At 37.1% G+C, this 288,358-nt stretch overlaps 8 protein-coding genes and 1 long non-coding RNA gene across 14 annotated transcripts; 5 read left to right on the forward strand and 4 right to left on the reverse strand.

Annotated features, from left to right (window-relative positions):
- The first annotated feature begins 535 nt into the window (after positions 1-535).
- LOC6034605 (elongation of very long chain fatty acids protein 6) lies at positions 536-77,187 on the forward strand. Its single transcript, XM_038261936.1, is given in 5 exon segments — positions 536-698; positions 6,357-6,742; positions 37,609-37,733; positions 42,134-42,140; positions 71,633-77,187. Coding segments are annotated over 4 exon segments (939 nt in total). The 5' UTR covers positions 536-698; positions 6,357-6,569; the 3' UTR covers positions 72,267-77,187.
- Positions 77,188-81,709: 4,522 nt separating this feature from the next.
- Positions 81,710-82,936, reverse strand: LOC6034608 (charged multivesicular body protein 1b-2). Of its 2 annotated transcripts, XM_038265879.1 has the most exons (4): positions 82,849-82,936; positions 82,739-82,780; positions 82,161-82,626; positions 81,710-82,100 (listed from the first exon to the last, which is right to left on the reverse strand). In XM_038265879.1, exons 2-4 carry the CDS (start codon positions 82,758-82,760, stop codon positions 81,977-81,979), a joined length of 612 nt encoding a protein of 203 aa, XP_038121807.1. In that variant the 5' UTR covers positions 82,761-82,780; positions 82,849-82,936; the 3' UTR covers positions 81,710-81,976. The 2 variants fall into 2 exon arrangements, with proteins under 2 accessions (XP_038121807.1, XP_001844900.2); XM_001844848.2 differs by having other exon boundaries at positions 82,739-82,936.
- A 2,398-nt stretch (positions 82,937-85,334) lies between these two features.
- LOC119768582 lies at positions 85,335-85,578 on the forward strand. The gene is made up of 2 exons (XR_005278081.1): positions 85,335-85,415; positions 85,450-85,578. It is a non-coding gene; the product is annotated as an uncharacterized LOC119768582 (long non-coding RNA).
- Positions 85,579-91,575: 5,997 nt separating this feature from the next.
- On the forward strand, positions 91,576-97,830 carry LOC6034609 (nucleolar protein dao-5). Of its 3 annotated transcripts, XM_038261480.1 has the most exons (4): positions 91,594-91,931; positions 92,301-93,665; positions 96,244-96,429; positions 97,412-97,830. In XM_038261480.1, the coding sequence occupies exons 1-4, from the start codon at positions 91,830-91,832 to the stop codon at positions 97,565-97,567; spliced, it is 1,809 nt and encodes a 602-aa protein (XP_038117408.1). In that variant the 5' UTR covers positions 91,594-91,829; the 3' UTR covers positions 97,568-97,830. The 3 variants fall into 3 exon arrangements, with proteins under 3 accessions (XP_038117407.1, XP_038117408.1, XP_038117406.1); XM_038261479.1 differs by lacking the exons at positions 96,244-96,429; positions 97,412-97,830 and adding an exon at positions 96,667-97,359 and having other exon boundaries at positions 91,576-91,931; XM_038261478.1 differs by lacking the exons at positions 96,244-96,429; positions 97,412-97,830 and adding an exon at positions 94,276-95,395 and having other exon boundaries at positions 91,605-91,931.
- An 8,179-nt stretch (positions 97,831-106,009) lies between these two features.
- Positions 106,010-155,771, forward strand: LOC6034611. Its single transcript, XM_038265944.1, has 4 exons — positions 106,010-106,766; positions 141,673-142,039; positions 148,726-148,897; positions 154,954-155,771. The coding sequence occupies exons 1-4, from the start codon at positions 106,734-106,736 to the stop codon at positions 155,141-155,143; spliced, it is 762 nt and encodes a 253-aa protein (XP_038121872.1). The 5' UTR covers positions 106,010-106,733; the 3' UTR covers positions 155,144-155,771.
- An 8,848-nt stretch (positions 155,772-164,619) lies between these two features.
- LOC6034613 (40S ribosomal protein S4) lies at positions 164,620-170,192 on the reverse strand. The gene is made up of 3 exons (XM_038263783.1): positions 170,102-170,192; positions 169,320-169,578; positions 164,620-165,288 (listed from the first exon to the last, which is right to left on the reverse strand). Exons 1-3 carry the CDS (start codon positions 170,102-170,104, stop codon positions 164,762-164,764), a joined length of 789 nt encoding a protein of 262 aa, XP_038119711.1. The 5' UTR covers positions 170,105-170,192; the 3' UTR covers positions 164,620-164,761.
- Positions 170,193-175,604: 5,412 nt separating this feature from the next.
- On the forward strand, positions 175,605-207,319 carry LOC6034614 (serine/arginine repetitive matrix protein 1). 2 transcript variants are annotated; one of them, XM_038260280.1, is made up of 7 exons: positions 175,605-175,973; positions 184,114-184,185; positions 184,249-185,159; positions 185,241-185,308; positions 185,697-185,904; positions 195,674-196,189; positions 204,880-207,319. In XM_038260280.1, exons 1-7 carry the CDS (start codon positions 175,962-175,964, stop codon positions 206,564-206,566), a joined length of 3,474 nt encoding a protein of 1,157 aa, XP_038116208.1. In that variant the 5' UTR covers positions 175,605-175,961; the 3' UTR covers positions 206,567-207,319. The 2 variants fall into 2 exon arrangements, with proteins under 2 accessions (XP_038116208.1, XP_038116207.1); XM_038260279.1 differs by having other exon boundaries at positions 175,606-175,973; positions 185,229-185,308.
- Positions 207,320-209,492: 2,173 nt separating this feature from the next.
- Positions 209,493-223,868, reverse strand: LOC6034616 (paternally-expressed gene 3 protein). 2 transcript variants are annotated; one of them, XR_005278411.1, is made up of 8 exons: positions 223,345-223,868; positions 216,907-217,531; positions 212,161-212,352; positions 211,901-212,098; positions 211,014-211,796; positions 210,318-210,946; positions 209,880-210,251; positions 209,493-209,605 (listed from the first exon to the last, which is right to left on the reverse strand). XR_005278411.1 is itself a non-coding variant. In XM_038262399.1 (7 exons), the coding sequence occupies exons 1-7, from the start codon at positions 223,348-223,350 to the stop codon at positions 210,000-210,002; spliced, it is 2,685 nt and encodes an 894-aa protein (XP_038118327.1). In that variant the 5' UTR covers positions 223,351-223,868; the 3' UTR covers positions 209,493-209,999. The 2 variants fall into 2 exon arrangements, 1 of the variants encoding a protein (XP_038118327.1); XM_038262399.1 differs by having other exon boundaries at positions 209,493-210,251.
- Positions 223,869-248,725: 24,857 nt separating this feature from the next.
- On the reverse strand, positions 248,726-249,815 carry LOC119769535. Its single transcript, XM_038262400.1, has 4 exons — positions 249,647-249,815; positions 249,396-249,535; positions 248,923-249,062; positions 248,726-248,866 (listed from the first exon to the last, which is right to left on the reverse strand). Exons 2-4 carry the CDS (start codon positions 249,476-249,478, stop codon positions 248,781-248,783), a joined length of 309 nt encoding a protein of 102 aa, XP_038118328.1. The 5' UTR covers positions 249,479-249,535; positions 249,647-249,815; the 3' UTR covers positions 248,726-248,780.
- Between the last annotated feature and the right edge of the window lie 38,543 nt (positions 249,816-288,358).

The following is a 288,358-nucleotide window of genomic DNA, read 5'->3' on the forward strand; positions in this document are numbered from 1 at the left end:
CAAACCTAAAGGACACCTTCTACGACCTTAATCATTGCTCTTAGATTGTATGACACGACCTTTTAAAAGGCCATTTGACGGGCATGTTTAATTTAGAAAATATTAAAATCTTGATTCAGATCAAAAAATGTTTTTCCTAATGTTGGTTGTAAAGGCATTCAACATAATATCGGGATTAATTTAGCTTTTAAATTTACTATTTCTGGACCCTGAATTCAGAAATCTGAACCATCATTGACAGTCATAGAGTTATTTACGTGCGCATGTATTGCGTGTACGTACACGAAAAAAAGTGAGGTTAAATTTTGTCCGGCCAGCAAAATCAAATGGTGCGCTAGTGTGCGTACGCGAAACGTCATAAAGCTCTATTGTTCCAAGAGTGTGTGACACAACCTCAAAAAATCTGTACACTAAAAACATGGTTTGGCACATGCTCAAATGTCTGTAAAGCACATATTAATCTGAGCATCTGGCATCTCCGAGAGAGAGTGGAGAAAAAAGAGAGAGGAAAGCACGCGTCTGCTGTCGTTCTGTCATTTTCGCGGATCGCCGTCCCTGTCACTTTGCGAAAGTTTGAAGTTTGGTGTGTGTGCAAAAGTGTGCGGCCGCGTTTCGTTGGCGAAAAAATTGTATCTGCAAAATCTTCCGGCTTCCGGCGTTTCCTGTGCACTTCCGCCTCGCAAACGGATCCGTGTTCGGTTCGTACAGTCCGGGGTTCTCGTGATGTGGCAATCGTGGGGGAATAGAAATCGCGTTCATTGATAAATCCGGCCAACCACTTTCCCTTGGGGAGAAAATTGATTGAGTCAAGTCGGTACCGCGCCGCACCCGGTGTGAGTGTGCTCGTGGTACCGTGTTTGTGTGAGTCACGTACACGATGACGGCATGAAGAAGGTGTGGTTGTGTGATTGTGGGGGTGTGTGTATCAATCAGCAGATGATATCATTCGCACGGTGGGCGTGATGCTTTGAATTTGTTTTTATAAATTTTTAATCTAAGGATGATCAAGAAGCTTTCTATCTTTTCTCTGTATTCATCCTAAGAATAAAGTTTCTTGATCAAAAAAGCTGCAGTGTTAATACTACAAGGATAGCTATCGTGACGAAGAACTTACTAGATACTTGAATAGCACGTCCCGACTTGGGAAAGGGTGTTCCATCTCAAACGTTTCATTTCGCTTAATTTTGGATTGCTACATGCTATTTTCGCAAGATTTTTTGGCTTTTTGAAAGAACTATTGAAACAATCAGATCAGTTTTGGTCTTGTTAACTTTGCATAACATTTTTACAGGACCTAATACAAAAAAGTGGGACTCTAACTGATTTCTATTCAGAGTTATGACAATTTCCGTAAAAAAGTCGAAGCAAAAAATATTTGCGTGTAGTGGATCCTTAAATCAAATATATCTTTGTTGAACATTCTTATAATAATTACATTTCTTCTACATTTTAAGTGGTATAGCTAAATGCTCTCCATCTTTGTTGTACTTTTCGTTTTACTATTATCTGATCACATTTGCTTTATTTACTTCACATCGTTTTACATTTTTGCATTGAATAGAATACATTTGGGTAAAAGGGAAACATCATTGTCAATTCTTACGACAGTGAAAAATAGTAATTTTATGGGCCAAAAAACAAATTTTGAATCATTGGCACAAAGTTTGGAAATAACGGTTCTAAGCTCTATCCGGTATTTACTTATCATGTGACCGATAAGCCCGGTGTGATATCGACTTTTTTGCCATACACTAAAATTCCGTCATCACATGCAAACACACCCGTTACTGGTTGGGCTTAAAAAAGGGTTACCGCCAGCCAGTTGAGCTTTAACCATCAGGACATAAAACTCGACCAAGGGATAAAATAATGTGAATACTCACGAACGCGCTTTATGAATATGCATCTCGCTCGATTCCGGGCGCCAACATTGGAAAAGCTTACTGGCTAGATTGTTCCCTGGAGAAGGAGAGCGCGCGAGCACTGGAAGATATTTCGAGCGCGCTCCGAGAGCGGGTGTGAGCATAAGCAACACGATGAAAAAACCTGTATTTTACGTCAGACATCGCGCGATTAGGGTTGATGATATCAAACCGTTTGCAAGTTGTGGTGAGTGTGGTAGGGTGGTGTCATTACTAAGATAGAATTTCTGATTGTTCTTTTTTTCAACTTTTTTCGTGATTCGATTATTCGATTAGATTTTCTGTAACGTTTTTTTAAAATTTTTAAGGAAAAAACTGACTAAAACAAATTAGTAGTCGACTTTTCTTAGAATTTTTTTTAATTTGGATGAAATTTCGTCCTTGTATTCCCTATGTCAAAAGAAGTCATAATTATTTTCCCATACACGGCTCCATACAATTTTGTATCGATGAATCTGATCGATCTGGTGTTTTCGGCAAACTTGTAAGAATTTTCGGAAACAAATAGGTACAGTCCAGACTCGATTGTCCGAAGTTTTAATTATCCGAAGTTCGATCATCCGAAGGTTTTTTTGGGGCTTCGGATAATCGAATCATGAACAATTTTGTTTCTTCTTTATGTGTGTTCTTTCTTTTAACATCAAATTTGCACATTAATTATAAAATGCTTTTTTTAAATATTTCAACGCTGTAATTTTGTCGCCATATTGGATTTAAAAATTCCAAATTACTGCAGAGTTGGATTTAAAAATTCTAAATTACTGCAGAGTAGTTTAGGAGTCATTCTAAAGCTTAACAGTAATAAATTAGGCAACGGAACACGTTAATAAAAATGTCCGATTTTTGCCTTCCTCGCTTTACTGAAGAAGGGCTATAAAATCACTCGAAAAATGAACTTCTTAATACCCACATTCACGTAAAGTCCAAACCTCGGTCCAGACTCGATTATCCGAAGTTTCGATTATCCTAAGTTCGATTTGTTTGTATGGAACTTCGGATAATCGAATCACGAACATTTATTTTTATTTTTCTTCCATCTTTAAACATCAAATTCGAGTTCTTCGATCCCATTTTAGTCAAATTTGAATGATTGATTGCTTGGAAATTTAAAAAAAAAAATGCATTTTTTCAATATTTCGCCATCTTCATTTTAGCCTTGGATTTAAACATTCTAAATCAGTCATACTAAAGCTCAACAATCAAAAATAAGACAACGAACAAATTTTTTTTTCGTGATTCGATTATCCGAAGTGCAGGCCAAGGGTGAAATGATACCTTTTCGGTTGACACCCGGTGAGGAACATCCTGGAAGGAGCGGAACTACGCCCGTAGTGCTGTTAGCTGACCTAGACCTTGGTCAAAACAGCTGCTCTGGTTCCTTGCAAGTTACCCATTTTCGTACCTCCACGTTGGCTTGGTTTCGTCATCATGATGACAACACGTGACCTTGCTGGTGGCCTGTGGAAACGAACTCGTAAACCTTTGACCAGCGAGGGTCAGAGTAGAGACGGCCAAAAGAAAGGGATGCGCAATGTGGGAAGGGAAGATTGTAGACGGTATTGTTTTGATTCACAGCATGTTGAGTTAACTGTTGTGGATGTACCTGATACATCGCAATAGGGGTTTCTCTTCTTTCCACTTTCAGCTACTATCTATCTTCTATTTCTTTATTATGTATAACTGATTTTATAATTCTGCTTCTGTTTACTATCCACCATTTTATTTTGATTGCATGATCTTTCGTTTCTCTTATTTTCTTATACTAATGCATCTTTTTGTTTTGTTTTGTTTTTGTTTGTTTCCATTTTCATGTCGTGTCTGGGCCTGCGGTTGGAGAACGATTGCACCACGACAACCACTTTGGAGTGATATTATCACACTGGAGACAACAGCAACAACATTAGAAACCCTGATGTCGCTCAGGTTCACGAAAGTAACTGTATCGATATTTTATAGTGTTTATATTTTACTAACATCCCTTTCTTTGCAGAGCATGGACTACATCATAAAGCGGCAATGTGGGAAAGGGAAGTAATTTGTGATTGTAGAAGGTATTGTTTTGATCCACAGCATGTTGAACGAACTGTTGTGGATGTACCTAGAACATCGCAACTCGGAGTATCTCTTCTTCTTATCTCCAACTACTTTAGTCCTGTTTCACTTATCTGTCAAGTCTCCTCTACTTTATTTGCCAGTTTTAACTGCTATGTGTTTTCCCTAACATCCCCAATCGGCTCCTGAAGTTGTCATTAATGCTATCTAAGCTTATATGATATTATTTATCCTTTATCAGATAGCTTTTTCATAAATTATTGCCTATATTTTTAATCTACTTCATACAGCTTTTACTCTTCTTTCCTTCAACATACACTTATTCTTTCAGTATCGAACTTTATGTAGTTTGCTTTCCTTTATTTTCTATTGTTTTAATCTACGCCCTTTTCTTCAAACAAGTAAGGTTTGAGTCCTTACTCAATATATTGAATGATCAAAGTCACACAACATTACTGTACTTTTGGTAAACTTTTGAATAACATGCTTAGGTTCAAAACATTGTAACAAAACACCGCGACAGAAGAAATAGCAACAGATAAACACGACTCAACACTAGGAAAGATTTCAGAAGTAAACAATACACAGTAAAATAACAATTAGTTTTTGAATTCAAACTAAAATATAACAGTTTTTGCTTTAATGAAAGTTGATAGGCACACTATAAATGGTTAGGCGCTTATACTTACATCAAACCCTACGTAATGTACCACCCCCGGCCGAGTTAAAATGCGTAACCGGAAAAGAAGGTGTGCATGCCTGGCACGAACACTCAAAGCGTGTTCTAGCGTGCTGCTCGTACTGACTCAGAGCAAGGGTGAGATGTAGGTGTAAGGGCAGTGCGTGTTCGTCGGGAACCTGGTGCATAAGATCGGTCAAGGCCCGTTCTTACACTGAAAATTGCGAATTGCGAATTGCGAATCAACCAATCAGGGATATAAATTTTTATGACCTAGATGTCTCTGCAATCAGGGCACTCAGATTTGACAAGTATTTCGAGGCACTCACCAGCCGTTGACAGATCTCTTTGAGGATTTCTACTTCACACTAAGGAGATCCGGGAGGCGGAGTCTTGTCACAAAAAGAACGATACACGCCTGTAGATCCGTTAACGAAACCGCAAGGTTTAAGAGGGCCACATTATACGGTTTTACGTCGATTCCGTTCCGGTGCCAAATCTAGTTCTGGAGATATACATTTTTGAAAAATATTGTTTGTTTGAAAAAACTTCTTATAATTATATTATTATTATTCAAACAATTCTGATTTATAAATCAAAAGAACTCCACATCCACCCCACCGATCCTGGACCACCACACACCAACACGGTCCGCTGCCCATGTCTGCGTGACCGGCACGTCGTCTCCTGGATATATCATTGAGTAATCTCCTCCCGCATGAGAGAATCGCTCTCTTCTCCCAAAAGTCTCGTTCTCTCCACGCAGAGAGCGAACCGTGTGAGGTCCGTCGGTCGCGCGTGCACAGCCGAAAATCCCCGCACGGACGCGCGTGCTTTCGGCCTAGGTGCTTAAAATTGTGACTCCACTCGCGGCTCGGCTTCCAGTCAGTTATCGACCGTGCACAGTGCAACCCCCTGTCACACGTAGATTCGTCGGCGTCAGAGCCGCGCTTCAGGAGGAAAACCCAGCGGCCAGCCACTCTTCGGTTAGTGATTTGCGGGTTTTTCGGATTTTTTTGTGGGGAGTTTCCGGGGTTCCGGGGTTGTCCTTGACCAGGGTGTAGATGTTCTCTCGCTCTTCTTGTAGATGGTGGTAGATGAGTTGGGGCAAGGGAAAGTGGTTGCAATCTCCGGTCTACGTGAGTTCAGTGATTCATGCAAGGTCATACGGGTTGGTCTACGGAACTGGCTATCTTGTGATAAATTCCGAAAGAACGATTGGCTCCAAGTCTGACTTGGGAAGAAAAGTGTGATCGCGTGTGATATAAGTTTAATCGAAGAAGACAACGCGGCCGTCTGGCAGTGAGACAAAGTGGAACCCCCCAAAAGCCCCAGTCTATTTCTCTCTCTTTTTCTCCCGTCCCAAACACATGCACATATACACTCTCTTTCGCTCCAAACCCCCCAAAAGAAACCAGACTGAATGAATTGATTTGAACGAGAAATCGATTTATTAAATTTATGTGATCCGTTGGGCTTTCGTTCGTAACCGCACGCTGGCTGGTCACGCGTTTTGACGTTTGGGGACCGACATTTGAACCGCGATACCGGTTTACGGGTCGCGCCGAGAAAGTGAGAGAGAGATAGAGACCGTGGCAGTGGGTCGCGTCAGTGCTTGAAGTGATAACCGACCGCGACTTCAACTCGGATTGGATAATCTCTTTAGCTTTTTTTGATTATTTTTCTTCTTTCCTCCACCGAAGCAAAGGGGCACCACCAGCACTAGCAGGCAGTGATTAAATCAATAAGCGTGGCCAAACACCATTAAGCGCGCGCCCCCCTCTCGCCAGTGATATAATAGATCCAAGTTAAGCAACAGCAGTTAGCAAGTGTAACCAAAAAAAAGGAAGAAAAGAAATAGTCTAACAAAATAGTGTAAGAGCAGCATCCAGCAGCAGCAGCAAGCAGCCACCAAAATGAACATCGAGATCACGCCAAACTACTCGTACATTTTCGACTTTGAAAATGAGTTCATCCACCAGGACACACGCGTCTGGATGGTCAAAAACTGGACCTACGTGTTCTACTACTGTGGCATCTACATGGCGGTGATCTTCGGCGGGCAGCATTTTATGCAAAACAGACCGAGGTAAGTGGAACGAAACGAAACGAACGAATACTTTGAGCCACACCTGGCTGGCTAGGGGGTTGCATAAGAAGTTTTGGGGACCTGATATGAGAGTGACAGGTATTCGAGGTTCGGTCCCAGACCTTGAATGTGTCAGGTGGTTCGTTTGGGAAGGTTCTCTATAGGGCTTGTGTCCGGTTTCCCTTTGATTGTTGCATAAATTTTGACCGGTTTTCGCTCAGGAAATAACCATTATTTGACATCCCTTTTGAAAATTTTGATTTTTGTCTAACAGAATTAATTTTGGAATTAGTTAACCCTATAGAGTCAACTTTTTTTTTCTTAATTTGAAATTTCCTTCTTGATTCGACTCGACTTTATTTTTATTTGTTGTGCAGTTTTTACCTTCCTTTTTTTCTATACTTCGCCAATTGGTTTTAACTCTTTCCCCCACGTGGTTACTCCAGAGCACCAAAACTTTTTTATTCAAATTTCTCGGAACTGGAACAACTTTCATGGTGCTTTAAGTTTCAGGTGTTCATGTAGAATGTATACTTTCATTTCCCCAAATTTTATTAAATTTGGTGAAGCACAAACAAAGTTGCAGGGCGAAATGTAAACAAAAATGGGCAATTTAAAAAAAATAAGACCTGTTTTTGAAAGTTCATAAAAATTACCAAAATAATTTCTTGACTTTTTTTTCAAAAGGTCCTATTGTGTTTCATATGTTTATGGGACCTTTTTTAAAAAAAACTCTTGACTCTTTTTTCATAAACAAAAAATCCTTTGAATCTTTAACAAGAGCCGCTGTGAATTAAATTATAAGTTGGAGCCGTTTTGTCAGATTTTTGACATTTTCATTTGGTGCACCTGGGTATACAAGCAATAAAAAATTTAGGATTTTCTTCCTATGCACTTAGATTTTTTTACCGAATTCGGTAAAGTTTACCAAATTTTCAACTGCTGAACAGTTTGGTAAACTGAAAATTACCGAGTTCGGTAAAAACTTACCGAAATCTTAGTATGCAAATTACAGGAAACCTTTATTAAATCTGAACAAAACAATGTATGAACGTTTAGACTATTTACACACTTAGATTTTTTTTTACCAAATTCGGTAAAGTTTAGATCGGTAAACCATTTGTCATAATGAACAAAATTTGATTGTGTCACGTTCCCCAGAAAACCATTCCCCCGAAAACCATTCCCCAGAAAACCGTTCCCCAGAAAAGTTTCTTTCTCGAAAAATGTTAGGAATTGATGCAAAGTAATTTCAAAGATTAGATTTTTTGGAATTTCTTAGAAAATATTAAAAAAATGGACAAAGTATTTTTATCTATGCCAAGAAATTTTCCTTTCTTTTTTTGACAACAATTCTTGAGAAAATAACAGAAAATGTAAATTCGGCCTATGACTCGTTTTATTATTCTAAGAAATTCTTGTTAAATTTGATTTATAAATGCCGAATAATTGCAGTTTCTTTTTATTTTTTTTGTTTTTCCGGGAATGCTTTTTTTGTTTGGCCAAGAAGAAAAATGCTTGTTAAAATTAAAATTGGATTATGGGTGTCATTTGGTATAATTCCATTTGACATATTGGGCCTTTTGCATGATGAATTTTCAACAAAAAATATTATTAGAATCGCTAAAAAAGAAGACTTTCTAAATTTGTTTTAAGGTGACAAAAATTTAATTTTCCTTTTTTGGAGAGGAAAACTCTCTTGACTTACAATAACTGCCTACTTACAATTACTGATCAATTTTTCCTTCATTTAAGAAGGTCTCCTGACAAAAGTTGAATTTCACCTTCTTTAAATAAAGGAAAACTGTCTTGACTTGTGATAACTGCTAATAGAAGTTGAATTTTCGCTTTAAAGTTTTTTTCTTGTTTTCTTTCTTGTTTCCATAAGGAAAAACTCTCTTGACTAGTGATAACAAATTTAAAAAGTTGTGTAAGTGGTCAAGAATTTTGTCCCTTCCTTTAAGAAGGGAAATTAAACTCGTGTCAGCAGTTATCACAAGGCTATACATTTTCCCTTCCTTAAAAAAGGGAAAACTCTCCTCCTCCATTTTAAAAGGAAAATTCAACTTGTGTCAGTCAGTAGAGTTTTTCCTTCTTTGAAGAAGGGAAAACTTTCTAGCCTTGTAATAACTGCTGACACAAGTTAACGTGGTGATTATTGCACTCGGGCGTAATATTTCAATCTATATTTCTCGCATCACGATCGAGATTTCTCGATCTTAATATTACGATCGTAATTTGTCAATGGTAAGTCAAAAAAACCAAAGCTTCGAAAATGTCATAAATTAAAAACATTTTTCAAATTCTCAAAAAATTTCAAAATTTAAAAAAAAATCTTAAAAATTTGAAATTTGAAAGTCAAAATTAAAGAGAAATGAAATTATTAAAATTTTGAAATAAAAAAAAATATAAAATTCATATTTTTTTTTGTATTTTGAAAATTTTGAAAATTAGAATTTTTTTAGAAAATTTAATATTTTGGAATTTCTGGGTACATTCTGGGGAATGGTTTTCTGGGGAATAGTGCATTATGGGGAATGGTTTTCTGGGGAACGGTTCATTCTGGGGAATGGATTTCTGGGGAATGGATTTCTGGGGAATGGTATTCTGGGGAACGTGACACAATCCAAAATATTACTGAATTTCGGTTGTACGATGAACAACAATGAACTTCATTACCGAATTTCGGTAATTTTTTACCGAATTCGGTAATTTTCAGTTTGCCGAACTTTTCAGCAGTTGAAAATTCGGTGAACTCTACCGAATTCGGTAAAAAAAATCTAAGTGTGTAAGGACAAGGTAATTGTAAAACATTGATATTGAACCGACGGTGACAAAAATCAAAGGAAGTCTGAAAATGCCAAAAAAAAAATCATAATTTCTTTGTTAAACTTAAGTAACACTGTCTTCAAAGAGAAGAAAAACAGTTTTAACCATATTTCAAAAAAAAATCTACAAGGGAATTCAGTTGATTGATAATACACACTTATATTTTTTACAGAATTCGGTAAAGCTTACCGATTTTTCAACTGCTGAATAGTTCGGTAAACTGAAAATTACCTAATTCGATGAAAACTTACCGAAATTCGGTAATAATGTTCATTATTGTTCATCGTACAACCGAAATTCGGTAAAATTTTGTTCATTTTGACGGATGGTTTACCGATCTAAACTTTACCGATAGATTTTTCAACTACCGAATTCGATAAAAAAAAAAGTAGAATTGACAAAAATCACTAGAAACAAACAATCGTACCAAATATATATATATTTTTTAAATTGATATCAATATTAAATTTAGTTTTGTGTTTCTACACTGAAATTTTGTTTCCGAATTCAGGAGTTAAAAACCATAATTAAAAATCTAGCATAATCAGTTCTAAAATTGTCTATCATAAATAAATTCGATCAAATTAAACCGAATTGAGTATTTCACCTCAACGACATGTAAATAACTTGGGGACACCAAAATGTAGTATAACTTGGCTTGTTATTAATAAGATAGAAAAATAATATAAATTAAGTTAGTTCTACAATTCTTAACATTTTTTTAAACTACGGCTAGTAAAGTACTTGAATGTTTCAAATACATTACCTCAAACCTCCTCAAACAAATTGTACATAATTTCCCGATTTCCTCTAACAAATTGTAGGCTTTCAATTATGACTTTGACCTTATCTATATGTCGGACGAATTTTAAGACCAACCGGATACCAAATCATGATATTAATACCACTATGAGGTGTGCTTCAGACCTACCTTTACCCCTGCTGGGGTCAGTAAACCTGGACACACGGTTTAAACAAAACTTTAAAACAATTACTCCCCACATTGGCAAACTTATCAATAAATGATTCAAGTAAATATCTTCGTTTCGATTCAAAACTTCTTTTGAAACTAGAATTGATTAAAAACTAGATTTTTCAGAAGGGTCGTTGAGGGTTAATGAGCTATTTCGTGCCCAGGCGTTTTAAATAATCTTACACCTGAAGTTTAAAATTAATTTCTGTTCCATTCAATAAATTACGATAATCTTAATCTGTAATTTATTCAACGAATTAGTCAAAAATGTTCAGGACAACATGTTTAGCGACATAGGCTTTCTAGCTGAATAAAACCAAATCAAGCTTTAAATCAAAGTTGGCAAATTTCATGATATTTTTATTCTCAAAACAGTTTTACACAATTATGTCAATGATTAAATCCGTAGTAACAGTTCAATAGGGCGAATCTGCGTTTGTAAACAAGCAGTCTATCCCTTTTGCTCAAGTGACAGTTCACGTAAAGTAAGAGGGGGATAGACTGCTTGTTTACAAACGTAGATTCGTCCTATTGAACTGTTACCACGGAAATATCGAAAAAAAAATCAATCAATTAATGAACAAAGGTTTCCTAAAATAAAACAATAGTTTTCAAATAGAAGTGGGGAGAGTCAATCGAGTTATATTGTAGAAATAAACAGCTTCCAGAACAAAACAATTTGAAGTTTACGTGATATTCTTGGGAAAAAATTTCGTCTCTATTTAGGAATTGAATTCGAAGTTTTTTTTTCAATAAAATATGTGTCCAAATAGATATCACTTAGATATTTTTACAGATTTTTTTATAAAGGACAATTTATAAAAACAATAGACGGATCTGAACAGCCTTCTCCATACCTCTCAATTTGCATTCCATGTTGTGCAAAAGCTGATATTTTAGAAGTTCATCAACTACTTATTAACTGCGTCAAGAGTTTGGCCGGTTCCGCGTTTTCCCTCATAAAACTCCAATGTTTAGACAGACACCATGTGTGTCTGTGCCGTCGTTAAACGCCATGACTGTTGGAAAAAAAACTCGTACGTAAAAATTAGCAGAGTTTGTCTTGTAATGACATATAACTGTGCGCAAACATCATCGCGCGCGCGCTCAACCTGTGAGAATTAATTCCAGACGACGGTCGTTAGAGCGATTCGTCGGGTCGGTTTGTCAACCAAAAGGGAAGAATCGCTCGGATCAGCACGGAATAAAACCGCTTTTAATTACCGCCTCTATTGAGCGTTTTAGATCGCTTCTCTTTTTTTTCATTCACAAAACGTGTCGACGATCTTCGCTGGCTCGGAACAATAGTTGAGGCGATCGTTAAAATGAAAGAGTCATCATGAGGCATGAGTTGGGCTGAGTGGCCGGTTTGTCTTGACTTCTTGAGATTTTTTGGCTTTGCACTCGAAAGATTTCGTTGCCGGAACGTGTCGGGTTGGGCTGTGCTGCACAAACAGGATCGCCTCAAGTGTAAACAACCTGTTTCAAAGTCAAAGTTGTCCCCACACTGGTTTGGGCGGTACCTCACTTTTGAGTTGTGGTCGAATGTCTAATCCCTTCCGTCAGGTTTGGTTGACACGGTTGTCGTGACCTAAAGAGAGGTCAAGCTAAACTTGTTCATGTTGAACGCATATTAGAAAAAAAAACTAGCAATATTTGTTCAATTTATCGGGAAACTTGGATCGTCACTCTCCAAACAGACAACAGTGTCACTTTACATGAAGCTCAATGTAGATTGATCCATTTGCATCAACAAACATTGGCCATGTTTTGTGTTGTTTGTTGTTGCACCACCAGGGTAGAAGAACATTTCGAAATCACATTTGTGTGATGATACTGAAACACGGAAAGTGTCCTCCCTTGCACGAGGGTAAAAACGAGGCCGGCACGTAATGCACTCCCACGCTTAAGAGCCGACCTCGGCGGAGCTGACCGTTGCACTTCCCGCTTCTCTATAGTCTAGTCAGGGCGGTACGTATAGTGAAAGGAAGTGACCAATTATGGACCCTCTGAACTGAGTGCACTACTTCTGCTGCTGTTGCATCAAACTAGATCGGAGAGCAGTGTAAACTGGTTATTGTTTTGTGCTCTATTTAAAAAAATCAAAATTGTCTGAACAGGTCAAATAAGATAAGTTAAAAAGACATAACCAAATATACCCAGACTCTTTGGCGCCTCAAAAGTCCACCGCAAAGTCACGAAGACTATGCAAATCGAGTTACGGCTCATGGTTGCGGGGTTTTTTTTTCGTTCCTCTGAGTAATCAAAAGTCTAGATCGCGTGACGGAGGTCATTCTTTTTCATGATTGCAAACTACCCTTAAAAACTATTAAAATATGGCACTTATTCATCAGTGAAATGGAACTCTGCAGATAAAGCTCTAGCCCTTTTACAGTTTAATAGCTTGAGGAAAACTTTCGTTAAAAGAAGAGGCAACCTTAAGATAAAATCATCAACGATGCCTGTCGAGCAACGATGCTATGAAAAGGACAAAGTCATCTTCTTTCTATACAAAATTAACTTTTGAGATTTGAAAAACTTAATGGTTCATAACGCTAAATTGTCTCATCTTGCGTAATAACGCATGAAATGTTACATACTGGATCCGCATTGTAGCTATGCTGATTAAATATTATTTTTAAACCATTTCCACACATCGCTAACTCTCAACACGTAATGTCCAAAATCACTCTTGTACAGTTACCGCGTAATGGATCCACCGCGGTATGTGTCAACCAACGCGCCCGCTCGCATAATCACGGTTTCACGGTCTGGGGCGCCCCGAGGTCACGCAATTAGAGAGATGAAAATAATTCGCCTTACACCGGCAGCATCATCGATCCAACCATTTCGTTAATTAAAACAGATCAACCCGGCTTGGCAGCATTTGCGCTGCTGATTGTGTGCCGAGGTCAACCGTCTTGGTCCATGGCTGCTGTGGCGGCGGCGGGGTCAGAGTGAGAGCGACGATTTACGAAATTTGAACACCGCATTATCGAATTAAAGTTCGCGATGTTTCTGGCGGCTGTTGTTGTTGTTGCGGAGGTGGGACACTAGATTGGACGCGCGCCACTCTCGTTGAATCGATTCAGCGGGAACAATTAGCGTAATTAGACGGTTCTATTTCGTGCAAGGATCGTCTCAAACATGGCGGTGTAAGACGTGATATTCCGGGGTGTGACCCTTCCTAGAAATTGTTCGCAAATATATCGATAGTTAGCTGAGAGGCAATCGAACTTGATAACACTGTCGAGACGTCATTCGACCGGACGTTTCTCGTTATTCTGTGCAAATATGTGTCATACTGCTGGAGATGGCCGGTGAGAACTGTAAAGTTCTATCTTCGTAAGCGTGGAGGAGATGCTGAGACGACGCTGAGTATGCAAAAACACTTCAATCGGTGCCATACCGAATGTGTGAATCTTTGGACAAACAATGGTCACATTTGAGCTTTACGAGTACTTGCATGTGAGATTTGCCCTTGACACTGTCGCTAGGAAATCTTTATGGATATTGTCTTTAAGTTTCCTATTCAATCTCTTAAGTGTTGCTTTACGGTTTCTGGGATAATCTTGAGCAAGAACTTGAACTACTTGTTAAAATAATTTCTTGCTATATACTTGGAACTTACAATTTAGAATCAACCAGATCAACGTAACCTTTCTCGATGCACTTTTTTGCTGGAGTACATCCAAGAAGCTTCATTTTTGTACACTGTTTTCAAATCTTAAAGTTCTAGATCATCCAAACGACTAACTGATCCGGGTGTCAACCAACCGAACAGTAAACTTATTTGAAGTTATAACTAACCGTAGTACAACTTCAAAAGTTACAAACCAAAGGCAGCATGTTGCGCATTTTTTTCGAGTTTTCAATTTCGTATTTCATTTCAACAGAAGGCATTTTGCATCATTAGGTACGAGATTCGAACTCACGACCTCTGGATTGGAAATCCAGCACGCCGCTAGTCGAAACCCATCCCCTACCGGTCAGTATTCCCACTGAGTAGAATAACTCTTTGAAGGGATCTGACTTTGCCGAGCCAGACAGGAATCGAACCCATCACCTTCCGCTTACAAGGCGAAACCCATATCTTCACGGATATATCGGAAACAATTGATTCGATTTTCAATGTTGAAATTTTTTAACTTTTATGAACTTTAATTTTCTGTAACTTTTGTTTTCGAAATCTCAGAATCAAGAGTAATTTTTTTGAAACGGCTTAACACACTTATTTTTGGCAATTTCAAATAAAAGGCTGATTAAAAAAAAAAAAAAGTTCTCCAAAGTACATCAAAATTTTCACAAGAGTCTGGCCTACACGCCTCGTGTGTCCGAATAAATCGCAAAAATGGCTTATGTGCCTTAAAAGTGTCCTAAATGCATTTAAATAGTCATCAAAAATAAAATAAATTAAAGTGCTCGTAAATCTATGACCGTAACCCTTCGGACGAATGATTCACCCGGCATTTTGTAGTGGAATAGTCATACTTGAAGCCTATTGTATGGGTTTTTGCCCAAATTTGCCCGAGGCTTTGTATACCGAGCTCGAAAACTAGCTAAATTATCACGAAATCTTGCTATAACTCATCACATGTAGCTCCTATCAATTTGGCGTCTTCGACAAAGTTGTTTGTTTTGATATTACTGACAACTCTTCTGAATATTGTAATCGTCTAAAATCAAAGTTCAACATAGTTTTAGTCAAAAAACTGTTTTTTGGCAGGGATTTATGAAAAAGGTTCCAAAACGGTATTCAACGCAAAGATAGAGCTTTGGCGTCTTCGACAAAGTTTGTGGAAATGTTCAGCCCTACAACTTTGCCGAAGACACCAAAGCTCTAGCTCTTAACTGTCAAAAGTTAGAAATTCCATAGCCTGCTGTGATGTGTATTTTGAAAAACAAATTTCACCAAAAGTAGGCCATGACAACGCTGAACAAAGTTGTAGAACATGTCGAAGCACGAAAATGCTTACTTTTTGCTCTAATCAATTAAGTTCGTCAAAACAGCCTTTTGAACCACTGTGCGTCCCTATGGGAAACCTACTTGACCGAAATGTCAAGCTCTTATATGCGTTTATCCTTACTGCTTGTCATCGGCCCGATGGAAAAATGCGAAACATTTCACTTGAAATATTTCATAGGCGTTCGAAGCACCGGGAAGGCAAGGCAGAAATGTATGGTTTCGATTTCCTTAAATTCTAGCAAATTTTTATATAAACTATCGATTGTTTTGATGTTAACAGCTTATTTGAGACCTAAAGAATGCCATTCACTAACATTTCAGTCCAATTTTGTGCGATTCATAAGTAAAATCGAGTGTCCGGGATTCGAAGCACAACAAGTCATTTTAATTTTAAAATTCTGATGAAAAATTGTTAGAAAAGACATATTTTGCATGTATTTTCTTGAAACTGACTGTTTATACTACATCCTGATGATATTTCTACATTTCCAACTTATTGCATGATTTTTTGCCAGCTATAACAAAAATTATATGCTACTAAGTGTCCGGATTTCGAATCATGACGTTAGGCCTTCCTCATGACTTTGATGATCCGGCTTGATCCGAATATTATGGATATCTCAAATAAAACTTAAATAAATTAAAAGTTTGAAAAATTATAGAACATAGATGTTGTCGTGTGTTCAGTGTTCATCGAAAGGGAGTGTTACGACTTGTTAAAAGGCAAACAGCATTCCATACGAAAATCGCCAATGTTGTGATTTTGTGACGTCTCATATTACTTGGCATGCCGTTCCAATACTCCAATGACCATCAAAACCCAAAGTGAGTTCCATCACAGCCAAACAAACTTGCTTGATGTGTAGAAATCGAAATTAAAACATACGCAAACGAAATGGAAAAGCAACCGGAGCCAAGCCGTGCATCAAATATTTTCGCAAATAACACACGCCACATGTTGGCAAACTTCTTCTTCGTCTTCTTTTTCTTCCACCTCGACTTTTAAACGTGTATTCGTGAGTGTGTTATTGTGAATTGCTTCTCGCTTGTTTGAGTGTGATTCACTCTGCTGAATCGTATCGATTGTTAGGCCCGCCAGACAATGTCAAAATTAACACCCGTTCAAGGAGTCCTATTGGCAATCCGTTTCTTCGCTCCGAGCTCCTCCGAAACGATTCGCGATGTCTACATAAGCTTATTTCGCTAGCTTCGTTTCTGCGAGTCTCTCGTACTCTGCGCTGGAACTGTGTGCAATAATGGTTCGAGCTTTTACCGAGTTGGGACCTCCCAGCCAACTTCGCGTCTTGCTACCAATTACACCTAGTACCGACCACACTCTCTGCGCCACCTTTGAACGGTTGTTGGTCGTGTGGTGGCTCAACGACGACGGCCCGATGGTCACAGGGTAGGGTAGAGTATGGTGTTGGTTTTGGGAAAAAGTAGGTCAATCGCCTTAACATAGCCCAGTTTGACCGACTGAATTGCGTTCGCATAAATTCGCAAAATACACACGAACCGAACGGTTTGCGGAGAGTGTGAGCGAGAAAGTCAATGGAGATTAAGTAATCAGCTGAGCGAACCTGGTTGACCTGACTAGAGGTTGGTTGAATGGTAGAGTTCTTCACTATGGATCCATTGGTAAGAGGGACATTCCTGATGGGGATACCGTAAGATTCTTTGACCCAATTTGATGTCCTAAACTTATAAAGATTCTGAATACTCTGCTTTGTAGTCCGACGAAGTTGTTCATGATCTTCAAGATACTACACAAAAAAACATTCCAGAAGTCTTAGACATCAAACTTCGTCACTCAAACAAACATTCCAGCAATAGTGTCCCACTACTTCGAACGACTAACTGTGACCTATTTCACGCTCACAGCCCGTTTGCTATCATCGCCCGAGGGGGAGGACACTCGTAATCGCGGCGTTCTCCTCCGCGCTAGATGGCGGTCAATCGGGAAGACCTCCGGGGCAGCCAACGGCCATCCGCACAGCTATTAAGTAATTCGGCTCGTTTTGCCGGTACAACAGAGCATTTCGCGAGCCGAGCCAAGTTTCGCCCCCTCGAGACAGTGAGCGTTTCAGTCAATTGTCGTCGTCGGCGTGCTGTTAGTTGTGAAGATTATCTAATAGAACTAACACAAACCGGTTTGCTCACATGGTGCTGGTCGAGACGTAACTTTTGGCGCGAACCTTTCTGCAAGTGATCCGAGAAGGAGTCCAACGAACGCAGTTTCATTCATAAAGCCACAAATACCTGTTTGCATTAGAATGCATGTTGATTCACAGCTTTATGCAAACTCAAACGATACTCAACGTACACATAGCTTGCGTGACCCAATCTCATTGATATTCTGGACGCCTGCAAAACTATTTTCTTGGCGAAAGAAATTGTGGAAAGCATTGATTGGGGACTTCCGTTGAATCTACACAGCCGAACGGGGGAAGCCAAATTATCTAACGAGATTGACAGTACCTCTATCGTCGAAGTTTAGAAGAAGATGTTCGGATATCGGAAGAGACTCTATTATGTGCTTTAATTTTTTTCTCATTAAAAAAATAACCTACCATCTTCTCAACAGGGATTTGGCTCAATTTTATATTCTTTGTCAAATTTATTACACAGAAAAAAAATTGATGGTAATATTCATCAGGAAATGGTGACAGATTTTGTGTCGAAAAAAATGGTTAATTTTACCCCAGAAAATTATGAATATTCATCAGTTTTTGATGGATATTCATCAGGTTCACATTTTTACACATTTTTTATGTAATATTACTCAAAAAAAGAGGTAATATTCAACCTACCAAATTTTCAATATTCCAAAATTTAACTTTTTTTCTGTGTAGAAGATATAAACAAAAGTTCCATTTTTGGAAACAGAAAGTCGGACCAATACATTCGTTTACTGATTTTCTTTCAGTAAAAATGTTCAATTTTACATCTTTGTATGTGTAATTTTACCTAAGCCCTGTTTTTCTTAACGGTGTCTCTCAACTATTTATAACCCAATATAGATTTATACTTAAAAATGTGTTTCATCTTCCTGAATAACAATATGTTCGTTTTAAATTATTCTATCGGTGAAAATTGCGTTAAAAAAAAGTGTTTTCTCATATACCATGGAAAGAAGCGCATGGTAGTTCAAGTATATTTTAATAATTTGTAAATAAGCCTTATTATGTATCGTATTTATTTTTTTGCATTTATTTTACCTTGGATTAGTATAAACTTTCAACAAATGTATGCCATAATCATTTATTTTTATTTTTGTAAAGTCTCCATTAGTCCGTTGGAAATAGAGGGTGATGAGTGGGAATTCCCGGGAAGTTAACCATTTTTGGACCTCTCGATTCCCGGGAAATTTGGTCGAGACTCCCGAGAATTTTTCTACTAGTAAATATCGAAGCAAAATTATATAAGCTAATCAAAAAACATTTGAAAAATTCGAAATTGTTAAGAACACTGGATGTTCAATTTTGGATGGTCAAATTCATATAAACCAATGCTTCTCTTATATTCTTTTTCAAAAAGTGTAAATTTTACCTTGTCTAAAATTCCAATAATTAAAATTGAGAGAATAAAAAAAATGTGGATCCCAAAATTAACCTCAATGTTATGTTTTTTTAAATATTATTTTATTTATTATTTCTAAGAGGAAAAACCTTTTCAAGATAAGTTCAATTTTCAAACCCTCTCTCGAGCATAGCAATCTTTATAATCTTGTTTTTTATATTCTAAGCTAGTTAATTTCGCTGTATATGATCTTGTATTTGCAGATTCAGGAAAAAAAATCAAATGGTAGAAAAAGTTCCTCAAAATAATGAGGCTACTTAACACCATCGAAAAAACGGCTAATATCCACTTTTGACAAAAACGAGATATTAGCACCAAGTGGTAGAGGATGTTCCAACGCATCTTCTGGATCTTGAATTTTACTGAAATAGTGCTTAGACTTGGCTGCCGATGCGAAAAACCATACGGCTAATATGTCACTCTTATGGGAAAATTGCCTTGACGGAGATTTTGTCACAAACACTAAAACGCGTTTTTCTCGGAATACTTGATTTGGCATAATAGCCGAATTTTCAATTATGGACAGTTAAGCTAACGTTTCATTGAATAATTATTTATTTATTGTAACTGAATTAATTGAAAAGAAACAAATTTATTACTTTTCTTTCAAATTTAAGACACTTTTGGCATATTTAAAAAAAAATTCCGGGTCCCGGTAATTGCAAAATTCAACTCTCGATTCCCGGGAAATTGAAAATCTCGACAATCGTTATCCTCTAGTTGGATTTTTTTTTTGAATTTTATGTCCCTCTGGCCAAAGTCGAGGGAGGGCAAAAAAATAAAAAAGTATGAAAATTGAAATCACAAGCACATTTGAATAAAAAAAGTGTTTTAAAATGCATTTTACACCTGCCCTGTTGTTTTGCAATCATAAATTTTCAAAATATCTAAGAATTGACGGAAATTTTTTTTTTTGTCGAAAAAAAACTATTTGCAGTACTGTACAAAGGAATTTTACAAAAATTGAAAATATTTTTCAACGAACTTAAACATGTAAAAATGATAAAAAGCACAGGGGAATGCGTTTCAAAATGTTTAGTTGCTCGGCTAAAATGAAAATTAAATATATTGAAATTGAAATTACAGACCATGATTTGACCATTTGAATTTTTTTTTTAGCAAGTTGGTGCAAAATTGACTTTGTAAATCGTTAATTACTTATTTGATCTAATACCCTCCACTTACATAATTCACTGAACAGAAAAACGCTTGTAATATTACATCTGGTAATGATGACAGGTTTTTTGTTAGATATGTGTTATTTTACATCAGGAGCTGGTGAAATTTTAATAAGTTCCTAATGAATTTCACTTTTTTATAGATTATTTTGGTAGAATTACTCAAACAAAAGCCTGGGTATCGATATTCAGCGCAAAATTTTGTAGATTCTTCCATCGCTTTTCACCGGTATCAATTCACACCCTCAATCGATACATCCGGTTCAAACCCCATTCGACACACTTTAAACCCTCTAATCGACGACCTTTTGTCTTCCCCCGAAAATTAAATCAGTTCATGTCGCCCTTTAAGCCCGCACTCGCGCCAGCATGCTTCCCAATTAAACGCAGGCACGAACGTAACGTGATTAGCAATTTGATTAGCTCCATTCTGCCAGGGTTCTGTCAGCCGGGAGTGGCGAGCGAAACTTGCACGTTTGCTGACGCATACACTCCCGGGAAGAACCCGCAACTCCCAAAGCCGCCGACGAGCTTGGCACCGTCTCGCCGGGTTTCGATACCGGCGGTGTCATGGAGCGCGAAAAAAAGGGATTTGTTGAACTAGCACGGAGGAAAATTCGGTCGCTTTTTTATCGAAAAATCATGAACAAGTAGTAACAAAAAGAAAAGTCATATTGTCCAGAACCGAAATTTTAACTTTCGTTAAGACTTTTTTTCAAAAACGCCGGCAAGATTTCTTTCCGTGCCCGCTCGGTGCAACTCCCTTGAAAGTGAACCGGCTTCGACCTATACCAAGACTTGCAAAAAGAACCGACACCAAAATCGAACAGACGAAACGAGAGCCTTGGGCGGCACACCGGTTCGTTGACAGCGCAAGAAGCAGGAAGTAGTCGCCTGATGGCAGCAAAAGGGACATTCCCTTCGCTCCGTGGATGTGTTTTCAAGAGAAGCCGGGTTGCGCGCGCATTTTTCTCTTTAACTCTTCGCTGCTGCACTTGTCTTGTATGCGTACGGCGTGTTTCTCAATGTCAATTTTATGAACGGGATCGCGTGAATATCCCGGAGAACCCCAGAGAGTGAGTAATCGAGAGAATGAAAGTATTTTCAGGAAGCACATGGTCGCTCTTTCTGCGAAATTTAAAGCAAGTTCTCCGGAAAAAGTCGCGTGACTTTGTCTCTCTCTCCTGGCAACCATTCTTCTCAAAACGGAATGAGATGTGATCTCGTGCTGTTCACCCTTCACCTTCCATGAGCGATTTTTCCTCCAAATTGTCAATCTTTCGTAACCTAATTCAATCCGTTTCCAACTGATGTCGTGCTATCTCGCGTGACCGCCCAAATTCACGCCCCTCTAATCCCGTAACCCTAACGGCCGTCGTCAGAGCGATAGTTTTCAAGGCCATCATCATCTCGCATCTCGCGCTGAGCACACAAACACACATGTGCCACCGTGATATAGCGCGCTGGGCTGGATTGTTGGTTGTTGGGGGACAGCAGAAAATAGCAACGTGAGTGGAGATCATCAGCTTTCTCCTCCTCCCCTTTCATGTATACCACCACATCATAGCTGCCGGTTGATTGGGGGAGGCTTTTGGGAGGAGGTAGTGGGATGAGGCACATTTTATCATCATTCAAGATAAAAACTCGTGGACGTCAGGTGTTCTTAGCCGGTGTCCGGTTGGGGGACAATAGATCTGAATGTGCGATTAAATAGATGTGAGACCAACACAAGGATGAGTTTATCAGTCGTCTATTTTTATACAAGATATTTAGGAAATTTAATAAAATGTCTATATTTTTTTAATTATTCATTGTAAAAATGTTAGACACCCACAGCAGAGCATATCCGAGATCTAGAAGCGATCCGGAGACTTTTGACTTATCTAATCTGTACCTAAACAATATCGGCCTTCACAATAGTTTGGTCATTGGTCATTTCCCAATATACGAGCACAAGTGTGTGTTGGTGTGCGTTTAAACGTTTGAGCGAATTATTCTCTCGCAAAGAATACCTTTCTCTCTGCTGTCTTTTATGGGTGTAAAACGTTGATAAACTATTGGACTAAAAGTTACCATAAGGGGAATACAATAACTAAATAGACTTTTGTAAAAATATAGTGTTTAAAAAAATAATGTCTGCTAAAAGTCTTACAATATTTACAGTTATTGTTTTCAAACTTATTCTTTAACATCTTGATTGAAAATAATTTGGTAAAAAAAATCATAAAGTCCAAAAACTTTCGAATCTACTTTTGTTAACTTTGTCTTAGCTTTGTATCTTGTCGTGGGCTTTCCCTACCATCAAAGAAGCCATGTTTCATTATTGGTTCGTCCATACAATTTACTCAGCATATCGATGCCTCTGTGCTCTCTTATGCTAACTAGATAGGAAAACCAACAAGCTAAGAACAAGAGAGCACAGAGGCATCGATATTCGAAAATCTGTATCTTGAGAACAGATTTTCTAGTTGGTGTCTTTGACAATGTTGCAGATTTTGGTTAGCAGTGATCAGGCAAAGTAGTTGCGCTGTATGAACAATGATTTTTACTTCTTGAGTATAGAACAATCGATTTGCCTAGCATATTTATTTCTTTCATTTGTTTATTTTTTATTTTTTTATGTGTTTAGTACAAGTCAACTTTTTGAGGTTTGTTTCAGGAAGGACAACAAAGTTGTTGCTAATTTTTGATGTCTTGATTTTTATCGATTTTTTTACCATTAGTTTTTTACCTTAAATTGAATTTGCATATGTGAATTACCTTCTTTACAGAAACTTTAACAAAGTGCTCCGTTGTCATAATAATTTTCCCTAATTCTGGAAAAAAGTATAAGTTCAATAAAGTTGTTACACAAATTATTTAAAAGAAAAATAAATAAATTTCCATTTCCATTCCTAATTTTCAAAATTTATAAGCAAAAAGTATCACAAAGCTCTATAGGGAGCGTTCTTTTATTACATATTTCAACAAAATTATTTTTGGATTTAAAAATTCTAAAAGTGTGTTAAGTTAGTCAGATGGTGAGTCCCAGATGTACAGAGATCCGAGTTGATATCTGGATGGAACACTTTATTTGAGTTTGAAAATTATGCTATTTTTTCTCTAAAATGCCAATATCTCCCATTAGATTTAACCATTTGGGATGCTTTTCCCCATTTTTAATTTTCAGATGCATTTTGAACTTTGTTAAGAGCAATTCCATATTGTACCAAATGAAAGTCAGTTTGCATGCCGACCCTCTCCGATTTCAATGAAACCTTGTAGACATGTCTCCTAGGCATATATAACCATTTTTTTGTATCGGAGCCAGCAACACTCGATAGCATTTTAGAAGAAGTGCGATGTTTTCAATATTTTTGTATTTCGGCATTTATCGTATCAAAGTGGTCAAAGACAACATGGAGGATTTGACGGGCTTTCAGCAAAAAGTCTGACATTCCAGAAAAATCAGTCAATGTATAATCAAAAAAACCTATTTTCAACATTTAATTTTAAACTGGGATTGAACAGATAATGAGGCACTGACCTGCTCAGAGCTGCTTTGAATCATTATTCTTTTAAGCTTTTCAGCCTACATGTTTTTCAAGTGAATTGCGCATCGTGAATTAAAAAACGGTATTTCTTTCAGTGTGTTCTCAGGCCGTCAAATCTCTTTGTCTCACGATGGCAACGGTATCAGTGTTACTAATCCTCTGCCTGGGGTCTTGTCTCGTGAAATCGGAAGAATCGAAAAAAGTACCTAAAAAATTCCTGTTTTTGGCTGGAATTGCTCTTAAGTTATAGCATTTTTAAGACTTTTGACGTTTTTTAATCTTCAAACTATGTGTCCCGATTTGCCCCACTTCCCGTTGACCTAAAGTGCTCATATTTTGACCAGATGCTAGTTTTCTATGTACAAACAACCCCTGAAAATTTCAGGCAGATTGCTGAGGTCCAAACGACGTCCCATACAAAGGGGTATGCCCTGTTCGTGGACTCGCTCTAACACGAGCCCAAATAAGCTAAATATGATTATCAATGCAGAAAAATGCATTTTAGATTGTTTTGAGTTGATTAGACTTCTATTTCCATTGAAATTTTCCATTTTTATGAAAAAATATTGTTTCTGTCCCCTGATTTTTGGAACCAATTTTGAAGGGCGGGGCGACATAAACTTTGAAAAATATTTGCAATGGCCTTACTATCATATTGAAAATTTCTAGATTTTCCTTTGTCAAGTTTTTTTTTAATTGACTGAGTTCAAAATTATATTACTAAAATACCTGGGTCAAAATTCTTCCCATAGCTGAAGGGTTTCCCAAAATTCTTAATGTATAAAATAAAATCACTTGGGAATATCATCGCATTCTAAAAAAAATACGGAATCGACGTAACACCTTATAATGTGGCCCTCTTAAACCTTGCGGTTTCATCAACGGATCCACAGGCGTGTTATCGTTCGTTTTGCGACAAGACTCCGCCTCCTCGTAATCATAATAATCATAATGAAAGCTGAATTGATTTTTTTACACTTATTGCTTTCTAATGATAACATATTTTTGTATTAGATTTGGGATACCTCAAATTTTAAAATTTAACCAAATTTCCCAAAGGTCTCAAATTCGCACACCTCTGCATTCCATTCCGGCTCGACTTTGATGTCGTGTGACTTAGTCGTCGTGCCACACACAAATATGCAGCAGTATCAAATTCTCGTGTGTCGGCCAGCCATAGCGTTCTGTTCAGTCCAACTCAACCCAAGTGGGGAGCCCCCTTATCAGGAAAAGTCGAGTGTCGCCGTTTTGTCCGTCGCTAAAGCACGCTCTATGGAATGAGCATCGATTTTTCCGCGCCGGTCGTCCAACTCCCCATCATCCTCCTCTTCCCAAAGCGTCGTCGTCGATGGGCCCAAAAGCTCATGCACAAATAAACGGAAATGACGGAGACAACTCTCGGCCGAACGACAAGTCGTGATTGAGGGGAATGAGGGGGGAAAAGCATGAATAAATGACGAAAAGAAATTCCACTCTCGGAATAGTTTGTCCACGTGGGTGGATGGGCTCGAAAAGCGCTATGCGAGGCGAGGAAACGGTGTGTGGATGTTGTTCAATTTTCAAGGTCGATTCCGTTTCACACTTTCTTTTCCCTCCCCGGAGTGGTCCACTTGGCCATGGGCTTTGAGCTTTGGATTTGATTATGTAGGTATGGTAGAGCCATGTTGGGCCCCATCGTCAGATGAAGAGACAACGACATCGAGATTGGGACCGGAATGTGGTGACGATGGGAATGTGTGTATATGTGAATGCCTAATCTTCATTATGAATTATGCAATATTATGCCTCGGCTGAGCTATTTTGCGTAGGCTTGTGCCGTGTATGACATCAGAAATTCCAGCGGGCGGCGAGTTTTGACATATGTTTGTTTGAAGAATGTACCAATCTATTATGATACATTTGTGTTGTTTGTACGTCATGACTTTTGCCTAATTAGTCGTTAGCTTTAAAAATTGATTATTTGTTAAAAAAAAAAGTCTAAAATATATAAATAACATGATATGCATGCATTAAAATTTACAAATTGTGTAACAGTAGATCACCGTCAACCGCCAGCAGCTTTTGATAAGTTTTAAAATTTAGTTAGTCATAATTACGAAAGAGCGTTTGGTACGGTTCACGCTAGAGGTGGGCAAAAAAAGAGCGAGGCAGGCAGAACTCAAAGGTCAGGTTCTGGCATGAGAAATAAACAATGTAGTATTAAATTTGAAAATGCAATTTCAAATATTTCAATGCTATTTAAACATGAAAAAACTTTTCATTTTACAACTGATTGTACATTAAAGTTTTTACGGAAAACAAATTTGAGCATTTCAAATTGCATAATTTGTAAAATATTACCAAAAATCTTCTGAATAGTTAAGAAATTTAGGAAAAAAATAATCTTTTTGTCCGATTAAACTTTAACGTTGATAGACTTTATCGATTAAATCAGAATGTAGATAAGAGTTCACAGAATGTTTTCTCCAAATAAAATATCAGCATTAGTTCAATTCTTGCAGAAATAAACGCAATTTTAAAATTAATAGCAATTTTTCCAATCCTAGATTTAAGTTTAGATGCCATTCAATTACTCTAATGTTTAGGTTCGAGTAGAAAACTTGACATAGGGACCGCCAATACCTTTGGTTTTCGAGGACATTTCCTCGTTTTCAGTTTTAGTTTTTTTTATCAAATAATTTGTAAAAGTCTAATGTGAAATAACTTATACATATAAAATTTCAACGGTTTTGTTCGAACGCGTATCAGTTCAATACGGAGCGTCGGATCGAGGTGCTTTTTGTTGAGTTGGGTTCGTAAAAGTCCAAGCAAGGTTCTTACGGCAAAAAGTGACAACTTTGGCCACTCTGGAACCGATTCCGGAAAATCTGCAGATTGTATGGGAAAAGCTGCGTAAAATCAAATTTTGATCACAGGAGGCTGAATTAGCAAACAAGCAAGAAACGTCAGGAAACTAAAAAAGGGCAGGACGAAGTTTGCCGGGAAGAGCTTGTAACTTATAAAATCACACGATTCTTTAAAAAAACCTTTTCATCCAAATTTTGAAAAAGAGCGAAAGAGCCGTTCAAAAGAGCGGCTCTTTTTAATGAGCGAACGAAAATGAGCGGCTCCTAAAAAAGAGCGGTTTTGCCCACCTCTAGTTCACGCATCCTTCCTCCCCTGTAGATTCTGTGAAATGAGATCTGTTCTCAGAATCCTCTCTGCAGTAACTCATCGCAGTAGGGCTGGTCGCTTTAATTTTTGGTAATACATTTTCGGGTGTTCTCGGATGTACTGCAATTATTAATAATGACAAGAAAAGTGCTTGAGGTTTAATCTAATCACAAGACTTCCCAGCATGCTTTTATCGGACTGGCTGCGTTTGTGTTAGATTAGATTAGTTATTCACAATTACGAATATTTTGCAAACGGGATTGTTTTCATAATCACAAAGCGTCATTTTTTTTCATCGAAAATTAATTTGAATCGGAAAATAAATTAATAGACTGCATCGTCAAAAACTTAGTTTCGTCACTTGAAAAAACTAAAAACTAAAAAAACATATTTTTTAGAACAAAAGTTGCTCAAAATAACACTCGAAAAAATATTTGGGCAGTAGAGGGTTAAGATGAACGACTTCAAGTTTTTAACGAAAACATCATTGCACGACGGTCCAGACCACAAAACTAATTGGAAAATTGATTTTTCGAAAACTGACCGTTCTGAAGCATTATTGGTATCTTCAGAAGAGTTGTTGCAAATGGGAAGGGCCAATATTTGGCTTGATTGAAAATAAGGGTGGTTCGCAATGAGAGTTTATTTAAAAATCATTTTTTTATTTCTGTCTTCAAAAAAGTAGTTGAGCTTGCCGATCCGAAGTAAAATAAAAAAAAAACTTTTTTGACATAACAATTCAAAGTTAAGTTTTAGAAAAAAAAGATGAGATGTTCGAGGCACTTTCAGAGCTCTAAAATACAAACATTTTTGTTTAAAAAAAAGTCAATTTGGACGTGGACTTTGGACAAATGTTCTAGCCACTTTATGGTAAAAAAGGTGCAATTTTAAATTAATAATTTTACTTAGAAACCAGAAATTTGGATATTTTGACACTTTGGCTCAATTTTGAAGGCAGATTCAGATTCAGCGGGCAAAATGACAAGGAATAACATTTAGTGGAACAATTTTTGTTTTTTTTTTTTTCAGGATGGTCCCATTCAATTTAACCTCGAAAATTAGACATTTTTAAATTAATATTTCAATAGTTTAAGGGGTTACATACATGTATATCGGCAAAAAAGTCAGAGGTTAGTATGAGCACACACATCAATTTTTTTTAATTCTTTTTTCATGGCATTAAAATATACATTTTCACCTACTTTCAAAACAAATTTGAAGATATTTGGTTGCATCGTTGCCGAGATATAGCAATTTCAAGTTAGCAGTTTCAAAAAACGGGTGCCACGATATCTCATCATTGTCTTGACCAAATCGGCTCAAAATTTTGGTGAAGACTCGTTAAACCGATTCAGTGTGCATGACGAAGCCCGATTTTCAAAAAGTTTATCTTAAAAAAGAGAAAAATATGTTTGTGTTTTTCATATAAAAACCGTTAGTTTTGGAGTCTGCATCACGGGATACATCTTGAGAGTCTTCATCCAAATTTCAAAGGTTCGTATCTAATCAACGTGGCGCCAACAACTTTGAGAATCAAAATTTCTTATATCGTTAAACTCAATGAAATATCTTAATGAAACTTTCAGGAGTGATTAATAATCATCTTTTTAGTGGATTTATCAAATATTCTGTAAAATAAAATTTTGTGATTTTCTACATGTATGTAACCCCTTAAAGGAAACTTCATCTGAGGTTTTCACTTAACTTTAAATTAACCCTTAATTGCTACTTTAAAAATATGATTTTTGAAGGTTTGCTCAGTCTAAATTTAGGCGTAGATTGCGACTTTAAACTCGTGGAAATTAGGAAAGTCAGCAGGAAAAAGTACAGGGAAACTTGCAAAATAAAGTGAAATCAGGAAAGTCGAAAAAATTCAGTCAGGAAAAGTCGGGAATTCTGAGCATTCTTGTTTGAAAATTATTTTTTAACTCTTGAATAATTTTGTGATATTTTGTACAATTTTCAAATTGAATTCACTCATTTCTTACTTTAAATTTAAGGTTCTTTTCACTATTTCAATTTATTTGAGCATGGAAAAGCTGACATTCAAAATCTTATTGAATATTGAAGTCTTTGACATAGATTTTCATAACATTTTTTAAGGAATCAAATGATCGCTATTAAAAACAAGAGGTAAAGGTAATGAAAAACTAATATAAAAATAGAGCCTATGGCCAGCTTAGAATAATGATTCTATTCTATTTTGTCACATAATTAAACATTTGAAAACAGATTCCAACTTGAGTTTGGCAATGGTTTTGTTTGGTAGGTAAATATTTTTAACTGTTTAACTAAATTAAGTAATTTAAAATATGTTTTTTCCCAAATGTTGCCCTTGAACTTTTTGTTTTGTAAGTATGGGTAAATTACCTACCATCGATAAAGCTTGATTTTCAATTTTCGGAAAACATAAATATTGAATAAAATCCAAAATTGAAAAACTTTTTTACGTTTTGAAAACATAAAGAAAATATTCAAAATGCAAAAAACACAATCCAGGAAATTTTGAGTTATTGCAAAATTGTTAAAAAAAATTGTCTAGTGTCTCTTAAAACATTTTGCTTAAAATAAGTGGGAAAGCATAAAATCATATCAAACTAAATTTTCATTGAAAAAAAAAACAATCAGTTAAATACTGCATACCATACCGATAAATTAACATTGACTAAAAAAATCAATATCAAAATTTACAAAATTAAAAAGGGAACTTGGCAAAAACATTTTCTTTTATGAATTCCTTGACATTTTTCTTATTCCTTTTCCAGAATAATAACAATAATAATAAGCAATTATGTTTTAATCATTCTTTGATTTAAAATGATGATGAAGTTAAACAAAAACATCAAAAACTATACGTTTGCCAATTTAAAAAATACCATGGCAGTTATAAGTATTGTTGAACCTTTGATTATTTTTTAAAGACTAATTGTTTGAGTTTCTACTGAATTACATTTAAGTTTGTTGTTTAGTTTCTGTATATACAAAAATACCTACATTTGGGTTTTTTTAAATTCATTGAGATTTTTTTTTCGGTGGTTAATATTGACTTTTCTTATAGAAAAGTTTTTTGTTTGGAATCATTCTTTAAATAAGAAATGCCTATTTTTTTAGCATTCTGGAAAAGTCTGGAAAAAAGTCGGGAAAAAGTCGGGAATTTGAAAATGGAATTTGAGTGGTCACCCTGGGAATACCATATTTGCCTTCCTCACCTTACTGAGGAAAGGCTATTAGACCTCCTAGACCCACCTTCATGTATACCTATCGACTCAGAATCGAATTCTGAGCAAATGTCTGTGTGTGTGTGTGTGTGTGTAGGGATGTGGGTCTGTGCACCAAAAAATATGCACTCGATTATCTCAGCACTGGCTTATTCGATTTGGACCGTTTTGGTCTCATTCGATTCGTCTTGGGGTCCCATAAGTCCCTATTGAAAATTATGAAGTTTAGTAAAGTACTTCAAAAGTTATGCTAAAAACGATTTTGACTAAAGTCCGGAAGATTGTAAAAGGGTGGTTTTGTAAGAAACCCCAGCATGTTATACATTTTTAGAAAGGTATTTAAAAGACCTTTCCAACGCGACCAATACATTGAAGATCTGACAACCCTATCAAAAGTTATTAGCAATTAAGTGTTATTTATGCACTTTTGGAAGCCGGATCTCAGATATCACGATGAAAACGTTGTCCGGATCTATCATGCAACCCGTCGTTGAACAGGTAATCAAAAGACCTTTCCAACGCGTCCAAAACATTGAAGATCTGACAACCCTATCAAAAGTTATAAGCACTTAAGAGTTATTTATACACTTTTTGGAGGCTAGTTCTCAGATATTTAGATGAAAACGTATTCCAATATATCATGCGACCTATCTTTGGATAGGTAATTTAAAGACCTTCCCACGAGCGTGTCTATTTTGGATAGCATTACCCTTTGAATGAGAGAAGGCACCAACCACCTAAGGGTGGATTAAGTAACGTTTTTTATATTGAAAGAAACACAAAACAAGTAAACAGTACTTTTTGGTAGAAAAAAATCCCCAAATGCAAAGAATGCTTAAAAAAATGTATGCAAAATTTTAACATTATCTAGATATTTATCACTAAAATTTAATTCAAATTTTAAATCCATCGAAAATTTAAAAAGATGTTCCCGGACTTGAGTTTTCATGTTCAGATTCTATGAAGTATACAATTAAGAAGCGAAACGGTGGAAAAACAACTAAATGCTTTTTTCGTAAACTGCAAAAAAGTAAGCAAACAACAACCGTCCTAAATAAATTGTTGTAAATCTAAATAATTTCCATTGAACAGCGATGAGACTCACAGGTCATAAGTCTGTCATTACAAGCAACGACACCGTTAATTGTCGATTACCGGAGAGCATCGATTTTGCTTCTTTTGAACCAATTAGTAATCGTTCTGAACCGACAAGTTGACAATTTAATTTAACACACACAGCTCGTTGACATCTCACCGGGGGTTCGTTACGGTCAGTACTCGAGTTCGGCTCACAGAGCGATCAAACCTTTGAACCTTTTCGATTATTTATTCATTGCCCGGCATTAGATTGCCGAGAAAGAACGAAAAAAAAAACGGGAGTGAAGTGAGAAAACTCCGGTCAACCTTTTTGTGTTTCCTCCCATTAATGTTTTATGCATACGTAATCACACGTGGACACCCTCTCTCAGGTGGGTGAACACCAGAGCCCAGCAAACACGCGTTTATCGAACCAGAAGGTGAGCTATGGTCGCCTGGAGAAGGATTCGGGTTAATTGCCTCAATTTGCGAAGCGCGATTAACCACTTGTGACCTGTTGTTGATGTTTACGTAGCACTTTTCTTCTTTTTTTTTTTTTGGTGGACGGCGTTCGAAATTGATTGCCATGCTAATTGAAGTGGAATGCAAAATCAATGCGGAAGCTTAATGCAAATACCTTTTGGAGGTGATTTTGAATGTCACAGGAGTTGAACGACACCGATAATAAGGAATAAAACAATACGATGCTTGAAGTCTATTTTTTTCAATGCAGCATGCTAAACTAGGGTGAAGTAACCTAAACGTGATAAGTTTTACATATTTAACACTTTGTAACGGTTTTATATGTAAAGCAAACCTTTGATAGTTCTTTGGTAAAAAATCAAGTTTCGATGCATTTCGTGCACTCAAATTATTAATAAATATGAGGGCGGTGCATCTGATAACACTAAGCCAATCACAACTAAACTAAAACAAATCGCAGCAGCGATTCCAGCAAGTGAGTCCTACTAAACAACCAAAATAACCCGCACGCAAAGGTTACAGTCTGATGTGTGTGTTATTACGGAAAGTGCGTTTAATGGCGAGAAGCTTTTCATTGTTGCTGCTGCTCCACAACTTATTCAAGCGCGTGTTGATCAATCTGAACCGTGTAGTGCTAGTCCATTTCGGTCAGCATTGAGGTGTCATGAAATTGCTTTTAGCGCACTCTCATCGTCGGGGTCATGTGTTTGGGCAACCGATTTGTCATGAAATATATTGCTGTAATTATTTTGAAATGATTTCAATTCTGATGGGCTGAACGTTCCTCAGCATGTCATTTGTTATTTCTTGGTGTCTCTGGCAGAGTAATATTTTAAAAAATACACACAAATTAAAAAAAATCCCTTTTTTTGTTTGCTTGAATTGAAGCATAGATTATATTAATTTATTTTTATTGCTGTCATGTTTCGTGGACGAATTTGTTTTGCCATGGTCAAGGATGCGAAAATCAGGTGCTCATTGTTGTGGTATTCCACTTATGTTTATTTTTATGTTATTCGAAGTATTTGAAGCATCGATAAGATTTTCGTTATCGTTGGAACGATATTTTTTTTTTTTAGATGCGACATATTTTTTTTTTTGGCAGTGCGTGGCCGAATGGTTACGCTGTCCGCTTTGTAAGCGGATGATTCTGGGTTCGATTCCCATCTGCTGCAACCTTCCATCGGATGACGAAGTAAAATGTCGGTCCCGGCCTTGGTTGTTAGGCCGTTAAGTCATTCCAGGTGTTGGAGTCGTCTCCATGCCATAAGTACAAACAACACACCAAACCAAGCCTACTCCGGTGGAATCGCTGGCAGCGGTTGGACTCGCAATCCAAAGGTCGTCAGTTCAAACACTGGGGTGGAAGGTTCCTTGGAGTAAAAAGAGGTTTGGGTGCTCTCCCCATTCAAGCCTTCGGACTCCTAGGTTCGAGCAGAAACTTGCAATAGAGACCACAAAAGACCCGGGGGTCGTTAATGTGGATGGTTTGATTTTGGTTTTGATTTTTTTTGATATTTTTTTAAAACAGTAAAATTTCCATATTTTGCTATATGTGTTCAACGAAACCAAATTTTGGAAATCTTCACTAATCCAGGCAAATTATTAAATTTCAATTTAAGGGGTTACATATATGTAAATCAGCAAAAATGTCAGAGGTTGGTTTTAGCACACACTTAAACTTTTTTTTAATCTGTTTTCAGGGCAATAAAATATACATTTTCATCTATTATCAAAACAAATTTGAAGACATTTGGATGTATCATTGCCGAGATATATATTTGAAGTTAGAAGTTTCAAAAAACGGGTGCCACGATATCTCAACACTGCCTGGACCAAATAGGCTCAAAATTTTGGTGAAGACTCGTTAAACCGGTCCTGTGTGCATGACGAAGGCCGATTTTCAAAAAAAAAAATAAAAAAGATAAAAATATTTTTGTGTTTGTCATATAAAAAATCGTCGGTTTTTTGATATTTGTGTTTTTTTTTTAAACGCAAAATTTCAAAATCGGGCTTCGTCATGCACACGGGATATGTCTTGGGAGTCTTCACCCCGAATTTCAGCCAATTTGGTCCATCCAATCTCGAGATATCGTGGCACCCGTAAATCAACTCGGTGTTTCGAGAAAAACGCTCAGAAAGTTTGACAGTCCTCATTGCGCACGGCAAAATTTTGAGCTTAAAATCGTCTCTATCTCGGTTTAATCATGGAATATCTTCATGAAACTTTCAGGAGTGATTAAAAATCATCTTTTGGTGGATTCAATAATTTTTCTGAAATATGAAATTTTGTGATTTTCTACATGTACCCCTTCAAAAATACGCTGTTTTGTGATAATTTATGTTTTTCGTATAAAATACTACAATTTTCCAAATCACCGTATATGGCAATATGGCTGATATGGCAAAATTAGATGCACGCTGGAGTTAGATGCTGTTTTCCTCAATGGATTTTTTTTTGTGAAAGTACACTTAAAATTTTGTATCGATTTTCACTGAACTAGTCTTTTAGTGTAAAATACTCTTATTTTCCCAAAAAAAAATTGTTTTTTAAATGCTCAAATTTTCGGCGCGAAACTTTGTAAAAATTTCATTGAACCAGTGTTTTTGTGTCCCTCCGCACGGCTGGGACCTTGCCCCCATGGAAAGCATGGGACGGTCGGAGGGCTTGTAATGCACTTTACCAATACGGAAAGAGCAGGGGAGCATTTGTTCCCCATACTAGCGCCAGTCAAAGATGTTACACATTGATCTTTGCCGAGTGGTGTCTGGAAATATTAATAGTTCTTTATTAGTTATTTGAAGAATATTTACAGTGCCACAGTTTTGAAGAATAAATCCAGACGGAACCGAATGATCGAATGCTTCCTGTCGTCGGAAAATTCGGAGCAACTGGAGCGTACCTAGCGGCCGGGTTGTGTAGCGTAATGGAACTCCGATTTCGATATGATGGTACCCACGGTGGAGCTGGTCAAAGGACAAGCAGGACAAACTCGTTACTGGCCAATTGCGACTTATGCTGGCGAAGGTGATCGAGGACATCTGACGGCGGTTGCGGAGTCGTCCTCTTTAAAGCTAAGTGCTGCATAAATCGTATTACAGGCCTGCCTTTTCTGATCATGTTGAATACGATTAACTGCAACTCTAACCACTTTATTTTTCAGCAAAATTGACAAGACTTTTGACGAACGTGACAGGACAGGGGACTGTAAAACATTTTATACAAGTTCCGACTTTTTTATGTGGGAAAATTTTGCCCGATGTGTGTTTCTTTGCATTTGTTAAATAATTACCTTTGCTGATTGAGTTTAAACCTCAACATATGAATTCATTTTAATAATTTTGCCTTTGTTGGAACAGTTAAGGGTCACGTAGTAAAAGTCCGTTGGTGCGTGGATAGTGTACCCCGTTCGCTCGAGTTCTTTGGGGCCAGTTCTGTAGGTTTTAAAAGTCTCGACAGTTAAAACCTACAGCACTGATTTTGGGAAGCTTGTGCGAATGGGGTTTTTAATGAACATTGGGGGCGGCGATTGAGCACGAAGTTTCGATTTAGCTTATTTACATCATTACACGATTACATACTCTCACAAACACAATCTCATTTTAACCTACCCAATCATGTCCTCAATCCCCGCTCCCATGGAGTGCAGGCGATCCGCATGTTTGACACATTACCGTTCCTTTACTTGGACTGAGTCCATCGAAAAAAAAAAAAAAAAAAAACCAGTGTTTTTGTGTCAGAGTAAATATTTCAAAAAAAATATCGTAGGCAAAATTTTTCTATGTAAAAAAATGTAATTTTCACTAAATACCGTATTTTTGCAGATAGTCAGATGATCATAATTTGCAATATGGGTATCAAACAACACAAATTATTAAATTTGGGTATTTAAAAAGAAATACACTTTTTGTGATAATGTTTAGTCTAAAATTCTCTGGTTTTCACAAAATACAGTTTTTTTAATATCTCGATGCCTCCCGAGCTACGATGCTATGGGGAGGACTTTCACAATAGACCTGTCAGCGAGCCTACCGAGCTATGATGCTATGAGAAGGTTATTTCAATATCTAATAGATGGAAATTTTGCTCCACTATAAACTCGACAATCCTAAAAAGTGAGTGTGTGTTTCGTTCAACGATTTATATACAGTGGACTCTCTCGTTGTCGATATTGAAGGGACCGTCGAGAACGGGAGTTATCAAATTATAGAACGAAAAATCCAAGCAAGCTTCTTGAAGGGACTGAAAATTTTATTGACAGCAGGAGCAATATTGATATCGAGAAGATCGACAGCCAGAGAGTCGACTGTAATGGCTTTTTAACCGTGCAAGTTTTACACATTATTTGAAAAATGAATACACAAATAACACAACGCCGTGCCTTCCGATCAACGATGTTATAGAAAGGGCTTTTAAATATACACAACTATTAATTTAGATTAAAAAAGCTTCACTCTTTCCACAGAACTTTGCTTAAACAACAAAATAAATTAAATGAAAAAATAAACGCTAAATAAATAAGAACAATTGGCTTCTTTCAAATAAAAAATATGCAAAATTTATAAGCCAAAAAGCGAAGAAAGCCACTTACATCAATTTTTAGAGTGTGTCAAGACAGCACGACAAGATTGAAACTTGTTTCATATGAAAAGTGACAAAAATGCACTGAGTTTTTTCGGTTTTTACTGAATATATATCTCAGGATTGAAAGAAAATGTTGGGAATCTGTGAAGATCAAAAGGTGAGGCATTGAGAGCTGCACAAAATGGCGTTCTTTACTCAATATTGCCCAAGATGCACGTGCGACAGATTAGCACGACAGCTACGATCTCAGTGATTGATATTATTGGCACACCCATTTCTAAGGCGGTTTGACTTCAAAAGCGATTCGGGTAATTTTCCAGGTTTGCCTCTGTAAAAAAATAATTTTTCACTCAAAGCGATATTTTGTGTGAAAGGAAAACAGTCAATTTCGTTCAATGAGTTCAACAAAATTTTGAAGATACATTAAAGAGCCGAGTAATCAATCAATCGCGATAGGGTAGGATCGTTTTGAAAGTATGGAATTTAAAAGCGATCTGATATCGAAGTACAAGTTTATTACAGTGAATACATTAATTGAATTCCATAATTTTACTTAATAATCTCTCATTTTTTTTGCTGTCATAATAAACAACGAAGGGAAATCGGATAGGCTTCCGGAGTTGGTAGCCTTAATGTATTGACTTAGGTTGCTAAAGGGTCGAGAACTCAATTTACGCACCAAATTCTGTAACATAATGATAATAATCCTATTTTGCTACATCACTCAATCATAACTTCTAACCTGGCACCTGTCCACCGTGTTACGCGATTGAAGTTCGTTGACCTCTCACCCAGATACAACAACCACCAAGACGGTTCGCCAGCACGCGCGCTCGGTGCCGATTGGCGTCCAACCACCTTTTGCTCTGGCTCTATTTCCACATGCTAAAACACCGTTGCATGCTGCTAGTTTTAAGAATCCACACGTCGTCGTCGTTGTGTCGTCATCGTGACAACAAGTTGTCGCGTGTGTCTGTGTGCTTGCGGCACATAACTCGTTATGTGCAACCCCCCTTTTTCGCCGCGGCGGTAGACTTGCAGACTCCTTTGCGGTGTGTGGCGCCGTTCTAACTACCCTTAGGGCACCCTTAATAACTGACTACTGTTCTCTAGGCGTAGTCATTAGGCACTACATGGGTGGAGGGTAGCAGTTGTGAGCAAATTGACGGGCTTGCTCGCTGTGTCCTTCATGTCCTTTTTTTAATGACCACGTGACACCATTTCCCGTTATCGATCTCGTGATGTACAATGTTGTTCTAATGTTACCAATTTTCCTTCTTTTTTTTTTGCAGATTCGAGCTACGGGGACTACTAGCGATATCACTTCTAGCAATGTTCAGCATAATGGGTGCCTTCCGGACAGCGCCAGAACTAGTGCACGTACTAAGGCATTACGGCCTCTTCCATTCCGTGTGAGGTAAGTACCGATCGCAATCTCCTCACATTTGAACGTCTTATCAGCAAGTTCAACTGGATCTACGGTTTTCCGACTTATCTGTTTTGGCTGATTAGCCCCATCAAATTGGGTAGTTCCCTAAATCTATCGGCGCTGAGTTGTAAAAAAATGTAAACGAATTCATACTTAAGCCGACGCCTTATCATATTACGTCTCACGGGGCTTATCTTGAAATTAAAAGCACACCTGCAAGGCCGGAACGGAAATGCGGACGTTGTGAGTGGACTTGGCGTGTGAATCACGCAGTGACCACATTCACAGGTGAAAAAGTGAATTATCGAAGGTGACAAATTGAAGTGGTGGCACCTAAAGTATATATTTAGGTCACTTCAATTGTGATTCATTTCTGCTTGAAGGCGCCAAATGATAACACACTCAGGTGGTACTCAACCCTTTCATTTCATTCTTTGCTCAGTGAATTTCCTCGTTTTTAGAGACACTTCCATGACATTAACTAACTACACCCACAGGAAGAAAATATATCAAAATCTGTCACAACCGATTCGCTACAAAAAATGTTACCTTTTATAACAGATTAGCCCGTATATAAATATGGCCCTTGTGTAAACATGTTAGCGATCTGCACCTACTCATTTTTTCAAGCGCACCATGGCGCGGTGGTAGCGTGTCGGATCAACGACCAAGAAGTTGATGGTTCAATCCTCGTTCTGCAAGGTTTTTTTTAAATAACAAGTCAACAGCCGTCGGTAATATAGATAATTGTCGGTGACGGGCAAAAATGCTATACCCCTATATCGCAAAAAAAAGCAGACAGAATTATCATTTTGGCTTTTATAAAAATGATTAAAGATTTTTTTTTACAAAATAATTCATAAAATGAGAGTTAATGAATACATTTTTATCAAACCAGATTGTCATTATCAAAGTCCTCGAAATTTATAGAAAACGTTATTTATATTAAACAAAAACATATTTTTACACGATTCTTAGATAGTTTGTATTTTTTAAACAATAATAACTGAAATCATGTTTAAAGCATTGTTTGTTAAAAATTAAATTATTATGTTAGGTATTTTAAATGTTTAGCACTTCCTTTTAATTTCCCAGTCATAATCGAGGTACAAAAACTTTATGCTTGGCAATATTAACACTCAAACGCTCGGGTAGTCATTTGACCCCTATTTTTTTTTCTTAAAATCTCATAACTTTTGGAAGAATTGACCAATTTGGACCAATCCGGTTGCAAAAGGTCCAGATTTGTCTATATTTGAACTGTCAGATGGGGAACAAATATGGTCCACTTTTACCGGAGACATTCCGGATTCCGTTGGGGTACCTCGACCCTCCTATTTCGGGTCAATATAAACAATAACTTTTTCACAGAACAATGTCGGAAATGATGCAAAACTTCAAGGCATCATCCTGCAAAAATAATTAACATGGTTAAGTCCTACGGGGCACCGGAGCCGGTTCCAGTTGGGGACCAATCTACATCAGCTCAGCTAACCGATTCCGGTTGGAACCTGTTCCGGTGCCCGAAGGTCTCGACCATGTCATATATCTATCCAGGATGATGTATTAGGATGATGCGTTGCAGTTTTGCATCATTTCCGACATTGTTCTGTGAAAAAGTTATTGTTATATTGACCCGAACCCCAAATAGGAGGGTCAAGGTACCCCAACGGAATCCGGAATATCTCCGGTAAAAGTGGACCATATTTGTTCCCCATCTGACAGTTCAAAATATAGACAAATCTAGATCTTTTGCAACCGGAAGCATCCAAATTGGTCAATTCTACCAAAAGTTATGAGATTTTTAAGAAAAAAGATAGAGGTCAAATGACTACTGCAAAGAACTATTACACTACCGCAAACAAACAAACAAACTCGCACTGTTTCGTGTTTGACAGTTTGCCAAACTCGCTAACTTGTTTGCGGCAAACTCGCAAAAACAAAACTAAAAATCTTTGCAAACTCAAGAAATCCAGGCAAACTGTCCAAAAATTTGAAATTTGTTTAATTTGTTTTCTAAACTCCTTGAGTCTTAAAATTTTCATGTATTTTTAAATAACTTACTTGATGTGGCTCTTAATTGGCAATGATTGTTCAAGTTTTCTCTTTAACAGTTGGTTTTTGATAATTAAATTTTTGAAATTTCAATTTCTAAAATTTGTCTTGAATTTAATTTTTTAAATTTCATCTGGTATTAACATTTTTATTTGAAGGTTATTTTGAAATCAGTAACATGTTTTGTTTCAAAAACGTCGATATTTCATTGAAATAGTGGTAATGTTTAAATAGTTTGAAAATGCCAAAATTTAGAAAAGTTTTTCTTTGTCCCCAACATCATCGATGATCGGAAGGCACGCCGTCGAAGAATTTCTGGATCTTTTTTATTGTTGATGATGTTGAAAATCGAGAATTCGAAAATGGAATTTGAGTGGCATTCTTTTTAGCACATTACACAAAAAATTTAAAATATTAAAAATTTCTTTTTGCACCATTTTATTTATTGAAAAAAAACAAACTGATAAATGAATCGATAGCGGCAAGCTTGGATTTGCTACGCTAATTTCAAATGGTCGACGGTGCGCTTGTATTATTTCATTTACATAAACGTGTCGTCACCGTGGTTTCACTCTGGCAATTATCAAAAATTAACGAACGAAATCCACTTGACTTTTGTTAGTGTCGATTTTTTAGCTAAAATCATTATTTTGCACAACAAACAACAAATGCACAGATTTTTTTTATTGCCAAATTTATTCAGAAGGTGTAGGATAAAATTACACAAATGATAGTAAATGTTATATTTGTAGCTTGTCTTGAAGCTTAGATTTACGTTTGTTGTGTACAAATATAAGTTTGCAACTAATTATTAAAAAAACTCAAGGAAGAAGACCTCAAGGATACCCAGTTCTACAGATTGTCCATCAAGTGTATCATTCAACAAAAAAACGTTACTTAATCCACCTTAAGGTGGTTGGTGCCTTCCTCGCATTCATGTTGTATTTTAGGTTGTATTTACAAATTAATTTAAGAGTTTTTATTTTTATTTTTTTCATTTATTTTTTATAATTATTGGTTTTACTTGAACAGCAATTTTCAATTCTTTTTTTCACCAACTCTCCAAAATAAAGGAGAAAAGTCCCATGAGTTATATATTTCAGAAAAAAGTTCGTGTAAATCTTTGTCGAGACAAAATGATGCAGCAACATAATTAATACAGATTTTTTCCAGAAGAGACGCAGACACTGCTTAAGCAATGTGGTAACCGGGCGATACGCATGCAAGGGGGTGTGGCTGCCAATCCCCCGCATGGTCAAACCAAAATTCCTACGCATGCTGCGCGACTCTCGCGCGTAAGCAAAAAGATCCGGCCTTTGAGGTTATGCAAAAATCATCCTTTTTTGTAGCTACAAAAAAACTTTTTCTTGGCATAACTTTAAAAGTACTTCATTAAACAGAATAAAATTTAATAGGGTCTTAGGGGACCCCAAAACGAACAGAATAAGGCGGATCCGGCCAAAATCGGTTCAGCCAGTTCTGAGATAATCGTGTGGAAAAAAATCATGTCTACACACATCCCCACAGACATTTGTTCAGAATTTGATTCTGAGTCGATAGGTATACGTGAAGGTATATCTAGGAGTTGTATTTAAGAAGTTCATTTTTCGAGTGATTTTATAGCCTTGCCTCAGTGAGGTGAGGAAGGCAAAACAACTATTATTTTGCTGCCTGCGAAAAAAAAAACAAGTTTGACATCAACAAAGCCATTATAACCGCGTGTTGCCAGCTCCGGGAAAGTGACAACAAAAAATCACAATTCTCCTCAAAGGTCATGCGTTGATTTTGCACTGTCCCTCCCCCCGCTGGCCTCAATATCGGCAGCCCCTGAAGGACGAACATCTTGCAAAGGTGCGATAATTTTCAACGCTCTTTACTCATCTGTTGTACTGTACACTCATAACAGATTGCCCCGAGTTGGGCAAATCAACAAAACTTTCGATTTTACTTCACTGCGAGTAAACTTTCCTTCTCCAGTGTCTCTCCTTGCGGTTATGATGAGAAATTCCAATCCAGCATGTCGTTGCATGGTGTGTACTGTATTGACGCAATCGTCCCCCTCAACTTAAGTCACATAAATTAACTGTAATTTTAAAATAACTCTTCGATGGATAGTATTTTTTTGAATAACAAATAACATTTAGCCTTTAAAAGGTTTAAATATTGTTATGTGATTAAAACCAAGTTATAATTATCATTCAGGAGTTTTTTTTTTGTTATTAAGGACCACAACACCGAGAGATCATTCCACTTACGCCGTATATGCTACACTCCGCTGCTAATTCCCACCCCAATTCATCCCCCTGTCAAGGATTGTGGTGGCCCAGACCCAGTCCCCAAGTGCCCAAAAACAAGTTTGGGTAATTCTCTACCAACTCACACGAAATCGGGAAAAGTTGCCCCGACCCCTCTTCGATTTGCGTGAAACTTTGTCCTAAGGGGTAACTTTTGTCCCTGATCACGAATCCGAGGTCCGTTTTTTGATATCTCGTGACGGAGGGGCGGTACGACCCCTTCAATTTTTGAACATGCGAAAAAAGAGGTGTTTTCAATAATTTGCAGCCTGAAACGGTGATGAGATAGAAATTTGGTGTCAAAGGGACTTTTATGTAAAATTAGACGCCCGATTTGATGGCGTACTCAGAATTAAGAAAAAACGTATTTTTCATCGAAAAAAACACTAAAAAAGTTTTAAAAATTCTCCCATTTTCCGTTACTCGACTGTAAAAAATTTTGGAACATGTCATTTTATGGGAAATTTAATGTACTTTTCGAATCTACATTGTCCCAGAAGGTCATTTTTCATTTAGAACAAAATTTTTCATTTTTAAATTTCGTGTTTTTCTAACTTTGCAGGGTTATTTTTTAGAGTGTAACAATGTTCTACAAAGTTGTAGAGCAGACAATTACAAAAATTTTGATATATAGACATAAGGGGTTTGCTTATAAACATCACGAGTTATCGCGATTTTACGAAAAAAAGTTTTTAAAAAGTTACTTTTTGCGTTTCTCTTTGTTTCGTCGTCCGTGTCTGTCGCGGGTGACCATGAACGGCCATGATCGATGACGACCAACTTTTTCAAAACTTTTTTTCGTAAAATCGCGATAACTCGTGATGTTTATAAGCAAACCCTTATGTCTATATATCAAAATTTTGTAATTGTCTGCTCTACAACTTTGTACAACATTGTTACACTCTAAAAAATAACCCTGCAATTAAAAATGAAACGTTAAATGAAAAATGAAATGACCCTTCTGGGACAATGTAGATTCGAAAAATGATTAAATTTCATAAAACATGTTCTTTATTTACAGTCAGTAACGGAAAATGGAGAATTTAAAACTTAGTGTTTTTCGATGATACGTTTTTCGGAATGAAGTACGCCATCGGGCGAATCCCGCTGACTCTGAAATGAGGAATCGTACCCTCAAAATCACGGATCAGCCCTCCGGATTCGTGATCGAGACAAAGATACCTTAGGACAAAGTTTCACGCAAATCGATGTCGAACTGCTGTGTGAGTTGGCGGAGAATTACCCGTTTAAAGAAAATATTACATAAGTTCGGCGGTTCGGTCTCAGAGAGAAGTAACCGAGAAAGAGAGAGAGAGAGGGAGAGACCACCACCACGGGGTTTATTTTGTTTTGTTTTGTTTGCTGTTTCATCAAAAACTTAAATAATCGATCCGGCTAAACCGGATGGCCTTTTTCTGGGTTACGTCGCAAAAATGGTGTGTGCGCGAGTAAGTGGGTTTGAGTTGAGAGTTTTGGGACGTACCCTAAACATTCAGTATTGACACGATAAGTGTGGGAACATGGTGGCACTTAGATATTTTGGGGGTAAAAACGGGAACGGATAGCACAGTCTAACGGAAAAATTTAAATGTCGTGCCTCTTTGACTAAAGTACAGTAAAACACAAATCGACATTTGTGAAGTTGTTGTCAGTAAATGCTTCAGTTTCTTCATGGTATGATAGATTTAGGCTCCCTGAACATGTTCCAACCGACAAAATTTAATTTTGGTGCATTCCCTGACAATAAATAAAATTTTAAAGTTCGGGTACAATGCAAAAATAATGCCGAAATTTAACTTTTTGCAATTCCGTCGTGAAACTACTTACTTTTCCTGTCATTCTTGAACGACGAAAAAGCCTACTTTTCTGTACCAAAAATAACAGAATCGAATAGCAACACTTTTCAAAATAAATGCTGAAAAGTTCTACTTTTCAGCACTGAAATGGGTGCTGAAAAGTTGAACTTTTCAGCACTTGTTTCGAAAAGTAACACTTTTCAACATTTTTTTGATTTAAACGATTTATTGACAAAATACATGAAAATTCGACTTAAAATTTCACTCAATGGGTGTTTTTCGAAATTGCAAAAAATGTTGTATGGAACTCGTTGCAAAACTTGATTTTTTAAGCACTCTTCGTATTTATCCAACTCGGTGAACCTCGTTGGATAAATGTACGACTCGTGCTGAAAAAATCCTCTTTTTGCAACTTGTTGCATAAACTACTATTTTTTTACATGTAAGAATTTAAATTTCTTAAAAATAGATTCTTTTAAAGGCTCAGCAACCAGTCTATCAAAAGTTCAAAAAAGTAAATTGGCACATTTTTCGTTTATAAATGACATTCTTTTAATTCCAAAAATTACATTCCGATAAAACTTGTTTCTAGATTAAAAATTTTGATAACGTGTACTAGGGGTAGGCCACAAAATGTCCATGAACATCTTTTTTCGAATCAGTTTTTTTCATAGGAGTTTATGAAATTTGCGATAATTGTCATTTAAAAATTCGGGCTGACATTCTGCGTTTCTTAAAACACTTCAGATTTAAATTTGTCTGTGTTTCAAGGGGTTACATACATGTAAAAAATCTCTAAAATTCATATTTCCGATTACACAGCGTAACAAAAAATTTGTTTTTGTGATTAGCAGGACGATTCAAAAAACTCCCCGAGGGATCGGCTTCCTGAACACAATGCAACCTGGCCCATGTCTTAATTGTTACCCTAGCTCGAGATATTCAATGCAGAAGTTTTGCATATGAATCACCCCCCGTCGAAAAAATATTTTTTATTTTGTTTTCACTGTAACTTAAGTTCTATTAGGTCTTTTTAGATGCTTCTGGTGTCATTAGACGGTAAATTGTTAGAAAAACCCAAAATATGGTCCCATTGGTCGGTTCCCGTAACCGGTTCCGGTGGAAATCCGGATTATTGGCCAAAATTGTGCGAAATCTTCAAAATTTTGAAATTTGTTGCTCTTTATGCGAAAAAACATACTATTGCTTCAAACAATCAATACAAACTCAAAAATGGTTTGTCCAAGCATATCCGAAGGTGTTTTATCGAAAATGTGGCCATTGAGAACCGGTTCTGGGCAATCCGGATCCGGAAACTAGAAAACATTTAAGCAGTTTTTTTTTCAAAATTCCTATGTGCCAGACAATTTAGAAAAACAAATGTGGTGTTGAAGAATTTTTTGCTACTCTATACATTCAGAATCCCAAAATATGGCCAAGGGGCCAATTGGAACCTGTTCTGACTGTCCCGGATCCGGGAAACAGTGGTCACATGACATTTTTATTGAATTTATTAAAAAGTTGTTTTAGTTACCAGAATTTCAAAATTCCTTGAAAAAAAATCTGAATTTATTTATAGCCAGAATCAGAAATGTGGCCATCGGGAATCTGTTCTAAATGTTCCGGATCATGAAACCAGTGGACACTTGACAATTTTATTTAAAATTAAAAAAAAAATAAGTTTAATTTTTTTTTAAATTAATCTAAATTTTATCAAAATTAGATTCAGACATGTAGCCAAATGGCCAACCGGACCCTGTTTATATATTCCGGATCAGGGAACCAGTGGACAAAATTCAAGATTCCTGGAAAACAAATCAGATCAGAAATTTGGCCGAGTGGCCAACCGGAACCTGTTTTAAATGTTGTTTAAATATTGTCAAATATTTAGTTAAGAAATTTTCAGGATTCCTTAAAATGAATCTGAATTTATTTAAAATCAGATTTATTAATGTGGCAAATGGGAACTTGTTCTAAATTATCCGGATAAGGAAACCAGATGACACTTGACATTTTAATAAAATTTATTTAAAAAAATTACTGGATTTATAAGATTCCTGTTCTATTTTAAATTTATTTAAAATTTCTTTGACATTATAATTAAATTTGTTTTAAAACATAGTTACTGGATTTATAAGATTCCTGTAAAAAATAAGAATTTATTTAATATCAGATTCCGAAATGTTGCCAAATGGCTGATGGGAACCTGTTCTTAATAATCCGGATCAGGAAACCAGTGGACACTTGACATTTTAATTAAATTTATTTAAAAAAAAAACATAGTCACCGGATTTATTAAATTTCTGGCAAAATTCTGAATTAATTAAAAATTGTTTTGACAATTTAATTTCATTTATTTTAAAAACATAGTAACTGGATTTATCAGATTCTTCGAAAAATCAGGTAACCTGTGGACAAAATTCAAGATTCCTGGAAAACAAATCAGATCAGAAATTTGGCCGAGTGGCCTACCGGAACCTGTTTTAAATAAAATAATGTCAAATATTTTAATTAAGAAATTTTCAGGATTCCTTAAAATGAATCTGAATTTATTTAAAATCAGATTTATAAATGTGGCTAATGGGAACCTGTTCTAAATAATCCGGATTAGGAAACCAGTTGACACTTGACATTTTAATTAAGTTTATTCAAAAAAAGAGATATCGAATTTATAAGATTCCTGTTTAAAAAATCAGAGTTTATTTAAATTTATTTTTACATTTTCATTTAATTTATTTTAAAGACATAGTTACTGGATTTATAAGATTCCTGTAAAAATCTAAATTTATTTGAAATCATTTTGAAATTTTAATTAAATTAATTATAAAAATAATTACACGACTTAAAAAAGATTCCTGTAAAAAATAAGAATTTATTTAATACCACATTACGAAATATTGCCAAATGGCTCATGGGAACCTGTTCTTAATAATCCGGATCAGGAAACCAGTGGACACTTGACATTTTAATTAAATTTATTTAAAAAAAAAAACATAGTCACCGGATTTATAAAATTCCTGGCAAAATTCTGAATTAATTAAAAATTATTTTGACAGTTTAATTTCATTTATTTTAAAAACATAGTAACTGGATTTATCAGATTCTTCGAAAAATCAGAATTTATTTAAAATCATTTTAAAATTTTAATTAAATTTATTTTTAAAAATAGTTACTGGATTTAACAGATTCCTGGAAAAAAATCAGAATTTATTTAAAATCAGAATCTGACGTGTGGCCAAATGGCCAAATGAACCTGTTCTAAATAATCCGGATCAGGAAACCACTGGACACTTGACATTTTAATTAAATTTATTTAAAAGTTACCGGAATAATAAGATTCCTGTTAAAAAAAAGAGTTTAAAATTATTTTGAAATTTTAATTAAATTTATTTTAAAAAATAGTAGCTGGACTTTACAGATTCCTGGAAAAAATCTGAATTTATTTAAAATCAGAAATGTGGCCAAATGGCCAATTGGAACCTGTTCTAAATAATCCGGATCATAAAACCAGTTGACACTTGACATTTTAAATAAATTTATTTTAAAAAAATTACTGGATTTATAAGATTCCTGTTAAAAATTAAGAATTTATTTAAAATTATTTAGACATTTTAGTTAAATTTATTTAAAAACATAGTTACTTGATTTATAAGAGTCCCTGAATATTCTGACTTTACTTAAAATTATTTTGACAAATTAATCAAATTTATTTAAAAAACATAGTTATTGGATTTATAAGATTCTTCGAAAAATCTGAATTTATTTAAAATCAGAATCAGAATTTAATTAAATTTATTCAAAATCAGAATCAGAAATGGGTCAAATGGCCAATTGGAACCTGTTCTAAATAATCTGGATCATGAAACCAGTTGACACTTGACATTTTTATGAAATTTATTTAAAAAAAAAATACTGGATTTATAAGATTCCTGTTAAAAATACAGAATTTTTTTAAAATTATTTTGACATTTTTGTTAAATTTATCTAAAAACATAGTAACTGGATTTATAAGAGTCCCTGAAAAATTCTGACTTGACTTAAAATTATTTTGACAAATTAATCAAATTGATTTAAAAAAAAATGGTTACTGGATTGATAAGATTTCTTTTTTTATTTTAAATTATTTTGAAATTTTAATTAAATTTATTTTTTAAAAATAGTTACTGGACTTAACAGATTCCTAGAAAAAATCCGAATTTATTTAAAATCAATATCTGATGTGTGGCCAGTTGGCCAATTGGAACCTGTTCTGAATAATCCGGATCATGAAACCAGTTGACACTTGACCTTTTTCTAAAATTTATTTTAAAAAAATACTGGATTTATAAGATTCCTGTTAAAAAATCAGAATTTATTTTAAATTATTATGACATTTTAGTTAAATTTATTTAAAAACATAGTTACTTGATTTATAAGAGTCCCTGAAAAATTCTGACTTTACTTAAAATTATTTTGACAAATTAATCAAATTTATTTAAAAAAAAACATAGCTACTGGATTTATAAGATTCTTCGAAAAATCAGAATTTATTGAAAATCATCTTGAAATTTTAATTAAATTTATTTCTAAAAATAGTTACTGGACTTAACAGAATCCTGGAAAAAATCAGAATTTATTTAAAAACAGAATCTGATGTGTGGTCAAGGGGCCAATGGGAACCTGTTCTAAGTGTCTTGGATCCGGGAAACAGTGGTCACATGACATTTTTTTTGAATGTATTATAAAGTTGTTTTAGTTACCAGAATTTCAAAATTCCTTGAAAAAAATCTGAATTTATTTATAGCCAGAATCAGAAATGTGGCCATCGGGAATCTATTCTAAATGTTCCGGATCATGAAACCAGTGGACACTTGACAATTTTATTTAGAAATAAAAAAAAATAAGTTTAATTTTTTTTAAATTAATCTAAATTTCATCAAAATAAGATTCAGACATGTAGCCAAATGGCCAACCGGACCCTGTTTATATATTCCGGATCAGGGAACCAGTGGACAAAATTCAAGATTCCTGGAAAACAAATCAGATCAGAAATTTGGCCGTGTGGCCTACCGGAACCTGTTTTAAATGTTGTTAAAATATTGTCAAATATTTTAATTAAGAAATTTTCAGGATTCCTTAAAATGAATCTGAATTTGTTTAAAATCAGATTTATAAATGTGGCCAATGGGAACCTGTTCTAAATAATCCGGATTAGGAAACCAGTTGACACTTGACATTTTAATTAAGTTTATTTAAAAAAATAAATATCGAATTTATAAGATTCCTGTAAAAATCTAAATTTATTTGAAATCATTTTGAAATTTTAATTAAATTTATTTTAAAAATAATTACACGACTTAAAAAAATTCTGCAGAAAATCTTGATTTATTTAAAATAAGAATCAGAAAGTATCTGATTTTAAATAAATTCAGATTCATTTGATTGAGTTTTGAAATTATCCTAATTAATATATTCGACAACATTTTAACAACATTTAAAATACGTTCCGGTTGGCCACTTGGCCACATTTCTGATTCTAATCTAATCTAATCTAATCTAATCAGACCCTAGCGCAGCCAATCTTTCGAAGGGATCCTGGAGAGTGCCTTAGGTTAGATGACGCCTAGCACTCTTCTTGTCATTTATTAACATTTGTAGTGCGCCATTGCATTAGAATGCATTGAAACATCACAAGCGTTAAAGCGGCCAGGCCTACTGCGTAAAGCCGTATCGCAGAGATGATTCGTAATTGGGTTGAGTTTGAGCACAGAGTGTTCGAACAACAACACAATTCTGAATCGACAGGGGAGGAAGAAGCGTGAGGACACACCACCATACGCTCCGAGATTTTTGGTTGTTTTCGTTGGGAGCACCATGCTAATAAGGTTTGGTACTCCGGGACCCTCTGGGATGGGACATTGTATTTCCACGAATGCCCTGGACACTATTTGCCGTGGTTATAGCGCCACAACTCGCTCTCTGAAACAGTAAATTCCCAATTCCAGTCGCTCTGGCCATGTAGTTAGCATTTTTGCTTACCAATCCAAAGGACGGAGGATCGAACCCCGCCTCGAGCGACTTTGATTTTTCGTTCATAATCATCATTTCAAATTTATGTGTTCTTAACTTTCTCGTTAGGAGCAGATGGGGATCGAACCCAGAACCATTCGCTTACAAAGCGAACACCGTAACCAGTCAGCCACGGCCGCTCCCACTTGGCCACATTTCTGATTCTGATTTAAAGTAAATTCTGATTTTTTGCAGAAATTTATTAAGTCAAATATTTTTTTTTTGAATAAATTTAATTATAATGTCAAAATAATTTTAAATAAATTCTGATTTTTTAACAGGAATCTCATAAATCCAGTAACTTTTTTTTTTAATAAATTTAATTTAAATGACAAGTGTCATCTAGTTTCCTGATCCGGATAATTTAGACAAAGTTACCATTGGCCATTTGGCCACACTTAAGATTCTGATTTTGAATAAATTGCGTTTTTTTCAGGAATCTGTTGAGTCCAGTAACTATTTTTAAAAATAAATGTAATTAAAATTTCAAAATGATTTTAAATAAATTCAGATTTTTCGAAGAATCTTATAAATCCAGTAACTATGTTTTTTTTTAAATAAATTTGATTAATTTGTCAAAATAATTTTAGGTAAAGTCAGAATTTTTCAGGGACTCTTATAAATCAAGTAACTATGTTTTTAAATAAATTTAACTAAAATGTCAAAACAATTTTAAATAAATTCTGTTTTTTAGCAGGAATCTTATAAATCCAGTATTTTTTTTAATAAATTTAATTAAAATGTCATGTTTCAACTGGTTTCATGATCCGGATTATTTAGAACAGGTTCCAATTGGCCATCTGGCCACACATCAGATTCTGATTTTAAATAAATTCAGTTTTTTCAAGGAATCTGTTAAGTCCAGTAACTATTTATTTAAATAAATTTTATCAAAATTTCAAAAATATTTTAAATAAATTCAGATTTTTCGAAGAATCTTATAAATACAGTAACTAAGTTATTTTTAAATAAATTTGATTAATTTGTCAAAATAATTTTAAGTCAAGTCAGAATTTTTCAGGGACTCTAATCATGCAATTAAGTATGTTTTTAAATAAATTTAACTAAAATGTCAAAATAATTTTAAATAAATTCTTATTTTTCAACAGGAATGTTATAAATCCAGTATTTTTTAATAAATTTAATTAAAATGTCATGTGTCAACTGGTTTCATGATCCGGATTATTTAGAACAGGTTCCAATTGGCCATTTGGTCACATTTCTTATTCTGATTTTAAATAAATTCAGTTTTTCTCCAGGAATCTGTTAAGTCCAGTTACTATTTATTTAAATAATTTCAATTAAAATTTCAAAATAATTTAAAATAAAATCTGTTTTATTTTAACAGGAATCTTATTATTCCAGTAAATTTTTTAATCAAATCTAATCTAATCTAACCCTAGCGCAGCCAGTCTTTCGAGGGCATCCTGGAAAATGCCTTAGGTTGATTAACGCGTAGCATCCTCTTGTCATTATTAACAGTTGCAGTTCCCCAATGCAATAAATTGCTTTGAAACATCACAAACGTTAAAACGGCCAGGCTAACTGCGTAAAGTTTACCACAAAAATGATTCGTTGAATTGGATTGAGTTTGAACACGAATGTTCAAACAGCAATACAGTTCTGAATCTACAGGGGAGGAAGAAACGTGGGGATCCCCCGCTCACGTTCCTGTTTGTTTAGGCAATTTATCGTTGGGAGCCACCATGCTAAGAAGTTTTGGTGCTCCGGGACCCTCGGGGAAATAAATAAATAAAATTAAAATGTCAAGTGTCCACTAGTTTCCTGATCCGGATTATTTAGAACAGGTTCCCATTAGCCATTTGACCCATTTCTGATTCTGATTTTAAATAAATTCAGATTTTTCGAAGAATCTTATAAATCCAGTACCTATGTTTTTTAAATGAATTTGATTAATTTGTCAAAATAATGTTAAGTAAAGTCAGAATTTTTCAGAGACTCTTATAAATCAAGTAACTATGTTTTTGAATAAATTTAACTAAAATGTCAAAATAATTTTAAATAAATTCTGTTTTTTTTAACAGGAATCTTATAAATCCAGTATTTTTTGTAAATAAATTTAATTAAAGTGTCAAGTGTCAACTGGTTTCATGATCCGGATTATTTAGAACAGGTTCCAATTGGCCATCTGGCCATACATCAGATTCTGATTTTAAATAAATTCTGATTTTTTCTAGGAATCTGTTAAGTCCAGTAACTATTTTTAGAAATAAATTTAATTAAAATTTCAAAATGATTTTAAATAAATTCAGATTTTTCGAAGAATCTTATAAATCCAGTAACTATGTTTTTTTTTTAAATAAATTTGATTAATTTGTCAAAATAATTTTAAGTAAAGTCAGAATTTTTCAGGGACTCTTATAAATCCAGTTACTATGTTTTTAAATAAATTTAACAAAAATGACAAAATAATTTTAAATAAATTCTGTATTTTTAACAGGAATCTTATAATTCCAATAACTTTTTTAAATAAATTTAATTAAAATGTCAAGTGTCCAGTGGTTTCCTGATCCGGATTATTTAGAACAGGTTCATTTGGCCATTTGGCCACACTTCAGATTCTGATTTTAAATAAATTCTTTTTTTTTCCAGGAATGTTTTTAGTCCAGTAACTATTTTTAAAAATAAATTTAATTAAAATTTTAAAATGATTTTAAATAAATTCTGATTTTTCGAAGAATCTGATAAATCCAGTTACTATGTTTTTAAAATAAATGAAATTAAACTGTCAAAATAATTTTTAATTAATTCAGAATTTTGCCAGGAATTTTATAAATCCGGTGACTATGTTTTTTTTTTAAATAAATTTAATTAAAATGTCAAGTGTCCACTGGTTTCCTGATCCGGATTATTAAGAACAGGTTCCCATGAGCCATTTGGCAATATTTCGTAATCTGGTATTAAATAAATTCTTATTTTTTACAGGAATCTTTTTTAAGTCGTGTAATTATTTTTATAATTAATTTAATTAAAATTTCAAAATGATTTCAAATAAATTTAGATTTTTACAGGAATCTTATAAATCCAGTAACTATGTCTTTAAAATAAATTAAATGAAAATGTAAAAATAAATTTAAATAAACTCTGATTTTTTTAAACAGGAATCTTATAAATTCGATATCTCTTTTTTTGAATAAACTTAATTAAAATGTCAAGTGTCAACTGGTTTCCTAATCCGGATTATTTAGAACAGGTTCCCATTAGCCACATTTATAAATCTGATTTTAAATAAATTCAGATTCATTTTAAGGAATCCTGAAAATTTCTTAATTAAAATATTTGACATTATTTTATTTAAAACAGGTTCCGGTAGGCCACTCGGCCAAATTTCTGATCTGATTTGTTTTCCAGGAATCTTGAATTTTGTCCACAGGTTCCCTGATTTTTCGAAGAATCTGATAAATCCAGTTACTATGTTTTTAAAATAAATGAAATTAAATTGTCAAAACAATTTTTAATTAATTCAGAATTTTGCCAGAAATTTAATAAATCCGGTGACTATGTTTTTTTTTTAAATAAATTTAATTAAAATGTCTCGTGGCGCAGGGGTAGTGGCTTCGGCTGCCGATCCCGATGATGCTATGAGACGCGGGTTCGATTCCCGCCTTATCCACTGAGCTTCTATCGGATGGTGAAGTAAAACGTCGGTCCCGGTTTCTCCTGTCTCGTCAGAGGCGCTGGAGCAGAAATCCCACGTTAGAGGAAGGCCATGCCCCGGGGGGCGTAGTGCCAATAGTTTCGTTTTTCGTCAAGTGTCCACTGGTTTCCTGATCCGGATTATTAAGAACAGGTTCCCATCAGCCATTTGGCAACATTTCGGAATCTGATATTAAATAAATTCTTATTTTTTACAGGAATCTTATAAATCCAGTAACTATGTTTTAAAAAAAATTTAATTATAATGTCAAAGAAATTTTAAATAAATTTAAAATAGAACAGGAATCTTATAAATCCAGTAATTTTTTTAAATAAATTTTATTAAAATGTCAAGTGTCATCTGGTTTCCTTATCCGGATAATTTAGAACAAGTTCCCATTTGCCACATTAATAAATCTGATTTTAAATAAATTCAGATTCATTTTAAGGAATCCTGAAAATTTCTTAACTAAATATTTGACAATATTTAAACAACATTTAAAACAGGTTCGGTTGGCCACTCGGCCAAATTTCTGATCTGATTTGTTTTCCAGGAATCTTGAATTTTGTCCACTGGTTCCCTGATCCGGAATATATAAACAGGGTCCGGTTGGCCATTTGGCTACATGTCTGAATCTAATTTTGATAAAATTTAGATTAATTTAAAAAAAATTAAACTTATTTTTTTTTTAATTTTAAATAAAATTGTCAAGTGTCCACTGGTTTCATGATCCGGAACATTTAGAACAGATTCCCGATGGCCACATTTCTGATTCTGGCTATAAATAAATTCAGATTTTTTTTCAAGGAATTTTGAAATTCTGGTAACTAAAACAACTTTTTAATAAATTCAATAAAAATGTCATGTGACCACTGTTTCCCGGATCCGGGACAGTCAGAACAGGTTCCAATTGGCCCCTTGGCCATATTTTGGGATTCTGAATGTATAGAGTAGCAAAAAATTCTTCAACACCACATTTGTTTTTCTAAATTGTCTGGCACATAGGAATTTTGAAAAAAAAAACTGCTTAAATGTTTTCTAGTTTCCGGATCCGGATTGCCCAGAACCGGTTCTCAATGGCCACATTTTCGATAAAACACCTTCGGATATGCTTGGACAAACCATTTTTTGAGTTTGTATTGATTGTTTGAAGCAATAGTATGTTTTTTCGCATAAAGAGCAACAAATTTCAAAATTTTGAAGATTTCGCACAATTTTGGCCAATAATCCGGATTTCCACCGGAACCGGTTACGGGAACCGACCAATGGGACCATATTTTGGGTTTTTCTAACAATTTACCGTCTAATGACACCAGAAGCATCTAAAAAGACCTAATAGAACTTAAGTTACAGTGAAAACAAAATAAAAATATATTTTTCGACGGGGGTGATTCATATGCAAAACTTCTGCATTGAATATCTCGAGCTAGGGTAACAATTAAGACATGGGCCAGGTTGCATTGTGTTCAGGAAGCCGATCCCTCGGGGAGTTTTTTGAATCGTCCTGCTAATCACAAAAAAAAATTTTTTGTTACGCTGTGTTATTTATTAAATCCTTTCAAGATTTGATTTCCAATCACTCCTGAAAGTTTCATAAAGATATTTCATGATTTAAGTTGGGAAAGGGAACCGTCAAACTTTGTGAGCGTTTTTCTCAAAACACCGAGTTGATTTGCGGGTGCCACGATATCTCGAGATGGGATGGACCAAATTGGCTGAAATTTGGAGTGAGGACTCTCAAGACATATCCCGTGTGCATGACAAAGTCCGATTTTGAAATTTATAATTTTTTTAAAATAAACTTTTTGGGTTCGGACCCGTTTAGTGAGTCTTCACCAAAATTTTGAGCCGAATTGGTCAACGCAGTGTTGAGATATCGTTTTTTGAAACTGCTAACATAAAATAGCTATATCTCGGCAATGGTATATCCAAATGTCTTCATATTTATTTTATTGATAGATGAAAATGTATATTTTAATGCCCTGAAAACAAATTTGGGTAATTCTCTACCAACTCACACGAAATCGGGAAAAGTTGCCCCGACCCCTCTTCGATTTGCGTGAAACTTTGTCCTAAGGGGTAACTTTTGTCCCTGATCACGAATCCGAGGTCCGTTTTTTGATATCTCGTGACGGAGGGGTGGTACGACCCCTTCCATTTTTGAACATGCGAAAAAAGAGGTGTTTTTCAATAATTTGCAGCCTGAAACGGTGATGAGATAGAAATTTGGTGTCAAAGGGACTTTTATGTAAAATTAGACGCCCGATTTGATGGCGTACTCAGAATTCCGAAAAAACGTAATTTTCATCGAAAAAAACACTAAAAAAGTTTTAAAAATTCTCCCATTTTCCGTTACTTGACTGTAAAAAATTTTGGAACATGTCATTTTATGGGAAATTTAATGTATTTTTCGAATCTACATTGTCCCAGAAGGGTCATTTTTTCATTTAGAACAAAATTTTTCATTTTAAAATTTCGTGTTTTTTCTAACTTTGCAGGGTTATTTTTTAGAGTGTAACAATGTTCTACAAAGTTGTAGAGCAGACAATTACAAAAATTTTGATATATAGACATAAGGGGTTTGCTTATAAACATCACAAGTTATCGCGATTTTACGAAAAAAAGTTTTGAAAAAGTTACTTTTGCGTTTCTCTTTGTTTCGTCGTCCGTGTCTGTCGCGGGTGACCATGAACGGCCATGATCGATGACGACCAACTTTTTCAAAACTTTTTTCGTAAAATCGCGATAACTCGTGATGTTTATAAGCAAACCCCTTATGTCTATATATCAAAATTTTGTTTGTCTGCTCTACAACTTTGTAGAACATTGATACACTCTAAAAATAACCCTGCAAAGTTAGAAAACACGAAATTTTAAAATGAAAAATTTTGTTCTAAATGAAAAATGACCCTTCTGGGACAATGTAGATTCGAAAATACATTAAATTTCCCATAAAATGACATGTTCCAAAATTTTACAGTCGAGTAACGGAAAAAGAATTTAAAACTTTTTAGTGTTTTTCGATGAAATCTACGTTTTTCGGAATTCTGAGTACGCCATCAAAAATCCCTTTGACACAAATTTCTATCTCATCACCGTTTCAGGCTGCAAATTATTGAAAACACCTCTCGCATGTTCAAAATGGAAGGGTCGTACCGCCTTTCCGTCACGAGATATCAAAAAACGGACCTCGGATTCGTGATCAGGGACAAAAGTTACCCCTTAGGACAAAGTTTCACGCAAATCGAAGAGGGGTCGGGGCAACTGCTGTGTGAGTTGGCGGAGAATTACCCATTTAAAAAAATATTTAGTGTGTGCTAATACCAGTGTTACGTTCCTCACGCGCTCACGCGCTCGTGAGCGCTCACTTTTCGCTCATTCGTGAGGAGGAGCGCTGCGCGAGCTAGCTCACGTTTGCCCGCGCTCACGTTTGCTCCGATTTTTGCAGCTCACGTTTGCTCCACGCTCGCGCTCGCGCTCATTTTGCGCTCACGGAGCGCTCATTTTGGACGCATCGCTAATCATTTAACGTTTTTGAGAAAGTTTTTTTTTCAATTCTAGCTTAAGGTGCAGCAGGGCTGTGGAAATATCACTTTGTGAACAGTAGCTTATTTTCATCAACCATGTTTTTGAATAATAGGTTGGATTCGCAAGAATCATTTTGGAGAAATACAGTTGAATGTATCAATATTTTCGAATTAATAAGTCTTATTGTATTAAGGTAAGCAGAGCGGTGCGGGGGAAGGGTATAGACGCCTAAATAAAAGGGCCTGTAAAGTTATTCCGTTTATTAAATCTTTCAGTGATTCAGTTACTAGAAACGGCTGATCATTTCTATAAAGTTAGTCTTTATGTGCTTTATTTGGACAAACATTTTAGAAAATAAGGTACAATTGTTGAAGCAGTTCTATTTTTAAAATTAATCCTCAAAATTGCTAAGGGTTGAAATAACCCTTTTTGACTCAAATCATATAAATTGTCAATATTTTTCACCACGAAAAGGGTGGCTCTTCTTCCCCCAAATGGATTTTATTCAACACTTCCGCAACCAAGCCTCTGAAAATATTCAATTACAAGTTATATATGATTTTTTGATTGTGGATGATTGTAACTGTTTCAAAGGTTATTTTAAAAACTTAAAATATTAAGAAATTGTCAATATATTTTTTTATACATAACAAGCAATACCATGTAATTGGTCTAATAAGGATTTGATTTGTAAACAAACAGTGCATCTCTTCACGTCAATGAATGTTTACATTATGAATTTAGGTTTTTGTTCCTTGTTCGAAAAATGTCTGGATTTTAAATAGAACGTAAATTTCGGTTCGCTGACCAAATCCATTTCATTGCTTACTTTTGTCTGTTTGACCACTTTCTTGTTTGTTTTTGCTGCCTGTGCTAGGATAGTTCTAGAAACTTCGTTCCAAACAGGCAGATGTTTCAACAGGAAAAAACTACTACCTACTTTGGCTCACCAGCTCACGTGAGCGCAAAACGCTCCGGTGAGCGTGAGCGAGCACGAGCTACCTGATAAAAACTCACGCACCAGCTGGAGCGAGCGCGCCTTCCGTGAGCGCTCGCTCATTCGCAACCCTGGCTCATACCAACCCTTGACATTTTTGTCAATTTACATGTAACCCCTTAATGGATGATCTCCAAGTATGGAATGTAAGGAGTTGTATTTGATGTGTATTGATTGATCGATCCTCGGTCCGAACCTGGTCGTAAAGTCATGATTCGAATTCCCGGACGCTTCGAAACCCGGACACTTCAACTTGTTTTATCAATTATTTGGATATAAGTTCGCATTATAAATGTCAAAACTGTGTTATTTGATAAATTCTAACATCAACTTTCATTTAAAGTTTGTTTGAACGCTGTAGTTAATGCCAAAACAATTAAATAAAATAAAATTATAAGTTTACCAAAAAAGCGAAACATTTCAACTGAAATATTTCATAGGCGTACGAAGCACCGGGAAGGCAAAGCAGAAATTTATGTTTTTGATTTCCTTAAATTCTAGCAAATTTTTATATAAACTATCGATTGTTTTGATGTCAACAGCTTATTTGAGCCATTCCCTAACATTTCAGTCACTAACATTTCAGTCCAAATTTGTGCGATTCATAAGCAAAATCGAGTGTCCGGAATTGAGCATGAGCATGAGCATGAGCATGAGCATGAGAGATCACCCATGGTTGCCCCTCCGTTGCTGAACAGAACCGTAATATCCTTTCAGCACTACTGATTATAGGCTTCGACGATCAAGTGGTGTTTCCCTTATCAACAGCATGTATGAATGCGCTGAAAAGATAAAACACCATGATTGCTAAAGCTAGATCAGTTGCGAATAGGTAACAGTCATTGGCCACCAACGGCGCCCGCCATGTCAGTTTGTAGACCTCGATTTTAAGGGACGGGAATGTTAGTTAGCGCAGGTTGCTACTAGGGCAGCTGATTTACTCTGTGCTTACACCCCACGAGCGCCAGGAACCTGAAAATTGGTTAGTAGGATAGGGTGTTTGGTCAGGATTCATCATAGAAGATGATGATGCGACCCAAAATCATAGTGTTTGTTGAACGGTATTTTGTATTATTCTCAAGGCAAGCAATCGGAGGCTGCGGATGAGACATTTCCCGTTTTTCTGTTGTTAAATTTTAAATGAAATGGTCTAGTCTTAGACAGCCGGCTGTGGAAAGATAGAACCAAAATCATTTGTAATTAAAACTGAAGGGTTAAACAGTGTAATTTTTAACTTGAGATGATTTCACGAGTTTTGAATGATTGATGTTTAGTGAGGTACTGATTAACTTTGCGAACGACGAGTTACGATGTATCGAGATGAAATGGTATGATAGGGTTTTGTTGTTGTTGCACATCGACAACGGACGCGAAAAATTTACCGACCCGACGAAAAGGCATCGCAAATCGAACTGACTGTCATCGGGACAGTCAAAGCCAGCCGCACCTTCACACGCACACACGCACACACGCACGCGAAGAAAAACGAAAAACACACTGCGACGGACGCGAAAAATTTTGCGACCCAACGAAAAGGCATCGCAAATCGAACTGGCTAACTGTCATCGGGACAGTCAAAGCCAGCCGCACCTTCACACGCACACACGCACGCGAAAAAAAACGAAAAACACACTGCGACGGACGCGAAAAATTTTGCGACCCAACGAAAAGGCATCGCAAATCGAACTGGCTAACTGTCATCGGGACAGTCAAAGCCAGCCGCACCTTCACACGCACACACGCACGCGAAAAAAAACGAAAAACACACTGCGACGGACGCGAAAAATTTTGCGACCCAACGAAAAGGCATCGCAAATCGAGCTGGCTAACTGTCATCGGGACAGTCAAAGCCAGTCGCACCTCACACGCACACACGCACACGAAAAAAAAAACGAAAAACACACTGCGACGGACGCGAAAAATTTTGCGACCCAACGAAAAGGCATCGCAAATCGAGCTCGCAAAATCGAGTGTCCGGAATTCGAAGCAAAAGTGTCCGGATTTCGAATCAGCTTTTAACAGTGTCCGGGATTCGAAGCACAACAAGTCATTTTAATTTTCAAATTCTGATGAAAAATTGTTAGAAATGACATATTTTGCATGCATTCTCTTAAAACTGACTGTTTATACTAAATCCTGATGATATTTCTACATTTCCAACTTATTACATGAATTTTTGCCAGCTATAACAAAAATAATATGGTACTAAGTGTCCGGATTTCGAATCATGACGTTAGCACCTAAGAGGACCTAATAAAAATAAGTTTAGAATTAAAAAACCTTAATTGAAATAAATGCCAACTTTAGATCAACAGTGCTTCACTGACGAATTGCTATCATTTTTTTAAATTATAGTTTTTTTTAATACAGATTTTTGGAATCATAAACAACACATTTAAAAAAAAATTCAGAACCTCTTTTGATTTCAGATTTTAATTTACTATCACAAAATACTTTTGTTCTTTTTGAAAAAGTGCACAATTTACAAGTCGTAAATATTTTCAAATCACTTTTTTAAATAATAAAAATGTGCTTTATTTTTCATCTCTTAAAAAAATCAAAACAGTACAAGAACATAAAACATTATCTTTTTTCTTTTTTGAACATTTTTGATTCATTCTTACGTTAAAATAAGGAGCAGCTGTGGCTGAATGATTACGGTGTTCGCTTTGTAAGCGAATAGTTCTGGGTTCGATTCCCATCTGCTCCCATCGAGAAAGTTAAGGACATAGAAATAGGAACGTGGCGTTACATCGTGCTGCCATCTGGTTTTTTTAAGTGCAAGAGTGGAAAAGTGCTGAGTCCTCGTTTCATACTAATAAAAAATACAATTGAAAATCGAATTAATTGTTTTGAACTGGTTTTGTTTGCTAAAAATCGGTTTGCTGTTTTTCTTTCTCTCAAATATTGCTCAGGATATTTTTCAAATATCCCCTCGTGGCACCCCAAAGGTACGTACATGTACCCCAGGTTGAGAACCGCTGTTCTGCACGGAAAAAAGGGTGCGAGAAATCATGAATTTCGATTCATGAACTCGTGAATTATTTTGTTCATGATTTCATGATACCTTTCATGATTTCATGAATTTTATTCACGAAATCGTGCATAAAAATTCATGTATTCATGAATTATATTCATGGCTTAATTTTAGTTCATGAAATCATGATTATAACTATTCATGATTTCATGACTGATTTTCATGAATTCATGAAAAATTATTCATGATCCAACGATTTTTTTTTAATTCATTTTTTAACTACTATAGTAATAATACTCGTATGCGAGGAGTTCAATCCCCAATTTGAAACAATAAAACCGGCGATTCTTCTGCATTCGATTCGTCTCAGTCACACGGAACACTTTTTTTAACTTGCAATCGAAATGTCACTCACATCATAATTTGTTCAAGATTGATGGTTCGAACTCGGAAGACTATTGACCATTGGCATTGAAGATGTCGGAACTCTTCAATGAAATAGCCTAGAAGCATTTCATAAATAATGAACAGGTACAAGAACAAGTTTCTTTCACTTTGTACACCATTCTCGCATGAAGACATGCCATCATGTAATAAATACTCCCTGTCAGTCTGGATTATGCGACAGATTCGCCGGGGTTCCGTTGATAAGCGAGCTCGACGTCATCCCACCAAGCCGGATCGCGCGATAAGACGTTTGGCCTCCAGGTCTAGCACGTGCTACCATTCCCACCACCACAACCTGCTGAAAAGGTCAGGAAGTTATCAACCGCTCAGCGAGTGAAATTACCTAATAATCCTGCTTGAACCGAACCTTGTTGTGGTATCTGGGCAGTGACACGGAAAGCCGCCACCTGACCCTGACTGATACGAGGAAGTAGGACGGGGTTTGAGTAGCAAAAATTGGTAATAATTTGATGATTCTGTCTCTCGCATCATGCATCTTCGTTGACCGTGAGGTGGTGTGCAAAAACAAGGTTTATATTTGCTTTCGCTGATAAAGTCGTCCGGAATGATAAGACAGGCGGCTGACTTGGAATGACATCAGCTGAGAGATGTTACGGCTTATCATTTGGAACTGCACCTGCTGGTTGGGAATCAGTGACCTTGGACAAGTTATAAATTTGTGGCATTTGTATAACAATCTGTTAGAAATCTTGAATCAGCTGTTGTTTGAATCCATGGCGCTACGTCAGATCAACTCGGTTCTACGCTTCTATTTCGTTGAGGTGCTACTGCTACTGTGTTGGAACACCTTGCTGCACATGGTTGCGCGTCCGATGGCTTAATCGTCTAATAAATCCATCACCGGACGAGCGCCAGCAGCAGTAGTCTGGCCAGAACTTGCAACCGAAAACCGGTTTTTGCTAGAAAAGTGCAAATCATCAGCCCGATGTGGATCGAGTGGGGCAAATTGGAGCGCGTTGTGTGCAACATCTATTAGTTGATCAAGCGATTTGGTTCGGTTTCAAAACAGTTTAATTGCAGAACGTGTCTAGAACGTACAGGTTTTACCCCAGTTGACCCAAGAAGTGACCACGTGTATGTATTTGCGCGCTTGCGTCACACACGGTTTAGTTTAGATGTTTCCAGAGCCCGGTGCGGCGCGAGACGAAAGGCGGTAGTAGCTGGACTGTTGGAGATGAAAATTTCCGTTCAGCGAATTGTGTAATGCGAGATTCTGTCATGTACTAGATAGAAGTGATGCAATTGAATTTAAGATAAATGACTCATTTCACAGTGCTGAGGTCTTTTGGAAGATTCATCGACGGTGACCTTTTCGTTCAAAGGACATCGAAATCGATTAACCATTATTCATTACACAAAAAAGTTTGTAAAGTGTGGCAACGTTCCGTTTACGGAAAAAGGAAGTTCAGAACCCTTCCCAAGAGTTAGTAATTACAGGACACGCACCAGTACAACGCGGGTTAAAGAGCCCTTAAACAAGTCGTTACTAGTGTGTACATATTAAGCAGGGCTAGCGGAACAATACCGTCTGGTCGCCGGCTGGTGTAAGGTGATCAAGTCGTCTATTACTATGATAATGAGATGGTAATTCTATAGCTGTGCGCGCCGCTATAGGAAGCTTCTGTGTTTTGTCTTTGACGGGTTAAACTGTAACAGGACAAATCGACGCCGCTTGTTGGTACACGATTAAGTTACTAATTGACAGTGTTTTGTTACGCACTGGATCTAGGGTTACGGGAGGGGGCTGCGTAGAAAAGAGAAATACGTGACATAAATCACCGACCCCTGCTGAGTGTGTTGGCGAACCGCTATCGGGAAATTGCACTCTAATCAAATTAGTAGATGCTGCAGGTGTCGACAATTAGATAACAAGTGTCAAATAATGTCGTTTCCGGCAGTACAGAATTTTATTAGCGTCTCACTGGCTCGGTATAGAAACACGTGTATTGGGTTACGAATGGGCCAATCAGGATTGCGAAGAATTTCCCACTTAGCTGTACTAATACATGGACTGTTTTCCAGAGGCGCCGAAATCGATGATTGAACAACAATTTTATGTTAGTTAATAAATCCTAAGTAGATATTCTAAACGGAAAGGGCACAGAAAGCTAAAAAAGATCTAAAAAATATGTTGATGACCAATAAATTTGAATTTTTAGGTTAAAAATCAAAAGATCCCATAGAAGTTTCGTGTATTTTTTGACAATGTAGTTTTTCAATAGTCCCGTCAAAATTTTTTGACCCCTTTTAAATACGACAATATTTAAATTTCGAAAAACAAAAATATTTAAATGCACAGAAAAAAATTATGGTAATATTCATCAGGAAATGGTGACAGATTTTGTGTCCAAAAAAATGTGTAATATTACATCAGGAATTTGTGAATATTCATCAGTTTTTGATGAATATTCATGAGGTTCACATTTTTACACATTTTTTATGTAATATTACTCAAAAAAAAGAGGTAATACTCAACCTACAAAATTTTCAACCTTCCAAAATTCAACTTCTTTTTTCTGTGTAACTTACACCCAATGCTTGAAAAGGGAGCTGTCACTGAATGGGACTGCTCAATATTTGAAAGAACTTCCTGTCAGCGATAATTTTCGAAAACTAAAGGTGGGCAAAAAAGAACGAGCCGGTTCACTAAAAAGAGCGAACGAACCATGGTTTACAACAAAAAAAAGAGCCGCGGTTCTTTTTGAAACTTTGGTCTTTTGAAAGAATCGTTCCAAGATTGATATACTTATAAATTTGTATCTTTTTATAAGTTTTAACATATAATTAATTGAATTTCCAACAATTTGTTTTATAAAATTTGTATTTGAGGACTGAAAATGCAATTTAATATATTTCAATGCTTATTAAATGAATGCCAATTTTTTCAAGTACTTTAGGATAAAAAAAAACTACACGATAAAGAGGGCCTATTCCCGAGCTGAAGAGCTGAATCGACATATTTCGTTGGGGGTTATTCCAACTTTCTCATCAATATACATTGAAAGACTCTAAATTGCATTTTGAAAATATATGAGCACCACTTAACGGTACACATCAACCAAAGCTTTTGCACCAAGATTTTTGTTACAGACATTTAAGTATCTTCAAAACTACGGAAACTATCAATATGGTTTTTATTCATCCCCTAGAGTACTGTCTTCAAAGTTATTTACAAAAAAGTTAAACTTTTTTTACAATCAGGTTGTTGCAGGATTGGGTGCCAATTTTGGACACTACAACTTCCTTGGTTGCTGTGCACCCTTAAAGGTTTTCAAACATATATTTCAAAATTGTAATCTTCTTTGAAATTACTCCAAAAGTTAAGCTGAATGAATTTCAAAAAAAAATAAAACACTTTTCATTGCAAAACTGATCGTAAATATATGAATTTCAAAATTTCAAAGTGCCGAACAAAGAAAATTATACCAAAAAAAAACTACTAAATAGCTCATGAGATCTTGGGAAAAAGTCTCTTGCCCGTATAAACTTTGATATTTCTTAACTTGATCGATATAATCAGAATGCAGAAAGGAATTTGCCGAATATTTTCTCAAAATTAAATTTTAGCATTTGTTTAATTATAGTAGAAATCAACGCAATTTCGTAAAATTAATAGCAACTTTCTCCTAAGTCCTAAATTTCAGTTTGAGAGCCCTAACCATTCAAGCATTCAAACGTTAAGGTTCAAGTATAAATCTTGACATAGAGACCGTCAAGATAATTTATAAAATGAAAAAGAAAACACATGCAAAATCACACCATGCTTTAAAATTGCATTTCAATCAAAATTTTTAAAAAGAGCCGCTCGTTTTAATGAGCGAGTTAAAATGAGCGGCTTTAAAAAAGAGCGGTTTTGCCCACCTCTACCGGGCGAAAACTAAATTTCTAGAGTAAATTTTCAACCTGTGAGTCATGGGTTTCCTATGCAGATTGGACCTTTTAAAAATTTGATCTAGATTAGATCGCTCACACACAGCGCCTATCACGATCGTTATGGCGACGGTCGGTGAACTCAAACGCACTCTCTTTCTCTCGTTTATCGTCACTCTCCTCTTTTTGTTTGCTGCGTGGTGGCAGAAGTTATTTGAACGCGATCATGGAAGAGATAATCGGAATCTCGTTAGAATGTCAAACGAGAATGTTCTCTGAGCGAATGTATTTCTAGAGGTAGGCCGAAGACGGTATGGGGGACTTTGCGTTGCACTCATTCGTTTGTGTGTGAAACGAACGAAAGCAGCATGTCAATATCAGGTTGTCGTGGTGAAGACGAGTGTTATGTTACCTATCACAAAAAGTCTAAATTTCTTAAGCACTGCTTACGCCCCCCCCCCCCCCCTTCCTTTAAAGTTGCCCTGAAAAATCAGGGAGCAAAAAACATATTTCTGCAAAAAAAAAACTTAAAAATTTTAGTGCTATCAGCTGACATCAATTTTAAATGTATTCCCCTGCGTTTAGAATCATTTTTAGCTTGTTTAAGTTGATTTAAAATCTTTTGAATTTTTGAAAATTTTCGATGTTCGCTATCGCGAAAAGTTTTTTTTTTCGCTAAATTTTTTGTTGTCGTCAAATCTTACACAATCTAAACAACTGAACTCTCAATTTTCAAAAATCTCCAAAATAATCTCAACTTCCCAAGGGAAAATAATTAATTCCATCCAGGAAAAAACGCAACAACTATCAATCCCATTTCTAACGCCAAACCCCCACCTGCTGGCAATCCGACAGCCCTCCGGCGCCCTCCATCAATCGTTCCGTCCATTCATGCCATGGAAGTGAACAGATTTATGACCCCTACAGACCACCCTCGGAGTGTACTGTTTTTCACTTTTCTCCACCACCCTCAACCGGACCGGACGCTTCTTCTAATGGCAAGATTTGCATTTCTAATCACGCACACACGGTTGGTTCTATTTCGGTACTGAATCTAAAGGTTAGGAACTTTCCAAGTGCCGCTGGCTGACTGTTGCTTTCTTCGTACGTTAGGGTGGGAAAAGGGTCATCCATAAATCACGCGTTCAATTTTAGAAGGTAAATTTTATTTATACTACCAGCTTTGTACAGCTAAGCGCAACGTAGTTTATGAATGACCCCTAAACAATGTACAGGTGTTGTTGTGTACCCTTCAAAGTGTTGTAGCCTGGTAAACTGTTTTACGACTCCACGGGAGCTCGAAGCAATAAAGGTTAAGAGCCACGGGTTGTCACCCAGCTCAGGGGGGTAATTAATTAATTCGACTAATGTCCTGCCGCCACCGGACATTGACGGAGCACGGCGCGGCGAAGATGGGGTTTACTGTGTACTTTGACATAAAGAGGTTTATGGGCAGAATTACAATAGATTTTTTTTAAATGCTATTTTTCAATCTACAAATTTAAAATTTTCTTTGAAGTTAAAAAGCAATAAAACATTTATTTGATAAACTGGTTTCAGTTTGTCATTAAATTTAACGAGTCGAATCCCCAGAAGAAGAAAAAAACTTCTTAGAAACCGCTATCTAATGTATCCGGCTGGCGATAACGGTTTGCGAATTATTGAACAAACAGAACTCAACTCTTGCGCTGTCATCGACCAATATTGAGTCATCACACCAGCTGCTTAAATCGATAAGTAATTTTAAAGTTAAGTTATACCTTGTTTAATGTGAAAACATTAAAAACATTTAAAAAGAAAAAAAAATCAATTACTGATCATAATAAATAGTTAAATTTGGAAATATATGAAGCATGGACAGATCATAAACGAATATCTCAAAAAAACAATAAATTTTAAAAGCTGCTAAAAAGACGTACGTTAAGAAGACAAAACTGGACAACTCGGGGGATAAACAAACTTCAAGAGAACGCCAAAAGTCAAGATTCACGTGTACGTCATTCATTGTTTGGTGTGATTATCTGAGGCCCCCCGAACCATTCCGCGCAAATGTGACGTAAATGTACGCTCTAATCGACCTTCTTGGGAAGAGCAAAAACGACAAGTCCCCTTATTTTTTTCCACGGAATATTATTCAAACACCTCCTCGGACGCCATAAGGAAGCGCTCTCGGATGGACGCAATCGACTGTGGTCAGAACGGATCGAACACACAAACAAAAAACTTTGGATAATTTGAGTACGTACTTTAAGAAAAGAAGGGAACAAAAAAAACGTTGCTGCTGTTTACCGTCGGGATTTACGCGCAGTCATTAATCTTCTCCACGTGCGCAGAACCTCGTGACGGTACACAGCACACTGAATTGAGGATATTTGATGTGCACTTTTTTTCGGTGAATGGTTCGATTTGAAAGACGTTTGATTAGGTTTAACGATGCGGTTCCGTACTTGGCGGCAAAACGGGGAGCTTCCCCTCCCGGGGTATAGAACCAAGGTCAACTACACTTAGCTCAGGCGTGAAATTTGGGGGGGCTTCGTGCGGAATTGTTTTGGAGCTTTTACCATGACAGGTATTTTTGCAGGCTGATGAGGATTTCTATTTTTAGTTTGAAGTAGTTTGTGCGAATCACATCCTATGTGAGTAAGTTTAGCTTGTAATCTACCTACGTAAACACCTTGGTTTTTGCAAATCGACTTTCTTTGTATTTTTTTTTTATTTCTGGAGTTTTTTTTAAAAGGTCCAATATACCAAATTTTCTGTTTTTTTCTTTTTGGGTGTTTTTTAATACCCCTGAATTAAGGCGGTTTCAAAACCACCCAAAAAGCAAAAACTGGAAATTTGGTTTATTGGACCTTTTCAAAAAAAAACTCCAGATTTGGTAATTAGTTTTATTTATGCAGGGCTTCATACAATTTTGCAAGCGGTTCATACAAAATGGGCATGTAAATATCCGAAAATTTATATCTTGACAAAAGAATTTCGGAACGATTTAATGTCTTCTATTTTTAATCGAGACCAAACATGCCAAAACTTATTGTTTACGCAGGAAAATGCATTTGAAATTGTTTTCAGTTAATTTGACTATACTGCCCCTGATCGCATAAATGTCCCATATGCATTTTCATCGTTTTTGAGTTATTGATGCAGTTTGGTTCAAAATCGTGTGCTCTTTCAAAAGAGCCTATAATATCCAGTACTTTGTTCTGGAAATCAGGAGAAAATCCAGTTTTTTCGCGAAAACTTAACACGTAGCCTTATGTATGGGACAAACTTCAAATGCGTTTTTCTCAGCTTGCTGTTTTTGCATATGGGACATTTATGCGAACATGGGCAGTATATTTCTTTTAAATTCTTGTTTTAAAAATATTTTTTCCCTGGATTTTTCGTCTTTATACGCTTCGACATTGGCCCAATTACATGGTTTTGCTAGAATTGCTTAAATACTATCGAAGAGCTGAGAAAATTTTCTACATAATTCATTTTTTGACTTTGATACCCCAACTGCTGGTTGCTGAGAAATTAGTTTTTTTCTAAAGGTCATCTAATTAGTCATCATTTTTCAACTCGCGATATCTCGCAAACTGTTGTGAAATTGTGTGATCTTTTCTATAACAACAACTTCGAATTTAAAATAAAACCCTACATTTGAACATGTTCAAAATGCGTGTTTTAATCCTTTCAAAATGTCACCCTTGATTCACAATTTCGAAATTATTTTTATATTGTGGATTTAGCTGGTAGCTGGATTTTCTGGCATCTTCTCACGCTCATTGGAAACGGTCGTGGGTTCCCAATTGGTGTAAAAAAGTTCAATTCTAGAAAAATTATTTATTAAAATTTTGATTTTTAGTCGCTTCTTTGACATCAGGAATAATTCTTTGAACATGCTCGCATTTTTTTTTATTCAGTCGGAAAAATATTATTTTTCTTGAAAAAAGTTTCATTTTTAAACCACATGACCACGCCTAATTCTGGCTCGATGCCGCCATCATGCGACCGCGTGCTCCGTTTGTTTGTCAACAAAGCTGCAGCTGGATGATGAGACGAAGTGAGGGGGGAGAGGTTTTGACATTTTCATGCCCGCATCTGGCCCGCCGCCTATTTCGTCGGTCGTTGAGCCGACGGTCGTTTCCAACGACCGAGTCCAGTTAGGAACTGATCTTACAATAGAAGAGAGAAGAAAATATCACAACAAAAAATATTAACTTTGAAAATCAAACCAATAGTTAACAAGATATCGCAAAATGCAAAATTTTGGGAATCAACTATCAATATTATAAATTTATTTAAAAATCGGGATTGTGTTTTTTCTGGGTTCCTATTTTTTCTAAAAAGTCTTAATTATAAACTACAACTTTGCCGAAGACACCAAATCGATCAGCATCAGATACATTAGATGCTCCAAATCAGATGAAAATTTTAAATATTTATGAGTTATAGGAAGCAGGATTGGCCGAATGGTTACGCTGTCCGCATTGTAAGCGGGTGATTTTATGGGTTTGATTCCCATCTGCTCCAACCTTCCATCAGATGGAGAAGAAAAACGTCGGCCCGGCCTTAATTTTTTTAGTTATTAAAAAACATTACATAATGTGAATAATTAACGATGATGTTTTGATGCATGCCTTCTAGCACCTTCTAGTAAGACGAAAAATTTTCAGCTGTCCATTAAGGTTCCAATAAAAAAAATCGACCTCTTGGATACACCCTGATTTGATCCCTTATGCAAAAATAAGTAACTGTGAAAATTTTGAGCAAAATCGGTTAAAGTTTAAGGGTCGCTTTTTATCGTTAAAGCTGGTAAAAAAATCTTTTCATACAAAAACGTCTTCTTTAAATCGCTAATAACTAGTTAGGGTTAACTCGGATCGTTTTGCCGTCTTGGACAAAGTTGCCATTTTACTCAAGAATCTTTTAATGATCCGACACATTAGACGCTACCATTTGGCGTATCTTTGATTTTTTTTTTTGCTTTTCGCCATACATTTTTGTTTTCTCATACAAACTTCAACGATAAAAAACGACCCTTATACCTTAACCGATTTGGCTCAAAATTTGCCAAGTTACTTATTTTTTTATCTAAAGAATCGAACAAGAGGGTGTCTCTTCAGATTTTCAAAAATTTGAAGAATTTCTTGTCACCATACTAGTAAATTTCGTATCTTGGGCAAAGTTGTAGGTATAGGTTAGGTCAATTCGGGGAAAATAGGTAAACGCTATAACAACTTTATCCATTTTTACGTTTACTTTATCCATTTTTTTGAAGCAAAATGCATGGTTGCCGAGAATTTTAATTTTGAAGACAAAAATTAGTGGTAATCTAGAGTAACCATGGGCGTTAGATGGTTAACATAAAAAATCAATTTGGACAAAAATATTATTTTTTAAATATAATATTTGGAAAAAAAATCCGGTCGAAAAAATAATCATTTTTGGATGCAAAATCGGAAATGAAATTTAAAAGTACTTCACAGAAATTTTTGAAAACAAAAATTTGATTTGCATTTTTTTTTATTTGTCCAACATTTTCTTTTCTAAATTTCCTATAAATTTGTTTAAGAAACTTTGAAAATTGGACCTCTAGTTGCCTGAACAGCAAAGTTTTCTTATCAACTGTTGATCGGACTATCAATGTAAACATATGAAATATATGTGAAATTTTGTGACTTTCCGATAAAAATATTATCAAAATGTCTAACTGAAGACAAATAAACTTGTGCTCTTTCTGATAAAAATATCATTAAAAAAAATCAGATAAGATGTAAAATTGTAGTTAATGCCCGATTTTCGGGTGATTCATAGCTTTTGGGGAAGGCAAACTGTTTCCCATTACTCACCGCCCAAAAACAATGATTTTGGGGTTTCTGCAACTCAACTGTTCATAGCTGTGTAAAACTACCGTGTAAAATTCCCCCGTACAAGATAAGAACACCCAGCAGCAGCAGCAGCTAACTAGCTAGCCGACCGGTCCACAAATTGCGAAAAAAAAACCTCCCTTTCACGTCGAACGATTTGCACAACCGCACACTTCTTAGAAGAGAGCAAAGAGTTGCAAAATCTCTTTTCATCTCTGCAAAGCGTAGCCGCACGGCGCAGTTGGCAAATTGTTGCGCCGCCAAGACCTTGGAACTGCCAAATTGGCCCATGTTTTGCGTAATTTTTGGTCTAATTTGGATTTTTCTCTCTCTCGTTGCAGTTTCATCGAACACGACCGAGTCAGTGGCTTCTGGACGTGGCTGTTTGTGCTGTCGAAGCTGCCCGAGCTGGGCGACACCGTGTTCATCGTGCTGCGGAAGCAGCCGCTCATCTTCCTGCACTGGTACCACCACATCACGGTGCTGATGTACAGCTGGTTCAGCTACACCGAGTACACCGCGTCGGCCCGTTGGTTCATCGTGATGAACTACTGCGTCCACTCGGTGATGTACTCGTACTATGCGCTGCGCGCCCTCAACTTTAAGCCCCCGCGTTCGATCGCGATGCTGATCACGACGCTGCAGCTGACGCAGATGGTGGTGGGCTGCGCGATCAACATCTGGGCCCACGGATTCCTGCAGACCGCCGGCAAGGGTAGCTGTAACATCTCCGAGATGAACATCAAGCTGTCGATCGCGATGTACTTTAGCTACTTTGTCCTGTTTGCGCGCTTCTTCTACAAGACCTACCTCTCGACGAACGCCCGCAAGGGCAAGCGCATGGTCAAGACGACCGTCGGCGGCGGCAGCAACGTGGACCAGGTTCAGTACACCGCCAGCAGTAAACCGACGGTCATCAGTGCCAGCCTCTCGGCGACGACAGCAGCACAAAACGACAAAATCAAAGCACAGTAAAAAGGCTTTCTCTGCTTCACACAAACACACACACACACACACACACACACACACTCATACTGACTCATTCACACGCAAGCAAAGCTAAACCTAAAAAAAAGGGGAGACACTTTCAGAGAAAGACAAAAAGTGTCCGCGAGTTCTGTGAGAATTCTTAACACGACGAACAAAAAAAAACAGTGCACGCACAGAACGTGGCGGCATATCATCGCGGGGTTTGGGACACAAACCCCCTTTCCCAAGTCATCTTTCCACGTTTTCATTTGTTTTTTTTTTCGATTATTATCATTATTATTATTATTTTCTTGTTCAAAGGGTAGTGAGTACAGACTAAATAGGTGTTAGTTCTATTCAAAATGAGTAAATTCTTAGCGCAGCTGCGCAGCAGCATGAGGACCTTTGAAGCTACCCGCAAAAAAACTATCGTTAACTTGTTCTAACCATTTCCACCACCCTATACATTTACGCTCGAATGTGTTCATTTGTTGGTTTTAAAGGAAGTAAAAAAAAGCTCAAACGTTGAATTAAATCGTACCTCGATGCTTAAATTTTCTAGTTTCCTTGCTGCTGTACCGGGTTTTCCGCGCGGAAAACTAGCTCTCTCTAACCCTCCCACCACCTTCTTAAAGTGTGCGACCACGGTGAGTAGCAGCTTGGATCGGTTTTGAACGAACATCACGTTTCCGCTTTCGTCTCTGTGGGCAGATCTATTTGAAAAAGCGAAAAGATTTGAATGATAGACAGGAAAGTTTGTGCGTAATCTCGAGCGCGAGAATGTTCACAAGCTAAATATTGGAAATGAAGCGCGTAGCGAAATTTGGTAGAGCTTTCTTTCAAATAGATGGAGCTCATGAGGGGGAAAGCGCAGGGTGGCCACTCAAAATCGGAAAAATTAGAACAAAACGCACCTTTATCAACCTTCAGATAAATATTTTCTTGCTAAGATTTTAATCAAGTTTCAAGAATTATTTTCAATGTTTTCAGAAAGCCAAATTAAAAAAAAAAGTTAAGTTTTGAGATTATTTTCTACAAAATTCAAGAAAATTTTATAACAATGGTGAAAATGCTAGATAGAGTAATCAAATCTGAAAAAAACTAAAAATCTGAAAATGGTTTTCATTAAAATTCTCAGCATTGATACTTGAAAACTCAGTGGTGATATTTCATGGTAGGGTTGCCGATTTTCAATTAATATTCTTTCGAATTAACTTTCTATCCTTAGAAAGGGTACCCAGATCTTCATTGTTCCCAAAATAAATGATGTTTCAAACTCAAGTATAATAAAATGGAATTATTTTTGCAAAACTCATCCTAATTTAAAACTTTCGGACTTAGGCCAAACCTGTTTTTTTTTTTTGTAAGTTTTGTTTTCAGCGTTGTGAAACTACTAACTTTTCCTGTCATTCTTGAAAGGGGAAAAGGCCTCATTTTCATCTTCTTTTAACTAAAAAAAGTACCTTCAGCATCCAAATGTGAAAATTTTCAGCACTTGTATAATAGTTATACTTTTCGACACCAAACTAAAGGAGGTATTAGACTACGGCAAACAAACAAACTCGCACTTTTTGACAGTTTGCCTGCATTTGTTTGCAGAAACGTCAACCAGCATACATTGCTTTGTTTGCGAGTTTGCCGCAAACAAGTATGCGAGTTAGGCGAACTGTCAATCACGTAAAAGTGCGAGTTTTTTTTGTTTGTCATAGTCTAATACCTCCTTAACGCAGGTCAACAAACTTTTCACTGAAAAATGCCATTCAAAACTGTTTTTCGAACATGCAAGAAATATTGTATGCAATTTGTTGAAAAACTCGATTTTCTCAGTAATGATCGTATTTTTGTATGATTCGTGCTATATCTTCTTGCCACTTTTCGCATAAAATGCTACTTGATGACATTTGGTCAACAATTTAAAAAAAAAAAAAAAAACAAGACGAAAAACGCCAATTTATTACTTTTGTTTAGAGACAAAATTTCCAAATTGGGTCCATTCGGTCCAGAATTATTTTGTGGTTTGAACGAACATCGTATTTTTAGAAAGAAAAAAACTTTTCACAAAACAAGTTATCAAACTGAAGTTCATGTTTGCATATTAAAACAAATTTGCAAGGAATGTTTTCCCATACATATGACTACTAGAGAGCCTATATAAAGAGGCGAAATGTTACTTTCGGGATTCCAATCAAGCTGTTGAATCAAGGTTCTAATCGAGAAAAAAGACCTTGTAAAAATAAGATCGTAAACAATTTGAAATATTTTTGATCAAAAAACGAGATTTTAAGCATCATACATTAGGTTTTTTGAAAATAAAAGTTTCACAAAATATGTGACGTTAAAAATATTGTTTATTGCTAAAAAATATTAAAAATTTATCCAACTTTGATATTCCAAAGCCTCATCGCTCGATTGGAACCCTGATTTGACAGCTCGATTTGAAAGCCCAAGGGTAACATTTCGCCTCTCCATGTAGGCTTTTTTATTGAATATGTGTTATCAGTGTTGTAAATGAGTGATAGAAGAAAACTATCACTTGATGATCTCTGCACCAAAATGTCAGAGAGTATAGCGACCGTCACTATAGCTTGCAAGTTCTCTTCTCATATTTCGTGATTGCCAGCAAGAGCATTCCCTTTCTATCACTCCTTCTCTTTTGCTCGATCACGCTCACTCGCCGAAGATTATTTTGTTTTCTCACCTTAATGGCTACGCTGAGTGAGAAAAAGAGTCGCACGGGATTGTGTAAACACGAGACAGAGACCACTTTTTTGCTTAGAATTTCGCGACAGAAAGAATGGCAATGAAAATTTGGAGATGAGATTTCGGGCATGATATTTGTAGTCGCTGAGTACTGAAAGTTTGATATTTGAAATTGCAACACTTCGTGTTAACTTTTCTTAAAAAATAAAAACAGAATTTCCTCAGTTTTGTGCAATGCATGGGATATTTACAACTCGATCAAATGTAATATGTTGGCAATCAAGTGAGACTTCTTTTAGAATATTTTGTTGTTTTTTAAGACCATCTGGGCCCACAAGCTGAGAGAGAATATCGCAAGAGAACGAGCCTCTCTTCACTCGTTTGCGAAGTATCGACGAAATTGAAGATCCACGAGAGATTTCGTGTACAAGTCATCTCCTTCTTTTCGAGAATTCGAGGATGATTTTATCATGGTATTTTCAGTGTAAATAATAGAATTTGAAAAAACCTTATTTTTGTATTCGAAAAATCTAAGATATAAACTGAAATTCAAAATTTAGATTTGATTAACCACCCTGGCAATGTGATTTCCTGTACTTTCTAATCTAGACAATAAATTTCCCCCTCCTCGTAATAAGCATTTAACGATATTTTCGCGTGCAAGCGGGTAGTTCTAGCAAAAAGCTTCAAACGATTAGCTAGCCCCAAAGTTTGAGCGAAGGGTCCTCACTGCTGAGCCGCGTAGAACCGCGTGCGTACTGTTTGGGCCTAGCCCCCCTGTTTTCCCCGTTTCCCACATTAATTTATATATATCTTCTAAAAATCTTGTTTTTGCGCTCTTGCAAAACACTGCTCAAAAGTTTCAATCCACCCGCCCATGAACTATCTCTCCCTCTCTCTCTCTCTTGTTACTGGTATTCGTACGAAATAGTCTTGAGTTAGGGCGTAAGTTGTTTTTTGGAAGATCCTTGTGTAAATAATCTTTTCTAGTGAACAAAACAACCATTTAAAAAAAGGATATCGCGTTAAGCAGCTATAAACTCTATTACGACCTTAGGGCTGAGATACCATTGCGAGAAATGCTGATGAAATAACAAAAAAAATAAACAATACAAAGCAAAGCTAAACAGAAACCAATCCCACAATTGAGAAATTCTAAAAATAATAAAATGAAAGTAAAACAAACCGTTGATGCAATAGAAATTACACAAATTTTGCGGTTCATCCCGTCCTAGGAAGAAAACAAGAAAAATAAATCCACTCAAGGAAAAAATGATTCGCTTTTTGTTGCCGTAGCAGAAACAAATGTGTGCTCCCTTCTAAAAAAAAAAAGAATAAAACTTTTCAACCCCGAACTAGCGAAAAACAAATTTAACAAAATGCCACAGAAAAATAACCGCAAAACGTGGCGGTGCGATGTGTGGTGAGAAAGGAATTCCTCATTGTGTAAATATTCTACCGAACAAAAATGAGCTTTCGCCGTTTGCGTTTCACGCGTTACAAGAAAACCGCACATTGTGTCCACGTTTGCAGTGCAACATTTTTAGAACATTCCTTGGTGCGGGTGTGCGCGCGGCATTTAAGGACGAAGCAGCAAAAAACAATAGATCAAAAATACAGCAAATCACACAAAACAAGTTGAAAGAAGTTTTTGAAAAATACATGACATTGATTTCTTTTCGTTTCTTTTTCTTGTGTGAAACTAGCAAAAATAATCTTTCTATTGGTTGCTAATCACACACGCACACACACATACACAAATGTGTTTTGTTAAAAATTGATTGAGTGAAAGTGTTTGAATTTTGTTTTCGTTTGAAATTCTTTGGTTGTTTACTTGTATCGAAAATACAAACACACACATAAGCTTTAAACACACACAAACAACAACTACACACCAATATTTATTATAGCTGAAAAATTTCATCAAAAACCCAAGAGAGAAAGTAAAGAGAAAAAACACAACAACTTCGCTACATTCGTAAAAGTATCACAAAGAGGTGGATAAAAAGGCAAACAATAATTAACTCAAAATGAAAAAAAAAAAAACAAAACAAAATGTAACGGCAAAAAAGTGTTAACAAAAAATATGGTTCATTACTAGCAGTGTGGCGTAAAGAAGGAGAAAAATCTACCTATAGTTCATAAACTGTAACAGTGACTACAAGCAAGCAAAGCAAAAACAAACATTTAAAGAAAGGGGAAAAAAATTCAACTAGTGAAAAAAAAATAGTATAACAAAACAACAAACAAAAATGGTTCTGTATTGTTTCTTCTATTACTTATTGTGTATGGAAAACTGCGAATGATGAAGCAACATAAAATTTACCGAACCTATTCATTTTGTATCAAAATAAATTATTAAGATTGACAAAATAAACAAAAAAAGAACTCAAGTCGTTTGTTGTCGCAATATCACAATTCAACAGAGAGAAGAAAAAAATATCTACTAACTAAAGTGAGCAATCTTGCGTCAGCAAGTTAAGAGTACGGGATAAAATTTACTTGCATCTTTAAAAATGTGTGTTTACTCTTTGCACAAAGTGCGAATCAATAATAAGGCGATATTTTTTTTACTCACGTGTGTGCCGTCATTGTAAGGAATTAGTCACTTATTTATCCAGTAGTTTTGATGAGCGGTAGAGCTAAGTAAATTTAAAAGCTACTAAAACACGTTTGATTGAGGTAAAAACAAAATATGACAATGTTGCATTTTATTTTGTTTTATCGGACAAATTCGCACCGGTTTATATCTATCTCAACACAATTTTTTTCAGCTGACCATACAACAAAGCCATCAAAGTATTGATAAAGTGATTACGATCTACTATCGACAAATCGTGATCCAACATTGACAAATTACGAACTAGAATAAAGAAATTCCGAATGATATTTTACTATTGAAAAATTACAATCGTATTTATATACAGCAATTCCATTCAAACGATCAATAGGGCGTAATATGGAATGTTTGCTCCTTTTCAAATGTTAGTCTTGATTGAAAAAAAAATAGAAAATATTGTTTTCGGAAAGATCAGAAAATGTCACGAATGTTTCATATTTTAACATTGAAAATTGGACCATTACACTCAAACCCCGATGGTTTGACACCAACTGTTGTCAAACGAACGGGGTCACTTTTTAGTTTGACACCCCTTTTACACGGAGTTCACACACACTACCAAACGTTTGTTTTGATAGTGTGCGTGAGCACCGTGTAAAAAGTGACAGTTCGTCACTTTTTAGTTTGACTTTGACCAACCAACGGGGTACAAACTAAAAAAGTGTCAAACGAAAAAGTGACCAACCACCGGGGGTTGAGTGTACACTCAACCCCCGGTGGTTGGTCACTTTTTCGTTTGACACTTTTTAGTTTGTACCCCGTTGGTTGGTCAAAGTCAAACTAAAAAGTGACGAACTGTCACTTTTTACACGGTGCTCACGCACACTATCAAAACAAACGTTTGGTAGTGTGTGTGAACTCCGTGTAAAAGGGGTGTCAAACTAAAAAGTGACCCCGTTCGTTTGACAACAGTTGGTGTCAAACCATCGGGGGTTGAGTGTATTTGCTGAGATATCAACATAAGAAAATGGTTGGCTGTTCAGGTTAGACTAAGAAAACATCGATTTTCCTGTTTTTAATCCTTTGCATGGCAATATCTCAGCAACGAAGGGTCGTATCAACAACAACAACTTTCTCAGCTTTTCAAAAAAATATATTTCAAGAGTGGGCAAACATGGGCACTAATTTAAAAAAATGAAAAACTGCGACTATTTTCAAAAAAGTTATCTGAAAATGGTTATAACTTGAAAACGTTACCCTTTATCAAAATTTCACTCGAGTACTTTTTGATTGCAAATTCGATTTTACATCGAAAAATGAAGTTGAAATTTTTTTGTGACCAATGCTTCGATTTTTTTTTAATCAGTATTGATTCAAAAATTCAACTCTGTCAAAGATGTTATGCCCGTTCTGGAATTTTCTGAAAAGTTGGCATTTGATGTCCCCTAAACATATCAGAAAAAATAGTGTTTTTTTGCAAATAAAGTTTAATGACAAAAAGTGAAATAAAAAATCATTAAAAAAATTACCATGTATCATTTTTTTCAGTGTAGTCCTTATCCATACCTACAACTTTGCCGAAGACACCAAATCAATAAAAAAAACCTTCAAAAGATACAGATTTTTGAATTTTCATAAATCATTTTTGTATGGACAGCTGCCAAATTTGTATGGAAAATTATATAGACAAACTAATGATGCAAAATGGCTTCTTTGGGCATACCGAAGGCACCAAAAAAGTTTCAGCGGGATTAAAAAATATAAAAAAAATTGAATGTACGAAATCTCAGAGAATTGCTCAAATTTCGCATAAAATTAGATGTGAAGAATGAATTTTATGTATATATGTATGTATGTATTTGAACCCCGTCTTGGCAGGACTTGGCCATGACCACAGTATATTTCAACTGAGACGGTTCGGTTAGTAACCACCATATATCTCAAGAACCTTTGAAGTGAATACCTTTCTCTGGCTAACGATTTCTTCTGAAATTGTACAGACATAGATCGGTAATGCAGATGACCCGGGCCAGGCAATCCACGACTCCCTCGTCCAGTTCATGAGTATAGGGACGTGGCGTTACATCGTGCTGCCATCTGGTTTTTTGAAGTGCAAGAGTGGAAAAGTGCTGAGTCATCGTCTAAAAATAGACGGAGTCCTATCTCGCCCAGCAAAATAAAGTCGATAAAGTAGTCGGTTTCGATGAGAAAAAGTGGAATGTGGTCTAAAAATAGCGACGCCATCCCCCTATATGAGATGGCCCTGGGCTGTTTTTGAGACGGTGTAAGTAGTTATATAATGGTTTGATATGTTATAGAGTTATCTACGTGCGCATGTATTGCGTGTACGTACACGAAAAAGATTGAGGTTAAATTTTGTACCCGCCAGCAAAACAAATGGGGTGCTAGTGTGCGTGATCTCGGGCTTAGATAACTCTATATACCTTATGACATTATTTCTCCACTACGGATCAATTCAGTTCTAGAGCATTAACTCCATGATGGCCGACTGGTTAGCGTCCCAGACCATCAATCCGAAGGTGTGAGTTCGAATCCCACCTGATTCATATTCAAAGTTTCAAAATTCAAGGGAACCGACCGGGATTTTTGATCCCTGAACCTTCTGCTTTTGAGGCAGAAGCCGCAACCATTAAGCCACGAAGCCGGTAAAATAAGATGTGAAGAATGAAATGTTATTAAACCGGCTTGCACAAAAAATACAACTTTATAATACTGAAAACTTGATAAATTAGTATTGATTACACAAACCTTAAAAAATTGTCAAAATGACTGCGCAGGCTCAACTCAAGGGAAAGTATATATGAACTTTGGGGTCTCCAGAAACATCGTGTTGTTGGTAAATTCTGCAACTTCAAGCTGTTAAATTCGGTATCTCAAAAGATTTTAGTTTGCCCACAGACAAGGACAGCTTTAAAATTGTGACAGAAGAAAGATACTGTGACAAGGAGTTCGCCATTTTTCTCAAACGGTTCGGATTGAATTCCGTTTCAAAATTCCGGTTGAGTTGACTGGGTAACAGTCCGCCTCTGCATATAAAATGTCAAAATCACGAAGTGGTACCAAAAAAGTGTGCCATGGCATGACAGCCACACTTTTTTTTTATGTTGGTATCACTGCGCCATTTTGACATTTCAGGCGTGCACCATTCGTAACGCCATCTTCGCTTAAAAATCTGGATAGGCTATCGAGGGGCAACTATTGAAAAATTGAAAAGTGACAAACTTATAAATTTGAATATTTCTTATTTAGGTTCAGCAATTTAAAAATATTGATCTTTAAATAAAACATGACAAGTTTTTTGAACGAAAAAATCAAGAATTTATAGATTTTGAAATTCAATCCTCATCAACTCAATCAAAAAGCATCTAAAATTCATTTTTTTTTTCGTTTTGACTTTGGTCATTATTTTTTACAACGTTTTCTTTTTTTGATGTTTCCCTTATTAAATATAAATTTTTCTTTAATTTTTGAGTGTTTTTGTACTTGTATGAAGATACATATTTTTACGCCAAAGCTTTAACCTTTTTAGGACTGAAATTAAAAAAAAACAGATTTTTACAAATTAAATTAAATATTCAAAGATTTTGTAATTCTGCATTCGAATTAGTGAATCCAAATTCGCAAATTCAACCGACTGAGAGCTGAATTTTTACGTTCAAGTGCTTTTCAATTCGATGTAGGTTTTGATTTTAAAATCGTATTAAAAATAATGATCTATCATTTAATTTTTATTTTTAGAAGACATGGTCTTAATTTTCTGTTATGAATTATGTTTTTTTTTTTGGGAGTAGTCAACTTTGGCCATAATTTTGATGTTCTAAATTTTATGTCAGAATTGGTCAGAAAATTCTCGTATGATTGACAGGTTAAGGATTCTGTCTCATTTCAGATGATTTTGCAAAAGTTTTAGACAAATTTAACTTTTTTTTTCTATCGAGAAATTAAAAGTGAGAGTGTGTGCGTGCAACATGGAGTTAAACTTTTCAAAGTGCCATGGTAATATTCACAGCAACTTCACAGAAAGTTTAACTCCATGTTGCACACACTCTCACTTTTAATTTCTCGATATAATGTTAGCCTTTATTGGGACATAGCGCATTTGATAAGTTTACTGGTAAGAGCGTGGAATTTGGATATTGTTTTCGGATAACATTTACCAGGCACCAACTTTTTTGTTTATGTTCTATATTTGCGGTGAAGTGTATGAACAACAGAGTATAAACATAAAGAGTCTTATAAATATATTCATCCTGAAAGCATTTTTTTCGAGTCACAAAACCAAATTACTAAAATCCATTCGCATCACTTTTCCTATCCAAAAAAGAAACGCTTCTGTTTTACTAATGTGACTCAGCCGCCGGTTTTGAAAAGTTATAGAATGAGCGTGCAAATTATTGTTTCCTTCCGATGGATCGCCTCCTGCTGCTGATGGAACCTACTCCGCCTGGCGCAATCTCGCCAGACGAGCGGTCAGTTCGTCCTGTTCGGTCGATGCCTGCGTCGACGCTCCGATCGCAGACGATGCGGGTCCGCTTGGGAGTTCCATGTTCAACTCCAGACTGAAAAGACATCACAGTTAGAAAACAGGTCTGAAGTGTTTGAAACAATTTGAAACTTACCCAGCCTCATCGGCCACCCGCTGCATCAGCGATTCGACGTCGTTCTGCGGAACAGCCGTCGTCGTCGTCTGCGACATCGTGTTCTCCATGTACGAGCTCTGGACGTCCAAGTCCTCGAACTGCGACTCGAATTTGTCCATCAGGCCGGAGATTTTCTCCAGATTCATTCCCTTCATAGCGGCGTCCATGGCCTTCACGACGCCCGCCATCGAGTTGGTGACCTGGCGAGTGGTCAGCGCAGTTTGAACCCGACTCGCAACGGCATCCACCCGGGCGCTCATCCGAAGATAGTTTAGCGATTGGTTCTTTTGCCGGATGGCATTCTCTGCGTGGATACGGGCCACTTCCGTGTTGCCCTTCTGGATTGCCTTCTTTGTCTTGAGGATTTCGGCCTTTTCCTCTTTCTCGGACTTTTTTGCCTGCCGTTCCAGATCCTTAACCGCAAATTTTAAATTAAACATATGCTCTGTATATTGGAGAATCTAGTTAAGGAAAATCTTGAATCGTAATTAGGAGAAAACAAATAAAATAAGTTTATCAAGGACAAATCAATTTGTAATGTATTTTGAAAAGGATGCTTTCCATCGCCGAGACAGACATGTCGTTCCCCGTTTTGCTAGCTTTTATGGGCACAGAAAAATTTAGAAAATAAATGAGCCGAAATTACGGGTGATTTTTGCCACTGTACCGAAATAATTTGGAAATAATTCGATTTTGCAAGATGAGTCACTGTTTTGCCAGAAGTTTTGTGTACTTTTGAATGTTTTTGCGCTTGAATGACGTTTCTCGTGAGAAAAGAGATGTGAGCCGACATGGGCGGGATTTAATTTGACCCATCAGTGCATCTCCACACTCAAAATCAGAAGTACCCTTCAAAAAGGGTTTTATCTACCCTTTATCTGTCATCCCATAGAAAAAAAACCCTTTTTGAGGGTTACTTCCACCCTTTTTTCAAGTTCACCCGTCGTCACCCTTTTGAAAAGGGTTACTACCGGTGAACTTGAAAAAAAGGGTGGAAGTAACCCTCAAAAAGGGTTTTTTTTCTTTGGGATGACAGATAAAGGGTAGATAAAACCCTTTTTGAAGGGTACTTCTGATTTTGAGTGCAGCGCGGGTAGCAAACATCGAAGCAAATCAAATTTGCACCCGACGTCAACCCCACCGCGGTACTTGTCGCGGTACACTGAAAATACGCCACACTTTTTTTTCAAGTGCCCAAACACTTGAAAGATTTAATAAAGCCACATCTTAGATCTAATTTGTTGGTGTTTGAATTTCAATCCAATCCATTATCAAATTCAAGTGTTTAAACGATTGACTTTTTGGTATTTTTTGACACCTTATTTTCATTCGGGCACGCAGAAAAATAAGGCATATTTGAATCAACAAAACATTTTGTTGTTTTGAAAATCAAAATTTTTGTTGAATCAACACTAAACGTCAAAGCAACTTTTTCAAAACAACAAAAGATTTTTGTGGAATTGACAAAATCAAGGTTTGTTTCAACGCAAAATCGGCGTTGATTATATTCAACAAAAATTTTGTTGAATCAAACCTCGTACAGGCTGATTCTACAAAATATTTTTCTGCGTGGGTGGCTCAAACTTTTCAAGTGTTTTGCTCATGAATTTGCCCCACTGTGCTGAACTATTCAAAGTGATGAGGAAAACACTTGAAATTGATCTTGTTTTGATTTGAAATGCAGCTTCGTGACAGCTTCGTCAGACTTTGCTTCGTTTCTTCATTTGTGCTTTGGCGGTCCGGTGTGTTCGTTTTTCGCAGGCCCGAATGACCGCGTGAGTTCGCTGCCGCCATGTTCCTGTCCAGTAAATTGCCTGCCTGGTTTGTGACCGCGAAGCCAAGCATCACCACAAGGCTGCGTCCTCGGCTCAGGATCCGTATGGTCAGCGGAAGGGCTCGGTCTCCCGGACCCGGAAGGAGGCCAACTTTGGCGATTCGGAGATTCATCCACTGGGAAAAAGATTTTTTGTTGGGTTTTGTTTTGATTTTTGTTGTGTGAATTGCAGGAAGGATGCGATTGAGCTGCAGATGCCGTACCAGGAAGCGTTTGATGAAATGAAAACCTCCGCCGGGCGCTGGAGAATCGGTGTCGGTGAGGACAAGAAGCGGTGAAGCAGGATTCGATACATTCCACCCAGGGCCAAGCAATGCGTCATTCGGATGGTCAAGGCACAGTTTGATTCGTTGGAACCAACCGCGGTTCCGAATCAACAAGAAGGTTCCCAGGGGCCTCCATCTCCGCAGAAAGCGGTGGTGGCGAACAACCCGAACCTGACCAGGAGGACGATCCTGAAAGCAGGGACAACCGGAAGAAGAGACAATTTAACAACAAAAAGAATGTTCCATTTTTGACAAGCAAATAAAAGCTGTCAAAATAATTCATGACGCAACTTCACTGTGTACACTGAGCAAAACTTACACAGCTTAACGAAGTGTTCTACACATGATCTGACCCTGCTGTACAGAGCACTCAGAAATCAATCGCAAAACACTTGAATTTTGGGCACCTAAAGATGCTGTCAATTCAATAGCACAACACTTGAATTTGATGTGTTGTGTCACATGGAAAACCACGTTATATCTATTGGTTTTAAATGATTTTTCCTTCCATAATCAATGCATGTTTGTATGTAATAGAAATGGATTTCGGTTTATTTAAATAAGAGAAGAAGTTGCGTCATGAATTATTATGACAGCTTTTATTTGCTTGTCAAAAATGGAACATTCTTTTTGTTGTTAAATTGTCTCTTCTTCCGGTTGTCCCTGCTTTCAGGATCGTCCTCCTGGTCAGGTTCGGGTTGTTCGCCACCACCGCTTTCTGCGGAGATGGAGGCCCCCGGGGAACCTTCTTGTTGATTCGGAACCGCGGTTGGTTCCAACGAATCAAACTGTGCCTTGACCATCCGAATGACGCATTGCTTGGCCCCTGGGTGGAATGTATCGAATCCTGCTTCTCACCGCTTCTTGTCCTCACCGACACCGATTCTCCAGCGCCCGGCGGGTGTTTTCCTTAATTTCATCAAACGCTTCCTGGTACGGCATCTGCAGCTCAATCGCATCCTTCCTGCAATTCACACAACAAAAATCCAAAAATCAAAACAAAACCCAACAAAAAAATCTTTTTCCCCAGTGGATGAATCTCCGGAATCGCCAAAGTTGGCCTCCTTCCGGGTCCGGGAGACCGAGCCCTTCCGCTGACCATACGGATCCTGAGCCCGAGGACGCAGCCTTGTGGTGATGCTTGGCTTCGCGGTCACAAACCAGGCAGGCAATTTACTGGACAGGAACATGGCGGCAGCGAACTCACGCGGTCATTCGGGCCTGCGAAAAACGAACACACCGGACCGCCAAAGCACAAATGAAGAAACGAAGCAAAGTCTGACGAAGCTGTCACGAAGCTGCATTTCAAATCAAAACAAGATCAATTTCAAGTGTTTTCCTCATCACTTTGAATAGTTCAGCACAGTGGGGCAAATTCATGAGCAAAACACTTGAAATTTTTGAGCCACCCGAATGAAAATAAGGTGTCAAAAAATACCAAAAAGTCAATCGTTTAAACACTTGAATTTGATAATGGATTGGATTGAAATTCAAACACAAACAAATTAGATCTAAGATGTGGCTTTATTGAATCTTTCAAGTGTTTGGGCACTTGAAAAAAAAGTGTGGCGGGTTTACAATGCATTTTTAAATCAATTTTGAAAAAATAACTTCACGGCTTTTCTTGACTGAAATGGCCCTACTTGACAGATCGTTCCAAGGGAACCATCGAGAAATTAAAAAGAGAGATGTGAGCCGGTAACATGGAGTTAAACTTTCCCAGCTGTCATGGAAATCTTCACATCGGCTTGTCAGAAAATTTAACGCCATGTTGCACTTTTAATTTCTCGATAGTTGATTCATCGAAAAAATGTTGTCTTGTCTATCGAGAAATTAAAAGTGCAACATGGAGTTAAACTTTCTGTCAAGCTTCTGTGAAGTTTAGCATGACAGTCGCGAAAGTTCAACTCCATGTTACCGGTTCACATCTCGCTTTTTAATTTCTCGATTTATTTGTTTTGCATAAAAATGAAAAAAAAGTGATCGGAAGTGGTTTTTATTCGTGTTTTTTATTGTTGTACATAAAAATTTACATAGGGTTTTAGGACCCTTTTTCGGAATATAAGAATTGGGTCCTAAAATGAAGCTTAGATTGCTGATATTATTGTTTACAGCGATAAAGCTTATTTTTCTGAGTACAATGACCCTTTGTACGACTACAAAGAGTTTAAAATGGATTTTTAAATCAATTTTGAAAAATTAACCTCGCGGTCCTTCTTGACAGAAAAGCTCCTACTTGACAGCTCGTTCCAAGGGGACCATAGTTGATCCATCGAAAAAATGTTGTCTTGTCAATTTTTTTTTTTGCATTAAAATGAAAAAAAGTGATAAGAAATGGTTTTTAATCGTGTTTTTACCGTTGTACATAAAAATTTACATAGGGCTTTAGTACCCAATTATGGAATCCAGGTGTTCAAACTTTTGGTTTTTGGATTTTTTTTGTAAATATTTTGGATTTTTTTTAATTTTACCCAAAATTAGGTAGCCTCACTCGAATGTGAATTCTCACCTTCCTACCCCTTCATTTTCGTTTACCTAAAGCCAAGGTTACTGTAAGACAGGTTGGGCTGTTTTTGTAAGGCTGTATTGGTGCCAACACGGAGAAAAAAAAGAAAATGTCAATTTTCGCATGAAATTTAAGTTTTCTTCATTTTTTATCTCCGTGCACATTTGGCGACAAACACTGTGACGTCACAAAGTTTGTTTTTCATTGAAGTTCAGTGGCAGATGGGCGATTTTAAGTTGGTTTGGACTAGTTTTGAGGAATCTATGGCGTGATTATGGCCATTTGCGGAGTGATTATTAATTTGACGAACCGGAGACGGTTGCGGTGCTGTTTCCTCTCTCCACTTCCGGCAAAATTCAATCCTTCAGCAAACAAGTAGGTAAAACAGACTAAGATTAGATTCGAAAAATAATTAATACAATATTATTTTCATTATTCAGCTGTGTCAATCCAGCGACCTCGCCGAGTAGGTCGAGCGCCTAACAGCGGAGGTCAAACCGACGTGCGTTCCAGCCATAATTCCGGACGAGATCAAGCTGCAGTTTCCCTTATTGGCCAAGTACAAATCGAGTCATCAAGTACGTCCCGCAGAGTCTGAGCATCACGATGAAGAAGGTCAAGAAGGGGGAATAGCTGGCAGAACCGAGGATCAAGTGCAAGAAGACCCCACTCTACAACCTGAAGTTTTTCATTCTTCGCAAGACGGAAACGCCCTAAAGGGCGAGATCCTCAAACTGGGCGGTAAAGTGGGCACCAGAATCACCAACTTGTTCGCGGCCGAGGGGCATGACATCGGCCTTAATATATTAATTTTTCGCATTTAATACATTAAGGAATTAAATTCCTCACATTATTTCATATTTGACAGCACCACACCTGCTTTGAAAACATTGATTTGCCTCGTGTCATTTTCGCTCGCGAAACTGTCAAGTGTTTGTGTGTTGATTTAGTTTTGGGAAATAAATGCATCGTTGAGTTTTTACGGAAAATTTGAATTTGAATTCGAGGTCGCTGCCACAATTCTTTGGCTTCTACACGCATCTTCAAGTGGATCGGCGCTAGGTTGCAGCTGGACCTGAGCGTGTGGATGATGCCGAGCACGCCGGACCGCAGCATCCGGTGATGCACAGTAGCACCATCAGAGGATAGGCGGAGAGCCAAGAAAGGAGAGGATTTTTGTACGAACAGAAGGCGCAGCAATCGATGCATCCGCCACCGGAGGTTCCCCAGCAGTTACCGCCATTTTATCATCTAGGTAAAGGACTACCTTGTTCGCTACCTGTAATTTCCGGCATTATGAACCAGCCGCCGTTGTCGACCCAGTGATTTTTTCTCCACCGTTGAACATGGTTCCCTCGTTGCACCTGCTCCAGGCGAACGTTCAGTCTCCAATTCCAATGAATGTGCTGTCGCCGAACCTCCCAGGTTCTGACCAGCGGCTGGTTCAGGAGGTTCAGCAAAATCATCCGCCAGCATCAGGGTCAGAATCGCAGCAGCAGCACAAAAGCCGCAAAATTGCCAAAAGAATCAGCAACAGATGCAGCACCATCGTGGCAAGGTGAATCACTCCGGGGAGTACGACGCGTACGCGAATCTGATGAGCGAACGGGACAAGCAGTGGCTGCGAGGATTTAGCTGACGCAGCTGGACACGGTCACACCTTCTTCATACAACAATTGATTTATTTTTTTTCATTTGTAATAAATAAATACAAGTTACTTAAGACTCAAGCATATATTTCAAAGAAAATTTGTATATATTGTTTTCACAATTTCACAGCATACTATCGATCTTGTCTAGCACGGGGAAGCGAATGTTGTCCAGGTTGCAACCACGGTTCAACTCACGCATCATGTCGGAGTCAGCACAAGTCTCAGTGGGTACTACTTGCGGCTATTGAAGGAACGATTCCGGGTCGGTGGAGTGACGCCATGCTTGTACAATTTATTTAGTATCGGAATCAGGAACGCCACAGTCTTTCCGGAACTGGCCGGGGCAGGCCATCACATCGTATCCGCTCATGACAATCGGAATGGCGTTCTTCTGGACCAACGCCGACACGTCGCAGTTCACCAGCTTAAAATTATTTTCGTTTTCCTCGGTCATGTGGGGTGGAACGTTTCCGACCATGGCCTACTCGCATCGGCCTCTGCATTCACCGTCACCTCCACCCTCGTTGGCCGGGGGATCCTGCCAGATGTCGTTCTGCGGCTGACGGTTATCATGAAAATCTCTTGAACCGCCCGATGGCCATCGAAAAAGTGATCATCACCAGACTCGCCGACGGGAAGGCTTCCACCACCATTTACCGGAAACTCCTGGGGTGGCAATTGACCCTAAAACGAATAAATATCAGTTTTGTACAAACAAAAAAGGAGGCAAACCTGCCGGATTGTCCCACGTCAGAAGTAGTCAGAAGTTAGTGACGCAATTTTCTGCCGCAACCAAAAACTCACCTGGGAAGACAGCTCCCGCTGCAGGAGTTGCTGCCCATCCGGGTGTCCACCGCCGCCATCGCTGTCGCTATTGCCGTAGTCTCCACCTCGGTTATTTTTGCAATCAATGAACCGGCTACCGCCGCCGCCTTCAACTACTATAGTAAACTTCGCAATCCCACTACGGTCAGAGTTGTGCCTCCGCCGTCGGAATGTCCACCGGAGTGATCTCTGTCACGATCGTAGCCACCACGCCTGGTTGTCTGGACCACCTTTCGACTTTTCGGCGACAACAAGTTTACATCAAACACAACAAACAACAATCGTGCGCAATTTCGAACTGTCAAATCAATGTGGTGTAAAAAGAGGTGGCGATGTTTTGATCGTAAACAATCGTTAATTTCTCGTTAAATAATTAATTTCAGCAGTTAATTAATTAATTTATTTAATTTTTTACTACTGTCCCGCCCCTCGTTCGCGGCCATTATCTCGACCCCGGCAGAGGTTGAACGGATGTGCAGTCGCATGCAGGAGGCTAAAGACATGCAGATTCAGGTCGTGCCGGAAGATTACTTCGAGAATGCCAAGGCAGGCGGCGAAATATCGTACATCACGAGTAAGTCCATCTGCGATTGGGTCTCCAATCCGCACAGCCGAATCCCGTAGGATGAAGAAAAGTTCAAATCGAAGAAGATTATCTACACCAAATCTGCCCCGTCGAAGGTGACGCTGAAGCTGAAGGGTGGTCTCGCGGTCGATCCCGAATCCGGGATGGATGAAGTCGCTCACGTCTACAAGCGGGAATGGTTGATTTTCAATTTTAAGCTCAACAAGGTGATACTCAAACGGAGAATTCGACGGTAACATTTCAAAAGGCATCATGTACATTTTGACACTTTCTGGGTTATTGCATATTCTGAAAGTACTCCTAATAAGCTACCTCTCCACCAAAAATGAGCAAAAGTTACTTCAGTAAAGTCTGTTTAATAACGATTTTAAATAAAGTAACATAAACAAAATCTCTGCCATCAGCAGTCCCTGTTTATATAGCCCTGTCAACCTGTCAAACAAAAGGCTACATGAACCTCGTGACGAAAAAAAAGCATCATGAACAAAGCGCCATGTACATTCGGCGAAGAAAAACGAATCATAACAAAGCGCCCCCCTCAATGACAGCAGGGTGATATCGACGTTGGTGATTTCAAAAGGAGTTATGTTTGTTTTACTCAAATAAAATTACGGAAATGATGTTTTATTGAATTTGGATGATCAAGTATCAATAAAAGCAACGTTTTTCATCGTTTGTTATTATTACAACATCTTATTTTGCTTTTATATTAAAATGGGAATTGAAAATGGATGCTCAACATTCAAATGCGTTTTTCTCAAAACGCATAGTTTGTACATGATGCTTTTTGAAATGTGGGCGTCGAATTGCTATTTCAAGATGCAACTGCTGAAGGCGGACATAGGCAACTTGGGGCTGTACCGGAACCACCATCCAGTTGACGGTATCAACAAATCAAAATAATTTATTTCCGACTTATTCCTCGTTTTAAACAAGTCTAGTTTTCTATGTTGGATGTCTCTCAATTTGATAAAAAAAATAAATAAATTATTCGCTCTACAGCATTGCCTTGACATTCTCGATTGCGAGATTCTTACTCGAAACTAGGTGTCCGAAGGCTAAGCTATCGACCTAACCTCAAGGTTAAATCGGTCCAACATATACTTTCCTGTCCGACGGAAGGCGTGATCAGACAAATCTTGTCACAAAATTTGCCACCGGGACCTTCTGAGATCGAACCCAGGCCGACAAGGTGAGAGGCAACCACGCTTGCCCCTACACCACGGGTCCCAGGTAATTTAACAAACTACATTCCAAATCCCTGCGATCAAAGTTGTACTATCATTGCAGTCCAAATTTAATCAATTTATATATTTTATGTAATCAAGAAACTCTCATTTAATGCTTTCTACTACTGTATATACATGCTTTTTATTGTTTTAATCCATTTAATCTCGAAAATCACCGTTTAATTTAAAATTGGACAAATTTTCATTCAATCCCGTATACTAGCCATAAGAAACGAGAGCGTTGTGACGTCACCACTTGAAGCATCGCAAATGTTGACACTTTTTTGCTTACTAATACTTAACCAACACGCTTTCAGCCCAACCTTTCTTACAGTAACCTTGACCTAAAGCGGGCGGGCTTCAACTACCAACCTGACGCCACCGAAAAAACATACAACGCCAACTGTCAACCGCCGCGCACATGTTTTCTCTTCTTCAGCACCACAGCCAGCAGTGTTTTCGCACCACATCGCATCGACACACTCCCTCGCCAGCGCTCCATCACACCGCACACGTGTGACGATTCGTGGTCGCTCGGTAATCAGAAGAGAAAAGTGCTTAAGTCAGGTAAAACGTGGTCTGCGCGCGCGGAATAACGGATTTAGTGGGTTTGTAAATAAACCCCCCGGGTCCGCGGAATCGATTACTACCGCACCACAGTGGTAGTAGTAGCAGGCGCTGCTGGGAGTAGTAGTTGTGTGTGCGTTTTAGTGACAGCAGCAGTCTGTTCGGTCTTTTCGCGTGACAAAAATGGCTGCGGCAAGTGAGACCGTCCTGCAGGCGCTGGTTTTCGACTACCTTTCCCGGAAGGACAAAACGTTCGCCGAGGTCTACCAGAAGAAATTCAAATCGGTGAGTGGGATTCTTTCGGGGGAGGGTGGAGTTTGGGCGGAATTTTGGGTATTTTTGGGGGAAATTTGAGTTTTTGTGTTGGGTGGAAAAAATACACGTGTTTTTTTACGACGCATTTTTTCACACTTGGAAGTTGATTTTCTAGCTCAAGTATTGATTTTAACTAAGTTATTCGATAATAACTACTGAAATAAGCAAAAACAGCAGGTAAAAACGGGGTGTTTTTTCAGAAAACTTTTTTCTGAAAATGGCGACACGACCGCGTGTTTATTGACAGCCACGCGAAAGACCTTGAAAAATGTGCGTCGAAACAAAAACACAGCAGGCGTGTTTACACGGAAGTAACTCGTTTTCTCTCTCTCTCCACAGCCGGTCATCGCCAAGGGTTCTCCCCGGTTGGAGGAAGTGGTGAAGCAGTACCAGGGTTCGGCCCCAAAGAAGATTGCCGTGTTGAAATCTTCCGCCGAATCCGGCTCGGAGGATTCGTCCGACGAGGATGAACCGCCGGCAAAGATGGCCAAGGTGGTGGCCAACGGCAAGCCAGTGACCAACGGAAAGCCAGCGACCAACGGAAAGGCCCCGGCGGTTAACGGAAACGGTGCCAAGAAGGGCGCTGCTGCCTCCAGCAGTTCGGACGACAGCTCCGAAGAGGAGGAAGCCCCCAAGAAGGCGGCCCCAGTGAAGGCCACTCCGGTCAAGACCCCGGCTAAGGCTGCTCCGGCCAAGAAGGCTGCCTCGAGCAGCGACGATTCGGATTCCTCGGAAGAAGAGGAAGCCCCCAAGACTCCGGCTAAGGCACCAGCCAAGACCCCCGCAAAGGCCACGCCTGCGGCAAAACCCGCACCGGCCAAGAAGCAGGAATCGTCCAGCGATGACAGCTCGTCCGAAGAGGAGGCCCCGAAAACTCCGGCCAAACCGGCCGTCGCTAAAGTCGCAGCCAAGGCCACTCCCGTAGCCAAGAAGGCTGAGTCGAGTAGCGATAGCGATTCCTCGGAAGACGAAGCTCCGGCCAAGGCTCCCGCAAAGACCCCGGTAAAGCAAACTCCGGCGAAGGCGACCCCAGCCAAGCCGGCCGCAGCGAAGAAGGCCGAATCCAGCGACAGCGAGTCCGACTCGGACGATTCCGAAGACGAGGCCCCGGCTGCCAAGAAGCCCGCTGCCCCAGCCAAGGCCACCCCGGCCAAGACCCCCGCAAAGGCTGTGCCGGCCAAGAAGGCCGAGTCCAGCAGCGACAGCGATTCCTCGGAAGAAGAGGAAGCCGCCCCCGCGAAGGCACCGGTCAAGACCCCGGCCAAGGCCACGCCCAAGGCTGCCCCCAAGAAGGCCGCCTCGTCCTCCGAGGACAGCTCCGACGACGAAGAGGAGTCCAAGCAGGCCGCCGTGAAGAAGCCCGCGCCGCCGGCCAAGAAGGCGGCCGAGTCCAGTGACGATTCCAGCTCCGACGAGGACGAAGCTCCGGCCGTCAAACCGCTGGTGAAGAAGCCAGCTGCTGCCGCGGCCAAGAAGAAGGACGAATCCAGCGGGGACTCGAGCTCGGAAGAGGAGGACGAAGCTCCGGCGAAGAAGCCGGCTGCGGCCAAGCCCGGACAGAAGCGCAAGGCCGAGGAGGAAAAGGAAGAAGAGGACGACGATGAGGAGGAGGAAGAGGAGGAGTCCAAGCCGCCGGCCAAGAAGGCCGCCTACAGCAACTTCGTCAAGGCGGGCGAAGGCAACAACAACAAGAACAACAGCAAGGTAGGTGGAATTTTGGCTAAATTTGGGTTTTGGATGCCTTCAACAATTAGTTGTGGAACTCTCTTTTGAAAAATCATGATTTAAACTGTCGACTTAACGTCGATGTGCCACCCGAGCTACGATGCCACGAAGTGGCCTTAGTTTTAAAATTTCTTAAGATTCAAAGTGTTTACTCGACACCTTTCAAACCAAACCGGAGTCGTTCAGGAGTGCTTTGCGGACCCCAACTCATTCTCCTAGCACTTAACAACTCTCCCAGAGTAAGCCGCGAGGGTCACCGTGCTTTCGACATGCCCTCTAGCTCCTCGCGGAGCTAAATGGGCGTGTTGATTACGGAGATCTTTGTACAATACTTCAAGTTTAAGTGATGAAAGTGACAAAGCTGATGCGCATTTCCTAACTCTCTCTAACCTTTGCGTTTTGCATCTCAAGCGTGCATCGAATTGGGAAAGAAATAGAGAAATACGCAAGCACTTTGCTAGATTTTTTTTCGTAGAGAGTCACACCTGTGTGGGGGGATTGTCGATTTGTCTTAGCGTTAAGAATTCGCGTTGAGAGTTGCGCTTGTGCTAACCTATTTCTCCGTTTCTTTCCCGACTTTCGCGCACAGATGCAAAACGGCAAGGGTGGCGAGCGCAAATCGTTCGGAGGATTCAACAACAAGGACGCCGGCCCCGCCTGGGAGTGCGAAAAGTGCAACACGTTCAACGACGCCAACATGCGCAGCTGCAAGGAGTGCAAGGCGTGGAACAACAACGCGGACGACTCGAACGACTGGGAGTGCTCGTGCGGCTTTAAGAACTTCCCGAACCGGCGCCAGTGCTTCAAGTGCAAATCGCCGAATCCGGCCGGAGGCGGCGGTGGCGGTGGAAACTTTGCCGGCGGTCGCAAGAGCTTCGGAGGCGGGGCCAACAACGGCAACGATGACCAGTGGGAGTGCGCATGTGGGTTCAAGAACTTCCCCAGCAGAAATCAGTGCTTCAAGTGCAAGGCTGCGAATCCCAGCGGAGGAGGCGGTGGTGGTGGCGGTGCCCGCAAGAGCTTCGGAGACCAGAACGGCGGAGGCCGTCAGTTCCCCCCGGATTGGGACTGCCCCAGCTGTGGAGTGTCCAACTTTGCCAAGCGTGGCACCTGCTTCAAGTGCTCGGCGGCCAACCCGGACGGAACCATGGGCGATAACTGGGAGTGCGCCGACTGCAAGTTCTCCAACTTCCCGAATAGACGGTCCTGCTTCAAGTGCCAGAAGCCAAACCCTAACGGAGGAGGTGGTGGCGGCGGCGGTGGTGGATTCCAGCGTGGAGGAGGCGGTGGCAAGTTTGGTGGCGGAAGTGGAGGCAAATTTGGCGGTGGAAGCGGTGGCAAGTTTGGACAGAAGGGAGGATTCGGAGGAGGACGCGGCGGCGGTGACGGCGGTGAATCCAAGGCGAATAAGAAAATCACCTTCGATGAGTAGGGTGCGGACGCGTGGTTTCGTGTAGGGTTTACTTTCGTTTAAGTAATAAAGAACGCATTTAGCTCGTTGCACCTCGACGTCGTCGTTTAACTTGGTCATTTTCTCTGTGGCGCTGGAGCAGCATTGGAAGAGGAGAAGCTCACCGTTAGTCGATACGTTTTAATCCATTTATTCACAGTGATGATGTGGTCGATTCACTCTAAATGTACAAGTTACATTGTATAAGATTGTGTTTACAATAAAGCAAATATATATCGTACACTTAACAACACAAAAATAGCGAATGTGTTTCTCTGTTGAAGAACAGTCCATTTCGCTGAAAGATATGATAAAATTCTATCAAATATGCATCCAGATTATAAAAATTTACTGAACAAATTCTATCAGTTTCTCCAAAACTTCTTTTTAAGTTGCAGAACATTTGGGGTGCTTTTCCATGGCCATATTTAGAAAATTCGAAATTTACCCGTTAAAAAGCTCTTCCCGAACACAGACGTGAAATTAAAGTTGGTACCTGTAACTTTTTGTTTTGGAATTTCCTAAGATCCGGGCTGCGATAGTCACCAGACATAATACGAATAGTTCAAATCGCGAAAAGATTGTTCATCGTAGGTTTTCCTGCTTTTGTAACTTTGCTCGATGTTACGTTGGCCATCTTGAACGCAGAGCCGTCTTCAACTCTCCACTCTGGATTTTTTTTGGTGAATTACGATGCAAAGTATCATATACCACGTCGACGACCCCTTACGCCGATCGTTGCGATTGGCGGAACGTCGCGGCGCCGAATGTAACAAGTTGCATGCTGAGGATTGTTTCCGATGAGATTCTGCCGGTTTATGCCTGTTGAGATGAGGTTAAAAATATGTTAATATATAAAATCTACGAAAATTTGTTGTATCTTACCTTTGATAGCGTCTCGAAAAAAGTTGTGTCGATGAAGCAAATATGTACTCTAGGTACTTGAAGTTCACGTCGGTGTTTGGGAAACGCTCTTTTTTTCTTCGCATTTTTCTCGACAACTTTTAGCCAACAGTAGGTCTTAACTGTATTAGATATAATAGTTTGGTAGTTTCAAAACATGTAAGATCGAAAAATTCTCAAAAAACCTTCCCCTCGCGTTTTCAGTTCTCCACTCCGCCCAATAAGAATCAGCCTAGGTTCGGCAACCAGCAACAGCAAAGTGGTGGCGGAAGCGCCAACAAAAAGTTCCTCAACAGCGACGAGAAGCGCGGCGTCGAACGGTTCCGCCGCATCAAGGAGGAGAACGTCACCATCGATGACCGCCTGCGGGACAATTCGTACGACGCGAAGGTAAGTGTGCTACTTGGTTTCGGTCGCTGGGTTGTTGATCCTCTGTGTGTGGTGGGGCGGGTGGTGAGGTAAGGGAAGTTCGAGAGGACATTTTTGGCGCGAAGGGGGGAGGACTTGATCAAGTAGCACACTTGCCCGCAGGAGGTTTGGGGTGGCATCGCTTCCGCTTCGATCGAGTTGAGTCCCTTCGCGACTAAAAATGTTCTCTCTCTTTCTTTCTCTGTTGGCACATTTCAGAAGCAGTTTATTAGCTTTGCGAGGGACGTAGACTATCAGGAGGATGAGGGTAAGGTTGATCTTGTGGCCGGTGCCTGGCGGTGCTTGGTGTGTAAAGCGACCAATCCGGACAAAAGGAATTGCTCCGAATGTGGGACGTTTAAGGTGCTTGCCACTTCTAAATCCAAGCTGAAGAATAGCTGGGCCTGTTCGGAGTGTGACACCGTGAACTTTTGGGATGCGGGCACTTGCGTTGAGTGTTCAGCGGAAAATCCCAACAAAGATGCCGCCAATACGATACTGCACCCAGGTCGTCGCCCCGGAGATTGGAGCTGTTCGGACTGCCAGGTGTACAATTACTCCAAGCGCGAGAATTGTTTCAAATGTGGCAAAGAGAACCCCAAAGAGGACGGCTGTTGGACTTGCGAGGGCTGCAACTACCAAAACTACGGACATTATGTTCGTTGTAAAAGGTGTACAAAACGAAGAACCAACTGGAGTTGCACCGGATGTGGACACACCAACGGAGCCCGTAAAGCGATATGTGCCAACTGTACCAAACAGGCACCGTTTGCGGCTAAAAATGAACGTCCGGCGCGGGCAGGCGATTGGGAATGTCCAAAATGTTCGCGAAACAACTTTGGCAAAAACCTCAAATGTTTCAAGTGCTGTCAACCTAAGCCACTTGAAAGCTAAACCTACGCACAGAGGATCAACCAGCATGTAACAAACATCTAACAAATCCTAACCATAACTCTTATCGCAGATCAACGCACGGGGCTCGTTTGGCGAGAAGGCGAACGAAATCCTGAAGCACACCCGCGGCAAGTCGTTCCGTCACGAGAAGACCAAGAAGAAGCGCAGCGGTTATCGCGGCGGTTTGATCGACATGTCGGTGAACTCGATAAAGTTTGACGATTGACGCGACATCTAGCGTTAAGGGCGTGCCAGTGCGGGAGGTGACCTTTCTCTGTAATCTGTAGGGAGATAGTTTAAGATGTTCTTTTTTTCCACCGTAGCAAGATAACAAGAAAACGATTTATTTAGTGTGAATGAGATCAGTTGAGTCAGTATCGTAAATCATCACCGATTTTGTGAACCGTTCGTGATTTTTTTTCTCGCGTATGAGGAATATCTAATGATAAACAATGCTTTTAAAAATACACAAATAATTTGTATCAAATACTTCTTCTGTTTTACTTTCTTTCTTATCACAGCCTTTTTATAAACCCCTCTAACGCCCGTATTTTTCCCGTGTTCAGGAGGTCATTTTGAGCAACTTTTGTTCTACGGAAAACTTTACTTCTCTTGTGTTATTTTTTCTTGTTTCATTTATAATATTCTATTTGGCACTTTCTTTCTTATGTTATGTTTGTTTCTGAATGTATTAAGCATTTTTACCACCTTCTATTTAGCCTTCTGTAATTTCTTTTTTCCTTTTATTTTTTTTATCATATTTTTCCAATCATTTTAGAAATTTTTCTTGATTTTTTTTTCATTTTCTGCTAATAACACGTAGAGGTATAGTCTTCGACATAACAAAAACTATTGCATACTTATTTCCACTAAAATAAAGGAAGGCTTAAGAAGACCGAGATTGCGCAGAAATCGAGCAGCTATTCCGAGCTAACGAAACGCGCAAATTCTACAAGAAGGTCAACCGGTCCCGCAAGACGGTGAAGAGGGAGATCAGGAAGCTGAAGAACAACAGAGCTGCCGGCAAGGATCGGTTACTCGGTGAGCTCTCCAAATATGGAGGAGAGAAACTGGCGAGGGCGCTTCACTGTGTGAACTCCAAGATCTGGGAAGTTGCCGGAGGAGTGGATGGATGGTGTCGTGTGCACCATCTACAAAAGGGCGATAAGCTATACTGCGGCAACTACCGCAGCATCACGCTTATCAACAAAATCCTCTCCCAGATCCTCTGCCGTCAGCAAGTAGGTTCGTGGGGCACAACCAAGCGGGCCTCACTGGAGCACGCGCTACCACGGACCAAATATCACATCGGCGAAAGACGTGTAGGACCTGGCATGAATACGACGAAAACAAAGCACATGGGAGAAAGGGTTTCAAAGGTCGTCGGCCCCCAAGTCGTTCGGCCCCCAAGTCCAGGTCTCGACGATGCGGCAGGAGGACGAACGTGCCCTTGGAGTTTTCGAACGGAAGGTGCTACGAACGATCTACGGTGGAGTGCAGGTGTCTGATGGAGTGATTGGCGAAGACGCATGAACCATGAGCTGCACGCGTTTATTGAAGTACCGACCATCGCCACCCAGACGAGGATATTAGGGTAGAGTAGTCATCAATGAGACACGGGGAACAATGGTAAAATGGCTCTCACAAGACGTAGTAACCAATCAGGCTCATATCTTGGGGAAAGGTGTGTCTACTGGATACACGTCTGTCATAATAGTGGCTTTGGGTATGGACGCTCCCTTGCAAAGTTATTCATGCATGTTTGATTCTGGGGTGTAAAAGTAAATTATGACTAAAAATTACATTTTCGCTCATAGGCTGCCATTAACACAAAAACTAATGTTTCTCCAAATTTCTTTCGTCATTTCACAGGGCATGAGTTAGGCTACATGCTACACTGTCCTTTTACAGTCATCTCTCATATTCGGAACAGTTTACAAAATCATAGCAAATCGATAATTGAACTAAATGATTCGCTTTTACCTTTATTTGAAAGCTTTTCTTGCTATCTTTCGAATGCTGTATCGAACAACTGCAAATTTTGACTTTTATATCAAATTTTTGAAGAAAAACTTTGACCCTTGAAATCCACAAATTCGGAACACTTTTTTCTTACGGATGTAAACAAACTTTGGTTCTCTCCATGAGTACATATTTTTTACAAAATAATGACTTCTGGCACTGAAACCAGCGAAACTCAAGCATAGTTATGTTTTATGAATGGTCTGATAACTTTTTTTTTGCGAAAATATCAGTTAAATGCAGATGTTTCATAATTGTGGGAGGCACAATAACAACCCACAAATCCGGAACAGGCAATTTGGAGGTAGTGTTTTGCTGCTCTGTATAAAAAAGTCTTGAAAGCAGTTTTTTGTTCAAAAAGTACTACTTTTACTGGTGAAATAGCAAGAGAATGTCCAAATAAAGGTCCTAAAAATAGTAGGGTCGCCAGAAAAGATGCATTTGGCATGCTATTGACAAATTATCTCAAAAGTGTTCCGAATTTGTGGGTGTTCCGAGTATGTGGGATGACTGTATTAGGTTTGACCAACATTTAGAATATACCCAGAATCCAGGGCTGTCTCATTGTTCCCCACTCTTTTCGGCCCATGGGTAACAATGAGATACTTTGATTTTTCTTCATAAAACTTTTCAAAATCTATGGAAATCTTTTTAAACATGAATTAGAAGTGATTTTTGGCATATTTATTGAGTTTGATCTTCATTTTACCAAAAATATAAATTTATTTGGTAAAATGTATGGATTTTAAGAAATTTAAATACTTTTTAGTATAACTTTTGTTAATTGAAGTTTCATGTTGACAAAATTGCTTGGAAATGTTCAAAATAAGTCACCTGCAATGGAACAATATAAAAACATGATGTTTTACAAGAAAAGTATTGATTTTTGTAGAGTGTCTCATTGTTCTCCAGCTGTCTCATTGTTCCAGCCAAGTGCGTCTACAATGAGACGTCAGATCGATCTCATATTTTGGTCAATGTTAGAACACATTAATAGAAAGAAAATGCTACAAAAAAATACAAAAATCGTTGAAAGTTAAAAACCAAAAGTGTCTCATTGATGACTACCTTACCCTACCTCTTTTTATTTGTAATTTTACCAAAAAATGAGTAAACATGTAAACCTGATGAAAATTCACCAGTTTTTTTATCATTTTTTTTGACACAAAATCACAAAACACAAAACAAAATTTTTGATTGTTAAAAATTTATAAATAGCTTAAATTTAAGTGAGCATGCAACTCTCCATTGTTGATACATCTGAAAATGTTGATTTAATAGAGGAAAAAGGGCAAAAGTGATGAGAATTAGTCGAACGGCTTAGAGTGATTAAACTGGGTATAGTTCCCCTCTTTGTATCGCTGAGTGGAACGATTGACCAAGCCAAGACGCTTACTCTTGTCAGTGCCTAAGGTAAATAATTGTTCCAAAATGGATTAAGATGCAACACACAGCTGAAAGGAACTCTAAAACTCTGTTATGAACTGTAAAAGATCTTATTGTATCTTGATTATTCGCCAATAAAACCAAATTGAAATTGATTGACCAAGACGCTGGCAGCTTGCGAGTCGCAATCGGCAAAGATTTTTTCGCTGAAGAGTGAGTGATTTCTGAGCTTTGAACCGAAAATCAGGACCCTTGGTTGAATGTGTTTTTTTTTGTGTGCCGCTTCAAGTTATAGTACCTAAATCAAAAGTAAAGTTTGTTTTGAATGTTACTCGTTTACACCCCTCCAACCCTTAAAATATTTGTTTATTTTTAAATAGCAGAGAAGTGCCCAGAATAATACGGTTTTGCGAGTGTTTTTTTTCTGTTCAAAGTTCGTTCTACAACAAACTCGCATGACATTCATTGGGATAGACGTATTAGACAGCAATTTGTAGCTGATAAACCGAAAAAATAAGCTCAATTGAATAAAACTGAAATGAGACCAACGAATGCCACTTACCGTGTAAGTACTTTAACATTAGTTTTAAGACTTTCACAATTCCCAACAGGACCCACCCGATGACATCGTCCCGCTTCCAGTTCAACCGGCCACTTCGCGCTCGATCCAGACTCCTCCCGAACCGGTTGCCGTGACGCTGCCCCAACCGGTGTCCCCGCTGAAACCACTCAAGTCGGACTCGTTTTGGGTGTGTCTCGAGTGCAAAGCGTACAACGCGCGCAGCCGGCGGGTGTGTCTTGCTTGCGGCAACCGGAAGTCACTGGTCAGCCGGCCGATCCGGTACAAACGGAGCTGGCTGTGCCGGCTCTGTGCGCGACTCAGTTTGGCCAGCGAGGTTGAGTGCAAGCACTGCGGAGCGCCGGCAAATGCTAAGTCATTCGTGGGTGGTGCCGGCGAAGAAAGCATGTTCTGTTGAAAGTTGGAAAATTATACCGAATAAGGATACAATGTTTTTTAGATTAAGATAAATCTTATTCCCTTTTGGAATATTTTTTTTTGATATTTTTACACTTCGATGATATGAACTGAAATAAACTGCGTGTACATGTTGAACTGTTCAAATTTAAATTTTGTTGTCTTTTAATAGAGTAGAGTAGTCATTTTGCTCCGCAAACTGAATATTGTTCCTTAAGGACTCTGGGTCAAATATGAGCAAAATTGGTTAATGTTTACTTATTGAAACTTAAAGGCGAAGTTTATATGAGAAAAAGCAAGCGAAAAAAAACATGTTCTGAAAAATCGATCACATCGAGCTATCCTAATAAATATAGATAAAGCTTGAGCTATCGGAAAACTTAAATATCAAACAAAATACATACGTTTTTCGTTTTTAATGATTTCAAGTTACTTAATTCACCCTTAGGTGGTTCCAAAACGGACAAAATCCGCTTAGTCAGGGCCGTGATAATCTAGTGACATATTTTTTAATCAACATCCCACCACACACAGACATTTCTAGAGTTTTTTTTTAATAGGTCCTATAAACATATGAAACACAATAGCTTATAGGACCTTGTAAAAATAAAAATAAAACTCTGGATATGTACAGTATGTAAAAAACGTATTTATTTTGTGTTGAAACATGCAAACAATTTAAAGTTTAACAGAAACCTAGTACTAAGTTTTGTTAAGAAACTCTTGTCCTATAAAAAGTTCTATAACAAATACTATTACAAAATTCAAAAAAGGTGCGCCGTCATAAGCGCCGTTTAAAAAGTGACAGTTCGTCACTTTTTAGTTTGTCAAAGTGTGAAACGAAAAAGTGACCAACCACCGGGGGTTGAGTGTGATGGGAATCGAACCCAGAACCGTAACCAGTCAGCCACGGCCGCTCCCCAATAGGGGGGGATTAAATTTGGATTGAATACAAAGTTTACCAACTATTACTTAGTATAAAAGTTTATATAACTCCGTAAATTCTATATAAAACTTATCTAAACTTAATTTTGCAAAATTTTGGAAAGGGCATGAAATTTTCGATGTTTTTAATTGGTCGTTGTAAGTTTCTTAAAGTTTAATTTCTTCAACACAAAATTTTTAAAAAAGATGGTACAAATTTTATTTAAAGTTTTTGACACCCCCTCTTCAAAGTTGGCCCGAAAAATAAAAGAGCAAAATTTTTTTTTCAAATAATTCAAAATTTTAATGGAAATTGAAATAATGGCATCATTAGTGCGCTGACCACGGGGACGCACTGTCTTGTTTTTGCATGCTCATTTCTATTTCTTTTGTGTCGCTGTTTGTGTGCTTGGGTGAGTGGTTTTGTGCTAATGAATATTGTTGCGCTTGAGTCGAAGTCGTGATTATTCAGGTTAATTTTTTTGTGTGTGCGTTTGTGTCGCTGTTCGTATGGGGTGAGGGATTGTGGTAGTTTTACTGTCTGCATGTAAATTTATCAACTCACTATATGATTCATATAATTGTTTATATTATTCCTTATCCTTTTCCTTTCCTGTAACATACCATCTCCTCATACCATATATGATCATTTTTTTTTAAATTAACGAAACTTTCTAGAACAGCATGGGAACCATCTGGAGCATTTATATTTTAAATTACTGCAATTTTTTTTACAGCTTCCTGGAATCATCTTGATTTTATTTATTATATTTATTTTATGTACTATATTTGTTTCATTTATTATTTTTAACAAAACTACATGCTTATTATATAATACACTAAAGACTCACATTTACACGTACAAACTTCCAAATCATTTAATACATTACGCATTCAACCATTTTCATCGGCCCGATGAAATTCCCTAACCCCATTCCAAACCTCCCAAAAATATTCCGTTCACTTTTAAAAGTCGCATGGGTTCCCTGCACTTTTGCCACTAGTGAACAACAAAAACATCCCCTCCCAAATCCCCACGGGACTGTATGGGCGTAGCCTTGGAGCACAGTGTGGAAATTTACGTTCTTAGATATTTTTGGATGTACCGGGCAGCAATCAAATTGTCTAAGAATATTGAATTGACCATTGTGGCACCCCCTACAGCGTGGTGCAGACCCGTTATGCTATGCTATGCTATAATTCAAAATTTTAATGGAAATTTTAGTGCAATTAGCTGAAATTGATTTAAATTGCATTCCCCTGCGTTTAAAACATTTTAAGCATGTTTAGGTTGATTTAAACATCTTATGAATTTTTGAAAATTTTAGATGTTTAGTATCGCAAAAAGTTTTTTTTTGCTATTTTTTTGTTTTCGTCAAATCTGATATTTTTGCCTTCCTCACTGAGGTAAGGCTATAATCCTGCTCTAAAAATGCACTTTTTATTAAAAGCTCAAAGACCCACCTTCATGTATACATATCGGCTCAGAATCGAAAACTGAACAAATGTCTGTGTGTGTATGTGTGTGTGTATGTATGTATGTGACCAAAATTCTCACTGAGTTTTCTCAGCAGTGGCTGAACCGATTTTGACCAAACCAGTTGCATTCGACTTGGTCTAGGGTCCCATACATCGCTATTGAATTGTTTGAAGTTTCGATAAGTAGTTCAAAAGTTATGTATAAAAATGTGATTTCACATATATCCGGATCTCATTTATATGCATGTAAACGATGTCCGGATCCATCATCCAACCCATCGTTGGATAGGTATTCAAGAGACCTTTCCAACGAGTCCAAATCATTGAAGATCTGGCAACCCTGTCTCGAGTTATGACCACTTAAGTGATATTTATGTACTTTTTTGAAGCCGGATCTCACTTAAATGCATGTAAACGATGTCCGGATCCATCATCCGACCCATTGTTGGTTAGGTAATCGAAAACCCTTTCTAACGAGTCCACAAAATTGATGATCTGGCAACCCTGTCTCGTGTTATGACCACTTAAGTTATATCTGTGCACTTATTTTTCTGGATCTAAAAAAAATAGCTGAAATATGTGTCCAAACCACTCATATTACCCATTGTGCGTAAAAAGTGAGGAAGGCATCAACCACATAGGTGGATTAAGTTAGTTTTTAAACTAATGATTGCAAAACAACTGAACTGATGTAAAATGCATTTTAAAACACTTTATGCGTTCAAATGTTGAAACTATTGCTTGTTATTTAAATTTTTATATATTTTTATTTTTTTGTATGAAATGTTTCATGTATGAGAGAGTTTTTTTCTAACATAATTATCTATCATTTGAGGACTGAGCACATTGATTTCCTCGACTTCTTGTTTTTTTGGGACACGCTAATGAGTCATTCCATCTGAGGCGGAACAGCGTTTGAAAAATACGTTGTCCGATCCTGCTCAAATTTGGCAGGGCTGTTGATACTATCAAAACATGCAAGAATCCCGAATTTCATCCAAATCGGACGACCACCCTGCAGCTCAAGGTTTTCAACGATAATGTTTTGATAACTCTCTAAAGATTTGAAAAATCCCTAATCAGTTCGACTACTGTAGTAACAACAACGTACTATTTTTTACCCTTTTTTAATTTCGAAAAAATAGTTACTGAAATCACCTTGGTGTACCATGCGTCTCCTTCAAATTCTAACATAAGCTCAATGGAGACGCATGAATTATATACAGAGAAACCTCTTTTTACGCGGTGAAATTACGCTTTTTGTTTCGTCGATTGCTTTTAAAATACGCAATATTTTTGCAAGGTTCAAAAAGCATTTTGTAGAGCTGAACAAAAGCTACAAATTGCTTTTAATAGATTACAAAAGTATTGCGTAGTTTAAGAGCAATCGACGAAACAAAAAGCGTAACGCCACCGCGTAAAAAGAGGTTTTACTGTATTCCTAGCAGATAAAAAAGAATTTCAACCATAATTATTGATAAACTTCGTGAGCCAATTTCAAGAATAATTTTGCTTTAATTTCAATTATTGCTCAGCCCACTGTTTGATCATCGCGACTATCATCATCATCAACGTCATCATTAACCACCACGGAGAATCGCAGGTACCTTTTCTGCCTCTAAATCCTCCTTCTCCGACCACAATCCATCCACTCCACCAGCTTAGCTGGAACTTATGAAGAAGTACAACCAAAATGGCTCTCCCTCTCTTTCGAGACGATCGTATCTCGCAAATGGACCACGTTCACAGAGTGCGATCTATCTCACTCTGCATCACCACACCACAAAAATCACAAATTCTTTCTCCCTGCTCCTGCCGCTGCTTTATTCCGCATCTTCGATTGCGGTTCCGCCGGACGAACGAGCACGCCCGGGACGGTGTTAATTTGAGCAGCGGCCGTCTTCCATTCAGTTGTTACCTGGCGGTGGTACTGGAAGGACGTGTCCGAATCCAAAGCTCTTCAAGGCTTGTTTTTTTTCTTCTGTGGTGGAAGAGCAGAGGTGTTTGATCACCTGTTTGGTTGCTGGAGTTGCTTCAGCAGATTCTCCTCTTTGTGTGCGAGAGCTGACCTAGGTCCTGCAGGTGCAAAGTTTTTTTTTGGCTTAAGATCAGGTTGAACTTGATGAAATTGCTGTAGCCGATTTACGACCCCCCCGGAGGGCACTTATCGCGCAAAATCGCGTTCCGAAGAGCGAATCGCAGCTCAGTTCGCAGCACTGAAGTGATGATCTAAAAAAAGAATTTCAGTGTTAGTGAGTCGTTTTTTTTATTGTAAAACAATTTCAACAAAAGAATACTACCGAAAAACCGAACCGCGAACGAAGATCAGATCCGATCCGATCCGGCTTAGTCTTGCCGGGGAGAGAGAGAAACTTGTCCGGAGAAATTGCTGGTGCTAATTAAAGTGCTAAAATTGCCGATTTCGAGTTTTGACCATTTCGACCGGGGTTCGTCGTTTTCTCCACACAAGTCTCTCCCGTTCAGGAGGAAGGCGTAGCAAGCAAGCAAAAAAAAAAAGGAAAAGGTTCCCAGTGCAACGCAGCTGTGTGTGTGTTTGTGTGCGTGTGTACGTGTGACTACAATCAGAATCGCGAGACCAAGCAAGATGGAATACCGGTGGATCTACTCGGCGGTCCAGGTATGTTGGCACATTTTTTTGCTGCTGCTGTCTAGTTTTAGCACTGTGTGTTATTATTGCTGGAGGTTTTTTTTTCTCCTTCTTTGTGGCAATCAGTCAAGACAGCTACCGGCTATGACTGATTTGGGGAAGAAGAGCGTGTTGTTTGATGGAAAACCAGGCCCTGATGATTTGATTTTGAGTCGAGTGGAATTGCGAACGCTTCCTAGTGAAATAACTGAGACAAGCCTGTTTGCCGGGAGACTTCCCTGTTCGTCGAGCGACGAACCCGGGGCAAGTCTGATGACCTGTTTTAGCTGAGTTGTATGCAAATTCTTGGATGTTTGTTTTCTCGGTTATCGTATCGTAAAATTTCTGAATACTATAAAAACCATTGTTAGGGTGGGGCACAAAGTTTAGGCCGTCGAAAAGACTTGATAAAAAGCATTAAAAGAATCATATAATATGATATTGTCGCTTGTATGTTATCTTGTGACACGTCTGATATAAAAAGATAGGACGTGTTACAAGATAACACTCAAGTGACAATATGTTATTTCAAAAAGTAGGTGCTATGCTGTAGCTAGATAGAAGAGCTCTTGTAGAACTTCTGCATTTTAACTACTTGGGATATATTAATGCTTTGTTTCATTAAAAAATTACAACTACAGCGTCATTTCATTTTTTTTTTAAATTTGCTTGCTAGGTATCAACGTAAATATTTAAATTATTCATTATTGTGTGAAGTTTTGAATTGATCAACAATCTAGAAGAAAAATGGAGTTAGTCTCTTTTCATAAGAATTTTTTGACGAGTGGAAAAAGTTACCATAAGATAAATACATTAATATTTAAATTACAAGCAAGAATTTAAACATGGTAATGGGAAAAGTTTTTTGGAAAATGCATTATACAATACTACAGTTGGTTTGCAATAATCAGTTTAAAAAAATCTAAGTTTTGACAAAAAAAAACTTTGAAAAACGTTTGCTGTTGCCTAAACTTCTTTTAAATTAAATCAATATATTTTTTCTGTCTAAAATATTGTTCTAATAAGGCCATTGCAGATTTTATTTCAAGTTTTTGTCACCCCTTCCAATTGCATTTCAAATCAAGTAAAGATTTATTTTTATCATTTTACAAATTTAAAATTTTCAGACAACAGACCGGTATAAACCGTAAAAATAAAAGAAAAACATATTTTCCTAAATTCATTGATGTTTTGCAATTTTTTGATAGCAGCATAATTGTTATGATATTTGAAGCATTTTTTGTGATATGTTCAGAAAATAAATTTGAAATTTAGTTTTTTTTAAATAATTGTTATTTGGTGACAAAATATTGGCAAACATTTCTTTTGGAATTCAATCACAATAAGTATATTTTTGCAATTCCATCGTGAAACTACTTACTTTTCTTGTCATTCTTGAACGACGAAATAGCCTACTTTTCTGTACCAAAAATAACAGAATCGAATAGCAACACTTTTCAAAATAAATGCTGAAAAGTTCTCCTTTTCAGCACTGAAATGGGTGCTGAAAAGTTGAAATTTTCAGCACTTGTTTCGAAAAGTAACACTTTTCAACATTTTTTTGATTTAAACGATTTATTGACAAAATACATGAACATTTGACTTGAAATTTCAAAAAATGTTGTATGGAACTCGTTGCAAAACTTGATTTTTTCAGCACTCTTCGTATTTATCCAACTCGGTGAACCTCGTTGGATAAATGTACGACTCGTGCTGAAAAAATCCTCTTTTTGCAACTTGTAGCATAAACTACTATTTTCTGCTTTTAAAATAACTGAAATGTTAGGTTTTAAAATATGTTTGAAAAAAGTTGTTCAGGAAACTCCTCCTAGAATACCTATCAAAACAGTTTGAGCATTTTGATTTCAATCTATGTATAGAAATAAAACATTGTTATGTTTCGAGTTAAAATTATTTAAAAAAAAAACTAAAAAACTAAATTAAAAAATAAATAGAATTCTAGAGTCTTTCATATGTTTATATGACCTTTAAAAAAACTCTGGAATTGTTTTCAAGATACCGATTTTTGAATATTTTTAATAGCATTTCTATATGGACAGCTGCCAACATTTTACAACCCCCATTTTACCAGCTGTCCATACAGATATGCTATAAAAAATATTCCAAAATCGTATCTTCCATTTCTCGACTTTTTTTTTATTAGGTTCTATAAACATATGAAAGACAATAGGTTATTGGACCTTTTTAAAAAAAACCGGATTTATTGATTGTGTTTAAATTTTGAAATAAAATGAGTTTTTTTTTATTAAAATGATTTCAGCTGATTAAAAGACAACATTCAAAGAAAAAGAAATTGCTTATTCTTAGAAGAATACTGACTGACTGAATACTGACTCATCTTGACTTTACACGAGCTTTTTTGTCAAAGATGCTGGCAAATACATTAAAAACTATATGCATAAATGTTATAAACTTTTTTTTTCTCTATGCAGTTTTAAGATTTTTAAGTTTATTTATTTTAAATGCAAATGATTTTCAAAACGACCTGATAGCATTTTCCTGCTTTCCAGTCACAATGTACGTAATTACATTTTGAAAGCTATCCTGAGAAATGAAAATATTAACAAAATGCGTATCAAAAACTACTTTGGTGCTCAGGTCAGATTTAACTGTTTGATGTTAAAACTTTCCGACAAAATCCAAATTTGGAGATATGTAGGGATCTTATCGCATTTCTATTATCGGCTTATCAGCACTTTGACCTTGCATTACAACATACATGAAGTGTTTTTGATTACTTCAAAGTAATCAGCGATGGAAGAATCACCATCAAAAGAAAATCTTTTGACGCTCATCAATAGTAAAAAAATCTTGTAATCTCAAAAAATCATCATCTTGATTATTTGTCGAAACTTTTATTTCACTACTACCCTTGCAGGTGTAACGTCACACGTCTGAAAATGCAAGGAAACAAGGAACAACAAGGAAATTCACAAACAATCTTCAACTGATTGATTTTCTTCGAGAAGTTCGGGAGCGATATTTTTTATCGTGTTTCGCCTCCTCTCGCGTTCGCGGGTGAAGAATGTTTTCTTTTGCGATTATTCCATCTCTGATGCAAGCAACTCTTCTTTGTTGATAGCGGAGAACTGCAAAATTGGTCGGAAAGCTTAGTGTGCCGAAAATAGGTTTATTTCAGCTATATGATTGATTTGATTTTTTTTTCTACAATTGGAAACTCGCAGGATCGCAGATGCAAGCATAAGTTTTAAACACATGCAAATCAATCTGATCTTCTACAATGACAATGCTGCGGTGCTGCGATTCTGTACTAAAAACGCAGGTCGCAAGCTCTAAATTTTGAAAAATTGAAATCACAGCAAACAACGCAGCCCTTTGTAGATACTCGCAGGAAAGTCTGCGTATTTAGAACGATTTTTTTCTATTCCTGTCATCGCGGCGCAGCGCAGGATCGCAGCAGTTTCCCGATGTAGATCAGGCTTAAATTTTCAGTTTAAAATTCTTAGGAAAATTGAACAATGGTTTGGAAGATTGCAAAGGAAATAAAAAGTTGCAATGATTCATTTGGTTAGGTTGCGTAATCGGTCATTCGCGGGGATTATCCTCAGTCAAATTCAATTTATTTGTTGTTCAATTCAATTTAAAGTTTGTGGGTCTGGTTACAATGCCAGGAGATGATTGGATAAAAAGACAGTAACTATTTCGGGAAGGGGTGAATCAAGAACGTTTATTTTTTCAGGTTTTGTGCAGGTTTATTTGAATTGATCAAGTTTTATTCCAATCCAATAACCAATGACTATCGTCTTAATGACCGAAAAGATTGTTACACATCTGAGTACGCAATAACCTTTATTGGTAAACGTAATGTTTGGCCAGTGTGATGCTTCCATCCGATACACACTAACCGAAAACGCCATAACTGGTGCGAAACCACTCATCTTCATAACCAACCTGCCGCACTCTCAGCCTGGGTTTTGAAAATTCAATGAGGCAAAAAGAAAAGAAACGAAAAAAGGAAGTTGAATTGGCACACGCTTTTAAAAGAAATGTTTAATCGATTCTGCGTTACTTACTACTGCACACTACCAGCGAGTCAAGTCGACTGACCGACGGTCGTTAGCTTTTTTTTTATTCATTTCAACTGTTGTTGATGCTTTCAAACAATTCAATGCAAAGCGATGAAAGCCACTCACTGCCCATCGGACCACTTTAGCTTCAGCTGTAGACAATCTTTCCCTCTATATCTGCTCTCCTCCGCTGAGTGTTGTTTATATTGTGTGCGTGTTGTGTGGGGTTCGAAATGGGTTAAGGTACATCTTGATGGTTGAATGATATCTAGGGAAACAGTGTTATTGGGCCATTTAAGTGCTTGAAAGCCCTAAGCACGCATGACGCCAAGAGGAAAGCACGTGCCGCGTCATTTTGGGAGGGAAGGTGGTGCTTTCATGACAAATCAGCCAAACAAAACAATACACTGACAAAAGCACACCGCAACCACACAGATAGAGTCAAGCCTTTCTCGAATGGCCACCGAATTCATCCGTGAATCACAACCCAACCAACGGAAAGGTGAAGTCGAGAAAGGCAACAGCGACACAACGGACTCTTTATTGCATTTGGCCAACGATAATACGGAACAAAACAAAAATCGCTTTCACTATGGGGCGCACCAACGAACCCGCCAACCAATCGAATCGTTGCCACCGACCGCTGGTGGAAGTGATTAATCTGCATTAATAACGAATCGGAAAATTGGTTGTACAAAATGTTGGCTAAAATTATGGCAAGTTTGAACTCGCTTCACTTTATGGCTATATTGCACTGCTCAAGTGCAAAACAAAACTGTCTTTCACCTCGGTTTGCGTGATTGAACCGGGTTCGTCGCCTGCACTGAACATTTTTTGTTGAAGTCTTTTTAATATATTTTTATCTCTTTTGATATGGACAAAAAATAGAAAAGACGAGGCCATGCTTTACAATTGCACTAAAAATGTTTTTTTTTAACAAATTTTTAAGCTTTTTGTCAGACTCAAGTCGAGAATGACCGAGCCACGTAGCCTAGTGGTAACGCTTCCGCCTAGTAAGCGGTAGATCGGGGTTCAAATCCCGGCTCGGACCAACACAACTGGTGATCTTTTCTCTTCTGGATTTGATTGCTTAGTAAAGGGAAGGTAGTGTATCGTCACAAACTGGACCTTATCACGACACCTTAGGGAGGCGACCTATGGAATGTTAACATTAACCTTAACATGTTAACATTAAGTTGAGAATGAAATTGCCACTGAATCCGCTTTGTAAATGCCGGCCCCGATACTCTTCAAGGGTGTTCCCCTCAGGAACTGGGAAAGATTTACTTTTACTACAAGCCGAGAATGTCTTAGACAGGGTGGCCACTTAAGTTGAAAAAAAAGTCGCTAAAATCCGCAAAAAATCGGGAAAAAGTCGTCAATTTGGAATTTTTTGAAGGGAATCCCAAGCATACTCGTTTGAAAAATATGTTCTTACTCTTGAATAATGTTATAATCATTTGTACAGTTATTAGGTCAATTACAATTGATTCGTTTTAAGGACTTAACTCAATATGTAAGGTTTTTCTTACTATTTCAATGTTTTTGAGAATGAAAATGTTATTTAAAACATTCAAATCCTAATAAATATTCGATGATTTTGATGGCATCGATTTCACAGATTATAATAATATTTTAAATAAATCAAAAGAATTTGTAAAATTATTATTAAAGTTAAACAAAACACCAACTGGAAAAGAGCTCAATTTCAATGATAATCATCAGCGTAAAATTATTACTCTGTTTGATTTTGTCACATTGCTTAAATATTTGAAAAACGATTTGAACTTGAGTTTGGCAAAAGTTTTTTTGTAGTAAATGTTTTAAAATGTATTAAAGTCATTGCTTTTTTTTGAATTGAAAGAATTCCTGACTTTCTAAAATTTGAAAAACTTAACTATCAAGTTAAATTCTAAAGTTTTTCGTGTTAAATGGACAAAATTCAAACAATAAAAAACTGACAACTTGATAGATCAAAACTGATTTTTTTAAAATTAAATATCAAATCCACAAAATTAAAAGGAACCTAGTTAAAAAAAAAGTTTTACTCTTATTCCTAGATATTTCGATTATTGTTATTAATAAAAAAAATATAAAAGCAAGAATAAAATTAAAATAAAGTCAACTTTTTGCTATTACCTTTCTTTCCCAGTTTAAACCAAGCAATATGTAGGGGAACTATACCCTTTTCAGCCTATTTCTATTATCGGCCTATCAGCACTTTGATCATGAATAGGCTTAGTGATTTTTCACGCTCAAATATTGCAAATTTCACGGGGACCTCAATTTCAAAGCACAAAATTTTACGAAAAATGTTAAAATAACTCTGAAAATCCTATGTTTAAATCACAGAAACTACTTTTTATGCTTTAATATATATTATTCTTCAATAACTAAAACAATCTTAACTAATTTGATCTTGACACAAAATTTTTTTTTCCTATTTTATTTTTTTAATGTAGAACATGCTTATTCTCATTTACTTAACTGCTTTTTTAATATTCCACTAAGTTAAACAGTTTTCGCTAATTTGCTTCTGTTAATCATTTTATATTTTATTAAATTTCATATCAGCGCAAGATTTAACAATCTTGTCCAGTCAAAATAAGTAAAATAAATTGAATTTTCCGCGACATTTAACCCATCAAACATATTTTGTAAGGTTTTCATCTCACTTTTCAAAAACTAAATTTTAAATCAATAGGCAAAATTAATATAATTTTAAGCAAAATCGAAATTTTTATTCTAAATGAAAAAAGAAAACAAAAAAAGTAGTATTTTTTAACTTTCACGGGAATCATCCACCCAAATAAACAAATATAGTTTAACTTAAACAGGACTAAAAAAATTGCAATGTTTTTAAAAGGTGATTTCAAAGATAAAAAAATACTTTTCATTTTATTTTGAATAAAACATCGCTTCATTCTTTTAATTTCTTTTGAAACCAACCTTTCAAATAAAATAGCAGTAAAATTTTTATTACAGCAAATGAAAATATTACTAAATTAAGTTAGTTTCTAAAACAACTCAAAAATCTAAACAATTATTGAAATGGTTAATATCAAGCTTTCTTTTGAAAACTAATAAAATTAATTTCAATAGTCTTTATGGATAAAATATTTATTAAATTGTTATTTAAAAAAAAATAATTGAGAATAGAATAAATTGAATTGATAAATTTCATGAATTTACGCAGTCTACGAAACCTTCAAAAAACACTAACCCTATATGGGTCATTCCAGGTCAACTGAGTACACTTTTGGACTCGACCTTCACCGACTTGGACCAAACTTGGAGGGAACGTTCATCTATCGATAGTTAACAGAAATCCCAAGTTTGGTGCTGATTGGACCATCCCTCTATTTTTGGCACCGCCCTCTTTTTTGGCGATTTTCTTAAAAACTTTTTTTTCTTTTAATCATAACATTGCAAGTATTTGAGCAAAAGACTTTCTACTGGTTGCATTTTATAGAAAATTGTCCAAGGAATTCGATAAAAATAAAATTTTAACCCTTAAATGCCCACTAATATTATATTTCAACGTTTTAAGTATAAAAAATCAGTTTTGACCAATTGCCTATATTTTTATTTTTTTTATTTTATCACCATCGTGTTCCCCGGACAATTTTACATAATAATCAATGTAGACTTCAAACTAAAATGAACTATAGGCGAGATACAGCGATTTTACTGAAAAAAGTTTGATTTTGCACTGCACTCTGTCCTATGAATTCAAATCCGAAATAAGCTTCTCACAAATAAAAACCGAATTATGCGAGAATCATTCTTTTTTGTTGAAAAGTACACACACAAAAATATTTCCGAATGTTACATCATTTATGATGTAACACTTTTTGCACGTCATTAAACATTTAAATTTAAATGCAATTTGATGTAAATTTGTAACAAATTATACGTAAAAACATGATTTTACGTGTGATTCAACCGTTTACGTCGAATCTCAAGTTTACATCAACTGGGTTTACATGTGATTCATTTTTCCGTGTCGAGTAAATTCACATATTTTTTTCTGTGTACACCATTAACTTCCGAGTGCTGCGCAAAATCAAACTTTTTTCAGTAAAATCGCTGTATCTCGTCAATAGTTCATTTTAGTTTGAAGTCTACATTGATTATTATGTGAAATTGTCCGGGGAACACGATGGTGATAAAATAAAACAAATAAAAATATAAGCAATTGGTCAAAACTGAATTTTTATACTTAAAACGTTAAAATATAATATTAGTGGGCATTTAAGGGTTAAAATTTTATTTTTATCGAATTCCTTGGACAATTTTCTATAAAATGCAACCTGTAGAAAGTCTTTTGCTCAAATAGTTGCAAAGTTATGATTAAAAGAAAAAAAAGTTTTTTAGAAAATCGCCAAAAAAGAGGGCGGTGCCAAAAATAGAGGGATGGTCCAATCAGAACCAAACTTGGGATTTCTGTTAACTATCGATAGATAAACGTTCCCTCCAAGTTTGGTCCAAATCGGTGAAGGTCGAATCCAAAAGTGTACTCAGTTGACCTGGAATGACCCATATAAGTAATTAAACCAGTGTATTCACTCGCTTAATTCTACAATAGTTCATAAGATTATTTTCATTCCTATTTGAGTTTGATAAATTATTTTGAGAAAAATCGTTACATTTTCACACAAACATTAAATTTCACGGGATTTCGCGGAAAAAGCCAAATTTCGAGAATTTCACGCTGTCCGCGAAATCGTGAAATTTCACTAAACCTAATCATAAGCTTTGATTACAGAAAATCTTTGAATTTCATGGGATTTCACGGAAATTGTGATATTTCACGATTTTCACGCTATCTGCGAAATCGTGAAAATTCACTAACCATGATCATGAATTACAGCATTTAGTGATTTTGACTGTTCCTAAGTAATAAATAGCTTAAATAAAAGTGAGCAAGCAACTCTCCATTGTTGATACATCTGAAAATGTAGATTTAATAGCGGAAAACGGCAAAAGTAATGAGAATAGGTCGAACGACCTAGAGTGATTAAAATGGGTATATTTCCCCTATTATATGATTGGATTTTTTTTTTTAAATTGAGTCTTGAAATGTTATGTTGTTTAAGCTTTTGATTATCTGAATTGAAGTTACAGTACTTGTTCGGTAACTGGGCTGAGAACGTAGCCCATTCACCGAATGCTGCTCGTTAACTGGGCTGAACAAAAAATAACGAGGGGACCACCGATGCGAAATATTTTCCAGATGAAATATAAAAATAAAAGTTACTCAAATTTATTTACAATGCTTACTTTTAATATTTCTTCAATTGTGACTTTAAACTAAATAAAAGTTTGAAAGAAGTTTTTTTTTTATTTATTGTACATGATTTTTGCATCCATTAACCCATCGGTCATTTCGGTTTGTTTAGGTTTTTTGACGTTTGTCTGCTTTTTAACTGGGCTATGGCCCAGTTATCGAGCGCCCAGTTAAACATCGCCCAGTTACCGAACAACTACTGTATTAGCAATTGTTGTCAAACTACTGTTTTTACCAAAAGTGTCAATTGTTTAATCTTATAATATTTTTTTAAATTTTGAAATTTTGTTCGATAAATAATATTGACAGTTTTTAATTTTCAGCCATTCTTTGCATAAGCAACAAGTCGAAGAAAATGAGCAAAATATCAATGAATTTATGAAAGTTTCATATCTTTTTCGGATCTGTGGTCCAAAAACTCAAAATTTGGTCCTGTCTAAATATTTATGAAAAAGGTGATTCCATAGCATATTTAACTGAGTGTAAATTTTTTTATTAACAGGGAATTCACTAAAATTAGTTCTGTCGATTGAAGCGTGTTCAGGGAGCCCAAATCTACCATACCTTGACGAAATTGATGCGTTTACTGACATCAACTTCACAAAGGTATGGTTCGTCAAAAACCCTCAGACGTCACCCACCTTCTTAAAATGCTACGTTATTTGTGGACGGTAACTTTTCACGAGCACAAAGTTAAATGCAAAGTGCCCAAAGTAATCAAGAATTGATCGCCAAAATTGTCTCCCCACTTTCGACGTGCTCTCACTAAACATGCGTTTCAAAGAGAAACCTGAGGTAGCTATAGTAGAAAGTGAATGGCCTGGCTTGGCCACTTCTGAATAAGGACACAAACCGACCTGTGTCACATTCTTCCCTTTTCTCGCCAGTCTCACTCAAGGGGTACAATGCATAAGTGGAAAAGCCTTTCATTCTTCGCAAAGCCATTCACGTGGCACAATTTGAGGTGTGGAATTGCCTTAAGCTGGCACTAAATGGCGCTGTGAGTCCCCCCCCCAAAGAACTTGCACCGAATTTAATTATCAAACCGTTACTGGTAAACAACTCGAACGCAGATTGGTAATCGTCACCAGATTTTTCTCTCCGTTCGTGCAGACTTCAGCTTGAGTCGCGGTCTCTCTCCGATTCGATGTACTCTCGTGTACCCTGAACTTGGCCATGGTGAAGGGCTACACGGTGCGGCAAACCTGTCTGACCAGGTCTCTCAATACACGGCCCCGACCATGACGTTGCGAGTACGCCGCGCAATAAGCATGGTCGCGGTGTCATGTTCAGAGGGTAAATCTCGACGACAAACGGTGGTTTTGTGCCACCACCAGAATGCATGCCCGCGTACCAAGCCAAGATTCATCAATGCTTAATGTATTCATGCTGGAACTGACGACCGCGATGGGCCATTCAAATGTTGATTTATCGCATGCGGTGAGCAGGTATGATGGAATTTTGTGTCACTTATTGATTGTTGGTGGTAGGTTTTCATGTGTTGAATGCAAAGTTCAATATTGTTCTGCGAATGTTGGTTATTTTGCCGACATTCAATTCCTCTTGTTCTTTATTGTCTGTAAACTTCCAGCTAACTTCATAGATAAAACCGTCATTATTTTCCATTGAGGAGAAAAAACAAGAATTCACACGCCAATAGAGTACACTTTCTTCCATTTGTTTGCTCTGCTACCGTAGATTAATCTAATTAGTAGCTACAAATGTCTTTTTTGAATTGCTCAGCACAATGAACATGAGTTATATTGTGTTTGCCCCATTTCACATAGCTCTCTAAATGCCTCGTAAAGAGGGATAAAATCATTGAAATCGAGCTATTGCACATCAATCGTTCACAAAAAAATATGCAAAACATAAATCAACATTTCGACGTTTTCCGAGAAAAACTTGTTTTAATGTTTGACCTTGAATAAAAAAAACGAAAAGCACGAAATGAAAACAAACACAAACACATTTTGTTTATTTGGCCATTATGTGCATTGTTCCGAAGTTTGGTTGAATTTGGTTGCAGAAGTCCCGAGTTATAATTACAAATATTTTCGGTAGTCGGGCTTGTACATGTGTCAAACTCGTTCTGACCTGAATTCCCTTTGACCAGTTGACGCACTTACATCAATATTCAGGGTGTGTCAGGATAGCTCGACAAGATTGAAACTTCTTTCATATGAAGAGTGACAAAAACGCACGGAGTTTTTTTTCGGTTTTTATTGAATATCTCAGGATTGAAGTCGAATTTAGGGGATCTGTGAAGGTCAATAGGTGAGATATTGTGAGCTGCAGCAAGTGGCGTTCTTAACTCAATTTGGCCCAAAATACACGTGCGACAAGATAGCACAACAGTTTTTTTAATCCAAATTTTCGAATTTTTTACAAAAATTGTGAAAAATCTCCATTTGTTTTAACTGCGATATCTCTGGAACCACAAATCGTACAAAATTGATCCAGCATCATTTTGAAGAAAATTGACTTTCTAATTTTGGTAAATGTTTGCACAATATATTGAATTTGAAGGTTAGAGTACCATAAACCAGGGTGACATAGGTCCATGCACTTCGTTGAAACCAGTTTTGCCTTCCTCACCCCACTGAGGCAAGGCTATAAAATCACTCGAAAAATGAACTTCTTAAATACGACTCCTAGATATACCTTCACGTATACCTATCGAATCAAATTCTGAACAAATGTCTGTGGGGATGTGTGTAGGCATGATTTTTTTTCCACACGATTATCTCAGAACTGGCTGAACCGATTTTGGCCGGATCCGCCTTATTCTTTTCGTTTTGGGGTCCCCTAAGACCATATTAAATTTTATTCTGTTTAATGAAGTACTTTTAAGGTTATGCCAAGAAAAAGTTTTTTTGTAGCTACAAAAAAGGGTGATTTTTGCATAACCTCAAAGGCCGGGTCTTTTTGCTTACGCGCGAGAGTCGCGCAGCATGCGTAGGGATTTTGGTCTGACCACGCGGGGGATTGGCAGCCACACCCCCTTGCATGCGTATCGCCCGGTTGCCACATTGTTTAAGCAGTGTCTGCGTTTCTTCTGGAAAAAATCTGTATTAATTATGTTGCTGCATCATTTTGTCTCGACAAAGATTTACACGAACTTTTTACTGAAATATATAACTCATGAGACTTTTCTCCTTTATTTTGGAGAGTTGGTAAAAAAAAGAATTGAAAATTCCTGTCAAGTAAAATCAATAATTATAAAAATAAATAAATAAATAAATAAAACTCTTACATTAATTTGTAAATACAACCTAAAATACAACATGAATGCGAGGAAGGCACCAACCACCTTAAGGTGGATTAAGTAACGTTTTATCAATAAAATTATCAAATCATAGTGCATTTTAAACTGAAATCTAAGCACGAATCAAAAGTTTTCAGACTTTATATCAAATCTGTTCTACTGAAAATGCTTATAAATTTGGAGATTTTTTTGAATTATGTTTCAAAATACATAAAATTCATTATTTATAATTTTATTTGTCCATAGAATCCGGAAATGCATTCCGTTATCCGATTCAAATTCATGTTCATGGAGAAAATAATAACAACTTGAGAATATTAAAATAATACTATGACAAAAACTTTTAAATAAAATTTGTATTAGCCATTAATCAGGAAAAAATAAGTGTATTAAATCAGGGGTGACCAAAGTATGGCCCGCGGGCCAAACGTGGCCCGCGAGGTGATATTTTGTGGCCCGCGGACACATTTTGAATGATCATGTGAAATGGCCCGTTGACCACTTGTAAAGTGATTTTATACTTTTTCAAAATTAAGGTTTACTCTAAACTTTTATATGCTAATCTTTTTTTATTTTTTGTTAATAAAAAAACTTATGATTTATCAATATTTTGTTTCCAACTTTAGGATACAAATAATTTGTTCAAAATATTTTATAATTAAAACAATTGCACACGTTTCAATGTGAGCGAAACTAGTAAATTTCGTCAAAATTTTCATCAAACATTTTAAGAAATATAAAAAAACGTTCAAGTTTGACTTAGGTAGAATTTTGTAATAGTTGCAAATGTAAGTTTTCTTTTATTAACTGACCCTCAAACATACTTCCTTCGGGATTCGAACTCATTACAGTTAGATAACGAATCTGATTGACTACCAACTGATTCAGGCAGACAAAATGTGGAAATCGGAGGATCAAGTTTGTTGCAAATATTTTACAAAGCTTTCGTCGATCAACCCACCTCTCCACCATTATAAAAAATTGACTCAAAAACCAGGAGCAAAAATATATTTTCAAAAAACTTCAAAACTTAAAAAAAATGAAATTTAAGTGCAATTAGCTGAAATTTATTAAATATGCATTCCTTTGCATTTAGAATCATTTGAGCATGTTTGGGTTTATAAAAAAAAATGAATTTTAGTGAATTTTCGATGAAATAAATAATTGTTTTTCGCAAAAATGTTTTTTTTGTCGAATCTTTTTTTTTAAATAATGATTGCAGTTTAACTATACGGAAGCTTAAAACATTTTCTAACATTTTTTTGATTGAAATGTAGAAATTCTGGCTCTCAACGATTTTTTATTAGCCACACTTAATTTATAGATAAAATTACGCCTTTAGATGAATTGTTCAACATGTAATGTCACCATTTTCGAAATATAAGAACAAAACTTTGCTTTTTTTTTTTGAAAACACAAGTACATTCAGCTAATTTTTTTTTTCAAATACCTGAAACAATAAAATCAACGATACCGATAGAAAACCGTTATTTTGTGGTTTCTATTATTTTGAATTGATTTTTTTTAAATAACGAATTAAATCTTTTAAATCAAAGTAATGTAATTTTATTTTTTCAATAACAAATTTTTTGTAAATTTGGCCCGCAAGCTCATTTGAGCTTCAAATTTGGCCCGGCTTCCAAAAACTTTGAGCACCCCTGTATTAAATAGTCTGTTAAAAAAATGTTGCGTTAATTTTTTGCTTCTTATCAGTTAGTATTTTCTTCTCTTAAATATTTTGTCTGGGATATTTTCCAATAATTCGCCATTACGAGGTTTGTCTTCCGGTACCCCCTGACACCGCTCGTGGTACAACCAGGGGTGTACCCATGTACCCCAGGTTGAGAACCCATAACCCATACATGTCTAGTTTCAAAGTTGCTTAAAATCGAAAATGCATAATATTGATCGAAAGGGTAAGGGAAATTTAGCCTCTAGTCCAAATTTCAACCTATTTGGTTTCGATAATGATTTGAATTAGTTAATTTTGACATACGGAATGCATGGACCTCGGCATGGACAAAGTTTCATCCAAATAAAAAAAAACAAAGAAAAATCGTTTTTCGAAAACGTAGAGGAAAACTTATAAGAAACTGTATGTTACAGAAGATGCATAGAAAATCGAAGAAAGACAGTAAGCAAGAGAGCAACTCTCATTTCTCTCGATTCTTACTGTGTTCGAAACATTACTCTCGTTTGCTCTAGGGCGCGATTCACTTGAGTAAACGAGAACAGTGCAAAAAAAAAATTAAGAAAATTGAGAGAATGAGAGTTGCTCACTTGATCGTTGTTGAGCATTAGAAGGATTTCACCTCATTATTTAAAAAGCTCGATTTTCATCCAAATAGATAAATAAAATAGAGCTGATCAACCAATTTCAAAATATGCTGTTTGGCAAAGTTGACTGTAAACCTAAAACTGCATGAATAAAAAAAAGAAAAGAAGTATTTATTGATTTTTTTTTACTTTAATGTGTATAAAAGTAGTATAAAAGAGTTAAAACGATACCTTTTCTTCTCAAACACAGTAGCATATGTTCAAATAACTCAATTTTCACCTTTTCACTTGCCATTCAAAAAGTGGTACCACTGCACATCATCTACGTTTAGCTCTCATTTCTCCTAGCGACCCGCCCCATGGCGCAGGCCAGGTGGTTTGCTCTAATGAACTTTTAATAAAGCCCATTATGCGCCTCTTTCACCTCGCACTGGAAGAAAGTTCGTGCCCGGCCGGCTGGCTGGCTGGCGGGCACGCTCTAATCAAATCAAAGTTTTCCCAAAAGAAGTGAGTGATAGCAAAAAAAAAAAAAAATGCGCGAAATTGTTGGCCTTTCCTGCAAGAAGCGAAAATTACACGGTATTTGGTCCGACCACCGCACACTGATTGATTTATGGACCAATTCATAAAAGCGCATCTAATTTATGATTAGCGCCAGGAAACAATGGCCGCGGTCGGCACCTGGACTCTGGGGCCAGACCGGCGGAAGACTTCTCCTCCTCTGAGCGTCCAGCCAACCTGCTGGTGAGTTGCGTTCGTGAAGTTGAACGGTGCGGGTCGCGGTAATCTCGCAAGATTTTCGTTGCCGTTTCCGTCTTTGTTGTCCCCCCGATTGCGTTTGTTTTTCTATTCGGGCGGTTTCGCGTTTTCGCTTTTTCGAATATTATTTGGTTTTATCTTTCCGCAGCCGGCTGTCTAAGATTGAATCATTTATTCTAAATCAAAACCAAATAACCGAGAATAGTCTCATCCGCATCATCCGACTGTTTGCCTTGAGAATTCATAATCCATCAAACTATTGCGCCTTGCATGAATTTCTAGAGTTTTGTGTCAATCGTGATGGCCTATGAGTTTTTCATCACAGTGGTCATGGCTGGCTACAACTGTCAACTTTGCGCACTTTGCACCTTGCTAGAGTGCTGCGCAATTATTTTCATCACAGTGGCATTTCTTCAACTTTGCTAGTTGCTTCTGAAACTCGACGTTTTTGCTTATCAACAATAAATAAAGTCCTCAGCCACGGAATCACAAGAAAGGAGCTTCAAGGAACAATATAAAAACAATCAGAAAATCGCAAAATAACAACTGGACCGGTTCAGGATTGATCCGAGCGTCTGAGGGAACCGAGTTCAAGTTTACCATGGATAGCATTTCGAAGACGACTTCTGCTTGCCTCGGTGACGATTTTTTGGCTGGCTGTTAGCGCCCAAGCGTTCCCATTTCAGAGAAAGGTTAAGTACGGAAGCTTCGGCATGCCAGTGACAAGCGATGACCGCTTTCGTTTTCTTCTAGCTTGCAAGAGTAATCCGAATGGATTGACGACTAAGAAGTGTGCTGAATTTGAAACAACGCAAGGATGATCAGAGCGGAGAGTGCTAGTGCTGCCAGGAATATAGTGCGACCGTTGTCTAGAAGAATTTTACGGAAACTCACTGCTCAGATCACAGATAGGCTGCCAACCGAGTCACTACCCGAATGCGATCGATACCGGTCATTCGTATGCGATCGAGTGTCATTTAGGTCAAGATCTTTGTGAGCGACCAGGCTTACGCCGGAGCCATGTGCGACGAGTTCCCTTATCTTTGCCGTCTTCTGCAAGACCTGATTCAAACTTTCTCAAGAAACCAAGTACAACCGTCTAGGGCTCCTAGGAAAATCTGTTCAAATCCCATTCGTTTGGCTTATATTTTTTGTAATCGTCATAAATAAAAATTAATGATAAACTAGCAAAAAACCTTGGAGATGGTCATTGGGTTTCGGTCATTTCATTACCCAGAACGTTTTACAAAATCGAATGAGGACCCTCGGCGCGTTGGTTAGCACCTTTTTTCCTTTGGGCTGTAAGGCTGCGGTTGGTCCATCTTGCCAGGCTTTGGCTGCCGATCTCTCATGATGTCTAAGGGACCTGGGTTCGATTCCCGCCCATCTTCTCTGGGTGGTCTGTATTTGTCGCGTTTGAACTAAACGTTTTGTTAATAAATTTGGTCTATAAAGACGGTGTGATTCGCTTCGCTAGGAGACGGCGATTTTAGCGGATTGCAGACTGGATTTGGACGGAGTGATTGTCTACTAAATTGTTAACAATTCTGACTGCTTCCGGTTGTGGACGCAATTATGATGCTTTTAACGAAAATCTTTTTCTTCTCAATCCATTGCATGTCCTGAAAACTTAGATTGAGGCATCAATGCTACCCGGGAATCACAGAACATATTCCATTTTGGCTCTGTTTCGGAGCAGTTTCTTGGTAGGATTTGATCCTGGAACATATTTTCAAACATTAATCAAATATGAAAGAAATTAGAACTAACACTGACCTGGTATGGATACAAATTCGAAATAATTCGAGGGAAACGGTTTCGACTTTGAAAAAATAACATCAACAAACAAAATCAAGTTTTCTATGGCAACGACTGGAAGTGTGAAGAAAAATCACTGTGATTAAAAGATACTGTGATAAAAATATTTGCGCAAGACTCTAGTAAAGTGCAAAATGCGCAATATTAAACAAAATTTATTGATAATTGGGTCGCATCATCATCCTCTATGATGAATCCTGGCCATTACCTTTACCCACTAACAAAATCCCAAGTAGAAGTAGTTTTCCGGCACACGTGGGGGTGTGGATATCGTATAGAACCCACCCTTTGTAGCAACCTGTGCTAACTAACATTCCCGTCCCAATCCCCCGAGATCTACAAACTGACATGGCGGGCGCCGTTGGTGGCCAACGACTGTTACCTATTTGCTCCAGATCTTGTTTTGATGATCTTGATGTTTTATCTTTTCAGCGCATTCATACATGCTGTTGATAAGGGAAACACCATTAGATCGTTGAAGCGTATGACCGCTTGTATTGATAGGATATTACGGTCCTGTTCAGCAACGGAGAAGGACAACCATGGGTGGTCTCTCATGCTCTGCTCATGCTCATGCTCATGCTCATGCTCTAAGCGTCCAGCCAACCTGCTGGCTTATTCACGCGTCCGACAATGTGTAATAATGGCACAGTGGGTTAGTAGCGTTTTTTTTGCCCAACCAGCTGTTGGTAGTGTTGGGCGTCGAGGGGTTGGTCTAGAAGAGGATTCCTGCCGTGATCGGTGCCTTAACCGGCCGGATTGTCCAAACCTATCGAGCGTGAAAAGGCGTCGTCCGGACCGAACCTTGATAATAGGGTAATGAATCCTATTTTGTTTGTACATATTTTCTACTCTTGACTCACGACGATATAATACATAGTTTGATTTTACAAAGAAGGTAAAGAACTCCGGAAGTAATTTTACAAGTGAGCACAACATACGAGACACAAATTAATTAGTTGGATCAACATTAGCAGCAACTCCCCTTGCTATAAGTTACACCGTCATGTTGTTCAGTTATAGACAACCAACAGATGCGTTTAGGTATCGCGGATGTGCGATGCTGCTGCCCTTCTTAAACGGCAAGAGAGATGGGCTTAACGGTATTCGAAGCATTTCCTCGTGTCGGATCTATGTTAATAGCTTAAGAAGCACATGTTGAACAAATGTAGTCTGTTATACACACACACAACACTCCCAGAAGAGTCGATTCGTTCTTCGGATAATTGATACAGAAGAGCTACATGCCAGCTGAATCAGCATGAGCCCGCCAACAAGAGAAAGAAAGAAACACAAACACAGAACGAGTGAGGGCTTAACCAGCGATAATAACATCATTAGCCGCGGCTCGAATTGCGCAAACACCTTTAAGAACCTTTCTTTGAGCTAATGGCTAAGCTATTTTGCATGGAGATCAACTTCACGCAGTGAAGCGAGTAAAGATGGAAACACACCTTCTCTGCTAGTGCTAGCTTAATGGGAAGGCTGTGGGTTTGACATAGACTACTACAGTAACACCCCGGTGGTTTGACACTGATTGTTATCAAACTTCAAGCTTTAAGAAAAATGTAGCTACAAAAGCCGACTCGGTCCTAACCAGGTCCCTTAAAAGGACATTAGAAATAATTTTATGAAAAAAAGGTGGACACACTACACGCACGATCAAAATCCCTCAGTTTTCGTCAAAACCAAACCTACTCAGAAATGTGTAAAGGGGGCATCTGACAGATTTGAGTGAATTTCACTCAGATCTGGGTTAATTACACTAAATTTTCGATGAATTTTGAGTGAAGATGCCCCCTTTACACATTTCTGAGTAGGTTCGGTTTTGACGAAAACTGAGTGATTCTGAACGGGCGTTTACCAAATTTTTGTTTTGATAGTTTGTTTTAGTCTGACTTTTTCATGGTCAAAGGAAAATAAAGGAATACAAACTGAAAAAATACGTATTACAAGATGGTATGGGAACAGCATGTAACTCCATCGAGCACCTATTTTATATTTTCACTATTTATACATTATACTTGAACAAAAAAATTATTTCAGAAATCTGGCTAATTACAGCTTACAAAAGGCCTTTTCAACTGAAATCGAATAGTAAATAGCTCAGTCGGCGGTGTGCAGGCAAGTTTTCGTAATAGTTTTGTGAAAAAGTTGCTTTATAGCGAAATTCGAAAAAAAAATGGAATTAGATCCGAATTCTTCATCGAGATACATGTTAGAGATAGAGCGTCCAATTTCTCGGGGATGCAACATTCCCGGGAAACGGGAAATTTTCATCCAATTTCCTGGGAAATCTCAGGAATTCCCGGGAAATTTTAAATTTATCAAAAATTATTAATTTAAGAAAATATACAAATTCTAAAAAAAACAAGCTAACCCCGACAAACTTCGTCTTGTCATTTTTTTTCACTTCTTGACGTTTTTAGCCTCCTGTGATCAAAATTTGATTTTACGTAACTTTTCCCATACAATCTGCAGATTTTCCGGAATTGGTTCCAGAGTGGCCAAAGTTGTAACTTTTTGGCGTAAGAACCTTCCTTGGACTTATACGAACCCAACGCAGCAAAGAGCGCTCCGATCCGACTTTCCGTTATCAACTGATGCGCGTTCGAACAAAACCGTCGAAATTTTTTATATATATAGATAGAAGAGAAGATATATAAGATATATGCTATCTTTGAAATCGCACCAAGTAAAAAATAATATCATTCGTATTTTTTGTTGTGAAGTATTATTTTCTAGATCAAGGTATTTGGAAATTAAGTAAGATCCATGTCCCAAAGCCAAAAAAATGCTTTTAAATTTGAAATAAAAAAAATGTGCAAATTTAACTTTTCCCAGAACAATTTCAAATTATGAATAAAAAGATAATCATTGAATTTTTCAATTGAAACACTTTTTCATGAAATCACAACTCAAGGTTTTCAAATATTTATTTGTAGCGAGTTTTTAAATATGATTGCATTTTCTGGGCACTTTTCATATGATACGAAGTTGTTTTTAAATGTTTTTTTATGCTTTCATTTATGGTACAGTTTTTGCAACATGGAATTCAGGCTAATAAAAGAAGCTCAAAAGAATTTTCATAGTGTGATTTTTCAAAAAGTGGTTTAAATTAAACAATTCTTGTTTTTCATAATTAATTCCCTTACGCCCCTGGTAGCTCCAGTGCTTCAAATTGTAATTTTTCGAATACTAATAAACTAAAAATATCAATTCACTTTTCATCCAATTTGGTCACGATAAACAAAAACGTTTAAATATATCTTAATTTTGATCTTGGCCAGATCTATTGAGGTTTTGCAGCGCGACTGCGTTTCAAATGTAGGTGGCGCCAAAATGAGGTTACTTGCCTAAAGTCGTATGCCTTTCTGTCGATTAAAGAACAAAATCGCTTATTTCTCATGATTCCCTGCATCAATCTTCATGAAACTGGTTGCAAAAGACGAGAAAAATTATTTGCTTTAAAATAATGAACATCAACTTTTGGGGGCGCAAAAATTTGTGACCTTTTTCTTTAAAAAACATGTTTTGGAACACGAAAAAATGAGTTTCCCCGTATATATCAATGAAATAAACAGTTATATAGTTGATAACAGATGTGTTAACGTATATTCAACAATTTGTATTGATTTTTGACCGACTTTCTTGCCAAATAGTCCAAATTACTATCTTTTTCTAAATCTACAGTTTTCTCATAGAAAAATCAAACAAATATTGGAAAGTTATACACCAAATTGTTGGAAATAATTTTTCTCATCCGAATCCGGCATAAGTTTTATAAAAATGTTGATTAGGAAGGAAAAAACACATTTTTTCTAAAAATCATAGGTTTACGCTATTTGTTCATAGGTGGCGACACGCGTCTTTTAGCTTTGCTGCAAATTCTCTATTCCCAGTTGTTTATGCTTCAGAAATAAATATTATCTGAATCAAACCAACATGCAATTTACAGACAAGCTGACTAGTTCAATATGAACAGTTGATTGAAATGAATAAAATCAAATAAGTTTCTCTCATTAATTTTTCTTGCATATTTTCAAAATATGGGTTCTTCAATTTCGGGAATCCCCGAGAAATTTACTAATTTCCCGGGAAACGGGATATTTTTCTCAGGGAAATCCCGGGAAATTCCCCCCCTTTATACAACCTTAATCGGTTTGAAATGGATTTTTAAATCAATTTGGAAAAAATAATTTAGTTACATGATAAGAAGCACAATAAAAACTTGATTTTAAAATAAATAAATACTCATAAAAAAAAATCCTTCTTTGAAACACGGTATGGCGGAAGAAGTAGAAAATTGTGTTTTACCTTCCTGGTTAAGAATATGTACGATTAAAAATATTTTATCAGTGAAAATTGCGTTTATCAGATTTTTTTTCCCATTTGAAGTACCATGGGAGGAGGCGCATGGTGGCTAAAGTAAATTTTAGTAATTTGTAAATAAGCCTGACTATATGTCGTATTTCAAAATGCTTTTGTTGCCTTTACCTTTAATTACCATAAACCTTAAAAGAGGATTTTTATTCAAAATGTTGATTTTTTGTTTAGTATGTACCAGGCGTCTCCATTAGAATCTTAAAAAAAATCTTAAAAACGCAATTTTCACCGATAGAATATTTCGAATCTTAATATTCTTTATCAGGAAGGTTAAACACAACTTTTTACGTATAAATCTCCAATGGGTCATCTCGATTTATAGAATTTTGCTTCCACCATACCGTGAGGCAACTACAATTTCGCCAAAAAATAATGTAATATCTTCCCAACCCCTCAAAAAACAACATCCACTCTCCAAAGCAATTTGATGTCGATACGCGATCACGCCAAGAATCGGCTCCACAGAAAGAGTTGCCCGCAAAACGCCGATCTCCGGAGCTATGGGAGTCATCGGACGATCCAGGAAGTTCTTCTCTAGAAAAAAAACCGCAGTGAAATTACTCCAACTCCGCGATTGGTGGGAGTTCGTCGCCCACAAAGAAAACAATCATCAAGAACCACAACCCATCGGAAATCTGGGAAAAGATTTCAGGTGGAAGCAAGCGAAAAACATTAAAGACCGACGAGGTTATTGGCTTTGCGAGTTGCGGGGAGGAAGGTTTTACGCGGTAACTGGACATTAGAGCGGAAATACGGGCTGCGGGGAGGTATGAGCAAAAATGATTAGGTACTTGAGCTTTGATGGCTGGAGGAAGAAATCACGGTGCGAACTAAAAAGCCATTAGCGAGCAGAGTGGAGGCACGTGATTGCGCTGTCGTGTAGCTACTGCGGTGGTCTTTTTTGATGTCCCATCCATAGATTGAAGGTGGGTTGTCAGCAACTGGTAATGGCGGCATCAACAGCAATGTTAGCTTGGTTGACCATGAACAACGATTAATTACGGTGACCTTGACATTGGCAAGCATTTGTTTTATTTACAGCGATTCCACGTCAAACCAGAGGGATGTATAACCGAAATTTACAATTTTATTTATTGGCAGGAAATTCACTAAAATTCAATTCTGTTGATTGGAGTGTGTTCAGGGAGCCTAACTCTATCATACTTTGAACGAACTGAAGCATTTACTGAAATAAACTTCAAAAATGTTATAATTAGGGCTAGTGATTTTTCACTTGAAAAATTGCTCCTTGTGTTTATAAATTTGATTTTTGAATTGAAACAAACCACAAGTAAAGCATTTTGGCAGCAGTTAAGATAAATATAAAAACATTGCATGGTTAATTTAGATCTCATTTTTTGAAGTATTGATCATAAAATATCTTTATCGAAATGCTGATTTTCACAGCGAATTGCTGAAAAACAAAACAGCTTGGGGTATTTTATGTTTAAATCTGTGTTAAATTTAGTAAAGTAACGATGAATAAGTTGCATCTCACCAAAACAACCCACCATTTTCTAATGACGATATCTCAGCAGCTAATGGTCTGATTTTCAATGTAAATATATAAAACATTCGTGAAATTTTCCGATATTTTCGTAAAAAATATTTTGAATTTTTGAAAACAAGACTTGCATTTTAAATGGGCGTAATATTCAATGTTTGGGCCTTTTAAAATGTTTGTCTTGATTTAAAAAAATCAAAATATTTTTTTCGAAGAGATCGGAAAATTTCACGAATGTTTCATGTATTAACATTCAAAATCGGACCATTAGTTGCTGAGATATCGTCATTAGAAAATGGTGGGTAGTTTTGGTGAGATTTAGAAAATTTCAATTTTCGTGTTTCTGTTCCTTAAAGCGGCTCTATTTCAGCAACCCGAGGTCCAATCTTCAATGTGAGTTATTTATTTATTTATTTATTCAATTAAGTAATATCGTATAGAACCCACCCTTTGTAGCAACCTGTGCTAACTAACATTCCCGTCCCAATCCCCCGAGATCTACAAACTGACATGGCGGGCGAGAAATGGTCACTCATGGTCACTATTTTTAAAAATTGAAAAACTGCAAGTATTTCGCTAAAATCAAACTTTCGGTGGCTATATCTTGAAAACGGAGCACTTTATCAAAAAATCTGTGAAGTACTTTTCGATTGCAAATTCAATTTTGCATTGAAAAATAATGTAAAACTGGTTTTTGCATGAAACTTCGATTTTTTCAAAAAATCACTATTTTTTCAAAAATTCATAACTCGGCGGCAGATTTTTCACCATGTTTCTCTATGGCACAAAAGTTGCGGATTTTTGTCCCCTAAAACATATCAAAAAATCTCGAAAATCAAAAAATACATATTTTGGGAAATTGAAGTTTTGTGAAAAAAAAGTTGATTAAAAAATCTGCAAAAAAAAATTCCGTGTACCTATTTTTTTCTCAATTATCTTCAACAATACCTAAAACTTTGCCGAAGACACCAAATTGATCAGAACATTCACTCAAAAGTTACAGCTGTTTGAATATTTATATACCATTTTTGTATGTACAGCAGCCAAAATTGTATGGAGACTTGTACGGGGTAACCATTGATGCAAAATAGCTTATTTGATCATAGAGAAGGCCCCCACAAAGTTTGAGCCAAATCAAAAAATACAAAAAATAAAAATGGTCGAAATCGGCCGATTTCGTAGAGAGTTGCTCTGTTTTGTAATTGGCATGCCGCGAAAATTCAATTTTTGAGTCGTGAAAAATCACTAGCCCTAGTCATAATGTTATAACATTCAGGACCGATATAACATTTTACACAATAATTAGCAGTTATTGAACGTTTTAAGCTTTCATTACATTCGTGTAATTGCGTAATAAATATTATCAAGTTAAATTAATCCGTTACAGCGAAGCAAATCAAAAATTCTCCAATGAAAATAAATCGTCTAATTTCGCTCATCAATCACAATAAATTCGACTGATTATTGCTAACAACCACTCAATCCCCCAACAATGTTGTCCCTCATAATCATCTTTGTTGGAAAGTAAAAGTGTGACGAACGCCCATCAATTATTGCGGCGATTCCCCACCCTTTCCCGAGGGCCTCCCCGTACGAACGCCCGGAAGCACACCTGCTCCGATTAGCAAACCAACTAACCACGTGGAACCCAACCGCGCGCGCAGCATCCACTAAACGAGAGCCGCATCGAATCAGATCCAGTTTAGGCGTAAAATCGATTTGGATTGATTAATTTTCTCCACGCACGGAGCATTCCGATCATCGCAAAACATCGCCGCGCAGAACTTGTGTAACAAGTATCGCGCTGTGATAGCAGTTCGACCCATTTCACCGACGACGACGAAACTCGATCAACGGAGTGTTGTCCTACGACGACGTCGACGGTGCGTCTGTCTGAGTGTGCGAGAGAGTTTATGATACGCTTCAGCTTTCGAAAACAAAAATCTCTCAACTTGGTTTTTATATATAGGTCACTGGAATAAGAAGGTTTCCCCCGTCCCCCAATCCTTCCTCAATAATGAGATGCAAAACGACCACGCTGAGGGGGGAGAAAAGAAGAAGAAGAAATAAAAGAACACAAACCAGACTGATTTGTATACTAAACAAAGCAGAACGGAAAGGCTTTTAGAAGAGAGAAAGAAGTTTAAATGGTGGGTTTTATTGCTTAACTGAATGAATAACCACATGTGTGTGTGTGGAAGAAGTTAAAAGATCGGGCTGAGAAAAGAGAGCTGAGAATGTGGTCGGATAACTGTGGTTTCCGTTTTACGTTGTGGCAGATTGGGTTTTTCGCGTGGGAGGTCGCGAGCGAGAACACGCGCTCGTTTGTACTTCCGGCAATGAGAAGAACTTAGTAAGAGATAGAATAGATAACCTAAAAATGTCTTGAAATATCAATTTGTTTACCTCAGAATTTTTAACTAGAGATTCTCGACGTAGATCGTACAAGGATTTAATTTGTTTTGTTTTACTTGGTTGAATCTTTCTTATGTGCTATCCTATGACCAAAGAAGACACTAAGCATCATACAAGTTGGCATACAATTTTGGCAGCTAACTAGTTCACATTTTTTCGCGATTTTTAAGTTTTGATTTCTTGATTTGGATGGAATTTGGTCCATGCATTCATCCATGTCAAAAAAGTCATTTTCAGTCAGTAACTTGCAAAATCTAGCTCAAATTATATGATTTTTTTTAATCGAAGATATCAAAAACCTGGACAAAAAAACTTCACATTTTCTTGATAAAATGAACCGTTTTAAAGTTATAGCTACTTTCAAATAAATAAAATAAATAGAAATTTTCGATTTCCCTAATTTTTTTTACATTTTAAAAATACTTCTTGAAAAAAAGCACCCTTGAAAAAAAAAGTTTAGAAGAGCTGAGAAAATGTTGTGCCATTTTCTCACTGGAACTTTGAAAATCGGACTATTAGTTTATGAGATACAGCCTCACAAAGTGCTACCTAGTTAGCCTGTAATTTTTAACTGATCTTGGAAACTATTCGTTTGATTTCCATGGCTAATAACAAAAATTGCGAAATATTTAAATCGGCCTCAATAACATGTGAAATGAACAACAGTCGTATTTTTTCAAATATTTTAGGATATGTTTTATAAACCTTAAAGAAACTTTTGAGCAACAGAGCAGGCGAACTTTTTTTCCACGAAGACAAATACTTTAGAAAAATTCTAGATTTTCCTAAAAATAAACTAAAACTTGTGAATTTTTTTATTGGGTTTTATCTGTGCTGAAAAGACAGAATGCGTAACGTGATTTTCGAATGCTCCCCACTACTCCTCACTAATACAACTGCACTACAGCTGTAAACATAAACAAAGTAGAAGGCTATGTTCAAGCTCAAGCGTGACATTTTTGTTGCTGCTGAAGTGACTTGTTTTGAAACATTTTGGATCTGTTGATGTTAGACTTTTCGCAGACAAAATTAAGTATTTCGCGCGTGTTTTGTTCATAGACTAAACGAGGGGCAGCCAAAAGAGGCCTTTTTTGTTTTCCACGTGACGAAAAATTGCGCCAGAAGTGGGTGGAATTTAGTGAATCGTAAGAGCATCCAAATTGCACTGTTAAATCTTTCAAAAGTTCGACGCCATCAACTTTTTTTTATTCCTGGCAAAATAAATTATTGATCGATTACAATACTTGCTATTTCTTGGGAGCATTTTGCGAACAGTAAATTGGTTCCGCTTTGACAGTTCTAAATTGAGGCCGCTTTGCGGACGACTATTCAGCACCCAGGGTTTTATAAACATTGAGTTAACTCGCTAACTCCGATGGACATTCCCATAAGGTTGTGAGGAGGATACAATCAATGTTTACATTTGTTTATAGGACCTTATAAAAAAATGTCCAGAAAGGTACACTGAAAAAAAAAACATGTTCAAGGAAAATTGAGTTTGCAATCGGAAAGTACTTAAAATATTTTCGATAAAATGCACCGTTTTCAAGTAATCGTCATTTGCGAGTTGGCCCAATAAATTGAAGTCGTGTAAAATGAAAATTCATCGAATTTCCGCGAATGTCCTGGACACTATTTGTCGTGGTTATAGCGCCACAACTCGCTCCCTGTGGGTGGAAAAATACGAATGAATTTCACTAGAATTAACTAAAACAAATCTAAAGTGCACTTTTATGCATTGACAATCATATTTAGCATGCTTGGGCTCGTTTAAAAATATTTTGAATTTTTATTAAACTCCGATGTACACCTAAAAAAAAACTTTTTCTAATTTTTTTCGTGACAAAATAAGGCCGTTGCTAATATTTTTCAAAGTTTATGTCCCCCCCCCCCCCTTCAAAGTCGGCCTGAATAATCAGGTGGCAAAAACATTTTTTTTGAAAAACTTCAAAGTTTTAAAGAAAATTAAAGTTTAATCAACTGAAAACCAGTTAAAATGCATTTTCCTGCGTTTATAATCATATTTAGCATATTCGAACTCCTTTGAAAACATTTGAAATTTTCCTGAAATACCAATGTACAGTCACACAAAAAGTTTTTTTTCCTCGAAAAAAAAATTACCGTCAATACACCGATATATTGAAAACTAATGATTGGAAACCAACTGGACGAGTGTAAAATGCCTTTTAAAACTCTTTTTTCATCCAAATGTTGAAACCTAGGCTTGTAATTTCATTTTATTTTTATTTTTTTGCCCCTCCCCCTCTACTTTGGTCAGAGCCGAGGAACATAAACTTCAAAAAATATTTGCAACGGCCTAACTGAATAAGTGTTGAGATCATGGCTTATAATTCAATTTTTATATATTTTTTTTATATTTACTAATTATTATTTTTTAAAACGTTTTCAGAATGCAAATTTGCAAAGCGAAATGAGCCTAAACACGGATGCAAACTTCAAGTACTTTGAATGCATACCGTAATCTGGGGCGAATCGGGACTACAGTCCGAATAGGGACAGCACGTTTTAGAGCATTTAAAAGTTTCATATTTGGGAATGAATGAGCACATTTTGTTGCTCTGAATCTGGTCTGCCCGACACCACTCAAAAATATCAAAATATTAGGCTGCAACATTGCTAAAACAGCTGTCCCAATTCACCCCATGTGTTCTAGTTCAACCCAGATGACGGTATAACTTTGAAGGAAACCTAGCACTTACCCAACATTAAGATGCCTCTGCGCTATCCAGTGAGCAAGATAGCGCAGAGGTATCTATGAATTTCTTTATTCAATACCAATTCCCTGCTTCTCTGTGGCTCAAAAGTTGCCAAAAATTAAAAAAAAACTGGCTAAGGATTTTTTTTATTTTGGGAAATTTGACCGAATAGCGTTAACGTTAAAAAGCCAATGCATATTTTTTGGTTGAATTATAACGTCAACGTGAAACCCAACTGAAACTGTAGTTCATATTTCTGTTAATAATTCTACATTTTTATTAAACGTATCGTTATCTGGGGTGAATCGGGACTACAGTCTAAATAAGGTCAGCACGTTTTAGAGCACTTAAAATCTTGAAATTTGAAAATCGATGCACTATTTCTGTTGCTCTGTGCCTGTTCTATCCGAAAAAATATCAAAAACATCAAAAAATTAACAGGTAACAAGGCTAAAACAGCTGTCCCGATTCGCCCCACTACGGTTGACGGTAGTTTATAACACATATAATATCGAGGTTGTAAAATTACGTTTACATTCAGTTGAACAATATTTCTAATTAAATCTAACCCTAGCGCAGCCATCCTGGCCATTGTGGAGAAAATTATGATACTTTCGCCAGAACACTTTGTAACACCGGAAATCTTTCAATAGTTGTTGTTGTTGTTAATTCATATATTTCTGACAGCTTTAACCTTTTTGGTCATATTTTCAATAGTGGACCACACAACAAAAAACCGATGGTAAAATCGCATGCAAAAGCTAATGTGGAGGGGAGTGGTTAGAAATTTACAAAAAATGGTTAATAGATGGCCCCTATAGAAAACTATTCAGAAGACCTCAGTAAATCGTGATGAATATCCTTATCATTTGCTTTTATGACTAATCAACACCGCCGCTACCAATCGATAACAAGAACTTTCTTCCAGATTTGCTCATGGCATTGCATACGTTTGAATAAATTGCTGCAGATTGCGAAAAATACTTTACGGAATGTTTTCTCTGCAAAAAATAAGTAAACAAGAAAAGACACTGCAAAGGCAAATATGCGCCAGGGCAATGAAATTACAATGAGTTTCTTTTTTTGCTGAACCTTCTCCTCTCGGTGGTGCCCTTTTCTCCATGATTAAGCAGCATCACGAAGACGTCTCTCATGCAAAGCATTCACGGCAGCATCACCTCCCGTAATGGTACTTTACTGTTTCCTGTGGCATGGCGTCAGTCCGAAGAAGAGAGACTCTATTCATGAACCACGATGCTGCACGCCACCACGAAGAAGCGGGTCATCAAATTCTTTGTTGTGCCAAAGCCGAATCGCAAACACGTTTTTGTAGAAAATGAAAAGCATGATTCGGTTTTTGCTACTACTTTTGCGAAGGGGCGGGGTAGGAGATGAAAAGGGTTGGATTTGCTTTTCGTGCCTAAATAGTGAATCTTAGAGAACTTGGGGTCAAAATCGCGAATAAAAGTTTCCTTTTCTTCAATGTTTGAAATTGAATAAAAGTTTATGCAACGAGAGGCGAAATTCAGATTTTCTCAACACGAGTCGAAATTTATTCAACGATGCTTTGCCGAGTTGAATAAACACTACGGGTGCTGAAAAACTCGAATTTTGCAACAATTTCCTTCAAATGGGATTTTTCAGTGAAACCAGTTTTTTTCAGGCTAACTTTTCGATACTGTTTTTAAGAAGTGCTGAAAAATTGCACTTGTCTTATGGATGATGAAAAATAGGCAGATTCGTCACTGTAAAAGGTTGTTTCCAAAACAAAATTGCAACAAAATAAATCTTTTTGAATGAAACAAACCCCAATTATCCCTACACTATTAAACTTCTAAAAACAACACCATCGCCTTTCTTTCGCCAAATCGTCTTGTCGTCGTTAAGGTGAGGGTGAGAGTTGGGCTAGCCAGCTTAAGCCGCGTACAACTCTTTCCGTTTTGGTTTCCCCACGTTGTCTCTTTCACCCGCTGCTGCTGCTGGTGATGATGGCTCGACATTATGGCGCTTTTCATTTTCATTTTCAACATGACGGGCAAAGAAAAGTGCAAGTAGCAAACAGGCGCCTTATGGGAACGGCGTGGCGTGGCCGTCGATAGTGAAAACCGGCTACGAAATTCCGCAAACGACACAAGATTACCGCTCTGTGTGTTGCTGTCTGGTCTGTGTGAATGAGGGTATTGCAGCGGAGATGGTTGGATAGTTGTTGTTTTTGTTTATTATCGAGAAAGGCAATCAATGCACGGATAGTGCAAGGGGTTAAGCTGCATGTTAAGGATTGGGAAATTACTATTTTTAATGGAAATGACCCATGAGTCTTGGGACGACCAATAGAAATGTAATTTTTTCCCTGTTACTGATGGGAACACCCTCGAGGGGTATCGGGGCCAACATTTACAAAACGGAATTAGTGACAGTTTATTATTTGACTAATGTTCAATGTGAACGTTTCGTAGGTTGTCTTCCTAAGGTGTTTAGATAAGCCAACCAATCCAGAAGAGAAATCATCACCAGTTCTATTGGGCCGACCAGGAGATTTAACTACCGATCTACAAATTTTCAACAACAATTTGCTAATATTCTTACAATATAAAACGGTTGAACTTCTTAAAGTGTTCTAAAATTTCATTTTCATTTAATTTATTTCGTTGTTTGAGCATCACTTGTGTGAAGTTACTATTCAATGGACTTAAAACAGATTTTAATACAACTTTGCCTAAAATGAAGGTTTTGTGGTAGATGTCTTATCAAAATTAGCTCGGACGGCAGCACCGGATATCATATTTCCCAAAATTAACATGGATTGAAAAAAATAAAAAAAGACAAGGCTTCTAAAAAGTATAATAATATCATCTTAATTGATTTTTTATTTATTATTTATGTTATTTCAAGTTTTTTGTCTTTTCCGATCTGTGGTACCAACCCGAGCAGGTGAAAAAAAACAACAAAATTTTAAGTTGTGTTATTGTTAGGTTGTCAGGACTTGTTATTAAAACACCCACATTAGCTGTTATAATAACACAAAATAATAACAAAGATTTGTTCGAAAAATACCTCATTCAATTACCATAAATATTACAAGCAAATCCTGTAATAGAAAAAAAAAAGTATTGGTGAGATATGTTTTTGCAATGGTAAATAACTGATTTTGATATTGTTTTCTAATTGTCAGCTTATTATGAATTATAATATTAATTTGCTTGGTTCCAATTAAATATTACATAATTCCAAATGCTGAATAAAATCAGTAAACATTGTAAAAAATATAAATTTTAGCAGAGACCAGGCAAAATATCCACGTGAGCAAATAACCAAAGTGGTGAACTTGAAAATCTTTCAAAAGTACCCAAAGTTCCTGCAATATAAAAAAAATAAATTTGTTATGCACACTCAGAAAAATTTCGTACGTATTTTTTATTGCTTGGGGGGGGGAGGGGGGTAGTTTAAAAAAACTTTCAAACGTTTTTGTTCAAAGACTACATGTCCAAAATAATATCCTTGACAAAATTGTTAAAAAAAATCTCATAGTTCTGGGAATGTTTAGCAAAATAAAAAATATTAGCAAATTGGGTTATGAAAATTACTCATCGTTGAAGTAAAATTCAACAATAAAAAATTAAAAGAAATTTAGTTATAATTCCGTCCATTTTTATTTTTTGTAATTTTCAATTTGGCTCAAACCTTATAGGAGCGTCATAGGCCAATTTAATGAGCAATTTTTGTCAATGCAATTTTAATACTGATTAAGACTACTCATTAAAAATGCCGATTTTTAATTTAACTTTTTTTCTAAAAAAAAAACCCGTTTCCCAAAATCCGTATTTTGAACATTTTGAAATATGTCGATATGTTTTAGGGACAAAACCAAGATTTAAAACACGGACAAAATCAAATAAATAAAAAATAATTTTTCCTTCTTTTGGCAAATCTATTGTAAGAATATCCAATTACATCAAAATGACTATTCAGATTTTTAACGATACGATACGATATGTCAAAATCACGCAGTGGTACCAACATTACAAAAAAAGTGTGCCATGGCATGAAAGCCAAACTTTTTTTGTAATTTTAATACCACTGTGGGATTTTGAAATTTCGGACGTGCATCATTAGTAACGCCATCTTCGTTTAAAAATCTGGATAGTACAAATTATAATTGAAAGGAACTCCAAAATTATTTTAGAATATAAGAATTACGAAATTATAAATTGATTATTTTCTAATAAAAACTTATTGAACTGGAAAAGATATAGCCACCAAACAAATATATGTCTGTAACTAAAAATAAATCCAATTTTTCGATTTTAAAAATAGAATCCATGAGTGTTCACTTCGAAAAAAAAATCGAAAGGTTCAGGAACTTTTCTACCCTGCCAGCCCCGCAATTTCTAATGCCAATACAGCTCAGACTCGATTATCCGGAGGCCTCGGAAAAAAATCACTTCGGATAATCGAATCACGAAATTTTTTTTTCGCTGTCTAATTTTTGATTGTCGAGCTTAGGTATGACCCCAAAACTACGCTAAAATGATTTAAAATTTTTAAATCCAAGATGGCTGCCAAAATGGCGGTGATGTAATATTGAAAAAATGCATTTTATGTTAAATTTATGTTAAAAACAAGAAAATGAAAATAATCGATTTTTTTTATACGTGATTCGATTATCCAAAGTTCCATACAAACCTTCGGATAATCGAACTTCGGATAATCGAGTCTGGACTGTACCATAGGTCATCACATAATGGTGCAATTTTCAATGTTCAAAAATAGAATATTTCTGAAATTATCTTAACATTTCAAAATATTAATTTGAAAATTTAAAATTCAAGTCTGACAATTATAAAGGCCGTAATATTTATTATTATATTGATTTTGATTGGAAAATTATGGATTTATTGAAATTTTAAATTTTTTAACATAAAAAATTCGATTCTTTAGGCAAAAATAAGTAAATGTTAAAATTTTGTGCGAAATCGGTTAAGGGTTAAGGCCAAGGGTAGCTTTTTATCGTTGAAGCTGGTAAAAAAATCTTTTCATATGAAAACGACTGCTTCAAAACGTTAATAACTCGTCAGGGTTAACTTGGATTAATTTGACATAAGAATCTCACACTTGACAATGATCCGACATATTTAACTCCACCTTTTGGCGGAATTTTGGAAAAAAGGATTGGGAAATTTAATGTATGTTTCGAATCTGCAATAACACAAAAGGGACATTTTTTTCATTTTAAAATGTCGTGTTTTTTGGAACTTTGCAGGGTCATTTTTTAGAATATAATAATGTGCTAAAAAGTTTTAGAACAGAAAATTACACAAAATATAGACATAAGTGGTTTGCTTGTAACCATCAGGAATTATCTCGATTTTAATCATTCGTTTATCCGAAGATTCTATCCGAGTTTTGGCGAGTGATTTTGACAGCAATAGAAGCAACACATTGATTCATCTTCCATCAAGAATCCATAAGGTGGATTTCAATCTTACCATAACTTCTCCAAAAGTATGCTCTCCGAGAGAACCGTTCCTCCAAAATGGGTTAACGAGATAAACCAAAAATTTGAATATTGATTCCCCATTAACAGCAGCCGCCGCCGCATCACTTCACCGACCGAACAGAGGAACCATCAATGGGTAGTGTGTGCCAGTAGTGTTCAGGTGCCGTCGATTGGTCAATGAAACGGATCAATTAACAGATCCGACCGGTCCGGTGTTGGCCTACATTTTGGACCACATTTCTCCACGGTTGTCGCCCGCGACTCGTTGGAAAATGTCCAACCAAAATGAGAAAACGGGGAAACAAGAGCGTGACGGTGTGAATTATTTCGCTCCACCACCAAATCGACTCGGACTGTGAATTCCCAAGCCAATTAGCTATCACTTCCAAGCCGATTGTTGAATCTCGTCATCGTGGAAAACACATACACAGATCGTAGAATCGCGAGCAAACCGCCACCAACCTTCGAAAGACAATGGCTGATGCCACGTGTAAAGTCAAGGTGAAGAAAACGACACTTACGGAGATGGCAACGCTCCAGAAGTGCATCAACTCCGTGGCGTAGACGGGCGAAAGAGCAATTGCTGATAATTTCAGGTTGCAGACAAATTGCAGCCCTCTTGGTGCATTTCCACAGGGCAACATAGAGCACACACGTCGTCATCGTCACACCCTGCAGACGACGACACTGATTGTGTGACTCTGATGCTTGATGAAGTGTTGTTTTACGGCACTTTTTAAAAATTGTTTGCTATGCGATCAAGCTTAATTTTACTATTTTTTGTTAAATTTATGTTCTTACCCTTGAATAATTTTATAATCTGGATATCTGGCAACACTCTAATTATTTGAGCACTTAAGTAAAAGCAGTAAATCAGTTCAATCTAACACCATCCCTTTTCTTCTCCGCTCCCACAGATGTTCGCACTCCTCCTCACCTTCACACAGATCGCCCGAGCGGCACAATCCCTGTGGCCAAACCTGCCCTCGTCGGTGGAACAGCACCAGACGCTGCTGGAAAAGTGCTCCTCGAGTGGGAACCTCAAGTACATCTCCGGAAATGCCCTCACCGACAGTCCCAACTGCCTCGGACCGAACAACGCGCCCTACCCGAGTGCGGCCGTGTCGCGAACCTTCTCCAGCTGGAACCCGAGCGGATCGTCCCGGCGGGGTCGCATGAGCGCTCCTCCCACGCTGGACCCCAAACTGATGCAGCGAACTCTGCTGCAGGCGTACGGCGATGTCAACGAGAACGAAATGGTCGAGGATGTGCGAACCCGATACAGTAAGTGCTACAATTCAACACCACAGGTTATGCGAGTTCGACGCACCGGGCTTTGGGGTTTGAGCTTTAAATTTCACCTCAGCGAAAATTGAATGGGCTCAAGTCCAGTTATCTCATGGAAGTGAAACCCCAGATCCATTTAAATACCCTCAAAAGTGCGGATACTTTCTCGCCGGCAAACCCAATAGAGCACTCTTGAAAATGAAGTTACGTGAGTCTAGTCTAGTGTTTGAACATAAACAATGGATCTTCGCTGCACATTGTTTGCCACTTGCACTTGACGTCATCACCTTAAAGCACTCAAACAGTCATGATGACGCACGATTTTTTGGGGTATAAATGCAATGCAGGGAAAAATCCAGCGCGTTTTCCACGCATATGCCCTCTTCAGCCCAACTTTAAAAAAAATCCTGTCAAGCAAGTCATTTTGAGCAACTTTACTTTTATTGTTTTAAGATTTTCTTCATTTATTTTTGACTTTTATATAGGAGAGAGGGAAACTTGATCCCCTTTCTGTATCACTCATAGCTCTCGCAATTTGTGACAAAGCTATGAACTTTTTCATGTATTGAATGCTTAAACGTTCAACCATATTTGGCTGATAAGGCTATTTGATAGAAAAAAAATCATTGAGTCATACCAAACGTTTGAACATAAAAATTTGAGCCTTCGTTTTCAACATCAACTTGATCCCCCTTCAACATTCCGAACAACATGTTTTTTATTCATCCAGGCTATTTAAATTTCTGTTATACCACTACAATACCACTATAGCACTTTCACAACAAAAAACAAGTGAAACTTATTTAAAACATAAAATATTCATGTTTAGACTGAAAATAAAGCATGTTTACAAAAACTGATATTTTTTGTTCAAAAAACATCTGAAAACCTGCAGTAAGTCTTTTCAACGATGCTATAGGAATCCATGTACGAAAAACTAAACCAATCAACTAAACTTAAGGCTGTTTAAGTAACACTTTTTGCAATTCCGTCGTGAAACTACTTACTTTTCCTGTCATTCTTGAACGACGAAATAGCCTACTTTTCTGTACCAAAATACTAATTTTTCTTTCCTTTATGACAATGTTTCTGAAGTATGAAACAGAAATTATAAAAGCCTCGACACTTTCTTTCAGATTGACACTATGACTGCTCAAAAGAGTACTCAAAATCGGGCTCAAGCCCAAATTTAGCCAAATTAGTTGAAAACTGGCTTACCGGGAGCAGAAATAAATTTGAATGGGAATTACCCCTAAAACGTTGAATGTTTAGACAAATCACTTTGTACAGCACAGCCGTTTAAATTTGACGAATTTAACAACCCATGGGGTCCAACGAGATTACTTAACCCTCTACAACCTAACCCCGCCTCTAGACGGGCCGAAATCTGAAAAATCGCCTGTTTTGAATCAATTTTTGATCTTTAAAAAGCATTGGAAAGAAGAACTCTTCAAATTTAAGGAAAATGTTAGGGTTGGAAGTTTTACTTGTTTTATGTGATTTTGCCAATGCTTTTAAAATTTATGTTTTTTTAAAACTTTGACTGTGTTTTTTACTAAAATTTTCCATATTTTAAGTAAAAAGAAGTATGCACTAATTCTTATAGCGTCCCAGACTATGCCTCTACAACTTTAACGATAATGGTGCCATTCTTTAGCATAAAATGTGAAAAACAAGCAAAAAAATTAAAAAGTGGCTGTAAACCATGACATAATTAGATAGGCAAAATGTTATGAATAGGTCAAATACTACCAAAAACAAACTTAAACTAAACAAGACATATGCCAATTACAATACTAAAACAAGAAAAATATAAAACAAGAGAAATAAAGTTTTCCGTAGAACAAAATTTGCTTAAACTGACCTGAACACGGGAAAAATACAAAATTTCAAAATAAAAATTTGGGCTATAGAGGGTTAAGGAAAATTTCCTTACAAAAGTGCTAGACGATCCGAAGCCTCTGGACTTGCCTTGAAGCCGATTCCCAAAATTCGAATGATGCCAGCAAAATGTATAGAGAAAAATCAAAGCACACTAACAAGGCTGCCTGGTTTATTTATTGATAACATTTCAAATTTCTTTCAATTTGGTCGAATCAAATAACGGTTGTATAAAATGCCTAAAGTTGTCATGAATAAATTAGTTTTTCAAAATCAAAGTTTAAAAATAAATTAACTCTATGTGGACATTGTTGAAAATACTTTTTTGCAATTCCGTCTTGAAACTTCCTACTTTTCCTGTCATTTTCGAATGACGAAACAGCCTACTTTTCTCTACTAAAAATAACAGAATCGAATAGAAACACATTTCAAAACAAATGCTGAAAAGTTCTACTTTTCAGTACTGTTATGGGTGTTGAAAAGTTGTACTTTTCAGCACATAAGTAATAATTTTCAACATTGTTTTGATTTAAACGGTGGATTGACTTAATACATGGACATTTGACTTACATTTACATTCAAAAGGTGTTTTTCGGAATTGCAAAAAATGCTGTATGGAACTCGTTGCAAAACTTGATTTTTTCAGCACTTGTCGTATTTATCCAACTCGGTGAACCTCGTTGGATAAATGTACGGCTCGTGCTGAAAAAATCTTCTTTTTGCAACTTGTTGCATAAACTACTATTAACGACCATAATGATCATAGGAATCATTGGAAAGGTGATAAAATGTTAACTTCGTCCTAATTCAGAGCTGACTCAAAACTCCTAAGTTGGCAAATTTTTAGCAAAATAGTAGCAGATTTTAATCTGCGAACAAATTAATCGCCCAAAAGCAACTCAACTCACGGTCCAAATGCACACACGATTCAGGCAGCAGCTAGAAAAAAAAGAGAAACCTTTGCAGATCTCCTAAAGTGATAGTGCAAACATTTGGCGCCGCTGGTGGAACGTTGATGACGACGATCTTCACACGATCCCGTTATGATAATTTTTCTCAGCTCCAATTTGTGCGATTTTTTTTTCACTGACTTCGCACTTTAACTATATTTATTAAAGTGCTTTGTAATCGAGCCCCCTCTCTTTCAACACTAGAGTTTAAGCCTAAGTGGCTATCGAAAAAAAAGTGTGTGAGTGCGTTTAATGCGCTGAAAATAATTATCAATTATACAGCATTTTGCGCGGTGGTCCCGTTTTCCCGAGAGTCCACACCTCTTGATCTGGTTCCGAAGCTATTGCTACCGGATTACCGAGCTGTCTTCTTTTGATGGCCGCCAAAGTGGCTATCAAGACGTCGGCAGCATTCAGGCCAATCAAAAAGTGTGGCATCGAGCGATGTCTTCTCAAACGCTTTTCGTTTCGGGTGGGTAACGTTCATTTTACATTCAAGTTTAGTTTTCATTATCTTTTAGATAATATACCCTCTTATTTATTATCTAAATCTCTATTTCGTAGTTTTCATATTCTCTCATACACTTTTTAATGTATTGGTTCACCGAAGTCTCCATACAGGAGCTGTTCATTAGAGAGTGATAAAAATGACTATTTTGCGGGAGTTCAGGGGCACGTTACGTAATATTGAATGTTTGGCCCTTTTGAAATGTTTGTCTTGATTTAAAACAATTGTTTTCGAAAAGTTCGGAAAATTTCACGAATGTTTCATATTTTAACAATATTAATCGGACCACTAGTTGCTGTGATATCGACATAAAAAATGGTGAGTTGTTTGGGTCACATCAATTTTCCTGTTTTTGAACCTTTGCATGGAAATATCTCAGTTATAAATGTTTGAATCACTTCTGTTTTTTTCAAAAAATCGATAAATTCTCTATATTTTGCTTAAGACCTCAATTAAGCAAAATATAGAGAATTCTTCGATTTTTTGAAAATAATCAGTATTGATTCAAAAAAGTATAACTCAGTCAAAGATTTTTTGCACATTCTGGAAATTTCTGAAAAGTTGGCATTTAATGTAACCTGAAACTTATTGGTAATTCTCCGCCAACTCACACAGCATTTTGCGTGTCCTTAGGGGTAACATTTGTCCGTTTTTTGATTTCTCGTGACGGAAGGGCGGTACGACCCCTTAAATTTTTGAACATGCGAAAAAAACGATGTTTTTCAATAATTTGCAGCCTAAAAAGGTGAAGGAGGAAGATGGAAATTTGGTGTCAAAGGGACTTTTATGTGAAATTGGACGCCCGATTTGATGGCCTACTCAAAATTCCGAAAAAACGTATTTTTCTTCGAAAAAACACAAAAAAAATATTTAAAACTCTGCCATTTTTCGTTACTCAACTGTAACATTTTTGGAATATGTCATTTTAAGGGAAATTTAATGTACTTTTTGAATCTACATAACCCAGAAGAGTCATTTTTCATTCAGAACAAAATTTTTCATTTTAAAATTTCGTATTTTTTCCAAGGGAATGATAGAACGAGAGGAATCACAAATCCGCATAAATAATTTCAAGATTGTTCAGGTGTAAACCGAAAACGTTTCAAAACGCGATCAAAAATTAAGGTGGACGAATAAGGCTGCTTATTTAACCCTCTACTGCCCAAATTTTTTTTTCGAAAATTTTTATTTTTACCGTGTTCAGGAGGTCATTTTGAGCAACTTTTGTTCTACAAAAAACTTCACTTCTCTTGTTTTATGTTTTTCTTGTTTTATGTTTAGTATTTTAATTTTTATTTATCTTGTTTAGTTTATGTTTGTTTTTGGTAGTATTTGGCCTATTATAACACCTCCTATAATTGAATTTTGCCTACCTAATTTTTTCATGTTTTTACAGTCACTTTTTCAATTTTTTACTTGTTTTTCACTTTTTCTGCTATAGAATAACACCATTATCATTTATATTGTAAACAAATGCGTAGTCTGGGACACTACAAAAATTACTGCATACTTATTTTTACTTAAAATATAGAAAATGTTAGTAAAAAACACAGCCAAAGTTGACCCCTAAAAAAATGACATTTTTAAAAACATTGGCAAAGTCACATAAAACAAGTAAAACTTCCAACCCTGAAATTTTCTAAAATTTCAAGAGTTCTTCTTTCCAATGCATTTTAAAGATCAAAAATTGGTTGAAAAATGGATTTTTGGCGATTTTTCAGATCGAAGCCCGTCTAAAGGCGGGGTTAGGTTGTAGGGGTTGTAGAGGTTAGGCACTATTTAATAATTTTCAAATGTATTATCGCGGGCGTCAATAATTATACTCAAAATCAGAAGTACCCCGCAAAAACGGTTCTATCTACCCTTTATCTGTCATCCCATAGAAAAAAACCCTTTTTGAGGGTTACTTCCACCCTTTTTTTAAGTTTACCCATCGTCACCCTTTTGCAAAGGGTTACTACCGGTAAACTTGAAAAAAGGATGGAAGTAACCCTCAAAAAGGGTTTTTTTTCTTAGGAATGACAGATAAAGGGTAGAAGGGTACTTTGAAGGGTACTTCCGATTTTAAGTGTAGAGTTCGCGCGCGCTGATATGACCGCAGGAGAATGGCCGCATGACAGCCGCAGAACAAATTTTTGGCTGTTGTCAAAGGTTGCCTTGGGTTTTCAGCTGACATTTTGGAAAATATTCAAAACAAACCAGGTTGACAGGCAAATCAAAGTAGAATTTCAGTTCAACTTGCTGATTTTTACACCACGGTAGTTTGGTGGCTATAATCTCCTGTCACTCATAGCGAAAGAGAAACGTGATTTTATCTCGCAATAAGCAATACATTTAATTTTGCAGCCAAAAACCAGTTGAATTGAAAGAAAATAAAACTCTTTTTCAAATTTTCTTTTCTTGATTTGTGTGCACCTACGTCAAAGACTAAGATTGTTTGCTTTTACTCTTTGGTCTGACAGTCTTGGTCTGACAGATTTGGTCTGACAGCTTTATCATAAATTTTGGTCTGGTCTAGGCGAGGGATAGGACACAGCACCCTCCTGGTTTTTTTTCTAACTTTGCCGGGTTATTCTTATAGTGTAAGATTGTTGTACAAAGTTGTAGAACAGACAATTACAAAAATGTTGATACCTACAACTTTGCCCAAGACACCGAATCGATCAAAAAAATCCTTCAAAAGATACAGATTTTTGAATTTTTATATATCATTTTTGTATGCATAGGTGCCAAATTTGTATGGAAAATTATATGGACAAACTAATGATGCAAAATGGCTTCTTTGTGCATACCGAAAGCACCAAAAAAGAAGAAAGTAAAAGTACTTCGGCAAAGTTTTTGGTATTTATTGAGTGAGAGCTTTTAAAAAATTAAAAAAAAACTTAAAAAAATGTTTTTTTATGTTTTGCAATTTTGTTATAGCATAATTGTAAAATTCACAAAATTGAAAAAAAAAATGCAATCAAAATTACTTTGAGCATTTATCATTAATTATGTATTCTTAAATTATATTTCGATAGTAGAGTTTGTTGAACTTTGTGTTCCATTTAAACGGGGGAACAATAATACTTAAACGTTACAGATTTCTCTGAACTCCTAATGGGCCCGACAATAGATCGAAGATATAAGTAAAATGGCAAAGACCAATGATTTTTATTGAAATGGAAGCAGTTTATTATACCATACTGCCAAATCGGCCTCCCTCGAAGTTTGTCCCTATAATTTGTACGCAAACATTGCGAAAACGTGACTTGACTTTACAAAAATGACGCAGCTGCGCACGCGTAGAAATCGAAACCAATTCTGATGGCCACTATTTCCTCTTCTTCTTCTCTCCCTCGAAGGTCGCTCGGTGGACAGCCAGCAGCAGTGCCGCGATACGCCCTCGCGGCTGTGCAAAACCCGCTACAACACGACGGCCCCGATGTACGGCGTCAGTCTCACTTCCGGCCAGCCCGTCACGATCGTGCAGAAATTCCCGGACCTCCTGCAGCAGGTCGTCTTCGAAGTGTGCGAGTAAGTATCGTCTGTGTGTGTGTGTTGGTGTGAATTTTCCAAATTTGTACGAAAATTTCGTTTTCTTTCGTCAGTTTCACGATTTGGCGGTGGCGGCGGCAACGATTAATTTGGTGATGCGCCAATTTCTCTTCTGGGTTCGCTTGCCATAATGTTGTTGTTTTTTTTCTTGTTTTCACTTTCATTTGGCTGCCTGCCATTTGGTGGGAAAGTGGCTTCTCTGTGCATAATGGCAGCACTGCTGACACACAGAGGCACTTGAAAATGTTTAGTTTTGGGAAAATAGAGAGTTGGTTGCACTTTTCATTATTTAATTCATGGAGATAATACTGCTAAATTTAAAAATTGGTAGAAAGGATTTATTTTTACAAGTCGGTTTATTACACTGGCGAAGAATCTTTAAAAAAATATCGTTAAAAAAATGTCCAATGTGATTTAACCGAGTCGGCTTGTTTCAAGATTTATTTATTTATTTAGATCATTTTTTTCCAAAAAAGTATTTTTGGAAAGTGCTTTAAGAATTAGTTATGATCAATTTATATCGATTCGAACTCATTTTTAATGACAAAATTATGTCAGTTCGAGAATTATATTTCTAAAAAAATTCAAAATTTATTTAGAGCTACTTCTTGAGGTACTGGGAACTCTACCGATCAAGCTCGCTATGATTCCATATCATTCATTACCTTCGTAATAAATCAAAAAAAATCATCTTGTAGAATAAATCTTCAACCTATCAATGAGCAAAAAAAAAAACGAAACGAAACTATTGGCACTACGCCCTCCGGGGCATGGCCTTCCTCTAACGTGGGATTTCTGCTCCAGCGCCTCTGACGAGACAGGAGAAACCGGGACCGACGTTTTACTTCACCATCCGATAGAAGCTCAGTGGATAAGGCGGGAATCGAACCCGCGTCTCATAGCATCATCGGGATCGGCAGCCGAAGCCGCTACCCCTGCGCCACGAGACCCACATTCAAAAAACTTCCAAGAGATCAATGAGCAATTCACCCCGAATTCCGAAATTGGATTTTACATATTTGTTTTTTTATTTGGCTCAAACTTTTCAAGGGTCCTTCCTAAGACTAAAGAAGTCATATTGTGTAATTGGTTCACCCATACAATTTTGGCAGCTGCCCATACAAAAATTAGTCGCGAGTCGCGACACATGGGCTGATATGGGACAGCTATTTTAGGCTTGTTATTGATCATTTTTTTATTGGTTTCGGAAAAAACAGACACAGATCAACAAAACTAGATTATTGATTTTTCAAATTTGACGCGCATAGGTTCTCTAAAAACTGCTGTTTTTGTTCAGACTTTGGGGACTCGCCCCAGTTGACGGATAGGGGAGAGTGGGGAGACTTGACCCCCGGGGACACTTGATCCCAAGCCTGTATCTCGTCAGCATGTGGGTAAAACAACTAGCTTTGTTCAAGAAAGTTGTGCGAAATTTACTAAAACTCATTCTAGAAAACAAAGAAAAAAATGAAAAAATGTTTAGATTGAGTTACACACATTTTTCTATAACGAGCTGCAAAAAACTTCCAAGAGATCTTTTTTTCTTTGTTTTGATATGTATAGAAAACACTCAAAAATTATTCAATACATGAATTGTTTGATAAACTTATTAACTCCAAAACCCTTACGCATTTGATGTTAAATTAATCGTCATACTATTTTTACAATGAAATGTTTAAAAAAGTGCGTTTAGGGAGACTTGATCCCTGCATTTTTACAGTCACTGGAATCAGCCTCAAGATTAATTAATTGGGCTGGGTTTTCATACATAGTTTCCTTTAGTATAGTTGTACATAACTTACTGCAGTTTGAACCTTTTTTCAAAAGTGTTGTAAACAAAAATTTCCAGCTTTTGTAAACATGCTTAATTTTGGTCTAAAAAATAATATTTTATGTTTTTAAATATTTTATATACTAAACATGTTATATTTTGAACACAAACGTACAGGTTTAATGTGAAATTGCTGTAACTTATAGAAAATTTAAAGTTTGGATGAATAAGAAACATTTTGCTTAAGATTTCTTCAAAATGTTGAAAGGGGGATCAAGTTACCCCTAAAATTTTTAAAATACCGGTTTAAAATATTTTTTTAAAACGCTTGGCATGATTCGAAGAGTTCATCTGATGAAATACCCTTGTTAGCCAAACATAGATTAATGTTTAAGCTTTCAATTTATGCAAAAAAGTTTATAGTTTTGTGAGAAATTGACAGAGTTATGTGCGATACAAAAAAGGGGATCAAGTCTCCCCACTCTCCCCTACATGTTATTTTTTTGGTGATTTTTTTTATCTTTTTTACAGAAAAATCATTTCGCCAAAATCCATATTTTTTTAATTTGTGCCTTCGATTAGATTTTGACAAAGTATGCCTTTTTATTTATTTTATTTATTGATATCCATATATCTAAAAATATATTTTTTTTTCAAAGTGTTCAGAAAATTTCCACTAATTTGGAATCGGACTTCTGTGAGCTGATTTACAGCGGATAAAAGAAAAAGAAAAACTGAAGTTTTCTGAGGCTCACATTTTATAATGCTATTATTTCAGCAACTATAATGGTACAATTTCTAATGCTCAAAAATTAAACATTTGTCAAATTATTGATCTCTTAGGTATCAATACTAATATTTCAAAAGGGCCAAATATTAAAAGTTACGCTCTTCTTAAATGTTAGAAAATCAGGAGATAATAATTTGCAGAAAACTTCGAAATTGCAATAGAATTTTAAACCAGATTTGATTTCTAGTCAAAAGGAGATAGGACAATAATTGATATTTCAAATCGTTTTCAAATTAACAATGAAAGATGCATTGTGCATAATCGAAAATAAATTGCAATAATATCTAGTCTGCAACCCGCTAAGATCACCATCTCCAGGCGAATGCGAATCGAAAATAGATTGCAATCTCGATTGCAATAATAAGTTTCAAAAAAAAGTTATACAATCACAAAACAATGCTATTCAAAAAATGCAGAAAATTGTTTTCAATTGTTAACACACAGAACATGATTGGAAATGGAAAACATACAAACTTTTTAGACAGCAACCAATGAAGTTGTTGTCTTCTTAATCCAAAATTGTCAAACTTACGGACTCAATCCTACAACAATTTGATTGTTAAAATAGTCCAGCTTGGCTGTACATTATTTTGTAGACCGAACTTTACTGCCGCTCTAATCGAGTCAGTCCCATATGTAAAAACAGCAAGCCGAGAAAAACCCAAGTCAAACTTAATCCACCTATGTGGTTGGAGCCTTCCTCACTCATTACCAACAATGGCTGATATCATGGGGTTGTACACAAATTTCATCTAATTTTTAGATCCGGAATAAAAAAAGTACATAATATCACTTAAGGGTCGGATGGTGGATCCGGACATAGTTTACATACATTTAAGTGAGATCTGGATATATGTAAAAACAAATTTTTATATATAACTTTTGAACTACTTATCGAAACTTCAATCTGTATAAAACTCGATCTATGGGACCCTAAACCAAGTCGAATGCAACAGGTTCGGGTCAAATTGGTTCAGCCAGTGCCGAGAAACATGAGCTAGTTTGTTGGTCACATACATACATACACATACATACATACACATACACACAGACATTTGTTCAGTTTTCGATTCTGAGTCGATATGTATACATGAAGGTGGGTCTACGACGTTTTTATACAAAGTTCATTTTTAGAGCAGGATTATAGCCTTACCTCAGTGAGGAATGCAAAAACGCTTAAAATCTATGGATTCATTTACATACATCATATACATACAGATTTCTAGCTTTCTTTGAACTTACCCCAAAATCAAAGCTGGTAGAACTAAGACAAATTTGAGCATCAAACAATGCTGAACTTATAGTTTATTTATTAACTATAACAACTCCCAACCCCTCAAAAAAGTTGGAACGGCAATTTCAACTCGATGGTTCTCGAGTATAACTCAACCAATCGGGATGATTCTTTTTTCCAGTGATTTGTAAGGATGTCTAGATGATCCTAGAACTTTGCAGAACTCGATTTGACCAAATCAGTATTTTTTGCGATCGAAAACATCGTTCCAACTTTTTTTCTCGCATGTAAAAAAAAAACACCCAAAATTCCGCGGGGACAAACGATTTTAAAAAAAGTTCCAGAGAACCGTTTTCAGAACAAGTTTCCTAAAAGAAGTAGGTTTCGTTCAATATAAGCAGTGATAATTTCGTAATAAGACGTGACTTTCGCCAAAATTCCCTTTACCATGATGAGCTCCGCCTACTTGGATCTGTGATTTTTTGCTAGATATACTGCCGTTCTACAAATAATTGTCCCATTTCATTTTTGCCCGATTCTGACTTTTTAGCAGTTTTGAGTTTTGTTTGACGTTTACTTTTGGGTAATTCTCCGCGATTTAGTGTGTGTTTTTTTTGTAACTGCAAACTTGCAAATTTTTTAGAGTGTAACAATATTCTGCAAAGTTGTAAAGTAGACAATTTACCGCGGTTAACCAAAATCAAATTAACAATGCAACTAAAAGGTTTGCTTGTAACTATCACGAGTTATTTTTTTTTTTGTTTGTTTTGATCCGATGGAAGGCTGGAGCAGATGGAAATCGAACCCATGATCATTCGCTTACAAAGCAAACCAAAATATTTTTTTTGTTTAATTTTTTTTTTTTTTTGATTACCCGTTTATCCGAAGATTAGATAGTCCAAAATGAAATTTTTTTGAGGACTTCGGATAATCAAGTCTGGACTGTACGCAACAGTTAAAAAACGTTTTTTTTTTCAATCACATTCACCACAAAACAAAGTTTGAATTGCACTTGCTTGTTGGATCACTCTCCGTTCCAAGCTCCGTTCCGTTTATGCAAACGGCAATCGGAATCGATATTATTTACTGCCATTTTTTACTGCCCGGAAAATCCGATGACGGTGGGTGCGAAAATGCAATGATTTTTCTCTCCCCGCTCTAGCGCACTATCAAATTATCACCGGCGAGAAAATTGCGCCAGCGGCGTTCGTAACAGAATTAACTCAATTGAAAAATGCAGATAATATCACGCCCCGGAGCCGAAAATGACCGTGTGATCAATTTTCGGATGAGCGGAAGGAAGGAAGCACACACGTGGCGTAAGTCGCGCGCGCCAATTTTACAGCAATTGCGCACGGATTTAAATGCGATCATGTTCATGTAATGTTGTATGCGATAGAAGCGAGTTAGATTAGTTTATCGACGGCATTCCGCATGGCGCGTAATAGAGGGGGCAATTTGGAGGATTATGTAAATGTTTGCAAATTGTTACGATAATATTGATGTGACTGTCAGAGTTTATGGTTGAATTGTTGGGCAGATCATGTGGACATATTTTGAAAACAAAATTGAGTATTTTATGATGAATTGATAGATATTTAAAAAATGCATTCTTCCAGCCGCAAAAGAGCAACATTGTAAGCTTGCACTCCCCCAAGACGAGATAAAAACTTCATTAAGCTGCAGTGCTCTAAGCGCCGAACAACCGAGCCAAATAGTTTTCACGAGATGAGCTAACATTTTTCACGCCGCGGCTTCACTTCAATCGACACTTGGGGGCGGTGCTCAGTGCGCGAGCAATAATCACATAATAAAATTAGAATTTGTTTACCACGCCAACGGCGCGGAATCTCTCAAAGCACTCCAACTCCGGAACCGGTTAACAAATCAATTATGAAAAACCAAACCCAAACAAACAAACAATAACCGGCTGTTTGCGAGGGTTCCTCGCCCTGGCTCGGCGGCGTTGAAGTCTTTTAATTCGCGCGGTTCGTTTCTTGTTTGAATTTTCATCTCTTTTGCCAACATGTGTTTTTTTTTCTTTCCTTTTCTGAGGTGCGGAAAAGGTTGGGTTTCAACCTCCTTGAACCGCCGCGGCACTTGTAATTAATTACTTTATATTGAAGTCTGGCTTTCTCACACTTGATTTTGCAGCCCCCCGGCAGCGCTCTACATATTATTTGTTTGTTCAACTCTGCTCATTTGCTCTTTCTGCTTCTGCTTCTTTTTCTCAATTGCAGGTCGAACGAGTGCGATGTGGTCCGGGGTGAATGCACCCAAACGTACGTCCCGTACCTGTTCCTGGTGATTCCGCTGGGACCGGTGACGCTGACCGGCCAGGATTACGTCCTCGTCGAGAGCGGTTGCGTGTGCAAGCCCAAGTACGCCACGGAGAAGCCGCGTGAGTCGGGCGGAAACTTTATCCCCTGAACGACGACGACGACGAATTGACGAGACCCAAATGCAACCAACCTCCACCAAGTTCCGGTAGAACGAGACATACAGAAATGCTAGAGAGTGCGCGAGCGAGAAAGAATGAGCTGAAGAGTGATCCTATATCTTTAGTAGGAATATGTTAAACAAACAATTTCGAGAAGAAAAAAATAAGAGGAAGAAAAGTCGCAGATTAGATTAGATCGTGTTGCTCCTCGATCTTGAGCCGATAGTTCAAATATGAAAATGTTGGCAAACGATAAGACTAGCTTTAAGATTATTTAACGCACGCAAACACAAACACAATCTCTGTGTGATTAAGAAAAACAGAGAAGTAAACTAAAAATAACATAGATTGCACCTTTTTGTACATACAATTTTCACGCTTTTCCTCGTCTCTCCACACTAATTACAAAGCTCTATGTAAGAAAATAAATGAATATATTTGCATTTGAACTATCGACCGACGACGGCGCAGGTGTTGTTAGATATATGGGTGGCTTCCACAATCATAATTTAAAAATATAACAACGAAAAGCTAAACTTGGACGGATTTTAAATGCTTTATGTGCGTAAAATTCCGAATGAAGTTAATAATGATTTATACAATTTTGTATATGCGAACAACGATTACTTAATAAACTATTTATTTTTAACAAAAAATACTTTTATTCGTTTTTTTCTTCTTAATATAACATATAGGGTATATGTTCCAAAATTGGGAGTAGTGCCTTAATTGGACCTATCAAACTTAATTTAAGGAAAATCAATATTCATTGAAAAATTTCAGGAGTCTGTCGTTTGTAACAATTAATCATTTTTTTTTTCAACAGTTAAATCCAAATTACTTTAAGCATGGCAAATTCTAAGCCACACAAATAGTCAATTCTACCAAAAGTTATAAGATATTCAAGAAAAAATAGGGGTAAAATGACTACCCCTGCGTTTGAGTGTAAAGATAAACAAAAGTCTTGTTTTAGATTTTTTTTGTTTTTTTTTTTCAATTTTTGTGGGGCCCTTCCCAATGACCAAAGAAGTAATTTTATGTTATTGGTTCACCTATATACTGCCCATGTTCGCATAAATGTCCCATATGCAAAAACAGCATGCTGAGGAAAACGCATTTGAAGTTTGTCCCATACATAAGGGTACGTGTTAAGTTTTCTCCAAAAAACTGGATTTCCTCCTGATTTCTAGAACAAAGTACTGGATGTTGTAGGCTATTTTGAAAGAGCACACGATTTCGAACCATACAGCATAAATAACTCAAAACCGATGAAAATGCATATGGGACATTTATGCGATCAGGGGCAGTATGAGTCTCCATACAATTTTGGCAGCTGTTCATACAAAAATTGTACATAAATATTCGAAAATCTGTAACCATTCAAGCTTTTTTTTATTGATTTGGTGTCTTCGGCAAAATTGTAGGTATTGTTGAGGACTATTCAGCAAAAAAATAGGTACACGGATTTTTTTTGTGATTCTTAATTACCTTTTATTTCACAAAAATTTCAATTCAAATTTAATTGAATTTTTTAATTGGTTTTAGTGGACAAAAACTCGCATCTTTAAAGCCAATTTTCGCCGACCTATGATTTTTTTTAAATAGTGATTTTTTGTAAAAAAAGTAAATTCTGTACTTAAATTTTTTGACTTAATTTGTTTTTGTAAAAATCAAATTTGCAATCGAAAAGAAAACTTTACAAATTTTTGATTAAGTGCACCGTTTTCAAAATATAGCCATTCAAAGTTAAAAAATTTCCTTCAATTTCGTCTAAGAAACATTTAATATTGGACCACTGGTTGCTGAGATACAGCGGATAAAAAAAGAAACTGGAAAATTATTTTTCTTAGGTTTCACTGTCTCAGTTTAAGTTGTTTTAATTTTCTGAATTTTTTGAAAAAAAAAAAAATATTTTCAGGTATGAACAATCATGGACACAATTTAAAAAAAAAAAACAAAAAACCGGAATTTTTCGGACAAAATTTACGTTTGAATGGCTATACTGCCGTTCTACGCATAATTGTCCCATGTTCGAAAAAGTGCAACTGAGAAAAACGCGATTGAAATTTTTCGATGGGTTTATGTGTTTCTACGAATAATTGTCCCGTGGATTCCTATTCGCCCTATGTGTCCCTAATCGCCCCAGTAAGCAGTGTATCACTCTTTTTTGTGATCCTCTTGCTAAACAACAGGTAAACACGACATAATGCTTCATAAAACTATTGATTCCGTATGAGACAATTATGCGTAGAAGTACAACGATGGGACAAACAGACTTGATGTTGTTTTCAGTGAGTTTCCGAACAAAATACCAGATTTTATGTGTTTTTCTTAAAGTATACGACAAACTAAACATAAAAATGTAAAAAAGTAAAAATCGACAAAAAAATGATATGGGACTATTATGCGTAGAAAGGCAGTATAGTGCACTTAATCCAAAAAAAATGTAAAGTACTTTTCGATTGAGAATTCGATTATACATAAAAAATGAGGTCAACAAATTTGAAGTACAAAATTTCAATTTTTAACAAAAATCAATATTTAAACAAAAATCATAAATCGTCGGCAAAATTTTGGTCCATTCTTCTGATGGCTTAAAAGACGTTTTGTCTCCTAAAACATTTAAAAAAAAATCAAAAATAAAAAAATACAGTTTTTGCGAAATTGATTTTTTGTGAAAAAAAAAGTTAGACCGTTGCAAACATTTTTCAAAGTTGATGTCGCAAACATTCAAATTTTCAATGGAAATTTATGTGCAATCAACTGAAGTTAATTTAAAAAGCATTCCCCTTCGTTTAGACACAGACAACAGACATAGCAGCTAGAACCAAATAATTTGAAAATCGAGTGTAAAAACACGGCGGGTGATAAACTAACGCCATCTCGAAGTCTATTGCCACTTACAAGAATAAGTCTGAATGTCTGCAGTGCACCACAGCTTTTGCAGAAGCCGCATTCTGATTCTCATCAACTTTATTTCAATGATGCTATTTTTTTTTAAATAAATTAAATTGTTTGCTCTGAAAATAACTATCAATAATTAGGGGAGAGTGGGGAGACTTGATCCCCTTTTTTTGTATCGCACATAACTCTTTCAATTTCTCACAAAACTATGATCTTTTTGCATGAATTGAAAGCTTAAACATTCAACTATGTTTGGCTGATAAGGGTAATTCATCAGATAAACTCTTCGAATAATGCCAAGCGTTTTAGAAAAAAAATTAATCCGGCATTTTCAATATGTTGGGGGTAATTTGATCCCCCTTTCAACATTTTGAAGAAATCTTAAGCAAAATGTTTCTTATTCATCCAAACTTTTAATTTTCTATAAGATACAGCAATTTCACATTAAACCTGTACGTTTGTGTTCAAAATATAACAAGTTTAGCATGTAAAATATTTAAAAACTTAAAATTTTCTTTTCTAGACCAAAATTGAGCATGTTTACAAAAGCTGGTAATTTTTGTTTACAAAACTTTTGAAAAAAGGTTCAAACTGCAGTTAGTTATGTACAACTATACTAAAGGAAACTATGTACGAAAACCCAGCCAAATTATTTAATCTTGGGGCTGATTCCAGTGACTGTAAAAATGTAGGGATCAAGTCTCCCTAAACGCACTTTTTTAAACAATTGATTGTAAAAATAGTATGACGATAAATTTAACGTCAAATGCGTAAGGGTTTTGAAGTTGATATGTTTATCAAACAAATCATGTATAATGCGGTGTTTTCTATACTTATCAAAACAAAGAAAAAAGATCTCTTGGAAGTTTTTTGCAGCACTTCTTCGAAAAATGTGTGTAACTCAATCCAAACATTTTTTAATTTTTTTCTTTGTTTTCTACAATGAGTTTCAGTCAATTTCGCACAACTTTCTAGAACAAAGCTAATTGTTTTACCCACATGCTGACGAGATACAGGCTTGGGATCAAGTCTCCCCGGGGATCAAGTCTCCCCACTCTCCCCTACCTTTGACATTTCAAAACTATTTTTGACCGACACCTAGACTTTCTCAATGAAAAGTGGCATGGGACATAAACCACGTCTGGCCCCGCCTTAACATAGAGCAAAAACCAGACGGGTCTTCAATCTTTCTTTAAACTTCCAATCCCATAAGGCTAAACAGGGATCAGCACGTATTTAGTAGTAGTGTGTTTTAATATTTTAAAGTGTCTTCAAGGCAACTGGTTTTCACTTTCCGTAACATGAAGCGTTTCACCGACATTTACTGTTTGAAAGCTCTGTTTTGTCCGCTCTACTCTGGAATACAGCTCTGTCGTGTGGAGCCCCTATTATCAGAACGGCATGAAGAGGATCGAAGACGGGCAACGCAGGTTCATCCGGTTCGCGTTACGTCGCCTGTTCTGGAACGATTCTTCCGTCTACCCAGCTATGAAAGTCGGTGCCTCACCTCAACACTCTCAAAGTTCGTAGGAACCTCGCTCGAGCCCTCGTAGTTACTGATTGTTTAGCCTCTGGACTGAATTGCCCTGCTCTTTTTCACCGCATAAACCTTCACGCGCCAAGCCGACCCTTACGCGATTCTACCTTGATTCGACTCCACCCTACTATTTACTGGATGCACGGCGCTTTATCCGGTATTCTACGAATCTTTAATCGTGTATCGTTCCATATTGATTTTAAGTTTGTCCCTTGACGCCCTCAAGGATAGGATTCTCTCTCATTTTAGAGGCTAATTAGGGAGTTAATTTTATGTGTACACAGCTAAAAAAGTAGTAATCCAGCTGCGTGTAAAAGGCCTGGGTGTAAAATAAATATTGCATTATTTTATGCAATTCTGTGTAATATTACACCCTGAAATATGTAGCCCATCAGTATGGGAAACCTACTTGACCGAAATGTCAAGCTCATATATGCGTTTATCCTTCCAGCCTTTCATCGGTCTGATGGCCGAGTGGGCTAAGGCGCCAGTCCTTACTGATGGTGCTCGGTTTGAATCCCATCGGCTACAACTTTTTTTTGTGTTTGCAAAAATTGTACATGCAGTGTGTAATATTAAGTGTTTATTTTGACGAAGGTGATGTGCATGCTTTTGCATGCGATTTTACCATCGAATTTTTTGCTGTGTAGCGATTGGGCTCAAAGGTGCCTGTTGATTCGCACAATAAACAATCGGACCATTTTGGATCCGAATCTCAGATGATCTGAATTTCAGACGTTATTCGAAGTCAAAGGTGTACTGTTACACAGCACTTTATGACGCTCAGGAAGTCCCGGTCACATCGACCACCTCGTAAACCCCAACGCCTCGTAGGCGGATTCAGAACGCGATGCGGACATCGCCTGAGCAGATCCGAAGCGCTTTTTCATTTTCGATCGGACCCCTCAACGGAGAACGTTATTTAAACAAAGGTTCGTCCTTCGATCGTTGTATTAGCATATTTTAATTCTTTGAGATTACAGGACTAAATACTGACTTTTTAAATGAAGACCCAGAAAAATGAAGGAACTGAAGGAACCGTAAAAAAATGATAAAGTATCTTGCAGTTACAAATGAATTCGCCGAGCATGGAGTTCTGAAAAGAGCGTTGATGATCGTGAAGACTACGTCTGGGTCCGCCGGCTGAGCTGCTTCACACATTTAAATGAATAAAGAGCAGCCGACGATGTTGAATGATAGCTAGGCTAATCAAATAATCATAGCATTTACGCCGTGTAATTACCATTAATTTATTACGGGTTTGGTTTCATGCATTCTAGGACAGGTACTTAAATTTTACATCCGTGTTAGGGAAGTGCTTTTTCGATGGCCTATTTCATCCATTCTGGGTGCTTGAACTTCCCGTTACTGTTAGGAATGTGCTCATTTTGCTTACAAATTTTCTGCATTTAGGGGAACATCATCTAACTCCATCGTGCTTCTAATGTTGCCATACCCGCACTTTGACGTTCAATTACAGCTCATAAAAGGCGTTTTCAACTGAAATCGAGTGATAAATAGCTCAATAGGAAGTGAGCAAACAAGTTTCTATCAACAGTTTTACAAAATAGGTTGTTAAAATAGTGAAAACCAGCAAATTGGATGGAGTTAAGAGCGAGAATTTTTATTGGACAGCTTTCGTTCTCGTATTAAGTAGCTCAAGAGCAGTGGGAGCAGTTACTTTGTCCAGGTTTCGGAGGAGGTCATCGTGATTCGCAATTCGCAATTTTCAGTGTAAGAACGGGCCTTGACCGATCTTATGCACTAGGTTCCCGACGAACACGCACTGCCCTTACACCTACATCTCACCCTTGCTCTGAGTCAGTACGAGCAACACGCTAGAACACGCTTTGAGTGTTCGTGCCAGGCATGCACAGCTTCTTTTCCGGTTACGCATTTTAACTCGGCCGGGGGTGGTACATTACGTAGGGTTTGATGTAAGTATAAGCGCCTAACCATTTATAGTGTGCCTAACAATTTTCATTAAAGCAAAAACTGTTTCATTTTTAGTTTGAATTCAAAAACTAGTTTTTATTTTACTGTGTATTGTTTTCTCCTGAAATCTTTCCTAGTGTTGAGTCGTGTTTATATGTTGCTATTTCTTTTGTCGCGGTGCTTTGTTACAATTTATGGTCCTAAGCATGTTATAAAAGTTTACCAAAAGTGCAATAGTAATATTTGTGTTAATCCTTTCCATAAATTGAGTAAGGGCTCAAACCTCACTTGTTTGAAGAAAAGGATGAAGATTGAAAACAATAGACAGTAAAAGAGAATATATTTTATAAAAATCAAGAATCAATAGTAAGAGAATGATGATTGCATTTTAATGAATAAAAATGAGAAGCTGGATGTAGTAGATGACAAATTAGACAATAGTTAATAAATAGAGATAAAAAAAACAAGCTTAGATTATAGTAATGATAATTTATAGGACAAATAAAGAATTATTCAAATAAATAAATTCGCAATAAAATCAAAAAAGATTAGGCAAATGATAAATAGACTTGATATTACTAGTACATTAAGGAAAAGTATATTTTTAAGGAAAAAACAAAGATTGTTACAGCAGTATCAATTCTTTAAAAAAGAGTGGAAAAGCTTTGAGAGATAAGAGAATCAAAAGTTAGTAAAATCAATATCAAATGATGGTTATTAAATAGAAGAATCCACAGCAGTTGACTCAACATACAGCGAATCAAAACAATACCGTCTACAATCACAAATTCCCTTTCCCACATTGTCGCGCCCCTTTCTTTCAACCGTCTCGACTCTGACCCGCGGTGGTCAAAGGTTTACGATCCGTTTCTACAGGCCACCAGCTAGGTCATCATGAAAATCAAGCCAACGTGGAGGTAAGAAAATAGGACACTTGCAAGGAACCAGAGCTATACTGTTCTGATCAAGATAATTCGGATGATCTAACAGAACTACGGATATAGTTTGTTGCGCTCCTTCCATGATGTCCCTTATTTGGACCCCTGGACGTCAACCGAAGAGCACGCAACAAGATCAGTGCCATTGGTGCCATTGCATGCTCTTAGGTATCAATCCTTGGCCTGCAAGAAAATGTTGTAAGCAACTCGTTGCAAAACTTGATTTTTTAGCACTCTTCATATTTATCAAACTCGGTAAACCTCATTACGACTCGTGCTGAAAAAATCTTCTTTTTGCAACTTGTTGCCTAAACTACAATGCTACATGCTACAATGCTACGTAGAATCAACTAGAGTCCGTTCACTTCTCAAAATGTTTGAAACCTCCTCTTCCTCTGAAATGCAACGTTATTTGTGGATGGTGGCATACCATTAGGATGATGTCGTTTTCTGTCTCGGCTATTAGCAAAAACCTTGCCACATCGCTCACAATCTCTACGTTGGTCAGCTCGTTTTCTACAGATATGAAAAGCTCTACCTGGGAGAACTTTATTGCAGCTTGAGCAGCGTGGCATTATTGCACAATTGTTGTATTTCTTCTTGTGCAACTTCATCACACTCAAATGTATACTTCGGTACGGGCAGTCAGGCCATTGGTATTCTCCATCGAACTTCTCGAACTCCTGGTAGTCTTCCTGGATTCCGCCAGCTTCTGGATTAGTTTCCATCACTACTGAGCATTTCGGAAAGATTATTGCAATAACCTTCTTAGTATCCCCGGTACAAACACATTAATATCCGGATGCAAAGAAGTCGTTGACGCAATTTTTGTACTCCGACTTCTCATACAAATCAAGCCTTGGAAACGAAGATAGTCCCTGCTCGCACATCTTTCCAGTTAATGTCGCGGGTGTGGTTGCTGAGGTTTATCAGAGTAGTAGCATTCCAAACACGGTCCAGCAGTTTGTTTGTAGGTAGAAGTGTAGTAAATTGTACCGCAGCTCTTTTGGTCGGATCGTTTATCTCGAGTGAATGGACCCACATTTTGACACAAACGTGCGGAATCATCAACTGGTCGCAGGTAAACACTCGTTTGTACCTGGTGCAGAAGTCTCTGTGCATACACTTTTTTTCGGGAAAAAACTTCCGAATGGATTCGGGAACGAATTACTGCATGCGGACAGTATCTGCAATATGTCATTTTTGTATAGCTTTGGAACATTCTTACATCAGTGCGCTGCTGCTCCACCACGGCTACTCGGTCCATTGGACAAATGGCTTCAATAAAATCTGGGAATTTTAGCACATTTGCCCAATTTTTCACCCCACTGCACAGAAACAAACAAATTTCTCCTTTGAACGGTCCTTCCGGGCAACGATCCTTTTTTACGGCCCTGGTGATTTTCAGAAGCGTTCTGCGTTCGAGTCTAAAAATGAAAATGTTCAATGATGACAATTACTCTAAAATACGAGCGCAACCTGTCAAAGCCTGTTGCAAGCCTCGACAGTTGGAAAGTTCCGAGGGCTACAGGCACACAATGTCCCGGAACATCCCAGGGGGAACTCGGGCCGCCTTCGGGTGAGGGGTAATTTTGACGTTTGATCGCCTATTAACGTGAGGACTTCCATCATCGCCATGATTTTTCGTTCAAAGTAATAAATTTTGTGTCGCTATCAATATTTTGACAAAATTCCTTCAACAAGTTGTTCAGAATAGTACCATACATGTGTTGATACTTTTTGGAAACGATTATCCCATTCCTTGTAAAGTTATGGAAATCGTCATTAATCAATGATTGCCAACTAGGACGTCAATGATTGTACCACAAACTTTAACAAATTTTGAAACACATTTGACTTGGATCAAAAATTCCTTCAGTGGCTTCAAGAAGGCAACAAACGGCACATGCTGATTCATTTTGGTCCAGAACTTCGTTAAATTGAATTCAATACAGAGCATTTTAGAGTGATGATCAATTTTCTTCGAAAATGATCAACGGCTTCACCTTAAAGGGTGCAATATTATAAAATATTATATACTTACTCATTTTCATTAACTATAACACCAACATTGCCGTCAACGTTTTCGAACAATGTCGTGGTAACGCGCAATACAAGGAGGTCATCGTAATCGAGAGATACCAAGCAAGTGTGCGATTTTCAGACTTTCGCTTTTTAGTTTTTATATTTCCAGCATTTGAATCATGGTGGCGGCTTTCAACTGTGCCCACTATGCACTAAAAATACATCAACCAGTATGCAGCAGTGGCTTCTTACACTTATCGCGGAATTCTTTAGTGGGCAGCCTTGCTGGCCAGTCGCTTGTCGCGCTCCTCGGCGATGGACAGCTTGACACCCTTGCCCTTCGGCAGCGAGATGAACGCCTTGGTGCCCTTGCCGATGATGAACACGTTGGTCAGCCGGGTGGCGAAAACGTGTCCGGTCGAGTCCTTGATGTGTACGATCTCGAACGATCCCGGGTGCTTCTCACGCTGGATCACGGTACCGCAACGACCCAAATTTCTTCCGCCGGTGATCATGCACAGATTGCCGGGCTCGAACTTGAGCACGTCCATCACCTTGCCGGTCGCGATGTCGTACTGGATCGAATCGTTCTGGTGGATGATCGGATCCGGGTAGCGGATGGTGCGCCCGTCGTGGGTCAGGATGAACGGCACCTTCTTCGGGCCGATCTGGACGCGCTTCACCTTCAGTAGCTTGTACTTGGCCTCCTCCGGGGTGATGCGGTGGACGGTGAAACGGCCCTTGACGTCGTAGATCAGGCGGAAGTTCTCGCTGGTCTTGTCGATGGTGATGACGTCTGCAACAATTGAAGGGGAAGTGTTGTTAGATGAAGTGTTTTCATGGACAAATGCTTATTTGGACAACTTTTTAAATCCAGATTGTCTGTTTGAGTTTGCTTAGCTATGATATTAAGCAATAAACTAGCGACTAAATTAATTTCTGTAAATTAAATTTCAAGCTAGAATGTTTTTATTATTTAATATTAGAGAAAAAGAAAAATATGCCTATTCTAATCACATTTCTATTACCGGGCTACCATCACTTTGGTGTTAAATTACAGATTTTAATCAAAAATTTTGAATGCCTCGTTTAGTATTGATAAAACATAATATATCTTAAATCAAACTTAGCAAACAACTTCTCTTTAATGATTTCTTGAAAAATATTAACCCTCCAAAGCAATTTCGAGTTTTTTTAATCACGTAAAATCAAAACAATAAACAGGGTGACCATACAAATCCCATTTTCAAATTCCCGACTTTTTCCCGACTTGTCCAAAATCTCAAATAATAGGCATTTCATATCAAAAGTATGATTTCAAATAAAAAACTTTTTATAAATGTAAAATATAGAAGTCAATAGCAACCAAAAAAAAACTCCAAATGAATTTAAAAAAAAATAAAATTATTGACAATTTTCGTAAAAACAGAAATTTGAGCATGAGCATGAGAGACCACCCATGGTTGTCCTTCTCCGTTGCTGAACAGAACCGTAATATCCTTTCAGAACTACTGATCATAGGCTTCGACTATCAAGTGGTATTTCCCTTATCAGCAGCATGTATGAATGCGCTGAAAAGATAAAATGCCAAAACAAGATCAGTTGCGAATAGGTAACAGTCATTGGCCACCAACGGCGCCCGCCATGTCAGTTTGTAGATCTCGATTTTAAGGGACGGGAATGGTAGTTAGCGCAGGTTGCTACTAGGGCAGCTGATTTACTCGTGCTTACACCCTACGAGCGCCAGGAACCTGAAAACTTGTTAGTAGGATAGGGTGTTTGGTCAGGATTCAGCATAGAAGATGATGATGCGACCCAAAATCATAGTGTTTGTTGAAAGGTGTTATATATTATTCTCAAGGCAAACAATCGGATGCTGCGGATGAGACATTTCCCGTTAATCGGTTGTTAAATTTTAAATGAAATGGTCTAGTCTTAGACAGCCGGCTGTGCTGTGGAAAGATAAAACCAAATAATATTTATTTATAAAATGAGGTGTTAAACGCAATGCTGCAATGATAGCGTAGTCTGATTTTTAATTATATAATCATTTAATTCATAAATTTGTTACGGAATAGACGATACGAACTCAACCAGAGCTACGATGCTATGGAGAGGGCTTAACACACAAACAACCGTCGTCGTGCCCTTTGAGCTACGGAGCTATGGGAAGGTATTTTCAACACAAAAAAGACTCGCGCACCACACGACGTTCTTGATGAATCAAAATAATTTTGTTACGCGGTAAACCTAACTAACTCAATCGTCAACTTGCCATCCAATCAGCGATGATGAAGAAAGGGCTTTAAGCACACAATAACTCACCGATTAATATGAATAATTTTCGTAAAAACAGAAATTTCACAACAAAATCCAAAAAAAAAACCTTTTAAAAATGGAAGCACTCATTATTTTGATTCAGATTAGAAACACAAACAATTCTAGAGTTTTTTTTTTTTTTTTTTTTTTGAAAAAGTCCAATAAACCCAATTTCCAGTTTTTGCTTTTTGGGTGTTTTTGAAACCGCCTTGAATCAGGGGTATTGAAAAACGACCAAAAAGCAAATACTGAAAATTTGTTTATTGGACCATTTAAAAAAAACTCCAGAATTAGTCTTTGCAAAATAACCAAAAGTTTAAAAATATTTATAATTTCAATGTTTATTTTTAAATTGGAAATGACAAATAGCTAAAGATAACTAAATTTAAAATTTTATTCTTTATTTTAAAACATGATTGCTACTATTATTCTTTCAAAGAATTCAGAAAATATCAAGGATTACATAAACAATGTTTTTACAAAGTTTCCTTTTATTTTTAATTATTTAATTTTGTTAATATTGATTTTTTGAATTGATGTTTATTGATCTAGTTGTCAGTATTTAAATGCCTTATTTTTTTTTTCAATGAAAAAAAAAACAGTTTGGTAAGATTCTTTGTTTTACCACTTATTTTATGTGAAATTATCGAAAGAATAAATTCTTCAGACATATTTGGAATAACTTATACCAACATTTGTTGGTTATTTTTTTGCAAATTCAATATTTTTTCATGTTTTCAAAACGTAAAAAAGTATTTTTTTTTTTTCATTCGGAACGAACAACAAATAGATTTTTTTACTATTTAAGTTTTCCGATAACTGAAAATCAAGCTTAATTTACCCATACTCACAAAAAAGTTCAAGGGAAACATTTGGAAAAAAAAATGTGAAATGATTTAATGAATTTAGTTTAACAATTGAAAATATTTTCCACAAAAAACAAGTTGGAATCTTTTTTTAAATATACAATCCAATGTGATAAAATGAAACAGAATCATACGTTTAAAATCAGGCTCAGTTTTTATATTAGTTTTTCATTAACTTTGTTATTGTTTTAAGTTGGAGTGAAGACAAGAGGAAATGTTTGATAAACAATTACAAATTAATTAAGGGGTTACATACATGTAAAAATCACAAAATTTCATATAACCAAAAATTTATTACATCCACTTGAAAAATGAATTTCAATAACTCCTAAAAGTTTCATGAAGATATTTAATGATTTAACTCAGTTAGAGACGATTTAAGCTCAGAATTTCGCCATGCGCAAAGCAAACTGTCTAACTTTCTGAGCGTTTTTCTCTAAACACCGAATTGATTTACGGGTGCCACGATATCTCGAGATGGGATAAACCAAATTGGCTGAAATTTTTGGTGAAGACTCCCAAGACATTTCCCGTGTGCATGACGAAGCCCGATTTCGAAATTTTGAATTTTCAAAAAATAAAAAAATTAGAAACTAGCGATTTTTTATATGAAAAACACAAAAATATTTGTATCTTTTTTTTTTTTTAAATAAACTTTCTGGAAATCGGCATTCGTCATGCACACGGGACCAGTTTAACGAGTCTTCACCAAAATTTTGAGCCGATTTGGTCGATGCAATGTTGAGATATCGTGGCACCCGTTTGTTGAAACTGCTTATTTCAAATAGCTATATCTCGGTAATGATACAATCAAATGTCTTCAAATTTGTTTTGTTAATAGATGAAAATGTATATTTTAATGCCCTGAAAACGTATTTTGAAAATCGTTTAAGTGTGTGCTCAAACCAACCTCTGACATTTTTGCCGATTTACATGTATGTAACCCCTTAATGAAAAAAGACTTTTGACATATTTTAAAAATCTGCGTCAAATACATCTACAGTTAAGTAGGATTTTTAACGTTTTAAAAACATTGTCATTCTCAAATAGATTGAAATAGTGAAAGGAACCCTAAATTTAAAGTAAGATGCTTATTCTCGATTAAATTAAATTTTCAAAAAGTCCTACCTGCATATGAAACCCATGACTCAGGTTGTTTTGAAAATTTACTCTAGAATTGAGTGAATTTAATTTGAAAATTGTAGAAAATATTACAAAATTATACAAGAATTAGATATTTTTTTTTTTCAAACAGGTATGCTTGGGATTTCCGACAAAAAATCACAAATTCCCGACTTTTTCCCAATTTTGGCGAATTCCCGACTTTCCAGATTTCCCGACTTGAGTGGCCACCCTGAATAAAGTTGTTTGTTAGCTCTCATTTTTTGGAGCAACATTTCAAAAGGGCGCTAAGAAAAGTGATTCTAACAGGCATATTTTGATGATAATAAACGTTTGTACACCATCAAAAATGTTATTGGTAAACCACACACAAGAGTTCAAGGCTTCCAATGACCGTCGACGGTGTTTGCTCTGGGCCAGCTTTTTTGACAAGAAAACTCGTACGATTTCGATGTGATCCTGCTTCGATAAGGCCCGTTTTACCCCGCACACACCCACTCAGAAGGACCAACCCACTCACCCATGAATCCGGCCGGGTAGTTGATGTCGGTGCGGACCTTGCCGTCAATCTTGATGTGACGCTGCATCACAATACGGGTGACCTCGTTGTTGGTCAGGGCGTACTTTAGCCGGTTGCGCAGGAAGATCACCAGCGGCAGCGACTCCCGCAGCTTGTGTGGGCCGGTGGACGGCCGCGGGGCAAAGGTACCCCCGGTCTTGTCCAACATCCATCCCCGCGGGGCGTTCAGGCGCTTCAAATGTTTCTTCGGACCGCGAGCCTACAATAAAGCCGGATAATAATTAGTTAATGAGCATATAGTCTAGGAACTTGAGTTGATTCAAGAAAGATAAATTGCTTAAATCCGGTTCCATCGATGGCGGTGACAGCTGAGCTTCGATCGGCTAACCTCCTTTCGCCGATGTCAACAATCCGATTTCGGTGCCGGATTTTCCTCAAAATGGATTCTTCTTGCAACGAAATATCACTTCAAATTTCCTTCACCATGCACCGATTCCAGTTCTTCGCGGCACTTCAAAGCTCTAATCATGGCTTGTCGTAGAGGCATTTCCTCCTTCACAGCCCTCAATTTACTCTTCCACCAAATATCAACAACCGCTTACATGTGCCAACTTAAATCCACCAAATTCACACCAAATTCGCAGAAATCTTCGTAAAACTTACCACCACCCCGACGCCACTACTTTTCGCCAAAGATTCACGCCCATTACAGCACAATCACTGCTGTATTTCCACCAAAATTTAGCAATTTAACTTTCCGAATCGAGCGACACGTTACTTACCATCTTGATAGTTTGAGGCGAAAAGAAAACTACAATCGACAAGCGGCCGGAAGTTGTCAACGGCAGTTCAGTGGATCCGGCGCGGTGACAGCTGCGGCGGCGCGTGCGAAAAGGGCGGGATTGGACGCGACGCGGCGTCGAGGCGGGATGAATGGGTGACGTTCGGGTTGAGTTTTGAAATGCACGTTTGCGGGTCGTGCATGAACCACGCGGTTTTCATACCCAAGTATAACCATCCAGCACTAACAAAAGTCACAAATCAGCAGTAAATTGGCACCTCTATTGCTGATTAGCCATTCAACAGCATTGGTTAATGCGAATCAGCACTTATTTAACAGCACAGTCAAAAGCTGTTATAGTGCTGATTTAAAGCCACGACTGGCAACACCTTCCAGATTTTTTTTTATAAAACTGGCAACACGATTCTGGTTATGAGTGAAGAGTGAGAGAGAGGGAAAAAGCAAAACAAACTGTTCGCTCACTCAGGCCCCTTCAAGTGGGCAGATATTTTTGAAATTTCGCTCAAATCCGAGCTCAAATCTTTCCTTATTTTGCAATCTTTTCATGTAAGTATGTGAAACTTGATGTGAAATAACCGAGGGGAACGACACAGCGAAATATCCTAGATTTTGGATAAAATTTCAGCTTTTTTTTTAAATCCGATTAAATCTGACTCAGCGTGTGAAATCCTACAAATCCGACCAAATCCGAAATCAGCTAAGCAAATCTCATTTCAGCTAAGCAAATCCGACTTCAGCGAGCCAAAATCTCGACGAATTCGATCGGCAACCTGTCAAACGTTATGTCAAATATGACACTTACGAAAATTTGTTTTGATTTTTTTTGGGAGCATGGCAAAAACATTTAAGCTTGTTCCGAAAAGTTGTCGGTGGCCACTGGCCACCGTGACTCAGATAATCCGAGCTTCTATAGGTTGCAACTGAGACGTTAAGGTGCCACCAGTTGATCAATTACATCCGACAGCAGCTGCTGCAAGCCGTGAACCGGACGGGGTTCGGTGGCCAGGACTCTCGGAAAGGTTTGACCGGTAACACTGCTTTATGGTGCACGGTCAGACTCAGAACTCAAAAGTCTCAATTTCTCTAGGAGAGAGGTGTACCAAATCTCCTTGGCGTCAGCGATATCTGAGCACCAAGCCGGTTTCCGTCCAGAAGGATTTCATTTTGGCTGCAGAACCGGCATTTATACCATAGAAGAAATCACTTGCCGGTGACAACGGCAGCGCCAACCAATGTGCTGTTACATGATGGGGGTTTTGCGTAAATGATCGCCAAACGTAATCAAAATAAAAGACACCGATGTCACTAAATCATTAATTAAACAAAAAGCCGATACATTTAAATTAAAGTACCGTAACCTGGGGTGAATCGGGACTACAGTCTGAATAGGGACATCAGTTTTTAGAGCACTTAAAGCTTTTAAATTTGGAAATGGATGTACACATTTTGTTGGCCTGAGTCTGTTCTAACCGACACCAACCAGAAAAATCAAAATATTGTGCTCCAACATGGTTAAAACTGCTGTCCCAATTCGCCCCAACACTTGGCCGGAACGGTTACGCTTAACGGCCATAAAGGGGTCTCAATTTGGTCACCACATCGACAGCAGTATATCCTCCAGGCCTTAATAGTAAATGGCCTTCCGATAAACCTCCTGGAAAGGTTCCTTTTGCTCCGAAATCGGCTCTAAATTTGAGAAATTGGGCAGCACCGTAACCGGAAAAAATTTCTAACCTGATTGTCACGCTCATCTGTCAATCTATACGTATTCAAATATTCCGTAACCTGACTGAAAAATCGTTCTAGAGGAAAATTGAGTAACTTTAAGTAACATTGAGTAATTGAGGGAAATTGAGTCACTCAGTTACTCTCTGTCCTACCCCTTGAGAAAAACTTGTGATTTTGTGTTGACACGAACTAATAACCAGCTATGAAAACACATCAAACATTACTTCTCATTTAGCCGTGAGGACATGGGCTCTGGAATCACCATATCAGCGACGTCAACTACAATAATCACACAGATCTTCTAAAAATAATCGTCTTCGTTCATTCAGCAGGCAGTCGGTAACGCAGTATAGTAAACAAACCAAAAATAGAATAGAGAGAGCGTGGGGTGAGCAACATTTTTGCTTCTCTGTTTATTTTTTATTTTGACATTTTCCGCAGGGTTGGATATCAAAAGTAGAGAACAGCACTAAACCCGTGAAATAACCTCAGATTTTCCAAACGAGCGAGTCTTAGAACGAGTCCTATTGTTGCAAGCAGTGACATAACCTGGGAATTACTACTTACGTTAACAACTGATGAAAACTTATACCATATTTCCAGCAGATTGGATTCATCAAACAAATCATTTTTGCATGGAGCGAATCTATCCAGCGAATCAATGATTCAAAATTTAAAAAAAATCATAAAAGTTTTATTTCACAACATTGTCCAATGCACCAAGTGGTTTTTTTTGTCATTTTACGGCACCCTCCGCATACGTCAAACCATATAAATTTGTTGCCGGATGTTTTTCGGAAGAGATCCGGCAGCAACTTTGTTCTGGTTTGACGTTAGCGGAGAGTGCCGAAAAGTTTAGTTTAGTTTTGGGGTTCCTTGTACAAAATAATAAGACCCGTAATTTTTGTTTGGCCATTAGGGTGACCTACGCAGTGTTAGTGTGTTACAAAAAATTGCAATTTTCGGAGATTTTTGTTAAAAAACACATTTTTTGAAATATCATAACTCCGCACCTCATTAACCGATTTTAGCTTTTTTGACGCGAATGAAAGGTGATTAGATATAGATATGCTTCAAAGGAAAAACAGGTAACACAACATATCAAAGTTATTCAAGATGTATTAACAGGATTCCGTGATACGATTTCTTGAAAATTAATACTATTTTTCGAAGCGCCGCACCAAGCACCGCACGCAAAAATAAAAGATGACGAAAACGGAAAAAACACCGTTTTCCTAATCCAGGTTTTTAAGCGAAGATGGCGTTCGAATGTTGAACGTCCGAAATGTCAAAATCGCTCAATAGCACCAACATTAGAAAAAAAAATGCGGCTGTCATGCCATGGCACAATTTTTTCGTAATGTTGGTACCACTGCGTGATTTTGACATTTCGGGCGTTCACCATTCGAACGCCATTTTCGCTTAAAAAGCTGAATTCACGCAGATAAATAAGACATATTTGAATCAGCAAAACGTTTTGTTGATTTGAAAATCAAAATTTTTGTTGAATCAACGCTAAACATCAAATCAAGCGTCAAATCAAATTTTTCAAAACCGCAAAAGATTTTTGTCGAATTGGGTACTAAAGCCCTATGTAAATTTTTATGTACAATGGTAAAAAACACGATTATAAACCATTTCTGATCACTTTTTTTCATTTTAATGCAAATTTTTTATTTGACAAGACAACATTTTTTCGATGGATCAACTATGGTCCCCTTGGAACGAGCTGTCAAGTAGGAGCTTTGCTGTCAAGAAGGACCGCGAGGTTAAATTTTCAAAATTGATTTAAAAATCCATTTTAAACTCTTTGTGGTCGTACAAAGGGTCATTGTACTCAGAAAAATAAGGTTTATCGCTGTAAACAATAATATCAGCAATCTAAGCTTCATTTTAGGACCCAATTGAGAATATCAAGGTCGGCCGGAAAATTAGCGTCAAGATCGGTGATTGGCTGTCCGCTGTCTTTGAAGCCTTTTCGGGAATTGCACAAGGCAGTCACTTGGGACCACTTATATTCCTGCTGTACTACAACGACTGTAACCATTCTATCTCGGTTCCACGCCTGTCGTACGCGGACGACATGAAAATCTACTGCCGGATTGACAATGCATCTGATGCTCAAGTTCTCCAACAACAGCTGATCAACTTCGCGGAATGGTGCAAAATTAACCGAATGGTCGTTAATCCAACCAAATGCTCCGTTATCTCTTTTTCCAGAAAACGTAACCCGATTAAGTTCGAGTACCAGATTTGCGGCACTTCAATTCCTCGTGAGAACTGCGTTAAGGACCTGGGTGTGCTCCTCGACACGGAGCTGACATACAAGCAGCACATCTCCTACATCGTCTCCAAAGCATCGCGGCAACTTGGTTTTGTCTTCCGTACAGCCAAAAACTTTACTGACATCTACTGTTTGAAGGCACTTTATTGTGCGTTGGTCCGTTCCACACTAGAATACTGCTGTTCTGTGTGGAGTCCGTACTACGAGAACAGCGTAGCGCGAATCGAGTGTGCAGCGAAGGTTCATCCGATATGCCCTTCGATCTCTACCCTGGCGGGATCCTTCCGACTGCCCAGCTACGAAAGTCGCTGTGAGCTGATCAACCTGGACACGCTAGCAGTACGACGAAATGTGTGCCGATCACTCCTAGTTGCCGACGTTTTGACCTCGAGAGTGCAGTGTCCGGCCATTCTCCGTGGATTGAACATTTTCGCCCCCATTCGGACTTTTCGGAACTCCCCATTCCTACGTGTCCCTATCCGTCAAACAAATTATGCAATGTACAGTGCACTGACAGGGCTACACCGGGCGTTTAATTTTGTCGCTTCCTTGTTCGATTTTAACTTGTCTCGTGATGTTATCAAAAGGAAATTCTTGTTGTTCTTTAGACGTTAATTTATGTATTAGTTTGTAAGGTAAAACACCATTGGGGCCCGAGCCTGTTGGTGTCCAAAATAAATAAATAAATGTTTCAACGCAAAATCGGCGTTGATTATATTCAACAAAAAATTTTTTGAACCAAACCTCGTACAGGCTGAATCTACAAAATATTTTTCTGCATGTTGTACTTGCGCGCGGTGCGTTGAAAAACTCAGTGTTTACTTTTAAAAAATACCTCTAAAAAAGTACTACATAGTATGTTAAATTTCCCGACAAATTCGATAAACATATTTCAAACATTTGGTCCAGAGACCTTCGAAACAGCATTTGAAGTTTTTCTACGACGTTTTCAATTGTCAGTCTAGATTTTTTATCGTTTTTTTTTACCACCCTAACACGGCGTAGGTCACCCTAATGACCAAACAAAGAGTACGGGTCGAGGTACGGGTTCATTTTTTCGGCCAAGGAATCTGCACACCAATTTTGGGCCCGATGGAAAAACTTTTTTCGTGACTGGGTAGGTTAGATTTGACGAAATTTTAGAAAAATCCGTAAAATCAGCTGATATGAACAATTTGGGATAATCGTGTGCCCATCAAACAATAGAGCTGTATGACGTTTCGCGTACACACACTAGCGCACCATTTGATTTTGCTGGCCGGACAAAATTTAACCTCAATCTTTTTCGTGTACGTACACGCAATACATGCGCACGTAGAAACCTCTATACTGTGACGTTTGTGACGTCCATCCGCATTATAATCCCGCCTTATGTCCACTCCCTCGCGGCTGCTAGCAAGCTGTCAACCGCCGTCGCCGCTGTCAAATCAAATGTCAACAAAGCCGACCCGAAGAAAAAAAAACTTTTTCTCCCACCGCCGTCGTCAGATAAAACGCCATTTTGCATGTGCAAACGGTTTGCGGTCTCAAAGGGCAGAAAAATGTTTTCGCTTGTAGAAAAGCGTAGTTTTTCGTGAAAATTCGTGCCGCTAAACGTTTCCGGACGTGGTGCCGTAGCTGGCGTGCGACTTGGTGGTGGAATTTGCGCGGATTGTGACGGATTTGCCGGTGTGATTTGGGTTTGTGTTCGAAGCGAAAAAGTGGACATCGGTTTGGGAAAAGTGAAAAATAGGGTTGGGTAGTGACTTTTTCTTTCAGGAAGAAAAAAGGGGTTTGGTTTTGATTTTTGACTACTGAAAGGTGCAGTAATTTGGAAAAATCTTCCAAGATGATGTTCACGGTGAGTTATCAAATGATTTTTGTTTCAGAAAATGCTTTTTTCAGAACGAAATTACATGTAAAATGCGTAGAAAAGGTTCAAAAGTTTCAAACGTTACTGGTCATGGTTTTAAATAGTGGTTTTAAATTATTTAATTATTGTACTTACAGGTAGCAGAATGATATAAAACGATTTACTGGACTAACTTGCAATGTGTTTAGATGAAAAAATTAAAAGTTTTAGATTTGTTTATTTGAATACGACTGAAATTTACAAACCTATAAATAATAATAAAAAAAAAAATCAGAATTGCCTTATACTGCCTTATTTTAAAACACATAGAATCTAAATAATTAAAGGACGTATTTTGTCCAAATGAAGCTAACCAGGAGAAAAATCCAAACAATTATCAGACATTTAGAAATTTAAAAATATTTACAAGTATACAAAAAAAAATTGAAAACACCAAAATTCAAAACTTAAAAATCCAATAATTGAAAATTCAAAATTTGGAAAGTTTGGAATTTCAAAAAAAAAAAAAAATTAGAAAATCAGCAAAGCAAAAATGTGTTTCTTACCAGATGATCTGTGACTCTAAAAATGTCTGATTTTGTGGTGATTGATTTCTGATGAAATTTAACAATTAAAAAAAAAAAGGAATTTAATAATTTCAAATCATAATAATTTAAAGTAATAACAATTAAAAATTTCAAAGAAATAATAACAAAAATATAAATAATTTTAAAAAATTAAAAAAAATCTGAATTTTCTATTTTTTTTTAATTTTCTAAATTTTCTGAATAGGGGTTTTTCTCAAAATTTATTTTCCCTAAAAGAACACCCAGTTAGCAAAATCTAAACGCAAAAATATGTATCCTCCCTGCAAAGGCTTATGAATTGATCTCAGTTGAAAGGTTCTCCAAATCTCTGAATTGCAAATGTAACATCATGGAGCAGAACTGTTAAATTCTAATAAAAAACAAAATTAAATTTAATAAATTTTCTGAATTTTCTGATTTTTTATATTTTCTGATTTTTTTTTATTTTTCAAATTTTCTAATTTTTTGGAATTTTCTAAATTTTCTAAATTTTTTAAATCTTTCGGTTTTTTTTGTTTTTTTTTTTTAATTCTCTGTATTTTTTGAATTTTCAAAATTTTCATTTTTTTTAAATTTTCAGGATTTTCTGAATTTTCAAAAATTTCTAAATTTTCAAAATTTTCTGAAATTTCTGAATTTTTTGAATTTTCTTATGGGAGAACTGTCATTTCTATCACTCGAATCCGATGTTCCATTTTCTAAATTTTCTGTTTTTTTTTTTAATTTTAGGAATTCTAGGAATTTTAAGAATTTTAAGAATTTTAAGAATTTTAAGAATTTTAAGAATTTTAAGAATTTTAAGAATTTTAAGAATTTTAAGAATTTTAAGAATTTTAAGAATTTTAAGAATTTTAAGAATTTTAAGAATTTTAAGAATTTTAAGAATTTTAAGAATTTTAAGAATCTTAAGAATTTTAGGAATTTTAAGAATTTTAAAATTTTTAGGAATTTTAGGAGTTTAAAGAATTTTAAAAAATTTTAATCTAATCTAATCTAATCTAATCTAACACAAACGCAGCCAGTCCGATGAAAGCATGCTGGAAAGTCTTGTGATAAGATTACGCCCCAAGCACTTTTCTTGTCATTATTAATAATTGTAGTACATCCGAGAACACCCGAAAATGCATTACAAAAATTAAAGCGGCCAGCCCTACTGCGTTGTGTTTACCGCAGAGAGGATTCTGTGAACGGATCACATTTCACAGAATCTACAGGGGAGGAGGGATGCGTGGACATACCGTACCAAACGCTCCGGTTTATTTTTGCATTATTGTTGTGAAAGTTGTGTTTAGTGTAATAGTGTTAATTAAACGCAATATAGTAAATAAATATAATCAATGGCATTATTATATATAGTAATTTACCTTCATTATCAGCTGAAAAATAATGAATTATTAATTGAAATGAGGTAGAGCATACAGCATAGCAGTTAAAGAAATAAAGAGATTGTAAGAAAGTTTTATCTAGGATTTCGATAGTTTGAAAAGAAATAAATATAGAGAAAAGAAGGATAAACGGAATTTAAAAATGTGGGAAACAGAATGAAACATTTAAAATATTTGGTATTCTTTGAAAAGGATACAATCTGGAAGCACTGTTGGTCAAGTTCTCAAGACGATGAACGTTAGGCAACGCTGAGAGGGGGAACTTCTTGAGCCTTTGCCTCGCATAATAAACAGTGCTGACCGTCGGTTTTAGCAGCTCAAGAAAAACACCCTCGAACACTACTACACTGGGGTACGGTCCGACTGAAGCTCATGAAATACTAAGAACGAAGAAGAGGAGGAGGATGAGGCAGACGAATGGGAGAGGGCTTTTTTTTCTTATCAACTCAGAGGCTCACAGAAATTTTTAAAACTTAGTCAAGAAAATTTATCGTTAAATGACCGCAAACCAAAAATTCAATAGCAAAATTCTTGCATATTCAAAAGATATTTTTTTAAAGGCAAATGCTCCTGGCAGAATACACAAAGTAGGCTCTGCGCGTCAGCGGTTATTCTTTACCTTCTTTACCCACCTCTTGCCCTTCCCATCCTTCCCCTCTCCCACGTTAAGCTTTAACCCAATAAAAACAAAACAAAAAAAGAACGCTCTCACCCGAAAAGAAGAGTTCGACGCCAACATTTCAAAAAGCATCATGTACAAACCATGCGTTTTGAGAAAAACGAATTTGAATGTTGAGCATCCATTTTCAATTCCCATTTTAATATAAAAGCAAAATAAGATGTTCTAATGATAACAAACGATGAAAAACGTTGCTTTTATTGATACTTGATCATCCAAATTCAATAAAACATTATTTCCGTAATTTTATTTGAGAAAAACAAACATAACTTCTTTTGAAATAACCAGCGTCTATATCACCCTGCTGTCATTGAGGGGGACGCTTTGTTATGATTCGTTTTTCTTCGCCGAATGTACATGGCGCTTTGTTCATGTAGCTTTTTTTTCGTCACGAGGTTTATGTAGTCTTTTATTTGACAGGTTGACAGGGCTATATAAACAGGGACTGCTGATGGCAGAGATTTTGTTTATGTTACTTTATTTAAAACCATGATTAAACAGACTTTACTGAAGTAACTTTTGCTCATTTTTGGTGGAGAGGTAGCTTATTAGGAGTACTTTCAGAATATGCAATAACCCAGAAAGTGTCAAAATGTACATGATGCCTTTTGAAATGTTACCGTCGAGTTGCTTGCTGCTGGTTGCTGATCGGCTTTTGCTGCTTGCTCTTCGTCGATTCCTTCACTTGTTACCAAACGTCAAACACCCGCTCACACACTCGCGACGGTAACTCTCGCGCTGACTTTCTCTTCATCGACACTTTTGAAGCCCGACTCCATCATGGCCAGTCTCGGGCGACAAATTTGGTCATCAAGAAAACCAAATTTACATCACGGATACAATTAAAAACAAGAAAACTGCACAATCCTCTAAAAGCGCACATTAAAACGGACTCTCTAGCACTATTTTCAACCCGGAAAAACAAAGAATTCGCGAGAAAATCGGGGTCATAATCGGATCAACAACGCGACGCGTCACTTGCTTTTCGAACCATCGCTCTCTCTCCTCCAAAGAATTTTAAAAAAATTTAAGAATTTTTAGAATTTTAAGAATTTTAAAATTTTTAAGAATTTTAAAATTTTTAAGAATTTTAAATTTTTTTAAGAATTTTAAAATTTTTAAGAATTTTAAAATTTTTAAGAATTTTAAGAATTTTAAAAAATTTGAGCATTTTAAAAAATTTAAGAATTTTAAGAATTTGAAGAATTTCAAGAATTAAAAGAATTTGAAGAATTTTAGGAATTTTTAGAATTTTAAGAATTTTAGGAATTTTAGAAGTTTTAAGAATTTTAAAAATTTTAAGAATTTGAGGAATTTTAGGAATTTTAGAAGTTTTAAGAATTTTAAAAATTTTATTTTTTTAAGGAATTTTAAGAATTTTAAGAATTTTAAGAATTTTAAGAATTTTAAGAATTTTAAGAATTTTAAGAATTTTAAGAATTTTAAGAATTTTAAGAATTTTAAGAATTTTAAGAATTTTAAGAATTTTAAGAATTTTAAGAATTTTAAAATTTTAAAATTTTAAGAATTTTAGAATTTTAAAATTTTAAGAATTTTAAAATTTTAAGAATTTTAAGAATTTTAAGAATTTTAAGAATTTTAAAATTTTAAGAATTTTAAGAATTTTAAGAATTTTAAGAATTTTAAGAATTTTAAGAATTTTAAGAATTTTAAGAATTTTAAAATTTTAAGAATTTTAAGAATTTTAAGAATTTTAAAATTTTAAGAATTTTAAGAATTTTAAGAATTTTAAGAATTTTAATTTTAAAATTTTAAAATTTTAAAATTTTAAAATTTTAAGAATTTTAAGAATTTTAAAATTTTAAGAATTTTAAGAATTTTAAAATTTTAAAATTTTAAGAATTTTAAGAATTTTAAAATTTTAAGAATTTTAAAATTTTAAAATTTTAAGAATTTTAAAATTTTAAGAATTTTAAAATTTTAAGAATTTTAAAATTTTAAGAATTTTAAGAATTTTAAGAATTTTAAGAATTTTAAGAATTTTAAAATTTTAAAATTTTAAGAATTTTAAGAATTTTAAAATTTTAAGAATTTTAAGAATTTTAAGAATTTTAAGAATTTTAAGAATTTTAAAATTTTAAAATTTTAAGAATTTTAAGAATTTTAAAATTTTAAAATTTTAAGAATTTTAAGAATTTTAAGAATTTTAAGAATTTTAAGAATTTTAAGAATTTTAAGAATTTTAAGAATTTTAAAATTTTAAGAATTTTAAGAATTTTAAGAATTTTAAAATTTTAAGAATTTTAAAATTTTAAGAATTTTAAGAATTTTAAGAATTTTAAGAATTTTAAGAATTTTAAGAATTTTAAGAATTTTAAGAATTTTAAGAATTTTAACAATTTTAAGAATTTTAGCAATTTTAAAATTTTAAGAATTTTAAAATTTTAAAATTTTAAAATTTTAAGAATTTTAAAATTTTAAAATTTTAAGAATTTTAAAATTTTAAAATTTTAAAATTTTAAAATTTTAAGAATTTTAGAATTTTAAGAATTTTAAGAATTTTAAAATTTTAAGAATTTTAAGAATTTTAAAATTTTAGAATTTTAAGAATTTTAAAATTTTAAGAATTTTAAGAATTTTAAGAATTTTAAGAATTTTAAGAATTTTAAGAATTTTAAAATTTTAAGAATTTTAAAATTTTAAAATTTTAAGAATTTTAAGAATTTTAAAATTTTAAAATTTTAAAATTTTAAGAATTTTAAAATTTTAAAATTTTAAGAATTTTAAAATTTTAAGAATTTTAAGAATTTTAAGAATTTTAAGAATTTTAAGAATTTTAAGAATTTTAAGAATTTTAAGAATTTTAAGAATTTTAAGAATTTTAAGAATTTTAAGAGTTTTAAGAATTTTAAGAGTTTTAAGAATTTTAAGAATTTTAAGAATTTTGAGAATTTTATGAATTTTAAGAATTTTAAAATTTTTAAGAATTTTAAGAATTTTAACAATTTTAACAATTTTAAGAATTTTAGCAATTTTAAGAATTTTAAGACATTTATGAATTTTAAGAATTTTAAGAATTTTATGAATTTTATGAATTTTATGAATTTTATGAATTTTAAGAATTTTAAGAATTTTAAGAATTTTAAGAATTTTAAGAATTTTAAGAATTTTAAGAATTTTAAGAATTTTAAAATTTTAAGAATTTTAAAATTTTAAGAATTTTAAGAATTTTAAGAATTTTAAGAATTTTAAGAATTTTAAGAATTTTAAGAATTTTAAGAATTTTAAGAATTTTAAGAATTTTAATAATTTTAACAATTTTAACAATTTTAGCAATTTTAAGAATTTTAAGACATTTATGAATTTTAAGAATTTTAAGAATTTTATGAATTTTAAGAATTTTAAGAATTTTAAGAATTTTAAGAATTTTAAGAATTTTAAGAATTTAAAAAAAATTAAGAATTTTAAGAATTTTAAGAATTTTAAGAATTTTAAGAATTTTAAGAGTTTTAAGAATTTTAAGAATTTTATGAATTTTAAGAGTTTTAAGAATTTTAAGAATTTTAAAAATTTTAAGAATTTTAAAAATTTTAAAAATTTTAAAAAATTTAAAAATTTTAAAAATTCTAAAAAATTTAAGAATTTTAAGAATTTTATGAATTTTTAGAGTTTCAAGAATTTTAAGAATTTTATGAATTTTAAGAGTTTTAAGAATTTTAAGAATTTTAAAAATTTTAAGAATTTTAAAAAATTTAAGAATTTTATGAATTTTAAGAATTTTAAAATTTTTAAAAATTTTATGAATTTTAAGAGTTTTAAGAATTTTAAGAATTTTAAGAATTTTAAGAATTTTAAGAATTTTAAGAATTTTAAGAATTTTAAGAATTTTAAGAATTTTAAGAATTTTAAGAATTTTAAGAATTTTAAAATTTTAAGAATTTTAAGAATTTTAAAATTTTAAGAATTTTAAGAATTTTAAGAATTTTAAAATTTTAAGAATTTTAAGAATTTTAAGAATTTTAAGAATTTTAAGAATTTTAAGAATTTTAAGAATTTTAAAATTTTAAGAATTTTAAAATTTTAAGAATTTTAAGAATTTTAAGAATTTTAAGAATTTTAAAATTTTAAAATTTTAAAATTTTAAATTTTAAAATTTTAAGAATTTTAAAATTTTAAAATTTTAAGAATTTTAAGAATTTTAAGAATTTTAGAATTTTAAGAATTTTAAGAATTTTAAGAATTTTAAGAATTTTAAGAATTTTAAGAATTTTAAGAATTTTAAGAATTTTAAGAATTTTAAGAATTTTAAGAATTTTAAGAATTTTAAGAATTTTAAGAATTTTAAAATTTTAAAATTTTAAGAATTTTAAGAATTTTAAGAATTTTAAAATTTTAAAATTTTAAGAATTTTAAGAATTTTAAGAATTTTAAGAATTTTAAGAATTTTAAGAGTTTTAAGAATTTTAAGAATTTTAAGAATTTTAAGAATTTTAAGAATTTTAACAATTTTAACAATTTTAAGAATTTTAGCAATTTTAAAATTTTAAAATTTTAAAATTTTAAAATTTTAAGAATTTTAAGAATTTTAAGAATTTTAAGAATTTTAAGAATTTTAAGAATTTTAAGAATTTTAAAATTTTAAGAATTTTGAGAATTTTATGAATTTTAAGAATTTTAAAATTTTTAAGAATTTTAAGAATTTTAACAATTTTAACAATTTTAGCAATTTTAAGAATTTTAAGACATTTATGAATTTTAAGAATTTTAAGAATTTTATGAATTTTATGAATTTTATGAATTTTAAGAATTTTAAGAATTTTAAGAATTTTAAGAATTTTAAGTATTTTAAGAATTTTAAGAATTTTAAGAATTTTAAGAATTTTAAGAATTTTAAGAATTTTAAGAATTTTAAGAATTTTAAGAATTTTAAGAATTTTAAGAATTTTAAGAATTTTAAGAATTTTAAGAATTTTAAGAATTTTAAGAATTTTAAGAATTTTAAGAATTTAAAAAAAATTAAGAATTTTAAGAATTTTAAGAATTTTAAGAATTTTAAGAATTTTAAGAATTTTAAGAGTTTTAAGAATTTTAAGAATTTTATGAATTTTAAGAGTTTTAAAAGTTTTAAGAATTTTAAGAATTTTATAAATCTTAAGAATTTTAAAAATTTTAAAAAATTTAAAAATTTTAAAAATTCTAAAAAATTTAAGAATTTTAAGAATTTTATGAATTTTTAGAGTTTTAAGAATTTTAAGAATTTTATGAATTTTAAGAGTTTTAAGAATTTTAAGAATTTTAAAAATTTTAAGAATTTTAAAAAATTTAAGATTTTTATGAATTTTAAGAATTTTAAGAATTTTAAGAATTTTATGAATTTTAAGAGTTTTAAGAATTTTAAGAATTTTAAGAATTTTAAGAATTTTAAGAATTTTAAGAATTTTAAGAATTTTAAGAATTTTAAGAATTTTAAGAATTTTAAGAATTTTAGATTTTTTTCCGTTCATAGCTTTAAACATGATCTTGTTCTTCTTTTGTAGGGCACCAACCAGCAGCAGGACACTCGCTTCAGCGACAAGGAGAAAAAACTGCTGAAACAGATGAAGTTTGGGGTAAGAAGTGTAGATTTACGTAACGATCTTTCCAACAATATCTCTTCAAACCCCCTTGTGCAGGACAACCTCAACAAACGGGTGGACATGTCCAAGGTCAAGCTGGACGTGCTGCGGCCCTGGATCAGCAAGAAGATCACCGACATGCTGAACATCGAGGACGACGTGATCGTGGAGTTTGTGTACAACCAGCTCGAGGAGGAAAAGTACCCGTGCCCGAAGAAGATGCAGATTAACATGACCGGCTTCCTGAACGGCAAGAACGCGCGCGTCTTCATGGATGACCTCTGGTCGCTGCTGCTGTCGGCGCAGGAGTCCGAGTCGGGCATTCCGGCCGAGTTTATCGAGCAGAAAAAGGAGGAGATAATGAAGCGCGAAGAGGACGCCAAGCTGCTGGACGAGATACGTTCGCGCAAGTCGCGTAGCCGCGGCGGAAGTCGCGATCGAGATCGTGGCGGTGATCGTGGAGGCGATCGCGGAGGTGATCGTGGGGGCGATCGTGGTGATGATCACAAAAAGTTCAAGAAGGAAAACCGCGCCATGTACAAGCCGGAACCGGAAGAGTACCTGGACGACGAGGAGAAGATGATCGAGGACTTCATCGAGGCGGAAGTGCCGAGGGATAAACCGGAACCGAAGGAAGAACCGAAAGCAACGGCGGCGACGGCCGCCGACAAGGGCGCTTCCGCGGAGCGGAACTCGTCGAACGCGAAAAAGTCCCCGGAGAAGCCGGCGAAGGACGCGGCGGACCAGCGTCACCACCGCAAGCCGGAAGAACACTCGGACCGGGACCGCTCGCGTCGTAAGCCATCACGAGATCGCTCTCGATCGCGACGCCGCTCGCGCGATAGACGCTCCTCGCGCGATCGGAAGTCGTCGCGGGATCGGCGTCGTTCGCGTTCCCCCAGAAGATCGACGGATCGGTCCAAGAAGCGAAGCCGTTCGCCCCGAGATAAACGGGATCGCGATGCGCGGTGAGATTTGAGAGTTTGAGATTTGAAGGTTGTAAGGGGGATTGAAACTTTTCTTCTTTTTTTTTGCAGTCCTCGCGACAGTGGCCGGAAGCGCTCGCGCAGTCCACCGAGAGCCAAAAAGGTTCCTCCGCCCAGTGATAAATCATCCGGTGAGTGGTCGTCGTACTGGTCACAATACTGTTGAATTGGCTGGGTCAATTTACTGTTTTTCATGCTTAAAATGCTTTATTTGTTCACGAACTAGTGAATTCATCGACAGGTTGAACTATATTTGTGAAATATAATTATTCCATTCAATCCAATTCTAATGATTTGGATAAATCATGTTAAAAATCCGAAATAGGGCAGAAGTCATCACTGTTTAAATGAAGCTACCAAGCTCGCAAATAAAAACCTTTTTGTTAAGTTTATTTCCAATTATTTGCGACCTTGGTACTTCAAGCGTAACAACATAACTCGCTCCACATCCCTAATTCATTTCTCTCTTTTGCAAACATTTCAAGAACTCAGACAACAACCATTAACCATCTCTTCCAGATAACGGGGCCATTTCGAAGCTGCAGTCGAAGCTGATGAACATTGCCGAGGGCAAGAAGCCGGCACCTGGCGGTGGCGGTGGTGCCGCGGTCACTAAACGGCGCAGCCGCTCCCGCTCGACGTCCCGCTCGCGGTCCAAGTCCCGTTCGGTCAGCAAGAAGAAGGCCAGCACCAGCCGGTCGCGCTCCAAGTCCCGGTCCAGATCAAAGTGAGTTTTATTTAGCAGTTCTTATTGAACTTTTAAAATTGGCAAAATAGTTTTACCATCCAAACAATTACATTTTTCAAAATGTATTCAAAATGCACATAATTTGCAAGCAAACTGAGCATTTGCCCAACACCGACAGAAGGTCGAATACCTAGCATGTAAAAAAGGACACCGAAAAAGCACTTCCCTAACACGGATGTAAACTTCTATCACCTAGAAAACATAAATCCTTTCATGAAATTTCGGTTACGGCACGGCATAACTACTTTGACTTGTTGCCTTGTCCAGCAATCTCTTAACCACAACTACAACGTCCCCATTTGCGTGATCATAATCGCATCTCCTCCGTAATTGTTGTTACTTCGAAAGTTGTGTTGGACTGGCGGAGTATGTAAGAGATAGAGTAAGAGATTTATTTCCTTCACGGCATCTTAGAGCTGTTGATGGATAAAGCCATGTTAGCCTTTTCGCACCAGACAACTCTGGTGCGTTCAACTGTCACGATCGATAGAGGTAAATCAGCTAAAACGGTGAATCCAGATAGACATAGTCTTCACGATCATCAATGGTTTATCGGGAGACCAGGCTGGCCCACTGGCCCCAGGTAATTTCCAATGCTTCGATCTGATTACGACTGAACACTCTTTCGCAACTTCTTGAACAAGCGCCAACGATCAAAGGACGAACCAATAAGTGCTGTGTAATAGTACATTTTATTAACCTAAATGTCAATTTATCTCCCAGATACCTGTTTTTTCGCACTGATCGCAGATTTTGGAAACTGAATCGCACTCGCCCGTATAATTTTGATTTGCCGGATAACGTTGAAACCGCACTTTTTTTACGGTTGCATCATTTTTTTTAGCTTGGATAAGTAAGCCCGTAGTGCGCTTGTCATGGGCGACCCATATCGTGCAACTAATGTCATTTTGTGTGTTTGCTATGATCGTTTGTTTTTTTTTTAGAGTTTTGGCAAATGGAAGGAATATGATTGTGAACAATCCATCTGTAATTATAAAGTGGTCCATAACACGAAGGTAACGTGATGAACACTAGCGTGCCCAGGGTGGGGCAACATGGGGCAGTTGCCCCACCATCCTCGGAAATTTGTTCTAAAATTGGGCAGGGGGTTTCCATAAACGACGAAATTTTCAAAACTCTAATATTTTTGCCCCACCTTCCTTGAGGACCTGGGCACGCTAGTGGTGATGAATAACTAAGGGACTATCCATAAACCACGTGGACACTTTTTTGGGAATCTCAACCCCCCCCCCCCCCCTTCGTGGACAATTGCCCATACAAAAAAATCTTTTTGTATGGAGCGTGGACAATCGCTTAACCACCCAATAAGGCTAGTACAAATATTTTTAAAAGTTTTTGTCACCCCCCCCCCCCCTTCAAAATTGGCCCGAAAAATCAGGGGGCAAAAAAAATATTTTAACAATAAACTTCAAAATTTCAATGAAAATTCAAGTGCAACCAGCTGAAATCAAATTAAAATACATTCTCCTGCATTTAAAATCATTTTTAGCATGCTTGGGTTTATTAAAAAATCTTAAATTTTTTTGAAAATTTTCGATGCAAAATCTTTTTTTGCGATACAATTTTTGTTTTTGTCAGATCTTAGATTTTTTGAAAACTAATGATTGCAAAACAACTGAACTAGTGTAAAATGCATTTTAAAACACTTTTTTCATTTAAATGGGAAGACTATGGCTTGTTATTAAAATTTTATATTTTTTTGCCCCCTTGACCTTGGCCAGGGCCGAGGACAAAACTTTTAAATATTTGCATCGGCCTAAGCATATGTTTATAGGACCTATATAGAGAAGCCATTTTGCATCATTAGTTTGTCAATATAATTTTCCATTCAAATTTGGCAGCTGCCCATACAAAAATGATGTATGAAAATTCAAAAATCTGTATCTTTCGAAGGATTTTTTTGATCGATTTGGTGTCTTCGGCAAAGTTGTAGGTATTAATAAGGACTACACTGAAAAGAAAATATTACACAGTATAACAAATTTAGTGATTTTTAATTTTACTTTTTGTTACTAAAACTTAATTTGCAAAAAAAAAAAGACTATTTTTATTTTCTGATATGTTTTAGGGGACATAAAATGCCAACTATTCAGAAATTTTCAGAACGGACAAACATCCAATATTACGCCTTTTTGAAATGTTGGTCTTGGTTTAAACTTTTTGAAAATATCGTTTTATAAAAGATCGGAAAATTTCACGAATGTTTCATATTTTAACATTGAAAATCGGACCATTAGTTGCTGAGATATTGACATTAGAAAATGGTGGGTTGTTTTGGTGTGACATAAATTTTCCTGTTTTTAAATCTTTGCATGGCAATATCTCAGCAAGTAATGGTCGTATCAGCAAAATATAGAGAATTTACTCAGCCTTTCAAAAAAAAAAAAAAAAAAAAATTCGAAAGTGGGCAAACATGGGCACTTATTTTAAAAAAATGAATAACTGCGACTGTTTTCAAAAAAGTTATCTGAAAATGGCTATAACTTGATAACGGTGTACTTTATCCAAATTTCATTAAAGTACTTTTTTTGATTGCAAATTAGATTTTACACCGAAAAATTAAGTTGAAAAATTGTTGCGACCAATATTTCGATTTTTTTGGAAAAAATCATTATTGATTCAAAAATTCATAATTCGGTCAAAGATTTTTTGCCCGTTCTGAAATTTTCTGAAAAGTTTGCATTTGATGTCCCTTAACCCTCTCCCGCCCATGGTTACTCCAGAGCACCAAAACTTTGAACTGACACAACTTTTCATGGTGCTTTGACCCTTTCAGGCATGAATCTTCAAAAAAAAAAAAATTTTAGTCAGTGATGGGAAAATGATTCTTATGACCATACGAAAATTATAGGCTAGTTTTGGAAATTTTGATATTTGAGTCATATATGACCCATCAGGCTCGAAAGGGTTAAGTTGCAGGTGCTCATGTAGAATGTATACTAACATCTCCCCAAATTTCATCAAATTTGGTTAAGCACAAGCAAAGTTACAGTACGAAATGTAAACAAAAATTGGCCAATTTTAGGGAAATAAATAAGACCTGTTTTCGAAAGCCCGTAAAAATTACCAAACACGAAATTTTATTAAACAAAAAATGTTTTGATATCATTTGAACCTTGAACAAGAACCCCTGTGCAGGCCAAGGGTGCATGATACTGATGATACTCGTCGGTTGACACCCAGGCGAGGAACATCCCGGAAGGAGCCCAACTACATCCGTAGTGCTGTTTGGACAAAACAGCATGGCTCTGGTTCCTTGCAAGTGTCCTATTTTCTTACCTCCACGTTGGCTTGGTTTAGTCATCATGATGACAAGGTGTAACCTAGCTGGTGGCAGGTGGAAAAGACTCGTAAACCTTTGACCAGCGAGGGTCAGAGTAGAGACGGCTAGAAGAAAGGGCGCGTCAATGTGGGAAAGGGAAGTAATTTGTGATTGTAGACGGTATTGTTTTGATTCGCAGTATGTTGAGTCAACTGCTGTGGATGTACCTGAGCATCGCAGAACGGGGCTCCTCTTCTTTCCATTTCAGCTAACAGCTATCTTCTGTTTATTTTGTTTCACTGATTTTCTAAAACGGCTTCTGTTTACTATCCTCCATTTTATTTCGATTTTACTTATTTGATTCTCTTATTTCTCAACGCTTTTCCACTCTATTTTACCAATTGATTCTGCTGTAACAAACTGTCTGCTTTCCCTTAATTTGGCAGCGATGTCAATTTTGTTTATCATGTGCATTTTCTTTATTTATCTATTTGAATAATTTCTCATCTTCCCTGTAAATTGCCCTCATTACAATCTATGCTTGTTTGTTACCTCTATTTATTAACTATTGTTAATTTATTTATCTACTTCATAAATTACTATCTTTCTTTTACTATTGATTCTTTACATAGTATGTTTCCTTCACTGTCCATTGTTTTGAAACTTCACCTTTTTCTTAAGCAAGTGAGGTTCGAACCCTTACTCAATTTATGGAATGATTAAAGGATTAACACAAATACTACTATTGTACTTTTGCTAATTTTTTATAAAATGCTTAGGACCAGAAAATTGTAACAAAACACCGCGACAAAAGAAATAAATAGCAACAGATAAACACGACTCAACAATAGGGAAGATTTCAGGAGAAAACAATACACAGTAAAATAAGAATTAGTTTTTGAATTCAAACTAAAAATAAAACAGCTTATACTTACATCAAACCCTACGTAATGTACCACCCCCGGCCGAGTTAAAATGCGTAACCGGAAAAGAAGGTGTGCATGCCTGGCACGAACACTCAAAGCGTGTTCTAGCGTGCTGCTCGTACTGACTCAGAGCAAGGGTGAGATGTAGGTGTAAGGGCAGTGCGTGTTCGTCGGGAACCTGGTGCATAAGATCGGTCAAGGCCCGTTCTTACACTGAAAATTGCGAATTGCGAACAACATGTAGAGGAAATTATTGTGTGTTTGCTAGGTTAAAGATTTTGATCTATTTCTTCCAAATTATTTTGCAAATCTGTCGATAGAAACTTGCTTGCTCACTTTTTACTGAGCTTTTTACATTATTTCAGTTTAAGACGCTTTTTGGAAGGCCCTGTTATAAAAATTTAAAAGGTTTTACAAAAATATTTCAGCGAACACGCCAACTCGTCTTGGAATCATGAAACGGCCAAGCGCTCAATGAAAATCTAGCGCGCGCTGAAAATACTCCCAAGCAACGCATCCAAAAAATACACTGAAAGCCTTCTAATTTGTACACGCTGGACGGTATGAATGTGGTAGTTCAGGGTGTGCATGAAAGCTTTTGGACAGTCGACATAAAGGCAGAGCAGGGAGAGAGCAAAGTGCAAAGAGGAGAGAGAAAACTCCATATTTTGCTCTCTCCCTGCTCGCGTTTCGGCTCGCGCGCTTTTATGTCGACTGTCCAAAAGCTTTCATGCACACCCTGAACTACCACATTCATACCGTCCAGCGTGTACAAATTAGAAGGCTTTCAGTGTATTTTTTGGATGCGTTGCTTGGGAACTCGTGCAAGGAGAATCCGGACAGGTTGGCGACTGCATGGGAGTATTTTCAACGCGCGTTAGATTTTCATTGAGCGCTTGGCCGTTTCATGATTCCAAGACGAGTTGGTGTGTTCGTTCAATTATTTTAATGAACATATTTCAATTTCAATTCAATTCAATTGGTGTTTATTAGAATTTAACAGTTCTGCTCCAGGATGTTACATTTGCAATTCAGAGATTTGGAGAACCTTTCAACTGAGATCAATACATAAGCCTTTACAGGGAGGGTACATGTTTCTAAGTTTAGATGTTGCTAGCTGCATGCTCTTTTAGGGAAAATAAATTTTGAGAAAAAACCCTAGATCTATGTTTGGCTTAAGACTAATATCACAGTTGTTGACGGAGGAGTGCTTCGATGAGCGGATTCGTTGACATCCCACAGGAAGTCCTGAAGGTTCTCGTTGCTTTTTCGATGCTTGCGTCGATGGTGTCGACGCCGGCCAGCTCGTGTAGATCGTCGGTCGGGTACCACGGGTCCAAGTTGTGCACCATCTTGAGCAGCTTGTTCTGCTTCACCTGGAGTCGCTTACGGTGCGATTTGGCGCAGTTGCCCCAGACCGCAGCAGCGTAGGTCAGCATTGGACGGATGATGCACTTGACCACGAGCGACTTGTTCTTGATGCTCAGCTTCGACCGCCGATTCAGCAGGGAGTAGAGCGCCTTGGTGGAACGATCCACCTTCTCGATGATGTTGTTCACGTGCTTGTCGTACTTCAGCTTCTTGTCGTGCACCACACCCAGGTACCTGACCTCGTCGTCCCACGTCGCAGGCTGGCCGTTGACGCTGATCGATCTGCGGGGAAGGTGCCGAGCAGCACGCCTCCTGGTGAAGAAGATGGACTGGGTTTTCCCAGCGTTCAGCTTGATGCGCCACTTCCGCTGAAACTCCTCGAGGTTGTTCTGTGCCGCTTGTAGGTGGGTGACGACGATCTTCGGGTCCTTATCCGATGCCAAGTATGCAGTGTCATCCGCAAAGAATGCGTACGACACTCCATCGATCATCGGCACGTCGGAGGTTAGGATGTTGTAGAGAGTCGGGCTCAGCACTGATCCTTGGGGCACGCCGAAGGGGATGTTGTGGACGGAGGATCGCTCGCCATTCACCGTCACCGTAAACGACCGATTCGTCAGGAACGACTCGACGATCTTGACCAGGAACGGCTGGAGGTTCGAGCGGAAGAGCTTGTAGACCACGGCGTCCTGCCACACGGAGTCGTAGGCCTTTTCGACGTCGAGAAGGATCATGCCGGTCGACTTCCCCGCCAGGAAACCGCGCTTCACCATCTCCGAGATACGGGCGAGTTGGTGCACCGTTGAGTGCCCCGTCTTGAAGCCGAACTGCTCGTGTGGGATGAGTTGCTCCGTCTCCAGGTGACGGTTTATCCGGGCGAGGATCACCCGTTCCAGGAGTTTGCTCAGGCTGCTCAAAAGGCTGATCGGGCGGTAGTTACCTGGATTGGTTATGTTCTTGTTCGCCTTTGGGATGGCGATCACGTTTGCGTGCTTCCAACGAGCCGGAAAGTAGCCCAAGGCCAGGCAAGCGTTGAAGATTTTGGTCAGGACGACCAACCCTTTTCTTGGCAGCTGCTTGAGGCACGTATTCCGGATTCCGTCTTGCCCAGGAGACTTCCGGTTTTTGAGCGTGCGGATGATCGCCTTGACCTCTTTCGGCTTGACAAGGGCGGCCGGAGGCACGGGAGGAGTTGTCGCTCGGATGTGGCCAAGCGCGTTCTCCACAGCGGCCGATGTTTCGGGATCACCTGGTTGCTCATTGTTGTGGGCAGCGGCGAACGCACTTGCGAGCGCTTCGGCTTTCGCTGAAGGGCTCGCTACAAGGTCTCCGTTGACGTTCAGCGGGGGGCTGTACTTGACCGTGTTCCGGAGGTTGCGGGTAAGCTTCCAGAACTTGTTGCTGCCGTTGTCCAGCGTCCTTAGCAAGGAGCCGAAATTTTTGTAGCGGTGCTCGGCGCTTTTGGTGCTGATGACGTTGTTCAAGTGGGTCACCACCGCTCCGATGAGCGGGTCCCGTCTTCGGATGAACTGTCTACGCCGCACGTTCCTCAGCCGGATTAGCAGCTTCAGCTCGTCGGGGATGTCCTTTTTCTGAGGTAGGATCCTACGCGAAGGGATAGCGGCTTCCTCAGCTGCTTTGAGGATGGCGGTGAACTTGTCGATGGCGTCGTCGATTTTCTTCGAGCGATCTAGAGTGTTGATCCAGCTAGCGTTGAGGTCGACCTCCCGCTCGATCGAGCGAGCAAAAGTGCTCCAGTTCGCTCTGTCGAAGCATCGGACGAGTCTTCCAGCCGGGGCGACTGGAACATCAACGTCGATCGTAAAGGTGACCGGCAGATGGTCCGACGACAGTTCAACGTGCGTTATCGGCTTCGACATCGGCACCTGGTTGTTTGAGATGACCAGGTCCAACGTGGAAGGCCTCCCTCGTCCAGCGGGGCAGCGGGTGGGAGTATCCGGAGCGTGGATGTAGATGTCCTTGGACTCGTACTCTTGGTGCAGGATTTGCCCTGCTTTGTTGGCCCTGGCACAGTTCCACATCCTATGTCGCGCGTTCAGGTCACCCACCAGGAAGAATGGCCCATCGATACTGCTGAGCTGGCGGATATCGCGTCGGAGCTGGCTGAGCGTTGCCCTGCGAGGAGAACCGGGGTAGTAGACGGCAAAGATGTTAACTGGTGCCGGGTCCGTCTTGACTGTGATCCCAACAGACTCGATTGCACGGGTTGAGGTTTCCAGCTTGGAGAAGTTGATGCCGTTTCGCACCAGAAGTGCCACTCCTCCCCCTCGAGCAGCATCCGGCGAGTTACGGTCCGCGCGAACGATGGTGTAGTTTTCGTGGTACACCGAGTTGTTGAGCTGCAGCCAGGTCTCCGTGATTGCAGCGATGTCGATTTCGTGAGCTTCGAGGAAGTGGAAAAATTCCACAACCTTGTTGCGGATGGAACGGCAGTTCCAATTCATCACCTTCAGCGAGCTAAGGTTGGCCATTATAAACAAATTTGATGATGAGCTCGCTGAGGGCGAGGAATTGCATGGCCTTCGATTGGCACTTCGAAAGCCTAGTGAAGAGTTCACTGGCTAGGCACATGAACTCCTCGACGGTGAACAAGGTTGACGACTCGGGCTGGCCCTGCACGGCTTGCGAATACGAGAGCCCAGGATTCGCGATGCTGCCGAGCAGCTGGCTCAAGTCACCACCCGGTGGCCTGGGAACAGGCGCAGGAACTGCAGACACCTTCGGAAGGTTGCTTCTGCCGGCGGGACTCGTCTTCTTCTTGGCCTTCAAGTCCTGCAGGTACTTGAGGCGGGTGGGGCAACCCTTGTAGTTCGCTGTGTGGTTTTGGTTGCAGTTAGCACAACGGATTTGCGAACGGTCGTCGTTGACCACAACGTCGGCACGCGCGGGGAGTGCGCATGCGGTCGTCTGGTGGCGCTCACCACACTTCACGCACTTGGCCTCCAGATGGCAGTTTCTCATCCCGTGGCCGTATTGCTGGCACCGGAAACACTGAACGACGTCCGACTTCTTCTTGGAGTAGTGCCTCCAACGGACGATCACGTTGAACAGCGCCTTGATTTGTTGCAGCTCCTGAAGTTTCACGGTTCCCTTCTCAAACTGCAGCAGGTACAGCGCGTAATCGCCGTGCTTCGATTTCCCCAACTGGCGTACACTTGTGGGACGAAGAAACACATCTTCGAGTTCCCGCCTGACGTCTTCTACCGGAAACACTGGTAATCCGGAAAGGACGATTTTCACCGGGGTTTCGTCACTGGTCCCGTGGGTGTAGAACTGGACATTTGCCTGCTTCAAAATACTCACCACAGAAGTAAAGTGGGATTTAGTCGACACCCTGATCTGGATGTACCCTTTGTTTACCCGCAGGTGGTAATCGTCGGCGCCCAGCTGGGTTGTTGACATCAGTCGGTTAAGCGCTGGGACACTGGAACCGTGGACGAAGATTGGCGGACATCTCACCTTGGCGGGCGCGGGAGACACATTTTTCACAACTTTACCGGTGGCATTACCACTAGCAGCACCATCACCAGCGGGCAAAATATCACCACCGCCGCCATTGTTGACATCCTCCTGCTCGTCGCCGGAGATGTCGAAGTCCAGCATCTCGAACTGATTCGCCGTCGGGAATCCCCCGGAGGACCCCCCGGGTTGGGTCAGTGGCCGATGTTCGTTCAGCTGTTCCGAAATCGATGAGATACCGCCGGTCGAATTTCTTCGGTGGCGTCTCGAAGATGGCGGCGTCATCACTTTTTCCTTCTGCTGTTTGCGGGCCTTCTTGTAGTCCACCCGCTGCAGGATCTGCGATGCACTGTCCCGGCCGGAATCGCCTTCGCCGGGCAGCGGCGGCGGCTTGGGCTGCTTTCGTTTCCCCAGGGTGCTGGTGAACACACCGGGAGCACCAATAAATTAACTTTTCGCGAGAGCTAGGATTTGACGACGATGTTTACACGTCGACGGTGACAGCTCGAATGAACATATTTCAATTCTTCCTTCATATTAGGAATCAAAATGACCACCTCTCCTATGAACAGGTTGAACAGTTGGACGCGACGCCTCTGATCCCAATATCTCGAACTGATTATGCCAAATAGCCCTGGGATATCATTTTCGAAAAAGTTTTTACCCTTGCATTTTTGCACCTTTTCAGAGACCGCAAGGCGCGCTCCCGTTCGCGTCGCTCGCCCAGCTCGTCGTCGTCCCGCTCTTCGTCCAGCCGCAGCCGCAGCGGTGGCGATCGCAAGAAGAAACCCACCGCTGGCGCGGCCAAGAAACGCAACGGAAAATCCCGCAGCCGGAGCCGCAGTCGGGCGCGTGGTGGCACTTCCCGCTCGCGGTCTCATTCGCGCAGCAGCCGGTCCACGTCGCGACCGGCGAAGAACGATGACTTTGAGATCCAGAAGAAGGAGAACAGCATCCAGAAGAAGCGCCACTACCGGACCAACAAGGAGTCGTCGGATTCGGAGTCGGACCGGGGACCGGCGAGGAAATCGGACCGGGGTCGCGATCGTCGGTCGCTCTCGCGAGGCGGTCGCCGGAATGGTTCCCGCGGACGGAAGGATCGTTCGAGGTCGCGCAATCGTTCGCGGTCCAGGAACCGGTCCCGGTCGAGGAAGCGCTACTCCCGTTCACCACGTGGCGGCGACAGAGGAGGTCGCTCAAATCGGTACGTATGCGGCCGGTTTCAAACTGGTTCGCTTTGTTTTTGTTTGTTTTCTGTTGGTTTTTTGATTGCATTTCTCTGCGTGCGCGCTCAGCCGCGCCATCGAGCACAACCTCCACATTTCCTCTGTACCTCTCTCTCAACCTCTCAACCTCTATCATAAGTTTCACACCCGCTCTCCGATTGTGGACCCACATTTGATCTTGCTCCTCGTTTTTCTTTCTCTCGAAAGACCCTTTCACTTTCCTCAGTTAGAAAAGAAAATGCAGAACTTTGCAGAAGCTGTAGTGATGATGACAGTTGCCACCGTTGGCCCGTGGTCCGTCCGTTCCGGTGCTCAACGGACGACGTTCAGCAGACTCGTTCATTTCACGAGCTCATCCCTGCTGACTGGCCGTGGCGTTGGCTTTCGTGCTTTGGCCTTCAGCGGTGGGTGAACCGTCATCGGACGAGCGGACCTTGAAACTATCCGAACTCCATTGAAGGTGAAACCTTAAACTGCCAAGGGGGGGAACCGAACATCGATTGCAGCAAAGGCGTGCGAGGTCTTTGATGACACCAAAATAAACACACACGATGACTACGACGCCGATCATCATCAGTCCAGCACCCCGGAAATGGCCAGAGATGCAACCACCGAAAATCCGAAAAACAAACCAACCAATCAACCAACCACACAATCTTGTATCACAATCACACTACCACTGCTATGTGTGTGTGTGTGCCCTCAACTACTCAACTCAACTCATCCCGAATGGTGGCCGACGCGACGGATGCCCGCACGCCCGACCCGGCCCAGCCCCGTCGTCTTCGTCCCTCTGAGTTCTGATGGTTCTGAGTTTCGAAATACATTACATTTCTTTCTACCCGAGGTAGGCTCAGCAGTAAGTTGGAAGAATTCTCCTTTATTTTTTTCGTTTTCTTATTGTTTAACCTTTTAAAAATTGCAACAAAATAGCGCAACACCATTGTTTCAGTTTAGTTGAGAGCCCACCGAGAGAGCCGGAAGAGTAAGATGAGTCGATTCAGTAGCTATAGCGGTCACGCCGGCATGTGGAGAGGCCACGGATGGAGTATGATCGGTTGTGGGAAAATAGTCACTTAAATGCAGAGACTTCCGCAACACAAAATCGGAAAAAATTACGACAATTCATGGGGAAACATACGATTCGAAGTCCTTAATCTTTAACAAAACAAGTTCCGACTCAAAACTTCTGAGTGAAAACCTTAATTCTATATTAAATTTTCAAAAGGTCCTACCTGCATGGGGAACCCATGACTCATAGAACCCTTTGAAAATTTAATCTAGAATTTAAATTGAACGAACCTTTTTGTGAAACTCGCTTGTGTTTTTTTTGCATTTTTGATTTGTCTGAATTATTGTTAGAGCTTATAGATGACCAAAGAAGCAATTTTTCGTCACTGATACAAATCTTCCTCAATTTTGAAGGAGTTCATACAAAAATGCTATCAAAATTTTTACAAATCGGTATTATTAAAAATTGAAAATAATTAAGGAAGAAAAAGTTTATGTGGCCCCCCCCCCTCCTTAAAAATTGGTCCGAAAAATCCGAAAAAAAAATTAGCATGTTTGGGTTGGATTAAAAGTATTTTGAATTTTTATGAAATTCCAATGTACAGCACCACAAAAACTTTTTTTTTGCAAAAATATAAAATTTCGTCAATACTTAGGTATTTTGGAAAAAGGGTGACGAGCGGGAATTCCCGGAAAAAAAATCCCGGGAAATCGATCATTTTTGGACCTCTCGATTCCCGGGAAATTTGGTCGAGACTCCCGGGAAATTTTATTCTTATAAATATGAAAACCAAATTATATAAACTAATCAGAAAACCATTTGAAAAAATCGAAATTGTCCAGAACATTGAGTGTTCAATGATCGATATTTAAGTTCGAATAAACCAATGCTTTTATAATCTTATTTAGAAAGTGTAAATTTTAACTTGTCAAAAATTCCAATAACTATAATTAATAGGGTGGGTAAGGATTTTGAAAAGTTCTCAGATCAAGTTCTGGTGTGGTTCCCCTTGTAGGTCATACCCATAGGGACCCTCACCCCAAATTTCAGCTCATTTGTTTGAAAACTGGCTTGTCTCAAGCGAGTTCAAGTTTACATGGGATTTACTATGGGAAATTTTGGATTTTCGTTCATTCGCTCCTACAGGCCTGGGGAAAACATGTAGAAACTTCTAGGATGGCCAGAAATGAGCGGAATCGTCTGGAGAACAACTTTCTCTAAGAGACCAGGTCGATTCGTTCAACCCCCATCGAGCTCAACGGCAATACATCGGGGGTTTTCGGAACCAACGGTTTTCCCCAGAAAAGCATTAAATTTTCCTTAGCATGCTATGAATGCTTGATGAACACCGCGACACCTCATGTCAAACAGCTAACACGTGGACTAGCATCTCCTATAAAAAATTACTTTTTATTACTTTTTGAACTATAGAATTATCATTTATGGTGATCCTCATACTATTTAGCTGTATTCTAAACCTCCAAATAAGAAAAAAACTGTTTTGGTGCAAATTGTACAATCACGTGTTAGCTGTTTGACATGAGACGTCGCGGTGTTCATCAAGCATTCATAGCATGCTAAGGAAAATTTAATGCTTTTCTGGGGAAAACCGTTGGTTCCGAAAACCCCGGATGTATTGCCGTTGAGCTCGATAGGGGTTGAACGAATCGACCTGGTCTCTTAGGGAAAGTTGTTCTCCAGACGATTCCGCTCATTTCTGGCCATCCTAGAAGTTTCTACATGTTTTCCCCAGGCCTGTAGGAGCGAATGAACGAAAATCCAAAATTTCCCATAGTAAATCCCATGTAAACTTGAACTCGCTTGAGACAAGCCAGTTTTCAACCAAATGAGCTGAAATTTGGGGTGAGGGTCCCTATGGGTATGACCTACAAGGGGAACCACACCAGAACTTGATCTGAGAACTTTTCAAAATCCGTACCCACCCTAAAATTAAGTGTAAACAAAAGTTACATTGAAGCATACTTTGCAGGTACACCCCAGAAATGAAAAACTCAAGTTTTTTTTTTAAATATTATTCCAATTTATTATTTCTAAGAAGGAAAAGCATTTTAAAAATAAGTTCATTTTCTATATCATCTCTCGAGCATAGCAAACCTTATAATTTTGTTTTTTTTTATTCTAAGTAAGTTAATTTCGCTGTATCAAGGTAATTTCCTTTTTGATGTCAATAGTAGTATTGGGCATCAACCTCAATTTTAAATAACATTTTGGAAAAATAACTCTGCAACTCTTTGTAATGTTTAGGTCCGCCAATTGTTAAAATTCTGGTTTTCCGGATAACTGTTAATATTTCTTCATTTAATATTTACAGTTGGACCAAGAAGGAAAAACAATTTAAAATTGTTGTTTTGAGTCGTTATTTATAAAATTGCAAAAAAAAGATACTGGGAAATTATATATTAGCTAATTTTAAATTTTTAAAAATCTAATAACAAGTTCATGCAAAAAGCTTCAGAATTCAGAAAAAAAAAATCAAAATGTAGAACTGTGAACTATAAAACGAGGCTACTTAAATTAACGTTTCATTGAATAAGTTAGAATTAATTGTAACTGAATTAGTTTATAACATAACATGAGTTATAAAACGTCCATTATGAAAGGGTGGTTTCTTTTAATTAATTACTCCAAAGTGTTGAGTTTGACGGTCCAAAACGTTCTGATTTTATTATGATCGAAAAGTCCCCCAGAGCCTCACACACGAGGTACTGAGGTTTTGTTTACAAAGCATTAATCGAGCTACTTGCTTTAATCGCGGCGAGGTAAACGAAGTTTAGCTTTGTTCGCAGTTTGGGTTACTGTTGTCGGCTGTGCTGACGATGTTGGTGGCGTCGATCAATTATGCGGAAAGCAATTTCCGTAACTCATGTTACTGAACAAATTTATTACATTTCTGTTAAATTATTGGCACTATTGCAAACTCCCGGGTCCCGGCAATTCCCGGGAAATAGCAAAATACAACTCTCGATTCCCGGGAAATTGAAAATCTCGAGAATCGTCACCCTCTATTGGAAACTAACGATTGCAAAACAACTGGGCAGGTGTAAAATGCATTTTTAAACAATTTGTTCATTCAAATGTTGAAACCATGGCTCGTAAACTCAATGTTTAAACTTTTTTTTTGCCTAAATCTAGAAAAGGTGAAATTGCGAAATTTTGAATAAGAAAAAAAAATCATTTAGAATTTTTTTTATACAAACAAAAAAACTAAATTTCAGATATTCTTAAATTCAAGAATAAAAACAAAAATTGACGTTCCAAAACATACAAATTTGAACAATTCAAAAAACAAAAAAAAATTAAAACGGTACAGGTATTTAATATTTTCAAATTCAACATTGTTGTTGTTGTTTGTTCATTTATTTAAGGCAGTTTTAACCAACTTGGACATTCGCTGCCTCTCATAAAGAATTATAACAATATAACCTAATTCTAACGTGTGTTAATCCTATTTAGTTGATCGTTCTGTGAATTGTTTGTTGGTGCTCGTCCAGTGGTCAGACTGCCGGTCGAAACCGACTCCACTCGCTGTCGTCGAGGCTGCCGCCGCGCGTTACCGAGCAGCGTCTCCTTCGCTGGGCCTAATGGGCCATCTCTTTCTTTCTCTTAGGGAACAGGGGGCTGTGCCGCCTTTGTGCGTCCTCTTCCATCGGTTAAATTCAACATTACAAATTCAAAAATGCCTCAATTAGAAAAATAGAAAAAACAGATATTTGGAAACTGGAAAACATAAAAATTCAAAAATCCAGGGATATGATTCCCGACCGGGTTCGATTCCCGACCGGTCTCCTTGAAATTATCCGATTATAATTGAACTTTGAATATGAACAAAAAACGCATGGAATCAGGTGGGATTCGAACTCACACCTTTGGATTGGTAGTCAGATGCTCTAGCCACTCGGTCACCGAGGGGTTGACACCCCTTAAGTGAATTAATCCGTAGTGGTGAAATAATGTCACAAGGTCATTTACTATATAATACAACAATCCCTTTCCCCACGATTCCCCTACACACACTACACACCATATTTATAAATAACTCGAAGTGGTTGGTACGGTATGTCCTCACTTCTTCTTCTTCCCCTGATGATTCCATGAAATGTGGGTTCCGTTCATAGAATCTGTCTCTTGCGGTTAATGCAACGCAGTAGGCCGGGCCGCTTTAGTGAGTGTAATACATTTCGGGGGTTCTCGAAAGTACTGCAATCATTAATAATGACAAGAAAGAACTTGAGGCGTAATCTAACCATAAGTTCTTCCCGGATGCTTTCTTCGGACTGGCTGCGCTTGTGTTCGATTAGATTAGATTAGATTAGAAATCCAGGGATATGAAAAATTATATACAGTTCTCTCTTGATTAGCCGAAGTCTTCGCCCGAAATTTCACTCTGGATAATCGAATCACGAACATTTTTTTTTCTCAAAATTTTAGTCTTGCACCTAAAGTATGACTCCAAAAATGCTCCAAAACTATCTAATTTTATGTAATATAAGTTGGCGACATAAATATCGGAATTTGAGAATACAATAATTTAAAGGAGGTATTCGACTATGGCAAACAAACAAGCAAACTCGTTTTATGTGCCTGCATTTGTTTACAGAAATGGCAGCCAACATATATTGCTTTGTTTGCGAGTTTGTCTGCAAGTTTGGCAAACTGTTAAACACGACAAAGTTTTGTTTGTTTGTTTGACATAGTCTAATACCTCCATAAGAAATTAGGAATCTAAGAATTTTAGAAATTAAAAATTTTGGAATTGTAGAAATTTTGCATTTTATAATTTTGACTTAAAAAAATGAATTCTTAAATAAAGGACTATGCAAATTTTCGAATTTTTAAACTTTTGAAATAGAGTTTTTTAGTTTTTAAATATTTTTAATTTTTGAATAACTTTACTGAACTTGTTTTCCACTTTTTAAATTATTTTATATGCGTTTGTGTTTTTTATGGGTAGTTTCAGGCTGATTCTATAAACTCGAATTATGTTTTCCCTATCTACAGTCATCCCACATATTCGGAACACCCACAAATTCGGAACACTTTTGTGATAATTTATCAATAACATGGCAAATGCAGCTTTTCTGTCGACCCTACTATTTTTAGGACCTTCATTTGGATATTCTCTTGCTATTTCACTAGTAAAATTAGTACTTTTTGAACAAAAAACCTAATTTCAAGACTATTTTATCCAGAGCAGCAAAACACTGCCTTCAAATTGCCTGTTCCATAATTGTGGGATGTTATTGTGCCTCCCACAATTGTGGAACACCTGAATTTAACTGATATTTTCACAAAAAAGTTATCAGACCACTTATAAAACATCACTTAGCTTGAGTTTCGTTGGTTTCTGTGCGAGAAGTTATTATTTTGTAAAAATTATGTACTCATGGAGAGAACCAAAGTTTGTTTACATCCGTAAGACAAAAGTGTTCCGAATTTGTGGATTTCAAGGGTCAAAGTTTTTCTTCAAAAACTTGATATAAAAGTTAAAATTTGCTGTTGTTCGATACATCATTCGAAAGATCTCAAGAAAAGCTTTCAAATGAAGGTAAAAGCGAATCATTAAGTTCAATTTTCGATTTGCTATGATTTTTTGAGCTTTGGCCGATCTGTAAACCGTTCCGAATATGTGGGATGACTGTACCGCTTTTCATAATTTTACCGCAATTTTTCGATCTTTTTTAGTGTTTTTCACATTTTTTAATATAAACTTTTAAGCTATGGTGTCGCAATAACGTGTGTGATTTAAAAAGAATGAAATATTAGTAAAAAACACGGCCAAAGTTGACCACAGAAATAAATGGCTAAAGGAGCTAATATACTACGGCAAACAAACAAACAAACTCGCACTTTTTGACAGTTTGCCAGTTCGCCTGCTTTGGATTTGTAAGTACAAACGTTAGCCTGCATATATTTTGCCTTGTTTGCGAGTTTGCCGCAAGCAAGTTTGCGAATTTGGTAAACTGTCAAACACGAAAAAGTGCGAGTTTGTTTGTTTATTTGCGGTAGTGTATTGACTCCTTAAGTCACATAAAACATGTAAAATCATCAAAATTAAGATTTTGTTAAAATTGAAAAGTTCTTCTTTCCAATGCTGTTTAGATCCAAAATAGGTTGAAAATTTGATTTTTAGCGAATTTTGATGTCTGTCCTTAAAACACAAATTTTATTTTTTTTCGATAGATCACATCTGACAAAGCTTATAAATTTGTAAGAATGATCTTATGATGCGAAATAGCTTCTTTGGTCATAGAGAAAAAAATTTGGTCACATCAAAAATACAAAAATAAAAATCTAAAAATCAAATGAAAAAATAAGATTTATAGAAGTAAAGATTTGAAAATATAGATATTAAATGTTAGGCAGTTTCAGATAAGTATATTTTTTTATGTTTCGTTTAGGATTTACTGCAATTTAAACGGAATTGATTACATAACATAAAAAAAAAACATTTGTTTCTACAGGTTATTTAGTATTTCAGTATGGTTTTTTTTAACTAAAAAAATATATTCGGGTACCACTAAATCTAAAGAAAAACTGTCTTTTGCAATGTAAAATAAAAAAAACGTTACTTAATCCACCTTTAGGTGGTTGGTGCCTTCCTCATATTCATAAAGTCAATACATTCAGTAAAAATAGCAACATTCCCCCTTAACATGTTTAACAAATCAACTTTATTACTCATTTCTTTTGATATGGTTCGCAAACCATCAATATTTCTGGCTCATCGGCAAGGTCTGATAAAAAAACCTATCCAACGATAGTTCGCATGGAAGATTCAGACAATATTTTTATCACAATATCTGAAATCAAACCTCCAAAAAGTGTATAAATAACACTTAAGTGTCAATAACTTTTGATAGGATTGTCAGATCCTTGATGTTTTAGGCTCATTTGAAAGGTCATCTCGGTTATCTAACTAACGATGGGTCGCATGATGGACCCGGACATCATTTTCATTGAAATATCTGAGATCCGGCCTCCAAAAAGTGTATAAATAACACTTAAGTGCTAATAACTTTTGATAGGGTTATCAGATCTTCAATGTTTTGGGCTCATTGGAAAGGTCTTGTTAATACCTTTCTGAAAATATATAACATGACAGGGTTTCTTACAAAAACCACCCTTTTTACAATCTTCCGGACATACGCCAAAATCGTTTTTAGCATAACTTTTGAAGTACTTTACTAAACTTCATAATTTTCAATAGGGACTTATGGGACCCCAAGACGAATCGAATGAGACCAAAACGGTCCAAATCGGTTAAGCCAGTGCTGAGATAATCGAGTGCATATTTTTGGTGCACAGACCCACATCCCTACACACACACACACACACACAGACATTTGCTCAGAATTTGATTCTGAGTCGATAGGTATACGTGAAGGTGGGTCTACGAGGTCAAATTAAGAAGTTCGTTTTTCGAGTGATTTTATAGCCTTTCCTCAGTAAGGTGAGGAAGGCAAAAACTATTCATCTTCTCCTTTTTATAGGTCTACAGAGAGGTAACATGTGTGCGTTCAAAAAATCTATCCTGATTTCACATATTATAATTTCCCAATGAGAGATTCCCCATAACCTTGTCCCAACGCCCCATCGCTAATCGAAAATTTCCCCCCGTTTGCTCTTTCGTTACAGCGGCGGAGGCGGTCGCGCGGCTGAACCGAGAAGAAGTCGCGAACGTCGTCGCTCTCCGGCAGCAGCACCGGCTCCCCGAGATGATCGCCGCGGTGGTGGTGGCGGCGGCGGCCGTGGAAATGATCGGGACAGCCGAGGCAACCGCGGCGAAGGAGGTCGCGACTTTGGTGGGAGTGCTCGTCGTGCCGATAGTCCTCCGCCAGCGGGTCGAGAATTCAACCGGCGGGCTTCACCACCGCGTGGAGAGAGACAGCAGCAGCAGCAACAACAGCAACCAGCACCGGTGCAGCAACAACAACAGATGCAGCAGCAGCAGCCGCCCATGAGACCGCCGGCGTCCCGGTTCGACGATAGGCGTGGCCTCGTGGACAATGGTGGGGATGGAAGGAAGCGGGATAACACGCTGGATTCCGGGGAGTTTTGGGATGACGGGGGTAGCGCTCCGATGCTGTCGCAGATTAAGCCTGGAAGGGAGAAGAAGTCTTCGTCGGAGGTGGCACCGGTTGAGGAGTCCAGAAGGTCCTCGAAAAAGCATGAAGCAGCAGCCGGCAAGAAGGTCGAAGCTAGTCGGAGAGAGGTTGTGGCCAAGGCGGAGGAGAAGAAACCGATTATTCGGGCGAAATACAGCAGAAGTCTGTCCCGAACTCCGTCACCGTTCCTGAAGTCACACGAACGGGGCGCCGGGTCCACAAACAACGTGGCTGCTCCGGTGGCCGTGGCGGCGGCTCCGCAAAAGGAAGAAAAAGTTGCGGGCAAGTCTGCGGCTGCGGCACCAGCTGCGAATAGCAAGCCAAAAGCGAAGTCCAGCAGCAAGAAGGACTCGAGTGACAGCGATAGTTCCGACAGCAGCAGCGAATCAGAGGATGAGAAATCCTCGCGCAACAACAAGAAAAAGCTAAAGAAGAAGCAGTCGTCGTCGTCGAAAAAGCGACGCCACTCGTCGTCATCCAGCGAGGATGACTCTTCGGAGGACAGTGAGGACGAACCGCCCAAGAAGCCTGCCAAGTCAGATGCGGCTCAGGAAGATCGCAAAAAGTCCGCTGCAGCTGCCGCCAGGATCGAGAAGGAAAAGGAGCGCGAAAAGGAGAAGGAACGCGCGGAACGTGAAAAGGCGGAAAAAGAAGCTGCGGCTGCGGCCGCCGCCGCGGCAGCAACTGCAGCAGCAGCCGCCAAAGCGCGCGAAGAAAACAACAAAAAACGAAAGCGTACTATCAGTGGCGAATCGAAAACCGTCGAAGACAAGAAGCAACCCGCCGCGTCCAAGGAAGTCGCCGTCAAGTCGAAAAAGGTAGAAAAGCCGGCCGCAGTCTCATCGTCGTCCTCGAGCGACTCCGAGGCGGAACGGGCCAAGAAGAAGCGACGCAAGGACAAAAAGAAGCGCGTGGCGGCCGCCTCGGACGGCAGTTCCTCCGACTCGGACAGTGCCGCAAAGAAAAAGAAACACAAAAAACACAAGAAGCATGTCAAGAAGCACAAGAAACACAAGAAGCATAAGAAGAGCGGCAAGGGCAAGCCGTCCCGGGGGGACAGCAGCAGCTCGTCCGACGACGACGACGAACACGACGATGAGCAGAAGAAGCCGCAGCGAACGACGAAGGGAGGCGTCGTGGTCAACGACGACCTGGAGAAGCAGCTGCGCGAGCGTGCCCTCAAATCGATGAAGAAGCAGCAGAGCATCTCCGACTGAGACCGGTATCGGGGGGTCTCCCGCGAGCGGCACCATCCGCCGCCAACGCCGGGGCCCTCGAGATCCTACGGTAAGCAAAAATTTTATCATTAAAACTAGCTGATTAAGATCCTCCGTAGTACCACGATTCAGAGCGTAATGGTATCATGTTGTATCGAGCATACAATTGTAATATTTCATAGTTGCAAATCCATTCTGGATGTGGATTGCTTACATAAATTAGACTTTTAAGCGCTATTTCGATTACTTTCAATAAACAGTTGAAAAAAATTTAGTTGTGTAAGCAAAACAATTCTATTGAGAATAACAAAAACAGCACTTCTGTTTGACACTTTACGAAGAATGGACTTGCAAGTATGTTTATTATTTAAGTGATTAAGTCTTACTGATTAAAAATAGATATTGTTCAAGTACACACACAATCACAAACTTTGTTTTAATTCAATAAAGTCACAATGAATTAGCGTAAGTTGAATCTTTTCAGTTCCTTCCCAATTTCACAAACCCAATTAAGTTATACTTGCTTTTTTTTTGTAATTTAATTTCGATGTGTTCTGGGATGATATCTGTTGCAGTGTAATGCAATTTAAGGTGTTATTAACATCTTACTTGTTCATAAACTGACGATATCGCAAATACCGACGAAAGATCATTGAGAAAAATAACCTGTCTTTGAACACATACACATAAAGTACACATTATTGGGCTAAACAGTATGATATTGATCAAGTAATAAAGTAAAATTCAAGCAAATGAAAATAGTTTTCAACTGCGAATCAATCCGAAATTCATCTTTTTTTTTGGGAAGAAAAACAATCATCAAGATTTCCTACATAACTGGCCAATATTAACGCAATTGAACAAATCGATGCCTCTGTGCTCTCTTGTACTAAGCTTGATGGTTTTTCTATCTAGTTAGCTTAAGAGAGCTCAGAGACATCAAAATAAGTTGAAATAGCCATAGGATGTTGTTCTGGTGAGCGATAAAAAAAACCTGATGTGTGTGGTTTTCTTGGTCTTAATCTCTAAATTGAAGGTTTCAAATGTACAATCGATGAAGCAAAACAGAGCTGGTAAGGTATAGTCTTGTTGATCATAGTAATCCTTGATTTATGTAGATATACGGTAGAAGGTTGAAATACTAAATAAACTGTCATTCCAATTCTGTACGTCGAGTTAAACAGACGCCTTTCCTTGCAAGAGATCTAATCTCTTTCTCAATCAACAACAGATACCACGAATGAAGCAATTTGTACTATGGGTATATCCATCACTCGTGATTTTTTTTTTCTACTGAAAAAAGAAAATTCAATGAGCAAATGGCTGAATAATTGTACTTCACTTCACACGAGGGAAAATGGAAACAAGGGATATGAAAAAGGACCGAGAGAAAAGGGAAAAGCCAAAAGAGAAAGAGAGAGACAAGAGACCGCTGAAGAAACAAATAAATTTAGTCTTGTTGAGGAGCTGCAAACGGCAAGTTGGATTTGTGACTTTAGTCCGAAAGATGCCAAAATGCGAAAAAATAAAAAAGTGGGATTTTTTTAACACCAGCACTCTTGACCGTGATACACTTCGTTTCTTTGCGCTCGTGGTTGAATCATACCATGTAAGTAGTTCATAATGAGAGTTTATGAAAAAACATTCGATTAAAACGTTTGCCAAAAGTTCCTCTAATTTTGGCATGGGCAATAACCGACAAATGATACAGAACCGATCCTGCCAAGCGGATGCTATCGCAGCCAGCCAGAAGATTAGAGAAAAAAGTGGGAGACGATTGACAGCAGCTATTCAAATTAAAAAAAGAGTTAATTTGCATAATGAAGTCCGTACCAGGAGTGAGTAATCTAAGAATGTCGAGCCTTGGTGAAACATTATGCCTTTGGGCTGCCTATGTGTCGGGCGCAACCACCGATTCCTTGACGTATTCAGGTGAAACCGATGGAAGTCATCTGACAACGACGCGGAGTTGCCGCTCGCTTCGTTTCCCGTGGGTATAGAACTGCACTTTGTAGGTCATCAAGTGGGCCCGCGCGGTTTCAAAACGGTCCTCGGAGATCCACAGCAATTTGATCCCAAACGGAGTCAGCTTGTAACTTGGCCTGGTTGTGCATGACAACTCATATTCTTTACCACCAGAGGTGGTGGTTTATTGGCCACTGGAACCGGTGGGTCGCTTCCTTTCCAGGCTGGGTTACCATTGTTGTTGTTGTTGTCTACCAGTGGGCTGAACTTGTTGTTGTTGCGCCTGGTGGCGATTCACAGGTACTAATTAGGGCGACAAAGACAAACATTACTATGATGAACACGTGAAAACCATACCCTCATTTTAATCATAGCAACTGATGCTTTTAAACTTAAACATGTTTATCAATTGTCAAAACTCTCGCGACTTTGCTCGAGCATTTCGACGTTCCGTTGATTTTGATTGCTACCCACGCGAGTTTTTCGGTGATATGATGGTTGCACCGTCGTAGAATCGATTCTCCCGGGGAATTTTTGAGCGGAGCCGCTTGGTTGTGTAGTGCTGACCGCGTCAAGGAATCTCCACCCGCGGTCGTTCTTTTAGTGTAGCCGCTTCGTTATTGAAGAATTGTGGACCAATAATTTAAGGTTCAAAAGCAAGGTAATGAAGTCTGCACTAGGAGTGACAGTCGTAGGAAAGCCTGCACAGTAAAAAAAACTGCACATCACCTTTGTGAGCAAAAGCATGTAATATTGTATGAGAAAACGTGTACACAAAAAGCATGTCCAAAAGAAAAATAAATTATTTTGACCACCCCAAAAATAACATCAATCTGGTGAGAGTCATATCCAGATTACCAAGTCCGCGCCCCAACCATCTCGGCTTGTTTTTTCCAGCTTTTATTGCTTTTTACTTAGGGAAGTTTATCAATAAAACAAGGCCTTTTTTAACTTTTTTTTATTTCGTTTAAATTTTCTTTAGACAAATACAAATAACATTTTATGACACTTTTATCACATTGAAATCATGCGTTTTCATTTCATGAGACAAATACTTGCTGTTCGTTACTCTTGCTGGCATTATAATGTAGAGAAAAAAAACAAAAAAAAATAATTATTTAAAAAAGAACTAATGAAACATGAGTTAGGGAAGAAGAAGAAGTTGTGGCTTAAGGAAGGTGGTGAGGTTCAATTTGGTTGAGAATTAGTATGTACAAACAGATAGAAGGGTAAAATGAAGCTATAGGAAAGTTGGATGATCAGAACAGAACTTTGCTGGCGTAATTGCATCGATCAATAAATAATTTGCTTGAGGAGGGGGGGGGCGGTACTTTTCCGTTACACTTACACTCTAACACAACTCTAACAAAACATTTTATACACAAATTGCTTGCTGTCGTAGCTCTCTCAAACAAGATAGGTGGTACGCGTTTGTTTGTTTGTTTTTTTTTCCTATGCTCTGCGCTATTTACGCCTTCACAACGGCCCGCTTGCCCAGCACCTTGGTCGCGTGGACCTGGTCCCGGCTGTTGGTGACGGTGGCGTGGAATCCGGTGGCCCAGTCGGCGTAGTAGTCGACGGTGCGCACGTTGCCGTCGGGTTCCACCAGCGAGTACTGGCCACGCACGACATCGCCGTCGCGTTCCTCCTTCTGGTGCTTGTTGTCGCCGGTCAGCGGATCGTTGACGCCGTACTCGAAGGCGTACCGAGGATGGTCGTCCTGAAAATGTAGGTTAGCTAGTTAGAGATTTGGATCGGGATTGGAGGGTTTGTTGGTTTAAGTTACGTAGTATTCGAGATGCTTCTCGGCGACCGTCTTCACGATGGTGGCCGGAACAGCGGACTTGACGATGGTGGCAGCCGGGGCGGCGTGGTAGCTAGTGGTGATGGCGGGAGCAGCCGCGGCGTAGCGGATTCCTCCGTAATGAGCTGAAGCGAGTGCTGGTCCAGCGGCGTAGTAGCCATGGGCAGCTCCGGAGGTGGTGTAAGCGGCAACAGCCGGAGTGGCGGCGTACTTCGTCACAGCTGGGCTGACCGAGTACGAGGAGTAAGCAGGGACAGTGCTGTAAGCGGCCACGGCCGGAGTGGACACGACCTTGGATACGGCTGGGGTGCTCACGTAGCTGGAGTAGGCTGGTCCGGCAACGACCTTAGAAAAGGCGGCTCCGGAGCTGTAGGCTGTGACGGCAGGTCCGGCAGAGTAAGCAGTGGAGACAACCGGAGCAGTGGCGTACTTGGTCACAGCTGGAGCGGACACATAAGAGGTGGAGACAGCTGGGGCAGCGGCATACTTAGCGATGGCAGGGCCGGCGCTGTAGGCGGCGTAGCTCGGACCGGTAGCGTACTTGGTCACGACGGGACCTGCGCTGTAGCTGGAGTAAGCCGGGCCGCTAGCGTACTTGGTGACGGCTGGAACTGAAGTGAATTAGGTTTTAAATTTTGAAGTTCAAGACATTCTGGTAAAATGTTCAGGATCATTTACCTGCGTACTGGGCAACGGACGGGGCAGAAACGTAAGCGGTGGACACAGCTGGCGAGGTAGAGTACTTGGCGATGGCCGGGCCGGCACTGTAGGCGGCATAAGCGGGGCTGGTCGCGTACTTGGCGACCACTGGGCCGGCGCTGTAACTGGCATAAGCTGGGGCGCTAGCGTACTTGGTCACAACGGGACCGGTGCTGTAGCTGGCATAAGCTGGAGCACTAGCGTACTTGGTGATAGCAGGTCCGGCGCTGTAGCTGGCGTAAGCCGGGGCACTAGCGTACTTGGTGATTGCGGGTCCGGCGCTGTAGCTGGCGTAAGCCGGAGCGCTCGCGTACTTGGTCACAGTTGGGGCGGACACATAAGCGGTAGAGACAGCTGGGGCGGAAGAGTACTTCGTGATCGCAGGACCAGCGCTGTAAGCAGCATAGCTAGGTCCGGTAGCGTACTTGGCCACAACTGGTCCGGCGCTGTAGCTGGCATAAGCTGGGGCGCTAGCGTACTTGGTAACAGCAGCCGGTGCATAGGCAGCATAAGAAGCCGGGGCAGCATAGGTGGCGACCTTGGCGACTGGAGCGGCATATCCGTACGAGACGGCAGGGCTGCTGACAACCTTGCTGACGGCTGGAGCAGACACGTACGAAGAGTAGGCTGGCACGGAAGCTACCTTAGCAATGGCCGGCGTGGAAATGTACGACGAGTAGGCTGGGGAAGACACAACCTTCGAAACAGCTGGAGCTGACACGTACGAAGAGTAGGCGGGGCTGGCCACGACCTTGGAGATGGCTGGTAAAGAACAATCAAATTAATTTCCAATGTTTCCATTTTGGTAAACCTCAACTCAATCAAATTAATTTCCAATGTTTCCATTTTGGTAAACCTCAACTCACCTGGAGCAGCGGAGTAGGTGGCGTACGCTGGGGCAGCGTATCCGACCTTGGACACTACCGGCGACGAAACATAGGCGGATGAGACGGCTGGACCGTACGCATGGGCGCTGTAGGCCGGGATGGCTGGCGAAGCATAACTGGCCACCTTGGTGACTGGAGCCGAGTAGGTAGCGTACTTGGCAACTGGAGCAGCGTAAGCTGAAAAGCGTTTCAAAATTACATAATTCAAAGTGTCTCTCAGATCAAAAAGGAAGACCTACCAACGCTGGCCGGAGCAGCATAGCTGGCAACCTTGGCGACAGGGGCGGCATATCCGTAGGAGATGGCTGGGGCGCTGACGACCTTGCTGACGGCCGGTGCAGAAACGTACGAAGAGTAGGCTGGGACGGCGGCTACCTTAGCAACGGCTGGGGCGGACACGTAGGACGAGTAGGCGGGGACCTTGGCCACAGCTGGGGAGTAACAAGTAGTTAGTTTTGTGAAAATTAGTGTTTTATAGAATGCAATCAAATGAAAACGGTGGAAAATCCGTTCAGAGCGTTGTCATCCAATTTCACCAATAAAAGCACTTTAAATATTTTAAAAAGATGGTCTAATTACTCACTACAGATCGGTAAAAAAATGTCCAGGGTTTTTGACCATTTTTGAGTTTTTGTCGATATCACAATTTTTAAAAACCAAAAAAACAATAGGCTTAAATATTACGTTAACGACAAATATGTTTGTTTCATAGATCAGTAGAATTATCACAATAAAAAAAACGTTACTTAATCCACCCTTATGTGATTGGTGCCTTCCTCACATTTAAAGGGTAATGCCAGCCAAAATAGACACAAATGGGCGAACCTTTCAGTGTTCTATCAATTTGACTCATTATTCATACCATCAGATTGGCTAGTCAGATCTTCATAATTCAGGCCACTTATGGCTTATAACTTTTAATAGGGTCGCATGATGGATCCGGACAACATTTTCATCAACATATCTGAGATCAAGTGCTTAAATATTTTGATAGAGTTGTTCTTAAAAAAAACACTCTTATTAAAATCTTCTGGACTTTTGTTAAAATCGTTTTTTTTAAATAACTTTTGAAGTACTTAACTAAACTCTAGAATTTTCAATACCGACTTATGGGACGCCAAAACAGATCGAATGAGACCAAAACAGACAAAATCGGTTGAGCCAGTGCCGAGATAATCCAGTGCAAATTTTTTGATCAACATCCCAACACACAGAGATTTGCTCAGAATTGATATGTATACGTGAATGTGGGTCTAGGAGGTCAAATTAAGAATTTCATTTTTCGAGTGATTTTAAAGCATTTCCTCAGTGAGGTGAGGAAGGCAAAACTTTGGTTGTTTCATATTTCAAAAATTTCGGAATATAAGGTTAACAGACAAACAGACGAAAATCCTTTTTCAATTCCATCGATCAGAAATTTAACGGTCAATGTTAACTCACCAAGGCTATTTTACGGGAGCGTTCCTTTATTACGTAACGCAGACGAGGGAAGGGAAGAGGGTCGAAGGCCGCTTACGAAATTTTGATACGAGGGTAGGGGAAGGGGTCTAAAATTATTTTTTTTTGCGTTACGTAATAAAAGAAAGCTCCGTACCAAGTTTTCTAGAAAAAATAGCTTTGTAATTGGGCCGATGGTGTAAGGATGACCTCTATAATCCAGCGTATAAACTTAGAAAAAAAAAATCCAAGAATTCTTATATATTTTGGACCTACTAAGCAGTAAGTAACACTTTTAATTTGATGTATTCTCAAAGGCTAAAAATCATTGCAGTCTTCAGCTGCATTGATCCGCTCTATATATAGTTTATAAGTTAGTTTTAAGTTATCCCTTTTCCCTTTTGTACATGTAGGACCTCCTACATTTGAAATCACTGAATAGCGAAAGCTAAATATTTCATGAATAAATGAAAGTTGCTAGTATTTAAAATTGAGGTGAAAAGTCATCGATTGTGATTGGACACTCAATAATATTTTAACTGAATGAATGTACACTAAAACCCCGGTTTACGCTCAGGCGTTACGCTTTGTATTTCGTCGATTTCTCTGGAACGACGCAATATTTTTGCAATCTTTTTAAAGTGATTTATAGGTCTTGTGCAATTCTACAAATTGCTTTCAAAAGAATGTAAAAACATTACACTGTTTTCGAGAAATCAACCAAACAAAAAGCGTAACGCCTGCGCGTAAACGGGGGTTTTAGTGTACATGGAAAAGAAAAACTGAATAAATACAAATTAAAAAAAAAAAAGCTGACAGCAGCCTTCTTATTTTTGACTCAAAGGCTGCTCTAATAGCGTGATCCGTTTTGCAAAAAAAGGTTCGCGGATCGTTCTGAACATTTGATGGCGATTCTGCATGTCCGTTGGCCTATTTCGGGCTGTATCAGCCCGAAAAACTTAAAACAAATTGTATCTATGTTGGGTCTATCGCTCCGAGGATCTTACCTTCAATGTACTAATAAATTTGACCCACCTTTCTATTGGTTGAAATCTCGAAGCACGTGGAAAACTTTTTGACATAGGGGAGAGTGGGGAGACTTGATCCCATTTTTTTGTATCGCACATAACTCTGTCAATTTCTCACAAAACTATGATCTTTTTGCATGAATTGAAAGCTTAAACATTCAACTATGTTTTGCTGATAAGGGTAATTCATCAGATAAACTCTTCGAATCATGCCAAGCGTTTTAAAAAAATATTTTAAAAAGGCATTTTCAAAATGTTGGGGGTAATTTGATCCCCCTTTCAACATTTTGAAGAAATCTTAAGCAAAATGTTTCTTATTCATCCAAACTTTTAATTTTCTATAAGGCCGATGCAAATATTTAAAAAAGTTTTTGTCCCTCGGCCCTGGCCGAGGTCAAGGGGGGGGCAAAAAAATAAAAAAATATAAAAATTAAAATAACAAGCCATAGTCTTCACATTTTAATGAAAAAAGTGTTTTAAAATGCATTTTACACTAGTTCAGTTGTTTTGCAATCATTAGTTTTCAAAAAATCTAAGATCTGACAAAAACAAAAATTGTATCGAAAAAAAGATTTTGCATCGAAAATTTTCAAAAAAATTTAAGATTTTTTAATAAACCCAAAAATGCTAAAAATGATTTTAAACGCAGGAGAATGTATTTTAATTTGATTTCAGCTGGTTGCACTTGAATTTTCATTGAAATTTTGAAGTTTATTGTAAAAATATTTTTTTTGCCCCCTGATTTTTCGGGGCAATTTTGAAGGGGGGGGTGACAAAAACTTTGAAAAATATTTGTACCAGCCTAAGTTATAGCAATTTCACATTAAACCTTTACGTTTGTGTTCAAAATATAACAAGTTTAGCATGCAAAATAATTAAAAACTTAAAATTTTCTTTTTTAGACCAAAATTGAGCATGTTTACAAAAGCTGGTAATTTTTGTTTACAAAACTTTTGAAAAATTGTTCAAACTGCAGTAATTTATGTACAACTATACTAAAGGAAACTATGTAAGAAAACCCAGCCCAATTATTTAATCTTGAGGCTGATTCCAGTGACTGTAAAAAATGCAGGGATCAAGTCTCCCTAAACGCACTTTTTTAAACAATTGATTGTAAAAATAGTATGACAATAAATTTAACGTCAAATGCGTAAGGGTTTTGTAGTTGATAAGTTTATCAAACAATTCATGTAAAAACAATATTTTTTTTATATTTTTTTTGTGTTTTCTATACTTTTCAAAACACAGAAAAAAGATCTCTAGGAAGTTTTTTGCAGCACTTCTTAGAAAAATGTGTGTAACTCAATCTAAACTTTTTTAAATTTTTTTCTTTGTTTTCTACAATGAGTTTTAGTCAATTTCGCACAACTTTCTAGAACCAAGCTAATTGTTTTACCACATGCTGACGAGATACAGGCTTGGGATCAAGTCTCCCCGGGGATCGAGTCTCCCCCAGTACGGCTAAATCATTGTGATGTTTATGCCACAAATCAACATTAAAATGATTTATTTACTAATTTCACAGCGGCGAGATAACCGAGATGGTTGGGGCGCGGACTTGGTAATATGAATATGACTCTCACCAGATTGCTGTTAATTTTGGGGTGTGCACAATTTATTTTTTTCTTGCGTACATACTTTTTGTGTACACGTTTTCTCATACAATATTACATGCTTTTGCTCACAAAGGTGATGTGCATGCTTTTGCATGCGATTTTACACAGATTTTTTTTACTGTGTCGCTCTTGACCCCCCGACGAAATATTTCGCTGGACCCCGAAAAATTTTGGGAAAGAGTCCTTCTTTCATGGTGCCAAAATCAATTTCCACTCCCCTCCCACTAACATTTACACACAAGATCCTCTGTAATTACTCTTAGCTTTAAGTAAAATGTAAAGGAAAAGGACCTTATAAAAATAATTTTACGAAAAAAAAAAAAAAAATCAAATGCCAAATGGCGATTTTTTTTATCTTAATGTTCTTGGAAAAATACACTGTGATAACGACAAGGCTCTGATCTCCAGAGAATATTGTCAGCAGAAAAAAATATATAGATTTATTTTTTAAATGGTCCTATAAACATATAAAACACGATAGCTTATAAGTCCTTTAAAAAACTCTAGATATTGATTTTCATGTCCTTGTTCCGTATTAATCATTTCTAGAGTTTTATTTAAAAAGGTCATATAAACATAGATAAGCCCATAGCTTGTACTGCCCCTGATCGCATTAATGTCCCATATGCATTTTCATCGTTTTTGAGTTATTGATGCAGTTTGGTTCGAAATTGTGTGTTCTTTCAAAAAAGCCTACAACATCCAGTACTTTGTTTTAGAAATTAGGAGGAAATCCAGTTTTTCCTCGAAAACTTAACACGTAGCCTAATGTGTGGGACAAATTTCAAATGCGTTTTTCTCTGTTTGCTGTTTTTGCATATGGGACATTTATGCGAACATGGGCAGTATAGGATCTTAAAATCAATGGATTTTAATGATTAGGATTTCGTACGGCAGTACTTACTAGCAATAGCTGGAGAAGCATAGGACGCAACAGCTGGCGCAGCATATCCGTACGAGACGGCAGGGCTGCTGATGACCTTGCTGACAGCCGGGGTGGCAACGTACGAAGACACGGCTGGGCCTGCCGAGTACGAAGAGATCGCAGGGCTGGACACGTACGACGAGTAAGCGGCGGGAGCGGCCGAAACTACCGTCTTCACTGGGGGCAGGTACTCTTTGGACACGTACGCGGGTTCCGCCGCGACGATCTTGGTGACAGCCGGGGTAACGTAGGCTGCGGCCGATTTTTCCGCGGCGTAGACAACGCCGGGGGTGGCGGACACCGTCTTCACCGCCGGGACATAGCTGGACAGTTTGAGATCGGCGCCGGTTCCGAAGGCGGCGTATGCTGGCGATGCTTCGTACGAGCTGTACGAAGGTCCAACTGAGGCGTACTTGACGGCACCATCAACCGAGTAGGACGAGAATCCGGGCGTCACGCTGACGCTGTTGATGGCCTTGCCGACCGAGAGTTGTACTTGTGGTGCTGGATAGGCGTATCCGTGTCCACCCGGTGGACAGTCTGGGGCGGGGTTCCCTAAACTGGGTGCCGCTGCTAAAGCTACAATCAAGATTGCAGCGAAAAGCTGGCCGGTGGAGAAGAAACCGAAGAAAATTAACGATCATTATTTGTACTACATATACAGACACGTGCTGCGTGTCGAGTGGTCCCTCGGTGAAATATCTGTATCACGTTTTCAGCCTGATCTAACCCAAGGAATGTGAACAACCTTGCATCGATTACATCATTCACAATGACCCAGCATGGTGGTGGCGATCGCCGATCACACAGATGGTGGAAGTGCGCGTTCTTTTAACCGGAGTCCGGATCTCGTGACGCCTGGTCGCGTGTGATAGATGGCTAACGAACGTGTTTGGCGGCAGCCTGACCAAATTGGAGCATTTTAAGCCAGATATGTCAGATGGTCGATTAGAACTGGTGCAGATCGTGTGCGTTTTGGCTATCCGGTGTGTTTGATAAATCAATTAAAATCGCCATCAAAGGATATGTGTGTGTGTGCGGATTGGAGCGGTGCGGGTTCTATGGTCGATGTGGTCCAATTAATTCTACAGTTTGGTTGTACCTTGCGGGTTGAAGCCTTTACAATCTAATACAAATAAAAGGTGCGTGAGCTTTTTAAGACTATGACTTTCGTGCGAGAGTTGTGGTTGACAGTACCGTTATCGGAGATTATTTTGGATCGGACCTTTTTGTTTTTTTTTTACATATTTGGGCTGATAAAAGAAACCGAGCTCTTGTAGCCTTGTGGTACAGGTAGCGCCTTGTAAGAGGAATTTGTTGGGTTCGATTCTCGTCTGGCTTGGCAAAGTCAGATTCTCATCAATGAGTAAACAACGGGAACGGAAATCCTGACCGGTACGGGGAGGGTTTCGACTTATCTTTTATCATAATTGCCATTCTATGTATAATTGTCTCATATATGATTTTGAACGTTTCGATTTTTTTTTAAATTATCAAGTTTCCTTTGATGAAAAAGAAACACATAAGGTCTTGTACTTTGATTCAATGCTCACAAAATCCAAAATCAAGTCAGGTCGTCCAATACCTGCATTAAATTTAGTACAACTTTACCGAAATCACCACATTTTAAAGGTTTTTTGCTGAAAGTTATTAGCTTCCGAAATGGACGATTTTTGTGCGGCCGGCTCAAAGAGGCAACATAACAGGCGCACTGCCAGGCAGGCAGGCAAGCGAGCAAGCACGTGCATTTAAAAATCATTGTTTTAAGGTAGCCTCTTATCTGCGCAAAAATTGTTATTTTCAGAAGCTAATATCTTTTCAATAAGAAATCCCAAAAATATGGTGACTTTGGGAATATTGTTTTAAATTTAATGAAGGTATAATTTATAAAGATTGAACGACTATTGCGCTCTCCACAGGTAAAAAACTGAAACAGTTACTTTTCTCCATACATTTTGACGATTTTTCCCATACAAACTTTATGCGATTAGAGGGAGGGGTACCCGTGGTCAGAATGAGCTCAATGGGTCAATCGATGATTTCAGGGGGTAGCCCTGAGAATGCCCGGATTTGGACCACCCTTTTGTTCAATCGTTACATTAGTACCGTAATCTGGGGTGAATCGGGACTACAGTATGAATAGGGACAGCAGTTTTTAGAGCACTTAACTGCCCATGATCGCATAAATGTCCCATATGCAAAAACAGTAAGCTGAGAAAAACGCAAGGCAAGTTTGTCCCACACATAAGGCTACGTGTAAAGTTTTGACGAAAAAACTGGATTTCCTCCCGATTTCTAGAACAAAGTACTGGATGTTATAGGCTCTTTAGAAAGAGCACACGATTTTGAACCAAACTGTATCAATAACTCAAAAGTGATGAAAATGCATATGGGACATTTATGCGATCATGGGCAGTTAAAGCTTTTAAATTTGGAAATGGATGTACACATTTTGTTGGCCTGAGCCTGTTCTAACCGAAACCAACCAGAAAAATCAAAATATTGTGCTCCAACATGGTTAAAACTGCTGTCCCAATTCGCCCCATCTGTCCCGATTGACTCCAGTTTACGGTACGCATATTTGTCCCTCCATTTTTTGAAGCAGCCCTATTTTATACGAATCATTTTTTCTATGTTTTTGGTTGTACATCGAAAAACTGCGAATGGGGATAAGTGGGGCAATTATGCGTAGAAATACAGCAAAAGGGGGTTAATCGTTCAACTCTAACTTATGTGATTTTCTTAGGATTTTGAACATGTCAAAATTGAATCCAAAATAAGCCATTTTATACGCATACAGGGAAAAAGTTAACGGTTTTAAAAGTTTTTCACAGAAAAATCATCAAACCATGAGAAAAATTTTCGTTGGCCATGGGTTTTGCCCCATTTACTTTAAACGTAACACAAAAATTAGGATTTATGGATCCCTGCCACCCCCTCGTAACAAATGTCCATACAAATTTCAATAAATGGTATGGGGCGTAAAACATTCTTCGTCCACGCGGTTGCAAACAGATATTGGAATTTCAACGAAATCATTTGTTGCAGTAATTTTCAAGAGCTATGAGAAAAAGTAAAACCATTCCAGGACCTTTAAAGCAAATTTAGAAGTTCTTCAAAAGATCATTCTAATAAAAAGAATTGAATTTCATAAATGAAAAAAAAAACAAAAATAGAAAGCGGAAAAATCAGTAAATTTAAACAACGGGAATTCCCGGGATTTCCTGAAAAAGTAGAATTCTTGTTTCCCGGAAAATTTGTAAATTTCCCTGAAATTCCCGAAATTCAAGTGGATGTATATTTCCCATAATTGGAAATTCGGCCATTATTCCAAATCAAGTATTCCGTCAAGGCAATTTCCCATAAGATTGGCATATTAGCCGTTTGGTTTTGCGCATCGGCTGCCAAATCTAAACACTATTTTAGTGCAATTCAAGTTTCAGAATATTCGTTGGAACACCTGGTGCTAATAACTCGTTTTTGCCAAAAGTGGATATTAGCCGTTTTTCAATGGTGGCAGTATACAATTTTTTAACTTTTAAGCAAAAATGTTTTTATATTTTATATTAAGCTAATAGCTCGTCTGAAAATTTCACGTCAAGTTTTATTTTAGATAATATTTATTTTTGAAGCATTCACAACTGGGAGTAGATCTTGCTTATTTGTTGGGAAACAAAAATTACTTTATTATGGAATGGAAAGAAATTGGTAACCTTTTTAAATGAAAATTGAAATATCATAGTTTTCGAGAAATTACTCCCATTTTTTAATATTTGGGTAGTGATTTCATGAAATAGTTTTCAAGAATAAAAGCGCGAGAAGTTAGATTCTTATGGTGATTTCACCGATAATACTTTTTTGATATTTTTTCATTTATTTTTTATGTGTCAATATTATTCTTAAACAACTTCTCAGACACAAATGGAAATAAAATTCTATGGTTGTGGAGCATGGATTCATTTTCACACTGCCCAAACGCTTTGATTAAAAAATAAGTCGTTTCGACAATAATACTTATGATCATTTTTTGATTTGGTACTGTTTCAAAGACAGCATTTAAAATTATAAAATTCATATATTTTCTTAAAGTTGTATGATTTTTTACAATCAGACAAGCCATTAATTGATTTAATTGATCCTCACACTTATTTTAACCAATAAAGTTGCTATTTGGTCGCAAAATATTAATCAGAAGCACGATCAGAATAGTTTTCGATGCATTTCAAATTTCCCGGGAATTCCCCGGTTCCCAGGGAAATTTGTTGAAAATTTCCCGTTCCCCGGGAATTTTATAACCCCGGGAAATCGGACGCTCTAGTTTCATAATTTTTTTTATCAATTTTAAGATAATGTTATTAATACATTTATTTTATAAATGCTTCATTTAAAAAAAATATCTTAAATGTATCAGAAGTAGTGCTTTATTCAGTTTATAAAAAATATATATGTCTTTGACGTGACGTTGTCCAGTGCGCGGTCCGATTGATCCACACGGGCGGGACAAGTTACTGTCTCTAATAGAGACTCTCTATAGCATGGCTGGTGAATTCTGCAGTTGCAAGCTTCAAAATTCGTTATCTCAAGTCAAGGGATTTCAGTTTGCCCAACAAGAAAAAAAGGCGATTCTTATGTAAATTCGTCTAAAGATTTCAATTGTGAAAAATGCGTCAAAGCTTCATACCAATCGAAAATCTTATGACGCCATTCAATTTAGCGTCCAATTTCCTTTTAAAATAAGGTCGAGTTTTGCTCTATCATTTTTTTTCCACAAAACTTTGGAACGATGAAGAAGGAGTTGTCCAATTTGGCTGAAGTTCGTGATTCTTGCATTTTTCAACAGTACAAACGTATTGCATTGCTAGCAACAATTCCTCATTCTGGAAATATTTATAAAAAAATATAAAAAATATCGTCCGTACAAGAGATTTTTCCTCTTGTCCCATATGGTCGTCTTGCCCCACCTTCCCCTACTTGGCATGGGATGCTCGGATGTTCGTCCAATCAAGCTCATATTTGGGATTTAGACCCATTAAATTCAGCCCGGTAACGAACGACAAAAATTTAATTCAATTTAACTCTAAGATTTACATTTTCTTTATTATCTGAAAATCCAGTATGGAAAAACTAATGGTTCAAAATGTCGTATTTTGACATAGGAAATTCTCTATACAAACTTTAAAGAAAACCCATTTGGCGACGTGTTGGTGCAAAACAAATTGCTGGCCGGTGTTATTATTGTATCTACATACCTTTACGTACTGAAATGCATTCAATGTTTAAGGAATAGCTTCAAAGATTTTATGAATTAGATGTATTTTTTTTTTCAAAATAGACATGTTCCGTTACACACTAACAAAACATCCTATCTTTAAGATTTTTGATGATTTCTGCAGTTTTTTCTACACGTTTCTTCGAATTTCATGTTCCTTTCACGTTTATTTTAACTGCTTGTTCCTTTGTCCTGATCACTTCCCAGTCCATAAACATCGACCTTTTTCACATAACATATTAACAGTCCGTTAGTAGCGTTCCACTTCTAGCACAGTTCTTGCATCAGTTCTCCACCTCAACACAACCCATATTAGGGCGCTTCTGTTCCGATCCACTTTTGCCACTAGTGACTCACACTTTCGTCTAACCCACCACGAATCAAGGTCTTTCGCAAAACGTTCTCACGGTACTGGTAGCGTGGCACAAACGCGGTAGTACCAACCCGCAACACCGATTACGGTTCAATTATTCAAAACAGTTGTAATTTATTCATCTATCCGCGGTGCATTTGTCACCACGCACTTCGCACACACACACACAAACATACACCCAAGCGGGTTTTCAACGGGGGTTGCGCCCTGAAAGGGCGCCAGTAAATCACTCTGTCGGCGATGACGAAGCCGTTACTGGAGTTGCCACAGCTAGAAAATTTGCATTTCCCATCCGGCAACACCCGTGGGCACGTGCAGAACCTGCACCCGAAGTCACCGCCGCGGCGCGTTCGCTTTTTTTTGCGCGGTCACTCCGGTTATGGCTTGCGTCAAGTTCCTCCGTAGCAGGTTTCACGCGCTCGCGCGCCTATTCCTAAACGGGCCTGTCAACGATCAACAATCACCGACCTTAAAAACTTCACGGCGCAGGCTTGCACAGAATGTGGATCAATTAGTCGCCACTGAAGTAGTTCGTATCACACACTGTTGCCGGTGCGCTGACTTAGTTGGGGGGGCACTTGAACATGTCCTCACGGTATCGATCAGCAGGTGTCGAAGATCGGCTAGGCAGCGTCCATTAATCACAGTAAACGCAATTCATTAGAGTGTTCCTTCACGGGGGTTGTTCACGGTAATCCTTGGGTTATCTCTCGGCACTATGTACACTATGGTAGTCCTTGCGGAGGAATGACCCTGCTCTCCGCCGGGAACTCACCTTCATGTTGAAGTTTTCGTGTAGAACACGCACGCACGCACGGATACACAATTAGTTTACGGCAGAAATTAGAACGCGTGCACGCACGGAATTAGGACACGGACAGCGGACACGCACGACGGAAGAACGGAACCTCGGAATCGACCGGACGTCAAAAAATCGCTCTACATCTGCGCGTAGAGCGTCAACCTAAAACTATTACTGATGGCTCGGCCTAGCCCTGTAGTAGCTTTTATACCCCCAGAGTGCACACAGGTCCCGGCCTCACGAAAAGTGCCGCCGCCGTCACCAAATGTGCGAAACTCTACGCGCCCCGAGAACATGTCCCCTCCACGCACACAAACCGACACAAACACACCTCTGACACCTAGTTCTGTGTGCTCTAGTTGTTTGAATTTTCACGCGATTCGCGTTCTATACCTGCTCCGCGTCCAAGCCGTCGGGAGACCTCAACGCGCGACAGATCACGAACCGCACGATATTGCCAACCTCCGATATCCTTCTCTCTTTTCTCCCGCAACTCGGCAGGGTTCTGTGCGCTCGCGACTACACCCTGCTGCGTGAAGTACTACTCCTCTCGGCTGCTACTACTACTTCTACTACTACCACTACTAAGGCCAGTTCAAAGAATGTCCCCACCTTGCGACGAACTCGCGATCTACACTCTACTCACCGATATTGCGTGGTCTCAGCGACACTCCGCAAAGGGGGTCTCAACGCAGTAAGATTTGATACACTTTTAAGTACCCTTCGTTCCGCGCCGCAGTGTCGTCGATGGAGGAGAGAAGAGAGTTCAAGAAGGGTGACCTGATCCTGCTCCTTGTGCACCGCCACCAGCCGCAGCTGGTCAGCAGTCGGGAATTGGAGTTGTGGACGCGGTGGGCATAAGTGCATTTAAGCTTGCGCTAAAGTGCGTGTCCTTGCTGCGCTGCTGGCTTGAAGTTGTTTTTTTTGGGTTTAGTCGCGACTGTGGTTATTGGAGTTGCAAGGGGCGATGAAATGTTAGCATTGCAAGCAGTTTGTAGAAATTGGAATAGATTTTTGGTATATTGCACCTTTATGAATTTTTATGTTATTTTTCATGCATACGTTAGTTTCATTGGAAGATCACAAAACAATCCCGCCCGTGTGGATCAATTGGACCGCACACTGGACTCTCAATCCAGAGGTTGCTGGTTCGAATCCCGCGGCGGGTGCTCTAAAATTCTAAGTGTAAATATGGGTATCCGGCGCCGTCGCTCCGTGCCGTACTCAAACACTTAGGAAGACACTAGTGGTTGGTACTAGCAATGGTGGCCGACAGCTATAAAGTCAACTTCGTTTTTTTTTTCACAGAACAATCTCAAAAATTGATACTTAATCCACCTTGAGGTGGTTGATGTCTTCCTCACATTAAAATAGTAATTTTATAATACATTTTTTCACTATTGCATCACCGCCATTTTGGCCACCATCTTGGATTTAAAAATTCTACATCACTTTTGAGTAGTTTAGAGATCATACTGAAGCTCAACAATAAAAAAAAGACATAAAAAAATGTTTCATGATTCGATTATTCGAAGTGAAATTTTGTCAAAGCCATCGGATAATCGAGTCTGGACTGTATGTGGCTTCACTAACCCAGTCACGACGTTCTAGCAGGATTCTAGCAGAGTTCTTACAGAGCTGGATATTCTTACAGCATTCTAGCAGAAATGTTCCACCATTCTAGCAGGATTCTGGCAAAGCCAGCTCTGCTAGAATATTTTGTGACTGGGAAAGAACTCAAAGTCAGATCTTCAATCTTTTTTGATCAATCTTCTGGACTTAACTCCCTCCTTTCGTAACAAATTGTAAAAGATGAGCGATCCCGAAGTTTGGTTTATTCTAGTTGTCGGATTGTTTTCACGGTAGTCGGGCATGTACGTGTGTCAAATTGCTTCTGACTAAATTCTCTTTGGACAGTTGTCGCATTTGCAGCAATTTTTAAGGTGTGTCAAGGTAGCACGACCAATCGGAACATATAAGAAGAGTGACAACAATGCAACAATGTTTTTTTCCGCTTTTGTTTGTGATATTCAGTGGTGAAACCGAATTTTGGGGATCTGTGAAGGTCAAAAGGTAAGGCATTGGGAGCTGCACAAAATGGCGTCCTTGACTCCATTTGGCCCAAAATCGACATGATCATTGATATTTTTAATATGGTTTAAAAAGGAGAGCCACAAACTATGACAAATTGAGTAATTTAATCTTTAAATAAAATGAGCAATTCACTACCAAAACCGGAAATGGAGTTTATTTGTATTTTTTTATTTGGCTCAAACTTTGAGGGGGCCTTCTCTATGACCAAAGAAGCAATATTGTGTCATTGGTTCACCCATACAAGTATCCATGCATTTTTGTGCAGCTGTCCTCACAAAAATGGTACGTAAATATTTGAATATCTGTAACTTTTGAATGAATTTTCGGATAAATTTGGTGTCTTCGGCAAAGTTTTAGGTATTGTTAAGGACTATTCAGAAAAAAGGTACACTGAAAAAATGTTGATTTGTTGATTACCTTTTTTACAAAAACACAATTTCCTAAAATACGTATTTTTGATTTTAGATATTTTTTTATATGGTTTAGGAGCCAAAAACCCGCAACTTTTGAGCCATAGAGAAGTCAAACATTCTGCCGCCGAGTTATGATTTTTTGAAAATAAGGTGCAGGTGGTTATGTTACACATGACCAGTACGACAAAGAACTTTGCTAGATGATTGCTGAAATTTTCGATTAGAATGTCCGGTCCAAATTTCTCCTTATAACTAACGTCCTATCGAACTAAGGGGACGGAAATTGCTAGTGGAGCTGAAATAGAAATCCAGCGTGTACCAAAAAGAGGGAAAATTTGTCGAGAGGGGAATTCGTCACGTAACGTTTTCGCTTCGCGGAAATTTTGGATTGACACCACGTATAGAAACGTATAGACAAAGTTCTTTGTCAAAAAACAGTGATTTGAGGAAAAAAACTATACATAAAAAAATTTTGACCAAATTTTATAAATGTAAAATTGAATTTGCAATCAGAAAGTACATACAAAAATAAAAGACACCAATTGATCAGAAATTCAATTCTATACATTTTTGGAACATTTGCGTACCATTTTTACCATTAATAATTCAAAATTTTAATGTGATTGATTTTTCAACAAAACATTTGTTTCGTATGTTAACAAAAAATAAAAAAGTTCACACAAAAGCTAAAACTAAACCGTAATTATAAATAGTATGCTTGAAAATTAGACCCATGGAATAAGACGAACGATGTTTTTTTTAGTTTTGCCAGCTACATAATTTGATAAAAATTCTGCTGGAAAACCTTAACCTGTGTAAGAGTTAAAAAATTAAGAATATTTCTGTTAATAACCTTGCGTTTGCACTACTTTTTGATGCAGTTCCTATTTTCCGACTCTCATGGTAAAAATATGAAACATTTGTAAAACTTTTTGATGTTTCGATTAAAAATATTTATAAATTGATAATCAAAAATATTATGCTTATTTGATTTATTCGTTTTTATAGGTAAAAATAGAACGTTACAAGAAAAATTTGTAGCATAATTTAAACTTTTCAAAAGTTTTTTTTTTAATTTTCAAGACGCTATTTTAAATCTCTAAAACGAGGTTTAATTTTTTTCGTATTTAATTATATTTTTAAATATAACTTACATTTGAAAATTATCAAAATAAGTATTTTCAATTCTTTGTTGCAGACACCAAACCGATCAGCTAATCCCTTTTCATAAAAAAAACGGATTTTCGAAAATTCATATACGGGTAATTCTCCGCCAACTCACACAGCAGTTGCCCCGACCCCTCTTCGATTTGCGTGAAACTTTGTCCTAAGGGGTAACTTTTGTCCCTGATCACGAATCCGAGGTCCGTTTTTTGATATGTCGTGACGGAGGGGCGGTACGACCCCTTTCATTTTTGAACATGCGAAAAAAGAGGCGTTTTTCAATAATTTGCAGCCTGAAACGGTGATGAGATAGAAATTTTTTGTCAAAGGGACTTTTATGTAAAATAAGACGCCCGATTTGATGGCGTACTCAGAATTCCGAAAAAACGTATTTTTCATCGAAAAAAACACTGAAAAAGTTTTTAATATTCTCCCATTTTCCGTTACTCGACTGTAAAATTTTTTGGAACATGTCATTTTATGGGAAATTTAATGTACTTTTCGAATCTATATTGACCCAGAAGGGTATTTTTTCATTTAGAACAAAATTTTTCATTTTAAAATTTGGTGTTTTTTCTAACTTTGAAGGGGTTTTTTTTAGAGTGTAACAATGTTCTACAAAGTTGTAGAGCAGACAATTTCAAAAAAATTTGATATATAGACATAAGGGGTTTGCTTATGAACATCACGAGTTATCGCGATTTTACGAAAAAAAGTTTTGAAAAAGTTACTTTTTGCGTTTCTCTTTGTTTCGTCGTCCGTGTCTGTCGCGGGTGACCATGAACGGCCATGATCGATGACGACCAACTTTTTCAAAACTTTTTTTCGTAAAATCGCGATAACTCGTGATGTTTATAAGCAAACCCCTTATGTTTATATATCATTTTTTTTGTAATTGTCTGCTCTACAACTTTGTAGAACATTGTTACACTCTAAAAAATAACCCTGCAAAGTTAGAAAAAACACGTAATTTTAAATTGAAAAATTTTGTTCTAAATGAAAAAATGACCCTTCTGAGTCAATGTAGATTCGAAAAGTACATCAAATTTCCCATTCAATGACATGTTCCAAATTTTTGAAAGTCAAGAAACAGAAAATGGGAGCATTTTTAAAACTTTTTTAGTGCTTTTTTCGATGAAAAATACGTTTTTTCGGAATTCTGAGTGCGCCATCAAATCGGGCGTCTAATTTTACATAAAAGTCCCTTTGACACCAAATTTCTATCTCATCACCGTTTCAGGCTGCAAATTATTGAAAAACACCTCTATTTTCGCATGTTCAAAAATGGAAGGGGTCGTACCGCCCCTCCGTCACGAGATATCAAAAAACGGACCTCGGATTCGTGATCAGGGACAAAAGTTACCCCTTAGGACAAAGTTTCACGCAAATCGAAGAGGGGTCGGGGCAACTGCTGTGTGAGTTGGCGGAGAATTACTCAAATATATTTTTGCTCCTGGCTTTCGAGCCAATTTTTTAATAATGTTGGAGGGGTGGGTTGATCGACGAAAGCTTTGTTAAATATTTGCTGCAAACTTGATTCTCAGATTTCCACATTTTGTCTGCCTGAATCAGTTGAAAGTCAATCAGATTCGTTATCTAACTGTAATGAGTTCGAATCCCTAAGGAAGTACAATGTAAGTTTGAGGGTCAGTTTATAAAAGGGTCAATATGACTTGCAAATTAATAAAGAAAACTTTTATTTTTGCAACTACAGAATTCTACCCAAGACAAACTTGTACGTTTTTTTTGATGTTTCTAAAAATGTTTGATAAATGTTTTGACGATATTTACTAGTTTCATTCACATTGAAACGTGTGAAATTGTTTTAATTACAAAATATTTGGAACAAATTATTTCCTAAATAATATTTATAATATTATTAATAAAAAAATAAAAAAGATTAGCATAAAAAATCTTAAAATAAACCTTAATTTTGAAAAAGTATAAAATCACTTTACAAGTGGTCAACGGGCCATTTTACATGATCATTCAAAATGGGTCCGCGGGCCACAAAATATCACCTCGCGGGCCACGTTTGGCCCGCGGGCCATACTTTGGGCACCCCTGGTATAGACAAAGTTCTTTGTCAAAAAACAGTGATTGGAGGAAAAAAAACTATACATAAAAAAAATTTGACCAAATTTTTTAAATGTAAAATTGAATTTGCAATCAGAAAGTTCATACAAAAATAAAAGACACCATTTTTGGAACATTTGCGTACCATTTTTACCAATAATAATTCAAAATTTTAATGTGATTGATTTTTCAACAAAACATTTGTTTCGTATGTTAACAAAAAATAAAAAAGTTCACACAAAAGCTAAAACTAAACCGTAATTATAAATAGTATGCTTGAAAATTAGACCCATGGAATAAGACGAACGATGTTTTTTTTTAGTTTTGCCAGCTACATAATTTGATAAAAATTCTGCTGGAAAACCTTAACCTGTGTAAGAGTTAAAAAATTAAGAATATTTCTGTTAATAACCTTGCGTTTGCACTACTTTTTGATGCAGTTCCTATTTTTCGACTCTCATGGTAAAAATATGAAACATTTGTAAAACTTTTTGATGTTTCGATTAAAATTATTTTAAAATTGATTATCAAAAATGTTAGGTTTATTTGATTTATTCGTTTCCATACAGCAATTCCCCACGAAAACACCATGATTCGAAAAAAAAGTTCTCCGATCGGGCTCATAATTTTTCTGGGGGATCCTTGACCGAAATAATTAGACCCGTATTTTTTTGTTTGGCCATTAGGGTGACTTACGTCGTGTTAGGGTGGTCCAAAAAATGGCAATTTGCGTTGATTTTCGCAAAAACCACTTTTTTCAAAAAAATCATATCTCCGCGCCATTTCATCCGATTTTAGCTGTCTTAGACGCAAAAGAAAGGTTATTAGTTTGGCTATTTGGGAAAAATAGTAAGAAGTTTCTAAAATCTAGCTTAACATTTGAAAAGGTCGTATGAAAACTTAAAATGCTGTTTTGAAGGTCTCGGGACCAAAGAGCCTATGTCTGAAAATATTTTTATCGGATTCCTCGGAAAATTTAACATAATATATAAAAAAATGGTGAAGTTATGTTTTCGATACTCTGAGATACGATTTTTTGAAAATAAAAACTGGATTTTTCGACGCGCCACGCGCAAAAATGGGAAAATGACGAAAACGGGGAAGAATCGACTTTTTTTCACTAAAACTGCGATAACTTGAAAATTTCAGCGATGACCTATACATGTTATGGTACCAAAAGTTGCGTCTTTTAATTACAAAAATGGTACCCTAACATGTATAGGTCATCGCTGAAATTTTCTAGTTATCGCAGTTTTAGTGAAAAAAGTCGATTTTTTTCCCGTTTTCATCATTTTCCCATTTTTGTGAGTGGCGCGTCGAAAACCCCAGTTTTTATTTTCAAAAAATCGTATCTCAGAGTATCGAAAACATAACTTCACCATTTTTTGATATATTATGTGAAATTTTCCGAGGAATCCGATAAAAATATTTTCAGACATAGGCTCTTTGGTCCCGAGACCTTAAAAACAGCATTTTAAGTATTCATATGATCTTTTAAAATGTTAAGCAAGATTTTCGAAACTTCTTACTATTTTTCCTAAATAGTCAAAAAAATCACCTTTCTTTTGCGTCTAGGACAGCTAAAATCGGATGAAATGGCGCGGAGATATGATTTTTGCGAAAATCGACGAAAATTGCCATTTTTCGGACCACCCTAACACGGCGTAGGTCACCCAAATGGCCAAACAAAAAAATACGGGTCTAATTATTTCGGCCAAGGATCCCCCAGAAAAATTTTGAGCCCGATCGGAGAACTTTTTTTTCGAATCATGCTGTTTTCGTGGGGAATTGCTGATAGGTAAAAATAGAACGCTACAAGAATTTTTTTAGTGTAATTAAAACTTCTCAAAAGATTTTTTTAAATTTTCAAGACGGTATTTTAAATCTATAAAACAAGGTTTAAATTTTTTTCGTATTTAATTAGTTTTTTAAATATAACTTACATTTGAAAATGATCAAAATAAGTATTTTAGTTCTTTGTTGCAGACACCAAACCGATCAGCTAATCCCTTTTCTAAATACAGGTTTTCGAAAATTCATATGCCCATTTTGACATCAATTCATTTAGGGGTAGTGTGATGAATATTGAAAAAAAAAATTCTCGATTATGTTAGCCAAAGAGATATTGCTAAATAAAAAAATAAAATTATTCGCTCTACAGCATTGCCTTGGAGTTCTCGATTGCGAGATTCCTACTCGAAACTAGGTGTCCGAAGGCTTGATTGTTGAGGCAATTGCAAACCGCTTTTTACACCTTAGCTTCCACCCCCCCCCCCCCCTGGATTCAAACTGACGACCTTTGGATTGTTAGTCCAACTGCCTACCAGCGACTCCACCGAGACAGAACCCAGGGAGACGACTCCTACTCCTTGACTGAGCTATCGACCTAACTTCTAGGTTAGACCGGGACCAACATTTAGTTTCCCGTCCGACAGAAGGCGTGATCAGACAAATCTCGTATCACAATTTGCCACCGAGATCTTCTGAGATCGATTGCTTAAATATTTATTAAAACTTCAGTTTGTCTATTTTTCACTCCTCTGGCATCTATTGTCATCTCAACGATTGGTAATGTTAGGAGCAATGTATAGCATAAAGGTCGTAAAGTTGAAGGCTACCATTTTTCACGATTTCGGGGGAAGGAATTCGCACTCAAATTTTGCCGTGCATGTTCTAAAAGCTCTCTACGCATCCGGTAGCTCTGACCACAGCCACTAATTACCCTTGAACTAGGGGGGCAACCTTCCCATTATTCTTGTGCAGGTTAAATTCCACACCGATCACAATTTTTCACCACACTCCGAAGGACCTTGCTCTAATATTTGCGCGCACACCTGAGCGATTCCCGCTGGGCCTGCTGCTTTGGGGGGTATCGAATTATGCCCCTGGTGGCGTCGTGAAGTCCTATTAGCGCTCCGCGGTCACCTCGCTGTTGTTGTTGTTGTTGTTGTCCAAGCGCCAAAAATATCTCCCACCCCCTTCTTCCCCCGGTACGAGCATGCGATGATGATTAATGGTCACCAATTCGGCGAAAATGAGCGTTAATGAACGCTGAACTGCAACCTGTCGATACAGTCATGATCAACCAGCGTCGGTCCGTCCGGCCTTCTGTTCGATTTCGATTCAGTGGTCGTGATAACGTATTATACTGCAATAAATTAAATAAGAATTTGTTTACAACAGGCTACGGCAGATACGGATAGCTTAGGGGAAAAGGTTTTAGGTCGTTTTGTTTTTTTTGAAGGTTGCCATTAGTTCATTTTAAAAATAAATGAAAATCAATTGGGTCCTAAAATGAAGCTTAGATTGCTGATATTATTGTTCACAGCGATAAAGCTTATTTTTCTGAGTACAATGACCCTTTGTACGACCACAAAGAGTTTAAAATGGATTTTTAAATCAATTTTGAAAAATTAACCTCGCGGTCCTTCTTGACAGAAAAGCTCCTACTTGACAGCTCGTTCCAAGGGGACCATAGTTGATCCATCGAAAAAATGTTGTCTTGTCAATATTTTTTTTTTGCATTAAAATGAAAAAAAAAGTGATCAGAAATGGTTTTTAATCGTGTTTTTTACCGTTGTATATAAAAATTGGCATAGGGCTTTAGTACCCAATTGAAACTGCAGATAACATTTGCTGAACAAGTTAGGAGGTATTTAAAAAATACAAGTTGTGATGCACGTTTGATCATTATAATATTGCCAAAAAATTGACCACTTGGTTCATGATCATTTAACCAATTCTTTTGAAACTTGTGTGAAAAGGCTTCAAGATAAAACACAAGAATTTGTTAACAGAATTTCGAGGAAAAGTTGAAAATCAATTGTATTGGTTTTACTTTTACTACAAAAAATCATGAACCAATTCGAGAACAAGTTAAAGCACGACACAATTCCACCAATCAAACATTTTCCATTTGCTTGGCTGCATTCAGTTCAATGACAAGGTTTCCCTCACGTGGGTACACGTTTTCAAAGTTGTTTCTTTTCACCTTAAAAGGTTTGGCACTCAAAATGCCCCACTTTGCGTTCTTGGCGTGTGCTCGGCGAGGCTGGTCAAAATCTTCCGTAGGTGCCATGCCACCTGCCACCAACCCCCAACCGGTTCGATGCCGATAAACGTGCACGTGCATGAATAATTTATGAACCTGAAAAAAGCACAGACTGCGAAAAATAATGAACTAAATCGGCACAAAATCAGTGAACATGAATGCAAAATATTTATAATTTAATTATACACCAGCGAGCGCAGTTTATCGCGTTAGGACGACAACATGTACGGGTTGGAGGGGCTTGGACCCCGGTCAGTTTGAGACCATTTGGCGGCATGGAAAGTGTCAATCTGTGTGACATTGTCACGTAGACCCGAGAGGGGCAGTGGCACGTGCACTTTGGCAGCTATTTTTGAGGATTAATTTGATGTTAAAGAAATGCTTTTAGTAAGAAAAATCTATTTTGATCATTTGTGGTGAAAAAATGGCACAAAACCTGTAAATAATAGATTGAGTTGTACCTCTATGCTGCAACATAAGTCACTTTTTGTAGTGATATAAAGTAAACCCCCCAAGGCAAGAACTAGCAGCTGCATCTACTTAGCAGCTTAACGACCAAGTGCGTGCATCGACTTTAACAGAGTACATACGCCAGCTAAACTGAACTGCTTGCTCGTTGACACACATATACTAATGGCATAATTAATTAGATTTATTATTTATTCATTAATTAATAAAGCTCTAGGGATTTTCCAGCAATGTCGCGAGCGATTGGGAAAAACTAGGCCGAACTTCACTTTGGTGCTTGGTGAGGCGATTGTGCAACTTTCAGTACCATTCTTCGCAGCCGAGACTCGGTTCGTTTCGTGCCTTAGTGGTTGACTTAGTCGTCATCGCGAATGAGTGATCTTAGCTCAGGATGTGACATTGCTGTAGTGCATCGACTTGAACTGGATTAAAGGCAAGGCAGTTTACTTTTTTGAAATGAGATTAGTTAGTTGTCGCTGACATTTCCATATATAATAATATACTGCACACTGAATTGACTTCAATGATTTTTTTTTGCATTTTACTTACCCTGTATGATTTAATATTTAATTTTCAACATGATTTTATATATATTCTCTGAAACTTTGTATTTAGTGACGGGGGGAGGGGGAGGGGTAAATGTTTGTACATTCGGAAAAGACGTGTTTTTGAATAGTTTGCAGCCTGTAATGGTAAAGATTTGGAAATTTGGTGTACAAGGGACTTTCATGTAAAATTGAACGCCCGATTTGATGGCGTAGGGGAAGGTGGGGCAAGACGACCATATGGGGCAAGAGGAACAATCGCTCGTAAGGCCGTAATTTTTACAATTTTGATTATTTCCAGTATGAGGAATTGTTGCTAGCAATGCAATTAGCTGATTCTACTACCACATAACCGCCAAAACGACGTAAACGCAACGGGGCATAAGATTGAATGAAGTTTTTTTTTCAAAATCTTTGTTTCCTTATAATATTTGGAAAGTACAAAATAAGGCTTAGGGTTCGTTTTAAGGTTCATTTTATCAAAATGCTATTTTTCCTAGATCAGTAGTGTCCCTACCAATGACTTGTACCTATTATAAAGTATGGTTTATGTTTTAGTTAATTTTGTAGAGAGCTTTTAAAAAATCTTGTTTAGGTGGGGCAAGTGTACCATATGGATTTTTAGTATGGAAAAAATACGAATTGCTGCAGCAACATATTTTATTGTCAAAAAAATACATAAAAGCTCTTAAAAACTGATAAACAATTGTTTAAAAAATTGTCCATTCACGATATAATAATATCATGAAAAAAAAAATGAAAGAAACGTTTCAAATACATCCTTATCTGATGTATCTAAGTGATAACAGTTTAATTGTTAGTAAATTAGCATGTTGTTTCATGCATTGTTCCTCTTGCCCCAACGGGTTGTTCGTCTTGCCCCACTAGTTGAGTAGAACGTACGAAAAATCAAAAATTTTAAAATCATTTTTTTACACAAAAAAAACGATTTTTTTCAAAACTTGTTCTATCAAAGTCTCAGTCAAGACCTAGAATAAGATGATTCTAAAAAATCCGACAGATTTTTGACGTTTTTAATGGGTTATAACCTGGGTGCTGAAAAGACAGAATGCGTAACGTGATTTTCGAAAGCTCCCCACTGCTTCCCACTAATACATCTGCACTACAGCTGTAAACATAAACAAAGTAGAAGGCTATGTTCAAGCTCAAGCGTGACATATTTTTTGCTGCTGAAGTGAATTATTATGAAACATTTTGGATCTGTTGATGTTGATGTTTTGGATGAAAAATTAAGTGCTTCGCACTTTTTTCTTCGTAGACTAAACGATGGGCGGCCAAAAGAGGCCTTTTTTGTTTTCCACGTGATGAAAAATTGTGTCAAAAGTGGGTGGAATTTCGTGAATCAGAAGAGCAACCGAATGGAAGTTCCGAGATTATGTATCTTTGATGTGTAGTGATAATATCGGAGTATCCAATATTATTTGGAAAGTACTATTGATAGTTATTGATAATTCGTCGCTAACATTTAAAAAAGCGTCATAAACATAGATTTTGTAGACATAGCGATTATAAAATTTTAGCGACGAATTATGCCAAACTCGATTTCAAACCTCTTATTAAGATGTTTTGACTTCGAATACCTCAATAGTCATCGATTTTTTTTATTCCTTACTAAATAAATTTTAGATCGATCACAATACTTGCCACTTCTTGGTATAATTATGCGAACAGTAAATTGGTTCCGCTTTGACAGTTCTAAATTGAGGACGCTTTGGGGACAACTATTCTGCACCCAGGTTATAACGAGCATTTCCTTAGCTTGTTACACTTGCCCCACTTTCCCCTACTCAGAATTCCGAAAAAAACTTATTTTTCATAAAAAAGGAATACAAAAATAGTTTCAAATTTAGCTACTTTTTGAATCTGCAATAACCTAAAAGGTTTTCGATTTAGAACAAACAAAAATCATTTTAAATTTTTTGACGAGAAAAAATACTCAAAATTATTTTTTTCATCCATTCCAAAGTAATAACAATTTTTTTTGAAAATACTCAAAATTTTCATAATACTACGTAATTTCGGAACATACTAAACATTTTAGTTTTTTTTACAATATGGGTATCAAATGATCGGGATATTTCATACATTCGACACGTAATGACAAATTTTTGAGAAAATAATCAACATTTTCACAAAACAGCGTATTATCGGAAAAATACTCAAAATTTCAGTTTTTTACAATATGGGTATCAAATGATTGAGATTTTTTCATATGTTCTAAAATAATAACACTATTTTTTTAAAACTCAAAATTTTCACATAAATACGTATTTTTGCAAGTATTTTCGGAAAAATACTAAACATTTCAGTTTTTTTCAATACAGGATAAAATTGTATTTTTTCATACATTTTTAATTTTTTTGTGAAATACGCTAAATTTTACAAAACAACGTCTTTTTGAAAAAAAAATGCTAAAATTTAGTTCAGTACCTTTCGATAGAATTTTTTTAAATACTCAAAGTTTTCACTAAGCTACGTACTTTTGAAAAAATACTCAAAATTTGTTTTTTTATTATATGGGTATCATATAATCGGATTTTTGTCTGCAAAAAAAAATATTTTTATTAAAAATACGTAATTTGTGAAAATTTCAAATGTAAAAAAAGGTGTTATTACATTTGAAAAGTATGAAAAAATATTGATCATTCGAAAGCTATTGTATGAAAAACTTAAATTTTTAGTAATTTTTCAAAAATACGTAATTTTGTGAAAATTTTCACTTTTTCAAAATTTTGTGTTATAACTTTCAAAATGTATGAAAAATCCCGATCATTTGATACCCATATTGTAAACAACTTAAATTCTTAGTTTTTTTTTCAAGAAACGTTGCATTTTCAAAATACAGGAAAATACTTATTTTTATGAAAATGTTCATGTAATTATAATTTCCATGGATAACTGACATCATTGATGATTTTGATAGGATTGTCTCCAATATAGCAAAAATTCCCATAAACTCTGTGCTTCAGTAAAGCACTGGGTCGTGCTTAAACAAGGCAGCTGATCGAATCATAATCGGGGCAGTGAAAAACCGAAGTGTGCAAAACCGAGGCATGACTGTATGTTATTGAAATATTTTTATATTTCGTAATTACTGTATCTCAAAACCGTTGCATCGCATCAAAAAGTGGCCAAAGACAAACTTGTAGGAACTTGGAAGGGCTTTCCGAGAAAAAAAAAACTGAAAGAAAAATTCACGCCACTTGTATGAGTTTTTTTCCTTTTTATGAGTAAAAGTTAAATTTTAAGGTGATGTCACGATGTCTGTAATTTGACCATTGTCCTAAGACCAATCCTTGTGAAGATGCGGCGGTTTCAAAAATAAAAATGTTATGGCCATTTTTTGATGGTTTTTGGCCATTTATATATGACTTGATTTTTCAGTTTCGTAAATATGTTTACCGGAAAGCACATCCAAATTCCCATAAGTTTGTAATTTACTTCTTTAGGCTTCGAAAATATCAAATAAAGAAAAAAGAATAAAATTGTCTCACTTTTCTGAATTTTTTTTGGAAGGGTGCTTTTCTTCATGAAGTATTTTTATAAAGCATAAAATTAACATTTTTCGAAAAATTGAATGTAAAAATTACCTTAATTAAAAAAAAATCGATAACAAATCTAACACCTAAACTCCCAAGCTCGAAAAAAGGGGGAATTTGTATGGAAATTCCCCCTTTTTCTCGAGCTTGGGAGTTCAGGTGTTAATTTTGCATCTGAAAAAGGTTTTTGAAATAATGTTCGACGCTATTTTAGTTTTTTTTTCCAAAAATCTTTTTTTTTTAATGTTTCCATTGGTATCAATGTTTCCGATATACCATTATACCGTAATACCGTTCAAAATGTTCGCGCAAAAGATGCATTTCTAAGTTTCCTAAAACAGATAAAAAATAGAAAATTAATATGAAGATGGAATTCATCTTTAAGACTTTTCTTAAAATATAGATTTTTTTTATTTTCACATGCTCATTTCGTATGACCAACCCGCTTAAAATGTATGGAGGCTTGTACAGAAAAAACTAATTATGCAAACTGGCTTTTTTGACATAGGGAATGCACTGACAAAGTCTTATTCAATAAAAAATTCAAAGAAAAGTCGATTTGCGAAAAGCTTAAAACTGCGTCTCCATTAAAAATTGGCAGAGGTAATTAAAAGTTCTTCAGATATCAAGGCACTGCAGCTGCTGCGTAAATTCCACGAGTATCAAATTTGATAGCTTTCTGCAAAGCTGCCAGGTTTAAACTATTAGTGGACTCACGACTGCTGCTGCTGTCTACCGACTCCGTCCGCAATGCAGTGACAGCAAATATGTGTTGCAAAATTACCAATATAAACTGGAGCGATTAGCCTCCGATATCAAACGGTGTGTGTAGTGTTGCGGCGTCGAAGCCATTAATAAATCGTCTAGGGGTCTAAGCGAAATGACCCGCGGGCTGCTGCTCCACCATCTCCGGCCTTAAGACAACACACTCTCCAGCACCGAATACATTGTGTTTGGGCTAACTTTTACTCTTAACCTTGCCCTGCAGCAGCAGTCAGCGGCTCGTTCTTCAGATTGAACTCCGTATCGCTGAAATGCAGCGCAGTATGACCTGTTACGGTGCCAGAACCAGCATGACGTTGAGGGAGCGACAGACAGACTGCAGGTAATGCGTTTTAGCCGTTGACAAGCAACAAAAAAAAGCGCTGACCCAGCATGAAATTAATCAGAGAGTCTGGCGTTGACCGCCTGACAAAAAAAAAAGACCAAATTATGCTCTGCCGGAGGACCATAATACAGCACGAAGTGGTTCGTTGGACTAAAAAAGGGCAATATAAAAATACCAAACATTAGGTTAACCTAGGACTAACGAAAATCGTGCACTTGTTTCAGAGGGCATGCTTTGGAACTAATGCAAGGCATGGTAGAATGACCATATTTATTCATTGGTGGTGACTTTTCACGTGTCCCGCGTCTTGATAAATGAACTGTTGTGTGTAGACTGGAACCGCAAATTACCGAAGCAAACATTAAATTCTTAAAAGTGGGAATAAGAAGCGTACAATAAGGCCAGTCTTTGTCGCAACTTTCGAAGAGTACACTCAACCCCTGGTGGTTTGGTACTTTTTCGTTTGACACTTTTTTAGTTTGTACCCCGTTGGTTTGACAAATTCAAACTAAAAACTGACGAACTGTCACTTTTTACACGGGACTCACACATGCTACCAAACAAAACGTTTGGTAGTAAATGTATGCTCTGTGTAAAGAGGGTGTCAAACAAAAAAAGTGATCCCGTTCGTTTGACAACAGTTGGTGTCAATCCACCGTGGTTTCAGTGTAGTTAGTTCAAATTTGAGTTTCATCGTCTATAACAGGGCTGAATTTTAAGGGTCTACTGTGCCTAAATATGACCTCGATTGTATGAAAACTTGAGCATCCCACATCAGTTTTGAGCACCCCAAGCCTAGTACATTTTCCATACGAATTTGTATCGTGCAAGTCACTTTTTTCAGTAATTGCCGTTTCGGGCATATTAGCCCATTTTGCGATTAATGTGAAAGTGATGGGCGTGTAGGCCAAATTCTTGCGATAAATATATTATAATAATCATCACGCAGAAAATTAAGCCATATTTGAATCAACAAACCGTTTTGTTGATTTGAAAATCAAGATTTTTGTTGAATCGACGCTAAACGTCAAAGCAACTTTTTCAAAACAACAAAATATTTTTGTGGAATTGAGAAAATCAAGTTTTGTTGCAACGCAAAACCGGCGTTGATTATATTCAACAAAAATTTTGTTGAATCAAACCTCGTACAGGCTGATTCTACAAAATATTTTTCTGCGTGATGGTAAAATTTCAGCTTTTAGATGAAATTTTACCCCTTTTTCAGGGTACATCTGTTATGTCAGAATAAAAGTTTAATTTTACCTCTCATAATATGTAAATTTACCTCTGACAGACGCTAGAAAAATTATCTGTAATTTACCATGATTTTTTTTACTGTGTATACCGCCATCAGGGGTGACATTGGGTCTGGGGGGTAAGATTGTGTCATAAATTTTTTTGTACTTTTGTATGACCCAATCTCACCCGTCAGACTCAATGTCATAGACAAGATTGAAACTTCTTTTGAAGTTTTTTTTCGGGAAATCGAGGGGACCGGTGAAAGTCAAAAGGCATTGTGAGCTGCAAGAATTCTTAACTCAATTTTGCCCCAAAATGCACGTGTGACAAGTAAGCACGACAGCGTTGAAATTTCTAAAATGGTTAATATGCTGGAAATGACAATAACTGAAAATTGTCGTTGTCGTGCTATCTAGTCGAACGTTGATTTCGGGTCGAATTGAGTTAAGAACACCATTTTGTGCAGCTTTCAACCTTTTGACCTTCACAGATCCCCAAAATTTGATTCCAATCCTAAGATATCCAAGGGGTTGAAAACTCTTGGAGCTATAATTATTATGTTAACCAGTATATCAAAATATATGTTAGTATACTTATTATTTTCTTTACATATCGCCAGTATACTCACCAATATACTGAGAGTATCTTAATATACTAACAGTTTATTGCTTGTCAGTTAGTATACTAACAAGTATACTGGAATATCGTTAGTATACTCCTAGGTATACTCAGTATTCTTAAGTAATATTAGAGTTTTCAGCCCCTTGGAGATATCCAATAATGATTTTAAAAAATCCGGAAAAAATGCCGATTTTTCAATTAATTTTTTTTACAAAAAATCAATTTCTCAAAATCTGTTTTTTTTTAAACCCGCAACCCTTGCATTATTCCATGTATTTTTTCTGAATAGTACTCATCAATTCCTACAACCAGACATGCATCGGCACTAGGAGCTCTTCTAAATGGCTCTCAGCTTGTTCTAGATGCCATTTTCATTTAAAGTACTGTTATGCTTGTTATCCGTTTGTGAACGACTTGTTTTAAACAGAAATAATGTGTAACAAACATTGGTTCATTGGAAAAACCGATTTTAGAAATGTTTTCATGTAACTATGCTTAGGCTGGTACAAATTTTATTTTAAAGTTTTTGTCACCCCCTTTCAGAGTCGGCCTGAAAAATCAGGGAGCAAAAGAAATATTTTTTCAAAAAACTTCAAAATTTAAATGGAAATTGAAGTGCAATCTGCTGAAATCAATTTAAAATGCATTCTCCTGCGTTTGAAGTTATTTTTAGCATTTTTAAATAATTAAAAAATCTTTTTGATTTTTCGAAAATTTTCGATGTCACGCTTGGCAAAATGTTTTTTTTTCACTAAAATTTTTGTTTTGTCAAATCTTAATTTTTTTGAGAGCTAATGATTGCAAAATAACTGAACTTGTGTAAAATGCATTTTAAAACATTTTTTTATTCAAATGTTAAGAATATGGCTTGTTATTTCAATTCAGCAATTCCACACGAAAACAGCATGATTCGATAAAAAAGTTCTAAAAAAGTTTGGGGTTCCTTGATCGAGATAATTAGACCCGTATTTTTTGTTTGGCCATCAGGGTGACATACTCCGTGTTAGGGTGGTCCGAAAAATGGCAATTTTCGTCGATTTTCGCAAATCCACATTTTTCAAAAAATCATAGCTCCGCATTATTTCAACCAATTTTAGCTGTCTTGGACGCAAACGAAAGGGTATTACGTAGGCTTTCAAGGAAAAATAGTTAAAAGTTTCAAATATCAAATATCATTTGAAAAAGTCGAATGAAAACTTAAAATGCTGTTTTGAAGGTCTCGGGACCAGAGAGCCTATGTCTGAAAATATTTTTATCGGATTCCTCGGAAAATTTCACATAACATGTCAAAAAATGGTGAAGTTATGTACTCCAGAAGTCAGCACTCTGAGAAACGATTTAAAAAAAAAAAAAAAAAACTGGGGTTTTCGACACGCCGCGCGCAAACGAAAAAAAATCTACTTTTTTCACTAAAACTGCGATAACTTGAACATTTAAGCGATGACCTATACATGTTTGGGTACCAATATTTTCGTAATTGAAAGACGCAACTCATGAGATGTAATTTGAGTGACGACCAGAGACTCCATCGAAGCAGGAAAACCAACTACAGACAGACGTCTCTTACACCAGGAATGACCTATCTCAACACTTAAGGCCAGGACCGACATTTTACTTCAACATCTGACGAAAAGCGTGATCAAACATTTCTTATCACAAAAAACGCTAACCTCGGTCGACTGTGATTAAACCCCAGTCAAGTTGGAGTGAGGGAAAACCACGGTAAGCACTACTTCATCATTTTATTTTCATTCAGTAAAATTTATTGAAGCAAATTAAAGTTAATTTAAATAAACTAATTTATTGGAAAGGAAAGTATGGTTCATGATTGTTTTGTCAAAATAAAACTTAAAATTTGATGACGGTTCAGCTCTCAGTGAACAAATAGCCACCATCACGAAACGTTTAAAACGCCGCACAGTAGCAGAATAACAGTCACCGGAAAAACAAACATAACGTCTTTTTCACTGGCCAACAGCTTTGGCCACCAGCACTCGGCAATTCTCCACACGCACCACACATTCACCTTTCGGAAAGATCCCTGCCTAAAGCTAGTCGGCCCAACGCGCGTGCGAAACCGCACAAGAAAAAACGCCTAACGCCAAATAATTTCAAAATTGACCAAAGACATAAATTATCATGTCATAATCAGTAATGATATGGTTTTTATTGGCTGTGGCCGCGGATCGCCGCCGGGGCCGTGGCCTGGGACACACGCAGTCAGCCCACGGTGGCCACGGAGAAGGTGTCCAAACGGTACACTATCGAGTCGTAATCTAATCTGCCTGGGCGAGATCTGCCGCCGCCACCGCGTGGTAAGAACGCGCAATCCAATCGAAACTTTTAAGCCGCGGCTGCTGCTGATGCAAAGTTTAGTCAGCGGTAGATACGCAGTGTAAGATTTTCGCCCAAAGCTGATTTCGATAATGGGTTTTAGGTATGGGCGTTTAGGGTGGTTGTAAAATTCGTTTCTTTAGTGTAAAAAAATAGGAGTCGTACCGCTTCTCCGACATGATGTAACAGCAGTGGTGGCAATCTCACCTCAGGTCCAATAGGACCTTCATTGATGGAGTTTGAAAAAATCATACTTTTACAATTCTGGACCACCCTGATCTACGTTCTTTCAAGACAACCCCTAATTCCTGCCAGCAGCCTTAGCTGGTCGTTCGACACATGAGAGGCATTCGGTGCACCCGCGGGGTCCTTTTTTTCTCGTAGGAAGTGGTGAAGGTGCTGGGCGGATCACTTTCGATCGCGCCGCGGCGGTGGACAGAACTTGAATATCTTAATCGGTCGTCGTTTCTTGGCATGCGTCGTTGTGCAAGAAAATGCTGTCACGAGACCCCAGGGCGCGTGTTTCAGACGCAATGGAATGGGTCAAATTTGTGCTCCAATTTGTTCTACTCAAGCCGCACTAGGTACTTCCACAGCTGCTGCTGCTGCTGCTGAGGAATGTCAACCTCTCGAGAGTGCGAGAGTTGATGTCTGATGGAAGGACTTGGTGGACAACCTGAAAGTGGCTAATGGCTGGGACATTAGGAATTTCCGATAACACATGTTTCGCAGCCCGTCGATTTTGCGCAAGAAACAAATCTATCGTTCAAGCTAATCTGAAAAGCAATATTTTTATGTGTGATTATAGAACTCCAACTTGGGCGCACGCAGCAGGTCTGACCTGGGTTGGGCCTGTGGTAACCGGCGGCGGTGGTGCTGACCACAGAGAACACTTGCATTGCGTTTCTGAACTCTCGCCATGGCCGGGATTGACCGACCAGAGCAGGACAGAACGAGCAGAGATTAAAAGTGAAAGGAGCTGCTGAGGACAGACGACGACGACGACTAGAGTAGATCGGGCAGACCTAAACTCGATGATCTAGTTGCACACCGTGGTGACTTGAACGAGAGCAGCAGGCGACGAACGCGACCAAAGCCAAAAACGTGTTAGCTTGTGTTGAACTCGATCGATGCATTTCAACGCACAACGCTGGCGAGAAGTTTTATCCGATTTGCACAGTCCGGTGCGGTCAGTCTTGGGTGGACACTAGGAATGAGTTGGTCACAGAAAATGTGCACTGCGTTGTTACCACAATTCTGCGTTCTAGGTGGAACATTTAAGGTACACGGCGTGGTTGGAGCAAAATATCATAAACCAAGATACCCCATCGGAGATTTTTATGTAAAACATTGTGTTTTACCGGCCTGATTGATAATCCGATTTTTTTTGAAAATTGAGGTTTTTAGAAAATATGTGTCTTTTACATACTTATGTAATGGAATTTACTAATATTTTTTAGAAAGAAGTTGATTTTAAGACGAGAATGATAGTTTATACTCATTTTGTATAATTAAACAATTAATTTCAATGGCTTATTAGATCAGAGCCGTTTTATAATTATTTTCATCTGCAAAATTGAATGGAAATTTTATTTAAGACTTTATTTTTTTTAATAGATCGATAATTGCAAAATGTTTAGCATTAACTAATCTTCAGGAGTAGGTATTTGAAAACGGTGGCAATTTTTCAATGTTAAACAAAAGTCATGTTTTTATAATTGATTGGAAATACTGCCAAATAATGTTTATCCATGCTGGGCCATTAGGGTGATCCGTTTTGCAAAACGTTTCACGGATCAGTACATTTGGCAGTCGATTGCGCATGCAAAAATGTTGTCGATATTCAAGGACCATCGAAGAAGAGAATCGTCAGTTCACAGAACGATGCAAAAAGAAGGCTAGAACATGTTTTTCATTGAAGAGGGGGTAATATGCACCCCCGGGGCAAAATGCACCCCCTGCTTTTCTCGGTATTGGGAAGAATTTTCTGGGAGAAAAACATAGAAATTCGAAGCTTAACATTGTAAAACCATGCTGGAAAAATGTGAGCATCGTGGGATAAAAATAGCTAAAGTTATTTGCAAAACTTTAAAATGTTTTGTTTTGATCTAATTTTCATTGAACTTTCAATATGATTTTTGGACAATATGAAAAGCATTTATTGATATTGTAAGTGTTGATTTATATAGTTTTTGTCATAGTCTTCATGACCGAGCCACGTAGCCCAGTGGTAACGCTTCCGCCTCGTAAGCGGTAGATCGGGGTTCAAATCCCGGCTCGGACCAACACAACTGGTGATCTTTTCCCTTCTGGAATCGATTGCTTAGTAAAGGGAAGGTAGTGATCGTCACAAACTGGACCTTATCACGACACCTTAGGGAGGCGACCTATGGAATGTTAACATTAACCTTAACATGTTAACATTAAGTTAAGAATGAAACTGCCACTGAATCCGCTTTGTAAATGCCGGCCCCGATACTCTTCAAGGGTGTTCCCCTCAGGAACTGGGAAAGATTTACTTTACTTTACATAGTCTTCATTATTCTATAGATAGATGAGCCCAAAAACATTAAAAAATATATTTTAAATTGAATTTTATGCAAAAAGCGTGATCGGGGCAAAATGTACCGCTGTGATGCTCCTTAGTAAAAACAGCGGTGTTATCTAGTGGTGACTAGTGAAAACTGCTTTTACCCGGTGCATTTTGTTCCATTGTTGTGGTGCATTTTGCCCCGTATGATTGTTTGAAATGAATCAAAAATGTAAACAAAAAAAAATTGATATTTGAAATTTGATATTTTTAAACAATTTTGCGGATTTTAAAGACTTTTTTCACATGGATGACGAAGAATAGTAGTTGTTTTAGAACATCTAACAAAATGCTTCCACAGAAATGCTGTTATGGTTGAAACATCACAGTTTTCCCAGTTTTCCCTTAGGGGGTACTTTGCTTTGGGACAGAATCATGGCAACGTCCAAAACGTAAACAAAAACAAACAAATGTCAAACATCCTTCAAAGCTTCGTTTCGAAAAAAACTCTATAGACCTTCGAGGAAGGGATCCTTCAAGAAAGAGAAAATATCGAGAAATTAAGAAATTCCAAGTATGGACCTTAAAACAACCTTATGAGTTATGGTCACCATTTGTAATAATGTTATTTGGCGGACCTTGATAACTATTTGTCAAATGGTCACCATAAGTAATAGAGTTATTTTAATGTTTGTAATGGTAAACAATTTTCTTGATGACTTTAAAAAACTATTTGCAGATGTTTTCTCAAATGGTTACCCTAAATCATAAGGTAATTTTAATGTTCAAATGGTTCATATTGATACACGATTACCATATAGAAACATTAAATACCCATTTGAAAAATAGTTAGAATTTGCAAAAAGCGTTTACCAAAATTGACTAAGTTTTGTTTTCAAATGAAAAAATCAAACTTTTTTGTCTGTAGCTTCAAAAGGGGTTGGGTTTGTGCTGGAGTCGGATTTGGGCAACTTCCGGAACAAGATTTTGTCTGACTAAGTTGCCGGAAAAGTGTACGATCTACTCAACGATGGTGGGGCTGATAAAAGCGAAAAGGCATTCACTATACGGTGAAGTGTTCGTCGTGCAGCTGCACCAGTAGTACCAAGTTATGTGGACATCATTTGGCTTACTTGGCCCTGGATTTTACCCACATTTGAGCTGCCAAAGAAAGCCAATCCGAAGTTTACCAATTTTAATTGACAGAATCTAAACCAACAAAAAGAGAAAACAAACTGAGGAGCTCAAGAACAAAAAGGCTCGAAAATGTCGGTTCCTTTTGATGCGCTATAATTCCTTTGAGTTTCGTTGACGATTCAATTTTAAGCATATCATGTTTGTGATAATTGTTACTTTATTTCAATTGTATGAGCGAATCATTTTTCAACAGTTGATAATTTTGGATTTACGGCATATTTGCGAGAGCAGGTAACGAGCGTAGCGAGAGAAGAGAAACGAAAGAGCGCACCAGGCAGAATATTATTACTCTGCTTTTCGCGCTCTCTCGTTTCTCTTCTCTCGCTATGCTCGTTACCTGCACTCGTTGCAGGCTGGCGCAGGCAAAAACAGTCTGAAGTGAAACGTTTGTGCGGCTGGTTGTTGTCTACGTTTTGTGCGCAGGTATAATTTTCAAACAAATCATTTGATTTACCAGACTTTGTTTACATTTTTCTTGTTGATCATTTCAGCGCCGTGGAGAACTTGAAACAACGGAACAGCTGGTGCTGGAGGATTCGGCGGCAGCCGACCGACAAAACTAAATCGAAGCGAACGCACGATTGGCATTAATCAAGGAAATCATTTGAATCATCAGATAAGTACACACATTTGAATGTTACATTCTACTCGATATTTTGTGATTTTTTTCTTATTTTTTCAGGTTTGGACGACTTTGGAAGTATGATCAACCGAACAGAATCGGCAATCAACTAGAATAAAAGCCGAAATAGTTTTAATATTATTGTTGTGAACCATCCGTCAAAAAGTGAACAATTCTGTACAAATTTGGTAGGTAAAAAATGCTAGAAAAACTATTAAAAACCATTTGAAAACTATTTCTCAAATAGTGGAACTGGGAGAAAATTATAGAATTAACCTTAAATAACCATGTGAAAACTATTTCTATAATAGTAGCGCTCGGTAAAAATAGCAAGAAAACCCCTAAAAAACCATTTACGAACCATTTGTAAAACAGTAGCAGCAAGGTTAAAAATTGTAAGAAAAACCTTAAAATACCATTTAAAAACCATTTCTGAAACAGTAAAAACCGGAGGAAAAAGGCCCGCATAAAGTTTTACTATAAACCAACAGTAGATGTTATGGTTATCACACGATAAATTCTATGGTTATTTTTACCATGATTCTACAGTAGCCTTTATGTTTTTTCACCATAGAATATATCCTATTCTGGGAATTTACTATAAAAAAGGGGTATTGTTAGGCACAGTCACCATAAAAATTTCGACTTTTCCCCATACAAAAAAAAACCAAAAACTATACATTCTACCGTATTTTCATTGATGCCTTTTCCGTCAAAAAAATTACCCTGACCATAGAAAACATCATACATTTATAATAAATACAGCAAGCATTACAATGGATTGCACAGTCAATTTACAGTTCTTCATAGTTTTTTCCATACTAATTATTACTGTTTAAACTATATTCGTACATTGAAATAAATAATAATTACAGTATGTTTCATTGTATTCTCATTTTATTAATTTTTTTTCTCTCCACTACATTATACTGTAAAAAATGAAAATGGACAATGAAATATATAATTAAATACAGTACTTTCATGGTTCTTATTGTATTGGCCCAAAAAGCTGTGTACGTTTGTGTTCGTGTGGGTGCGTGTTACAAACTTTGGCTTTGGTTTCTCTTCCACCCAGTCAGTTCAATTCGAATTCTGAAACGAAATCAAATTAGATTCGAATTAGGTTCCATTTCGAACGCAACAACCGGTTCGAACACAGAACCGGTTGTTGCGTTTGAAACGGTTTCTATTTAGAATCTAATTAGATTCCGTTTCCAAATTCGAATTGAATTGCTGGGCTCTTGCGATCTTTTCCGTTCTCTTTCTCGCACTATTGTTTCGCCTTCCCGTTTCACTCGGCTTAGCTGCAATTTTTTCAGCGACAACCTCTGTGAAGGCTCCGGTTGATTTCGTCCTCTTGTCACCACCAACACCACAGGAACTCCGTCTACGTTGTCGGTCTACCCTTTTCGCATCTGTAGCAACGCCTTCCAGGAAACGGCCAGGGAAAATTTGGCGATCCAAACAAGCAGCCTGCGGAATTTGAACAGTAAATACTCCGCTTTCTGTTTTCCCCCGCTCCTGCTTACCTGGTTGCAGTAAGATTGCCCTCTTGGTGATCAGTTGACCCGTGGATGAGATTGTTGCACTGTTTCCATTGATTTCATCCGGAAAGAAACTCCCCGGCAGCATTACTTGGCTCATCCGTAATCCACGATCGAAATAGTCCCTGCAATAACGAAAACAAATATTAAAAAAAATAGTCAGCAAAACAAAGTTTTTGTTGTTTGTTTATTCCCAAGCAGGCCAAGGAAAATGTCTGCAAGTGCTGCAAAGTGAGATTCCACGAACACGGAACCGGTTGTAGCGTTTGGAACAGGATTTGTTAACTATTCGAATTGAATTTCGTTTCAGAACTCAAGTTGAACTGACTGGGTTGTTACGTTTGAACCGGAATCCGAATCGAGAACCGTTTCAGAATTGAAAATACTGGGCCGTAGCTCTGTCCTCCTCCAATAGCGTAGAAAAAATGTCCCAAGAAACAACCACACTTCAAACTCACCCTGGTCCGTCACTCGGCAGAACCAACACCCGGAACGAGTTCTGCACCATGTCAGCTGTACTCCGTCTTGAAGGCCACGTCATGACGGCGGCCGGGAAAGTCCGCAGCTGGAGCCGGGCCTTCTTTTCCAAAACGAGCGCCTCCGTTGTGTTGAATTCCGGTAAAAAAGAGAAACACAAAAAGCAGGCCATGGAAAATGCCTACTGCTGGGATTCCGCCCTTTTGAGTTTCACAAAACAGCAAATACTCACCCAGATTTGCTCATTCCGCCATTTAGGAGCTGTTCCGGTACGGCCACCCGCACGATTTAACGACAGAGGATCCTTTTTCACAATCACACACTACTTCACGTTGAAAATCTCAAATAAATCCGCGGCCACCACCAACGTGATTGAACACGCACGCAAGTGAAAATTTTTGACAGCTCGCTGCGTTCATCATGGTGCGTTCGTTTGGTGAGCGTTGCCAAGTTCAGTCATGGTGCGTTCGTTTAAGCTAAGTATGCAGATCGGAAGGAACGTGGTCAAGAAATCAGGGAATTAAGGAATTAGGAAATTTCAAGCAAAACATTGTAATAGGGCCTAAGCCGAAGTGTAAACAAAGAGTCTATCCTGCTCACGTCAGTTGATGTTTACAATAGGAACGAGCAGGATAGACTCTTTGTTTACACTTCGGCTTCGGCCCTATTACAATGTTTTGCTTGATTTGTAAATAAGGAAATTTGTAAATTAGGCATAAGGAAATTTGGGTAACTATTAAATTATGAAATAATGAAATTATGAAATAAGGAATTAGGAAATAAGGAATTAGGAAATAAGGAAATAAGAAAATTACGGAATTAAGGAATTAGGAAATTTGGGAATTAGGAAATTTGGGAATCAGGAAATTTGGGAATTAGGAAATTTGGGAATTAGGAAATTTGGAAATTATGATACTAGCAAATAAGTAAAATAAAAAAAAAATAAGAAAATTAGGTTATATGTAAATATGTTAGGAAATTAGGAAGTTAGGAATTTCGGAAGTTAGGAAATAAGGAAATTAGGAAGTTAGGAAATTCGGAAATTAGGATATTAGGGAGTTAGGAAATTAGGAAATTTGAAAATCAATAATTTAGGAAATAAAATTCTTAAATTCTCAAATTCTAAAATTCTAAAATTCTAAAATTCTAAAATTCTAAAATTCTAAAATTCTAAAATTCTAAAATTCTAAAATTCTAAAATTCTAAAATTCTAAAATTCTAAAATTCTAAAATTCTAAAATTCTAAAATTCTAAAATTCTAAAATTCTAAAATTCTTAAATTCTAAAATTCTAAAATTCTAAAATACTTAAATTCTTAAATTCTAAAATTCTAAAATTCTAAAATTCTAAAATTCTAAAATTCTAAAATTCTAAATTCTAAAATTCTAAAATTCTAAAATTCTAAAATTCTAAAATTCTAAAATTCTAAAATTCTAAAATTCTAAAATTCTAAAATTCTAAAATTCTAAAATTCTTAAATTCTTAAATTCTTAAATTCTTAAATTCTTAAATTCTTAAATTCTTAAATTCTTAAATTCTTAAATTCTTAAATTCTTAAATTCTTAAATTCTTAAATTCTTAAATTCTTAAATTCTTAAATTCTTAAATTCTTAAATTCTTAAATTCTTAAATTCTTAAATTCTTAAATTCTTAAATTCTTAAATTCTTAAATTCTTAAATTCTTAAATTCTTAATTCTTAAATTCTTAAATTCTTAAATTCTTAAATTCTTAAATTCTTAAATTCTTAAATTCTTAAATTCTTAAATTCTTAAATTCTTAAATTTAAATTCTTAAATTCTTAAATTCTTAAATTCTTAAATTCTTAAATTCTTAAATTCTTAAATTCTTAAATTCTTAAATTCTTAAATTCTTAAATTCTTAAATTCTTAAATTCTTAAATTCTTAAATTCTTAAATTCTTAAATTCTTAAATTCTTAAATTCTTAAATTCTTAAATTCTTAAATTCTTAAATTCTTAAATTCTTAAATTCTTAAATTCTTAAATTCTTAAATTCTTAAATTCTTAAATTCTTAAATTCTTAAATTCTTAAATTCTTAAATTCTTAAATTCTTAAATTCTTAAATTCTTAAATTCTTAAATTCTTAAATTCTTAAATTCTTAAATTCTTAAATTCTTAAATTCTTAAATTCTTAAATTCTTAAATTCTTAAATTCTTAAATTCTTAAATTCTTAAATTCTTAAATTCTTAAATTCTTAAATTCTTAAATTCTTAAATTCTTAAATTCTTAAATTCTTAAATTCTTAAATTCTTAAATTCTTAAATTCTTAAATTCTTAAATTCTTAAATTCTTAAATTCTTAAATTCTTAAATTCTTAAATTCTTAAATTCTTAAATTCTTAAATTCTTAAATTCTTAAATTCTTAAATTCTTAAATTCTTAAATTTAAATTCTTAAATTCTTAAATTCTTAAATTCTTAAATTCTTAAATTCTTAAATTCTTAAATTCTTAAATTCTTAAATTCTTAAATTCTTAAATTCTTAAATTCTTAAATTCTTAAATTCTTAAATTCTTAAATTCTTAAATTCTTAAATTCTTAAATTCTTAAATTCTTAAATTCTTAAATTCTTAAATTCTTAAATTCTTAAATTCTTAAATTCTTAAATTCTTAAATTCTTAAATTCTTAAATTCTTAAATTCTTAAATTCTTAAATTCTTAAATTCTTAAATTTTAAATTCTTAAATTCTTAAATTCTTAAATTCTTAAATTCTTAAATTCTTAAATTCTTAAATTCTTAAATTCTTAAATTCTTAAATTCTTAAATTCTTAAATTCTTAAATTCTTAAATTCTTAAATTCTTAAATTCTTAAATTCTTAAATTCTTAAATTCTTAAATTCTTAAATTCTTAAATTCTTAAATTCTTAAATTCTTAAATTCTTAAATTCTTAAATTCTTAAATTCTTAAATTCTTAAATTCTTAAATTCTTAAATTCTTAAATTCTTAAATTCTTAAATTCTTAAATTCTTAAATTCTTAAATTCTTAAATTCTTAAATTCTTAAATTCTTAAATTCTTAAATTCTTAAATTCTTAAATTCTTAAATTCTTAAATTCTTAAATTCTTAAATTTTAAATTCTTAAATTTAAATTCTTAATTCTTAAATTCTTAAATTCTTAAATTCTTAAATTCTTAAATTCTTAAATTCTTAAATTCTTAAATTCTTAAATTCTTAAATTCTTAAATTCTTAAATTCTTAAATTCTTAAATTCTTAAATTCTTAAATTCTTAAATTCTTAATTCTTAAATTCTTAAATTCTTAAATTCTTAAATTCTTAAATTCTTAAATTCTTAAATTCTTAAATTCTTAAATTCTTAAATTCTTAAATTCTTAAATTCTTAAATTCTTAAATTCTTAAATTCTTAAATTCTTAAATTCTTAAATTCTTAAATTCTTAAATTCTTAAATTCTTAAATTCTTAAATTCTTAAATTCTTAAATTCTTAAATTCTTAAATTCTTAAATTCTTAAATTCTTAAATTCTTAAATTCTTAAATTCTTAAATTCTAAATTTTTAAAGTTTAAGTTTTGAAATTGTTTAATTTTTTATTTTCAAGCTTTTTTTTAATTAAATATTTAAATTTGTAAGTTTTTAAATCTTTTGATTTTTAAATTTTGGATTCTTAAATTCTATTTTTTTTTAAATTTCTAGAATCTTAATTTTTCATTTTAGATTTTATTAATTTTTTTTTGAATATTCTATATTTCCGATTTTTAAAACTTTTGGAATTTCGACTTGTACATTCGTTTTGAATGTTTACATTGTTGAGCTATTGAAATTATAAAAACTTTAATATTAAAATTAGTATTCAATTCTGCATATTTCCAAATTTCAGATTTTTGTTGAAATTGTCTTTATTAATTGAAAAAAATGTTATTTGAAATTTCTGAAATGTTTGTTTTTTTCATATTTTTGAATTTGTTGTTTGGTTGGATTTAATAATTTCAGATTATTATTGAATTTTCAGTAAGAACATATCAAGAGTTTTAATATTTTAATATTTTATTATTTTAATATTTTATTATTTTAATATTTTATTATTTTAATATTTTATTATTTTAATATTTTAATATTTTAATATTTTAATATTTTAATATTTTAATATTTTAATATTTTAATATTTTAATATTTTAATATTTTAATATTTTAATATTTTAATATTTTAATATTTTAATATTTTAATATTTTAATATTTTAATATTTTAATATTTTAATATTTTAATATTTTAATATTTTAATATTTTAATATTTTAATATTTTAATATTTTAATATTTTAATATTTTAATATTTTAATATTTTAATATTTTAATATTTTAATATTTTAATATTTTAATATTTTAATATTTTAATATTTTAATATTTTAATATTTTAATATTTTAATATTTTAATATTTTAATATTTTAATATTTTAATATTTTAATATTTTAATATTTTAATATTTTAATATTTTAATATTTTAATATTTTAATATTTTAATATTTTAATATTTTAATATTTTAATATTTTAATATTTTAATATTTTAATATTTTAATATTTTAATATTTTAATATTTTAATATTTTAATTCATAGATCTAGGGTTTTTTCTCAAAATTTATTTTCCCTAAAAGAGCATGCAGCTAGCAACATCTAAACTTAGAAACATGTACCCTCCCTGTAAAGGCTTATGAATTGATCTCAGTTGAAAGGTTCTCCAAATCTCTGAATTGCAAATGTAACATCCTGGAGCAGAACTGTTAAATTCTAATAAACACCAATTGAATTGAATTGAATAATATTTTAATATTTTAATATTTTAATATTTTAATATTTTAATATTTTAATATTTTAATATTTCAATATTTTAATATTTTAATATTTTAATATTTTAATATTTTAATATTTTAATATTTTAATATTTGAATATTTTAATATTTTAATATTTGAATATTTTAATATTTTATTTTTTTTGTGTAGAAACAGTTAAATATGTAAAATTTCTAGTATTTTAATGTCTTAATGCTAAAGTTTTTTAATACTTTGATTTGATTTGAGCTTTTCACAAAATCGTTTGTGAAGTTTTGTATTTAAAATATAACTCGATTTCAAATACTTTTGTTACATGATTCAAATTATTAAAAAAAAATCGTTAAAAAAAGTCCACACTACGCAACTATAACATTACAATAAAACTTACTGTAACAAAAAATTGAAAAAAAATGCATTATGAGATTTCCAATAACAAAACCATGATATTTGCTGTCTTCATGTATTTTACGGTAGTTTTATTGTTTCAATTTATAACATTTCCAATAACAAAACCATGAAATTGACTGTAACCATGAAATCTACGATAGCTTTATCGTCATTCCAATGAAGTTCAAAAAAATCAACCATAAACTAACCATAGATATTATAATATCTATTGTAACTGCATGGTTTTGACAATGCATATCATCATATAATTTTATTCGGGGGTCGCTTCCACGCAAAAATTAACTTTATTTTTACCATTACTCAAATGGTAATCTGACGAAACGTTGTTCGGAGATTTTTAAGGTTACCGTTGCTAACCACCCTCATCTCAGATGGTCGAACTTTATGAAAAATGGTAGGGTACCATTTCCGATATGGTATTTTAAAGGTTTTCCTACCATTTTTCAAATAGTGGTTACGATATCTGAAATGGTGAGTAAACCATTTAACAAAAAGTTTTTTTAAGGTTCTCGTTTATGCGGGCAGGGGCTGAAGAATTCATCGGTAGATGGAGAAATTTTGAGATCGAGAAGATTGACAACCCGAGAGTCGACTGTATTACTTTTTTAATTGAAAAAAGTGCCATCTTGTGCTAAAACATTAAACAAATAATCAAAACCGGGTTATTTGCTTAGTCTGATTTCTTGTGTTAAAAAGTGACCATTTTTTCCGAATTATTTCTACAACATTGTTGAAGAACCTAAAATGATCAGACATTTCAAGGAATGAACAAGGAATCAGTAAAATAACGTTGCTCCAAACACGAATTTAAATTTTAATTTCGTTGAACTGGTTAAGAAGGTATTAGACTTTGATAAACAAACTCGCACTTTTTCGCAAACAAATCAAAATGTATACGAAACGAAGTTGACTTTATAGCTGTCGGCCACCATTGCTAGTACCAACCACTAGTGTCTTCCTTTTTATCTACAAGGACTTCACCGCCCTGGGCTCCTAAGTGTATGAAAGTATGGCACGGAGCGACGGCGCCGAATACCCATATTTACAAAAAGAATTTTAGAGCGCCCGCCGCGGGCTTCGAACCAGCGACCTCCGGATTGTGAGTCCAGTGCGCGGTCCGATTGATCCACACGGGCGGGACAAAATGTATACAGGTTGACGTTTTTGCAAACATATGCAGGAAAACAAACAAAGCACGCAATCTGTCAAAAAGTGCGAGTTTGTCATAGTCTAATACCTCCTATGGTAAATATTTATATGTTTTTTTTTATATTCTTGGATAGATCTTCTTAAGATCGTTCCATGTTCCTTCTGGAGATCAGGCATTTTTTCAGATATTAAGGTATTATTGAAATTGATAGATATTGATTTTATTAGGCTATTTTTTTGCTGGGTCCGCTAAGTTTTCACGAACGTTTTCTAGAATAATCTACACAATTTCTGTTGGGATTTTCACTACTTTCCTTGATTTTATGACCGAAAGGTAAAATTTTATGAATATGTATTTTCGTTTTTGAGTTTTCAAAGTAGTAATTTTATTAGTTAGTAAGCTCAAATGATTTCCTATGTTTTGCCAAGGCATTTTTTTTTTAAATTGTGTAATTAACTGATGAGGCAGAAAAAATAAATTATTATCATTTTTTTTTCAATTTGTTTAGCTCGTGTCACAGAGGGCAATAAGTACCACACGCATAAGGTGGGTTTAATTAAAATCAGTTACGCATTGGTGCATGACGGTGACCAACCGCTCTAGTTGACGCCAAGTTCCAAGCTCAGGGCGTTAAAACTCGCGAATGAATTGCCCGATATGACGGCTACAAAAGTAGCTTTGCAGTTTATCTTAAATTGCTTTTTTTTGTTTAGAAAAAACTGGATATTGGTTTAGTCACGTAACATTTTATGCGTGTGGGTTGCAACTAGTTTAAGCAAATTAAGCGAAAAGTTTATCTTAAACTGTGAATATATGGTACGGTTGGTTGGCGATTTTTCAATTATTTCCAATCGGAAATAATTATCTTTGAAGCCGATAATTTACGTTTCCGTTCTTAATCGATAACGCTGACTTTGCCGACATGCATCATTTTCGCACCTGCTCAACATAATTGCCGACTAAAATTGTCATAACTTGCATTCTACGACATGTTAGAACGTGTTTATTCAATTAGAAAGAAAAAAAACTTGACTGGGAATATTTATTGGCACGTGCAGTGTGAACCCGTTCTGACCGCTTTGCAGGTTGCACGTGAAGGCGACTCAATGTCAAACAGATTTGTACACCGAAAGACAAAAATGTCGAAGGACTAAACTTGAGCTTAGCGCGACTTGACAATTTGGCAGCGGCAGCGGCGTTGGGACAATGGGAGATAAATGAGTTTGAAACAACAAAGTCACGACGACGACGACTTCGACGACTCCTTGAGAGTGCTGTGTAGTCGAACTAACTCCCGAGACGATGACCTACTGCTTGGGTTTTGGAGTGAAACTTGAGCCTAACTAGAGCGCAAGAAGCTATATTGGAATCCATATCGAGAATATCCGGCCGTGAACCTTGGAACTGCCATGGCTTAGCCTTTGAGTGCCGGTTTCACGGATTTCCGCGATAGCCGATCGGCTCACGTACCGGTTCTCCGTGAGTGAGAATTTGGTGCGAATTAGTAGACCGAACATGAACTTTAGGCCAAACTTGATGATTGAAAGTCTATTACGATTGACATATTTTGACACATGCGAAGAAACTTTTTTTTTTGCAGTGCAAACTCCGCCAGGATTCGATGACTCATCGTTGTACTATATCGCTGAGTGTATGACTGCAGGGAGAGTTGAACCATTTCGGTAAACCACCTTGAGAGCCTTGGCGTTGTAAAAGTTGATTGATCCTGCGCATGGCCATAAATGATCTCACCGGTCTGCTGTTCTAGATTATACACCCTGGTTGGATCGTTTCCTTGAAATCGGACAACATTCGTGTGTGGAGCTGTACCTGTCTGGTTCCGATCGTTTGATCGTACGCACCACGATTCGTGTACTTTCGTATCGTACTATAAATGTTGGTGAGTTATGGGCGAATGAAAAATATATTAAGGTAAAGAGTTTGGGTTTGGCCCTAGGCATTTATTCTATAAGTTTTCTTGAATACTTGTTGTTTTCCTTTTTCGTAAAACTCAAAATTCCAAATTTCAATTATATTTATTCACTAACTTACTCACTTGCTCGATAACTTATTCATTCATTGATTCACTGGCTTACTCACTGAACAACTCACTGGTTCACTCACTGACTAACTCATTTGCACACTCACTCATTCACTCACTCATTCACTCACTCATTCACTCACTCATTCACTCACTCATTCACTCACTCATTCACTCACTCATTCACTCACTCATTCACTCACTCATTCACTCACTCATTCACTCACTCATTCACTCACTCATTCACTCACTCTTTTATTATGGACATGAAGTAATTCAAAAGAGGAGTCCTCGCAGATACCAAAGCAAATACCGTAAAACGGGGTGACTTTGATAGCCGGGGTGACTTTGATAGGTTTGCGATTTTCCCGAAAAATTAAGAGAAAAATTGAACTTCTCAAAGTGTCATGATTTTCTCAATGAACATGATTTTTAATCGGAAAACGGAATGCATTTTCGGATTCTTTGGACAATTTTCCACAAGGAGAAGGTTAAAAAAGTTTGTAAATAATAAATAATATGTGTTTTTGAAACACAATTAAAAAAAATCTCCAAATTTATAGGCAATTTCAGTTGAACAAATTTCATGTAAAATGTGAAAACTTGTGATTCGTGCTTTGAATTCAGTATAAAATACAATATAAATCGAAATTTTTATAAACAAAACTAGTTTTAAAAAATTTCAGGCAAAATTCCGACTTTTTAAATAAAAAGCTTATAAACTAAGTTAACTAAATATAAACATTGATTTTTTTTCTTTAAAACTATATCAGCTACTTTAGTGATGGTACATTTAAAGTACAAATAAAGTTTGAACATCTTAAATATGATTTTAACAAGAAAAACTATGACTATCAAAGTCACCCCGGAATTTAAACTAAGAATTTTTAACGTAACTATTTTTCTAAACATTATTGAAAAAACCTTTTTTCCGAAATAGTGCATGGACTTTGTGTGGTCTACCCCAGTACATGTTTTAAAAATAATAATCTTGAGAAAAACTTTACCTGTTGGAAAATATTCTAAAAACAAATCGAATACCTATCAAAGTCACCCCGGTTTACGGTACCAACACTCGTGAAAATTGGCGTAAAATTGAACATGATGTCTATATCTCCTTGCTGCTGCTGGGGCTATAAAAAAGGACGCATATCATGTTGCCGTAAATTGCTAACCTGGGCCAATTTTATTGTTATTGTTTTGCTCTTGTAAATTCACGGATGTGAATAAATTTCCTTAACGTGCTTTTTATTGGAATCGAATTGAAGGTTGTTCCTTTTGTACTGCCTTCGGCAATGTTTTTGTTGCAGTGTAAAACTATCTCTGCTGAATCTAATGCGTAAGATCGTTGAGGTCGTGGAAACATACTAAAATTTACGATATTTGGGATCTTTGATAGATGGTTACACAAAATACAATTTTCTTCGTCAGGCTTCTGAATCCTAATTTTTGTGTGAGAAGTTCTTATTGACGAATCATTACAAAAAAGTAGTTTGAAAGTAGCATGATTATTACAATTTTAATATTTTCTGCAATTTTTTTTAAATATTTTTTTCACATCAGCCTACTTAGCTGCGTACCGACAGGAGGCATGATGGAAGTATACGGCAGAGAGCTGCTTTTCACCAACTTTTAATGAAGTTGTAGAGCGAAGTGTTTAAAAAGCCGTAAAACATGGCGTCAGCCGTGTCTCGTTTAGTTCCAGAGTGCCGACTCTGCGCGGTACGCAGACGATTCGAGGAACGACACATCGCTGCGGGCATGCTCTCTTGTCCAGTTTGTTGTTTGGGTAGAGGTTTGTTAAAAAAAAAGTCCTGCCATAGTCTATAATCATTACATTTCTTGTGTGGAATTTTTATTAGCACTTTAAAAAAGGTGCAACAATATTCTTCATTGTATATGAAACAAGCAATTTGTTTGATAAATTGCTACATTATTTTAAAATAAGAAATAAACCAAGCAAAATGTCAACTGTGACAAGCGACCATAACGTTGACGCCATGGTTCTCACCTTACCCGAGCTTAATTTACATAATTTACCTTTTATGACGTTTTCACCTCCTTTGGCCCGATGCCGGAGAGTGATGCAAGTTCCAATTAATTTATTTAAATCAATTGATTTGGCCGCGGATCTCTGCGCTGGGTGCGTACTGCGTACTGCGTATGGCCATTGAATGCTGCGGTTGCCGGCTGACGGGCTGCGGTTTGCCAGCGATGGCATTTTTCGTCCTAACGAGCTTATTTAGTTCAATTCTTAGAATACCTTAAAGTGTTTCGAAGGTCAGCAGTGCCAGCAGCAGTCACGCGATCATGCTCGTCAGGTGATCGCGCAGCGGTTCGATTTCTGCGACGATTTTCGGTTTGATCTGAGTAAAAATATAGAATTATTGATAATTGAAATAGAAACTTTGGAAAAACAGAACAAATGCAATTGAAAAAATCTGCTCTTGAAAACGGATTTAGGAAACAGAAAGATGCTGTGTAAAAAATTGCGGTAATTTTGAATGTGTAAAAAAGGAAGGTTTCGTATTATCTCTTTTATGATGTAATATTACCTCAAGTTAGGAAGAAAAAGTGGCATTACAACGAAAGAGTGGTAAATTTACACATTTTTAGATGGAAAATTGCATTTTTTTCTGAGGTGAAAGAGGCACTCATTCCCAGCTGTGATATTACTATGTTTTTTTTTACTGTGATGATGCTGAAAGTATATATAAGATCCATATAGTAATTAGTCAAAAAAAAAATTTGCCATACCGAAAAAAATTGTAATTTTTTGAAAAAAAATCTCATATTAATCCTCTACAACCCAACCTGCCTTTAGACGGGCTTAGATCTAAAAAATCGCCAAAAATCAATTTTTAACCAACTTTTGACCTTTAAAAAGCATTGGAAAGAAGAACTCTTAAATTTCTTAAAGTTTATGGGTTTGAAGTTTTACTTTTTTTTATGTGACTTTGCCAATGTTTTTAAAAATGTTAATTTTTCAGGAGTCAACTTTGACTGTGTTTTTTACTAACATTTCCTATATTTTAAGTAAAAAGAAGTATGCAGTAATTTTTGTAGTGTCCCAGACTATGCCTCCATGCATTTTTTTACAATTTAAATGATAATGGTGCCATTTTATAGCAGAAAATGTGAAAAACAAGCAAAAAATTTAAAAAGTAACTGTAAAAACATGAAATAATTAGATAGGCAAAATGTAATGATAGGACGTTGTAGAATAGGCCAAATATTACCAAAAACAAACATAAACTAAACAAGATTAATGCAAATTAAAATAGGTACTAGAAATGAAACAAGAAAAACATAAAACAAGAGAAGTAAAGTTTTTCGTAGAACAAAAGTTGCTCAAAATGTCCTCCTAAAATGGGAAAAATAAAAATTTTCGAAAAAAAATTGGACAGTAGAGGGTTAAGGAGGTTTCTTTACACAACAAATATTTCACCTTACACCCAACCGGCGGTCGCATGATTGTGATACATGGCGGCATGAAGGTACATCAGAATCTGCATGAAATCTGTCCTCATGCATTTTTTGCGATATAGGGGTATGACATTTTTGCCCGTTACCGACAATTAGCATTAGCATTAGCATTAGCATTTTAGGACGCCCTATCCACGGATGGCTCCACAACGCTTATCCCTCTGTTTGGTGTGGTTGTGTTAGACCCTCATCCGGAACAATAATCCAACACGGGAGATACCATGCCTTCATCTTTTGATGAGTGTGTAATACAGCCCAGGGCATAAGGGGGTCCTCGCCGGGTCCAAGCTATCCTTTGGGGAGCGGAAGGAATGTTAGTAAACACCTATCTAAAGTGCACAAGGATCCCTGCGTCACCTTAGTGGTATAGATGTTTTTAGGGAGGTTTTGGACTCAATGTTAGTAGATAGGTAGGACCCTAGGATATACCTCGAAAGGTATTGCGGGTTGATAAAAAGTGGTTTAAATTTTATGATATTAAACTCATACAGCCGGCTGTATTGAGTAATGTGGATGATTTAAGTATTTATGATTTATATGTTTATAATAATAGATTATTATACTCAGTCTGCCTGCTGTACTGGGGAAATAGTGATTTATATATTTACAATTTCAGTTTTAAGTAGTTTTAGACTCATACAGCCGGCTGTATAGAGTAAATAGTAAGAGAAAATTTTGGCGTTGAATTAAAATTGACTCATTCTTAGACAGCCGGCTGTGGAAAGACTGAATCGTTGGGAAAATATAATGTGCATTTAGTATTTTCAGCAATATCTACATTGATGTCTATAACCGAACAATTAACCGAAGAAAAGCAAAAAAAAAAAAAAACTAACAAACACGGGTAAAACCAACGACGACAACGGAAATATTTCGCGACGACCGAGACTTGAACTGTTTAGAAGCATAAAACATAAAAACGCAAAAAACGCAGCGTAGTTCTACTTCAAAATACGAAAATTAAATTTGACACGAATTGGATCTGTGGGTTTGTGACCTCTACTGTGAGTCAACTGTGGTAATCGGGAGGAGAAGCACACATACATACAGCCAATCACTCATTCTTTCACATCATCACGATCTTTCGCTCGATCACACTAACACAATTCAAGGCGAGAAACAAAACAAAACATTACATAAAAAGAACGATCTCACCGGGTCCGAAGCAGATGCGCCATGCGGTTTTCAAACAGCGAATTCCTCCTCTCGACTGATGTCTCCTCTCCTTCTCAGACGAGCACCGAACCACCGTCACCCAGCTAATCCAAGCAGGCGCTGCAGCTGATCCCAGTTCCAAGCGCCCAACACTACCACTAACGCAAGTCCGACCAACACGTCACTGCTGCTCGAGATCACTTTGAAATTTCGCTGATTTTCACAAAATTACAACAAACAATACAGCTTCCCAAACAATCACTGCTGTAGTTCATTGCGGATTCTTTATTTTTCACTTTTGTCTTGTTTCCCAACACACTTCAGACTTTCATCTCTCCGCATTGCACACCAATACTGTCTCACTAGCACACTCTGCACAAACACCCGACAAAGGGCAGAACCGACTCCAACGACAAGCAGCCATCTTGGCGCGAGGAAAATGATTTATTTCTTCCAATAAAAATACACAAATTCGAATCAAACTCGATAAAACTTCAGCATACACACGATTCCGTTATTCACGCGAGTTGATTGAACCACTTTTCTCGAAATAATCTAGGTTTTTACACAAGAAAAAATCAATTTTAAAATCGCGTACCGAAAGAAGCGACCGAACCGCTCAACCAGTGTTGCCACTCCCCATTTTTGCCCGTTACCGACAATTATCGACATTACCGACGGCTGATTAATTGTATCGCAAAAAAAATCTTAACAGAATGAGGATTGAATCATCAACTTCTTAGTTGCTGATCCTACACGCTACCACCGCGCCATGAACGCTCGATGAATTGTGAGGGACAGAGCGCGAACATATTGTTCTCTCTGGAGTGTTGCTCGGGGAAGCGCCATCATTATATGTGTTGGTGAGAACTGCAGATCGCTGACATGTTTACACGCGGGCAAAAGTGAGCTTTGAGCTTGCTGCAAAAACTGTTGTAAAATGTAGCATTTTCTGTAGCAAATCCACTGTTGCGGATTTTGAGCTTTATATTTCCTTTGGGTGTCAATTTGTTGTTTTTGTAAAAGATTATGTAAGTTCCATTCTCAAAAAGAAGTGCTTTTTGAGACCCAAGAAAGCAATAAAAAAGGTAATGCATAAAGCTCCTCAAAAGAGCTGGTAATAATCCGGGTTCGATTACCAACCCCAACGTCCAAATACCGCGACAGGTTTTGACCGTGATCTATGACACGTCTGGCGAAAATCTCTGAACTACATGTAGCAAAACGACAGCCAGCGCCCACCGCCACGCCACAACCAAGCAACATTCAAGGGCGGCCCGGATCCGGCCAACAGACTAAAAAAAAGGAGTTCAAAGCTTATGATTTATTTACCCAGCGCAGCTTGTCGATTAATGAACATCATTGAAAACATTAGGCGCGTTTGCGTTCTTGGCGCAGAACAGTTTCAGCCCCACATGATGTTGTCAGTAGTCGCGCGACTTTTAAGAATTTTGTTGCTCAGGTGACCCAATCAGGGAGGTTCGAAAGGTGAACGGGAGACATACACCTTTTATTTTTGTTGTTGTTTGATTGATGGCAGCGCCGCCGTGGTCGTGATTTCGCGGGTGGTATATGCTTTTGCTTGAGCGACACACGCGTCGATTAAATTCGACACTAATCAGGACGCGGCGGAATTTCTAGGTCATTGTCACGGGGTCGCTCCTTTTGTGTGTGTGTGTGTGTGTGCAGGTGGACCAACAAAGACGGCGACAAGAATGGACTCTTTTGGGGACACTGAAGGGGAGCGAACATATCTCAAGTCACGTTTTTCCTTTGTGTGGACGTAAGCCCGGGACAGGTTGTGTTGTGTGGCTCTTAATTGCTGCATGGTCAGGGCTTCGGAATGGCTGCCGAGCTTGGTTAATAGATTTTTGCTGATTTAGCAAAATACCGTGAATTGTTACAAACAGTGAATTTGTTTTGTCGAGGTTAGCAAAAAGTAAGCCCTGGTCAGCTCAACCTAGACATTGACAAAACTCCTTTAAATTAACTGCGGTTCACTGTTTTGATATAACTAAGTGACGTAAACGCCAAATTGAGATAATTGCATTTTTGAGATCTGCAAGTGATAGTCGTACGAGGAAGTTCAGTTTAAGACACTGAAACAGAGAAATACAAAAAATGATTCTATCCTTATCAAGAAATTAGAAGAGGTGTATCGGTTTTTACCCATAGTCACTCCCACTGACGGTATTATTTGGATTTGGATTTTTTTTCTCAAAAAATAAAAAAGTTCCTAATTAAGTTGTAGGAATCAATTATTAAATAATTGAAAATATGGGATAAGACAATAAGTTATCCATTTCGTAAAAAGGTAAAATATATGATAAATTGAATTGTTGGCTACAAATGTACATGAGGAAACTAAATTTGAATTTTTAACAGTTTTTACTGCGTTTAGGCCGTTGCAAATATAGTTATAAGATTAAGTCAATGTTGGTACAAAAAAACAGAGGGAAAAATATTTTTTTCTTTTTTTAATTTTCTTGAAAATATATGTCTAATCAACGTTAAACAGTCTAAAATGCATTGTTCTGCATTGATAATCTTATTTTTAGCCCAAATATGGCTCGTTCAAAAATGTTTTGAATTTTTATGAATTTCTGATGGTACGCAAACAAAATATGTCGCAGAAAATTAAATTTTCGTCAATACTTGGATATTTTGGATACTAATGATTGCAAAAAACTGGAAAAGTGTGAAATGCATTTTTAAACACTTTTTCCATTGAAATGTTGAAACCATGGCTCGTAATTTAAATTTATATACTTTTTTATTGTTTTGTCCTCCCCCTTCGAATTTGGTCATAGTCGAGGGACATAAACTCAAAAAATATTTGCAACGGCCTTACTTCAAATTAAAGTTATCTTTTTTGATGAACTTGAATAGAAATCAAGGAGTACAAATTTATTTTTTCATAAACTTAAATATTTATTAGAAATTTTATGAAAAACGTACTGAAAACTGTTCAATATATATTTTTCTACACTGTTTAAATTTTTTGTGTAATTGAAATCATTTTAAAATATTTTGTTAAATATTTAAATAAAAGTGCACAACAAAGCAATTTTTTTCTGAAAAATCCAAACTAAGATTCGATCAATTTTATGATTGCAGAATAACAGTTTATTGAAATTATTTTTTTATACAGCAATTCCCCACAAAAACAGCATGATTCCAAAAAAAAATTTCTGGGGGTTCCTTGGCCAAAATAATTAGACCCGTATTTTTTTGTTTGGCTATTAGAGTGACCTACGCCGTGTTAGGGTGGTCCGAAAAATGGCAATTTTCGTCAATTTTTGCAAAAACAACTTTTTTTTTATATTTACAGATCGGCCAATGTTCAGAAAATTATAGAAAATCGATAATTGAACTTAAATATTCGCTTTTACCTTCATTTGAAAGCTTTTCTTGCGATCTTTCGGATGCTGTATCAAACAACTGCAAATTTTAACTTTTATATCAAGTTTTTGAAGAAAAACTTTGACCCTTGAAATCCACAAATTCGGAACACTTTTTTCTTACGGATGTAAACAAACTTTGGTTCTCTCCATGAGTACATAATTTTTACAATATAATGGCTTCATGCACTGAAACCAACGAAACTCAAGCTTAGTAATGTTTTATGAATGGTCTGATAACTTTTTTTTTGTAAAAATATCAGTTAAATTCAGGCGTTCCACAATTGTGGGAGGCACAATAACATCCCACAATGGAACAGGCAATTTGGAGGCAGAGTTTTGCTGCTCTGGATAAAGTAGTCTTGGAAAGGGGGTTTTTGTTCAGAAAGTACTACTTTTACTAGTGAAATAGCAAGACATTGTCTAAATGAAGGTCCTAAAAATAGTAGGGTCGACACAAAAGCTGCATTTGGCATGTTATTGACAAATTACCACAAAAGTGTTCCGAATTTGTGGGTGTTCCGAATATGTGGGATGACTGTACCTCAACATGTATAGGACATCGCTGAAATTTTGAAGTTATCGCAGTTTTAGTGAAAAAAGTCGATTTTTCCCGTTTTCGTCATTTTTCCATTTTTGCGCGTGGTGCGTTGAAAAACCCAGATTTATTTTAAAAAATCGTATCTCAGAGTATTGAAAACATAAATTCACCATTTTTTGATATATTATGTAAAATTTTCCGAGGAATCTGATAAAAATATTATCAGACATACCCTCTTTGGTCCCGAGACCTTCAAAACAGCATTTTAGGTTTTCATACGACCTTTTCAAATGTTAAGCTAGATTTTTGGAACTACTTACTATTTTTCCCAAATAGCCAAACTAATCACCTTTCTTTTGCGCCTAAAACAGCTAAAATCGGATGAAATGAAATATGATTTTTTGAAAAAAAGTTGTTTTTGCGAAAATTGACGAAAATTGCCATTTTTCGGACCACCCTAACACGGCGTAGGTCACCCTAATGGCCAAACAAAAAAATACGGGTCTAATTATTTCGGCCAAGGAACCCCCAGACAAATTTTGAGCACGATCGCAAAATTTTTTTTTCGAATCATGCTGTTTTCGTGGGGAATTGCTGTATATTGTTGTGTTGAGGACAATAAACTTAAAGTAATGCAACGACCATGAAATTTGTTTTTTTTTAGATTTAATGATATCAGGGTATTCAATTGCAATCAACAAATTGCAATACAATTTTATACAGTTAAAAAAAAAAACAAAGAAAAACACATTTTCAAAAGTCATCTTTATATTTTTTTTTCTTAAAAACAAGATACATATATGAATCTTATTTGCAACACTAGTTTTTTATATTTTTTTTCTTTTAGCTTTTATCAAATGTTTCAGAAAAATCAGATCTGGTCCGCAGGGCCGAAAGGTTGGGGAACCCCTATTATAGAGTGTCCATTAGGGTGCCCAGAAAAAATGCCCCCCTGCTCCACAAGCAAAAAACGGTTTATTGGGCTAATTTAAGCGTCTGTGCAAATTTTAAGCAAAATTGGTTGAGATTAACCCACTGATACCCGAGACTAAAGTTAGTGAAACAAATGATTTTCATACTAAAATGACTTTTTTAAATCGCTAATAACTTTTCAGGATCGAGTTCTACAGCTTTGGTATGTTCTACAAAGTTGTAGAGCATTAAATTTTCAATGAGAAGTCCCATATTCTGGGCACCCTAGTGTCCATCCATAGACTATTTATTAGCAAATGTTATGTGAGTTGGCGTATAGCATGTTTGAATTGTTTTCAAAATATTTGGAAAGCACCGCAAAAAATATTGTTTTTGCGGATTTTTCTCTTTAAAACTTGTATTTTAATGTTAATGGTATGTAATGCATTTCACAACACTTTTTTTTAAATTGGAACCGTGACTTGTAGTTTTCATTTTTATATTTTTTTTGCGTCCCTCTCATCTTTGGTCATAGTCATAGTCAGAAAAATCCTCACATCCAAGTAGTGAACGAGCCACAACAAACGTCCAAAGGGTCATTATTATGCTAAATTTGCTGAACTTTCCGGTAAAGAAAGCTTCAAAAAACATGCGATTGTGTTTTAGCAGTTAAAATAAAAATTATACTGGTTTAGAATGGTCAAAATTTTCAAATAAAAAATATTTTTTCGTAAAATTCTGAAAACTCGCATGAATTCGTATATCAATCCCATCAAGTCTGTTCTACAGTTTTATATAATTGTTGCACTATAAAAATAAACAGTCAAGGTTGTATCCATTCCCGCAAACAATTTATTTTAAACAATTTGCTCGATGTGACCATGCAGCACGATGAAGGACAATCCACCTGGCAGGACCACACCTTACTTGGTGCACCCGCTAAACTCGACCCAAATAACCATTTGCTCCATAAACAATTTAACCAATAGGTTTCACGACCGCACTCGCGCTGTCATAAACAAGCAGCCCACTTTCGGCTTCCATCGTTTGTGATCAACGGCGAGAATCATGGACGCGATCTCGACGTGTGGGTGTAATTGGACCAAATTACCACTTCTCAACTTCACGCGGGTTCGTCGTCGGTGCTCATTGCCGCTGAAGATCATTGCGCGGTGATCGTCAAAAATTGGTTTGACGCGGCCGCTTTGACGGGGTTTGTAGAGTGGCAAAAAGAACTAACTATAGTGGCACCTCTTAGTTTAACCTTTAGCGAGTCAAAAAATTTAAATAATCAGTAACTATTGAAAATTCTTAGGCTTAAAAAACCATAATTGTTTTTTTTTCAAAATTAAATGTTACTAAAAATTGATAGTATAGGGTTAAACGACAAAGTCAGCTCTAGTGAGTACTTCAACCGACGAGTGCCCGTCGATAATGCGATAATGAGACAGTCTTGTTGAACTCGACACCGACCGGGCCCTCGATGCCTCGGCCAGCCAGTGAACCAATTGTGTGCAAATGATCGGCCGCGGCTGACGATCAATTTGCAGCCATCAAAAACCGTATTATTGGGCTGGTTGCAACTAACTATCGTGTAAGTTCTACTGTTTGCCGCGCAAACATGCCGACGTCGGTTATAATGTGCCACTAACTGACTTAAATGCTAATGTTTGGCTGAAGCCACTTGGAGCGCGTAAGTCATAAATCATTGTTTGGTGCGCGCGTTTTTGTTGCTGTTGGGTTTGTTTGTTTTCTGCCCCAGCGACGACGACGACGACGACGACGACGTTTAGTCGGTCGTTCTAAGATCTAAGTCGAAAGCCATTCTAACCTATGTTGCTCCGGTAGACGGGAGGAAGGTGAACGGTAGAGCTTACACACCTGTTCAAAGAACGGTCGATAGCCGTCTATACGTCTCAATAGCAGTTGAATTGGTCTCGTGACTTTAAGTTTGTGCTTAGATGTTTGATAGAGATTTTTAGGGAAGTATACAGGCTGGATTTATTTCAAGGAATGACAAAAGGTTTTTTTGTATACTTCTATACTATATTACATCTATCTACTAAAAATGCATATAAAATTGAAGATTTGTTGAATTATGTTTCAAAAACGCCAAATTTTCATTATTTCCAAACTTATTTTACCTTCTCTAAATTAAATATTGTCAAAAGATTCCAAAAAATCAGTCCGTTTCCCGATTTGAAATCATGTTCATTGAGAAAATCATGACACTTTGAGAATAGAAAAATAATGCTATTCATCAACATTTTCTTAATTACAGTTAACTAACTTTTTAAACTTTTCAAAATTTTATGAAAACATCTTCTAGCAGTACTTTGAACATTTCTCTACCACGGTCAGTATGATTCCTTACCGGTAGTAGACTTTTTTGGGTTTTGATTATTCGATACCTTACACATTTAGATTTTTTACCGAATTCGGTAAAGTTTACCGAATTTTCAACTGCTGAACAGTTCGGTAAACTGAAAACTACCAAATTCGGCAAAAACTTACAGAAATTTTGTAATGAAGTTCATTTTTGTTCTTCGCACAACCAAAGTTCGGTAAAATTTTGTTCATTTCGACAGATGGTTTACCGATTTTTCAACTACCGAATTCGGTAAAAAATCTAAGTGTGTAATTTATTTCCATCTATCGATGTTTTTTTGTCCTTGACTGCCAAAGATATCTAATCAATTAGAAAATCTATTCTACTTAAAATAAATGGGGATTTGAATATTTTCATAGCACTTTTATATGGACAGCTCCTATGTTTGTATGGAGGCTTGTATGGAGGAACAATTGATGCCAAATGGTTTATTTTAAAATCGTGACATTTTTTTCGAAAAGCTAGCCAATTGCAATTCCGATAGATAATCTAGTATCAAGACAAAACATATGAATTTATGTGTGTGAAATAGACTTCAGTCTAAAATAAATTTTGCATAATTTTATGAAATTTGATGTAATATAACACGCAGAATTATGTAGTTCTTCAGTTTTAAAACCTACTAGATCGAAATGTCCAGCTCTTATTGGCGTTCAACTACCGCCATAGCCGTGCCGGCTAAGGCGCAGTCCACTATGCAAGCGCTGGGTTTGAATCCTGTCGGTTGCACCATTTTTTACGTGCGGAAAACCAACAGATTTATTCAAGGTGTTATATCAAACAACTTTTTTCACACAGGTTTTTTGATTTTCTTTAAATTGCAATTCATATTTGAAATTCATTTGAATACTTGAAAAAGTTCTAACTCTAGTGCATACCTTCCTTCTCCGAAGAAAAAAAATCGTCAATCGTTGGCGGTTCAGGGTGACTCGCCAGCCATGCTGAGTAGAATCAATATCGAGCTATATTTTTTTTAATTAAATAAAATTATGTTCTCGCATGTTCAATAATCTTATTCACTTAATCTGACCGCGGGTTTACGCCCATTCTCGAGCCAGCGCCAGCGCCATTCGGTAGCGACGGCAAAAGTGAATTAAGTAAGTAAGTGAACGTGTGCTGGGGTGCGCGTGGTTAGGGGCCATTTCAGGTACCCTCCATTCTGCTGTCAGTTTTGGAGCTCGCCTTTCGGAGGTCCCTCCAGAGGAGCGTATAGGACGTCCGCTTTTTTTTTCCTCTCTCATTTCAACGTTGTCAGTTGGGGCGGGCGTGGCGGATTTTTTTTTTGTGAAGGTAGCATAAAGATTAATTGTGACAGCCCGCCAACGACTTCTGCCAAGCCATAAGACTCTTTCGTGTTGTTCGACAGGGTGTAGCGTTTTGTTCGGCTTGTTTGGTTTCTTTTGTAAGTTTTGCGGCCGACGCGTTGGGGTTTGGCGTGTAAACGTGCTCACATCATGATGTTTATTAAATAATAACTGTCAACCGTAATTGATGACAACCATTAATTTGCTCCTCCCTGTTGCAACGAGATTCGCGCCGCCGGGCGTGGACTACTCGTTTGATTTTTGACTGAGGATGTTGAGTATTAATGGAAGTACTGACAAGGTCAGTAGAAATTTGATTTTTGAAACAATTTATTTTTAACCTACAGTAACTAATAATTGGCATGGAAAATCGTATCTATCTACATTTTTATAGGAGCAATTCCATGCCAAATAGGGAATAGGTTGTACCGGACCCTCTTCGATTTCAATTAAACTTTATAGACATGTTATTCTACGCTTATATAAGCCAATTTAGTGTATCCAGCTTTTGAAGCGAAAATGGCGTTCGAATGGTGAACGCCCGAAATGTCAAAATCACGCAGTGATACCAACATTACGAAAAAAGTGTGCCATGACATGACAGCCGGATTTTTTTACTAATGTTGGTGCTACTGCGCTTCGAGCTTCGAGATACAGAAATATTACAATTACAAAAGAAATATACTTCGGCTTCGAGATACAGAAATATTTAGATTACAAAATACAAACATATTTAAAACACTTACGCCCTTCTTAAATGTCTCTATCGAGTGATACTGACTCCATATACACAAGCATGGCTTATATAAGCGTAGGATAACATGTCTACAAAGTTTCATTGAAATCGGAGAGGGTCGAGAAAAAAGTGCCTGAAAAATTCCTGTTTTGGGCTGGAATTGCTCATAGTCAAGGATTTTGATCCAAATTACACGGATCGAAATCCTGTAAGAAAATCCGGTAACTTTTTGTTGTTGAATTCGACAACATGGAAATGGATGGATTTTGAACAACAATGTTATCGATTTTAAAAACATTTGCAGCGAAACCGAGGAAATTGTTGATGATTTTGGAAACATTTCCATGTTGCCGAATTCAACAACACAGAGTTACCGGATTTGCTTACAGGTATGGTTAGAAAGCTGTATAAGATTACACATCATAAAGGAGGACACATGAAAAAATGCGAACATCAATGCAAACTATCATTACTTAGATCATTCACCTTTTTATAAACCGTCCAACTCCAGGCGAAACTTACGTACGTGGAGAATTTACCTAATTCTATAAAAAATATCCCGTTTGTTCAGGATTTTGGGAACACATTTTTCTCCGTGCATGTCCTCAGGTGTGCGGTGGAGATGGGAGCAGTCGGCAATGCACGGCTGTCATGGTGTTGAGAATCTGGTTCAGGTGGAATTGGCTCTACTCTCCTCCTCACTCGAAGGAAAGCATGCACTTTGAGGTCCCCAGAAACACGTGCACTTTGTTTTTTTTTTTAATAATTCAGACAGGGCTGAATTCTCAAAAGTTTATATGAAGAATTAGTGCGGCTCGCTTCTTGTTCATATTTACGAACCACCCTGATTCTCCAATGCATCTCCATACAAAGTTTGAAGAAAACCATTCGGCCCTGTCTGAATATTTTTGAAAAATTCAAATTGAATGTGTTTCTGGGGTATGTATGGGACTTTGATAATCGGAAAATAGGATTTCCTTTTTTTAACATAAGATTCGAGTTCTACGAGCCCATTTTAGTAAGGCATTTTCTCAATAATTCCCCACCGCCATTTTGGCCGCCATCATGAATATTTTGACACTTTGGCTCAATTCTGAGGGCAGATTCAGATTCAAAATTTCATGAAACAAACATATAACTGGACAATTTTCGAATTTCGTTAGGGTGATCCCATACACTTTTTTCATGATATTTAGACATTTTCAAGCTTATATCTCGAGTTTATGAGAAATAACGTTGGGATTTTATCAGCGTTTATATAGATAAACAGCAATTCCCCACGGAAACAGCATAGAAAAAAACAAAAGTGCTCGGATCGTGCTCAAAAAATTTCTGGGGTTCCCTGGCCAAAATAATTAGACCCGTATTTTTTTGTTTGGCCATTAGGGTGACCTGCCATTTTAATCGATTTCAATTGTCTTATACGCAAATGAAAGGTGATAAGTTGGCCTTTCAAAGAAAAATAGTAACAAGTTTCAATAATCCAGCCTAACATATGAAAAGGGCGTTTGAAACTTTGAAATGCCGTTTTGACGGTGTGTGGACCAAAAAGCCTATGTCTGGAAGTATTTTTATCGGATTTCCCGGACATTTTTACATAATATACTAAAAAATGGGAGGAGTTCATTAACAGGATTCCGAGATATGATTTTTTGAAAATAAAATCCGTGTTTTTCGACGCGCCACGCGCAAAAACCGGAGAATGACGAAATCGGCAAAAAAACTACTTTTTTCACTAAAACTGCGATAACATTAAAATTTCAGCGATGACCTATAGAATGTTTGGGTTTGGCGTTTAAAGATATAAATTTGGCGCCCCTATCAATATTTTGACAAAATTCCTTCAACAAGTTGTTCAGAATAGTGCCCTACAGATGCTGATTCCTTTTGGTAACGATTATTCCATTCCTTGCAAAGTTATGGAAATCGTTATTAATCAATGATTGCCAACTAGGACTTCAATGACTGTACCACAAAGTTATATAAACACATTTGATTAAGACCAAAAATTTTTTCAGTGGCTTCAAGAATTCTTGCAGGCAACAACCTTAAGGCAACAACCTTAAGGCAACAACCGGCACATGCTGCATCATTTTGGTGCAGAAATTCGTTTAATTGAATTCAATACAGAGAATTTTAAAGTGATGATCAATTTTCTTCGGCTTCACCTTAAGTTGTTAATTTTCAATAGGCTAACGGAATTTCAAACGAGATTCGATTACACAAACCTGGTCAAAACGGGTGGAGCCAACCAGCCTAATGGAAATTGGTACACAATAAGACTTTTGTTCAGTTTTTGATGTTGTGTGTGTGTGTGTGTGCAACCAATCAAACGGGATCACGCGGTCGCTTCTTACAAATTGAGTTGTTTCCATGTATTTTAGATTCACATTTTTTACATGCAAATAACTCGCATAGGCCTTTGGGTGGTGTTAGCTCATCCGAGCTTCGGTGACCCATTTCTACGCAGGCTAGCCTTGCGTGAGGTACCTCACCTTGAATCGACAAGCCCCGCCCTAAAGAACGTTTGCATCAATCGAATTCAAACGTTATTTAGCACTTCTGAACCCTTGTCAAATGGACAAAGACCCAGCGCGTATATAGTTTTAGTGGTAACAGTGTTTTTAATTCCAGTCGCTCACCAAGCCGTGATTGCTTAGTGTTTTGTATTTTTGCTTAACAATCCAAAGGACGGGGGATCGAACCCCGACTCGAGCAACTTAGATTTTTCGTTCATATTCAAAGCTTCAATTTATATTTCCTAAAACTTTCTCGTTGGGAGCAGATGGGAATCGAACCAAGGACCATTCGCTTACAATGCAAACAACGTAACCATTCGGCTACGGCCGCTCCTTTATTGTAATAATTTGGCGTGGTTGTCTTGAATGATGTGTGTGTATGTCAGAATATATGAAAGAATTGTTGTCTCATAAAAAGAACGAGCTCACCAGTTAGCTTCTCTACAAACGTCTTCAGCGGACACCAGATTTGCTATGGAAAGCACGAGGCGAAATATGCCGGTTACCGCTTGAGCTGCTTCCGCTTGCCTCCGTCGTCCTCCTTTTCCACCTTTAAGGGAACTTGCCACGTAAAACGATGCCGGCGCAGTAATCCGGCCCCGATTCTCTTTCGCTCGCGTGACTTTTACCTTGACGGGGACCGTTCACGCTGTGACCGAGGACCGCCTCGCTCTCTGCGCTCGCCACCTTCCCAATTCGGGCCAGGTCCCGCATGCTTCGAGATGTTGCCTATTTCCCTGTCGAACTCATCACCACCCTGCTCTTCCGGGAAGTTTCGACGGCCACCCTGGAACAAGTACACGTCCTTGATTGAACCGTCGTCCTCCTCCAGCACCGCTATCCATCCAGGCCGGATGTTAGAAAACCGCTTCAATTCCCGACGACTTTAACATAAAATTCACTTTTTCTTCAAGACAAATGATTCCAAAGTTGGAAAAAATGACGCGGAGCGGAAAAAAAGTTCAACCTCGCGCAACGGTTGCTGCGATCCTCTCACTTTTGTTCAGTTTTTGATGTTGAGTCGAAATGTTTACGATACGTCAAGATGAGACTAAGAGGCTAACTTGAGAAGCAAATTTTTCCGGTTAGTTTAAGATTTTCCACAATTTCCAGTTTAAAAAATATACAAAATGGGTACTCGCAAATTGATAAAAAAATCTTTATACAGAAAAGTTTGTATTTTTTTGCAATCTTCAAAATTAAAAAATTGCACCATTGCTGGCTAATCCCTGGCAGGTTCACGATATTTCCAGATTGTTGTGCCTTTTGCACCTATTTCTCGCACTCAATCAATCGACTGCCAGAACCCAGGTGCGGCGTGGTTTTCCTTGCTACTGCTGACTGCTAGGTGATCTGCATAATTTTCAATAAATTATGTAATTTAATAAACGCTTAAAAGTGCAAATTAAAATTTCTGCATGCAGCAGTACGCAATGCGTGTGCGTAGATTTGCTGATCTGATCTCGGCCCAGTTGGTTGATTGCCCGTGTTCTGCCGAGTACTGAGTGCCAACCGTTGTACTATGAGTTTTGCGATCACGGGGCAGGATTTTCGCAAATGGGTGCAGCAGCAGCAGCGCTGCAGGTCAGGCGGCTCCGTTGGCTTTCAACATGATTTGTGAGCTGGGCTTAGGGTGGAGAAAGAGCGCGAACATGGTTGACACAGAAAAGAAGGCCAATCTTGGCCACGCAAAACATGAAAACCCGAACCAGCAGCAGCAGCAGTTCAAGCTGGGATTTACAGAACGTGACTTGCCGTGCGATGGAATTACCAGCATCGATCAACGTGAACTTGATAGCATTAGTTTTAATTTTGGCTTGGTTCTGAAAAATACGGATTTTTTTAGAGATCTTCTATTGTAAGATCGTTGTTGGCTTTTTTCTTATGCAAAAATAGCAGTTTTGAAGTTTTGTGGAAACTGTAAGATAAGTTGAAAGCTACGTCGAATTTCGTATCAAAGCTTCCACAAACTTCGATGGCGGTGAGTAACACCCCATTAAAGTGCAGTTTAAGAGTTCTGGTAAATTGTCTCAAGCCCGCACATGTGCGTATGGTCGAATCAACATTTTGCACTTAGTTACACGCGGTGGTCTCCTTCTGGGCAAAAAGCCATTAGACGCGACCGGCGAACACGGCGAATCGAGAGCAGTCAGCAGCTGCCGGGCCCTGCTACCGGTTTGGTTCGGCAAGGATTGGGTCACTTCGCATAAAATGAGAAATTTTCAGCAATTGAAGTCCTGTTAATTGGCAATTTATTAGTGCAACTACAAATCGCACACCACCACCGAACTGTGCAAGAAGTTTGGTCAAACAAGTCCGGAGGAGATCGCCGTCTTTCACAACCGATTCGTGCAGCAATTGGCCGCCGCGGTAGCTCTGGCAGGAGCAGGGATGTGAAATGGGCTCGAGAAGCCACTTTAAACGCCAGCTGGGCCGAATGACATGAGTGTCGTTTAATTTCGATGTTTTACCGGTTCACAATTATCGATTGATGGTCGAGGTAGTTTTAATTGGTTCTGTGTGTTGCAATTTGGCAATTTGTTCTGAGGTGATTTAACCATGTTGAGTTTGCGGGCAACTTGTTGATATAAAAGGTATTCATTAAAAAATCTTGTCGAGTTTCATAGACAAAGAGACGTGAATCCTCGAACAAGCAATTTCAAAACCTTGCATCCCTTGTAAAATTCTCTCTTTCTCTCTCATTCTCTCTCCCGTTCCTTCATTGCGGTTTCCTGAGAAAACAAAACTATCTTCGGCGAGAGTGCGTGAACGATTGAAAGAGAACGCTCTTGCTGGCAAGCGCGAGATATAAAAAGAGAACTCACAAGCTAAAGTGACGATCGCTACACTACACTCTCTACACTACACTACACTACACTACACTCTCTGATATCTTTGTTCAATCATCAGACGATATTTTTGTTCTATCACTCATTTACAACACAGCTTCGGTCCCACCAAATTTGCAGTAATTTCACACACATTTTTTTCTTTTTTTTATATTAGCGTTAAACTTTCTTCGTTTGTTTACATATGATCTTGCAAAGTTTAGGTTTGTTTCCATGCAAAATCTTAAAGTAGCCAAGAATGCTGCTCAGCGCTTCAAACTTGTTTGTGAACGAGGAAATTACGGAAAATATGCCATACCAGTACGACCCTACCCAAACATGATCACTTTAAGGTATCATTACAAACTAATTGCTAGTTTCTCGTACAATGAGGTACGAAGTTGTTAGTATCCTGCTTTCAACTGGTTTTCTTTTACCCTTAATTTGAAATATCCCGCTCGAGAGCCGGGTATTTCGCGAGTTTCTGTACCCTATACCAACCTTTGAATCGTTGCAACATTTTCACTTTCGGACGAGACCCTTGTCGGTGATCAATCGCCACGCAGCCGCGCACCGATCGCCCCCAACGACGTGAGAAAGATCAAGTGGGCGCGATAAGTGCAAAATCAAAATATTGAACCAATCAACGGTAATAGTTCGTTTGATTCCAATCGCCCGATTCGCTTGATTTGGAAAATGTAGGTTTCTCCTTTCGAAGAACCTCGAACGGAAAGACACATTGAAAAATCTGTTTGATTTTAGAATCTGGAATTTCCTTTGAAGCATACTATACATGTATTTGAAAGAATGGACAAAAGTCACAAGAAATTTCTCAAACGTATTTTCAACAGTGTCCTCCGCAGATTGCTATCGGTTTGCTCTGGTTTAAATTTTGAGTTCTGCTGCGTGATCGAAAGTATATTTAGTTTCGCACCCCTTTTCAGAAAACCAAAAGTCCACAAATCCAAAATCACTCAGCAGATGTGGTGTATGTACGGCCCAGCCAAGATCTGGTCCTGGCCATATTTCGCAAAAGCCGTGCCATTTTGTGCAGCACGATAATTTTAATTGATTTCTGTGTGCCCCTAGAACTGCAGCCAGGCGACACGATCCGTTTCGGGTCCGGGCCAAAACCGTGGGTTGTGTCAATGATTGTAATAACCTTATTAATGGGATAGCCATTCGAAAGGGGGGCGCCCCCAAAAGTAGTTGACTTGTTCTGGCGATGACAGAGGAATAATTAGTTCGCATAATAAACCAAGGTCGTTGTGTTTTTATTTTACCTAATAATAAACCAACTGTAAGCTTATTGGGACAATACATGGCACGAAATTTGTGTTGATTTTCTGCTCTGAAAAATTTGTGATGAATATTTGACAACTCTTTCGGAAGTTATGAGCACCATTATAGTTGAATAAGTATTTAAAGCATGTTCAAATCACACAACATTATGATTTCACAACTCGGCTATGATGTGTTGATTCTTAAGTTTTATTTATTTAATTTTAAAAGAAATATATATAATTTCGATACTACCAGAACGCTACTTTGTAGGTCTTCAGAACGATCATAACAGCGAGTCATTATGTTTGATGATCTGGCCACGGCGTGTTCTCTAGAGCAAACTTTTCAGTAAAAAATAGCCATCGCTACTTTCAAATATGTCTTATAGGATATTTTCTCTGTTTTCCAAAGCTTCAAAAAGCAAAATGATTCATCGAGAAATTTCGGAGATATCTGTATTTTGAGTTTTTTTATATTCCTTCATTATTTATTGGAAAAAAATAATAACAGTTCTGAAAACTTGTCAAATGATGTGTTTTATGTTTAAACAAAAATATTATATTATTTCAACAAAAAAAACAAGCTGAGACTTCCATTCCAAAATATTTGAACAAAAATCAAGGTATTTGTAAAATGTTTTTGAAAAGATGAGATTTATAAGATATGCTATAATATTGCTGATTCCTTGATCATTTCATACTATAAACCAAACAAAAAATCATTTCATACTTATGAAATGTATTTCTCTTAATGCTTGCAACAAAATTGTGTAGTTCAGTTTCAATTATAAAACAAGTTTTGTATCCATGCAACTGGTAAATGTTTGGTTAAGGAAATACGATATTTATTCTGCAAAAAAAAAATCGATTGTATCAGCTAAATCTAAGCTAAATCAGTTTAGACAGGTGATATGTGAACTCAAAAATTATATGAGCAACTCTCTACGAAATCGGCCGATTTCGACCATTTTAATTTTTATTTTTGTTTTTTTTATTTGGCTCAAACTTTGTGGGGGCCTTCCCTATGACCAAATAAGCTATTTCGCGTCATTGGTTCACCCATACAAGTCTCCATACAATTTTGGCAGCTGTCCATACAAAAATGGTATGTAAATATTCAAACAGCTGTAACTTTTGAGTGAATTTTCTGATCAATTTGGTGTCTTCGGCAAAGTTGTAGGTATTGTTGAGGACTTTTGAGAAAAAAAATAGGTACACGGAAAAAAAAATTGCAGGTTTTTTAATCAACTTTTTTTTCACTAAAACTCAATTTCCCAAAATACGTATTTTTTGATTTTCGAGATTTTTTGATATGTTTTAGGGGACAAAAATCCGCAACTTTTGAACCATAGAGAAACATGGTCAAAAAAAATCTGCCGCCGAGTTATGAATTTTTGAAAAAATAGTGATTTTTGGAAAAAATCGAAGTTTCATGCAAAAACAAGTTTGACATTACTTTTTAATGCAAAATTGAATTTGCAATTGAAAAGTACTTTACAGATTTTTGGATAAAGGGCTCCGTTTTCAAGATATAGCCACCGAAAGTTTGATTTTAGCGATATATTTGCAGTTTTTCAATTTTTAAAAATAGTGACCATGAGTGACCATTTTTAAAAATATTTTTTTTTGAAAAGTTCAGAAAATTTTATATAAAATTTTCTAAGAGACATTGAAGATTGGACCTCGGGTTGCTGAGATACAGCCGCTTTAAGAAAAAGAAACACGAAAATTGAAGTTTTCTTAATATCAACAAAAAAACACACAATTTTCTAATGACGATATCTCAGCAACTAATGGTCCGATTTTCAATGTTAAAACATGAAACATTCGTGAAATTTTTCGATCTTTTCGAAAAAAATATTTTGAAATTTTTTAAATCAAGTCTAGCATTTTAAATGGGCGTAATATTCAATATTTGGCCCTTTTAAAATGTTAGTCTTGCTTTAAAAATTTTCAAAATATTTTTTTCGAAAAGATCGAAAAATTTCACGAATGTTTCATGCATTAACATTAAAAATCGGACCATTAATTGCTGAGATATCGTCATTAGAAAATGGTGGGCTGTTTGGGTGAGACTAAGAAAACTTCAATTTTCGTGTTTCTTTTTCTTTAAGCCGCTGTATCTCAGCAACTAGAGGTCCAATCTTCAATGTCTCTTAGACAATTTTATAGCAAATTTTCTGAACTTTTCAAAAAAAATATTTTTAGAAATGGTCACTCATGGTCACTATTTTTAAAAATTGAAAAACTGCAAATATTTTGCTAAAATCAAACTTTCGGTGGCTATATCTTGAAAACGGAGCCCTTTATCAAAAAATCTGTAAAGTACTTTTCGATTGCAAATTCAATTTTGCATTAAAAAGTAATGTCAAACTTGTTTTTGCATAAAACTTCGATTTTTTCCAAAAATCACTATTTTTTTAAAAATTCATAACTCGGCGGCAGATTTTTTGACCATGTTTCTCTATGGCTCAAAAGTTGCGGATTTTTGTCCCCTAAAACATATCAAAAAATCTCGAAAATCAAAAAATACGTATTTTGGGAAATTGAGTTTTAGTGAAAAAAAATTGATTAAAAAATCTGCAAATTTTTTTTCCGTGTACCTATTTTTTCTCAAAGGTCCTCAACAATACCTACAACTTTTCCCAAGACACCAAATTGATCAGAAAATTCACTCAAAAGTTACAGCTGTTTCTATTTTTACATACCATTTTTGTATGGACAGCTGCCAAAATTGTATGGAGACTTGTATGGGTGAACCAATGACGCAAAATAGCATATTTGGTCATAGGGAAGGCCCCCACAAAGTTTGAGCCAAATTAAAAAATACAAATTAAATCCATTTCCGGTTTTGGTAGAGAATTGCTCATATGGTAATCTATTTCTTTCTAGTTAAAAAATATATTTTAATACGGTTTTATGATATTAATTTCTGGTTAAATCCCAAATATTGCAAAACTAAATTTTCAAAATGTTTACCAATTTGCAACCTTCTACAAAGTTATTTCTTGGCTTATTTTGAACATTTTGATGAGTAAATGACCCATAAAGTACATCACTTGACAAGTTTCCTGAACTGTTATTAAATTTTGTTAAATAAATAATTAAGGAATTTAAAACAAAAAAACTAAAAAAAAAATATCTCAGGAATTTCTCGATGAAATATTTTGCTCTTTGAAACATTGGAGGGCTGAGAAAATTTCCTATAAGGCATATTTGAAAGTAGCGATGACTATTTTTTCTTCTTAAGGTTGCCCAGAAAACACACTGTGATGGCAACACTCCTATGATACATATTGATACATATATAGTAGGGTGGGTACGTTTTTCAAAAAGTTCTCGGATCAAGTTTTAGTATGGTTCCCCTTGTAGGGCATGCCCATAGGGACTTTTATGCCAAATATCAGCTCATTTGGTTGTAAACTGGCTGCGCGCATCAGGGTTAAAGTTTACATGGGAATTACTATGGGAAATTGGAACTTTTTGTTCAAACGCTCCTACAGGTCTGGGAAAATCACGCGCCAACTTCTGGTATGGTCAGGCCTATGGGGAATGGTCTGGAGAACACTTTTCCCGAAGAGAGCATATGGATTCGTTGTCCCTAGACCTGGCGCATCGGCAAACAATCCGATGTCTCCGGAATCAACGGTTTTCCCTCAAAAAGCATCAAATTTTCCTTAGCATGCTATGAAACCTTGATGAACACCGCGACGCCATACGTCAGGCAGGCAGCACGTGGGTGAGAAACGGCTGGAATATTCAATTGCAAACCTTCTTTTAACTAGGGGAACTATACCCTTTCTCAGCCTATTTCTATTATCGGCCTATCAGCAATTTGATCATGAATTACAGCTTTCATAAAGTGTTTTTGACTGTTCCAAAGTAATAAATAGCTCAAATAAGAGTGAGCAAGCAACTCTTCATTGATGATACATCTGAAAATGTTGATTTAATAGCGGAAAAGCGGAAAAGTGATGAGAATTGGTCGAACGGCTTAGAGTGATTAAAATGGGTATATTTCCCCTAGATAATGATCATTTCAAGTAATCCTGATATTATTTAGTCGAATTCAGAATCTTTGCACAGCAAATTTGTATTTTTTTGCAAATATTTCAACCACGTGGTAGCTGCCTGACGTATGGCGTCGCGGTGTTCATCAAGGTTTCATAGCATGCTAAGGAAAATTTGATGCTTTTTGAGGGTAAAACCGTTGATTCCGGAGACATCGGATTGTTTGCCGATGCGCCAGGTCTAGGGACAACGAATCCATATGCTCTTTTCGGGAAAAGTGTTCTCCAGACCATTCCCCATAGGCCTGACCATACCAGAAGTTGGCGCGTGATTTTCCCAGACCTGTAGGAGCGTTTGAACAAAAAGTTCCAATTTCCCATAGTAATTCCCATGTAAACTTTAACCCTGATGCGCGCAGCCAGTTTACAACCAAATGAGCTGATATTTGGCATGAAAGTCCCTATGGACATGCCCTACAAGGGGAACCATACTAAAACTTGATCCGAGAACTTTTTGAAAAACGTACCCACCCTAATATATAGTTGAACCTCCGGATGAAAAACTTTATAAAAAAGATAAAAAAAATATGATGCATATACACTTATTATCTCTGCAGACTTGAAGATATATCCTTGACAAACAAGAAATTGCATTATTGCCAAGTTTTTAGAATACCTTTATCCGTTCTAAACAATTTTTCGATACAATTTGGACCTGGTATTAAAGGTAATCAGTTTAACTCAAACAACTGGTTGTAGCTAAACGCGTTCAAATCAGCTCCCAAATTGCGTGGTTGGATAAGATCTTGTCTGTTCAATAGTCACCATATGATTAAATCAAATTGGCAGTAAAATTGCTCCATTATACTTTATTAACCGGAACCAGCAGCCCCAACATCCGGCTCTGCTCGGCTCAAGAACCAATATGTCGTATAGTCATTGAGATTAAAGATTTAATCGGCACCTCCGCGTAAATTATCACCTGTGTATACGATGAATGGGGGAAGGGAAGGGGGGCACTTTGCTATGACTGGTGTGATTCACGTTGACAACCAACTATTTGAGTCAAACTCTCTAGGCCGCAGAGTGAGTTTTATTAACGCTCACAGGTTGGCCTTCGACCCTCGGCGACCACCCGAAGGTCGTGGAAATGATCTATAAGATTTTTAAATTGTAGCAGTAATAACGACAGCAAAAACTTGAAAGTGGAGGGCTACTCTTACGATTTATCTAAGCCAACGATCAACATTATAATAATTATTAGGCACGCATATTATTGATATGCCACTATAATTTCGAGCTTAATGCTCGAGTGCGGAGTGCGAGCTTTTATTTCCATTTTCGCCACCGGGCAATTGGAGCACTTTTTTGTTGTTGCTTGCTTGCTGAGCTTTACTGACCGGGCGGCTGATGCTAATCGATGTTTTGGTCCAAACGCTAGCCTGGTACGAATCCGATTAATCAGGCCATTGACAGAACGTGCCTATAAATCAGAGTTAATTGCACAGTTTGGTTGTCAGAAGCTATTGATTACAGAGTGACGGGGGCTATTGACATTTTTCGACAGCGTTCAAAGTTGCACACAATTCAGTCAACCCGCCAAAAAAAACGCCTCTATTGATAAAAGAAGTGTATTGAGGCACTCTTTTTTTGTGTACCAGACAAATTAGCTCTCCTTGATATCAACGGCGTCAATCCGTCGTCGGCCAACGAACTTCAAGGTCGTCGTTCCGCCAGGAGTCTGCGTGGATTGCAGGGGGCACCAGGGTCGTCGATTGCCGAGCAGACCTGCTGCTGACTGCAAATCAATTTAATTCCAAGTTTTTTTTTCGTATGCTTTCATCACTAATGAACTAGCTCGAACTTGGACGTGCAGAGCTGCAGCGTGAAGTGGCCTTCAAAAAACTTTTTTTTTTGCTGAAAAGGAATTTGATACGGATTTAGTTCAAGGTGTTAAAACATTGACATACATTTTTCTCAAACAACAAACTCATAATTTACTCAACAGACCATCTCACCTACAGGACCGATATAGTGCAAATCGACGTTGTCGTGCTATCCTGTCGCACGTCGCTTTTTGACGTTCTGAGAAAACGCGTTTTAATGTTTGACCTTGAAAAAAAAAAAAAAAACTAGAGCACGCAATGTCGACAAAAACAAACAAGTTTTGTTTGGCTGACCATTCTGATCATTGTCCCAAAGTTTGATTGAATTGTTTACGGTAGTCGGGCAGGTACGTGTGTCAAACGCGTTCTGATCTGAAATCCCTTTGGCCAGTAGTCACACTTACAGCAATTTTCAGGGTGTGTCAAGATAGCACGACAAGATTGAAACTTCTTTCATATGAAGAGTGACAACAATGCACGAAGTTTTTTCGGTTTTCATCGAAAATCTCAGGATTTAAATTAAATTTTGGGGATCTATGAAGGTGAAGGTCAAAAGGTGTGGCATTGTGAGCTGCCCAAAATGGCGTTCTTAACTTAATTTAGCACAAATTCGACGTACGACAAGATAGCACGATCGCGACCAAATGGAAACTTCACCCAAGACGCACATAAATTATGAAAAGTGTCTAAGTGAAAATGTCATACATTTGGGTTGACATTGTACATTCCCCCGAGTGCGACAAATATCATGCAGCTTAGGCTCGCCAAACTGCACTTTTGGTGACCAGAACGGCGCACGTGTACACGACACTCTCTAATGGAACCTGCTGAATCTTGTAACGCCCTGCAAGTGGCGGAGCTGCTTTTGGACATTTGTCACGCTTGTGCGACCCAACGAAATACCACCGTGGCGTAGTGCTAAGCAAAGGGCACCTACGTGCCGTGGGTCTTTGCGATGGTGATAAAAGGGCAGTTTTGACCTCATTAATATTAATTGGCTTGAGTCAGATCATATCGCTGCTTGTAACGCTTAGGAGGAAAACGAAGTTTTTGAAAATTGGTTTAAAAAGTCATATTTTTTGTTATTATAAATTTCTGGATTATTTTCATTGAAATTGATTACTAATTATTTTTCGATGTTCTTTTATTCGTCTGTGAAGGGAAAGTCACCCAAGAATGTTAAACTGCGTTCAACACGAAAATCATAAAGGCCTAACAAGTCTATTAGCCTAAAGGATTTATTGAGAAAACTAGATCCTGCTTAGGGACCACGTGCGGTGGCTGCAAAGCGCGCGGTGGTAATGTTGCATAGGCAATTATACGCGATAACGATCTTGCGCACAAGCGGCATACTTACATGAATGAGATCACTTCATGACTTGGTTTTGCTGAATGACCGCGATCTACTGTGATGGTTGAAAGATTTGCAATGTCAAGTCATACTACATTATTTTTTTCTTTCTAGCTGTGTCAAATTTATATCACACTACAAAACATTTTTAGGTTTTCTTGGAATCATATAATTTTTCCACTTTTTCAATCTGAACTGTTCTAACCCCACAGAATCCACCAAGCAGTTCACGGAGCTACACCCAAAGTTAAAGAACGAGGGGATAGCCCTCACGAAAAGAAACGTGAGGAAAGTGCTATTTTGCGAGAGTATAGTCCTCTCGCGTGTTCATTCGTTCATTTGAACAGTTCATCCTATTGAGTGGCTTATATGGACAAATGACCGCCACTTAGTTACCGAACCATGGTGGCCCAAACGGCAAAGGCACGGTTCAATATGCCGAAGGTCTTGGGTTCGAGTCTCGGTACCGGTACTTTTTTTTTATAGATGAACTTTTTTTGAAGATGAACCATGAGTAAAGTACTCTCGGTAATTTCGGGATTTATCCTCTCCGTCCGCACACAGTACCATTTTACTACCGAATCGTGCTCTTTATTCTCTCGTATGCCGATACCCAGTTCTGGGTGTAGAGAGAACGTCCAAAGCACGAAATTCCAGCATACTTGCTCGGATTAAGCCCCCCTTCCCCTTACCGCGACGGTGCCACCAATGACCATGGGGCCATAATTTTGTGAAAGAGCCACCCTGAGGCCCTGACGCATGTGTGTGTGTGTGTTCTTAGGAGTGTTCATCGATTGTGTCCTATGGCCAGCCATTAGGTCATGGCATGGCAAGGTGAAATTAGAACAGCGCGGTGATCGTTATCAGTTTGATACATTACACATGTAGCAAGACGGCAATGGCTTCTGTAATTTGCAACAAATCAATTTCGATCGTCGGCTGATTAGAGGACGGGGCCGGACCGGGTTCGGTGCGTTTGCAGTTGCGAGAAGGAGGCACCCGCAATTAATCATTCTGGGGGAAGCTTGGAAAGCTTAGATCGTCGTGATCGCTTGCTATCTTGCCGCACGTCAATTTTGGGCCAAATTGAGTTAAGGACGCCATTTTGTGCAACTCCTTTTGACTTTCACAGAACCCCAAAATTCGATTTCAATTTCAAAACCCGGGAAAACTTCGTGCATTGTTATTACTCTTCATATGAAAGAAGTTTCGATCTGATCATGCTTCCATGACATACCCTGCAAATACTGGCCAAAGGCATTTTAGTCAGAACGCGTTTGGCACACGTACATTTTTAAATTTTAACTCGGGACCCCGGCAATTAAATTTAACCAAACTTTAGGACAATGCACGTAATAGTCAGCCAAACAAAACGTGTTTGTTATTGTTTACATTGCGTGCTCTGATTTTTGTTTATACAAGGTCAAACATTAAAACGCGTTTTTTCTCAGAACGTGAAAAAACGACGTAGGACAATATAACACGTCCAAATAGTGACGGTTTTTGTGCTATAGTATTGCCATGAACTTCTTTAAGTTCTTAAAATTGAAAGAGGTAAGCTAAGAACATTTCAAAAATTATTTTTTTTTAACTTTAATAATATTTTATTCTTTACTATCTTAAAACATTACAAAAACACAGAGCCGTACCTTGGGTCTACGGCGCCCTTGGCGAAGCATCAATTTGACGCCCCTCCCAAATTAACAAGCATTTTGATAAATTGATATTGTTTTTTTAATTATTGCTTCAATATGAGTTTTGATTTTATAATTGCAATTGGAGACCTTAATATGGTAAAATTCAGAAACACAGTTATTGTATGTTTTATTGTTCATATAATATGAGATAGGTTGAATTGAAAATTTATTACAGGAGTTAAGTTGGCTATATATTTTCTCAGATTTCATAAAATCGATAATGATAGCAGTTTTTTGTGTTTTTTTTTATTTCTCAGATAAATGCACAGAATTAAATGCTCAAATATAATAAATTTTGCTAAAACTTGTTAGCAAATTTTATATTTTTAAGCCTGCATAATTTGATCTGATCTAGTCTAAATTTGATTGTATAAGCAAAGAACTTTCCCGGATTCGAAAAATAATTAGCTGATTTGGCTTTGGATTTCATTTCGATAATTATAACGAAAAATGAAAAAAATCCTTCTTCAAAATTAAAAATAAATAATAAGTCGATGACCGTGTGCTATCTTGTTCTATCTAGATGGGAATCCCAGCAAGCTTAGCTCAAAAGAGCACACCGGCATCGAAGTATAATTTTTCAACATGCAGCGGCAGAACTAAATTTCGTCAAAATCAATTTAGGCCTTTGCAATTTTTTTTTTGAAGTTTATGTCCCTCGACTATGACCAAACAAATAAAACAGTTAAAAAAATTAAATTACAGGCCACGGTTTCAACATTTCAATGAAAAAAGTGTTTTAAAATGCATTATAAACCCCCCAAGTAGCACATTTGTTCGCCAAGAGATTTCCGAACTGGTTGTTGAACTCATTTACTATGTTTTCCGAACGTCCCCGAGAACTCTTGAACGCTGGAAAAAGCGCACGTTTTTCTTTTGTTGAACATCTCTTCATCCGTTAGCAGGTCCGTGTTTCGAGCTAGTTTTGCAAGTGCAAGTCATACTTGCATAGAGAACGTTTTTTTAACATGTCATAAGAACTCATGACCATAAGATACAGAACCGGGTAAAGTAAACGTCGTTAGAACCATTTAACA

Source organism: Culex quinquefasciatus, chromosome 3 (assembly GCF_015732765.1).
Source record: "Culex quinquefasciatus strain JHB chromosome 3, VPISU_Cqui_1.0_pri_paternal, whole genome shotgun sequence".
Lineage (NCBI taxonomy): Eukaryota > Metazoa > Arthropoda > Insecta > Diptera > Culicidae > Culex > Culex quinquefasciatus.

Coding starts and splice junctions, on each gene's coding strand:
- LOC6034608 (XM_038265879.1), bottom strand. CDS start 82,760: ATGTCTGTCTCGGCGATGGAAA. Junction 82,627..82,738: donor GTCTGTCTCGGCGATGGAAA/GCATCCTTTTCA, acceptor TCCAATATACAG/AGCATATGTTTAATTTAAAA. Junction 82,101..82,160: donor CGGGTGGCCGATGAGGCTGG/GTAAGTTTCAAA, acceptor ATGTCTTTTCAG/TCTGGAGTTGAACATGGAAC.
- LOC6034609 (XM_038261478.1), top strand. CDS start 91,830: ATGGCTGCGGCAAGTGAGACCGTCCTGCAGGCGCTGGTTTTCGACTAC. Junction 91,932..92,300: donor ACCAGAAGAAATTCAAATCG/GTGAGTGGGATT, acceptor CTCTCTCCACAG/CCGGTCATCGCCAAGGGTTC. Junction 93,666..94,275: donor ACAACAAGAACAACAGCAAG/GTAGGTGGAATT, acceptor TTTCGCGCACAG/ATGCAAAACGGCAAGGGTGG.
- LOC6034611 (XM_038265944.1), top strand. CDS start 106,734: ATGGAATACCGGTGGATCTACTCGGCGGTCCAG. Junction 106,767..141,672: donor GGATCTACTCGGCGGTCCAG/GTATGTTGGCAC, acceptor CCGCTCCCACAG/ATGTTCGCACTCCTCCTCAC. Junction 148,898..154,953: donor GTCGTCTTCGAAGTGTGCGA/GTAAGTATCGTC, acceptor TCTCAATTGCAG/GTCGAACGAGTGCGATGTGG.
- LOC6034613 (XM_038263783.1), bottom strand. Junction 165,289..169,319: donor CTACCCGGCCGGATTCATGG/GTGAGTGGGTTG, acceptor CAATTGTTGCAG/ACGTCATCACCATCGACAAG.
- LOC6034614 (XM_038260279.1), top strand. Junction 185,309..185,696: donor GCCCAGTGATAAATCATCCG/GTGAGTGGTCGT, acceptor CATCTCTTCCAG/ATAACGGGGCCATTTCGAAG. Junction 185,905..195,673: donor AAGTCCCGGTCCAGATCAAA/GTGAGTTTTATT, acceptor GCACCTTTTCAG/AGACCGCAAGGCGCGCTCCC.
- LOC6034616 (XM_038262399.1), bottom strand. Junction 212,099..212,160: donor TGCTGCTCCGGCCAGCGTTG/GTAGGTCTTCCT, acceptor AACGCTTTTCAG/CTTACGCTGCTCCAGTTGCC. Junction 210,947..211,013: donor GTCCGTTGCCCAGTACGCAG/GTAAATGATCCT, acceptor AATTCACTTCAG/TTCCAGCCGTCACCAAGTAC.
- LOC119769535 (XM_038262400.1), bottom strand. CDS start 249,478: ATGACGTGGCCTTCAAGACGGAGTACAGCTGACATGGTGCAGAACTCG. Junction 249,063..249,395: donor CTGCCGAGTGACGGACCAGG/GTGAGTTTGAAG, acceptor TCGTTATTGCAG/GGACTATTTCGATCGTGGAT. Junction 248,867..248,922: donor GGCAATCTTACTGCAACCAG/GTAAGCAGGAGC, acceptor CAAATTCCGCAG/GCTGCTTGTTTGGATCGCCA.